Source organism: Macaca fascicularis, chromosome 3, assembly GCF_037993035.2.
Source record: "Macaca fascicularis isolate 582-1 chromosome 3, T2T-MFA8v1.1".
NCBI lineage: Eukaryota > Metazoa > Chordata > Mammalia > Primates > Cercopithecidae > Macaca > Macaca fascicularis.
The window spans coordinates 158,030,379-158,310,227 of record NC_088377.1 but is presented as its reverse complement, the minus strand read 5'-3'; the positions used below and the strand labels follow the sequence as shown (position 1 = coordinate 158,310,227).

The 279,849-nt window shown below is 39.3% G+C and overlaps 1 protein-coding gene and 1 pseudogene across 2 annotated transcripts; one reads left to right on the top strand and one right to left on the bottom strand.

The window, feature by feature from the left end:
* Positions 1-54,373: 54,373 nt before the first annotated feature.
* MET (MET proto-oncogene, receptor tyrosine kinase) lies at positions 54,374-171,533 on the bottom strand. 2 transcript variants are annotated; one of them, XM_005550578.5, is made up of 22 exons: positions 171,115-171,533; positions 147,749-147,798; positions 143,233-144,446; positions 117,591-117,782; positions 105,977-106,111; positions 105,037-105,210; positions 93,423-93,583; positions 91,400-91,502; positions 91,164-91,300; positions 90,312-90,473; positions 89,437-89,536; positions 85,664-85,882; positions 79,111-79,257; positions 77,255-77,411; positions 76,920-77,060; positions 73,711-73,941; positions 71,324-71,404; positions 69,839-70,020; positions 66,570-66,679; positions 65,198-65,363; positions 56,981-57,117; positions 54,374-56,885 (listed from the first exon to the last, which is right to left on the bottom strand). In XM_005550578.5, exons 2-22 carry the CDS (start codon positions 147,789-147,791, stop codon positions 56,675-56,677), a joined length of 4,203 nt encoding a protein of 1,400 aa, XP_005550635.4. In that variant the 5' UTR covers positions 147,792-147,798; positions 171,115-171,533; the 3' UTR covers positions 54,374-56,674. The 2 variants fall into 2 exon arrangements, with proteins under 2 accessions (XP_005550635.4, XP_073891930.1); XM_074035829.1 differs by lacking the exon at positions 147,749-147,798.
* Positions 118,245-118,295, top strand: LOC123572628 (U7 small nuclear RNA; annotated as a pseudogene).
* Positions 171,534-279,849: the final 108,316 nt, after the last annotated feature.

The window sequence follows — 279,849 nt, the reverse complement described above, 5'->3', positions numbered from 1 at the left end:
GGCTCAAGCCTGTAATCCCAGCACTTTGGGAGGCCGAGACGGGCGGATCACGAGGTCAGGAGATCGAGACCATCCTGGCTGACACGGTGAAACCCCGTCTCTACTAAAAAATACAAAAAAACTAGCCGGGCGAGGTGGCGGGCGCCTGTAGTCCCAGCTACTCGGGAGGCTGAGGCAGGAGAATGGCGTGAACCCGGGAGGCGGAGCTTGCAGTGAGCCAAGATCACGCCACTGCACTCTAGCCTGGGCGGCAGAGCGAGACTCTGTCTCAAAAAAAAAACAAAAAACAAAAAACAAACAAACAAACAAAAAATTAAATAGTCGGCTTTCATTAAAATACACACACACGACCCGCTCCATAATTGAAAGATTGCTCTTTATATATTCCTTTATTCATCCAACAAATATTTTCTGGTCCTTTAACGGGGTGCGGGGCACTGTGTTAGTCTCTGGGGCTATAGTGTTGAGGGAGAAAAAAACAAGCTAGACACGCCTGTTCATAGCACCACAATTCGCAATTACAGAGAAATGGAACCAACCTAAGTGTCCATCAACCAATGAGTGGATAGAGCAAATGTGGGTATATACATCATGGAATACTACTCAGCCATAAAAAGGAACGAAATAATGCCTTTTGCAGCAACTTGGAAGGAGCTGGAGGCCATTATTCTAAGTGAAGTAACTCAGGAATGGGAAACCAAATATTTTATGTTCTCACTTATAAGTGGGAGCTAAGCTGTTAGTGTGCAAAGGCATAAGAATGATAAAATGGACTTTGGGGACTGGGGAGGGGATAAATTACTACATATTGGGTACAGGGTACACTGCTCAGGTGATGGGTGCACTAAAATCTCAGAAATTACCACTGAAGGACTTACCCATGTAACCAAAAATCCACCTGTACTCCAAAACTATTGAAATAAAAAGAGAAACTTCTGTTCTCAAGAAGCTCATTTTTGTACTCATTAAACAAACATATATTGAACAGTTGGGGCCGGGCGTGGTGACTCACGCCGGTAATCCCAGCACTTTGGGAGGTCTCGGCAGCAGATCATGTGAGGTCAGGAGTTCGTGACCAGATTGGCCAACATGGAGAAACCCCATCTCTACTAAAATACAAAAATTAGCCTGGAGTGGTGGCGCATGCCTGTAATACCAGCTACTGGGGAGGCTGAGGCAGGAGAGTTGCAGAAGTCATTGCAACCTGGGAGGTGGAGGTGTCAGTGAGCCAAGGTCGCGCCACTGTACTCTAGCCTGGGTGACAGAGCGAGACTCTGTCTCAAAAAACAAAACAAAACAAAACAAAACAAAAACAGTTGGGGAAGGCACTGTACTATTCCAGGGGAATACAAAGTTATGTTAGACATGGATCCTACCCTCCTGAATAGGGTTGCCATATTAAATATAGGACACTTAATCAAAAGTGAATTGCAGATAAGCAATCTTTTGAAAAGTATGTCCCATGAAGCGTTGGAGACATACTTAAAAATTACTCATTGTTTTCAAATTTTACTGGACATCCTTTACTTTTATTTGCTAAATCTAGCAACCCTGCTTTTGAAGCTTGAAGTTTATGAGAGATTAAACATGTAATCAAAGCTGCATATATATGAATCAATTGGGAATCTTGTGAAAATGAAGTTGCTAATTCAATAGATCTGGCATGAGGCTGGAGAATCTGTTTTCTCCAGAATACAGCCTGTGGAATAACAGGCTCCCAGCTGATGCCAGTGTTCCTGATCTGGAGACCACGTTTTGAGTGGTAAGGCCTTAGGGTTTAAGACAGGCGTTCAGATTCTGTGAGGAACTGTTGAGAACTTTTGAACAGTGACATGACATGATCAGAAACGTGCAGCAAGATGAATCTGACAGCTGCACATAAATGAAATGTGAGAGTATGAAATAAATGTTCAGATGCACGACCCTATTATTAAGTAATTTACTGGGTGTTCGTAATGTGCAAATCATTGTTTTTTGTGAATGGACAGCAAGCAGCAGCTATGCTATTGAAAAACTGATGGTTCATTTGGGGAGAGAACAGGAAGGAGAAGCATGCTGACACAGGCAGAAAAAAGCAGGTGTCCTTTCGATGATAAACGTTGTGAAGAAGATAAAGAGGATAAACCACATAGTTTAACCAAGGGTAACAATGGACGAAAATTAACATATTTACTCTTACAGATTACAAATCATTGCTTCATTGATTTCTCACCGCAACCTCATGAAGAAAGGTGCTTATCACTACCATTATACCCATTTTACAGAAGAAAAAAATGAGGCTAAATGATTTAAGATTGCATAGATCCCAGCACTTTGGGAGGCTGAGGTGTGCAGATCACCTGAGGTCAGGAGTTTGAGACCAGCCTGGCCAACATGACGAAACCCTGTCTCTACTAAAAACACAAAAATTACCTGGGAGTGGTGGCTCACACCTGTAATCCCAGCTACTTGGGAGGCTGAGGCAAGAGAATTACTTGAACCCAGGAGGTGGAGGTTGCCTGGGCAACAAGAGCAAAACTCCAGAGCGGGGGAGGGGGGAGAGAGAGAGAGAGAGAGAGAGAGAGAGAGAGAGAGAGAGAGAGAGAGAAGAGAGAGAGAGAAAGGAAAGAAAGAAGGAAGGAAGGAAGGAAGGAAGGAAGGAAGGAAGGAAGGAAAGAAGGAAGGAAGGAAGGAGATTGCACAGCTCCTAAGTGACCAAGCTGGGATTGGAACCTAGGCATCTTATTTTATATTTCATGTTCTTTCCACTGCAAGATTTTTCTTTCTTCCTCTTAAGTCTGGGCACTCTCCACCAAATAAAACTTAATGAAGGCAATTACTATCCCATCCTGTAAATTCAATTCACCACCCCGTGCTGCATCAGCAGTACTTCTGGTTTTGTTTTTTTCTGTTCTTTTCTCTTGTTTACTTGGCAACACCTATATTAGTATTTTGTATACAGTAGATACTCAGCAAATATTGCTTGATTAATTGGTTGCTCTCTTCCTCTAGAAACCTCACCCAAATATGGTAATGTTTTGCAATAATTTGAGTCAGAGTGTGTTTATAATTGTAACCTTAGTGATACAATACATGTATCACTGTATGTGGTTTGCCATAGTGACACAACCCACAATTATGTATAATTTCTGATAATCTTTTCAGTAATCTCCCAATACCACCCTTTTGGCACAATTAAAATCAATTCTAAAATTTACATAGCCTCTGTATTCTAGAAAGAGTTTAAGTTGTTACACAAAAAGGTAAAATATGAAATGATTATTATATGACTGCAAGGAGAAATGTACTGGTATTCTTGGATAATCAGTTATTTTATGAGGAGGAGAAAATAAACAAAATATTTATCCTATCCATGATTTTACCTACTAAGAATTTCTAACTATTCTTAATTAATTTCCAAACTTAGCTCTCTTCTTCTTTTCTTTCTTTCTTTCTTTTTTTTTTTTTTTTGAGACAGACAGAGTCTTGCTCTGTCCCCCAGGCTGGAGTGCAGTGGCATGATTTCAGCTCACTGTAACCTCTGCCTCCTGGGTTCAAGCTATTCTCCAGCCTCAGCCTCCCGAGTAGCTGGGACTACAGGCGCCTGCCACCATGCCCAGCTAATGCTTGTATTTTTAGTAAAGACGGGGTTTCACCATGTTGACCAGGCTGGTCTCGAACCCCTGGGATTACAGGCGTGAGACACCGCGCCTTGCCAAACTTACCTCTCTTCTACTTATTCGTGGTCTGATCTTGGTCTTTCCAATTAACATCACCAGAATTTTTCTTCCTTTTACAGTGTTTGTTTTTAAGTTAATTGTATACTTTTACATCTATTTTCCTATGGATATACTGAAATTACTCAACTACATTTTAAACTTGTCAAGACCAGAGGTTACCCAATTTCATAGAAAAACAATTTTAGGGTGCATCTACTACAAATCTCTCTCTTTACAGATGAGTTGAGCCTTAGATAAATAAATGACATCACAATAAAAATTGCATATCTAGTTAATATTATTTTAAAATCCAAGTATCCTGATGGTCAGACTCATGTTCTTTCATGTACATATCCATATCAAATAATGTAAAATAAGATGATTAATAGTATTACTGTGTGAACATTAAATTATTGTACCAGATATAGACTTCTATAATACCATCTCTGCACCAGAAAAATAACATCTGCAGCTTAAAAGTTTGACTTACCTCACTTCTGAGAAAAACTATCAATGTTAGACAACTAACATTTGGTTGTTTGTTAATGTCATGGTTAATTAACACAACTGGTCTCAAGTAAAGTCCTTTATGGCTCTGGAAAAGTGTTAAAAATCACATATATTTTAAAAGTAATTGTCTTTCTAAACAAATAATTGCTTAAGTTATTGATAGTTGAGTGTATCCTACCTGTGGTCCATTTCCTCAGCTAGTTTTGAAAAGGTACACACAAGTCGTGCCCCTGGAGAAGCCTGACATAGATCATTCTAGAGTTACTCAGGAATTATTGAAGACCTTCTTTTTCTTTTTCTTTTTCTTTTCTTTTTTTTTTTTTTTTTGAGATGGAGTCTCGCCTCACTCTGTTGCCAGGCTGGAGTGCAGTGGCACCATCTCTGCTCACTGCAATCTCTGCCTCCCGGGTTCAAATGATTCTACTGCCTCAGCCTCCCGAGTAGCTGGGATGATAGGCATGCACCACCACACCCGGCTAATTGTTGTATTTTTAGTAGAGACGGGGTTTCACCATGTTGGCCAGGATGGTCTCGATCTCCTGACCTCGTGATCCACCAGCCTCAGCCTTCCAAAGTGCTGGGATTACAGGCGTGAGCTACCACGCCTGACCGGTACAAAGATTTTATAATCACTAAATCCTGGATTCTGATCTTTGTTCTAGCTCTAGTTAACTTTAAGGAACTGACTCTGCAGGCTTCCATTTCTTCATCTATACATTAGGGATAACCACAGTACCACCTTCGTAGGGCTACTGTGAGGATTTAACAAGACAACGCAGGCAAAGTGCTTAGCACATAGTGCAGGCCTTAGTAAAGGTCTCAATAAATATTAGCTATTATCGTCGTATTATAATACCAATCTGGTCTTTAAGGACATGTCTGGCACATACAATGTCTGGCAAATAAATGCTTAGAAAAGCTTTGTTGGAATGCATATTGATTAAATGACACTTATTTCGCATCCCTAAATGATAGCTGAAAAGTTGATTTAGCAACACATACGGGGTTTAGAGATTGTTCTAAAATGTGGACTGGGGACTCCAGAATGGGAAAGTGAACAGTTTTTTCCCAAAAACCTCAAAATCATACAAATATCTCCAAGTCTTTACAACTCCATATTCAGTCACTACTTAAATATCTCCCTAGTTGATTTCTTACTCTTTAATTCTCCTGTCACTACAAGTTCAAGCCTTTAGTATCTTCATACCACGTCCCAAATAAAGTACAGGGGACAGGGAGTATTCAAAGTGATCCTTCAGGGTGAAGCAAGGAAATACTAAAGCTTCTATTTTCTTCTGCTTTTTTTCTTTTTTCTTTTCTTTTTTTTTTTGAGACAAGTCTTTCTCTGTCACCCAAGCTGGAGTGCAGTGGCGTGACTCCATAGCTCACTGTAGCCCTCATTTTCTGGGCTCTAGTGATCCTCCCACCTCAGCCACCTAACTAGTTGGGACTACAGGCAGGCAACACCACACCTGGCAAGTTTTTTAAATTTTTAATAGACAAAGGTTTTTTCTGTGTTGCCTGGGTTAGTCTTGAATTCCTGAACTCAAGTGATCTTTCCTGCCTCAGCCTCCCAAAGTGCTGGGATTACAGGCACGAACTCCTGTGCCAGGCCTCTATTTTCATTTACTTATTTGAATTATTGTTACACAACATTTCAGGCATACAAAAGAGCATGGTTTATACCTTCCAGATCCCATTCCCTTTTCTTCTTCCTTCAGGTAACCACCAACCTGAATTTCATGTTTATCATTTCCATATATGTTGCTTCTTTTTCAACACAGGAACACTCCTTTTTTAATCTGCCTAATGTGGCACCTAACTTTAAAAATATTTATGAGGCTGGGCGCGGTGGCTCACGCTTGTAATCCCAGCACTTTGGGAGACTGAAGCGGTCGGATCACCTGAGGTCGGAAGTTCGAGACCAGCCTGACCAACAGGGAGAAAACCTACCTCTATTAAAAATACAAAGTCAGCTGGGCATGGTGGCTCATGCCCGTAATCCCAGCTGCTTGGGAGGCTGAGGCAAGAGAACTGCTTGAACCTGGGAGGCAGAGGTTGCAGTGAGCCGAGATTGCGCCATCACACTCCAGCCTGGGCAGCAAGAGCAGAATTCTCTGTCTCAAAATAAATAAATAAATAAATGAATAAACAAATAGTATTTTTTGCATATTTTTGTAAACAACATGGATCGAGAGCTTTAGACTAATTACTGTCTTTTTAAAAATCTCCCTATATGGCAGTATAAATTGTGAGGCATAAATGAAAAGATAAGTCAGACTCTGGAACTGGAAAGATGAAGCAACACAATGCATAGACTTGCTGGTAGAGAGTGAAAAGACAGATCCAGTATCTTTAATTTTTTTACCTTTAATGTCTGACAATACTTTTAACTTTTATTTGGACTCAGTAATAGCAGAATAGCAGTGTAGCAGAAAATGAAGTTTGTGGTTTATCTTTCCCCAAGCCACACCAACCTCCAATACAATTATATTTCTCTAACTCAGGTCTGCCCCAAGGAATTGCAGGAGCACCCACTCAAATGCCTTCCTTTTGGCTCTTTGGGGATGCCACAGTGATTCATTTGCATTCAAAATTGCTCATGCTGCTGTCTCTTCTGTACTTTGACATTGGCCTTTATCATCTCTGAGCTTCCTTTCATCAGACCTCTCCCATTGTTACAGCTCTGAAATCTGTCCTGATGCTCCTCTCCTGGGACATACGGCTCTGTGCTCATATCACCTCATGTTCTTCTTGTGGGATTAGCTGCTTCTATTGTAGGTGGGCTCCGGCCATCCCCAGCAGTTGTCCCAGGCTGTTTTGTAGGGGCCCAGGTTTTTATGGTTCTCTTCTGGTGGATAGAGCTGCAGCAGACACCATAAGTGCTTTGACCAGATCTGCTGGGATCACTTTCACTATTTCTGTGCTTCAGTGCTTTTTTTCCTCTGCTTCACAGCACCTGTATTTATTCTTTGGAGGACTGCTCTTGTGCGACTAGGGCTGTTTTGCCAGTAAGCACAGAGCTGGGAGTTTAGGTCCCCTGGGGCAGCTCTTAACCAATGACTGCCAGATGATGGAGTAAGAAGACCCAGCTCCCTTGCTTCAGGTCAGGAAAACTCTGAGGTGTAATTTACATTTCAGATCTTCCTGAGGGAGAAAGCCAGTCTCAACTTTGTTTGCCTTTTTCCTCTTTCCTGGGAATGACTAAAACATCATGAAAAACTATCAGATTAGCAATATGGGAACAGCAATGGAACAGAAGGCATGTTATACACGTGAGGCCACTTTGGGCTCCAGACTGGAGGTGGGAGACCAGTTGTTAACCTTGGAGCTGGGTCATCAGGGCTGGCCTGTCTTTGAGAATAAGCTCCAAAATGCTGATTTTGAAGGGTGGTAAGCTAGTCTTGCTTCAGTTAGGTTTACCCTGGGAATACAGTATGGCTAATTTTTCAGGTGACTTTAAATGGGAGAGGAATAAAGAGAGCAAAGCCAGGAACTCACCTGATCTGAGCTTAACAAGGTGCAAAACACAGAGGTGGAGTGGAGAAATTTGTTTTGTTGTTGTTGTGATTGTGGTTTCTAGAGACAGGGCCTTGCTCTGTCACCCAGGCTGTAGTGTAGTAGCATAATCATAGCTCACTGCAGCCTCAAACTTCTGGGTTTCTAGGCTCCAGTGATCCTCTCGCCTCAGTCTCCTTAGTAGCTAGGACTACAGGAAGGTACCATCATGTCCAGCTAATTTTTTAAATTTTTGTAGAGATGAGGCCTCACTATGTTGCCCAACCTGGTCTTGAACTTCCAGCCTGAGGTGATCCTCCCACCTTGGCCTCCCAAATTGCTGGGATTATAGTGATCTACTGGGCCCAGAGAGGAGAGAAAGTTTTCAACTATAGGACATGATCCATGTCCTATAATGAATAAAGTAGCTTACATTCTGGTTGTGAAAGGCTAGAAATCAATGTGTAAAAAGATAACCCTACAAAGCAATTTATAAGTGCAAAATAAATGGCAGAAATGAGAAACATTTCATTTATATATATGAAATTAGATGTGAAACATATTGAAGCAATGAATAGAAGGAAGAAATTGAAACTTTAAAATTATACTTATATTATGTATTTCTTAATTCGCTACAGTGACTATCTCATGACTGAAGTATGAGTTGGAGGTATATTACAATGTTAAACTAGTAATGTTTATTTTTAATCAAATTCTTAATACTTCCAGAGAAAATCTAATTCTAAAGATAAGTGTACATGTAATGGTTTTCGATCACTTCTTAGATGAGTGGCTTATTTTAGAAAACAGTTTCTTAATTTCACAATGTATATCATAGTAAGACAAAGTAACAGATTAATGAATAGTAGAACATACTAGAATACACTGAGTGTATTCTATTATGTTTGGGTTTTGAGAGATATTGAAGAAAGGAACATCTGCGTCTTGCAAAAGTAATTTCCTTTTATGAGGAGGCATCATATTTTCAGCGTAATATATCTGTATTTTAACTCATGGGAGAATTAGCTCTGTGATTTCTGTCTAGTAGCTAAAGCATTCTGAGCCTCAATTTCATCATCTGTTAAGGGAAAGAAGTGTAATATCTAGCTCATTGCATTTTGTGAGAATAAAGTGATGTATAAATATTTTATGCTTTATAAATACCTAAAGCATTGCTATTTTTAATTCATAGAATGATGAAAACTGAATTCTGCTCTTTTATCTTCACTGTGATAACTGTAATAAATAAATATTTTCACAGATGTTTAACCTTTCATTTAAAGTAAGCATTGAAAATATTTCCCCTAGTTTTGCTTTTGACATTATTCCACTTTGTGATTGTCGTAGGTAATAACATCTTATGAAATAGAAGAACAAAGGCCAGATATATAGACTCACATCTTTATCCCGTGCTTTGGGAGACTGAGGTTGGAGGATTGCTTGAGGACAGGAATTTGAGACCAGCCTGGGCAACATAGTGAGACTTTGTCTCTAAAAAAATTAAAAATAATTAGCCACACATGGTGGCATATGCCTGTAGTCCTAGTTATTTGAAAGAATTGCTTGAGCCAGGAATTTGAGGTTACAGTGAGCTGTGATTGTGCCACTGCACTCCAGCCTGGGTGACAGAAACAGTATCACTAAAAAAAATAGAGGACACAGTATTGGCTTAAAATGCCCAGATTTCAGGCTGGTGTTTTTTTTTTTTTTTTTTTCCATGTAAAATGTCCAGTGATCTTGGACAAGTCTCTTAACATCTTCATCTAATTCAGAGTTTTATTGTGAAGCCTCCATGAAATAATGCATGAAAGGTGCTTTGTAAAATAAGTGCTGGGTAAATGTAAAGAAATATCATTAAAGTACATTATGCCTTGTGACATCTGTAGCCTGTTGCTCATCTTTCGTTTGTATATCTAGTGTACTGATGTTTGGTGATCCATGAGTAGTTCTTCAAAAAACATTTATTGTGCTTCTACTATATATCTGCACTCTGCCAGTCATTGGAGATGTAGCAATGAACAAAACGGACGTGGTCCCTACCTTCATAGAGCTTATGATTTAGAGGAGAAACAAATAGTAAACAATCACTCAAATAACTATGCAATTGCAATTGCAATGAGTACAGGGAAAGAAATGTACAGGGTCATTTGAGTACATAGGCTGGAGAGAGAATTCTCAATGGGTCTTTCACATTCCTTCACAACTTTCAAACAGACTGATCACCCTTTGCTCTGGACTACCTTTTTAAAGGAAGTTTGCATAGCAAACAGCATTGGAAGATAGCATCACCCTTGAGAGCAAAGCACAAGGATGCTTACTGCCCATATAAGAAACTTGGGCTCCCTAAGCTCAGGGTTTCTCTTCTGTCATGCACCTTATTGTGTGTGCGGCTTCCATCGGGAGCCATCTGTGTTGTCCCATGAGACATGGGAATGAGAGAAACTAATGCAAATACACTGATGCTCTTGATGTTTGATATGCCATGAGTAATAAAATCCTTTGCCTTTGAATCTGGAGTCTTATGTTTTCTGCTAGCATCCATGAAACTATAGCAAGCTAACTTGCTAGTTTGAAAGTAGGATAGAATCATAGACCTATTATAAAAGGGGATCAATTATAGGAAGTGGCCTCAGATTTAGCCTCCCTCCAGTTCTTTTTTTTTTTTTTTTTTTTTTCCTTTGGATATATGGTCTTGTTCTGTTGCCCAAGTTAGAGTACAGTGACATGATTACAGCTCATTACATCCTTGAACTCCTGGGCTCAAGTGATCCTCCCCACTCGGACTCCCGAATACCTAGGATTACAGGCATGTACCACCATGCCTGGCTAATTAAAAAAAATTTTTTATAGGGGTGGAGTCTCACTGTGTTGCCCAGCCTAGTCTTGAACTCCTAACCTCAAACCATCCTCCCACTATAGACTCACAAAGTGCTGGGAATACAGGTGTAAGCCACACACCTGGACAAATATTTTTTCTGGATGTGTTCCCTTCTTTGCTAGGTGCATAGGCATCATCTGGTGTCTCCCTCTCTCGTTTTCTTGGAAATTCCTTTAGTATCCTGTGTTAAATCCTCTTGAGATTTCCTATTTATTTTCAGCATCCAGTGACTTCTTCTCTCTTGGTCTACTCATATTTGTAGAACATATTGTCCAAAAGCTTCCTGAGAAAAATATCCAGGAGGTCAATTTTTGTAACTGCACATATCTGAAAACGTCTTTATTTGACCGTTACGTTTCGTTGATAGTTTGGATGGGCATAGAATTCTAGATTGGAATTAATTTTCTTTCAGAATTTTGAAGACTGCTTCATTGTCTCTAGAGTTTTTTTGGTAAGTTCCTGTCAGGAAAAGCCAAATGGAAGAGACGTATAGGGAAGGTACGTGTGAAGAGGTGTAGGACTTTCATGCCCTCTCTGGAAATATCACCCTTCCAGCACCTCCATGTGTTCATTGGCCATTGCTGATTGACTCAATCTCTAGCCCCTTTTCCCTCCCTGGAGGTGGGGCTGAAAGTTCTGACCCTCTGGCCACATGGTTGTTGGTTTCTTTGACCACCAGCCCCATCCTCCCAGAGGTACCTACTTAACATAAACTCAGGTATGGTTGAAAGGAACTTATTACAAATGAAATTATGAAAAAAACCTTTCACTCCTATCACTGAGGAAATTCCAAGGGTTTTAGAAGCTCTCTGCCAGGAACTGGGGATGAAGACAGAATATGCATTTCTTATTACCACACATCACAGTATCAGAGACCTGTGGGTCCTTCCATTCGGAAAATCATGTTTTTCTGTTTTGAAAAAATTTCTTAAATTATTTCATTGATGACTTGCAGTCTTCCTCTTTCCCTGTTTTGTTTTGTTTGGTTTGATTTGGTTGTTTTTTTCCACCCTGAAACTTCAGTTGTTTGAATATTCTTTCTCCTGGATTGGTGCTTTAATTTTAAAAGATGTTTCTCATTCTTATATTTAATGTATCTTTGTTTTGGTTCTACTTTTTAATAGTCCTGACTAACCCTACTACTGAGTTTTTCCTGTTATTTGTTATTGACTCATGCTTATGAGTGTTTGATTAAATAGTTGAATTTTACCTTAGGATGGTAGGAATGGGCCATTTTATGATTTTCACATTGCTTTGGTCAGAAATTGCACAGCATAGAAGACTCTCCTGATCTGAAAGTCCTGGCTAGGAGTATTTCAGAAGCCAAGTAGAGAAAGAGGGAAAGCTGTCTCAGCATCCACTATCCACATGTTCCCTTAAGTCCTGTTTTTGGTGTAAGATTTTAATCCTCAACTATGTTTGGTATCCACCGTTCCAGAATCCATTTATTTTACCCTCTCCAAAGAATACACTTCACCCCAGCCCAGGTGCAGAAGGGACAAGTTGCTCAGCCGCACAGAGGAGATGGCGAAGGTTGCTGTGAGCTGAGATTGCACCACTGCACTCCAGCCTGGAAGACTCCATCTCAAAAAAAAAATTTTTTTTAAGTTAACAAGCACACAACAAAAAAGTGGAAAAAAGAGAAGGAGACAAGAGCGCCCAAAATGTTGAGGCCAGAAAGCAGCTGGAGGGTTGCGGCCATCTTGGAGACCTCAAAAAGCCAAATCCTAATCTGGTGATGGTGAAAGCCAAGAACCAGCCTGATTTGTAACCACAGAATCCCCAAAGGTCCATGACATGATAGTAACTGAATAGGAGGTTGTAGGTAGAGTTGGTGAACAGAATACGTGTCTGATTTTTTTTCTTCACTAAACCCTCTAGAAATAATTTTTTTGGCCAGGTGCGGTGGCTCATGCCTGTAATTCCAGCACTTTGAGGCCCAAGTGGGCAGATCATCTGAGATCAGGAGTTCGAGACCAGCCTGGTCAACATGGCAAAACACCGTCTCTACTAAAATTACAAAGCTTAGCCAGGCATGGTGGCACATACCTGTAATCCCAGGCAATTCTCCTGCCTCAGCCTCCCAAGTAACTGGGCTTCAAAGTGCAGTTACTATACTGCAGCTGGAAAGAACATCCTGTTTTTGTTTCATGGATGCATGGATGCATGATCTATCACAGCGAGAATATTATTGAGAAGTTTTTGGGGTTTTGTGTTTTTTTCTAAAACATTATTTTTCAAAATACAAATCTGATAGTGTCACTCTCTCCACCCTACTTCTATTTCAGCAGCTTCTTTTCTAATGCTTTTAGATAAAGATCAAATTCCTAAGCATGAGTTCCAAAACCATATGGGGGGACAAATTTGTGGTGAAATAGATATATATTTTTGCAGCACAGTGTTGCTTGTTTCAAAGTCAAATTGAATTTGAGTGTCTGTGGGCAAGCATTGTACTCTCCATTTGACCATTGGTTTTGCAGCCCCATCTTGTTGAATACATGGTCATTTTACACATTATCTCTCCAGGCATTTAGGTACTCAAATCATTCACCTCTGCCTTGCAGGTTTTGGTGTCACCAGGTCATCTTTTACTACATTCCCTCATTCACTCAGCTCCATCACTGGACTTCTTTTGCTTCTTTGTAAGCCCCTTGATCACTGGATGATATAGTCAAGTTAAACTACTTGATGCTTTCTAGGCAGCAATAAAATATTTTCATTATTTGAGTTTTGCAAATGAAAGCAAAAAACAAAACTAACCTTAGAACACAAAGAAAATATAAAACAACACAATGATTTGCCTGGTTCTTTATTAGGTATCCACGTTGTTGTTGGGAGTACAGCAATGATAAGCAAACAAATCCTCCAAAAAGCAATATAGTAAAACAGTAATATCAGAATGTGAAGATATGTCCTCTAAACACTTTGATACTTAACACCCATTACACCTGGATATTCTGAAGAATAAAAATGGAAGGTAGAAATGTTGGAGGCCTAAATAATTGGAAATATGATTTGGGAGTTTGATTCTCTTCAGTGATAAATATTTAAGATAACCACACTGCAATTGTTATAGTGTCCTTGATGGATTAGATATCCTAAAATTACAGATCATTTACTCAATTGTTGAACATGAAAGTAAACATTCGTCTTGTATAAACAAATTCTAATTCTAGTAGCCACCCTCAACCAGATAGTCATTTAATTCCAGATTAAATCACATTACACTATTAATATTATAATTCTGCCATATTGCATAACCCTAACTTTAATAAATGATAAACCTTAAAACAATTCACACACACAAACATGATTATCACATACTTATTAACAAACGTAACAAATTTGAAACATGATATATAAAAATAGGCTCTGTAATTAGTAACTGTAACCAGTACCTCCAAATTAGGCAAATTTTTATCCAAATGAACTTTTGAAGAGAACCATTCATGATGCTTGTGAATCATAATATTCCTCTTTACTTTCCCTTCTAAACATCAGTGAAACTGGTTATTTGCACTACAAACATTTGGGACTTTAAGGGACAGTATTCTAAACTCCTAAAAGAGCCTCATTTATAGGTAACTATATCCCGTTGAGAAAGAATACATTTACTGTACCAGTGATTAAAACAGAAGGTAGGTTTTCTTTATTTTACAATTGCTTATTACCTAAAAGACTGCCTTCTGCCCTCCTTTAAAAAAGATAAAAAGTAGGAGGAGCAAGAAAAATAATGTACAATGCTAAATATATTTTTTGTTTGTCTTCATGGTTGACAAATATTCACTACGACAAAATAAATTTAATTTCTGTGCTAGCTATAATTTTTAGTTATAAAGAACAAAGATAAACTCAAGTTACCTTGATTCTGAAGTATTTATTACAAGGAAATGGGGGAATTAAGGAAGATGGGGGTCTCAGTCAGGTGATGAGGTATCAAGGACAGGAACTCCTCCATCTCTGAGCAGAAAAATAGGAACCTAATTGTGCCTGAGCTTCCTGGAGAACAGACTCCTTCTGGACTTGCAAGATCATTCCAGACAGGCTCACGACAGCTCTAAGTTATCTGTTCACCCCGGCAGTCCCTATGCTGCTGAGCCGTTAACGTGACTCAACTCCTTCCTGGCCCTGCTGCTGCCCCTTCCAAAGCTATAAATTAATTAACTTACTTCTACTCCCCTCTGCCCAGCCCCTTCTCAGTTGTCTGGAAAAGCAAAAATAAATAAAAAAGATAAACCAGATGAAATGTGGTTGGAGGGAGGTAAGTACCATTCAACTGGTCTCCTGTTCATTCGAGAGGCTTCTTGGTTACTCAAGGGTTTTGCTCCCTCAGGCTCTCTGCTGGTTCATGACTTTCTGTGTCTCCATTTCAAACGTGGAATAAGGAGAATCTGATTGGCAGAGTTAGTACCTGTCATCTCTGCTGGGCAAAGATCTCATTCCATATGGCCTCATAGTCTACTCTTAGGTGCCATTTTCTTATTAAATGATTAATAAATGGTACTTATTATGAAGTGACATTCTGAAAATATTTTTGATATTGAAAATATGTCTTTATACTTTAGAAGCTTGGAAACTACCATGCTATAGCATAGTATTTCATTGTTGGTAATCTGTATCTCTGATGATCTGAAGGTTAAAATCATCTCTGGAGACAAATCAATTCTGTGCTTCTTCAAATCAATTGTATTCTGTTTATTAGAATCTAATTGATAATATATAACATTTTCCTTTCATTGATAAGTGATTACAGTGATTTTCATCTTGGAAAACATTAATAATTCTACAGTCCTTGTTTTTAAAACACAGATGCATATTTAAAAAAACAGACTTTATATTTTAGAGTAGTTTTAGGTTCATAGAAAAATTGAATAGATGATATATTTTTCATATATCTTGCTCCCCCACACATACATAGATTTTCCATTATCAGCATCCCACTAGAGTGGTACATTTGTCACAAATGATGAACCTACATGTACACGTCATTATCACTAGAATTCATAGTTTACATGAAGGTTCACCTATTATACAAATGGACAAATGTATAATGATGTATATCTACCACTATAGTATCATACAGAGTAAAGCAACAGGAACCCTAAAAATCCTCTGTGCTCTATCTATCTATCCCTTCTTCCCACTTATCTCTGGCAAGCAATGATTTTTTTTTTTTTTTTTTTTTTGCTGTCTTCAAGTTTTACCTTCACCAGAATGGCATGTAGTTGAAATTATACAGTGTGTAGCCTTTTCAAACTGCCTTATTTTACTTAGTAATATTTATGTAAGTTTCCTCTATGTCTTTTCATGGCTTGATATCTCATTCTCTTTTAGCACTGAATCATATTCCATTGTCTGGTTGTACCACAGTTTATTTATCCATTCACCTACTGGAGGTATCTTGGTTGCTTCCAAGTTTTGGCAATTATGAGTAAAGCATAAACATCTGTGTGCGGGTTTTTGTGTAGGCATAAATTTTCAGCCTCTTTGGGTAAACACCAAGGAGTGTGATTACTGGATCATATGGTAACAATATGTTTAATTTTATAAGAAACTGGCAAACTGTCTTCCAAAGTGGCTGTACCAATTCACATTCCTACCAGCAATGAGTAAGTGTTCTTGTGGCTCTACATCCTTACCAGTATTTGGTATTGTCAGTGTTCTGGATTTTGGCCATCGTAACAGGTAAGTGGTGGTATCTCATTGCTTTAATTTGCATTTCTCATATGATGTGGAGCATCTTTTCATATGCTTATTTGTCGTCTGTATGTCTTCTTTAGTGATGTGTCTTTTAAGGTCTTTTGTTCTTTATTTTTTAAGAGGTGAGGTCTCACTCTGTCACCCAGGCTAGAGTGCAGTGGCACAATCATATCTCACTGGAGCCTTAAACTCCTGGGCTCAAATGATCCTCCTGCCTAAGCCTCCTGAGTAGCTGGGACTACAGGCATGTGCTACCACATTGGACTAATTTTTTATTTTTTGTAGAGATGGGGTCTCACTATGTTGCCCAGGCTGACCTCAAATTCCAGGTCTCAAGCGGTCCTCCCTCTCTAAGGCTGGGATCACAGGCATGAGCTACCGCATCTGGCCTTTGGCTCGTTTTTTAATTGTTGTGGTATTTGGGTTCTTACTGCTGAGTTTGAGGCTTAGTTTTCAAAATGAAAGTCTAATAATTCTTTTGTTTTCTGGAACAATTGTATTAAAGTAACTTATAAGATGATGACTCTCCTAAATAAATCCAGTGCTCATGGGAGGGAAGGATAGCCCAATGAAATATAAGAAATTATATGACACATTTTAGTCAAGTTTGATTTTCTCTTGCCTCTAGCCGTTCCTTTTCTATAGCTAGAGGATTCTTGGGTTTCACTTTTTTTTTTTTTTGAGATGGAGTCTTGCTCTGTCGCCCAGGCTGGAGTGCGGTGGCATGATCTCGGCTCATTGCAAGCTCCACTTCCTGAGTTCATGTCATTCTCCTGCCTCAGCCTCCCAAGTAGCTGGGACTACAGGTGCCTGCCATCATGCTATTTTTTTTTGTATTTTTAGTAGAGACGGGGCTTCAAAGTGTTAGCCAGGATGGTCTTGATCTCCTGACCTTGTGATCCTCCCGCCTCAGCCTCCCAAAGTGCTGGGATTACAGGTGTAAGCCACCGTGCCCAGCTGGGTTTCATTTTTACTTCTCCTGTAGAGGTGGTAATGAGCATGAAAGAAAGCAGAAAAAAAAAATACTTACATACTTATATAATTTAAGATGTGTTACACTTGGAATATTTCAGTTTCCTACTTAAGCAAAATACTAAATTCATTTTTGTTAATTTTAGTGAAAAAATAAGAAAGAGTATATTAAGAAGTCAAGAAACCTGTATTGGTGCCAGATTAAACATTGCAAATCAAGGCAATGGCTCCACCGAAGTGATGTATCTTCCAGTTTTGATGTTTAATGGGGACTGATGTATAATGGGGACTGACCTGGAAACCGAAATAGTGGTTAGCCTGGAATGGCTCAGGATAATTTATTGTAACTCAAATTTGTATTCAAACTAAGCAGGCAACTCTGGCAGATCTAAGACGGGAACAAAAGACTACGTTTCTCCCCTTATAAGTCATAGAGAGGGTTATATTCATAAAAATTATCTTGCATTTTGCTGTGCTTGTTGATACATGTAAAATCCAGTTGTGAGGTAAACAGGGGATTTTGAGAGAGTTGAGATTCCATGTAAACAAAACTTATATGCGTATTTTTGACTGCTAATTCAGAATTGTTTTTGTGAGTGTTCAGAGCCTACTAGGAGATGAGAAAGGTCTTCTGAGGCTTCCTCTGGCTGGGCTGGAGGAGGCTGGGAGCCTGGGGTGTGGCACACTGAGGGAGTAGAGGGGAAAGAAGCATGAACAGAAACAGGAAAAGGCAGAGCTCTTTTCCCCACCCTCTGTGGCTTACAGAAAAGGGAAACTGGACCCAGCAAGTGCAACTGCAGGAGAACCAGCATGTCAGTGGTTAGATAAGCCCTCACACTAGCGCACGCAGAAGTGCCAGCAGCCTGAAAGGGTTTTAACCCTAGGTTGAGCAACATAGATCTTAGAAAGCCGTGGCCAAGCCCTGGGAAAGGTGTCTGTACCCAAATTCAAGATGTAGGGTGGTGGAACATTGGAAACAAGATGATAAGTAACATGAATTGCTGGTCAAGCATCTGAGAAAAGAGCCCTCAGTTGTATTTTAGAGTTTATTTTTAAGAAGGGTTTGCTCTAAAAGTACTATAGGAGAAATAAACAGGTAACTAGAGGGGAGCACTGAGGGTAGCCATGGAAAGTCCTTCTGAGGAGTGCCAGTTAAGCTGAGGCCCGATGGATGAAATGAGCCAGACAAGTTATGGGGATAGGAGGCAGGAAGAGGGAAAGAAATGCAAAGAGGGAAAGAAATGGGTCACATTCTGGATTCCACTCTAACAGTTCCAAATCACTTTCCTGAATAGCTTACTGTATAAGTGGAAAGGTGACTAGTTATAGGAGTGTTACATGTTGGAGAAATGGGTAGGATTCAGTTTACGTGGACCAAAACATGCAATAAGATCACTTCGGACCTCATTTTTATCATCATTCAATGATGCTTTCTTATGCCTCATTTTGCTTGATTTCTACCAAATACATTTCTGTCAACACGTAAGACATTTTTTCATATGTTGCCCAGGCTGGTCTTGAATTCCTGGGCTCAAACCATCCTCCTGCCTCGGTCTCCCAAGGTGTTGGGATTACAGGCATAAACCACAGCACTTGGCCTGTCCTACATTTCTAGCTGTTTATAAAACAGCTCTACCTGGATGTAATAGACTTACTTTCCAAAACAGAAGACAAAATTCATGTTCCTTTCAGTGTGGATTCTCTTCCTGACTTCCCCGTTTGTGTTGGCGACTCCTATTGTCCTAGTGATGAAAATCTCAAAACTTTGTAATGGCCAGGCGTGGTAGCTCATGCCTGTAATCCCAGCACTTTGGGAGGCAGAAGTGAGAGGATCACTTGAGCCTAGGAATCTGAGACCATCCTGGGCAACATAGCAAGACCCTGCCTCTATTTTTAATGTAAAAACAAAAATACTTTATAGAACGTTTGCTTCCTCACCCCACTGGAGATTCAAATTCTGATGCAAATCATTGTGGAGTCTCTCAGAGTCATTTTTTCCTTCCCATTTTTACTGTTAACACTCATACTTTTTGTCCTCCTTAGTTTTCACATAGATGATTTCAAATGTCTCCTATTAGAATTTTCACTGTATAGACACTCTCTTCCCTCTTTGTTCCTTTGCCAGGCTGTTTAAGAATCTACATGATTTCTATATGGTCTATTGGCTTAAGAGAAAAAATTTTAAATAAGATCTAGTAATTAGTTCCATTTGCTAAACAGTTTTCTCATTCACTTTTCTCCAAACTGCATTCTCTGTTCATGTTATATTTGACATGCTTTGTGATATTGCCAGGATTCCTTCCATTTCCAAAAAAAAAAAAAAAAAAAAGAAAGAAAGAAAAAAGAAAAAAAAATCCCCTCTCAATCTCAAGTGAAAGCCCTTTGGACCAGTTGTTCTCAAATGTTAGTGCATATTGAAATCACCCAGAGGGCTTGTGAAAGCAGATTGCCAGGCTCAACCCAGAGTTTCCAATTCAGTAGAGGGTCAATAATTTGCGTTTCTAACAAGTTCTCAGATGGTGCTGATGCTGCCAGTCAGGGACCGCCCTTTGAGAATCACTGATTTAGACCAGTATGTCTCAGCCCCGAGTTCCAAATTAGGATCACGTGGTGTAGGGTGTAGTGGATGCTGAGACTCTGCCCAGACATCCCTCCCAGGACTAAGATGCTCATTTCCCCCAGTGGCTGGGTGTGTTGGTTGCTGATGGCTCCAGCCATCTTCTCTAAGGACTACCCTTGTATATATCCTCTATATCATGCCCCCCAGTTTGAGATTCAAAAAACAAACATCCACAGTTCTTCAGAACATTCTGCTGTGTCCCTTCCCAGTTAAGTCACTAAAAGATGACTGTTGATTGCCATAAATTAGTTTTACCTATGTTCTTAAAATTTTAACAATTGAGTTACTCAGTATGTACTCTTTTGTCTTCTTTCTCTCAATAAAGTGCCTATGAGATTCATCTACCTTGTTCCATGTGTTAGTAGTTCATAATTTTTATTGTGGTCTAGTATCCCCTTGTATCAATGTACTACAATTTATCCATTCTTCTATTGAGGGACATTTGTGTTGTTTCCAGTTGTTGGATATATGCATTGTCAATCTCTTCAATCAGTCTGTGGCTTGTCTTTTCACTTTCCTGGTGATGTCTTAATTTTAATTAAGTTAAACTTAGTTTTTTCTTTTATGGTTATCTTTTGTCTCTTCAAGAACTCTTTTCCTACACTTGAGACTTTAAAAGATACTGATGGTCAGGACTCACTCAAACCAATTAAATCAGGATTATGGTCATTTTTAAAAAAAGCTTCTCAGGTGATTCTAAAGTGTAACTAGATTTGAGAACCAGAAGACTCAGACTGTGAGCTTCTTAAGGGTAGAAATTGTGACTGCTTGTTTATACAGCTCAGGACTCAATGCTGGACACAGTGGTGCTTCATAATCACTGGGTGATTTTTGATGAATTTAATTCCTCTTTCCAAGATCATCTCAAATTCCATCTTTTCTACGAATCCTTCTTCACGTTATTACCAATAGTCTTATTCTCAGAATATTTTTCCCTAAAAGTGTTTCTCAATTGCTGTATTAGTCCATTTTCACACTATTATAGAGAACTACCTGAGACTGGGTAACTTATAAAGAAAGGAGGTCTAATTGACTCACAGTTCCACCTGGCTGGAGAGGCCTCAGGAAACTTACAATCATGGCGAGAGCCAAAGGGGAAGCACGACACGTCTTACATGGCACGGGAGCGAGAGTGCAAAGTGGGAGGTGCCACACATTTTTAAACCATCAGATCTTGTGAGAACTCACTCATGACCCATCACTAGGGATATGGTACTAAACAATTAGAAACAACCCCCATGATCTAATCACTTCCTACCAGGCCCCACCTTCAACAGGTGGGGATTACATTTGAGATGAGATTTGTGTGGGGAGGTAGAGCCAAACCATATCAATTGCTTTAAGTATTTACACCTTCTCTCCCCAGCCAATTTGCAAAAACTATTAGGATAAAGAATGTTTAGGGGAAGCCCTTATTGTCTCTTTCTCTTGTTTCTATGAGGAGATTTGGCTCCAATCTCTGGAAGGAACAGTATCTTTGTCCATTTAGACTGCTATAACAAAGTACCATGAACTGGGTAGCTTATAAACAACAGAAATTTGTTTCTCACACAATTAGAAGCTAAGAAGTCCAAGATCAAGACACCTGCAGATTTGGGTTTTGGCAAGGGCTTTCTGCTTCATAGATGGTGTCTTCTTGCTGTGTCTTTATGCTGTGGAAGGGGCTATATAGCTCTCTGGGGTCTCTTCTATAAGTACATTAATCTCAATCACGAAGACTTCCCCCTCATGATGTACTTTCCTCCTACAGGCCCCACCTCTTAAATATCATACCTTTGGGGTTAGGATTTTAACACATGAATTTTGGGGAAACACAAACATTCACACCATAGTAAGCCATTTTAAAATATTATTTCCACCTCCTCTCTCCATCCCCTCGTCTTTTCTCTTCCCTATCCTCTCTCTCCTGAGAAGTAACTAACAGGCTGGTAAGATGGAGAGAGAGAGTCCAGTGGACCTCCCACTCCATGGACAGTGAAAACTAGGATTCCTCTTATTCTCTCTCTTCCCCTACCTGCTGCACATATCACTAAGAGGATGCCAGGGCCCTCTTGGCCTCTTCTATGCAGTTAAAATATGAAGTTTAGTTAGCCAATTAAACTTCTCTACCTGGATTTGGTTGGGGAGGTTATATTCATGCAGATTCCGAGGTTCAGGGTATCAAAGTATGAGACTATCATCCCATATTAAAAATAAAACAGACAAAATTGAATGGATTGTTAAGCGTAGGAAAGGGAGTACAGTCTCTCGGAGCAGATCGCTAATTTATATAGAGTCTCACGGAAGTGTGAAGTTCAGTGATTGGCGAAGCTGCAGAGGCTCAAGAGCTTCAACATCATCTGCAGAGGTGTGGGTGCACAGATGAGGCTATTGCTAATGGATTGCCACTATGGCATATTTATTGAGGTGAGTCTGTGATTGGCTGGCTTTCAGAAGTAAGCAGCTAATGACGATTGTAAACAACTTGTGAAAGCTGTTCACCAAAGCAAATTGCTGTTGCTGGCTTGACCAGGTTCTAAACTGGTTCTGAGTGCCACTTATTAATATGGCTATAGGACAACCAGGCCTTTTCAAGGGGGTGGGAATTTATTTTCTTCCCCATTCAGCTTTACTGGCAGTAAAGCTGGCGCTGTCCTTTTATCATCTTCAGGCCCCTTGTGCATGTTTCTCCAACTGGTTAGAAGCTGGAGAGAAGAAGTGATTGGTGCTGGCAAACTTCCCCAGGCCAGGAGGATTAGGGCTGAAATAGGCCTCTTATAGCAGGAAGGAACTTATGAGTTCATTCAATTTAGAGAGTTTTCAAACATTTCAAAATGATGCAAACATCTCTTTAAGAAGAAAACTTAATGTAATCAAAGAACTAGCATCCGTCTCCCTTTTATCTAGGACATAGGGAGAAAGCAGATGTTTCTGTCTTTCACCCCTACTAAAGTGGTTACTTGGAAGCCAAAGGTAGGTGTCTCCCAATCTTCTGCATTGATTCCGGCTTGGCTGTGCACCTCGGTCACTTTGCTGCTGGTCACCTCCTTGAAGCCCTGTGCACAGGCCCTGATTGGGATATCATCTCTACAATCTAAGGCTAGATAGGGGAAAAGAATGTGGTACAATGCAGATTTTGATTCAGTAGGTCTTAGGTGGGGCTAGAGATGATGCATGCCTACCAAGTCCCCAGGTGATGCCCATCCTGTCGATCTGCCACCACAGTTTGAATAGACAGGGATCACACTCACAGGCAAAGGATCATTAGGAAAAACAGGAGGCTGTGGACACAGCTAAGTCCACAACACATTGCACGGACTTGACACTTAAGGTGGAGTCTAAGCTGGGCTTGGGGTCTACACAGCAGGTCCTCGTTGTGACCCTTTCACTGCAGTGAGTTGCAGTCATCAGCACAGATTTATGACTTTAGGGGGCTGTGGGCACTTTGCTTTCATAAACCCCGTCCTCGTACAAATATTAAAAATTGTATTTTATGACTACACTGGCCCAAAGAGGAATCATTCCAGGCTGAATTCATTATTATATGTAATTATATATGTATACACATATATTTGGATTTTAATAGAAATGAAAGTTACAACATTTTTGTGGGCCCCTAAAGGTGTCATGGGCCCTAGGCACCATACCTAACAGAGAAGTCAACTGTAGTGAGTCTGCCTGCTGGACCAAACATACACAACTGCCAGGAGAAAAGCACTTTTCAGAAGCAGTGCTGTCTCAGTTACTAAGAAGGATAAAAATATTTTCTTAACTGCCTTAAATTTGCAAAGCATCTTCCTTTCTGTGGCACGATATTAATATTCAGCATAGAAATTAATTCAATTTGTTCATTCCCCTCCCTGCTGCTTTCCAAATTGTGCTCATTTGGATTTGTCATGAATAAAAGAAAAGAGTGTAATATTTTAATGGCTGCGTCCTTAATTACAAAAAGAGGAGCTTTGAGACTCTTCTCCAGGAAGAGGTTGATTACATTTTTCATCAGGGGCCTGCTCCATTTCAGTCTACAGGTATTTTATTCTTACAGTTACAATGTAGAAAACAGATGCAAGTGGAACTGCTCTGGCTGAGGTGGGGGCTGGGGTCCTGCCTGCACGGCTTCCCCTCCATACGTCCTGGGAGGCCAGTACACCTCTGGGGAATGGCCCTGCAGAACCCAATTTGTGAGCCCCCAGTAGAATCCACAACATCTACCACACTTTACACATAAGGAATCAGAGGGCCAGAGAGTGTGATTGTGTCTTTTTTTTTTTTTGGCTTTTTTAGAGACAAAGTGTTGCTTTGTTGCCCAGGCTGGAGTGCAATAGCACGATCATAGCTCATTTTAACTTTGAACTCCTGGGCTCAAGCGATCCTCCCACTTCTGCCTCCCGAGTAGCAGGTATGTACCACCAAGTCTGACTTCTTCTATTTTTTAAATCATAAAGCTCGATGTGTTTCCAGGTATACTGGCTTATTAGTGTAGATACTTGCCTTCCTTCTAGACAGAATGATGACTCACTACTCTGTTACTCTGAATGATTTTGATCCCTGAACCACACCCTGATTTCCTGGAGGGAAAAAAGAAAGGCTAGGATGGAACTGTCAAGGTGAACAATGATGTCCTTCTACCTAGAAGGAAGTAGGGATTGCTAATAATAATAGCACATAGGTACTTAAAAAAGATAAGGCCCTGTTCTAAACACTTGGCAGGTGTTGCTGTATACACTTGGTGGCAGTGCTAGGAGGTGGGTGTCCATGCTAATGAAGGTACAGAGAATTTCAGTAACTTTTCTAGGGTCACTCATTACCCAGTTTTGGAGTTAGGTCATTGACCTAGCCAGCTTGCCTCCAGGGTCTGGCTGTTAACCCATCTTCAATGAGAATAACCCTAAAAGTTCCCATCCTAGTGTTGACATTTTCTGCTTCGAGAAGACATTTTTTCCTCTTGATTTTTCACTTAGCTTCTGTCGCCTCTCCAAGGAATTAAGAAATCTTCAGCATCCTTCCTTGTCTAGTGGTATTGCTCGCCTCACTTTCAAAATCCATCTCCACATAAGAACTTAGGGCCATGATTTTAGTTGATCCCCATATTTGTGCTCATGATGAGTGAATTCCCATGTGGAACTGTCTTGGGGGCTTAGAGTGGAGATCCTGGGGGCTGCTTTAGAGTCAGAGCTGGAGCCAGGTTCAGATTGTCTCTGGACCTCAGAGCGCTTGCTGTCTGTCCCCACCAGCATTCTCCCCACAGGCATGCCCTCCGTGCCTGGACACCATGTCTGCATCTCAGCACTGAGCCCTTCCTACTTGACCAGTAAGTCAAGCTGTATCCATGTCCAGAGAACTGCGCAACACACGGAGCTCTTGTCAAAACTGAGCTTGATGCTCTCCTATCTCTGGCAGGCAGATAAGTGTTCAGACAAAAGATAGCCTCCGGGACAGCCAGCCTACAAACAGTGCTGGTCTTATTACTTACTAGCTTGGAGACATTGAGTAAGCAATTGAAGCACACTTAACTGTACCTCCCGTTTCTTATCAACACAATGAAAATATTGACAGTATCTGTATCATTTAGCTGTTGTAAAGAACGATTGAGATAATACAGATAAGCACTTAGGACAATGCCTGATTCATAGCAAAGAATTAATAAACAGAAGCTTTTATTCCTATGAGATAGTTGGCAATGGGAAAGAAGAAGAAGTGGCCTCCTATGATGATTTGAGTCTATTTTAACACTAGAATTCTCATGGTGTCTTTCAGCACCTGAGCAGACCCTCTTCCACTGTATAATCAAAGAAACACATATCTCTCAGCCTGAGGATAAAAGTCTCCATCCACAGGCCAGGCACAGTGGCTCATGCCTATAATTCCAGCACTTTGGGAGACCGAGGCAGTTGGATCACCTGAGGCCAGGAATTGGAGACCAGCCTGGACAACATGGTGAAACCCCGTCTCTACTAAAAATACAAAAAATTTAGCCAGGCGTGGTGGCACGCACCTGTCATTCCAACTACTCAGGAGACTGAGGCAGGAGAATCACTTGAACCCAGGAGGTGGAGGTTGCAGTGAACTGAGATCGCACCATTGTGCTCCCGCCTGGGCGACAAGAGTAAAACTTCATCTCAAACAAACAAATAAACAAACAAAAAGTCTGTATCTACTTATGCTCCTTACAATTGGGTGGGGACCAAGCAAAGGCCAGTTAGCAATATTAATTTTCCGGGAGTTGTCAAACTAACTCACCCCGGTGAAGCTGACTCCACAACGGCTGTTAGTCATAGCCTGGGTTATGTTACCGAATCACATCTGATTCACTGGTTTCACCTCCACCAGCAGAAAACCTGTGTGCAACTCCATGGGCAGACACTCCCAAGCCTGTGCTCAGCTTTCTTCCACATCAGTATTCCTCCAGCTATGCTCTTGACTTCGTTTTGTCTGAGATTTTGTACCACTCCTAAAGGGATACCCTTTTACAGCTTGGCCTTCCTGCCTTAACCATTTTCTTTTTTTAAATAACAACTTTTACTGTGAAAAATATGTAAATATATAACCCATGTTGTGGTGGACACTGTGAGGTGCTGCTCAATTCCTTTCAGGAATGAAGGACTTTGTCTCGGCTGCTGGGAACATTGCCAGCAAAAAGCCTTTATTTGTCAGCGCCCTGTGTGGATGGCCTCAGCTGATGAGGGCTGCTTTGCCCAAGGTCAAGATCTTCTCCCGGGTGGGCTGCATGCGGTGACTGATTAACATCGTGTATAAAGAGCTGTCTCCCATCACCAAATCAGGACAACTCCGAAGGGCCATCCGAGGTTCAAAACTCTCTATGTGGTTGGCCAAGACCTCCATTGAGACTACTTTGCCGATCAACTTCTTCCCCTACTGGATTCTGCTTCGTTTGTTTTCCTCCCACAGTTGTTGATTCCAAGAAACACACCCAGATAAATCTCTTACATAATAATCTCCATCTCAGAGACTGCTTCCTGTGATTCCAACTTTTGATAGGTGTATAAAGCATTTACGTTGTTTAAAGAAGAGTAAACATTCACGCACCCTCCATCCATCCGGCTAATGACATAGAGTATTTTACCAGTGCTTTGAAGCCACAATACCCCCCTTCCCCCATTGCATCCCCTTCCTGCCTGCACCTTCACCCAGGTAACTACTATCCTGAGTTTTGTGTTAATCATTGTTTTGTTTTACTTTATATTATTATCCCAAATAATAGGATAAATGTCCTGAAATATTTATCCCAAGAGATAAGTGTTTATTTGGGATAATAATATAAAGAAAAGCAAAATAATGATATGTATATATATATAAAATATACACACACATTACACATATATATATTTATATATTTCAGTCCTTTCCTTCAATATTATGTTTTTGAACTTAGCATGGAAGCTCGCACAAAGGATGCTCCATTACTATTTATTCTCTCTCTCTCTCTCTTTTTTTTTTTTTTTCATTATTACAGATTCTTTCTCACAGCCCTCTGCAGGAACTAACCCTATTGACTCTTTGATCTCAGACTTCTGGCCTCTAGAACTATGGGAGAATCCATTTCTGTTGTGTAAGCAAGTCAGCTGGTTTGTGGTACTTTTTTTTTTTTTTTTTTTTTTTTTTTTTGAGACGGAGTCTCCCTCTGTTGCCTAGGCTGGAGTGCAATGGTATGATCTTGGCTCACTGCAACCCCCACCTCCTGAGTTCAAGCGATTCTGCCTCAGCCTCCTGAGTAGCTGGGATTACAGGCACCTGCCACCACACCCGGCTCTTTTTTTAATTTTTAGTAGAGATGGGGTTTCACCATGTTGGTCAGGCTGGTCTCGAACTCCTGACCTCAGGTGATCCACCCACCTTGGCCTCCCAAAGTGCTGGGATTACAGGCATGAGCCACCCTGCCTGGCCTGTTTGTGGTACTTTGTTATGGCAGTCCCAGGAAATTAAAGCAGTCTCTCATCTTCTCTGCCTCCCTTCTGTCTATATATTCTATGGGCCCAACCATGAGAGGAAAGCAGTCATAGCAGGGTATACATGTTTTGATAAGTCTGAGTTTCTGTCCAAGGAAGTAGTCTAAAAATGCTGGACAACTTTTCAAAGTAAATCCTTGTTAAAGCTGGGAAAATCGAGCACTGATTCAGCTTTTCAGTTTGTGGGGAAAAAAATAAGAAAGGCAGCAGACACTAAAAACAGAAGCATTCTGACACCAGAGCTAGGCTGGGAGGAGTTTTAAGGGACGGTGCCACTGAAATCGTTCATTCTGAGCTGCAGGAGCAGGAAGTGTGGCCAACAAGCAGACGCTGGGCAACAGTTGCTGACAGGTAGAGAAGGGCTAATTCGCGCCCAGCTAGAGAGGAACTCAGGTGCCGGAGGAGCTGGAGGTCAGAAACAGGAGACCCCAGGCAAGGTGCTGAGGGTGGAGCGAGGGGATGCAGGGCAAGGACTTTGGTTGAGACGGTAGCTGAGCCTCCACTGAGCCGTCCTCTTCTGATATATGTGAGTGTGTTTCATTAATCACAGCAGCATCCATGTTCCCTTGAAAAACAGTAATATGTATGAATGTGTATCTGTATTCACGTTATATATCATGTATCAGGTGTTCAATCTATAAACAATACTTGTGTTGTTCATGGCAGTGCTTCTCAAACTCTTATGCTGGAGTATTTTCAATGGCAAAAGAAGTGTAACCAGGACCCTGAAAGTGTATTTTACTTTGAAATTTGTATTTTATGATGTATTTTTAAACCTAACCACTTACTCCTTCTCCTCGTGTGCCGAACCAATCTTCCGGTAAAATTGTCATGTGACTTCACTCATTTGCTGGTGTGTGGCCACTGACTCAAGGGGCATATGCACCTGGGTGAGAAACACAGGTATACAAATTGGGGAGCCCTTACCATTACTTAGGGCCTTCTGAAGAATCTACAGATCACAAATTGAGACTTGGGATAATCAGATAAGAGAAATTTTATGAAAATGAAACTATGCCAACACATTACTTTCTCCAGTTTACATTTATCTTCCAATAAATATTTCACAAATGACCCTGAGTGATACAATGGTCAGGACAGGTCAGCAGGGGAAAATACAGGTAGATACATTTAGTTTTTAAAAATAAACTTTTAATTTTAGAACAGTTTTAGATACACAAAAAAATGTGGCTGGGTGCGATGGCTCACGCCTGTAATTCCAGCACTTTGAGAAGCCAAGGAGGGCAGATTACTTGAGCCCAGGGGTTTGAGACCAGCCTGGGTATCAGAGCAAGATCCCCATCTCTATAAATAATTTTAAAAATTAGCTGGGTGTGGTGGCGTGCCCCTGTAATTCCAGTTACTCAAGAGGCAGAGGCAGGAGAATTGCTTGAACCTGGGAGGCAGAGGTTGCAGTGAGCTGAGATCGAGCCACTGCACTCCAACCTGGGCAACAGAGTGACACTCTGTCTCAAAAAAAAAAAAAAAGTGTAGAAGAATGTGAAGATAGTACACAGTGTTCCTCCATATGCCACACCTAGTTTCCCATATTATTAACCTATAACATCAGTAAGCTACATTTGTCACAACTGTTAAACCAAAATTGATATACTATTATTAACTGAAGCCTCTAGTTTATTCAGATTTCTTCAGTTTTTAGGTAATTTTTTTTTTCTTTTTGAAACAGGATCTCACTGCATTACTCAGGCTAGAGTGTGGTAGCACAATCATGGCTCACTGCAGCCATGACCTCCTAGGCTCAGTTGATCCTCCTACCTCAGTCACCTGAGCAGCTGGGACCACAGGTATGCGCCACCATGCTGGCTAATTTTAAAAATTATTTGTAGAGATGGGGATCTTGCTATGATGCCCAGGCTAGTCTTGAACTGCTGGGCTCAAGTGATCTGCCTTCCTTGGCCTCCCAAAGTGCTGGGATTACAAGCGTGAGTCATCACACCTGGCCACATTTTTCTGTATATCTAAAACTGTTCTAAAATTAAAAGCTTATTTTTAAAAACAGAATGTATCTACCTATATTTTTTCTCCTGCTGACCTGTCCTGACCATTACATCGCTCGGGGTCATTTGTGAAATATTTGTTGGAAAATAAATGTAAACTGGAGAAAGTAACATGTTGGCATAGTTTCATTTATATAAAATTTCTCTTATCTGATTACCCCAAGTCTCATTGCTAGGAGTGCAGGCGTGAGCTACCGTGCCATGCCATCATGTTCTTTTTCTGTTCTAAGATCTCATCTAGGACACTGCATTATAGTTAGCCCTCACATCTCCTTAGGTCCCCTTGGCTATAACAGTTTTTCAGACTTTCCTTGTTCTTGATGCCTTTAATAGTTTCGAGGAGCACTGGTTAGACATTTTGTAGACTGTCCCTCATTTGGGATTTATCTGACATTTTCCCCATGATTAGATTGGGGTTGTATGTTTTCAGGAGGAAGACCACAGAGGTCAAGTGCTGTTTTCACCGTATCGTATTAAGGTTGCCTACGACCAACATGACTTAGCATTGTTGATGCTGACTTTGATCACCTGGCTGAGGTAGTGTCTGCCAGGTTTCTCTACTGTAAAGTTCTCATTCTCTCCCCCTTTCCATAACTGTACTCTTTGGAAGGAAGTCACTATGCTCAGATCCTACTTAGGGAATGGGGGATTATGCTTGACTTTTTGAGGAGCAGAGGCTATGTAAATTATTTGGAATTCTGCATGGGAGACTTTTCCCTTCTCCTCCATTTATTTATTCAATCATTTATTTATATTACTACTGGTTTATGAATTTTATTTTATACTTTAGGTTATAATACGATATTTCTTTTCTTTCTTTTTTTTTTTTTTTTTGTGACAGAGTCTCGCTCCATTGCCCAGGCTGGAGTGCAGTGGCTTGACCTCGGCTCACTGCAACCTCTGCCCTCCAGGTTCAAGTGATTCTCCTGCCTCAGCCTCCCAAGTAGCTGGGATTACAGGTGCCTGCCACCATGCTTGGCTAATTTTTGTGTTTTTAGTAGAGACAGGGTTTCACCATCTTGGCCAGGCTATTCTTGAACTCCTGATCTCGTGATTCACTCGCCTCAGCCTTCCAAAGTGCTGAGCCACTGCCCCCGGCCTATGATATTTCTTTATATTGTTGCTCAAATTGTACCAGCTTTGGCTACTGGGAACTCTTTCAGTTAGGTTTTATGTTCCCATCATTGTGTATCTTTACACAATGTATACATGTATCTTTATTTTAGGATTTTCTTACTTTTCTAGCACTGGAAAACGCTCCAGGATCATCTTGTTTGGTGGGTATTTTCAGGACTTACCAAAATAACATCAAGCATCTTTCTTTCTTTAGGAATTTGCCCAATTACTGTGTATTTCCAAAAGGACTATCTTATTTATTTCTTGCCCCAGTCTCAAATGCATGAGTTAATGACCTATAAAAACCCACAGTAGGCTGGGCTTGGTGGCTCACGCCTGTAATCCCAGCACTTTGGGAGGCGGAGGTGGCAGATCACCTGAGGTCGGGAGTTCGAGACTGGCCTGGCCAACATGATGAAAGCCCATCTCTACTAAAAAAATACAAAAATTAGCTGGGTGTGGTGGCAGGCTCCTGTAATCCCAGCTACTTTGGAGGCTGAGGCAGGAGAATCGCTTGAACTCAGGAGGTGGAGGTTGCAGTGAGCCGAGGCTGTGCCATTATACTCCAGCCTGGGCGACAAGAGCGAAACCCTGTCTCAAAGAAAAAACAACAACAACAAAAAACCACAGTAATGAAATACTTTTCTTGTGACAAAGCAAGAAATAAGACAAACACAGAACTGCCTGTACATACTATACCATAGCAGAATAGACCCCCACAGCCAACAGATTCCAGAAAGAACAGCATGAAATCAATGGGAGATATTGCAAGGTCAAAATGGTAGGTACATAGAACAGGCCACTGAAGACTGATCACCTTTGAGATAGAAACAAGTGGCAATGTAGGAAGCAGGAAATGGAGAAATTAAAAAGCAGACCAGCCAAACTTGTTACAGTAGGCAAAGTTCTCTTTGGCAGAAGCAGGATGGATTCTAATATTGTTATCAAGTACAATCATTTACATGAACTTCCATTTTATAAAAGGTACTGTGGATTTTCCTCCTAGTTCTGACATTTTAGGAAGAGTTCTTGGTTTTCTCAGACTTTCTCAGACTTTCATTAAAAATGAAAATGTAGAATGGTTTTATTTGGTCAGATCTCATGGAAGGCTCTATAAGTGAAGCCCACCCCAAGCTAGGAGCTCTGCCTATTGCTCTTAATCTTCAATGCTTTTGCAGACCATCAACTCAGGAGTCCTCACTTTGTTACTGAAGTAAGTAAGCACAAAACAAAGGTTGCATTTCTTTGGAGAACTGAGAATCATCTGGGGCCCAGAGATTCTTGAGGTTGAATCCTAACTCTAATCAGGGTGTATATATATATATTTTTTTGAGATGGAATCTTGCTCTGTTGCCCAGGCTGGAATGCAGTGGCGTGATATTGGCTCACTGCAAGCTCCGCTTCCTGGGTTCCCACCATTCTCCTGCCTCAGCCTCCCTTGTGACATGTAACTTACCATATAACAAACCTGCACATATGCCAGTGAACCTAAAATAGAAGTTAAAATAAATAAATAAATAAGATGTGGGTGGAAGCAGATAAAGAGAAGAAAACACAGTTGGTTAAAGCAGAAGGAGCTGGCCAGGTGGCAAAAATGTAACCAAGTAAAGGGTGGTATTCCATACCACCTGTGCCACAGATTTCTACATAGCAGGGCAATGACAACTCCTGTGAATTCGTTCATTCACCCATTTGATAAACATTTTTGAATGTCTATTATGTGTCAGGCTCTGTCTAGGCACTATACAGAGATGAGTGAGAAATCAGTTCCTGCTCTCCTGGAGCATATATTCTAGTGGAGGAGAGACAGGTAACGCAGATGTAAACACATAGATCAACAAAGTGATTTCAAGTAATTACACATAAGAAGAAGAAAATAACACAGGGTTACAGGATAGGGCATCACTGAGAGAGTGGAAGCTATTTGAGACTGGATGGAGGGAAGGCCTCTCTGAGAATTATGAGAAGGGGCCAGCTGATGGAAAGATCTGGAGCAGAGAGTTCCAGGCAGAGGAAACAATTAGGGTAAGATCCTGAAGCAAAAAGAAGCTTAGCAGAAAGAAGACTGGTGAAGTGGGAGGGTAGTGTGCTAGAGGGGGTGGTGAAAGGAGACGGCTTGGAGAGGAAGCTGAGGCCCAACCATGTAAGCCTTAACAAACTGTGGTAAACAACTTGGATTTCATTCGAAGTGCAACAGAAAGCCATGGAAGGATTTTAGATGGGAAAGTTACATGGCCTGATTTATGTTTTCAAAAGGTCACAATGTCTCGTATGGAAGAATGGATTGAAGTGGAAGCCTGAAAGCATGAGAAACGATGGTGGCCTGATCTTGGGGTTTGGAAGCAGAGTTGAGACAGATTGTGGCTCTATTTTAGGAATGGAGCTAATAGTACATATTTATAGGTAGGATGTCGACAGAGCACCATTGGATGGATAATGATGCCATTTGCTGGATGGTGGAAGACTTGAGGAAGGGCTGTTGGTGGTCAAGAGTTCTATTTTTATTTGTTAAACTGGAGGTGCTTGTCACATGATGATGCCAAAGAGACAATTAAACATATGAATTTAGAGTTGAGGGGGAGATGTAAATTTGGGATTTGATAGATGTTATTTAAACTATAGGACTGGATAATGTTACCTATGGAGGGAGAGAGGATGGAAAACATGAGGTTCTAGGACTGAGCCTAAGTTCTCCAACATTTAGCATTTCTGCTTGGGAAAACAGTTAAGCAAAGGAGACTGAGAAGGATCTTTCTGTGACACATATGGAAAATCAGGATGGTATGGTGTCACTGAAGCTGAGAAGAACGTTAATCAAGGAAGAAGAAGTGATCAATTGGGTTAAATGCTGTTGAGAAGGAGTATACAATTGAAAGCAGAATGAGCACCACTGGTGACTTTGACAAGAGCAGATCCAGTGGAATGAGAGACAGGAAACATGACTGGGTTGAATTCAGGAGAGAAGGAGGCCTGCGAGTAGAGGTTGTGTCTTTCAAGACATTTTAGTGCAAAAAAAGAGAGAAATTTAATATTGCTACTGCTTACTGATTCTACCCTGTGCTAGACATTTTTGCAGATGTTATTTACATTGTTCACAACAACCCCAAGGTATTTTTAAATTTCCATTGTATAGATAATTAAAAAGAGGATCAAACTGGTAAAGAAACTCTCATAAGGCCACATCATTAGCAATGGCAGAGCTGGAATTCAAGCCCAGGTCCTTAGTTTAAGTCCTATCTCATTCTGTTACACCATTTTCTCACTGGAGCAGTGGGCTACTCCATTGGGATGATTTGCAGGGACCTAAGAATTCCCTCTCAATTTCTGGGTGGAGATATATTTTTTGAATTATTGCCTTCCTGAAATTTCACTATTAGGGATCAAAGAAAACCTGTCCCTGAAGGTTTTTCAGACTTATTAAACAGATTTTTTTTTTTTTTTTTCTGAGATGGAGTTTCGCTCTTCTGCCCAGGCTGGAGTGAATGGCACGATCTCAGCTCACCGCAACCTCCGCCTCCCAGGTTCAAGTGATTCTCCTGCCTCAGCCTCCTGAGTAGCTGGGATTACAGGCATGCGCCACCATGCCCGGCTAATTTTGTATTTTAGTAGAGACAGGGTTTCTCCATGTTGGTCAGGCTGGCCTTGAACTCCTGACCTCAGGTGATCCACACACCTCAGCCTCCCAAAGTGCTGGGATTACAGGTGTGAACCACCACGCCTGGCCTAAACAGAATGTTAACATGATTTTTAAATACTGTCTATAAGCTCATGACATCCCACCTTTTTCTCAATCCAGAACTTTCCTTTGGGTTCTGGGCTCATACATTCAATTTGACATTTGCATGTCTTACAGGCATTTGAAAAGTGGCATATTCCAAATGGTATTATTGACTTCCACACCCATCTCTTCCAATTGTCCACATATGAGTGAATGGTGACAGGGTCCTTGTCCTTTAATTGCTTAATGCAGAAACCTAGTAGTCATCTCCTAATCCTTTCTTTCCTCATCCTCTACATCAGATCCATCAAGAAGTATGTCTATTCTTCCTTTAAAAGATGGCTCAAATCTGTCTGTCCTTTTCCACATTCAGCATTCCCACTTTTGCTACTGCCCACCTGAAGTGGGTCTTTCCCACACCAGCATCTCGTCTGTCGATGTTAATTTCCTTCTAGCACTTATCCCATGCTGTTATAATTTAGCTTCATGTTTTGTCTGTTACATGTCTCCCTCTCTAGAATGTAAATTCTATGAGGATAGGGACTCTATTTTCATTACTCTTGTGTCCCCAGTGTTTAACATAATTAACACAATACCAGGCACATGATAGATGCACACCAAATATTTTGGTACATGAATGAAAGGATGAATGAAAACATAATTTCCATGTGGAAGGTGGGGGCCGAAGTCAAGGAAATAGCCCCAGCTAACTGTGACTAAAACAACAACGCTTTCCCCCAAAATAACCCACCTAAAGTCAGCAAAGTCAGTCTCTCCACAGTCTTTGGGACACTGGCCCCTGGGGCTGACTCCCTGCCAATGACATCCTTTCCTTCTTCTCCTGGGTAAGTTGCACGTTATTCTTCTTTGACATGGCAGTAATACAAAGAACAGCTTCTTCTTCAGTAGTTTACAAAGCACATGCAGGTATATAACTTTAATAACCTGTGAGATGGGGAATCATGTTTTACAGATGGGACATTTTAAGAGTAAGTGAATATGAGCTGATAAGGGCTGAACCGAGTGTTGGGCCCTCTGACTCTAGTTCAACTCTGCTTTCCACATAGCACTCTTATATTTTCTATAGAAAGGATACTATAACCAATTTCAAAGTATACTAATGTTATAAGGTCAATGCTGTGTGATTTGCCTAAGCACAGAAACCTTTCTATTGAAAAGGGACATCTACTTAAGAATTTTACTTAGGGTTCAGCTTGCTCATTTCTGAAACTAGGAAATAAGCTAAAGATTGTAATGATTTATAACTTCCTGAGACTTTTTTTTTTCAGGGACATGGTCTCACTCTGTTGCCCAGGGGCATGATCATAGCTCATTATAGCCTTGAACTCCTGTGCCCAAGCAATCCTCGTGCCTCAGCCTCCTGAGTAGCTGGGACTATAGGCATGTGCCACCATGCCCAGCTAATTTTTTAATTTTAATTTTTGGAGAGATGAGGTCTCACTATGTTGCCCAGGCTGGTCTTGAACTCCTGGCATCAAGTGATCCTCCTGCCTTGGCTTCCCAAAGTGCTGGGATTACAGGCATGAGCCATTGTGCCCAGCCTATTGAGACCTTTACATGTAATGATCTCACTTGTTCCTCAAAATAACCAAGGGAAATAGGTAGAATCGGTTTTATTATCCTCATGTTTGAGACAAGTTATCTGAGCCTTAGGAAGGAAAGGGCTTAAGGTTATCCACTTATAGGACATTGATTAAAAGCATGAATTCCTAGAGGAACACTACCTGTGTTTGGTTTCTGGTAGTAATACAATCTTGGGTGAATTCTATAATCCTCTGTGGCCTAGTTTTTTTTTTTTTTTAAATCAAAATGAGGATAATAATACTATGTAGCTCATCAGATGGGATAAAGATTATATTTGTTAATCAATGTAAAGCATTTTATGTAATGTTTGGCACATAATAATCTCTCAGTTAATGCTAACTATTAAAAAGTGACTAAGTCAGGCCTTGGACCAGGTCTTTGCTCTAACTTTATATCATTCAAGTTTGTCATATACTTATAAAATCAAGTGGAAACAAATTTCTTTTGAAATGCTCTTTTGGGGAGCATCTTAGGCCCAAGAATGTCTTGTTTAGATTTTTACTTAACTCGTACCTGAATTGCAGAACAAAGATAAAAATTTAATGTTTCTACATCTTATGAAGTCACTACATATGATGTAATTTCGGCAGAGAGTATGCTGAAGATCATGATATCAACATAATTGTTCTTTTTCATAGTTTTCTTCCCAACCTTAAGAATGTGGCAAGGTCTTTTTGTTATGACACATGCTCAGACTTACTGTGTGTCAAGGAGAAAACTTTTCTTTCAACGTCACATGTTTAACGTATCAGAGGCTGCATCAATTATTTATCACCTTTTCTGTCTCTTTGATTTCTGTGCAGAATATGTTATTCCAAGACCTGGATTAATTTAATCAATATACTAAAAAAAAAAAGAAAACCAATGGGAGTAATACCAAGAACAGAAGCCATGGTCCTCAGAACCCAGGAACTTATAAATTATTATGACCGTGGTTACCTCCCTAGGCAAATTCACATAAAACAAATCAATATTATCTGTCCTTGTTAACAGGTTACTTCATTCAAACAAAAGTTCTAATGGAGCAGATACTGCTCTCTTCAAATTCCCACGTTTGGCAAAATCTTAATCTTCGCAATGGGTTTTCAGTTTCTTAGAAGGAAAGAAATGACATTCCTTTTTCAAAGGAACCTCTTTGATCACCACTCTATTCTCCTTTCTGGTTGTCTGCAATCTCTGTAGCTTATCTGGCCACACATCTTTCTAAGGCTCTCCTATGGGATCACGAAGCTGAAGTGCAGATCCTCAGTACCAAGGGCAGGTCTTGAGGTTGGTGCTGGTTAATTTTGAGTTTTCAGCCACTGCCACCTCCTTATCCCAAGAGAACTCCATGCTATTCCCATACTTCACACTGGAAAAGTCTTCCCTGATGTCCAGTGACAATTTTAATTCTGAGGTTAATACTGAATTGGGTAGTAATCTTCACCTCTGACATGTGGAAACTCTCATCTAGTTTTATATTTCTGTTTATTTTTTATTTTTTTGTTTTGAGACAGTCTTGCTCTGTCGCCCAGGCTGGAGTACACTGGCTCGATCTTGGCTCACTGCAACCTCCACCTCCTGGGTACAGGCGATTCTCCTGCCTCAGTCTCCCAAGTAGCTGGGATCCCAGGCGCCTGCCACCATGCCCAGCTAATTTTTGTATTTTTAGTAGAGATAGAGTTTTACCATATTGGCCAGGCTGGTCTGGAATTTCTGACCTCAAGTGATCCCCCCACCTCAGTCTCCCAAAGTGCTGGGATTACAGGCGTGAGCCACTGTGCCCGGCAGAGTTCTACATTTGAAACAATGCTGGAGATGTCCTTTAAGATCTTTACAGTTCACTTTCTAAAAAGTGGGAAAATAAAGATGACCTTCTACTTTGGAATTTGGTGAGAGTTGTAGCATGATAAGGTTGAAGAGCTACTCTTTAGAGCTGGAAAACTGGGCTGAAATCTTGGCTCTGTTACTAGCTGAATAATGTGGGTAAATTTTTAATCCATCCTTAATTTCAGTTTTTTTATCTGCAAAATGATCATACTAACACCTAAGTGGTAAGCTATTTGGAGGATTAAAAAAAATGATGTATATGAGTTTCAATGCCCAATGCATAGTAAATCCTTGGCTTTTTTCTTTTTCTCTCATAGTGCAAGTGCCATGAGGAACTAAGCTTTATATCGGGGGCTCACAGACACATTTGATACGGCCTGAGCAATTTTATTTTTTAAAAAAGTGGGTTGACTGAGCATGGTGGCTCACGCCTGTAATCCCAGCACTTTGGGAGGCCAAGGCGGGCAGATCATGTGGTCAGGAGTTTGAGACCAGCCTGGCCAACATGGCGAAACCCCATCTATTAAAAATACAAAAATTAGCTGAGTGTGGTGGCATGTGCTTGTAATCCCAGCTACTTGGGAGGCTGAGGCAGGAGACTTGCTCGAACCCAAGAGGTGGAGGTTGCAGTGAGCCAAGATCGATGCCACTGCACTCCAGCCTGGGCGACAGCGCAAGACTCAGTCTCGGGGGAAAAAAATGGTTTAAGGCCAGGCACGGTGGCTCATGCCTGTGAACCTAGCACTTTGGGAGGTCACGGCAGGAGGATCCCTTGAGCCCAGGAGTTTGAGACCAGCTTGGGCAATATAATGAAACTCCACCTCTACAAAAACATTTAAAAAATGAGCTGAGTGTGGTGGCATGCATCCATCTGTGGTTCTAGTTACTCAGGAGGCTGAGGTGAGAGGGTCACTTGAGTCCAGGAAGTCAAGGCTGCAGTGAGCCATGATCGTGCCACTGCATTCCAGCCCCCTGGGTGACAGAGTGAGACCCTGTTCCAAATAAATAAATAATAAAAAGGGCTAACATATATTATAAAGTTGGGAAATTTTATATAAAAATCTGGTAGCTGGCTTTTCTCAGAGAGAAAAAAAGAACATGTGGTAACATTTAGCCTGAATTACTAAAGGGCCAATCTTGACTGGAGTTTAGAACTGTGAGAATAAATATAACTTAGAAGCTGCTGGAGGCTGAGTGCAGTGGCTCATTCCTGTAATTCCAGTACTTTGGGAGGCCAAGGCAGGCAGATCACCTGAGATGAGGAGTTCAAAACCAGCCTGGCCAATATGGTGAAATCCCATCTCTACTAAAACTGCAAAAAATTAGCTGGGTGTGGTGGTGGGCAATCCCAGCTACTTGGAAGGCTGAGGCAGAATAGCTTGAACCTGGGAGGTGCAGTAAGCCCAGCTCCCACCACTGCACTCCAGTCTGGGCAACAAGAGTGAAACTCCATCTAAAAAAAAAAAAAAAAAGCTGCTGGAATCCCCCAAACAATTTAAGTCTTGAAAGAGATGTGACCATGATCTGAATCACATATAGTTACAACTTCTGTTTCTCAGATTATAGATTAACTTGCTATTTTATTTTCCTTGTTCTGTACAGTGACTGGAGAGAATTAAGTGATGTCAGGGACAAAAACTTCCTCTTTCTTAGTTAATGGTCCTTATTACGGATTAACTTTTCCTTTATTGTCCTGCTTTGCTTAGAACACGTGACAAAAATCTCATGACACTTATACTCTCTGTAAAAAATGTTAAATGTATCCTTCCCAAAAGAAATGCTGCCTATAACATATTAAATTGCTATAACTATGCACCAACCTTGTATGAAAAATGTCGTAATCTTGCTAAAAGCTCTCTATTTCTGTATGAATAAGTGAAACCTTGACTTCCCATTTTGAAGCACTGATTCCATTCCTTTGGAGTTTGTGTTTCCGTGTGGGCCATCCTCAAACTTTATGCTTGAATAAACTCTCTTTAAATTAGACCCTGATCCTTTTGTTAATTTAGGTTGACAGTACTGACTGTCTCCTTTAGATGGGGTGTACATCCTGCATTTTATCACAGCCCCCAGTATACCCTATCTTTCTTATTGGTTGGGTATCATAACTTTCCATGACCTGCCAGACTTCTGTGGGGGTTTGTTTGAGATCCTTGGAGTTAAAAGTCCACCATCTTTAAGGTATGTACTTGAAATTGTTTTTCTACAATATTGGGTCCAGGAAGACTCTCTAAGACCTTTTAAGGGTGGAGGACATAATGCCAGAAAAGACAGATATATTGGATTACATGAAAATTTGAAATTTTTGTATGACAAAAGACATAAACATAGTCAAAGTACAAATGATTGTCTGGGAAAATAATTTGTAATAAAGAAAAATGGTTAATCTTTCTTTTTTCTTTTTCTTTCTTTTTTTTCTTTTTTTTTTGAGACAGAGTCTCACTCTGCTGCCCAGGCTGGAGTGCAGTGGCATGATCTCGGCTCACTGCAACCTCCACCTCCTGGATTCAAGCAATTCTCCTGCCTCAGCCTCTCGAGTAGCTGGGATTACAGGTGTATACCACCACGCCCAGCTAACTTTTGTGTTTTTAGTAGTTACAGGGTTTCACCATGTTGGCCAGGCTGGTCTCAATCTCCTGACCTCAAGTGATCTACCTTCCTCAGCCTCCCAAAGTGCTGGGATTACAAGTGTGAGCCACTGCGCCCAGCCAAAGGGTTAATATATCTATTATACAAGAAAATTTTGCCACCTGCTGAAAGACAAACAATTGAATAAAAAATTGAGGAAAGGATAAAATGGGGCAAAGGCTGTGGAAAGGCAATATAAAGAAATGCAGATGGCTATAAAACACAAACACAAGAAGTCAACTTCACTGTTCATCATGAAAAAGCAAATTATGACACCAGTAAGAAACCATTGTTTACTTAGTCGGCAGTAATGAAAAAGAATGCTGATGTCCCATGCTGGTACAAAATAGGGAAATAGGTATTTTCAAATATCGTTGGGAGTGTGAAAAGGTACAGTCCTTGGGGAAAATAACTTGCCTAATATCCAATAAAAGTCAAAGTCAAACAGTGTTTGACTTAGTGACCCCACTTTTGGGACTGTATCCTGGAGTAAAAGGCCAATATATTAGATTATATGTAAAAGATTTTTTTTTGTAGCATTGTTTGTAACAGTAAACGAAATAAAGAAAATTGGAAACAGCCTGAGTAGATTCTAACATCCATTCTACAGATGGTCAGGTAGCAATGAGAAAGCCGAATTAGAAACTGGAGGAATACCTGTGATATGCTGCAAAGTCAAAATAAACTGTTGCAAATTATATATACAGCATGATCCTATTTTTATTTAAAACTCTAAAATCAACGTATGTGTATATCTTTCTGTAAAAATGAGTGGCATGTAAATACGGAGGTGAGAGAATCTACGGGAACAGAGGGGTGCGGGAGGAGATTGTTAGAGTCTGCTAGAATGTTAACTATAAAAAAAATCACATCTTATTTTGCACATAGAAGGCATACATTCCTTATGTAAAAAAAAGTCAAACAAAAACATTTAAAAAGGTTTTTCTTTAGCAGTGGGCAACTTACATGTTCACTCTCCTAAAGCCCCTCGATCTTGAGGAAGCATAATGATGAAGTGCTTTCAGGCACCCAGTGGTGAAGCTGTCTGTCCTGATTAAAGATCAAACCTTTGACTTTGGTCTCAACAGCACAAAGTTCCAACTGAACAAATACCGGCTGTTTACACATCATCATAGCAAACTCAGAGACTGCTTGCAAATTATGCAAATATACACTGGTACAGGATCACACACCTCCTTAGTTAACTATGCTTTTATTATATGTTAGGCCTTTTAGTTCATAAACAATTATGACATTGCATTTCAGTATAGTGTGAAGGTAAAAGTATGCAGTCTTGGCTGCAGATATAATACATGTAATTGCCCCTTTTTTACTGATTTATCCAGTGTTCTTTAAAATGTGGGGTTGATGTCATGTAAGCCATATCTGCTATTGTCACAACCACCTATAGGTTTCAGATTAGTAAAGTCTTTGAAATATGACTCTCCTCAGCAGAAAGGAATCTGCAGCGCTTGGCATAAAGATTATAATCTTTGGCCTTCCTGTGGTAAGATTTATAACTGTGACCTTAGGCTCTATTTCTTTTGGAGTATAGTCACTTTAAGTTACCAGTGATGATTGCTTTGAGTTACTAGGTCAGCATGAATTGCCTAATACAATGTCAGCTTCGTGCTTCCCAAGGGCTGGGCGGTATTAGGGACACGAAACAAAGTGAATTTTAATGTTCGCAGAAGGCAGTGCTCTGATATATGAGCCGCCTCAGTAACAATGAATTTCCATGGCAGGAGATTTCAACACCAGTTCTTAACCTCTTCCATGTTCTGCATTCTTTAATTCATGAAATATTATGAGTTCATTTTTAATTAGGTGAAATGATCTGAAACTAACTGGTAAAAGGGAGGAAAAGGAGGAGTTACATGCTAGCTTTACCTTAGGGCTAACCTTTTCCTGGAATGAAAAAAGAAAGAGTTGTATGAGCTAAATTCAGTGCCCTACAATTCTGTGAATGCACTTTGACCTAGAAGCTGAAATGAAGCCTTCCTCCCACTGTAGTTCAAAAATGAAGATTCATGTTAATATCCGGGTGGCAAGCAACAAAGTCTGTGTGAGTTTGGTTTTTACTGTTCAAACATTGCCTGCTTTCAACAATTAAGTCACCTACAGTGTAAGCAACCAGACCCTTCTTTGATACACTACATTTAAATGTATTGTCAACACTAGATGGCACTCAAGGGTTGCTTTTCTAGCATGTTCCTCCAGTTCCAAAGTCCTTTGCCATTAATTACCTCCTTTAAAAAGAGCAAACATGCTATTTAAACAAAGGGTCCCTGTAGTTGCTCTGTAGTTCTGTTTTTATATTTATAGTCATGTAATCAATATGTTGGAAGAGTAATTAATTTTTAACCTCAACCTATGGGGAGATCAAATGTTAGTGGAGTTAATGGATGGAACAGGCTTCATTATTCTAAAGTAACACTAATGATAAAGCAGGGAAGAAAGTTGAGGGTTGTAAACAATAGTGCCATCAAACACAATCCTATAAAGCAACAGTGCAACGTGATCATGGGATGCTGACCTCTTGCCAATCTTCTTCAATATGATTGTTGTTTCTGTTTTAGTTATCTAGATCCTGCTGTGTGATTGAAATAGTCTCCTAACTCATCTTTTAATATATTTCCTCTAACAATTAATGCTGTTGGAGTTATTATTTCTAATAATAGTTCTGATTTTGTTGCCCCTCTGTTTTGAAAGCCTCTCCTCATTCCCCATTTCCTAACACCTTAGAGTGATATTAAAGGTACGTCTTGATTTGGGCTCTCTCTACACTCCTGGAGCATGCACCCCAGTTTCTAGATTCTTCATCCACAGTATTTCTGCAGTGCTTATTGTGCACCAGCCTGTGTGCTTGTGTTCTTCCAAGAGAGGTAACCCAGTGAACAGCGTTGCAACATGTCCATGGCACAAAGGGTTCTGGGTGGACTCGATCCCAGAAAGGGGTGCATTGGCATGGCCAAAGCTGAGAGGCTGGAAGCCCAAAAGAACAAAAAACTCATCTTTTTTATTCTGATTATATTTTCCTATTACTCAACTCCAGCCTTGAATATCCAAACCTACTTCCCCAGATCATGAGAAAATAAGAGAGTCATTCTGTTATAGGTGGGGAGACTTATAATAAATTGCACACCAAGGCTCATCATCAATAGACACGTTACTATTTTTCCCAAATATTATTATATTCAGATGAATCTTTCTTATTCCTTAGCCATACTTGTGCTTTTCTGACTTCATTGCTGACATGATCCACTTTATGGAGGATGTCCTTTTCCTACCTATCCATCTGGGCCCAACTCAGAAGCATCTTCCACATAACCTTCCTCAATCCCTTCTATTATAAGGAAGGTTTTAAAGTGTATTGACTCAGGCTTTCCCTCCTCCTTCCTGAAGGGCAGGAAGCCATCTGGACCACAAGGTGACCTTGAGGATAGAAGGCATGCCTGGGGATAGTGGAGTAGAAGGATGGGAGCCTGGGTCCCTGCCAACATCGTGCAGCTTCTACACCAGCCCCCAGCTGCCCATCCTTCAACCTGTTTTGTCTAAGAGAAAAAGCTCATCTCCTGTAAGCTACAGTTGTTTTGGGATTTTCTGAACCTAATTCTGATATACATGCTGTAGGTTAATTGTGGGTCATTGCTTTTTTTTGTTTTTAGGAACTTTGTCTAATTATGATAAGATAAATGCTTTCATACAAGTGCAAGCAGGAGTTAAGATGTTTAAAGGGAACAGGTAAAGGAGGAATGCACAATTTTCCCCTTTCAAAATAGTAGACAGTAGTGGATATAATCTGTGTAATTTAAGATGCAAACTCTGGAACAATTTCAATGAAATGAAATTCAGAAGAACAGAGGAGACCTGTCATTTGGGATTACTAGTTGTGATCTATAATGATTTGCTATGGTATGATCTTTCCTCACTATTACAGTCAGTGGGGCCTAGATAAATTGAACTAAAGGAAGTGTTAGTTTTTTATTCCTTTGCTATGCAGGCGTTCAGTTGTCTTTTTTTTTTTTTTTAGAGCCAGAGATTAATTATATTTGCAGAGTGGGAGTTGGTGAGGAGGGAGAGGATTTAAACAAAAGGAAGAAATTAACATTTGTTGGGTATCTTTAATAGGCTAGTAGCAAAACGTACATAATTTAAAAAAAATTGGCCAGGCGCGGTGGCTCATGCCTGTAATCTCAGCACTTTGGGAGGCTGAGGTGGGCAGATCACACACCATCTCTACTAAAAATACAAAAATTAGCCAGGCGTGGTGGCGCACACCTGTAATCCCAGCTGAGGCACGAGAATTGCTTGACCCTGAGAGGCAGAGGTTGCAGTGAGCTGAGACTGCACCACTGCACTTCAGCCTGGGCGATAGAGCGAGATTCAGTCCAAAAAAAAAAGCCAGAAATGGTGGTACACACCTATAATCCCAGCTACTGAGGAGGCTGAGGCAGGAGAATCACTTGAACCTGGGAGGTGGAGGCTGCAGTGAGCTGAGATCAAGCCATTGCACTCCAGCCTGGGCCACATAGCAAGATCCTATCTCAAAAAAAAAATCTTTGTAGGTGATAAGCTAGCATTTTATGATGAGATAAGTAACGCCTCTTCAATCTCACCTCCCTGACCTCTAAACACTGTAGTGCCCTAAGGCTGCATCCTTGGCCCTCTCTGGTATCGATCCTTAGATAGTCTCATTCTGGTTCCATGGCTTCATACCACCAAATGTTGAGAGTTTTGTTGTTTATCTGTCATCTTTTTCTTTTTTCTCTTTTCTTCCTTTCCCCTTTTCTCCCTTCCTTCCTCCCTCCCCCTGCCTTTTGTCTCTCTTTCTTTCTCCCTGCTTTGGAATAAATGCCCCTTGGAAGCAACAGTCTTGGCAAGTATATTGCCTGCTGTATCTTCCTTCTTTACAATAACACCTATCATGTAGAAGGGTCTCAGTAATATTTTTAAATCAAATAAATGAAAAATCGAATTTGCTGTTGGGCAAATGACGACTAGATGGCAGAGCTGAGATAGGAACCTGGCCCTAACTGGCTTCAAACCTTTGTTCTTTTGATACAACTCCTCATTAACAGTCAACCAGGACTCAGGTCTTCTCTGGTATTAAAGCAAGAATGAGCAATTTTAGCTTAAAAAGTAAAGAATTTCAGTAATGATTTGGTTAATTTGTGTTCCCTCTAAATGATTTTACCTGAACTCCATGGATACTTTGGTTAAGTACACATTTTAAAATTGGAATTATTTAAATAACTGCCTAACACACATTTTTTTTTTGCTCCCATTTATTATTCTTTCTATGTATGAAGAACCATTTCCTTTTAAAAATAATGTTCCCCATACCCTTATGAACTAGTTAATTTTCTTTCCAACATTTTCTTTTGGGCCATGTAGATATGACCTAATAGTCACTGCAATAATGCTGTTGTTTCAAAGGGTAGAGACCTTTTTTCTTATAAAAATTGAATGTGAAGAAAAAAAAAAACCCTCATACAGTGTGAGAATGCCTGTTTTTCTTGGTAGTATTTCATTTCCTTAGCGAGACTATTTTCTTCTGCTTTCCATTGTCAGCAGACAAAAAATATACAATTAAATCAAGGAAACCTGGCAGGGCCGATTTGGGAAAATCGACTGAAATCAGTTTCTGATTTGAACAAAGAGCAGTTTATTATGTTGGAAAAACACTGTTCTGATGAGATTCACGCTCAACATGTCTCATGTTAGCACCGGACACCACTGTGGAGCTCCATTTGTGTTTATCTTTGAGAGGGGGTAGTGATTTTACCCCCAAACTTTGAACTCCAAAGAGGACATGGAGTTGTTTAAGGGTCAGCTAGCGACCAGCACCCAGAATGTTCAAGCAGAGGCCCAGGGCCAGATTCACTGCCTTCTCCAGCCTTGAGCTCTTTGATTCTGAGGACGGATTTGTGTAAACAACTCCAGCAATTATGTGGGAGCAAATGAAGTGCTGGGGTTGGTTAGAGGGAATTTTGTGAATCAAATGAGTTCTACGAAGATTTTTAAAGTAAAAAAAAAAAAAAAAACATTCTGATGAACCATAATAACACCTTGTACTTGTATAAAATCTTATACCATTTAATATTTACGTTCAATGCTGTGAGGTATAATCTTAATTTTTTATAGACAAGAAAAGCACAATTTAAAAAGATTAAGTGATGTGGAAGGTCACACAGGCAGTAAAGTCAGACTGAATCAGGAACCTGGTCCAGTTTCTATTAGGTTGATACTACCAAAAAGAATGAAGAAAATCTATGTCTGTTTTCATGATTTTTACCTTTAGACTTTTCTGAACTGTGCCAGACTTTGGACATCTTTGGAGGTAATTTTATTCTAGAGTCTTGAATAAAAATAACAAAAGTAAAATCAACGTCTCCAGCAATGACTGCCACTCTTTGAGAGCTTTGCACACATTGTTTCATTCAATCTTTGCACAATCTTAAGAGGAAGCCACTGTTAGTATTTCTACTTTATGGATTCAGAAACTGAGGCTTAGGAGGGTTAAGCAATTGGTCCAAAATCACACTACTGATAAGTGGTGGAAATGAGTCTGACCCAGCGTGTCTGATGCCCAAGTGTGTCAGCTAACCTCTGTACTATCATGAATATATCCAGAGTGAGAGTGGGGGGTGGGTGGGCCTGCCAGGCGGTCTCTGGGCGCTGAATTATGACTGGATTAAGTCAGTAATATGATGTCAGGCGACTCAGGTTTCCACATGTGGCTCTTTATGTAACAGGCAAAATTAGATTGGTGTGCTTCTGCCAAAAGGACAGTTGGACCGAAGGCAAGTAACTTGCTACAGTAAACAACCCATCCCTATGATGCATGTTTGCCACACTTAAGTACAGTTCAGTCTCCTAAAAGTTGTCAGTCAGCTGAGATTCTGAAATAATCTTTCACAGAGTGCTGCTTATCATAAATGGGCGATTTATTTTTATTACCTAAGTTTAAAACTTTTTATAACTTCCAAGCATCTGGAAACTTTCACTGCAAATTTCCATTGAAAAACAGAACTAGAATTTTAGAAAAGCGTACTATTTTGTTGATTAAAAATATATTTATTCTGCTTTGGCAAATAGAAACAAGTGAATCTGTTTCTTTAATTTCTTTTATTAAGAGAAAATCATTTTAATCTCTCCATTTAAATAAAAGTTGAGCAAAACAAATGTAAAGAATACTGGTTTGAAGTAATATCAAATTATACATCAGTGGGGGAGGGGGCAGTTCCCAGAGCTTGGTCTAGCCTTGTTTATATGGCTCATACCCCAAAGGGGGAAATTTCTGTTGGGAGTTCAAAGTCACAGAGGTAGAAGAACAATCTTCTTGACTGGGGAAGGGTGTGCTGAGTCATAGTCCGGTCAATAAGACAAAGGCTATTGAAGGATGTAGTAGAGTGTCTGGTTTAGTTTAGTTCCACTGATGCAGAGTGGAACATTTCTGGAAAAGTGCGTTAATATTGGCTACTCGTGGGGAGTGAGGATGAAGCGGGAGAGAAAGTGGTCGGAGGATATTTCCTGTTCACTTTATAGCTTTTTGTCCAGTTTAAAATTTTTTCCTCAAAAATACATTTTATGATAAAAATAAACAAAACGAAACAACAAAGGATCTGCTCAGGGAACATCTAGGAATGGGCATAGGTTTTTAAGCAGTAAAGTGAAGTGATCAGATATATAATTTTGGTAGCTCTTTTGGGATTATAAGGCAGAGGCAATACGGAGAGGTAGAATCAAGAAGTCAGTTGTTAGAATAATCTTGAAATAAGATGTTGAGTAATAAGTTCTAAGTGAAGTATAATTTTGAAGCAATATTCTAAAGCCCACGTGGAAGATCCACTTTTTTTTTTTTTGGAAACAGAGTCTCACTCTGTCGCCCAGGCTGGAGTGCAGCAGTGTGATCTCGGCTCACTGCATCCTCCGTCTCCTGGGTTCAAGCGATTCTCATGCCTCAGACTCCCGACTAGCTGAGATTACAGGCACCCGCCACCAGGCCCAGCCAATTTTTGTATTTTAGTAGGAGATGGGGTTTCACCATGTTGGCCAGACTCCTGACCTCAGGTGATCCACCCGCCTCGTGCTCCCAAAAGTGCTGGGATAACAGTGTGAGCCACTGTGCCTGGCCAAGGATCCACATTTTCTTCAGATCACAGTATTTAAAATAAAACGATTTGAGGCAAACAATGTTAGATCTTTGATATGCCTGCACTAGAGGGAGTTGAATTTGTATTACCAGATTACTTCTCTGTCAGTAAAACAATGCATGAGTAAACATATCCTTAGAGTAAAAACACAAAAGTACAAAAGTAAAAGTACATACATACAGATATATGAAAGAAGAAAATAATAAAGGATCTATAATTTGTGAACGACAAATGAATTTAAAAAATTGAGTAAGAGCAGCAAATGATGCATTTTTTTTTTTTTTGCATTAGCTTCTCCCCTCACCCCCCTTTGAATCAACCAGTCTCCATAATGGCAGCCCTGATTTTTTACTTTCTGTCACTGTAAGCATTCGTTTACTAAACCAATAGCAGTTCATTAAGCAAGACTAATTCCTGAGAGCATTACCTTAGACCATTTGCTTTTAGGCAGTCATTAATTCCCGTGACATGTCTTGGGATTAGATCATTATTGTTGTCATTACTATTTTTCTCATTAAATTTGTTTTCAAAAATGCATCTATGTTGTTTTAACGCTACATATTTCCTTTCTGAAATATGTTTTTTAGTGCTTTTGGGACGGTGATTTGCTGCTTCTTCATCCCGGTGTTTCCATAGGCCCTTTCTCACAGCTTAACAAAAAATTAGAAAAAGTTTTGCAACAGTATCACACTAGGATATCTGAGTGTCTCTGTAATTTTTCTTTACTGAGACTTCTAAAATCATTTCTGAGGACCACCTGACTGACTTTAGACATGCGGCCTCTTGGGGGCAGGATTTCACAAAGCCTCTGAATTCAGCGTTTCTTGTTTACAAGAATTGTTGCCACTGATGAATATGGTGGTTGTTTAGTCACAGTTCTGCAGAAGGAAAGCCCCAGTTTGTCTATAATGGAAGGAGCAGATGTCACAAGAACAAAGTGGCCAACGTCAAAGTGAGAGCTTTGATTAGCAAAGAGCGGACTGTCTATTGCCACATCTCCACACTTAGGCTTAGAGACATAGAGAAGAAAACTCGTAAAAACAGCGGCGAAAATTATAAACATCCAAGAAAGGTAAATGAAATATGGTGCTTAAAATTCCAGGCTGCCCAATAAAAGTAGGAACTGACATTACAGATCCCCTGGACCATAAATGAAAAATACAAATGGTTTGGAGAACCAGCGAAAAACAGTTCTGACATGTTTGGATGCCAAAGATTTTTAAAGTTGATCTCTTTTGGCCTGGTAAGATTTTATGCATTTTTGTCGTTCCAGCCAAGAGGTCTAAGGATTAGTGGATGTTTCTGCCAGCCTGGAACTCATGTGGTGAAAAGAATGTACTCATGTGACAGTGAAAAATTGAATGCACAAAGACAAAGGGCTTCTTTTCAAGAAAGGAATAAGAATTAATTCTCATTGTAATCTGGGCCCAGTGCTTCGAAAATAACGTTAAATTAGTAGTTAATTTAAATCAGAGATTTCTGTTTATGCATCCTAAATATGGCCATTTTCATCTCAGAATTGCTTCTCTAAGAGTACCTAGTTTTCCACCGGGTGTGGTGGCTCACACCTGTAATCCCAGCACTTTGGAAGGCTGAGGTGAGCGGATCACTTGAGGCCAGGAACTGGAGGTCGGCCTGGCCAACACGGATAAACCTCATCTGTATTGAAAATACAAAAATTAGCTGGGTATGGTGATGCATGCCTGTTAATTCCCGCTACTTGGGAGGTTGAGGCAGGAGAATCACTTGAACCCAGGAGGTGGAGGTTGCAGTGAGCTGAGATCGCACCACTGCACTCCAGCCTGGATGACAGAGAGAGATTCCACCTCAAAAAAAAAAAAAAAAAAAAAAAGAGTAACTAGTTTTCAGAATGCTTGAACAGTTAAGGTTTAACTACCCAGGAGAATTGGACTTGAGCCCTGTTCTAAACTGGTCTATATGAGGAGCTAACTCTTTATTAAAATAATGAGAGTAATAATAAAGGAGTAGGAGCTATTTGAATATTTGGATGCTAATTTATATACACTAATAATTATAAATATGTTTGCTTATTTTAACCTACATGTTTTATTGATAAGAACAAAAATGCATTCATCAGAATTGCTCGGGAACATCAATGGAAGATAAAAGGGAGAAGACAGAAGTGCTTTCGGTTTCAAATGTTTGTTAAATATTTGCCTTGAAGCCAACATAGTACTAGTTGGATGACAAGATAGTAAGTCCTATTAATGATGGGCTTTTCATTACAGTAGATATGCTTTTGCAATTTTCCTAGATTTCTGCCCCGGGGTCACATAGTAAGTCAATAGTAGTTATAAACCTCTCAGCATTGTGATCAATATCTTTGGCTGACGTAATCTAGATCTCTGGAATAATTTACAGCAAAGGACAGTTTGGGCAACCATCCATTTTATTACCTTCAATTCACCAACTGAAATATTTCATTGGTTTATGACTGAAGTTCTTTCCAATTCTTTGATAGATAAGGAATTGAGATAGTCCTGAAAGAACCCCTCAAATATGAAAAAGAAAAACAGCAATAAGCATTTCTTCCTTTGGGGCATAACGTCTGCATACCTCTCTGTGTCTTGAAACTGTCTGAAGTGCTACAACAGTGAGTCATATGTGCCTGTGTAATTTGCTATGTGTGTCTAGTCATGTATTCCTTGTCTTCCGAACACATAGCACATAACTAAAACAACACTCTACTTAGTTTACGTTTTCTTCAACCTGAATGATCATTAACCATCTATTAACATTTGAGCAAAAATAAGGAACCATAATAATTTCTAGACACCAATACTGAAGACTATGGTCTTATTCTTGCACCTTCATGCAACATGCCTGTCATTTAGACAGAATGTTCTCTTCCATGTCTGTTGTGTATTCCAGGTCTAAAGGCTAAAACAGAACAAAGGAACCTGTCATAGGAGAAGTGATTAGAATGATAGTGGGGAGTGCAGAGAAAGAAGTGAGGGAGTTTCCTTGCCAGTGCCACTGTCTTGTCACCTTTCTCCTCTCTCACCCTCACTGTCGTATCAACGCTCAGGATGAGGCAGAATCATAGCTGTTTCTACTGTATATAAAGCAGGTGTGAGGTGAAGAATGGGGTAAGAAGTTGGCTGGGCATGGTGGCTCATGCCTAAAATCCCAGAACTTTGGGAGGCTGAGGCGGGCAGATCACCTGAGGTCAGGAGTTCAAGACCAGCCTGGCCAACATGGTGAAACCCTGTTTCTACTAAAAATACAAAAATTAGCTCGCGTGGTGATGGACACCTCTAATCCCAGCTACTCAGGAGGCTGAGGCAGGAGAATCACTTGAACCCAGTAGGTGGAGGTTGCAGTGAGCAAAGATCATGCCACTGCACTCCAGCCAGGGCAACAGAGGGAGACTCTGTCTCAAAAAAAACAAAAAAAAAAAAAAACAAAAAAAAAAACCCAAAAAAACAAAAAAAGCAACAAAACAAAACAAAACAACAACAACAACAAACTAAAACAAACAAAGACAAAAAGAATGGGGTAAGAATTTGGATTTAAACATCTGTAATGCCCCTCCTAGCCTCATTTCGCTTTAGCCAACTAAGGCTACCTATACATGGGCTTTTATTGTCTAAGACTTAAGATAATAATGATATTATGATAATTGAGCAACTATGGTGTGCCAGGTGCCTTTATACACTTTTTTTAAAGTTCTCAAACAACTTTGTGGGGGTAACCATGATTAACGTATTTGACAGATGAGAACACAGGTTTAGAAGTGCAATATGTTGCCCAACCTGAGTCAGGGCTTGGTCTGTTGCCCAGGAGCCTGCACTTTGTATATGTTTAAACTGTGATGCCTCTTCAAGACAACTTACAAATCTAAGAAGTGAATAATTTTAATATTCATTAATTATGTAATTTTGTCTGTCTGTTTCATCAAATTCTTTGGGGTGAGAGGGACTGTTTATTTTTATATCCCCATTACCTAGCAGTGTCTGACATACATAGGTGCTTGATGAATATTCGTTGAGTTAAATAAAATACTAAGCAATTTCTTTTATATAATGCTAACTCATTTCCTGAACTAAATCAGGTAGATTAACAATGCCAGATGTCAGCATTCAAGCATTTGATGTATTTCTACATGTTATATATCCCTTCTCCCTATTTCTTTAAAGACGGAATCCACTGTGTAGGTCAGAGAGCAAAAATATAATTGATGCTTATATGGTGAAGCGAAAACCCTGTGATAATTAAAAATGCATAGCACCAAGCCAGACTTTATAAAGGTCTATCTTTCTATTTCTCTTTCCCTAGAAAAGTCTGGCTTCTCCATATCAGTGTTCTCCAAACATCATGGGAGCCACATAGGCAATAACTCTATCCCTGGTAGTTTAAAGTAGGCTGGGTATGGTGGTTCACGCCTGTAATCCTAGCACTTTGGGGGGCTGAAGCAGGTGGATCACTTGAGTCCAGGAGTTTGAGACCAGCCTGGACAACATGGCGAAACCCTGTCTCTACAAAAAATACAAAAATCAGCTGGGCGTGATGGCGTGTGCCTGTAATTCCAGCTACTCAGGAGGCTGAGGCAGGAGAATGGCTTGAACCCAGGAGGTGGAGGTTGCAGTGAGCCAAGATCATGCCACTGCACTCCAGGCGGGGGAGTGGGGCAGAGTGGGACCCTGTCTCATAAATAAATAAATAAATAAATAAAGTGATGGGGAATAAGAAAATGCTGTTTCGGTTCAGCAATTATTTGAGAATTTACTAAGTGCTGGATTCTAGAGATGTAAAGGTGACAGGTTCTTGTCCTTATGGGAGAGAGTTGGAATGAACTTCCTGTGGAAATGCATCTTTTGAGTAGGAGAGAGTTTGGCCGTGAGCGGGGATTGAATTATCTCCCAGTAAAGAATCAGTCTCCACTGTATTTTATAGGCATTCTTTTAAATTGAGTTTTTAAAAAATCAGATTACCCCAAAGTGTCACACAATTCTTAGATGGCTGAAACTATCACCTTTGAATTCCCTTACCATTACAAGAATATACTTGGAGATGACCTGAAGGTAATTTCTTTGGTAACTGGGGGTAAAAGGGTGGGCACTTGTATAGACAAAGAGTAGTTTTGATGGGGCAAGAAGGCCTCTCTCTCCAACCCGCACCTAGGTATCTGTGTACCAACGGTGGGGCTGCTGCTCCATTTTTGTGTCTTCTAGTCTAAGGACACACCTTGCTGGAGAAGAGCACCATGATAAAACAGGAACCAGGTGCTCTAGCAGTTGAAAGATCGTCAGAAAAATGCAGGTAATCAGCAACTTAGACCAAACCCTTGGAAAGACAGAGACTTCCTGAGATTCGGGGATGCGTGTTGTTTTACTGCTTCCTCAGCATTCACTTGACTAAGGCTCTCCTATATGGATGAGCTCCATGCAGCCAGGTGAAATCAATCTTAGGCTTCCTCTATCATTATGCAAATGTAGGTAATCAAGCATGATTGGCAATAACCAACTATCAGTATACAAGATGTTGCATCACTTTATTTTAATTGCATGATTTATCAGAACAACAACTATTAACATACAAAGTACCATTCAGTTCAGCTGCAGGTATAGGCAGTGATAAGTATCTAATTCTTAGAAGAATCACTTACTCCCACAATCTGTCCAGACACATTAATCTAAGGACAAGTTTATAAATAGCAAACATGATTTTCACATTGCAGTGTTCTCAAGAATGTATATACAAGTGGGTAGTCCTGTTGATGGGATGTTTTCCCGAGTTCTTTCTGTTCTTGATGTGTTCATTCTCTTGACCCTGGTAGAGATAGTTCTTTCTTTCCACAGAGCAGATTTTCTTTTGTCATCCACCATTGACAATACTCTGTGAATTAGTATTACTTGTTACATTTATGAAATGGCAATATTTGGATTGTAATAGCTCTTCAGTACGATTCCTTGTGTCTTCTGGTAAGTCTCCGCGTTATCAGAGAGCTTTTAGTTATAATCACTTTCCTGCAACAACAGCCAAACTCAACCATTGAGTTTCAGTGTGACACACCCTCTTTGTAGCTTGTTGGGTTAACCCTTGGCTTCAAGTCCTGGTGATGTAATGAGGGTGGGGTGTATTGGCAATCAGTACATTTCCTTATCACAATTTACAGTCATTGAAAATCATGCTGTCATTAATCCCAGTCTGACATACCTTTTCTCAAATATTCACAGTGCAGTGTTTTTGTGGCCTAACAAAATTTTTCTCATGTCATTAAAAATAAACATTTTTATAAAAATATAACACTTTAAATGTTTACATTGACAAAACCAGTTAGAGTAACCTACACCACATGCACTATACAGTAGTAAGCACAAAATTCCACAGAATGAAACATCACAAAGTCCTGCTCAGGGTGGCTATTCCATCCAGGTGAAATAGCTGGGATTTTCAATTGCCTTTTTCATTTGTTTGTTTCTAAAGTATGTTTTGCTTAACACAAAACACACGCTAATGCAAAATAAAACTCCCCAAAAGTTTTGTTTCCAATTGCTTGTGAGGTGGGAAGCTGACACCGAGACAGAGGCTAATCTTTTCAATCCATCCACCCTTTCTTTGCTCTACCTATGAGCTGTGATTGGAACCAATGAACCTTTTAGTAAGATGTATCCTGCTTTACAAACATGCTGACTTACCTTTAAAAATATTTATCAACAAATTACTTGTCTTATTTTGAATCGTCATTTAAAAAAATACACACAAAACATCTACATGTTCACATTCATTAGATCAGAGTAGCATCATTCTCGAACAGTGGGTTTTTATATGACAACTAAATATTTCATGATGACTAAATTATTTCATACAAATCTTCTCAATGTCGTCTATGTACAATACATCCTGTTCATTTATAAGCACATTTTGTGTGATGCTATTTTGAAACTTTGACTGTATTGCCTATAAATATTCTTCCAACCAAAGGAATGTCTATACAAAAATTTAAAAGGGCTGGGTGCAGTGGCTCATGCCTGTAATCCTAGCACTTTGGGAGGCTGAGGTGGGTGGATTTCTTGAGTCCAGGAGTTTGAAACCAGCCTTGGCAACATGGCAAAATCCCGTCTCTACAAAAAATACAAATATTAGCCGGGGATGGTGGTGTGTGCCTATAGTCCCAGCTATTTGAGAGGCTTGAGTCTGGGAGGTGGAGGTTGCAGTGTGCTATGATCATGCCACTGCACTCCAGCCCCGGCAACAGAGCGAGACCTTGTCTCAAAAAACAAACAAACAAAAATTTAAAAGGGAATGTTTATCTAATGGGTGAATGACACCATCAGTAATGAAAAATGTTATTGACCATACAACACACAAAAGTTTTTTGAAACAGTAGAATTCTAAATGAGTGGCCTGTTCTGGGGCTGCCACGCCTGTTCTGAACATTGCTATCTCTTCTGAGTTTTCTGTGATCGAGAAGCCCTCAAAATTCACTGCTTCAGATTCCTGTATGAAGTCAAGTGGCACCTGATTTTTAAAGAATTCAACCCAGAATTCAAGTTTTGGGACTCCAATATGACAGGAGTGTTGTCACGGCTGCGGGCCGTTGGTCGGTGGCCTGTGGGACCAAGCCTCTGGTTCTGATGCTCTGTCAGATAAGAAATTCCTTAGAATCCAGTAATTTAAATAACAATGCAAGTCCTATAATAGTGCAATTTTGGCAAGAGCAAAGAATATCGATGGCCTTTTAAAGGTCAGGCAGTGAAAAAACCATTGGACAAAGTGTGGACTGTTGCTTTGACATATTACTAGCGCTATGATGTCTCCCAGAAGGAGGCTGGTCATGTGTCCACCTCGTCATCAGCGTTATCTTCTGATGACAACAGAGAAGGATATGGAGCGACACATTTTACGTTCACATAAGTAGCGTTTACATGGACGTAGTGCTCCCCAATGAAAGTAGAGAAGATCGCTGATATCCGGGACACCAGTTCAGAAAAGGATGGGCGCATTTCTGCTTTAGGGTGCCAGCATTTTAGCATTACTTCATATCTGTTTCAAAAAGAAAGAAATGCTGTAAGAGACCCTTTGAAGGCAGGCATTTCTGTAAAAGTAAAGAATGTAAGAGGTACAGAAAGACTACTTACAAGGGGTCTGGGCAGTATTCGGGTTGTAGGAGCCTTCTCCCTTGCAACAAGTAAACAGTTATATCAAAGGTGTTCACATCAGGATAGGGTGGGGCTCCTCTTGTCATGAGCTCCCAGAGGAGCACACCAAAGGACCACTAGTAAAACAAGAAACAGGACAGTCCAGGTGAGAGATGTGACCATAGAAATACGAAAGGAAATCAGGAGGTCTTGGTAACTAAACTTGGCTTTACATACTCAATATGGTTTCTGTTTTGGGCAACAATTTTCTTAAAGGCAATTATTAAGTTATACATTTCATGACTTGTTTAAACAGGTAAGATTTAGAGTTTTCAAAAAGAATATCTGAAGTCCACATGATGACGAAGATTCCATCTGTAGTTAGCAGAATACCTCTTCCAAATTCTGTCCTGCAGTTTCAAAGCACTAACATGTTTCTATCCTTTTCTTTTCTGATAGCTTCGCTACAATTGTACATTACTTGTAAAAGAAGAAGAAAGCCTCCCAAAATTTAAATTTGTGTGGTTTCAAAATGAACATAAGTACTCTTTAAGAAATGTAACCACATTGAAAGGTTAATATTAAAAGGGAAGATCTAAATCTGCATAAGTAAAAATCCATATTAAAAATCAGAAATAATAAAACTGCAGGCAACAAGTCTCTCTATTGAAAATTAATTTCAATAAAACTGTCACATGAAAATGTTAAAGTACTAGATTCTTATAAAATAGCCATATCAGTACTATATAGGAAGATCACAGGGACACGGAGAGGTTAAATGACTTGCTAAAATTCCCCAATACATCTGAATCCACAATGGGATAAACATTTAAGAGTTCCTGACCCTTAGGTCTTGTTTGGTCTACTGAACTTCACTAAACATGCAATTTCTTGATTTAAAACACTGTGCTCAGGATACACCAGGTCATACATATTATCTCACCCGGACATGTGCCCACGCAAGAATGACACTAGGAGAGTCAGCATGGCCTGAGGCTGCCCCTGTGGAGAGCACCTGGGGGACAGTTCTTGCCCAGCAACACTTCCAGGCCACTCTAAGAGTAGGAAGCATAAGGAGGAAGAAATGAAGGAAGCTTGGAGCAGAAGGAAAATCCACACCAGACAGCTGGAGTAGGAAAACATAAAACTGAGAGGCAAGTGTAGCTTGTAGTACCCAGCACGAAGGAGAATAAAGCCTGCCTTTGAACACTGCGACTGAAAGAAAGAAATGAGGTAGATGCTGTAATTGCCGATACGAATTTCCACTAATGACTTCTTTGCCCAAGTGCAAGAACCCTTGAAGGCTGCTGACTGCCTTGATCTCAACAGAAAACTCAAACCCCTTGCCAGAAGGGAGCTACGGGACTTTGCTGTCTAATTCAGCTTTGCAAAACAGAAGTTTTCAAAGCCTGAAAATCTTAGTAATCACTTCTGACAACATCATCGTGTTAACTTTCAAGTCCCAGAATATGCACTAATATTTAAAATCAATTTAACAAGTATCAATTGACCCTTGATCACAGACGAGTAGGGTACTGTTCACGTTACTAGATAGGTCCCAGGGCTGAATGAACAGGGTTAACAGAATTGTGCAGGTAACTGTCACACAGGACAATAAGATAATGGCTGTAACATAGAGCAGTAACATCAAAGAGGTACAAAGGTTGCCAAAAGTCAAAGAGATACTAGTAGGGTACTGAGAAAGGCTGCAGGAAAATAGTGACAGTAAGGTGGGTCTTGAGGAACAGGGAGACTTTATTTTACAGGTGCAGGTAATACGAGGGCAGAGAGACAGTTTTGGAGGGAGGGGGTGGGGCCAGTTGTAAGAGTACACATGTGTTCTTTCTTTCTTTTCTTTTTTTTTTTTTTTTTTTGAGATGGAGTTTTGCTCTTTTGCCCAGGCTGGAGTGAAGTGGTGCAATCTTGGTGCACTGCAACCTCTTCCTCCCGGGTTCAAGCGACTCTCCTGCCTCAGCCTCCTGAGTAGCTGGGATTATAGGAGCCCACCACCATGCCCGGCTAATTTTTGTATTTTTAGTAGAGAAGGGGTTTTGCCATATTGGCCAGGCTGGTCTCGAACTCCTGACCTCAGGTGATCCACCCTCCTCTGCCTCCCAAAGTGCTAGGATTACAGGCATGAGCCACCATGCCTGGCTGCATATGTGTTCTTATTAAACCATAAGTATAGTAGTTCACGTTGCTTGACATGTTGGAGTAGGGGAAGAGATTAGGAACCCAGAAGATTGAAATGGGTCTGTGCTGTGGAGGTTTTTAAATGTTCAAAGTGGGTTAGGCAGGGCAGGACAAGGTGGTTCACGTCCGTAATCCCAGCACTAATGCATGCCGAGCTTAATACCTAGGGGATGGGTTGACAGCTGCAGCAAACCACCATGGCACACGTTTACCTATGTAACAGATCTGCACATCTTGCACATGTACCCTGGAACTTAAAATAAAATAAAAATGGTTCAGATGGTAAATTTTATGTATTTTTTTGCCACAATAAAAAAGGAATGAATTACTGATACATTGCTACTACTGATACAACAACATGGATGGCTTTCAAATGTAATATGCGAAGTAAAAGGAGACAGACTCATAAGACTACTGACTGCATGATTCCATTTATATGACATTTTAGAAAAAGTAAAACTCTAGAGACAAAATAAATCTGATTTTCTGATTTCCAGGTCCTGGGAATAGGGTAGAGGTTGACTACAAAGGAGCATAAGGAAATTTTCTGGGATGATGAAACCGTTCTATGTCCTGATAGTTGGAGTGGTGGTTACACAACTGCATGCATTTGTCAAAACTTGAAGAACTGAACACTAAAAAGAATGATGAGTGGGTAGATTACACAATGGTGATGCCATTAATCGAAGCCAGGAGGTGAGAAATTGAGGGTTTGGCAGGAAAGAATTTGATTTTGAACGTGGTAAATTTGTGACATTGATGATGACATCCAGGTAGAGAGAATCAAAGGTGGTTATTGATGGGACTGGTTCCAATTGTTGGTGGAGGATGTCCAGGGAGACAGCTACATCTGAGAGAAGGAAGAGAGAAGGAAGAGAAGCCATTGAGGATAAAGAAAACAACCTAGAAGCAGGAGGAACACCAGAAGGCTCGGTGTCCCAGAAACCAAAGGAAGAGGAAATTTCAAGAAAAATGAGCATTACGATAATGTTAAATGCTTCAGAAAGATGAGGCAGATAAGAGCTGAGAACAAGGAAGTCAATACACAGTTTAATGGAAGAACTTGTATTAAGTGTGAAACAATGTGTAATACAATTGCAACACCCATTGCAAAAGGGATCAGAGGAGGGTGTGAGTGATTTCAAGTGTAGTGACACTCCGATTTTGTTTGAATGGACTTAAAGAGAATTCAGACTTTAGCCAAACTCCATTTTGGCATTTTCTAGAAAGAAAACCCAATCTACAAGCAGGCAAGTTTTTGGTCATAGGTTTCAACATACACACAGCTCATTACATGTTTTTGGAAATGTTCCATGTCAACATTCAAGATTCTGCTGTCCTGGAAGTAAAACACTGTGCAAATTTATCCACGCAGTCAGTAACCATTTCCCAAAGCAGCATTACGTACAGATTATTTAGCTTCAGCCTTTATGTAGCACAACATAGTGTCTTTCAATGACAGCGAGAGAGAAATAGCACCATCCTATCTACAGAAACCTACGTAAATTTCCAGTCAAGTATCTGAGTGACTGTGGCTATGGGGGAAGCCTTGGCCTCTTGCTGTCTGTGTGTGTTTGTTGGGGAGGTGGCGGTATTGTTGTGTGTATGTGGCTGTCAAGAAGCTTAGAATCCCAACACTTGCCGTAAACATCCAAAATTTCATCAGGCTCTTTTATATAAATCAGCTTTTTTGAGGTATAATTTATAGATCACAAAATTCACCAATTTTAAGTGATTGGTGATGTTTAGTAAATTAAAGTGATTAAATGATGTTTAGTAAATTTATATAGATGTGCAGCTATCATATCATCACAGTCCAGTTTTAGGTCATCTCAACATTCCAGAAAATTCTCTCATGCCCATTTGTGGTTTATCTTCACTCCTTCTCTTGGCCCCAAGCAACCACTGATTTGTTTTCTGACTCTATAGTTCTGCCTCTTTCTAGAAATTTCATATAAATGGAACCATTCAACATGTAATTTAGGAACCCAGAAGATTGAAATGGGTCTGTGCTGTAATTTTTTTATCTGCCTTTTTTCACTTAACAATGTTTCTGAGGTTTATCATACTGTAGTAGGCATCAGTAATTCCTTTATGTTGATGAATGGTTTAGTCCACTGTATGGACACAACACATTTTGTTTATCCATTCACCAGTTGATGGACATTAAGATTGCTTCTGGCTTTTGGCTATTATGAAGAGAACTACTGTGATCATTCATGTACAAATCTTTATGTAGGCATATGTTTCATTTCATGTGTTCATGAGCTAGCTATTCATACATCTCTTTGGTAAAATGTCTATTCAAATCTTTTGCTTACTTAAAAAAATTGAGTAATTTTGCCTTTGCTATGGTTTGAATGTGTCTCCCAAAGTTCATGTGTTGGACACTTAATCCCCTCCCAATGCAACAGTGTTCAGAGGAGGGACCTTTAAGAGGGAATTAGGTCATGAGGCTCTACTCTCATGAGTGGATTAATGTCATTATCTTGGGAGTTACTTCATTATTGTGGAAGGGGGTTTGTTGTAATAGAGAGTCTGGTCACCTCTTGCTCTCTCTTGCACTCTCTCACACCCGTGTGATGCCTTCCACCATGTTATGACACAGCAAGAAGACCCTCAGTAGATGTGCCCCCCTTGATCTTAGACTTCCTGGCCTCCAGAACTGTGAGCCAAATACATTTCTGTTCATTATAAATCACCCAATTTGTGGTGTTGTGTTATAGCAGCACAAAACAGATTAAGACAGTCTTATTGAGTTGTAAGGGTTGGCTCGGGCTCTTAATGGCAGACTAACACTCAAGTCTGAATGAACAGCATGTTCTTGGAGGATGGGTTAATTCTCCCTATCTTTTGCCTTTACCTGCCACTGTCACTAACATGTCCCCAGTCTCCCTCTCTAGCATCCACTTCTTTCATCTCTTTCAGAATCTTTCAGGATCAAAATACCAGGCATTAAGCTCTACCCTGCACTATCACTTTCCCTTATCAGTCTCATGCATGCTGAAGTCCTGGTCCTCCATCATGACCTGTGACCTACTTACTTATGGAAAACAAACCCCCAGTCACCTCAACTTATTCTCTAATAGTTCCCCTACCTCCTCACAGGAACTGAAACTCAGCTTTCACTTGAAGCCACAATTTCTTTGAAACTCTTGCCAATAGGGGCCACACCTGTCCCTCTTGCTGATTCACAGAGAGGTGGATGAGATGACTTCTTGCTTCCCATGTCACACTCAGATCTCTATCCCACCATCTCTCAAAAGCTACCAACCCTTTCTCTTCAAGTGCATGTCCCCCGTGAACATTATTTTCTGACTACCTTGTTTGCACATTTTTCTTTTTTAGTTGTTATCCTCAAGGACTGAAACATCAAATGTTTCTCTACCTCCAGACATCACAGTCCTCCGACTTACAACATGTGAATAGAATAAGTGTACTCTCCAGTCCGTTCAACACCTGGGCTCCTCAGCACGCTCTAGACTGCCAAAGCACTCAAGTTACTCAGCTTCCAAGACCCTTCTGGTGTACTGAGTAGCAGTTGGCTCTGTTGAGCATCCAATTTCTCCTTGAAAATTTCTCTTCCTCTGACTTTCACGGTGGTCTCTGCTCCTGGGTCCCTTACCTCACTGCTTTTCTCTTTCACTTTGTATACGTAGGTTCTATTGAATAATTGCTTTTGGACTCTCAAAAGCATATTCCCAGCCTTGACCCCTGCTATGGACTGAATTGTGTTCCCCGGAAATTCATATGTTGAAGTTCTAAGCCACAGTGTGACAATGTTTAACGATGGGGTCGTTTAGAGGTAATTCAGTTTAGATAAGGTCATGAGGGTGGGCCTTCATGCTGGGATTCGTGCCCTTTTAAGAAGAGATACTAGAGAGCTGGCTCTCATTCTTTTCCTTTCAAGTCGTCTTAGAGAATGATTGGTATGGTTTGGATTTGTGTCCCCATTCAAATCTCATGTTGAATTTTAATCCCCAGTGTGGGAGCTGAGGCCTGGTGGGAGGCTACTGCATCATGGAGGTAGATTTCTCCCTTTAGTGCTGTTCTCACGATAAAGTTCTAAGGAGATCTGGTTGTTTAAAAGTGTGTGGCACCTCTCCCCTTGGTGAGAGCTTGTCCCCATCTTGGTCCTGCTCCTGCCATGTAAGATGCCTGCTCCCGCTTTGCCTTCTGCCATGGGTAAAAAGTTCCCTGAGACTTCCTCTCAGTGCTGGGGTATTGCCAGGTGGGACTGTGAGAAGAGGGCCACCATCTTCCATTCCCCAGAATGGCAGATCTACCAACAACTTGCACCATGTGCCTGGAAAAGCTGCAGGCACTCAATGCCAGCCGATGAAAGCAGCCATGGGGCTGAGCCCTGCAGAGCCACAGGGGCAGAGCTGTCCAAGGCCTTGGGAGCCCATCCCTTGCATCGGTGTGCCCTGGATATGAGACATAGAGTCAAAAAAGTTATTTTGGAGCTTTAAGATTTAATAACTGCCTTGCTGGGTTTCAGACTTGCATATTTTGGCCAATTTCTCCCATTTGGAATGGGAGCATTCGCCCACTGCCTGTACCCTCATTGTATCTTGGAAGCAACTAACTTGTTTTTGATTTTACAGGCTCATAGGCAGAAGGGACTTGCCTTGTCTCAGATGAGACTTTAGACTTGGACTTTTTAGCTGATGCTGGAATGAATGAAGACTTTGGGGGACTGTTGGGAAGGAATGAATGTGTTTTGAAATGTGAGAAGGACGTGAAATTTGGGAGGAACCAGGGCGGAATGATATGGTTTGACTCTGTGTTCCCACCAAACTCTCATGTTAAATTGTAATCCCCGATGCTGAGGCAGGGATGTGGTTGGAGGTGACTGGATCATGGGGGCAGATTTCTTCCTTTGCTGCTGTTCTTGTGATAGAGTTCTCAGGAGATCTGGTTGTTTAAAAGTGCGTGGCACCTCCCCCAGCCTTGTTGGTCCTGCTCCTGCCGTGTAAAATGCCTGCTCCTAGTTTGCCTTCTGCTATAAGTAAAAGCTCCCTGAGGCCTCCCCAGCCATGCTTCCTGTAGAGTCTGCAAAACTGTGAGCCAATTAAATCTCTTTTTATAAGTTACCCAGGCTCAGTATTTCTTTATAGCAGTGCGAGAACAGACTAATACAATGATGAAAGATTGCAGTCTAGTCTGACTACAGTTTTGTTTCCACATTACCGGAGAATAAATTCCATACTCTCTAGTTCGGTTTTCAAGGAACTCTATGACCTAGTATATTTTTCTCAGTTTATTCTCATAACTTCCCTCTGTGTTTTCTGTTCTTGCCAAATAATCAACTAAGTATTGTTTTCTTAGAACTTTACAGGTGCTTATACTTTCCTGCTCTTCTGCCACACGTGGATTGGAATTTCCATTGCCCAGCTGCCCAATTCCAAACCTGCTATCCTTTAACCCAATTCAAATGCCACTTCTCCTTAGGGTGAAAGGGGAATGTGGTGAATCTGGCTGCCCAGGTGAGTATTTCTCACAGCCTCAGCACTCAGGTGCATGCCTTTTGAGGGCTGGTTCTGTGCAAGAAGGATGGCCTTTGTAGATAAGGAAAGTCACTTTACTAGCTAGGCCCAGGGATCATGCCCTCACTGCTAGACTGCCTCAGTTACAGCTTCCAGACTTCTTGATGTGGAATTCTTGCTCGCCTGGGGCTATGAGAATCAGGGCTCATTCCAGGCCACCTGTGTCACAGTCATTGTTGACCATCTCATCTCTTCCCTTCAGAGCCAAAGTTCTTGGCCGAAAGGGTTCATGCCTGGTTCAGCTCTGGGCTTCCTAATGAGCCAATACGTTGCCCCACTCAACAAATATTTTGAATAAATGAGTGAATTTATGAAAATATACAATGTGAACATATCAGACAAGTTCATTTTTACATATGAAGAAAACTGGAATTGGTGGTGTTGAATATTTTTTTAAATTAAGTAGTGATAAAATTTCAAAAAAAGTTGGATATGAAAGTAAAAGAAGAGAAAGTCAGAGAAACCAATACATTACCACATCTGACTTGGTGGTAAACTTTTGAGTTTGCAGACTTTCCAAAGCCATCCACTTCACTGGCAGCTTTGCACCTGTTTTGTTGTGCACACTATAGTATTCTTTATCATACATGTCTCTGGCAAGACCAAAATCAGCAACCTTGACTGTGAATTTTTCATCCAGCCTACAGAAAGGACAAAAATTATTACCCGTGGTTGAAACAGAATAATTTACAATGATGCTGAATATCTACAGATTAAACAAGCGGCTTCAGTATTTGAAATCCGTAACTTCTGAAGGAAATACTTCATCTAGCCTCTATTGACTAACACTAAATTACAACAGAATTCTTGAATAAAAATGCTTGACATTGACATTGCCAGTTCAACAGGCTGAGGAAAGAGATCATGAATTGTATGGCATGAGAAAGTCCTTTTTGCTTTAATGTAGATCTGCAGTAGTAAGTTTGTCTCCCCTCTGGGTTTACTTTGGTTGCTAAAGGGAGTACGCCAATTGACTACCCAAGCAATCACCAGTCTTCACTTGTCAACTTATTAGCGATACTCAGTTTTATGGGAGAGCATGACAGGGGACTGATACTTTACTTTTTCATTCTTAAATGAGCTAGGTTAGCACACAAAACTCATATATCCCACCACTGAGGTAACAGAGAACTAGGATACATAGTGAAGCATCTAAGAAAAACAGCAAAGTTCAACAAAAATCAATTTCCGCTATCTGGAGCTGTGCATCCTCTGTTTAAGCTGGCTTTTATGTTGTTACATTGACCAAAATCAAGGTAGGAAATTAATAGCACAGCTCTTTCATTCACACATACCATAAGTCATGAATCAGTGCTATGCAAGGGAAAACATGAACTCAATTACAAACTGTTGACTGTTGTATTATATAGCCAGGCAGCCAGACACAAATAAAGTTCTTTGTATATTCATTCCCAAATACCATTTTTGGTAGGGCTTCTGCAGGCTGGCTTCAAATCCACTCTTGGGAAGTTGCAATATGTTGGTATTTGTGTTCCCAGCCCTCTCCTTTTCACTGTCAAATGTTGAAGATCAAGTTCTCCCTCCCCAACACTAATGCAGTGTGAAACCACAACATTGAGAGCTACTGGAGGGAAGGACTGAGAAAAGCAAAAGTACACAACAGCTGTTTAAGACCCCCTATGGAGAATCCTTTTAAATTCTCTGTTGGATAAAGTCTGAAAGTCCCATCCACATCCCCAGGGCTTACACATCGATTTAAAATTGTAACAGAAATAAAGGACTTTTGCATGAGAAGAGAAAACAGCCTAAGTAGCATTGAACAGTGGGAAACAGATTCCTCCTTGTCACTTAATTTGGACTGTGGGCACAGAGATTCTAATACTTACATACAGTTTCTTGCAGCCAAGTCTCTGTGGACAAACTTTTTGCTTGCAAGATATTTCATGCCTTTGGCTACTTGAAGACCAAAGCCAATAAGATCTTTTACAGTTGGATTCTGCAATCAAAGAGAGTTAGAAAAGCATAAACTAAGCATCTACTGTTCTAATTTTGATCTTAGAATTCTGAAATGTTTATTTATAAAAAATTATTTTGTCTCAGAAATTAGTTTGGGCTTGGTGGCTCAAGCCTGTAATTCCAAAACTTTCAGAGGCCAAGGCAAGAGGATGGCTTGAGGCCAGGATTTTGAGATCAGCCTTGGCTACACAGTGAGATCCTGTCTTTACTCCCATCCACCGTCCACAAAAAAATTAGCTTTGTGTGGTGGTGTGCACGTGTAGTCCCAGCTGCTTAGGAGCCTGAGGAGGGAGGATCACTTGAGCCCAGGAGTTGGATACTGCAGTGCACTATGACTGTGCCACTGCACTCCAGCCTGGGCGACAGAGACCAAAAAACAAAACAACAACAATGAAAAGTGTGCCCCATTGACAGATCAACCATTTGTTAAGTATTTATTGTATGCAAAACACCAGGCTAGTTGTTTTCATAAATTACAGCTACTTCTGCACTTCTGTCAGGCAGGTGTTATAGGCTCCATTTTCCAGATGGGAAAATGGAGATGTTTTAAAATGTGGTTTCATTATTTTCCAGGTATGATGAGGCCAACAGAACAGGAGACCAATGCCATTGAAAAGATAGTTTACTACTCACAGTTTGTAAGAGGAGGGGGAACACCCTGTCATGCAGGGTCACATGGGGGAAGCCCTGGGGTCTGGAGGCAGGGAGAGTGAGGGGAGAAACATGAGCAAGAGCCTTCATTGTGGTTTCCCTGGGAAGAAACTGGTAAGGCAGGGTAAGCAGGTTTGGAGCTGGCCAATCTGGAGTATTTCAGCAGGCTCCGAAGACAGTTCTAGTTGTCTGGAACTGGGCCCTGGGGTGATTAGGGCAGGTGGATAGTGGCCCAAAGCGTAAGAGTCTGATAAAGGAGGAGGTTAGGTAAGGGCTCTGGATTGGTTGGTTTGCACAAGGCAGGTATGCTTTGAAGGCAAGTTGTTTACTATTTGTAGGAATTAGCTAGCCCTGGGAGGGACAGTTCCTCCAGGGTCAGTAAGGCCCAAGATGTCAGAACATCAGAAACATGCTGTGAATAGAGGAGGCTCAGAAAGAAATCAACCCAAACCACTCAGCTGTCAACTCTGGTGATGTCACTGGCTGGCAGTCAGGAACGGGGTATTCTCCTTCAACAGTCACTGAGGAGTTTGTCAGTGCAAGATGTAGTCAGTGGGAACCCTGCAAAAGGGCTGTAGCTCCCCTCAATGCACACAGCATAGAGAAAGGCCAGTTTCTGGTTTTAGGTTTCTCTTTAAGACACATCTGGCTACACATTATATGCATTGAAATATTACTATGTATGTCATAAACATGTACAGTTTTGTGTCAATTATAATAAAGAAATTGATTTTTCTTTAAAAAGAATTAAAGTGTAGGAAGAAAATACTTGACAAATAAATACTTTATATGCAAAAAAAAAAAAAAAAAAGACACATCTGGGTTTGTGGTTGTTCTCAGTATCAACTCCTTGGATTAAAAAAGGCCATGGCACTATTCTGTTCCGGATAACAAGAAATCTCTATCATGCTTTAATCCTAGGGTAGCAGTACCCAGCCACATTAATCCATCAGGGTAATAACAAAAGTTGAAGCGGGAAAGTGCAGTCTGTCAGGGCAGCTGTGTGCTTTGTAAGGTCAATTCGCCTTATCTGCAAAAGTTCACTACCAGGGAATGTTTTATTCTTTTGGCTGAGTAGTATCTCATTACTCTCCTAGAGCTTATTTTCTCTGATAATTTGACCCCATATTTATAAAGTTGCTTTTGATCAACTTCATTATCTCCCACAGAGACTTGGAGAGCAGGAACAAAGACAGAGCCTGAGGCCATCTATGAATTCAGTTCTTGAGATTCTTCTTCCCACCCTCCCTTGTCCTGGCCTGGCGACTTTTAAGTCCTGGCATAAATGTCATGAAAAGAATCTACCACTTGCAAGAACCTAAGAACCTTGTTTTGTAACCCTTAGCTGATTCATTCAATAACTATTTACTGACAGTCTATGTGCTAAACACTGTTTTAGGTGTTGGAGCCATAGCGGTGAACAAAATACACAAAAATCCTACCCTCATGAGCTTCCATTCTAATGGGATGAGGTTGTGTGTACATATATATGCTTATATGTACATCTATATAGCTATTGTTTATTTGTTTATAATCTACTAACAGTGCTATTCAATAGAAATATAAAGCAAGTCACACACGTAATTTAAAATTTTCTAGTAGCCATACTCAAAAATAAAAAGAAACAGGTGAAATTAATTTTCACAATATATATTTCAACCCCCAAAATCCCAAATATTTCAGCATGTAATCAATATAAACAACTACTAGTGAGATATTTCACCTTTTTTTTTATACTAAGTATTCAGAATCTGGGATGTATTCTACACCATGCATCACACTTCAGTTCAAACTAGCCTCGTTTTACATGTGGTTCATGGCCATAGTATTGAACAGCTCAGGCCTTGTGTATCAGATGACGGTAAGTGTGATGGGGGAAAATACAGCAGGGAAGAGGAGTCTGTAGCCATGAGGATGGGTGGTCAGTTGCAATTTTTAAACAGATTAGGGAGGCTTATGTTGAAGATGACATTACGGCCAAGAGCTGAAGAAGATGAGGAAGTGAGATATGTGGCTATTTGCGGGGAGAGTGTTCCAGGCCGAGGGAGCACAAGTGCAAAGGTCCTGAGGTATGAGAGTGGATGGCAAGGGCGAGGAACAGCAAGGGACGCACCTGGAGTTAGTTTTTCAATGCCTTCTAGAGTTAACATTCCATATGGGCTGAAGCTTGCTCAGCTTCCACTTCTCCTGTGCTGTGCACAGTTTCTGGCACACAGTAGACATGCAAAGATGACTAAATGTCCCTATCAGGGGGAAGGTAGAACAAGGTTGCTTGCAGAGCAAGTGAGAATCACCGGTCCAGGAAACCCTTCCGGGTGTCACTATTTCCCACCAGGATAGAAGACTTTGAGGTACATTTGAATGATGCTAACATTTTAAATGTGCATCTTTGGCTACTAGCTTTTTAAAGACTCAGAGCAGGCCTGTTTTGAAGGGATGGCTGGCTTACAGCTAGTCTGCCAGTCAGTAAGCTTGGCAGTCAACTTACATGAGTCTCATTTCGAATGAAATTTCGAAGATCTCCATGTTTCATGTAGGGTAGGACCACCAGCGGAGACCCTTCACTTCGCAGGCAGATTCCCAGGAGCGAGAGGACATTGGGATGACTAAAATCTTTCATGATGATTCCCTCGGTCAGAAACTGGGAAACTTCTCCTATGTCAGTGATTCCTAAGAAATCCAGTGGTGGAGACATTAACTTCATTATGGAACAGTGAATACTTTGTCAGATTTAGATAGGAAGAGCAATGAAATGGAAAGCCATACAGTTAGCATCTTGTCCTGAGGGTTTGACTGCAGAGTGTTCATTTTATAACACATCTGAGTGAATGATGCCACTCTGCACTATGCCTTCCAGTCACCTACACCCACTTTTGCAAGATAGTGTCCAGTCAGCCACCAGACTGTCTCCTATAAACTTAGTGCAAAGTTTGTACTTAGGTTTCATAAAGACTGTACCTTTATTTCCCTCATGGTCAGACTTCCAACAAAATTAACCATGTAGAACACTATTTAGCATGTCGATTTATATTTTAAAAAGACTGAAATAGTTGTGGCAGTAAAGTATCTTGCAGGAAAACCTTTCATTTGTGCACTTAAAGCTCATTAAGTCCCATGTAAAGTTTGTAGTAAAGTTGGTTACCATTTTTCAGGCTGCTGCAATTTGCAAGCAGAAGATGAGAAATGGGAGTAGAAAATGCAAGCATGTGAGATCTGTCAACACAGGCAGAGCCAGGGACACTATGTATGTGGAGTACACTGTTTGTGTAATATAGTAATTTATGGCTGTAATTATGGTTTGGGGTCACCAATAAAGACTTAGTTTGTATTTGGAAGCATTCCCTTAAACAGAGCATGCATTTCATCTTAAAAAGATTTTCTCAATAACAGCTAAAATTTTAAGTAATGTTCCAGCACTAAAAAGGGGTAAGTTTCATTTATTTAGGAAGTTCATGTATGTGGAATGCCTCATTCTCCAAAAATGTGGATAAATGAGGTATTACCATACTTACAATTTTTCAATTTTTGGCCAGCGTCGTTTTCTCCTGTTTGTCTTATTTCATTTTTTATCTTTTTAATGGAAGTTGTGGTTAAAAAATAATTATAGTAATGCCTCCGGGTAAAATGAGTCATTACTACTGTATGTGCCAACATGCTTCCAATAGTTTCCATAAATGTCACTTGCAAAACAAATATTATAAGCCAAACATAGTTATAGTTAAATGATACTCAGTTCATCCAAGAACCTCATTTCTCTTACCCCCTTACTAATGAGGGCTCTGAGGGATCATTTCAGAGGAAATAGTTCAATAAAAGTCTAGAACAAAACAAATTTTCAGGATTAGGTCCCATAATTTCAGTGGTAGCTGATTTTTCCACAAGGGGAAAGTGTAAATCAACATTTTATTATAAGCTAGTTATTAGGTTGCAAACCACAAAAGTATACTCCACGGTTAAATAAAATGCCACTTACTGTTCAAGGATTTCACAGCACAGTGAATTTTCTTGCCATCATTGTCCAACAAAGTCCCATGATATACACAACCAAAATGCCCTGTGCAAAAGAAAGAACTTGGTTAGTACTGCATCACATCTAATTATGAAATCATTATATATCAAGCCTTTTATAAGCTTCGTTTTATTCCTTCTTCTTTCTATACAGCAAAAGAGTATGTTTAAAAAATACTTTTAACAATACCACTGTAGGTGTGTAGGTGTGTTTGTAAATATATATGTAGATGTGACACCTTTCACCGAAGGGTATAAGCAATGTGATGATTTAATTCATGAATAAGTTGTAGGTGATATGACTCATATTAAAGGCTAATCTAATAAAATATTCAACCATAGTGGAACCACTGAAAAGGTGAGTAACATCTGCCTCATCAAATAAATGTATTTTTAAGGATGACATAGTATTTTAAAATATGAAAATAAAGTTAACCCACATGAAGAACTAAGATAAACACGTAAATAAGAACTAAAAGAACACATAAAATAAGCTCCCTATATTCTAATAAACTGAAATGAAATAAAAACGTTACCATTAAAAATAAGATTAGTATTATAGAATAAGGATTTCCCCATTAGTCACTGGTTAATACGTAATCCAGGTTGGCAGAAACCGAAAGGCAGTTGCCCAAATGAAGCCAATTCACCCTGACTCACTTCATCCAGTTCTCTCTGGCTTTGACCACATAATTTTCCCAATGGTAGCCTTTTATCGAGTGGCAGTAATTTTCCCCAGAGGTGCCAAATGTCTAATAGCTGTGTAAGTCATTCTCTAATTAATTCATCCAGCTGGCCAAGACACCATGAGTGCCTAGTGTGTGAGTGTCAGGCATTAGGCTACCCTCTAGTAATGCAAAGAAGAATAAAATAAAACCTATGCTTTTGAGTGCTCCTATTCTCCTGGAGAAAAACATATAAATACATAATAGCTAATATTTATAGAGCTGTTAGTGATTATAACTTCAAAAAAATTGCCATTTTAGTACCTTTCGTGATAAAAAATTCGAGTTTTCCAATGTGTAGAATTAGAACACAATTAGTGAGTCCATACACTCTAAAATTGGTGCAATTACTGGGATTTACAGGCCTATGACAGAACTATATATTGTTCTGAAGAGAAACGGAAAGATGTTTGTTAACAGTGAAGCCACTCTTGGGGAAGAAGGCGCACGGGAAGGATTACGTCCTGGGGTGCTTGACAGAAGAATGTGTGGATGCTACCACAGGAAAGTGAGAAGACCTTGTGTTCATATAAGGCAAATCACGCTGTCAGCTTCTGTTGTATCACACTGGCAGATGCCTGTACAACCTCTTGCAGCACATATAGAATAAAAGGGATCAGGGGCCATTTAGTATTAAGGGTAAAAGCTTTTTAGAAAAAAAAAGACAACCAAGAAGAGTGAAGTTCATTTCCCGGTTTTTGATTGGTTTCTTTTCCTGCTAAATATTTCCACAAATACTGTTTATGCTAGCTGTTATTGCTGCTCTGGCTAGCTTATTACAAATATTCATTTATCTTTGTATAAAGAAATTGGAGTGCATTGTAGAGATGATATATGTTGCTTTAGATCAGGGGAATGCTATAAATTCTCTGTCTTCTGATGCCGTCCAGCAGTGTACAAACTGCTATAAACCAGGCTTCGTAGAGTTTGTCACTGTTCTCAGGGTAAAGAAAGACTGGCGAGAGATTGAATAAAAATACTCAAAATGAAAGGAGTGATATTTATTTAGTTAGTTAGTTATATTTATTTTTTTGAGACAGAGTCTCATTCTGTCGCCCTGGCTGGAGTGCTGTGGCACAATCTTGGCTCACTGCAACTTCCGCCTCCCAGGTTCAAGCAATTCTCCTTGCCTCAGCCTCCCTAGTAGTTGGGCTTAAAGGCATCCACCACCATGGCTGGCTAATTTTTGTATTTTTTAGTAGAGATGGGGTTTCGCCATGTTGGCCAGGACAGTTTTGAACTCCTGACCTCAGGTGATCTGCCTGCCTCGGCCTCCCAAAGTGCTGGGATTACAGGTGTGAGCCACTGCACTTGGCCCTGAATTTTAGAAGAAAGTAAATGGCACCTTCGAAGAAACTATAGTTGCTAGTACGCACAGGATGAGGATGAACTGTGATTTAGTTCTAATATGTTTGGGAGATTATGCAATTGCTTCCATGCACAGGGGCAAATCCCCACAGATATGATTTACAGGGCTGCATTGCTACAGAACAGAAATCAAGTACACTTGTTATCACTGCTCTGTCAGTTGCTTTCACCATTGTCTAAGTTCCTAATCTGCAAAGGCCAAAGATAAAATGCTTACTGGAAAATCGTATTTAACAAAAAGCTGAGTGGAAATACTTACCTCTTCCTATGACTTCATTGAAATGCACAATCAGGCTACTGGGCCCAATCACTACATGCTGCACTGCCTGGACCAGCTCTGGATTTAGAGCGCTGAGGTCAATGTGGACAGTGTTTTGCAGTAATGGACTGGATATATCAGAGTCCCCACTAGTCAGGATGGGGGACATGTCTGTCAGAGGATACTGCACTTGTCGGCATGAACCGTTCTGAGATGAATTAGGAAACTGATCTGTAAGATAAAGGAAAATTATTAAAGAACAACAGTAAAACCTCATTTAATGGGGATTGAAACAGGAAGAGCTTTTATAGTGGAATTAGTTTGATAAAGATGATAATAACTTGGGGAAAGATACTGAGTTATATATACAAGCATTTCATAAAATGTTTACAGATTTTCATTTAAGTAGACTAAGTATTAACTTTGAAAGCTTTTTACCCTCATTTCCTTAGACATTTCTCTTTTTATCAATAGGAAAAAGCCATGCTTATGGTTTATTTTTGAATATACCATGTCCTTAAGAATGGAAGCAACAAAGGTAGTTGAGCAATTGCCTGATCTCACAAAAATCCAGCTCAAATGTAAGAAAATGAAAAAGATGCCTTTTTGAGAGACTACTATTTATTAATGGAATTAATTACAATTGTGCAAAACCTATGGATTCTTGGCCAAGGGAAAAATACACATATGATTAGAAGTAAATACTGGTTATATTCCCAGAACTGAAACCTTTTCACATTAGTAGTAAATTCTCCACTGTGCAGTGATGGCACTGGATTTAGTGTTACTGTTGTTTAGAGAAGGCATGTTAGGTCTCGGTTAGTGGACCATCCTTATTGTTTAGTTAAGGGCATTACGAAAGGGGAAAGCATTCTTTGTAAGTTGATCTTTATAACCAAAGCTCTGTAAGAACCTCAGGCAAAGTTCCCTTTTGCAAGGAGAAACGTTTTTCATTTCAGGGGAAGAAATTGTGCTGATAGTCAATTTCTTAATGCCAAATAGGGCCAAGAAGTCATCCTTTCCACTTTTCCTTTCTCTTTCCACTGGGAATTCACACATATCAAGGAGGGGGCATCATAGCCACAGCAACTGACATAAAGATAAACTAGGAATAGTATTGAAATGTATTAGTATGTAACACAGGGAGAGGGTTATGTGGGGGTTCCCTATTGGCACCAAAATATATCGTTTGTTTGCACATAAGCAGGAGAATCAGAATCTGAGAGAAGGGCACAAAAAGAGTGCTGTTAGTACCTTGACTATTCCTAATCCCACTTAAGCATTTTTAGTATTTTCTACAGTGGACAGTTTGATTAATAATAAACGAACTTGGTCAAAAGTGGTTCCAGAAAAGCTTTGGGCATCAATGATTTGGGCACCAGTTATAGTAGACACTAGCCAAAAACAAGACAGGTGCAACCTTTAAAGGGGATGTGGAAGATCTGGGAAGTACCTGAAATGTTGGGTGGGTGAGGAAGGAAGGAGCCTAGCTGAGTACTTGCTCCTTTAATTCCAAGGAGTCAGGGTCTCCAAACCTTCCCCAGGGGACTGGAAATGCCAATCAGCCTCTCTAAACTCAGTTCTTTCATCCTCACTTCCCAAGACTTTGCATCTGGAGATCAGAGCTCTAAATGCTTAAGGGTGCAGACATTGAGGGAAATCCTTGGTGAGACATGGATAAAAGTCCTTTGGCATGACAACGTGACTCTTCAGCTAAATTCAAACATGTGCAGAAACCAATTGAAACCATCATTGTGCAACCCTGGTGTCACACCACATAGAACTCTAGGTCTCCATGAAAAAGACTGATGAGAATGCTGTCCCCACCAGATGTAGAGAGGAAAGATCTGCAGTTGCCTCTTCATTAGGTTTTGGCTGTGCACCTATTTTCTCATTCTCTCTAGATGACCCTCTTTTACCTGTTTTCATGTCTCCAAGGAGCAGGCTCAGTGGAGAAAAGAGTGTGAAACTCAACCTTCTTAGCAATGATGACAGAGCTTTGTTGAGTAAGAAGGTTCAAAGAAGATTAGGTAAGTTTTTTTTTTCAAAGAAAATTTGTAAATTTTAATGATTTCAGATTAGAACTATGAAATGTGCACATAAAATACTAAATGTGGGTATAAAATACTAAATAGATCTAAATTTCAAAACAATAAACTAGGTTTGATTTTTCCACAATGGTTAAAGGAATGGATTTTTAAAGGTGAATGGAATCAGGGCAAAGACAATGTTTACTATGTGTATCTCCATAGAAGTAACATAAACTTCAAAACACAAGAGGTGGTAAGTGTTGAAAATGTTAAAATGTTAAGTGCTTCATTGCTCTTGAACTTGTTTGGATGAGCAACTTCTAACTTTTCCAGTGTCCTCAATGATCTATGACTCATTTTATTTGTCCAATGGTAAATATTCAACCAAGGAAATGCTTGTACTTGACTCACATCCTGTAACTTCTAAAGATAATGGAGCTGATACAATACAGACATTTTGCTTTTACCAGGAGATTTAAATAAAACAACGTGAAAAGCTCTGGTTAACCTGAACATTACTAGGCATAGTGTTTTACAAAGCTGATGATATTGACCCCTCCTTTTTGTCATAGTGTAATTGAAGGTTTTCCTTGGCTAAGTCTCAAAATACATTCAAGTCCTAGAATACTGTGGGAAAAAGGTTGTGTGCTAACAGTTCATTGAGAACACTTCAAAGAATTACTAACAGTATAGTTTCAATGTTTGGGCTTCAACAGGTAAAAAATGCAGCAGTTCCAGCTTACATTTAAATAACTATATTTTGTAACTTAACTCTTCCTGGATTGTAAAAGAGAGCTTCACAATTTCTTACCATTGCACTTAGATCATAAACAAATTACTTTTGCTCAAATGATTTCAAAATTAACCTTTTTGTGAGATGAGAGCTTATGGACTCTAAAATCATAATGTAAAATCATAATATAATATGATTTTATGTTAAAATGATTAAAATATGATTTTAATGATGTAATATAAATATAATATACATTTTTAAATGAACCTGGGTTCATTTAAAAATAAGAGCCATTTAATGCTGTGTCAAATACTTATTTGTCAGAGGTAAATACTTCCTTAAGGTTTTTATAAAAATATAAATGCAAAACCAAAAATAAACAACAAAGTCACAACCCACTGAGGTGTATGTATAGGTATTTCTCAGAACAAGAAACTGAAATATACCTTCTGGAAAAGTAGCTCGGTAGTCTACAGATTCATTTGAAACCATTTCTGTTGTTGGGCTTACACTTCGGGCACTTACAAGCCTATCCAAATGAGGAGTGTGTACTCTTGCATCATAGCGAACTAATTCACTGCCCAGATCTTAAAACAGAGAGAAAGAAAGAGCTTGTTAAAGACGGCTATCATGGGTCCCAGGAGACTTTGACCGAGTGCCCAGAACTCATGGGTTTTATGGACTACGTATAAGACAGCACACACGAATGTATGACAATCTTAAACTGTAATGACTGTGTTCTTAAGGTAACTTCTAAAAACGAACCGTAACAAAAATGCACCTTTAATTTGCTTTCTCTTTTTCAGCCACAGGAAAAGCCCAAGTAGTAGTAAGAGTGCTATTGATATTGAGACAACACCAGCAATCAATCCGGTGAAATTCTGATCTGGTTGAACTATTACTTTTCCAAGGACGGTTGAAGAAATTGCTTGCTTCCACTAAAAATGACAAACAAAGAAAAGTCAGCATTTAGCCATGATAGATATTTATACTATACAGGTTGCAGCACAACCTCTTTGGGCCCCAAATACCACCTGGTTATTGCCATTCTACAAATGGCATAACTGCTTTCAGGATAGTAAGAGATTCCTCAATTTTGCTCCAGTGTTCAAATAATTAGGGGACACTGATCCCTGAAGTACTTATATGGTACTTAGCTGTTTGGATTTGTAACTAGGTATTAGGGATAAAAAGATCTACAAAAAACGGGACTGAAGTGTAGAAGGGGAGACAGACATATAAATAAATGATTACAGTACAGTGTGGTATGTGCCATAGAAGTATGACTAAATAGTAATCAACAGAGACAATGGGACATTAATTCTGTCCTGGACGGTGGGATGGAGGGCAGAGAAGACTTCCCATAAGAGGTAAATAATTGTACTGTTATGATGGAACAATAAAGTCTCAGAATACTTTTACTTCAGTTTTGATACACAGCAGAAATCTTTGAAGTCCCTTCTGGCTGTAACATTTTATGATTTTTAGGATTTATGGTCCTTCTGAAATTCCAACTCTGATCTCATGATTCAGCCTTTGATTTTCTAATTTTTGTGTGTTTTTCCATTTCATAACTTTTCAGAAGACTTCAGGAACCCTTTAAAAATCACTTACTCTTGGATAAATGTGGGATACATACAATGGAATATTATTCATCCACAAAAAGGAATGAAGTACCGACATATGCTACAACGTGGATGAACCTTGAAAACATTATGTTAAGTAAAATAGGCCACACACAAAAAGACAAATATTGTATGATTCCACTCACATGAAATATCTAGAATAGGCAAATTCTAGAGCTAGAGAGTAGATAGAAGTTATCAGGAGCGGGAGGAGAGAAAGGTATGTGGAGTTGCTGCTTATTGGTTATAGAGGATCTGTTTGGGGTGATGAAAAAGTTCTGGAATTAGGTAATGCTGATGGTTATTCAACACTATGAATGAAATTAATGCAACTGAATTGTACATTTAAAAATGGTTAAAATGGCAAACATTATGTTACATATATTTTACCACAATTCAAATAAATTGACAATATAATATACACCAAAACCCATTGAACTATACCCTTTCAATGGGTGAATTGCATGGTATGTGAATTACATCACAATAAATTTGTTAAAAAAAAGAATAAGAAAAGATAACTTGCTTTGGTTCTAGGTTGTTTGATTCAGCTGTCTACATGAAAAAAGTTACTGTAAAGTAGTTTAATCCTTATTTTACTTTGTTTGATGCATGCACCTTCCTTTATTTATGGGACTCTATGCATTAGTGATCACTGTGATTGGCAGTGGAACACTGGCTCTGGCCTCCTGGGGTGGTGGGAGGCAGTAGAAGGACACTCTTGGAGGCATCCTTATTTCTTCTGAAAATTACAGCAAATTTTGGGAAGAGTGTGGCATGATGGAGAAGCAGTGTGGGTTGAAAGAACTTTTGAGATCTACCTCCCAATCTTGGGGAAGGAGACAATGTGACAAAAAACTCACTATTTCTAAAATAACAACAGGAATGGAGGCTGAGTTGATGAGCCAAAACCCACACATAAATGAGCTTTAATGATTTATTTTAAGCCTGAGAATGACATAATTACACTGGCTTCCTTATTTACATCATGAGAGGAATGCAGGAATCCCACCTCTATATTTAGCTCGCTGTTCAATTTCAGCAGGTCATTGGGGACCGTGCATAAAACGGCTTCAGAATGTAAGTGTATATTCTCACAGCTCTTATTTCCAACTTTTAACACTTCACCTTTAACTGCTTCAGGGTCAATATCATTTCCCTGGAAGAAAAAAAAAAAGGTTGTTAACACTTCACAGTTCTGCAGGAATGCTAACAATGGCAAAAGAATATAAATATACTGCAAACACAGGCCATGTTGTTTGCCAAGGCACATGATTCTATGATACTGATTTTCATGGCAATTGGGATGGCTAAAGGGGAGCGAGACAATTTCAGGGCACGTATTAGTTAGGAATTATATAGCTTTTGCATCAAATTGGACCTTAGAGAAAAGGAAAGAGGTTCTTGCTTCACATCCTTAAACGCAGAATGATGTCTTACCTATCATCACCTCACTATTGTCTTCGGGGGGTATCAATGTTTGGCAAAAAAGACGCAATTTAGAGATTCTGTTGTTGCACTACCTAACGCTGCCTAATGCAGAGATTCTCAGCCTTGACTTTGCTTTTGGAATCACAGTGAGAACTTTAAAAAATACTGATGCCTGGGTCTCATCTCCTGAAATCTGATGTTAAATCGTTGTTAATGTATTAACACTGTATTATGTTATGCTAATATTAATATGTTCTTTCTTTGTTTGAGTTGGGTAGTTTACTTTCATCCTTCTTGCACACTTGAGTCCTATGCATAAATGAATTCACTTTTAAAGAAATTTATGTGAAACGCTGTATGACCATTATAATTTGAGAGCACAATTCTATTACTTTGAACAATTACATAGTTCCACAAAAAATTTTCTAAAGTTAGTTAATGTGACATATTTAGTTAACTGAAGTTGCTATCAGGCATTTTAAAAACATCAACATTTTGTTTGAGAAACCAATAAGTAGCCTTGCAAAAGAAGTGCAAACCTAGGTATAATTTCTCATATCAAGACCTAATGGGTACAGTTATTTATTGAGCAAGCTATTATTTTGAGGTGACATATATCAAAACATATTACTATTTTTCTTATGGATAAAGACCAGCCCGTAATAGCTACAATGCTGCTACTTTGTTTTATATAATCTTTAATACTTGGCAAACTCCATTCACATACATGGTCTCATATGGATCTCAACAGATTCATTGGTCAGGCAGTTATTACTCTAGGAAAAGAAGTGGCAAGAAAATACTTCTTTATAACCTGATGTTGGAGTTTCAGATAAAATGGATATAGACAAACCCTATCCTTATGATACTTCTAAAAGCAGTATGTGTAGTCCATTGAACCAGGTCAGCCACACAGGCCGACACACACAGAAGCACATCAATCTAAGAGATGACTTCAGGGCTTCAAACGACAACTTGTTGGTTAGGTCTGAAGGGGGATAAAGCCCTTATCCACATGATGTAGGGAATTCAGGGAAAGACAAAGAAAAGAGATTAAAGAGCTGTAGGGTTTGATTTATGAGAAAATGTCTAAAATGTGTCTTGCTTGCTTAGAAAGTAACTAAGGTTGGGGGAAAGGACGAATGTACAACATTTGCGTTTCCAATGCTTATTGTTTCAGGCTTAGGATCTCCTTGGTTGTTGCATAGAGGCTTCTCTAAAACAAAAACAGATGACACATCCACATCACATATCACATATCTACATCTTATGTTACATGTAGATACCAAAGGATACATGGTAAGTAGTGACTTGTATAAGCAACTACTATCAGTTATATATATAATTGTTTTAGAGGTGTAAAATCCCAGATAGTACAAAAGTGATACTTGTAGCTCACTTCTATATAACAATGGGGCCCAAATAAAGAAACAATTTCAAAAGGTATGGGCTAAATTTTGTCATTTAAAAGAAAATAAACATAGCTTTATTGAGATGTTAAAAAACTTCTATTTAGAACTTTTGCTATTAATTACATTAATATTTATTGTTGAATATTAACTATTATTAAATAAAAGTCATTCAACTGCTTCAGGGTGATTTCAGTCACTAAAATCATAATAAGTGGGTTTAAAAATAAAGCAACAAAAGAGAGAGCTTTCTGATCTTTAATCTCCAACAGACAGAGAGCAATTTAGTTATAACCATCTCATACTATCCTGAAAATATACTCCCCCTGAAGTAGGTATTATTGCTTTACATATGAAGAACTATTATCTGCTTTACATATGGAAAACTATTATCCAGAAAGGGGCTAGATCATGAAGCAAATCAAATTCCGTTTGACACAAAATCTACTTACCATCTACTGTGTGTTAGACACAGTTCTAGTCACTGAGAATATAAAGACGAGTAAGGATTTCTTCCTCTCACTGCAATGTCAAAATGGATCCATTTCAAAAATAAAAACTAATTACGCCCAATGTGCTATATCAGGATGTACCAAGTCTCTTTCCTCGCCAACTCTGGCCTGGCGTGACATGTTTCTATCCAGGATTCAGGCCTGGGGACTCATGTCTGAGATGGCTACAGAACCGAGCAGATGGGAGTGGAAGTGGGTAGGATCTGAAAAATAACATTATGAGAGGAAGCGTCCTTCAAGTTTTCATACATCCAGGTGGCCACAGGCTGGGTCTGGGCAAGTCAGTACAGTTTGGCAGCAGGACCCAGCCAGGCGGGGGTCCAAAGTCCAGGGAGATCAGCAGTAGGAAATTAGTGAGGTGGTGGTGAGGGGGTGAGATTTACACTTCACATAGAGGACACAAGTCCCTCAACTTAGGAACCAAGCAATGAACCTTCACAGACAACTTCAGAACTGACTTCCACCACATGTTGATAGGCATTTTGGGGAAAACTTTCCTGGCCATTTGGGAAAAGGTGGGCAAACCAAAATTAAACTGGTGGCTTTGCTGGCTAGTTGGGGACCTTTACTACTAGGAACTACGAAACCACAGGAATAGATTTTTTACTATCTTTACTATTAGGTGCTATGAAACTACCCTGGAAAATATATATATATATATATATATATATATATATATTTATATATATTTTTATGTGTGTGTGTGTGTGTGTGTGTATACACATCAGAATGCCCATTAACCTGGGCAGCACAAAGAAATACTAGTTTGAGAGTAAGCTATGAGCACCATTAATAAGAATAGGTCTTGACACTGGGCCAAATAACCTCTGAGAAAAGAATCCTTCACTTTTATCCTGTCTGGACTCAGAAATGAGTTCATGGTGGTTTTGACTGAGATTGAGGGGGAGAGTTGCAGATAAATTATTCAAAGGGAGAAGGACAACCTCTGGCTGGCTCTGGGCAGCAGGTGGATTGGGATGATTCAGAACCATGCTTCCTTCTTGATCCTTCCAATGTCCACACACTGATGCTTCACCTCCACCTGAGCTCTCAGCATTTGTTCTTGTGATGACAATGTCATAGACCAAGTCCCTGCTCCCTGCCCTGGCTCATCTTCCTGTGCTCCTTTCTCTTGTTTGACCTGACTTCTCCAGATTGAACTTTTGAAGCATCTTTATTCCCATAGATTCCTATATGCTGCAGAATAAGATAAACCCCCAAGGCAATGTCAGTCAGTCCTTGTTCCAGCATGAAACAGAATACTGCTCTACTTTTCATAAGATATGCTCATGCATAAAAAGTCAGAAATAAGATACTTAGGGAGAAATATAGAGTTTCTTTAAACAGAATCAATTTTTAGATATTTATAAAATGTTAAGAGCTATTCCCCTTAAATAATTGCATAGATATATAAATAGCACACGATAGAAAAGCATCTCTATGATGGTATTTTAGTATACATTAAATGAGAGTTAATATAAGAAATACTGTAATTTAGTGCATGCAGTGACAGAAGACCAAATTTGGAACAAAGAAGCCTGAGTGTGGGCCCCAGTTCTGCTGTTTGCTCCCTGGGTGACCCAAGACTAATCAGCTAATCTTCCTAAACCTTTGTTTACCTATCTACAAATGGGGGTCATCATCACTGACCTCCCAACTGCATGGGTCCACATGAGACTCAAATGAAATAAAACATGCCAAAGTACAGTGTCAACTGTAAAATTCCATACAAACATGAGCTGTTGTTGATAGAGGTTCTTGGGGAGTCATGGATATCCACAAAGAGATGCCTACTTTTGATGACCACTGTCTACAACTGGTCTTGGGGGACTTGAAGCCTTGGCCATAAACTACCTTCTCCATCCATGGGGCTTGGGATTCATTCTGAGGGGTGACTTATGCTTGACCCCTATTGTGTTCTCTCATCCAAACTTGGCTCACCCTTTTGCCCATGGTGTAGTCACTGGGCTTATTACGAATTGAGGAACTCTCATAACTAGGGCAAGAAACGATCACAATCTCTTTTCAGCCTAGGAACTCTTGCATGCATGGCTGCATGAGGAGCATGAACTCTTCCTGGCAATAAAGAACATATCTCATTCTAAACACATGATTCTCTCCAGAGCACTTTCATTGATGAAGTACACGTTTTCTTTATTCTTTTCTTTTCTTTCTTTTTTTTTTTGAGATGGGGTCTAGCTCTGTCTCCCAGGCTGGAGTGCAGTGGTGCCATCTCAGCTTACTGCAACCTCTGCCTTCAGGACTCAGGTCATCTTCCTCCCTCAGCCTCCTGAGTAGCTGGGATTACAGGCACCCACCACCACGCCCAGCCAATTTTTGTATTTTTAGTGGAGATGGGGTTTCGCCATGTTGGCCAGGCTGGTCTCGAGCTCCTGGCCTCAAGTGATCCACCCGCTTCGGCCTCCCAAAATGCTGGGATTACAGGCATGAGCCACCGTGCCTGGCCGAGAGGTAGAAGTTTTAATGTGATCAACTTAACGTATTGATAAGGAGTTAGATTGCTGACACAACAAATATTCTCTTATGCCTTTGCTTTCCTCTCATACATAAGTGAAGTATGAAAAAATGTTGACTCATGATACTAAAATAATCTCCCTGAACTGCCGCTGCTCCCACTAGATTACTATTCTATCACGTGGCAGGTGCTATACACTTGTTAGAGAAAGAGTTATTCTATATATAGGCAAGAAAATAAAGTGTTTTGTGCCTGTCTCTAGAAGACCCTTTCACCATGCTGGGAATACCATTGACAGGCCGAGGATGATGCCAAATTATGTTTTTCTTGGTCCAACAATTTTGTAGGATGTTGAATAATGGGTATTTAATTTATGGAAAAAGAAGTTTTCTCTTCCATAAAGACTGTGCTTGGAAGGGTAGGTAAAGAACCGTTTATCTCTAATCCCTTCATCATAGATACAGAAACAGAAAAATAGAGTTTCTCTGGGTGTAAAACTATTTGCACATAAACCTTTGTTATCATCAAGAAAAACCAATTGGAATCTTTCAAATGGCAAAAACAGTAATTGTTGAAAGCAAAAGGTCACACTAGATTAGTTTTATTGAAAAAAAAAAAGAAGTGATAAAAGCTTATTTCTCCCTTTCTAAAACTAATTAAAGAAGCAGATGAAAGGACTTTGCTGTTGTAAACACACTGTTCATTGAAGCGGGCTTCCATTCAATTTCATGCTGGGCTTGCTTAATTATCGTACAAAACACAATAATGAGGTTAGTAAACTTGTATGAGCGTGAACATATGCATAAGTTGGGCTGTAGTTAAATTTTTGTTGAAAAAGTCAGAAAAATTTTGATGGAAATATATTATTACTTAGATGGAGATGTCCCATGAAAGCCTATATTGCACCCAAATAAAGACTATCCTATTGCTTTATGTTTGTTCATATTTGCATTCAGATCATCTTTCAAGAAAAAAAAATTTCTAAACGTTTTAACAACATGTTGAAGGATAAATATTTTGCTGTTTCTAGTGACTGCAGCTATGAATAATTCAAGTCTTGAGCATTTTGCCTGTGTTATTATTTGAAGTAGAAATAACTGAAGGGACATAAAAAAGCTGCACTCTAGTCTTTATTATTCTGCCACTCTTTTGTCACTTGTCAATCACTTAACCTTTCTGGGTCTTAGTGTTCTTCGTTTGCAACAGGCTTGCTTTAGAAAAGATGACCTGTTATTCTCTATTAAATTATATTTAGAAGCTAATATGTTCGTAAGGTGGCAGATATCTAGTTCCATTTACAAATTAGCTTAGAGATGACCACACCCAGATACAAAATTCCAAGTATAACAAGGAAGTACAGAGATACAATTGATGCATTTACTTTCACAGCTCTTATGTTTTATCTTATAATGAGCACATTTAGGTAAAATGTCCGGGGAAACGTATAACATCAGCAAGATAATGCAGCACAGGGATCCTCTTTAATGGATTTGTGTCCCACATTTGCTACGTTTTAATACATACACAAGAAAGGGTTTTTAAATGGTTCATTAAAATGCAGTCCACGGTTATTCTTATCTTTTAGTTTTATGCCAAAAAGATTTGTTTTTCAGAGCTTATATATTTGCTGGTGTTGCATAAGATACAACGGCCAAGTACAACAATTGTATTCACATAGCTATGAAGTCAATTAAGTTTGAGCTGATGATTTAAGACAGTGTTTAAAGCATTTCTTACCTTAATTTCCAGTACATTTTCATTGCCCATTGAGATCATTACTGGCTTTTCAAAAGGCTTAAACACAGGATTATGTACATAAATGAGATCAAAGTATTTGGAAAGGATCCCATCTAACATGAAAAAGGCTTTGGTTTTCAGGGGGAGTTGCAGATTCAGCTGTTGCAGGGAAGGAGTGGTACAGCAGATTATCTCTGAATTAGAGCGATGCTGACATGCCTAGAGAAAGACACAATTATCCACTGTAAACAGAATACGGCTTGGCAACATCCACAGCAACTTTATAATTCACCACTCCAATCAATTGAAAATATAGAGTTTTTGAAAAAAATCTGTATTTAGCTTCTTAATGTTAGACTACACATTTCTGGAAACACGATACATGCAAAATTATCCAAACAACCCAGCCTTCAGAGAAACACAGACCTCCACCTGCCCAGCATAAACCATGCTGATGAATCTGAAGCTGGCCCTCATCCCATCATTTTATTTTCCTTAAGAAGACAGGACAGTCACCTGGAGGAATTGCCCCTTGTTGTGTGAGGCAGGCAGGCAGACTGGGAGCTGGGCTTTGTGGGGTTAGAAGGCTTTGGCTCCTCTCCTAGCTTTAACCCAAGCTATGGGAACAGAGGCAGGGCCCACACTAAATAACTCAGTTTCCTCATTTAGGAATTAAGATGAAAATGCTATTTACCATGTAGGATACCACATGGTAAAGTGCTTTGTAAAGTGCCAAGCACCATATGGTGAACATGATAATTAACTATGTAGTTAGGTAATCTTATTAGTGTGTTTTAAGCTATTATTAATGATAGGTTTTGTGCAAAATGCTTTACAAGGTTGGTCTCATTTAATTCTCATGATAATCCTATCAGTGGGTATTATGATTATGCACAGTTTACAAATTAAGAAACTGAGCTTTGCAAACTTATGTCATTAGACCAGGTCACACAGCTTGGAGTGGCGGAATAGCGAATATAAATCCTAGGCCATTAACTCCAAAATTCAATGTCTTCGCTCCCATGCTATTTTTTTGTCCATGACATATTTTATATTGAAACCTTTTCCTATGCTCTCTATTTTACAAAGCCTCTGCTATTATTATTTCATGCCCTTTCATGTCTCATTTCAAATCTTCCTCTTTGGAATTCTGATTTATGGAATTTTGGAAAATGTAGCTTCCTCTTGATTGTGCTTAGACTAAACCAGCAACACACAGTGGTACATCTAAGGTTAACAGTTGCGTTTTTCCCCCAAGGAAAAGACAAACAAGCAACAACATCCCTTAGATTTCCTTTTCTTTGACAAGTATAGTTGGGGATAAAACAATCACTTATGCCCACAATACAAAAAGGACTCAGGATATACATAAAAAGGACAAACAGAATTTGTTATTTGCTATTCTCTTTAAAAAATAATTTAAAAAAGATCTTACATTAAAAATGTTTATCAGCAGCAGATAAAATTTTAGAGACATAATATGGATAAAATTATATTATTGAGTTTTATATAAAATTAATATTATAATGCTAAAAGCTATTTATTCCTAATGGACATGAACAATTTTACTGCCATCACAATAATTGTTTACATAACAAGGAATCTGAGAACTACACAATAAACTGCAGGCTTCTGGGGCGTAATGCACACGTTAACAAATTAATATACATTTTGTTATGAAGATGATTGTTTTTGTTTTGAAAGGATTAGAGTTTATTGGACTTAAAGTTATTGTGGCTGGACCTATATATCTAAATCAGACCTGACCAAGAGTTTTTATTTGTTAAATAATAAATGGGTTCAATTCATCATGGTCAGCTTTAAATTCTATAAGTGGCAGGGAACATGGAAGGAATACATATCTCTTTATAAAGTAGTTTTCACAAACGACAGTAAAACAAATAGCAAATAGTAAAATAGATCCACTGCATTTTTCACTCTTGTCCGATTCTAATGCATACTTCTACTGTACTAACATGTTTGTGGCTAAAACAACAGAAGTTTATATTTCCAGAAAAATAAACAAATAAGATGTTTATTGTCTACCATTGTTTGAATCATCCTTGGGATATGCAACTCTTATGTGTGACACCTAAAAAGTTTTTAATAAATATTTGATTACAAATGAATGACTGAAGCTAAGAGGCATTCTGTGTGTCACCTTAATGCTAGTGAGGGAGAAGAAAGGAAATTCAGTCATTATCTTAATAATGTACGCTCAGCATTAATTCGATAAACTAATAATTCCTCAGATTTCTACTTTAAAAGGTCTCATACCAACACCAAAGAGGGTTACTGTTATTCTTATTTGGTTAATGAAAAATTGTTATGCTTAGTTGTGGAGAACTGATGTCCTTTAAATTAATAGCAGTGGTACTCTAACTTTGTTTGTGGCCATGTGTTGGGATTGGTTTCAAAATCCTTTGCTTCATGTGGTGACTCCCTAGAGCACAATTTCTCAGGAATATGATAAAAATCTAATAATACTCTTTAGAGGTGATGCAATGTGGCTGATTGAGAAGGCCAAGAAAAATCTTATTTGAAATGACCTTATTATTTGGTGATTTGGCTTGACATTTTTAGCCCCAAATTGGTTTTTGTAATTAAAGAACATTGTGGCTTTAGTCTTCAAGAAATATTGGATGGGGAATCTAAAAGGAAGTGCTGTAATTCAATCTATCACCCGACCAATCAAGACCTTGTTGAGCAAGAGCACTCAGAACTTTCATTCTGAGTTGAGTGCACAAGTCCAACTAGATTATGGTATTTTATATTAAAGAAAAACATCAACAAAATGTATGGAATCTTTGGAAATAACGGCAACCTTTCTGAGGTCTAAACTAAAACTACCACTTTAATGTGACCTATATAAAATAAGGATAGGTGGAGAAACAGCAAACAACATTCACACTTTAGGACATAACATAAATATTTGAATGCTCTTTTCTTGTTACTTGATAACGTGCTAACAAAGGGACAAGAAGGATGGTAAGAAGAACAGGGGGCAGTAAAAAAGCATATGTCTGCTGCTTAGGAAGGCGAGAATATTGCTGCAACATCAGCGACTTTTTCCAAGGATTTTATTAGAGCAAAAGGGTCCATGTTCTATGATGCATTAAAAAGGGACTAGGGAAATGCTGTGATTTCCATTTGTACTGACTGTCTGTAAAAACACTGCCTCAGGCCAGGCGCAGTGGCTCACGCCTGTAATCCCAGCAGTTTGGGAGGCCAAGGTGGGCAGATCATTTGAGGTCAGGAGTTCGAGGCCAGCCTGGCCAACATGGTGAAACCTCGTCTCTACCAAAAAATACAAAAATTAGCCAGGAATGATGGCTCGTGCCTGTAGTCCTAGCTACTTGGGAGAATGAGGTGGAGAATCACTTGAACCTGGGAGGGGGAAGTTACAGTGAGCCGAGATCATGCCATTGCACTCCAGCCTGGATGACAGGGTGAGATACTGTCTCAAAAAAACCCTCAAAACCAACCAACCAACCAACAAACATAAAAAAAATGCTGTCTCAAATTGGTAATCTTCATTCTTGTCTAAACATTATATATGCATGTGTGTATGGGTATGTATTTTTTCCACATGGTTAGCCCAAGACTCTAGATAATTTCAGTTGTTAAATAAAAACTACTACTTGGCTACATTGCAAGGAAATTAACTAGCAAACCTTAAAGGTGAAACTGAAATGTCCCAGGTACCATGAAAGCCATGTGGTTAGAGGCAGAGATGCAGAGCTCTGAGTAGACCCATTGCTCAAAGGACTTACCACTGTAAAGTTCCTTCCTGCTTCATGCACATTTATGACCATCCTCGGGACACTAACTGAATGCAGGTTTTTCCCAACACCTGTTATTGTGCTCCCACCACTGGCAAAGCAAAATAGAAAATTGACAATATTGAGAGGTTCTTTCCACCAAGTACTGTAAGACAGGGATTCAATTTAATCACCTGCATTGATTACAAGTCAGAGGCACAGTCAACATCAAATGGAAGTTCAAGGGTAACTATTCCTTGGAAACAACTTATTTAACTTGAAAATAGTTTTTAAAATTCATATTTCATAAGCTTAAGAAATGCATTTGTATTTTATTCACCGAATTACACAAAATAAATATTTCACTTCTCTGAAAAAAATACAAAGAAAACCAAACTTAATTATTGTTGCTAGACTGATAGAGTTAACGGAAACAAGGCAGACTGAACTGGGTCCAATGAGATACCAATTCAAAGAGAGTCTGGCATAAAGAAAAGCTGTGTGTAAAGCAGGCAGGACAAAAAAATACTCTAGAGGATGGAAGAAAAAAGGTGATTCCATTTCTTGGCACTAAGGTTAGTATAGAATTGATATGTACATAATGTAAGTGCATGTATACTATAACGCCACAGTAAACTATTGTGCTATAATCTGTTTAAATGTAACAGAACAGGATAAAATACTTCTTGACATGAACTAGCATTGATGAGTCAAATTGTACTCAGAACCCGAAAGTAGTTTTGTCTCCTGAATTGGAAAGGCAGCTTTCAAAAGAAACACAACAGCATCAAAGCCAGAGGTAAAACTGCAATTCCTCTTGACTATCCTACAGCAAAATCATGCTAGTATTCATTATTTTCTTATACCCATCGGAAGCTGCTACTTACCTAATAAAAGATTTGGTTGGATGAATTTCATAGACAATGGGGTCTTCCCGGTAACTGAAGATGCTTGTCTCTCGGTTGGCTAAGTCAATTTTCAATTTAACAGCAAACTCAGTTGAAATGGTTTGGGCTGGGGTATAACATTCGAGAATACTGTTTGACACACTGAACAAAAAAAGTTAAGAAAATGAATCTTAGCTATTAGAGATACACATATTTTAGAATTATATCCATGAATCAAAAGGATATAACTCAATAGCTTCTAAGTGGGAATTTCCTGAGTGGAAGCCTTTTCTAGTGTAGGCTGTTTAATCTGACTGGATCCCAAACTTAAAGTTTGTTGTAGAGAAGCTATCCTTGACTGGAAAACATTTGGGATTTAAAAGAAAAAACCCTTTAAAGTACTTTTGGTACTTGATTAAACTGAGCTCTTCCAACTCTAAGAAGCAGAAACATAATTGCCTTCCAAACCCAGTCTTCCCCATTTCTTCCCTCCCCAGAGTGACTTAGTCTAATTACAAATCTTGATGAAAATGTGTATTTTAAATTATTGTCAATGACCAGACTCTCACAGTTCATAGTGTAGCTAAGATCCTAAGCTATAACAATAAAGAGGGTGGATGGGAAGACAAAACTGAAAAGCAGGATTGCTAAGAAAAACAAGAGAAAGGAAGAAAAATCAGCAAAAGGAATAGATGAATTTTGGAAGGAGGAAGTTTTGTCAGTAGGAGAGTAAACAAATAAACATCTTGATTTTTTTTCTCCACACACACACACAAAACCAATCTGCTTAATTTTTAAGGTACAGATATTAATTCAAATTGATAGATGCAACAAAAAATAAATTTACAACACCTTTTTAAAGTACATGTTTTTCCACCAATTGAAATGTGTCTAGAATTCCCACTGTTTAGGTAATTTCCAGTTAAAGTAAGTAAAGTGCCACCAGCCATAGGGCCATATTTTGGCGAAATACTTGTTATTATAGGATCCTGGAGGGGAGATAAAAACAAAACAAAGTAACTTGTTCAGCTTATAATTCTAAATAGATGAAGTAAAAATCAAACATGATATGATAGAATCTTCCTTACCACATAGGAAAATGTACTGTATTGTGTTGTCCCGTGGCCATTTGAAATAATTATGGACATATTGAAATGTTTATTCATGGCAGGACCAACTGTGCATTTCAATCTGGAAAAAAACCCAAAGTTTAATACATGACAAATCCAAGGCATTTTCTGGTTAGGTTGTTTTATAGGAAGTGACATTAACTCTAAATAGTGAGCTGACTGCTTTGAATAGCAAACAGAGTTTCAAGATAAGCATTAAGGCCAAAAATTGTACAATTCCATTTCTATACTATGATAAACTTTATTTTTATTTTTATTTAAAAAGAGACAGGATCTTGCTCTGTCACACAGGCTGGAGGGCAGTGGCATGGTCATAGCTCACTGCAGCCTTGAACTCCTGGGCTCAAGGGATCCTCTGGACTCAGGAGTTGGAACTAGAGGTGCATGCCATGGCATCTGGTTAACTAAAAAAGAGTTCTTTTTTTTTGGTAGAGATGGAGTCTCACTATGTTGCCCAGGCTGGTCTTGAATTCCTGGGCTCAGGTGATCCTCCTGCCTTGGCCTGCCAAAGTGCTGGGATCACAGGCATGAGCCACTGCACCCTGCCTATACTAAACTTTATATTAACTGTACTATAGTACTTATACAGACAAACAGGAAATATTAGACCTTATCCATGCAGACCTCACCAATTGAATAGCGCATAATAATCTAAGTTTGGATAATATTAATATTTGGGGATAATGTTTGGTCTACTTCAGATAGATAGTATCTCAGCAGCATATGAAACAATGGGCTAACTACGAATAGGCCAATCTCTTCATTAAAGTATGTCAACAGGTACATTTCTGTGGTTATACTTGTACATGCTAATTTAAATTACTTAAATGATAATGAAATTGTGATGGCATTCCATAGAATTATTTCTGAATGAATAATCATATTGTTCTGAAAAAATTTAAATACAATTTGATTTATTAAATAACTTTTTAAAGAAGAGAATGAATTCTGTTTTACTTTTACAGGTCCTGATTTATAATGCAATGATTAAGAGTTTTGGAGATTTTACAAGGGAGATTTCTAGAAAAAATTTGTTTTGCCATTCAGCTAACAAATATTACCTTCATTAGTGTTTTGGTCTCAGTAAAATGGATATATTCGGACCTTTGTGTAACCCTGAAATGAATTCAATTAGATAAAAAATAACCATCTGATAGAATGGGTTCAACCATAAAACTTTAAATGTTTGGGTGTTTTTATTATGTGATAATGAATAATTTCTGGATTCTCTGATGATTATGGAATTCAAAGCTTGTAGAAGGGTACATGTAGACTACAGTAGAACAAGCACGGATCTTGCATCAGAAGCTGATCAGAGCTGAGTCCGAAGGCTTGTTCAGCTCTTACTCTCTGGATTACCTCTGCGAAGCCACACTTCACCTCTCTGAACTTCAGGTACCTCCTTTGTATTACAGGAATCATACAGCTCCCTCCCAGGCCCATGGGGATGGTTCAGTGAGATACAGCCCTTATATTGCAGTGCCAGTAAATATAAGCTGAATATAAATTTTAACTCCTCTAAAAAAGTCTCAAACATGTGATTCAGCTGCCTCACTACATTTCTGAGGTTTAGAAAGTGAATTTAAAAGAGAGGATCCATGCTGAGCTGTTTACTGATTTCTGTAGAAAAAGCCTTTGGAGACTCAACATTTGAAGACACCAAGGATGGAGTGATCCTAACTAGTGCTACTCTCGCAAATCTAGTCAGAAAACACCTGAAGACTTGTCACATAAATGGTTGAGAAACTCCTAATTCTGGCCTCTTGTCTTCACCTAGGCCTTGTCACCTTTCTCTCTCTTCAAATCCAATGAGTAAATGGGATTGCAAGAACAAAACAGAACAGACCCACAGGCATGTGACAGGCCAAGACCCTTTTCAATTCAATAGATGAGCTTTTTGAGCAATTTTAAAACAAACATTCATTCAAAAACAAAACCTATTTTCCAAGCACACCCCAGCAAAGCGTTTTGAGATCCTTACGTATTCATCGTGCTCTCACTTAAAGTCAAGGTGCAGCTCTCATTTCCAAGGAGAACTCTAGTTTTCTTTAAATCAAATTTATTATTCCTCCGAAATCCAAAGTCCCAGCCACATATGGTCAGCCTTGTCCCTCCTTCAAGGGGTGCACTAGTTGGGAAAACCTACAAGGACAACATAGAACTTAAAAAAATCCAATATATTACAATTTTTCATATATGTAGAAAACGAACAAACAAAATGTGTATCCTTAAATAGTCTGAAATTCTTTCATTTTCCCACAATTTAGTAAAAATTTAATTTTCACTAAAGGAAAAAGGGTCACAAATTTCAGAGCATCTGGAACAAACATTAAAACTACATGACATGCTAATGAAACAAGTTGTTTTCAGGAGATCCAGAGATGGGGCAAAGAGCAGATGCAGCTTGGTAGGAATAAAGAGCCTTTTATAGTCCCTCTGTTTTGTTTTCTTTTCTCTTTTCTTCTCTTTTCTCTTTTCCCTTCCTTCTTTCCTTCCTTCCTTCCTTCCTTCCTTCCTTCCTTCCTTCCTTCCTTCCTTCCTTCCTTCCTTCCTTCCTTCCTTCCTTCCTTCTTTTCTTTCCGTTCTTTCTTTCTTTTTTTGAGATAGAGTCTGGCTCTGTTGTTGAAGCTGGAGTGCAGTGGTGTGATCATGCCTCACTGCAGCCTCAACCTCCTGAACTCAAGCAATCCTCCCACGTTAGCCTCCTGAGTAGCTGGGATCACAGGTGTGGGCCACTATGCTTGGCTAATTTTTTTTTCTAGAGACAGGGTCTTACTATGTTGCCCAGGCTGGTCTCAAACTCCTGGGCTCAAGTGATCCTCCTGCCTTGGCCTCCCAAAGTGCTAGGATTACAAGCATGAGCCATTGGACCTGGCCCTTTTTGGGCCATTCTGAAGTGAATTCATCTTCTAGTGCTCTTTTGCACAAGAGTAGAAACACATTGGGCCCAGACTTTTACTTGCTCATAACTCTGATTGTAACTCTTCATCAGCCTTCAGACCGAGCTCTGATCAAACTCCTTCATGTGCCCTATAAGCCAAAGTCCAGCCATTGTATGCCTTGCTCTGTGCGCTGGCTGTGTGCACTACATTCTTGTTGCTATGGTATTCCCCAGCCAGAAACAAAAGTTGCACAGTAAAAATACTTCATTTGGTATCCAATGTTTGCCCAGTTGCATTCAGCAGCTAGCATAGTATGAAACACATAGATGGTTTTTTAAATATATATCTGCCATTCATTCATTCATTCATTCATTCACTGATTCATTATTTACTTATTTATTTTTAGAGATGGGGGTCTCACGCTTGCCCAGTCTGGAGTGCAGTGGCATAGTCCTAGCTCACTGCAGCCTCAAACTCTTGGTCTCAAGCAATCCTCCCGCCTCAGCCTCTCTAGTAGACAGGAATACAGGTGTGTGCCACCTCACCCAGCTAATTTTTCAATTTCCTGTAGAGACGGGGTCTTGTGATGCTGCCCAGGTTTCATTCATTATTTATTAATAAAGCACCTCCTACATGCCAGGCACCAACAAACGAATACGTGAATCTACTTCTTTATACCTATTAGTTCACATTTATTAATGACTGAAGATTTTTCCTTGTTCTTTAAATATGGTCACTATTTGATGTATACCAGGCTGGTTAGTTGACACACTCAGCCTTTTAAAAATTATATAATATTTAATACATATGTTGTTTCTTTTAGAAATAGATAAAAACAGAACCAGAGAGGGCCCATAATCAGTATTGTAAGAATTTTTCCTAATTATCTTCATTGGCATTGTTTTACATCTCATTTTTAGTATTAAATTTTTCCCCCGATGGTTGATGTTAAGTAAATAACAGGCTCATTTTATTATTGCAGACTCATATTTGGTGTGTTATCAATGGATTTATTGATAAAACTTGGTCAGTCATGATTTAAGACAGCATTAGGCACCTATGAAGTGTGTAAGATAATTGCTCTCAGCCTAAAACTATTAAAACAAAACACATTTCCAAGTTAAAAATAAGCTTCTTCTCAGCAGCTTTGTGACAATTGAGAAAGGAAATGCTCTTTTGGGGGTGGGGACATATTGTAAATTGTGCTGTAAAGTACAATGGTGGGAAAACTAAGATAGAGGCAACTCAAGAACCAGTAAAGGTATTTGCTAAAGCTCCATTTGTGAACATCTAACAGTGATTCTTTTACAATTAAGAAGGGCTTTTAGCCAAATTCAGACTTGCAAACATTTCCATCCTTCCTAAGTAAATGATTGCAAACCAGAGTCTTAACTTACCCTTGTTATCAAATCCCTTTAAAGTTTTAGCTTAAAGCTTTTATGATAGCCATTTTACCCATAAAAATCCATTACACAGTTGTGCCTTTCCTGAAAATTCACCTCATCCATGTCTAGCCAAATGAGAACTACTAGAAAAATAAATCTGTTTATTATTCTTATGGTAGAAATCCAGTAGGAGAGAACAAGACATCCAACCCTCCCAGGTCTCTCTTCAGCCTGAGGCAGTCACACAGCTGCTGCGGGCTCTTCTAATGAGGAGGCTTCCCCACTGAAAACAGCTGCCCCAGGCTGATGTCGGCCTGATTCCACTGCCTACATCCCATCTTTCTATGTAAAAACTGAAGTCTGTCACTCTACACATATCATCACCACTTTCTATAAAAGGCAAAGGGATTGGATGATGATTGGAGAAAAGATGCAGAGAGCTGTGCAACTGGGGCACTGGCAATAGAAGAGATACTATAAGCCCTCTGCTAGCCCCTCAGTCAGGATCCAAAAGGCTGGCTCTACTTAGCTTTTCTCTCTGGGCTGGGCATTTTCCCCTTAGCTTATGGGGTAACCTTTACCCTTCTAGGGAAAAAGGAAGGAAGCAGTTGTGAACTACACACCCTTGGATAGACCCAACAATGGCTGGCAAACTCTGAGTTATCCTGAAGGGCAGAGAAACTCTGTGGGCAGGAAATGAGCGTCCGGCATAAAGCCACAGAGGCTGGGTCTCCTACCTGTCTGGATAGGGGAGATACAGCCACAAAAGTAGCCCTTGTCTTTTCACAGGTGAAAGATCACATCACTGATGGGTCCATTCCAACAGTATTTTAAATGATCATGTTTTCAAAACCCATTAGGATAAAACATGAGAAAACTAAAAAACAAAAACCAAACAGAACAAAAAAACTCCAAACGGGGTTTCCTTTCCTCTTTAGTAGAGGTCACAAATATATTTACTGGTGGCAGTATACTGCCTGCCTCCCCTCCTACCCCCATATAATACTGCTTTTCTGAGTATTCTGATCAATTAATAGTTCTATTGTCTCACTGGGGTTGAATTTTCAACCCTACAAGATATGATAACTTCATCCTGATACATTCAGAATACATTAAAAAGTGCTCTCCCTTTTCTGAAGCATTTCTCATTGCTCTTTCAGTATGAGATCAGATACCATATTTGAAGCAAAATAATGAGCTTTCAATCCTGAAATCTCTCATATCTAGAACTGCAAAGAATTTTAGCCGCTGAACATCATATACCTTGAAAAGCAGGTTAACTTGCATGTATTAGAAAGTGAAACTCTATACATTAGCTGGATTTTGTGCCTGCAAAGTTGAAGACACTTAAGATTATCTGTCACCTACATTAGGTATTTCTCCTAATGCTATCCCTCCCCTAGATCCCCACCACCTGACAGGCCCCTATGTGTGATGTTCCCCTCCCTGTGTCCATGTGCTCTCATGGCTCAACTCCCACTTGTGAGTGAGAACATGCAGTGTTTGGTTTTCTGTTCCTGTGTTAGCTTGCTGGGAATGATGGTTTCCAGCTTCATCCATGTCCCTGCAAAGGACGTGAACTCATCCTTTTTTATGGCTGCATAATATTCCATGGCATATATGTGCCATATTTTCTTTACCCAGTCTATCATTCATGGGCATTTGGGTTGGTTCCAAGTCTGCTATTGTGAGTAGTGCTGCAACAAACATATGTGTTCATGTATCTTTATAGAAGAATGATTTATAATCCTTTGGGTATATACCTAGTAATGGGATTGCTGGGTCAAATGGTATTTCTGATTCTAGATCCTTGAGGAATCGCCACACTGTTTTCCACAATGGTTGAACTAATTTACACTCCCACCAACAGTGTAAAAGTGTTCCTATTTCTCCACATCCTTTCCAGCATCTGTTGTTTCCTGACTTTTTAATGATTGCCATTCTAACTGGTGGGAGATGGGATCTCACTGTGGTTTTGATTTGCATTTCTCTAATGACCAGTGATGATGATCTTTTTTTCACATGTTTTTGGCTGCCCAAATGTCTTCTTTTGAGAAGTGTCTGTTTATATCCTTGGCACACTCTTTGATTTTTTTTTTTTTTTTTGTAAATTTGTTTAAGTTCCTTGTAGATTTTGGATGTTAGTCCTTTGTCAGATGAATAGATTGCAACAATTTTCTCCCATTCCGTAGGTTGCCTGTTCACTCTGATGATAGTTTCTTTTGCTGTGCAGAAGCTCTTTAATTAGATTCCATTTGTCAGTTTTGGCTTTTGTTGCCACTGCTTTTGCTGTTTTAGTCATGAAGTCTTTGCCCATGCCTATGTCCTGAACAGTATTGCCTAGGTATTCTTCCAGGGTTTTTATGGTTTTTAGGCCCTACGTTTAAGTCTTTAATCTATCTTGAGTTAATTTTTGTATAAGGTGTAAGGAAGGGGTCCAGTTTCAGTTTTCTGCATATGGCTAGCCAGTCTTCCCAACATCATTTATTAAATAGGGAATCCTTTCTCCATTTCTTGTTTTCATCCAGTTTGTCAAAGATAGATGGTTGTAGATGTGTGGTGTTATTTCTGAGGCCTCTGTTCTGTTCCATTGGTCTATATATCTGTTTTAGTACCAGTACCACACTGTTTTGGTTACCATAACCTTGTAGTATAGTTTGAAGTCAGGTAGTGTGATGCCTCTAGCTTTGTTCTTTTTGCTTAGGATTGTCTTGGCTATGAGGGCTCTTTTTTGGTTACATATGAAATTTAAAGTAGTTTTTTCAAATTCTGTGAAGAAAGTCAATGATAGCTTTATTGGGATAGCATTGAATCTATAAATTACTTTGGGCAATATGGACATTTTCATGATATGGAGTCTTTCTATCTACAAGCATGGAATGTTTTTCCATTTGCTTGTGTCCTCTCTTATTTCCCTGGGCAGTGGTTTGTAGTTCTTGAAGAGGTCCTTTACATCCCTTGTAAGTTGTATTCCTAGGTATTCTATTCTCTTTGTAGCAATTGTGGATGGGAGTTCACTCATGATTTGGCTCTCTGTTTGTCGATTGTTGGTGTATAGGAATACTTGTGATTTTTGCACATTGATTTTGTATCCTGAGAATTTGCTGAAGTTGCTTATCAGCTTAAGGAGATTTTGGGCTGAGACGATGGGGTTTTCCAAATATACAATCATGTCATCTGCAAACAGAGATAATTTGACTTCCTCTTTTCCTATCTGAATACCCTTCATTTATTTCCCCTGCCTGATTGCCCTGGCCAGAACTTCCAATGTTATGTTGAATAGGAGGGGTGAGAGAGGGTATCCTTGTCTTGTGCCAGTTTTCAAATGTAATGCTTCCAGCTTTTGCCAATTCAATATGATATTGGCTGTGGGTTTGTCATAAATAGCTCTTATTATTTTGAGATATGTTCCATCAATATCTAGTTTATTGAGATATTGGGGTGTTGAATTTTATCAAAGGCTTTTTCTGCATCTGTTGAGACAATCATGTGGTTTTTGTCATTGGTTCTGTTTATGTGATGGATTATGTTTATTGATTTGCCTATGTTGAACCAACCTTGCATCCCAGGGATGAAGCTGACTTGATTGTGGTACATAAGCTTTTTGGTGTGCTGCTGGATTTGGTTTGCCAGTATTTTATTAAGGATGTTCTCATCGATGTTCATCAGGGATATTAGTCCGAAATTTTCTTTTTTTGTGCTGTGTCTCTGCCTGGTTTTGGTATTAGGATGATGCTGGCCTCATAAAATGAGTTAGGGAGGAGTCCTTTTTTTTTTCTATTGTTTAGAATAGTTTCAGAAGGAATGGTACCAGCTCCTCTTTGTACCTCTGGTAGAATTTGGCTGTGAATCCATCTGGTCCTGGGCTTTTTTTCGTTGGTAGGTTATTAATTACTGCCTCAATTTCAGAACTTGTTATTAGTCTATTCAGGGATTTGACTTCTTCCTAGTTTAGTCTTGGGAGGTTGTATGTGTCCAGGAATTTATCCATCTCTTCTAGATTTTCTAGTTATTGGCATGGAGATGTTTATAGTATTCTCTGATGGTAATTTGTATTTCTGTGGGATCAGTGGTGATATCCCCTTTATCATTTTGTATTGTGTTTATTTGATTCTTCTCTCTTTTCTTCTTGATGATTCTGGCTAGCAGTCTATCAATTTTGTTGAGCTTTTCAGAAAACCAGCTCCTGGGGTTTTTCATGCCTTTAAGTCCTTCAGTTCTGCTCTGATCTTAGTTATTTCTTGTCTTCTGCTAGCTTTTGAATTTGTTTGGTCTTGCTTCTCCAGTTCTTTTAATTGTGATGTTAGGGTGTTGATTTTAGATCTTTCCCACTTTCTCCTGTGGGCATTTAGTGCTACAAATTTCCCTCGAAATACTGTTTTAGCTGTGTCCCAGAGATTCTGATATGTTGTATCTTTGTCTTTGTTCTCATTGGTTTCAAAGAATTTATTTATTTCTGCCTTAATTTTGTTATTTACCTTGAAAAATAACGAATGTACCAGTTATTTACCCAGTAGTCATTCAGGAGCAGGTTGTTCAGTTTCCATGTAGTTGTGTGATTTTGAGTGAATTTCTTAATCTTGAGTCCTAATTTGATTGTAGTGTGGTGTGAGAGACTGTTTGTTTGCATTTGCTGAGGAGTGTTTTACTTCCGATTATGTGGTCAATTTTAGAATAAGTGCAATGTGGTGCTGAGAAGAATGTATATTCTTTTGATTTGGAATGGAGAGTTCTGTAGATGTCTATTAGGTCCGCTTGGTCCAGAGCTGAGTTCAAGTCCTGAATACCCTTGTTAATTTTCTGTCTCATTGATGTGTCTAATATTGACAGTGGGGGGTTAAAGTCTCTCACTGTTATTGTGTGGGAATCTAAGTCTTTGAGGACTTGCTTTATGAATCTGGGTGCTCCTGTATTGGGTGCATATGCATTTAGGAGAGTTAGCTCTTCTGGTTGTGTTGATTCCTTTACCATTATGTAATGACCTTCTTTGTCTTTTTTGATCTTTGTTGGTTTAAAGTCTGTTTTTTCAGAGACTAGGATTGCAATCGCTGCTTTTTTGCTTTCCATTTACTTGGCAACTCTTCCTCCATCCCTTTATTTTGAGCCTATGTGTGCCTTTGCACGTGAGATGGGTCTCTTGAATATAGCACACCAATGGGTCTTGACTATACAATTTGCCAGTCTGTGTCTTTTAATTGGGGCATTTAGCCTGTTTACATTTAAGGTTAATAGTGTTATGTGTGAATTTGATCCTAGCTGGTTATTTTGCCCATTAGCTGATGCAGTTTCTTCATAGTGTCAATGGTCTATACAATTTGGTATGTTTCTGCAGTGGCGGGTACCAGTTTTTCCTTTTCATATTTAGTGCTTCCTTCAGGAGCTTTTGTAAGGCAGGCCTGATGGTGACAAAATCTCTCAGCATTTGCTTGTCTGTAAAGGATTTTATTTCTCCTTCATTTTCGAAGTTTAGTTTGGTTGGATATGAAATTCTGGGTAGGAAATTATTTTCTTATGCTGAATATTGGCCCCTACTCTCTTCTGGCTTGTAGGGTTTCTGCAGAGAGATCCAATGTTAGTCTGATGGGCTTCCCTTTATGAGTAACCTGACTTTATCTCTGGCTGTCCTTAACATTTTTACCATCATTTCAACCTTGGTGAATCTGACGATTATGTGTCTTGGGGTTGCTCTTCTCAAGGAGTATCTTTGTGATGTTCTCTGTATTTCCTGAATTTGAATGTTGGCCTGTCTTGCTAGGTTGGGGAAGTTCTCCTGGATGGTATTCTGAAGAGTGTTTTCCAAGTTGGTTCCATTCTCCCCTTTACTTTGAGGTACACCAATCAAATGTAGGTTTGGTCTTTTCACATAGTCCCATATTTCTTGGAGGTTTTGTTCATTCCTTTTCATTCTTTTTTTTTCTCTAATCTTGTCTTCACACTTTATTTCATTAAGTTGATATTCAATCTCTGATATCCTTTCTTTTACTTGATTTATTTGGCTATTGATACTTGTGTATGCTTCATGACGTTCTCATGCTGTGTTTTTCAGCTCCATCAGGTCATTTATGTTCTTCTCTAAACTGGTTATTCTAGTTAGCAATTCCTCTAACTTTTTTTTCAAGGTTCTTAGCTTCCTTGTATTGGGTTAGAACATGCTCCTTTAGCTTGCAGGAGTTTATTACCCACCTTCTGAAGCCTGTTGCTGTCAATTTGCCAAACTCATTCTCCTCCCAATTTTGTTTCCTCGTTGGCAAGGAGTTGTGATCCTTTGGAGGAGAAGAGGTGGTCTGGTTTTTGGAATTTTCAGCCTTTTTGCGCTGGTTTTTCCTCATCTTCACGGATTTATCTACCTTTGGTCTTTGATATTGGTGACCTTTGAATAGGGTTTTTGTGTGGATGTTCTTTTTGTTTATGTTGATGCTATTCCTTTCTGTTTGTCAGTTTTTCTTCTGACAGTCAGCCCCCACTACTACAGGTTTTCTGGAGTTTGCTGGAGGTCCACTCCAGACCCTGTTTGCTGGGGTATCACCAGCAGAGGCTGTAGAACAGCAAAGATTGCTGCCTATTCCTTCCTCTGAGAGCTTCATCCCAGAGGGGTGCCCACCAGATGCCAGCCAGAGCTCTCCTGTGTCAGGTGTCTGTCGACCCCTGCTGGGAGGTGTCTCCCAGTCAGGAGGCACAGGGGTCAGGGACCCACTTGAGGAGGCAATCTGTCCCTTAGCAGAGCTAGAGTGCTGTGCTGGGAGATTTGCTGCTGTCTTCAGAGTTGGCAGGCAGGAACATTTAAGTCTGCTGAAGCTGCACCCTTTACACTGTGAGGGGAAAATCACCTACTCAAGCCTCAGTAATGGCAGATGCCCCTCCCCCCACCAAGCTCCCAGGTCAACTTCAGACTGCTGTGCTGGCAGTGAGAATTTCAAGCCAGTGCATCTTAGCTTGCTAGGCTCTGTGGGGGTGGGATCCTCTGAGCTAGACCACTTGGCTCCCTGGCTTCAGCTCACTTTCCAGGGGAGTGAATGGTTCTGTCTTGCTGGCATTCCAGGCGCCACTGGGGTATGAGAAAAAAACTCCTGCAGCTAGCTTGGTGTCTGCCCAAATGGCCGCCCAGTTTTGTGCTTGAAACCCAGGGCCCTGGTGGAGTAGGCACATGAGGGAATCTCCTGATCTGTGGTTTGCCAAAACCACAGGAAAAGTGTAATATCTGGGCCGGAATGCGCCGTTCCTCACAGCACCGTCCCTCAAGGCTTCCCCTGGGTAAGGGAGGGAGTCCCCTGATCCCTTGCCCTTCCCAGGTGAGGCAACATCCCACCCTGCTTCAGCTCAACCTCCGTGGGCTGCATCCACTGTCTAACCAGTCCCAATGAGATGAGCCGGGAACCTCTGTTGGAAATGCAGAAATCACGCACCTTCTGCGTTGATCTTGCTGGGAGCTGCAGACCAAAGCTGTTCCTACTTGGCCATCTTGACAGCCACCTCGAATCTGTCTTATTTCTTGCAGGAAGAAGGCTAACTGTCACAGTCTAGTGCAGCATGAAATCTTCCTAACAACTATGAACCTAGAGGGATTTATGGACTCAGCTGCCCTACCTTCCCAACTGCAGCTTAAGCCTCACTGACGTGTGCATGGAAGCATGCAACCTTTGAGAATCATCAACTATAGAATGCTGGAGTTAGGAAGGGTGAGAGAGGAGGGAGATTTAAATATTGCAAGAGATTCTCTGGTTCCAGAAAATTCTGAAATATTTACTTTATTTTTAAGCAGTTTAGTATAGCTTTTATGCTTAGTGAAAGGAAGCACATTAGTTAAACGAAAGGTTTCATTTGTACAGGTTATCAAACCATTTTCTTTACTTAAAATACCAGCTTGGTTATTTTTGAAATGAAATTCTTGTGATTTAATTGCATGGGCACACACATATATTTTCCATATCTATTTCATGGAATAGCAGAGTTCAGATTCCTAGTGTCTCAAATTGCTGAGGTTGTGTGTTTATAAAAGTATAAAATTGCACATGGTTCCAAAAGTATACTGAACAACAAAAAAGTGCATAAATACTACAGTATAGATTTACATTTGTTTTCTTACTGTATTTAGTTTATTCTCTGGTCGATCAAGCTAAGTCTTAATAACCGTGTCACACCTAACAGAAAATAACTTGGTTTCAAACCCAGTCACCCACTACAAGTCTTGCTCCAAACTGTAACTAAATGAAAACAGCCATGCACTCGGGGGTGGTTCTTGTTCGGACTTGCACATTTTGTTTACTTGGGCATGAACCAGGTGACCGAGACCTTTAACTCGAATGTTTCCTAAGAACTATTTACTAAAGTCCAACTTTTCCACAAGCAGGCAGAGAAAAATACATGCTGGGTTCTCACCAGGGAAGTGTTTTTAAGCAAGATGTTTTGGACCAAGAATTTTTTTTTTAATGGCGTGGAGATTTTCACAGTGCCAAATATATGCTTAAGCAACTAAGGCAACGGAGTTAGCATGGCTGCGATGTTAGAGCTGATGTCCATTGCCAGAAACTGAGTTCTCTATCAGCAAGAGATGTGCTTGTCTTGTTCTGGACTATATCTCCCCAGGGACAAGAGGGCAGCCGGCTAAATGGCACGCACTCAATAAATATTTTCGGAATGAATTAAAGAGTGACATGGCTTACAGAAGTATAGACGTTAGTATAGTCATCAGTTGAGCCTTTGCTTTTTTTCTGGGAACACTGAAGGAAGACTCACAGCCACCCGTGGGTGTTGAACCTCCATTTGCCTCCCACGTCACCCTGGGAAATAATCTTTAGTCTCATCTGTGAACAGACTAGGCCACCATCTATGCACCAGACAGGAAGAAAACTGTCCTGCGTGCCCCAACATGGCAGGGATCACCAGTTTGCAGGGTTCAGCTCAGGGTTCCCGGATATGCCATGAGCAGATCTGTTTCTGTGATAGAGGCTCATGTCTGGGCACTTGACAGATAAAGGAAGTGGCGAGGAATCAGAAAGTGGGTGAGTCAGGAGGGAACAGGCCCCGCTGTGAGAAAATGGGGAGCACTGTTGCTTATTCGCCATCACTCTTTTATTCACACGGCACTAAAGGTGAGCAGCTGCCCAGGGAGAGAACCTAGACAATGTGAAGCAAGTACTTCAGGTGCAGGACTCGGGGGGATGCCCAAACACTGCCCCCCCCCACCCCAGGGATAAAGCCATGAGGGAGATGGTGCTTTGGATGACTCACAGCTAAATAAGTAAATTGAGTTTTTAATTTTTTTTCCTTAGTGGGATTTGTATCAAAAAACAAACAAAAAACATGTATGCCAGCTGTTAGAGATTCCTACCTTGTAGATTGCAGGCAGACAGATCTGTTGAGTCCATGTCCCACTGGGGCACTCCTCCGATCGCACACATTTGTCGTGGCACCAGCCACACTGCACAAAGGGTGGGGCAGAGAGGCACTGACTGCAGGACTGGAAATGTCTGCAGCCCAAGCCATTCAATGGGATCTTGGTGATCTGTGAAGAGAAGGGGTGGAAAGGGCTTCCAGAGGGGTATCTAGTTTGTTCATTAATTATAAAGCAAGTACACAAAAGGTACATGTAAATATCATTTGATAGAATTTACTAGACTTAGCACCTATGTGTGCAAATCATGTCATAACAGTGATTACAATTTTAAAAACCTGATTCCTTCCTTTCCTCTATTGTTAGCAGGTATGTGAAAAAGTAACATTATTGTCCAGTGAGCATAGCACTGTCATGCAGCATTAGAGGTTCTACATAGTAGGGACATTGTGCCCTGTCTGAGATGATTTTAAAATAACAAGACAGTATAATTTAAGTGGTGGGAAAACACTCCTGAACCTCTGGAAAATTCTAAGTAAGTTGCGTATCATTCCGGCATCAAGATGCACATTCTTCTCTAGGAGAAAAGGGATTATTGGTTGGAGTTGGATTCCAATGTACATTTCCAGGATTTATCTGCCTGCACTAGAGTTCTGCCATTAGGACTGTAATTCTCATTCTGTGTGTTTGTTTTTCTTGTTGAGAAATATAGGACAAAAGGAGAAGTTTTGAAAAAGACCTCCCTTAGGTCTAGTCTTCCTTGAATAACAAATTAACTCGATTTCAGAAAATCTCTGGAATACTCACTAAAGAACCTAATGGAGGAGGGGTAAATTTAAGATGAAGGGAGACATTATAAAGGGCCAAATGACACCAGTTGTAAACATCCATTTGGGAAAAACCACATCTACGGAAATTCCCTGTGAGAACAGCTTACCTTCTTCCCCGTGACAACCAGTGTGTAGCCATTCTGGTTTAATGGATGCTCCACAATCACTTCTGGAGACACCGGGTGAGAGTCCAGGAGAAAATTCACATGAGGGGTTGATGGTCCTGATCGAGAAACCACAACCTAAAAAGCAAAAAAGTTATAACATCCTTATTCCAACAAGCTCAGTTTAAATATAAGTGGAAAATGTGGATGATAATGGTAATAACAGATTAGCAGCAGGGCTTGTGGGTGTTTGAACTGAAGACCCAACAGTTCCTCTCACTGTAAATCAATATGTCATCTTCTAATCTCTTGTCTTGAAGCCAAATTATCTGAACCCCCAAGACAGACTTTGCCTATGGTCTTTTAATGGTTTCAAGGGAAGGAGATCTTTCAATCAATTGGCAACACATACAGACAAATCCCTGCAATTGTACTGGGAAATGGAGGAACAAAAACTCTCTCCAGAAAGAAGACACCACACATGCTACAAAGATTCTGGATTATTTTTTAAATCTATCCTCTTAATCCTCCCCGCCAGGCAGTTTCCCTTGACGTAATGGTTAAGAGTAGTGGACGTGGAGACTGGAATACTGGAGCTAGTTCCAGCTGTGCTACTCTTAAGCCATATTTATAGATCTTTTCAGGTCAAAACAGGCCCCCAGCTACTTTGAAATGATGTGCTGTATTTTTTATAAACCACTGTCCCACGATATATTATTACTTGGATTATAAAACTCTGCTTCTTGGTCTGGCTTTAAAATAAGGTCTGATGGTTTTAACAATGCCTGGGAAATGAGGTTTGATGATTGATGTCATTTTTGCTCTCAGGTATTTAAAATTTGGGATGTTTCCCAGCTATCTAATTTCCATCTGTCCTGTTCCTAGAACCCAGTAATAATAAAGTTCAGAGAGTATGATTGACAACAATTGGGATAAAATCCGAATGATTATCTTAGATGAACACTTAGATTTTTAGGAAGGTGTTGGAGTTCTCAGAGAAACTTTCACTCTTAAGTAGGCCACTGGGTTGCATATACATGAAGGTGGAGGAGGCTCAGCACAGCCCTAGACATGAATTAGGCAATTGTGAAATTGCCTAACATCTCTAATAGTCTTCTACATTGCACTGAATGCGCATTTACTCGCAGGAGGTATGAAATCACAGGACAAACATGGGCATCTGTGCGATTACGATCACATAGTCACTACCTCTACCTCAGCTTTCTCATTCATATAATGGGAATGAAAATTACAGGAATAATTAACTGCTTTGTACTCTAACAAACACATACAACATATAAATGTCCTGGGGAACAATTGTGAATCTTTTCTTCAGCACCATAAAGGAGCCAAGTAGCCTGAAGCAATTTGGGAAGATTCTCAAAGTACCTAATTTGTTCTCAGAGAGTAGATTGTTGATAGAGAAACTAACCAAGCGGTACATACAGCCGTAAAAGTTAAACATCATGACATTTGTGCTCTAATGTTTGTTCTACCCTAAACACTCAATGCTTTCCAAATGTCTCCATTAAAAAGGGTGGTTATATTTGCACAGAAGTTAAGTGATGGATCAAGGGTCACTTGGTCAGGATGGGAAACGTTGGAAACTATTGTTATTTCCTAAATTTAGGGCCCAATAGGTATTGGTGACCTTTGCAGGCAAAGTGAACAGAAATTCAATTACCAGTCCCACCTCCCTTTGGGTGCTGGTTACAAGCAGAATATCAGATGTCAGACTTAAGCTTCTATTTCAAATCATCCAGATTTTGGCTACCCAATTTTGCAATCTTAACTCCCTTCTGGTGCTTACCACATCTCATTTTTCCTATCCTCCCTCCCAGTACCCCCCATATTTCTTTGGCTGTTGCCAATCACTTCAAACTGCAAAGGTAAAACAAAACACAAAACACAAAACAAAAACAAAAACACAAAAGCAAGAAAACTCCTTTTCTCACACACAGGTCAAAAGCAACACAGAACACCAGTCTGTCTTAATACCCTGACTTTGTTTTCCATCTCATTCTGTGCTTTGCACTTCACTGAAGATTATTCGTTACTATGAACCTTGCAGTGGACATCTGCATTTTGTGTCTGTCTCCTTGGTTTCCTCCATTCTACTTAGACCAGCTACAAAACAATCACCTCCTAGAGCTCTTTTTTTTCTCCTACCTTCTTGCTCTCTTTAATACCATTTCCCGAATCTATAATAAGCAATCCCTTCTTAATTACTAGGTCATCATCTGTGACTTTATGAAATATCTGAACCCCATCCAGATAGTCCTTTCCCAGAAAGAATTAACCTTTCTCTTTCTTTTCGGAAGCTCTTTGCATCTCTGGACTTGGATTGATTGATATGTGTATCCTCTGGAAGAGCTTTGTCTGAAGAGCACCAAATGTATGGTACTTTCATAACAGGTAACTGAGTCACACATCGTGCTAAGTGCTTTAAAAGGAGATTTTGTTTACTCCTCACAATAATCCTATAAGGTAGGTACTATTATTTTCTTTAAAGAAAAATACAACATAGAATTTCAGCTAGAAAGTACAAGAGTCAGATTTCCACAGAGCTTTATCTGAGGCCAGATCCATGTGCTTGACCTCTTAAACACTCAACTGCTAGGCCCTTGGAGCACCAGAGTAAATACCATCGAAAAAGCTTCAACTCTGAGCTCCCAAGAGCCACTCGTGAGTAAAAGTACTAAAACAAATTTCACAATATATTTGCCTTGCCAGTTACTCCGTGTTTCAGTAATTTTTGCTGCACAAGTTAAGTGTGCCTAAGGAGAAAGTCTCTGCGTCTAAATAGTTTTTGATGGCATAGAGAAAATGCTACTAGTATACTTCACCAAGCTCTACTTTTGATCATGAGTTAGCATGAATGTCACTTGCTATAGAAAATGGGATGAAGATGAGAAGACAGGAAGGCACATGGAAAAGTGAGGTGACTTGGAAATGAGAATGCCATTTGGAATTTTGCACAGAGGTTGTACCGCAGATGCAAATGCCTTTTAGTTGATCATTAGCCCGTTCTCTGCAGGGATACCTACTGCTGTAAATGTTTTTCTACCCTTAATTCTTTTCTTTCTCTTATTGCTAGGATTCTAAATAATCGATTAACCACTTTAACTCTCAAAATACCCTTGAAGCAATGCGTACCAGAAATTAGGAGTTCCTTTTGGTTGTCATGGAGATATTTCTAGGGACAGAACTAAATTGGGCATGTAGGTGTAATTCTTACGATAAATAACCTGGCAATCGTAGAAGAATTAGCACAAAAGAGAAGACCAACAATTATCTTTTGAGTTCCTACTGTTCAACAACTAATCTTTAGTATTCAGGTCACAAAATATTTTTTCTTTATTATGGCCTTGAAAATACAGGACTAACACATTTGGGGCAGGGCAGAATCTGAATTTACTGGATGGTTGTGGTTTTGATCTCACATAGCCTCTTGTAGGTAGCACATGGGGAAGAAATACATGTACAAATAAAACTGTTGTGGCTAGGCCCCCAAATTTGTAAACCTGAACAAAGTAAATTTGTGTGAGATATCCACCAATATGTAAAGGCCCTATCTCCTCACCTCCCATATACAGTTTTGTCTTTAATTAAACCATTTTATTAATAGAATTAAGTTTTAAGACTGATGAATACAATTTAACATAAGATGTTTGTATGAGGTTTCTGCGTACTTCCCCCATTGTTTTTAAAGTGGACAATTTAACAGTTTTAAATTTTTTAATTTTTTGAGACAGGGTTGTAGAATGCTTTCATTATCTCAAAAAGAAGACCCACATCCCTTAGCCGTCATTCCCAGTCTCCCCATATCCTCTTAGCCCTTGACTACCACTAATCTACTTCCTATCTCTATAGATTTTCCTATTCTAGATATTTCATACAAATGGAATCCTATAATATGTGGTCTTTTTGTGCCTGGCATCTTTCACTTAGCACAAAGTTTTCTTTTTCTTTCTTTCTTTTTTTTTTTTAATTTTTTTTTTTTTTTTTTTTTTTTGAGACGGAGTTTCATTCTGTTGCGCAGGCTGGAGTGCGGTGGCGCGATCTCAGTTCACTACAACCTCCGCCTCCTGGGTTTAAGCAATTCTCCTGCCTCAACCTCCCGAGTAGCTAGGATTACAAGCGTGGGCCACCATGCCCAGCTAATTTTTGTATTTTTAGTCGAGAAGGGGTATCACCATGTTGCCCAGGCTAGTCTTGAACTCCTGACCTCAAGTGATCTGCTCACTTTAGCTTTCCAAAGTGCTGGGATTACAGGTGTGAGCCACCGTGCCTGGCCTTAATATAATGTTTTCCAGGTTCTTCATGCTCCTTTTTATCACCAAAATAATATTTCATTATACGGATATGCCACCTTTTATTTATGTATTCATCACTTGATGGACTTTTGGGTTTTCCACTTTTTGGCCATTGCGAGTAATGCTGCTATGAATATTGGTAACTTTTTGTGTGAACATATATTTTCACATCTCTTGGGTACCCAGAAGTGGAATTGCTGGGTCTTATGGCAACTCTATTTGACCCTTTAAGGCAGTATCAAGCCATTTTCTATAGTGGCTGCTCCATTCTACATCTCCACCAGCAGTGTATGAAGGCTCCAATTTCTTGACATCCTCGCTTACACTTGTTATTTTTTATTTTCTTGATTCTAGCCATTCTACTGGGTGTGAAGTGGTACTTCATTGTGGTTTTGGTTTATAGTTCTCTGCCAAATGTTTTCTTAAATTAAGTAAGAGGGTTCACAGCCTTCCTCCCATTCCTCCTGCCTGAGAAAATACTTGGGTATCCCCTGCTTGATACACCAGTCAGTGTTCTGAAGAACAGTCCCTCATGGTCAGACTGGTCTTCTGTGAAGCAGGGTCCTGGAGGGGCTGGAGGCAGGGGAAGGATGGAAGGAACAAAAGTGGCTTCTCCTTAGGAAAAGCAGTCAGAGCAGGAGACGAGGCACTCCCTAGGCACCTGTGCTTGGCAGAGGCAGTGAAAGGTTGGTGGCATATCCTATGGGTGGGTGCAGAGCAGACGTGTTGGAGGTGGCGCATGGTGGGGCTGGAACAGCGTGTGTGAGAGTGGAACTCTTGAAGGAAAGGGAGAGACCCCTGGAAGTTGAGGGTAGAACAAGACATAGGGTTTAATCAGAGTTGCTTTGGACTAAGAACATTTCATATCTTTTAATATTCTTGGAGAGATCTGAGTAACCACTGGAATGCTTGTTGGCATTGTACTACTTTCATTGAGGCACCGACATCCAACTCTACTGGTATGGCTTCCACATGTGACACTCTCTGTGGCCTTCAATGCATCTGAACTGGATGGAAAGCATGTTAGAAAACATGCAACACAGCCTTTCTTCACATAGTTATCCTGGGATCAAATAATAGTAGGGCCAGGTGTGGTGGCTCACACTGGTAATCCCAGCACTTTGGGAGGCTGAGGCAGCAGGATCGCTTGAGCCCAGGAGTTCAAGACCAGCCTGAGCAACATAGGGAAACCCCATCCCTATAACAAATCAAAAAACTCCCCCCCAAAACACAGTAAATCTGATTGGAAATGATTCAGTCATACAGAAATATAGATTAAAATGTGGCCAAGAAGCCTACACACAATCTTTTGAAGATTGAAGTTTCCTTTTACACAAACAAAAAATATGCATTTCTATTTTAAGGCCAATAAAACTGAACGGGAGCTTTGATATCATCTAGATTGATTCTAATTTGGAACTTAAGAACAATATAGGATTTCTGTTGAGGAATAAGGGAAGCTTCATTCTTAATGAAAGATGTTGCAAATTATTGGATTTTCTTTTTTTTTTTTTTAAGTGACAGGGTCTTGCTGAATGTAGTGATATGATCAGAGCTTACTGTAATCTCGAATTCCTGGGCTCAGGCGATCCTCCTGCCTCAGCTTCTCAAATGGCTAGGACTACAGGCATGCACCACCACACATGCCTAAGTTTTTTATGTGTTGTAGAGATGGGGTCTCACTATGTTGCCCAGGCTGGTCTGGAACTCCTGGCCTCAAGCAATCCTCCGGCCTCTGCCTCCCGAAGTGTTGGGATTACAGGCATGAGCCACCATGACTGGCCAATTATTGGAAATTGAAACTCAACGAAAAAATGGAGTGAAGATGACACTAATCATAAATGGATCAGGTTGTAGCAGGATGTGACCTATGAATTCAGAGAGTACATCTATTTACCCTGGAGTTCCCAATACAGAATACAGACTCTGGTCCTCAAGGCATATCTGTTGCCTTAATATACAAAAAGACTGAAATAAGAAGCTTATTTAAGCCTTAATGAAGCCACGAGGTTTTTAAATATTTCAGAATCTAGATTAACCTAAAAGAGTTTAATCTGCGTTTTCAAGGTATTTCTGATGCCTCTTTCTGCTTTCCTATTTCAGGTTTCCTATTTTCTTCAGTATGTGATAGAAACTGGTGTTTATTTAAAAAGAACTCAGAATATGAAGAGTAGAGTTATCTGTTTCAATTATGGTAAATAACTAGTTTTCTGAAAAAGAAAAAAATAGAAAATAAGAAGTAGAAATTGCTGATTGGTACTGATAGCTCAGAAAGTGGTAAGACAAAGTGCCAGGTAGCAAACAGTGAATTAAATGAAGTTTACTCTGTTCTTTCCTTTGTTCTTTTTGGTAAATGGGTACAAGTCCTTCTATACCAACTTGACATTTTAAAGGCCAGATACATCCAAAAGGCAAAACCATTTTCTCTCTGTTACAATACTGATGTGTGTGCTTCAACTTTCTGAGATGAGTCAAAATGAGTCAATACCAGATTGAAGCATTTGTAAAAAAATATTTTGAATATCTAAAAACCGAGTAAGTTAGGAAATTTGTTTAAATTTTAAAATAACCAATTCTTTCAAATCAGTATTTCAAATATGTTGATTGTAGAATTTGCCAATTTATACACAAGGTACACCTGTTTCTGAAATTAAAAAGTAATAAAAGTTCAAGAAACTACTGATACATCATATATATTTCATGTCTTAAAATGTCTCTGTGCTCTTTCCAAAAGCACCAGTGCAAGAAATCTCAGTTACTCCTTGCTATCAAAAGCCAAAACAGAAGCTTAGCCTTGTCCTCTGATTTCAAATATTTACGATATTTTAAATTTCTATGCATGTAACAATGTACAAGGTATGTCTTTCAAGGCATGTGTCAATTCATTTTGGGAGACTAAACATAAACTGGACTTGATTTTTAGTTATGGACATAACTGAAATTATTATTTCTAAAAAGTTCTTTCTTACACAAAAGAAATTTCAGAACTCTTGAGTGTATTTTCCTCTAAAGAAATATACCAAATCTTCTGGGCACAGTGACTCATAGCTGTAATCCCAGCACTTTGGGAGGCCAAGGTGGGCAGATCACTTGAGGCCAGGATTTCTAGACCACCCTGGCCAACATGGTGAAAAATCCATCTCTACTGAAAGTACAAAAATTAGCTGGGCATGGTGGTGCATGCTTGTAATCCCAGTTACTCAGGAGGCCAAGGCACAAGAATTGCTTGAATCCTGGAGGTGGAAGTTGCAGTGAGCCAAGATTGCACCACTGTACTCCAGCCTGGGCAACAGAGCGAGACTCTGTGAAAAATAATAATAATAATAATAATAATAATAATAAAGCCAAAGCTAACATTCTTTAGGGTTAAAACTAAGTTAATGATGTACACATAAAAAAAGGCAGAGGCAGATAATATTTTTATCTGATCATTTTATAAAAGAGATGGGTAAGTTAGAAATCCCTAAAGAGAATCATTGTTCAAGTTGAAGCTTCCTTCAGTTGTGTCTCTGCCAGATGTTCACAACATTGACGAATTGGGGATCTGCGTCTACATACTCTAAAATGGCAGTAATTCCAAACGTGATGCATACTACAGGCTTCTCAAAGAAAGCACTGACATGCCATCATGGGGGCATGGGAACTGAAGGAATCTAAAGACAGGAGGTCAATAGATAAACGAATTCTTCTTATTGGAAGTGAGTAATTATTTTTAGGTTCACTGATTACTAACACAGTCCTTTAAATAGTGGTCATAAGTAATGATCTTGAACATGGGACATCTTTTTAGGTGATCTCTATCTCCTTGGATTTCTTACTTAAGATCCAACTGGTCCAGTTAAGAGGCAGAAGAGAACAGGAGTGATGAGTGGGCAGTAACAGCATTTAGTAACTGGGAGAGGGGAAAGCGGCATGTGGGAAGAGCTAGGATGGAACCACGGAGCTCAGTAGCAGCAGTGAGAGTGCCCAGGCGGTGGCCACTGGGAGCAAGCACAGTGTAGTGCACACAGTAGTTGCCCAGTGAATATTTGTGGAGCTGAACTTGAAACAAGTCTTGAAAGGGCCCCCCACCTCCCCCTTGCATCCCTGATCCACTCACTCTCCCTGGCCTGACAGTCATGCACAAATATTTTAATAGCAATGCTTTGCATTTAGAGATTAAAGGCCTTATACAAGTGCTGTTAAAAAAAAATCAAGGAAGCATTGTTTTGGACGTAGATTAGACGAGGCGCTCAGAAGGGAGACGTGGACAATCCCTGTGATTAGTCCTGTGATCTTCATGAGAATCCCTCTTCTCTCTCCCACGTAGCTGCGTACACTGTGTTAATGTTCCCAAGTCTGGCTCTGTTCTACATCTCCTTCCCCAGTTTGTAAGAAGGCATGTTCTCATTGTTCACTTACACTATCTCAAACATTGCTTACCCTACTATTTTACTTCAGAGCATCCCAAGAGAGTGATCATGCAAATAAAAATTGTTTTTAAATCTTCATCTACATTGACATGGCTCTACAGATATTGAGACTTAAATATATGGATGCATCAGTATTTTCAGATATAGCTGCACCTGTACAAGATAAGTTACATATCATTAAACGTTAGGAACATGTCAAAAATGTCTTCTTTGCCATACACAAAATATTGTTAGCTAAACAATATAATTCTTTCTAATCAAATAACCACTGTGAAATACCTGATTCACTTTGCACCCAACAGCTGGGGCTGTAGCTTGTGTTCCCAGCCAGAGCTGAACATAAGCACAATAGGAAAGACAGAAACAGCTGCAAACTCTTGGGAGAAAAAAATCTGCAAAGCAACTTTGCCATTAGGCTTCAGGGTAGGAAGGAAGTAAAATCATTTTTCTGTTCCTTTTTGTGCAGGGCAGCTGTCTTTGGGAAAAAAAAAATGTCCATTCTATTTTGTAACAGAAACTTCATCGTATTTACTAAAACACGAGCTGTGGAAACTTAGACCTAGCCATAGATTTAGCACTGTGGCGCAGTCAAAACATTTACAGAACTTTGTAGGAAGTCACTGCTCTGACAGATTAAAGTGGGAGGTCGCCATATCCGTGCTCCACTCCTGACTCCTCCCCCACTATTAGTTACTGTAAATATCTGGACTTCAGTGATGTTGATTGTTTGATCCTTCAAATGCTTTAGGTTTCTTTATAAAATATAATGGAATGAAATTCTGTTAGGCAAGCGTCAGAGAAACAGATCCTCTGTGGTTTCGAATAGCCCTTTGTTCATATGTACTATTATTATCAGGTAAATATGTTTATCTTTCCTACTAAAATTTAATTTCTTAAAGGTAGGTTCTGTGTCACTGTTTCCTTTGCTTCATTCATTTGTCTAGTAAAGCAAAGTTAGGTAGTTCTTGATACTTATTTGATAAATTAAAAGCCACTTTTAAAAAATCAGTGATACCAGTACTTTTTATAAAATAAGCATTTATTTTTACCTTTCGTTTTGGGTGCATAGCTAATGGGCAAAATATAGTTTATTTTATACAAAGGCTGGCAGACAAGAATAAAACATTTGCTACAGCGTTTCTATAACGAGACTGACGCGTGACACATCCTTTGGGCGATGGACTCTGTCACGCAGCAGAATTCACTCAGTTAATAAAGCAACATATTTAAATAAGGAATTTTATCACAACTTTAGAATGTGGAAATAGGCCAGGGAACTTTTGATGTTAAAAAAACATCAGAGCTAAAGTAATCATAAAAAGCTTATTCATACAAAACCGGATTGGCGAGGTAATGGACGATTTTGAAAAAAAAAAAGCAGTAATAAAGATAAAAGGGGGCAAATCAACATAACGAACACATTAGGAAATCAATAGATGCCAGCTTCTCCAGTCTGTCTTTGCAGTTTTGCAATTTTATAGAATGCCATTGATGTAAATTAAAAACATGTATAAACACAGAACAATACTACACATTTTACACATAATAGATGTGACCATATTTCAAATACATGAGAGCCCATGTCTCTGTGGGAGGGGCGGGGCATCCCTCCTTCAGGTTTGAGAGGTTAAGGATAGAATTAAATGGTCAAGATAGATGAGTTGGGTAAATAAGCACAGTGGAATGGACAGAAGAAAGAGGGGGAGAAAAGGTGTAGTTCACTGTGAAGCAACAGAAGGGAGATTACTATTTGAATAGTTAGATAACAGGACCTGTCTGATTAGTTTTGGGCTAGGAAGGTTCTATTTACGTGGTTTTTGACCTTGAAAAAATTCCACCATGCCATTAGTACAAGAAAAACATAGCTTACACGTGTTAAAATATGACAATGATCAATATCCAGGCTGCTATAAAGAGAGTGGTAATTAAAAAAATGTTTTGTAGAAGAATACACACATAGGATGTATAGATAGGCAAGTTATAGGAAAAGCTTATCATTCTCTGTTGATTTACTGGAGGTTATTGTCTGATGGGGGTATTAATTACATCAGACAATTATGAAATGAGCATCTCCCTTTAAAAGATATTTCTAGTATTCATAGAAGTTCAAGATTTCCATAGATGCTATTGTCATTCTTCCCTCATCAAGAATCTACTAACAACTCATGTTGAAAGCACCAATAACTGCAAAACAGTAAAAACTAATCCAACAAGAGAGTATTTTAGTTTCTGCAAAGTGCTATGGTTCTTGTATCTAGGAAACACAGTAAGTTGAAATGGAAACTTTTGTTGTATGGAAACACTGTTGCTATCCATTAAAACCATTTCTTAATAAAATCTGGATTTTTTTTGTAGTTGAACTTATTTGCGTCCAACCCTATCATTTTACAGAATCAGGAGATCTTGAGTTACAATGGAATTTTGATGATAATGTTGTCCCTTCCTAACTCCTGCCAATATTTCTCAATGATGTGAATGTTTCTTCTCATGGAGATGCGTGGTTCACACAATAGCTCTCCTTTGATCTGTAGCTTCCCTTGAAATAAAAAAAAAATTGCCCAGAAGTGCTTTAATTGTTTCATTTTATTTTCCAATCATGTGACAGAAATTATGAATGGGGGGAAAAAAAAAACAACACCCCACAGCATGCCGGATGAGAAAATTAAAGCAACCAGATTCAAACTGAAAGCTTCAAGAACTTAACAAAAAGAGACAACACATTTAACAGAAAGTGGACCAGGCTTCACTGTTTGGCTTTCAGTCTGTGTTCCAGTTTCTACTATGATTTGGACTTTACAGTATTTGCAAATACCTTACTACAAAAACAAAAGCAAATTAATTGCATAATACCAGATAGAACAGGCACAGCTACTCTCAGAAAGCACTTACCTGCATGAAGCGACCCTCTGATGTCCCAAGATTAGCGATGGTGAGGTCTCCTTTCACGAAGGTGGATATAGATGTTAAGAGGACTTCGCTGAATTGACCCATGAATAAGTCAACGCGCTGCAAAGCTGTGGTAAACTCTGCTCGATATTCATCACGGCGCGCTTCACAGCCTGATGAATTTCTCAGAAGTGTCTGGAATAAAATATGGTCATAGAGTTAATGTGAGTCCAGACGTGAACAAGCTGGAAAGAAACCTTTCAGTGTGTCTTTTCAGAGCTTGGAGGAGAATGGCAAGGATAATCATGCAAATAGACCAACAGCCACAGATAGGCATAAATATTTCTAGTGACCCAATGGCTCCAATTTCACAAGACATTATAGACTCTAAAACCTTACTATCACAATTCACACCATGGTTCAAGATGTGCATGCCTAAAGATGGAACTTAGCTACTGCTATTATAAGAGAAACAAAACTTTTAAATGTCTGAGCCCTTGACGCAAAGGTAATGCTTCTAGCAGGCAAGTCTGATGAGATGAATTTCAACTGGAATATAAAGCAGAGAGAACTAAAAAAATAGTACTTACCTTACAGAGCTTGTGTAACTATTAAACAAGCTAGTTTACATAAATCTCTCACAACAGTTCCCAGCATGAGTGTTATATTTCTTTTATAATTTGTCTAGCAGATTTTCTGGAAGACCTCCCATGCAATAAAAACAAAACAAACAAAGAGCCCAGCACTTGTAGATAACATCACTTCAGTATCTCCATTCACATGTCTTGGAGACCTCAGATTCAACAACACGCCCATCGCCCATTATAGAAACCACAATCTTCCCCTTGCCTGATCTTAGGATACTACACACCTCAGTGAATGGCTCTACCATTCCTCCAGGTGCACAAGTCAGAAATCTAAGTGTCATCCCCAATTCCTCCCTCTCCCTCTGTCCCCATATATAGTCCATCACCAATTCCCAACAATTTCATTTTTAAATGCCTGCTAGACCCATCCAGTCACCTCCATTGTGCCCCTCCTCCCAGTTTTCATCCTAGCCACTCCACTCCTTCCTGGACTACTACAGTGGCTTCCTAACTAGACAAACCACATCCACTGTTACCCTTGCCAGGATGATCTGTTCTTCACACTGCAGCAGGATTTTCTTTTTCAAACACAAATCTGACCATCTCCCTCTCTATTTAAAACATTCATGCTTCCCCATTGCTCTTAGGACAAAGAACAACATTTTTAACATGGCCTGTATGGCTCCCTTCCCATCATCTGGCCCCTGCCCAACTTCTCCAGATCTGTGTTCTTAGTGCTCCAGTGAGCAGGCCTTCTTTCAGCTCTCCAAATATGTCACGTGTTCTTCCATTAAGGACCTCTGCAGATGCTATTTCCCTGCTTGAAATGCTCCTTCCACTTCCATTCACCTTATTAACTCCTACATCTCCTTCAGATCTTAGCTTATCACCATTTCTTCAGGAGGCCTGCCCTGACCCCACTATCTAGGTCAAATGCTTCTAGTATAGCGTCTCATAATACCGTCTACCTGGGCACCATAGCATAGCTGTAACATAGTTACAAGCTGCAACTTAACATTTGCTTGTGTGATTTACAAGATAATGTGAAACCTCTCCCAAGCAGCTCTCTGCGAGCAGGGACCCTACTCGTTCACCATGGTATTGCTAGTAGTTGATTAAATATCATGCATAGTAGATATTTAGTAAATACTAACTGAATGAATGAACAAGTTAATTAATTATAAGTAGATGGGGGATGAGTATAGAGATATAAAACTATATTATTAAAGCTTTTTTTTTTTTCAGAAATTAGGGAAGTTAAAAGAGTTTATAAGGGACAAATGGGAGTATTTGGCTCTTGACTGTCCTGAGGAGATAGCTGGGAATTGGCAAATCTGGGGTAGATGATGGGAACAGGAAAAGGTATTAAGGAAAATGATGTATACCTTGGAAGAAAAGGAGAGTAAATTTCATTACATCTTTGTATGTAACTATACGTCCAGGAAAATCATTAGGAAGTAAGAAATTCTCTATTATTGTTCTATATGATAATAATCACAAAATGATCAAAGTATGTTTCAAATCATTTTACTGTTTAAGAACAAACAAAGTTTCTGTATAGTGACCTTATTCCTTAAGGTCAAATGTCTGCCACATGCAATGCAGAGTTTTTACATCTACTGACTTTTTATGATTAAAAACCACCTAAAATGCTCTATTTTATATATCAACAACTGTTTCTTCACTTTCAGTGGCAATAAATTAGCAAATAGAATCTTAGAGATGCTAAACCCACTGACTCTTGTAATTAATAAAAATGTTTTAGGTCTAGACATTTGCTTTGATATATTAGTAAGTGCTATTTCCCTGTTTAATTGGAAGCATTTCTTCACTAAAGTACTATGGATTACTCTGAGGAGTAGCAGATAACTGAGATGTACCAGCAATTTGATAGCAACCGATTAATTGATAATTAAGTTTCTATTGGTGATCAGTCATCCATTTTGCAGAGATAGCCGGAGCTCAGGGAATCTCCTTAAAGGAGCAAAGACCAATTTTAAATCTAAGCCATTTGAACTATTCCATTATAGAGGTGGTAGCTCTTCAAGGTCAGATTTTTGTGGTTGTCTTGTTTCTTCTTTTGTTAGTGTTTCTTCATCTCTAAGTCTAGGTGACATCCTGGGAACTTCAAAGCCTCAAACTTGATCTGGTGTGTGGCACTGCCAGAGATATAATGGATCCACTGGGATATAAAAACAATTTGGTGGGTGTGAATGAGAGTCTTTGACCATAAACTAGCCACCTTCTATCAACAAGAGCACAGGAATTGTCTTATCATCTTTTAGTCCGAAGGCCCTGTATTATGCCTAGCACACAGTAGGCATTTAATGACAGCTGCTGAAAAATTAGTGCATCTGCAAAGTCACCAGAGACAAAGCCCATTTGCCTATTCAGTTTGCTTTGTGGTTGGTCTTGCTGAATGGGGCCAGCAGAAGAATGAAGAGGAGATGACCACTAAGGGTCTCCTCAGAGAATCTGCAAGCTTGCAGGAACTCACTGATCTTTTGTAAATGGAGGGAGAGCAATACAACCAGAACTTTAGCCTCTGTGCACCTGTTTGCACACATGTAAGACACAAATGTAGAACTCTGTATTAGGGTTAATGTAATATTTATATTGCACACTTCAAGTCTTCTCCTTCAGGACAGGAATTAGTGGGCTCTCTAAATAGTATCTCCTCAACAACTAATAGGATTAAATTATGTCTCTATTGCCCTACCCACCAAATAAAATTTGTAAATATAGAGACGTTGCACAATGTTGGAATAGGATCTGCAGAACTTCTTGATCTTGTCTTATTTAATGCTAAAAAATAAACACAATAGGTTCAAGAGGCATTCAAATTTCATAAGCCAGGGGACTCCAACCTTTTTCTTTTTCATTTTCTCCATAGCTGAGATCTGTAGAACAGGTGTTGAGGCACTAGCTTCTAGGAAAAAGTAACACTCCAGCATTCCCTGCAGGAGAGGTGCTCCTTGTCTCTTCCTGTGGAGAATCCTGATAAACTCAATGATTGGTATCAAGGCATCAGGGACTGGCTTACAGAGCTGCACCCTGCCTTTGAGCTCTAACAGTAGGACTTCAACTAACAGGGAAGGCTTGGATTAAGCTTTCAGTATCTCAGATATAAAGCCTTGTGCAAATATGAGTAAATCTCAGTCTGATTCACTATGTCCCTTAAAGATAATCAGCAAATATGTTTGCTGCTCATTTGTGTGGAAAAGATGGGGTTGCTTCATCTCAGCACTGTACACACAGTGCCTGGATGTGGCATTTAGGGTGGGACTGGGGCCTAGCTGGAAGAACAACTACACATTTGCTGCCGGGGTCTCCTTGCTACCTGTGCTTCCCTCAAAGCCAGGTGTTCTCATGTCTTAGGGTAAAACTGAGCATCGCTGGCAGAAAGCAGTTCTTTGGGACAATAGCTGCTTTGGGGAACTGCAGAAGAGTCTAAAAAGCAGGTTTCACACCAGCACCAGGAGGGAACCAGCCTGACTCTCTCCCATGGTAACAAAGGGAGGAAAAAGGAAGGAAGGAAGGAAGGGAGGGAGGAAATCAAACTTTTTCCTGCACCCAGAATGTGCCAGGCACTGAGGTGGGCATTTTCATGTACAATAAGACCCACAGCAGCCCTGTGAGGCTTTATCACACTTAGTTTCAAGGAGGAGGAGACTCAGAAAGCCGAAGGCTCAGTCACAGTGCCCAGTTCCCATTGGAGCAGGCATCAGAAAACAGCTCTCTCTGATGTTCAAACTCCTGAATTTCTTTTGCTTCTGCCTACTATTCTGGGGAATGTTCTGAGGATTGCACAATTACAAAAATGGAAAGGGCTTTCGAGATCATCTCATTTAAGTCCCTGATTTTCAGGCTGAAATTAATCTTTATTTTCTGGATAACACCAGAGATAACCACTAGCATTCTGTACTAATCAGCTTGGCTCTCAAACCTAGCTCTCCTTGTTACCTATTTTGGTTATGAACATACCGTGCTTGCATTTAGGTAACTCTGAAATTTCAGTCATCACCACCTCCTCTTTCTCTGGCATTTTCTATATCTAACCAGTCACTAAGTCCTGCTCAGCTCCGTCCACAGTGCTGCTTCTGGGCAGCCCTTCCAGCCACACCTGCACTCCTGGCCCAGCCTAGGTGCTTCCTCACTGGCCTTCTGGTCTCCTATCTCTTCTGCCTTGAAGCAGTCTCAGGCTGTCATTTCCTTCTTCAAAGCTTCAGTTGCTTCCCAAAAGCCTGCAGGAAAAGTCCAAGCTCCTTAGTATAGCTTTCAAATCTGCCTTGATGTATCTTTTTAGCCTTTTCTCCATTAAGGTGTAAGGCAAGGCGACCATCTAGGACTTCCAATGAATGTCAGAGTGGCTATCCCGAGTCAAGACCCTCCCATTTACTGGGTCCTTGCACTGCTTTGGCAGCGGTGCTCCACTTTCCACAGTCACCGACACCCATTCCTTGCTCAGGTGAACCTGAGGTGAACCAGCTCTTTCCTAAAATCTCTCTTTATGAGTTCATTTGAATGAGAGAGGTACATGTGCTTTATTGGCTGGGAAAGGGAAATAGTGACAAAGAATAAGGTGGACACTATAAAGCTGCAGGAAGATACTATAAAGCTTGAGATCTCTGAGACAAGAAGGAAACCCCATGCATCCAATAAAGAATATTCTCTGGGCACACACATGTGTAGCGCAACTACAGGCAAAGGAAAGACAGACACACGACTTACAATTGTTATTTACCCACTTTTCCAGGAGGGGGAGGAATATTGCTAGGATGGCATATTCAGGGGACTTCACAGGTAATATTTCCTTTTTGAGCCTGGTGGTAGAGATATGAGTATTTGTATTATATTATATTATATTATATTATATTATATTATATTATATTATATTATATTATATTCACACACAACACATGTATATGCATGTGTATGTACATATAGTGTGTGTGCATATATATAGTTATGTGTTGCATAATGACATTTCAATCAATGATAGACTGAATATATTATGGTGGTCCCGTAAGACTCTATTTTTTTGTTTAAGTTTTTTTTGAGAGACAGGGTCTCCCTCCATCGCCTACGCTGGAGCACAGTGATGTGATCATAGTTCACTGTGACCTCAAACTCCAGGGCTCAAGTAATTCTCCCACCTTAGCCTCCCAAAGTGCTGGGATTACAGGCATGAGCTACCACACCCTGCTAATAATATCATATTTGTAATGTGCCTTTTCTAGTCTATAAATATGTATACTAGTACATCTATAGATACATTTATACATTTATATCTATAAATATATACTAGTATATTTAAAGATATATTTGTATATTTATAAAGACATACGTATATCTTTAGATATATTTAGATACACAAATACTTAGCATTGTGTTACAATTGCCTACAGTATTCAGCAGAGTAACATGCTGCACAGGTTTGTGACCTAGGAGCAAAAGGCCACACCATACAGTCTAGGTGTGTAGTAGGCTATATCACCTAGGGTTGTATAAGCACACTCTATGATGTTCGTTGTATAAGCACACTCTATGATGTTCGCACAATGACAAAATTGCCTATTCACGCATTTCTCAGAATGTAAGCAATGCATGACTGTACATATATATAAAAATTATATCATAAGAAAAATCAATTTTAAAACAATGAATAAATGGAAAATGAGGATGTGGAGAGACCCTATTAAGAATTTTCCCCAACCCAACTTCTTGATGTCCTAAGCAGTTTTGAAACATTCTCATGGCTTTGCTGAGCTCACAATTATAATGTTACATAACATTTGCAGAGTAGATTATGGTTTTCAAAGTACATTATCTCATTTGCTCCTCTGAACAAGTCTGTGACTTGGGTTTGTTATGATCATCATAATTTTACAGATGAAGAAACTAAGATTCAGAGAGTTGAGTCAATAAATATCAGAGTTTGAATCATAGTTGTTGATTTTGAATCCTATATTCCTTACACTACATCATACTTCCTATGATAGGCTCCTATGGTATTTCTGAGTTGGGATGCCAAAGAGCCTGGTCTAAAAGAAGAATGAGCATGTCCATGGGCCAGGGCTGGTTCTAACCCACAGAGGCATTGATGAGTAGCATGACCTTAGCATTTGTTCCTAGTGTTTACAGTGTGTTAGACACAGTTCTAAGCATTTTACAAATATTAATTCATGGAATCTAAGAACAAGAAGCCTAGAAGGAAACGGAGGCACTGAGTGTTCACATTCCCTTCAATGCAGGGCTAGGACTAAGCCTAGGCTATCTGGCTCCAGGGTCTTCACCTCCAATCTAGCACATTTTCTGCCTGTAAAGGGAGGTGTTGAGCTCTTCCAGCTCTATGGGGTGGCTTCCAAAAGCTTCGCTTGCTGATTTTTTTTTTTTTTACTCCAAGGAGTGAAAAAAACCTGTTATCAGTCTGCTGTCAGAACACATCATTGCTTGGGATGTTTAGGTGACCAAATGAGTAAACAATCACGGTCCTCCAATCACTACAGGTTGCCCAAAAATTTAGATACATTCTGGATTTTATAGGAAAGTTTTAAAAAGCATTGAGCATTTTAAGGCTTATTCACTTCTAAAATAATTATACGTCTCTGAGAAACAACAGTAAACAACGTGTTTTATTTTTATTTATTTTTTAAAAAATTTTTATTTATTTACTTATTTTGAGATGGAGTCTTGCTCTGTTGCCCAGGCTGGAGTGCAGTGGCGCAATCTCAGCTCACTGCAACCTCTGCCTCCCGGGTTCAAGCAATTCTCTGCCTCAGCCTCCTGAGTAGCTGAGATTACAGGTGCCCACCACCACACCCAGATAACTTTTTTGTATTTTTAGTAGAGACAGGGTTTCGCCATCTTGGCCAGGTTGGTCTTGAACTCCCGACCTTGTGATCCACCTGTCCCGGCCTCCCAAAGTGCTGCGATTATAGGCGTGAGCCACCACGCCTGGCCTCCTGTTTTATGTTTTTTTAAACTTGTTGCAAACTTGCTTCCTTAACTCAAAGTCTTATATACTGTCATATAGTTAAAGAATAGGAATTCCTCTACAATTTGTAAGCCTTGATGTGACATGTCAATTAATCTAGTCTTTCTTTACCTTTCTATGAATATTTGCCGGATTTTTTTTTTTACCTGACTCAGTCATACAGCTTTTTTTATAAGAAGAAAATTGAAGTGCTATATATCTCAATATATTTGATTCAAAATGTTTCCCCTAATTAACATTATGATGTATGCAGTGAATATGCAATTATATTTAATTCAGTGTGATTAAGAATGTGATATATTTAAAATAGTGATTCATTTAATTGATCTATAAGACAGATTTAGCTCATCTATAGATAATTTAAATCAGTCTTGCAGACAAAATTTCAAAAAATGTACTATCTTATAAAATCTTTGCCAGTTCCTTTATATCACCTTTCTCTCCTCTTTGACCATGACTAAATTAACAGAAGCATTTGAATATATACTTTATTCATAATCATTCTTTGTACAAATTCTAGCTAGATATAGTAATGGTTTTCTGGGAAATACATATTTCGAAATAGAAAGTCCCTCTTTGTCTAGAGCTTTTCATACGGTTGACTGAAAACTTAATTGCTTTAATTTCAGGAATTCTTATTTCCCTAAATTTCACTCATGTGTTTTTTTATGAAGTAGAACTGGGAGAGAGGACAGCGTGGAACTGACTGCATGCAGGGAGGCACAGAGCTTTCAATTTCAGGGTCTGGCTCTGTTTCTTATAGACATATTTTAACTCTTTACAGTCTGTACTCAGATGTCCGTTGACACTGAATCCAGAATTCTCTGTAAAATACAGAACAGTCAGCTCTCTGGCAGAGCAAGTCCTTCTCTTTGGGGTCCTTAATGCGTGGCCAGACTGTTAGGGTGCCATGGTAAAATCCTAAGAATCTGAGCAAGTTGTTTTGTGCTATGAAGAGGACTCCGTCTGATGTGCTCAAGCACAGTTGAAAAGAAAGAGGCTTCCGCAATACTTCTGTTTCCACTAACTCCCCTTGAGTAAGTAATCCTGCCTTATGGCTTCAATAGCCATGGCCTGGAAGTCCTAGCAAGGGAGCAAAGCTGGGGGGCAGAGTTAAAGAGGCTTCAATTTCTTTCTGTCCTAGCCAGAGAGGGCATGCTCTGCGGTTGTGTGTGCAGCCAGACAGCCGTGAGCACAGCATAAGCAGGCATCTGTCCAGCCGGCCACAGGCTGAGCATTGGTGATTCACAAGGTGATGGAAGCTACTGTGGCTCTGCCCTCACAGCCTCGTGGTGATGACCTAACTCTACACACCCTGTGGCCTTCTCTTCCGAGGACCAGCCCTGTCTCCGCAACTGCCTTCAAGCTATGTTTGAATATGCCATCGATGATGTTCAAAGTCATCACTTTTCTCTCCAAACTGATTTGCTCTTTCAGCTTCCTATTTCTCAATGCATCAATAGCTACCCTCTCTGTAAGTTTGAGATCTGAACCATCTTTGAGTCTTTCCTTTATTCTTTTCTTTCTTTCTTTCCTTCCTTCCCTCCTTCCTTCCTTCCTTCTTTCTCTTTTTCTTTCTTTCTTTCTTTCTTTCTTTCTTTCTTTCTTTCTTTCTTTCTTTCTTTCTTTCTTTCTTTCTTTCTTTCTTTCTTTTTCTTTCTTTTCTTTTTCTCTTTCTTTCTTTCTTTCTTTTTCTTTCTCTTCTCCCCTCCCTCCCTCCCTCCCTCCCTCCCTCCCTTCCTTCCTTCCTTCCTTCCTTCCTTCCTTCCTTCCTTGCTTCCTTCCTTCCTTCTTTCCTTCTCTTTCTCTCTCTCTCCTTCTTTCTTGCTTGCTTGCTTGCTTGAAAGGCTGTGGTGCTGTCACGCAGGCTGCTGTGCAGTGTCACAATCTTGGCTCGCTGCAACCTCTTCCCTCCTGGGCTCAAGAGATCCTCCCTCCTCAGCCTCCAGAGTAGCTGGGGATACAGGCATGTACCACCACACCTGGCTAATTTTTGTATTTCTTTGTAGAGATGGGATTTTGCCATGTTGCCCAGGCTGGTCTTGAACTCATGGGCTCTAGCAATCCTTCAACCTCGACCTCCCAAAGTGTTGGGATTACAGGCATGAGCCAACATGCCTGGCTGATTCTTATACACTCTTCTATTGAATTAAAGGAAATCACCTACATGGCCTCCTACAGTCTGATTCCTTTGAGTTTAGAATCTTCTTCCTTAAGCCCACTTCTACAACTTTTTGGTGTAATGCTCCCTAAATACCTTCTCAGCATGTCCTGTGACAACCATGCTAAGCTAGCGGAGAACTTGGGTCAGGAGTGGCCCTGCCCTTCCTGGCTGTGCAGCTTTAGGATTCCTAGATCTCTAAACCTCAGTTCTTCACTTGTAAAGTGGGAAAACACATATCTATATAACAGATTTGTTTTGAGGCTTAAATGAAATGAATCCAGTGCCAGAAACATATTCAATGGTCACTTCATGTAGAAGACCTACAGTAGACTGATTAATGTCTTCCCAAAATTCATGTCCACCTGGAAAGTCAGATTGGGACCTTATTTGGAAATAGGCTGTTTGATATATAATTAGTTAAGGATCTTGAGATGAAATCATCCTGGATTTAGCGTGTGCCCTGAGTTCAATGACTGTTGTCCTTATAAGAAGAGGGGACACAGAGAGACATGGTGGACTGCCACGTAAAGACGGAGGCAGAGATTGGAGTAAAGCTGCCACAACCTAAGATGCCTGGGACACCAGAATTGCAAGAGGCAAGGAAGGAGTCCTCCCTAGAGCCTCCAGAGGGAGCATGGCCCTGGCTGATGCCTTGATTTCCAACATCTGGCCTCCGGAACCATGTGACGATAAATTTCTGTTGTTTTCAGCCACCCAGTTTGTGGTAATTTGTTATGGGAGCTCTGGAAAATGAATACAATAACATATCATGTGACAAGCTGTTCTAGGTGCTGAAGGATATGGCAGCAAATAAAAAAGACACAAATCCCTGCCTTGTGCAACTAAACAGTTATTATTATCACTATTGTTGGTCTAGTGAGTCCTCATAATGCCTATGAAGACAAAATCCAGTTGTTTAGATCAATGAGCCTCAATTTCGTCATCTGTAAAATGTAAACACTCATACCTACTGAAGAGAATTACTTAAGTTCATAAGTAAGGTCATCCATGACTCTCCAAAATTTGTGGATCTGCTATCTGCCCACTATTATTTTACATTATTCTCTAATGCAGGGGTTGGCACATGTTTTTTGAGAAAGGGCTAGATAGAAAATATGCTAGTCTTTGAGGGCCATAGGGTCCCTGTGGCCTATATGTGTCTGTGTGTGTGTGTGCACGCGTGCGTGTGCGTGTGTGTGCGTGTATGTGAGTGTTTAACTGTATAAAAAGGGAAAAAAGTGCAAACAGAATAAGTTTTCACTTGTTGAGTATATAAAAGCAGGCTATTGTTTGTCAATCCTGGCAAATGCTTCTACCTTGGGTCCAACCTCTACATAGGGAGGCAAAAGATTGACACATACAATAGCTAACTGATGCAAAGTATAAGAACTCAGCTGATAGTTACATTCTGAAAACATGGTACTGGCAGTAAATCCGCTAAGACTAGGAAAATAATAAGATCCGTGTGGGCTTAAACAGCTGGAGAAGGCTCATGGTAGAGGTCGAAGTTGAGCCAGTTCTTAATGGAAGCTGGATTAGTAAAGAGAAAAGAGAGAGAAATACTTGAAGCAGAATATATTTTATGTATATGTGTGTATGGGTTTATATACATATGTGTACAAATGCATTTAAATATAAATGAAATAAATAAATCCTTTTTTCTTGAAGTACCACCACAATTCAAAATAATCAATTCTACAATGATATGGACTTTGGAATTCTAAGTGTTAAAACGTTTGCTTCTTTATCATCATTTCCTAAGGTGAATCAGATCTGAAGCAGACTGTGTCCATGTGTTTTCGGTTAGCAGCCTTCATACTGCACTTCAATCATAGCCAGGAGTGACAGAGTGATTCATAAAGAAAATTGTTCCAAGCTAGGAAGGTTTTAATGCTTAGTGCAAAGAGGTTTTCTGCGTTCCTCTACTTAGTTGACAGAAACCAAATTTCAGTGCACTTACTCATAGAAGTATAAGAGATTTTCAAAAGACACAACACCAATTACCCTGCGCTAACAAATAAAACAGAAGTAGTTCTTCCTGGAGGTGATAAGAGCCATGGTCTGTTTATGTGCCTAACAGTGTCACACTCAATAGAAACAGGTTGGTAAATGTCTTCACGGAGGGCCAGGAGAGATGAATGATGGATGTAACAAGAATCCTTCAATTGTGCCGCAATATATCGTTCAAGCCCACGAATATTCTAGCCTGCCATTAATCCGACTGTCATGACCTCTTATCCCTCCTTTCCCTCTTGCCACCGTGGAGTGAGATTCTTTACTTATCTGCTCCCCTTGTTTCTGATAGGACCTGTTGATCAGAAACATCCATCTGTGGGCTCCCCTTCCCAGTGGACAAGGTCCCTGCCAGAGGCCCTTACTCAGTTCTCACTGCGTCCACACCAAGGCCAAGCTCAGGAAAGCTTCTGTCTGTACCAAACACGTACTTGGTGCCTTTGAAGGTTGCCACTGGGATTACCATACTGTGGCCACAGGAAGGATGGTGTTGATAAAGACCTTTATACCCTTAACTTCTTTTCCTTAACCCGTATACCATTTTCAACTTGAAATCATAGATTGGTGGCCGATAGTGAAAATCTGTGGATTTCAAATGAAAGCTTCAAGGGTTATCTCTACTGGTGTCACTGCTCAAGCCACTCCCACTAAAGCATTGCGTAAAGTCCCTCTTACAGATCACCCGCTCAAAGGGTGAGTGCTGTTGAAAGGCTTGAGAAAACCTTATGAGAGCAGAGAAAGTATTCTCTCTTTCTCCTCTTAATGACTTTAATTCTGAGTTCCAAATTTCGATTACAAAGCTCTGGAATTCCTATCTATTCACCCTCCCTATCTTGATCTTTCCTTTTCCTTTCATTTTTCTCCTTCTTTGTTCTTTGATCAATCTTCATTGCAGACTGGTGAATGGAGCAGGGTGTGTGTCGGGGGGAGGGCAGGGGCATAGGTAATAGTTAGTGAAACTCCCCAGTTTTTCTTCAGTGCTAATTTAACTCTTGAAAACTCCTCAATTCTATAAATTAGTGTTTAGGGATTTAGGGGAGAGACCGAAAAACTGTTTTATCTAAATAATTATTTTTATGAATCAGCATTCTATTTATAGTAATATATTTTACATACAGGACTCTGTCATACTTCTTTGCTCATCTGATAAATGTATATATTGTTCAAGCTATTATTTTAGGTGCTGGGACTGGGGAGATAAATGCCATAGTTCATCCCCTCAGGGGGCTAATGATGGAACTGTTGGACACATTACCACGGAGTGTGGTAAGAGACACGGTGGAAATAAGCAGAGCGCTACTAGTGTGCTCAGGAAAGGCAACAAATCCTGAATATGGGGGGCAGGGGATGAGGTGAAGGCTAGGGAAAATGTCCTGGGGAAGGAAATGCTGGCGTGGAAGTTTTAAAGAATAGGGAAAAAGTGTTAACCTGACAAAATGAGTGTTAAAAGGAATCTGAAGCAGACCACGCTACACGTGTTAAGGCAGGGTTGTGAGGGAGGCTGATGGATTCTGGGAACTACAAGAATGACAGGTTGCGGGTAGGACAGGGTGGCAGTGCTGTGCTTGAACCATCTCATAACAGTTCACAGAGCCAAGTGTGCACATCTCTTCCTCATTGTTGTTCTGTGACTAATGCTGTTTCAGTGGTACCTTGAAACTGGCTCAGTGGGATATTTACACCATAGAAATTGGCAAATGCTACAAATTAGGGGCTTCTGCTGCCCCTACCCCCTGAGTTTAACATTTACCAGCACATCACTGGGCGTGAAGGAGGACCAAGAAATAGTCAGGGCCAAGGACAGAAACTCCTTAAATATCATATTATTATCCCTCAGATTATCATCAGATATACAAATAGGTTTGCTCTTAACAAAGATTACTTACTCCAACAGCACTTTGGATACAAATAGATTGGGTGGATATGAGGAGGAGCCATTAAGGTCTAGTTTTATCTTATTGGCATCATTTTCAATACACTAAACAAACAAAAAAAAACCTGTCTGGAAAGATAATATACAATTTTCTCTTTCTGCTTTGTAGAGAGAAGAAAAGAAGTAAAGATTTTTAAACTTTATATTTACTATGAATGAAACCAGGCTTTATTTTGAAGAAGGAATACAAGACTGAATTAGAGTACGCTAATGAAGAAGTCTCAGAGAGGGTAAATGATTCCTTGGAAATATTAAATTTCTTGATTAAATAGATGTTGTTAGTTGTCCCCAAAACAGCAGCTGGATAGAGTGCTTAAGAAACTCTTAAATGAAGCTGGAACACAAGAATGAGAAAGTCAACATGGGTTAATGACTGAGCAAGGTTGTATAAACTATTACTTAATCCCAATTGAGGGTTTTTGAGCCACTGGGGAACTGGGTTCAGATTGATAGACAAGAATAAGGTTAGCAGGAAACACAACATTAAACAAACAACAGTTCAGTTTAATTTGTGATTTACCCACACTTCAGAGTACAAAAGGAAAGCTTTGCTGATAGCAAGAAAGGTAAAATGAAGCCATGCCAATGTCGTTATTAAAATAATTGGCCAGCCATCCACTGGAACAGAGATTTTATTTATACATTGGCAGTGAAAATAGAAAAAGTGACTGTTTCTTAACTAGTTCTTGAACTACTAGCGTACAGGGTATTAACTAAGGTGCTGGGAGTTTTAACAGCTGGTTCTAAGAGCCAAGTGCATACAGGGGAAGCTTTCATATCTAAAGATCACATAAATACTTAATTAATATTTACTTACAAAAATTTAGGTGTTTACTTTCCAAATATTTCATAATCTTTCTTTTTTCATGAGTTCATCTGCATTCAATTGGATTGTTATCTCATCACCAGGGTTATAAGACATCAAATAGCATAGAGTTAACACCATGGTTACCCTAGATTTCACAATAATTTGGAGTGTTTTTTTAAATAAGAAAACTTTCTTTTGTTAGGTGTGGTGAAGTGCTGGTGTACATTTTTTTCTGTGATTTGTAACTGTGCCACAAATAGTGAACTCCAAAATTTCAATACCGAGGTCAACTTGTTTTTCTGTGCAGAATCTACTAAAAAGAAATGGAATAGGAGCAATTATGCTACCTACTCAGCCTAAAAAATGTAATTGCTACTCACGCCTCATGATTTTTCATAAGCATTTGGTTTTAAAAAGAATCTAGACAGAAAATCTCAGAATTAGTCACAATTTACCATACTATAGTATTACTTTTCAAAGCAGGCCTCTTTGTATATAAAGCGGGTCCTCTTTGTACATGTCAATAATCTCTGCTTTGACCTTTTGAAATTAATTACAAGTTTTACCTACTTTGTTAAACTGCTACTTATATATTACAAATCATTTTTCAAACACAGACTAATATCCTTAATATCGGGCCAGTAACAGAACTGATCTTGTGTTTTGCATGCCCAACTCTACTTGAATCAGTACCTTTCCTATAACAGTTCTGAAAGTGAGAGTGAGTTTAGTTGAGAGTAAGAAACATTGCTCATATTTTTCCACATTGGCTCCAGATAAACCCAATGTAATTGGTGTTTTTCACATTAGAAATACTTCTCAATTACTCTTACTAATACATTTATTCATTCTTGTGTACCATGATGTTGGAGCCACAAATAAGTTTACATTTAACAAATCATCAGTTAGATTATGCCCTATTAGAAATTCCTCTTCTTTATTCATTTAATTCAGTTCCTTAAGCCCCAGGATCACCTAATTTGACCTCATATTCATCTCTATTATTGTACTTTAGAACATTTCCAGAGTCTTGGACCTTCTCATATTATTGAATACATGAAGAAAAATAGTCTCACTTTCCTATTATTTTTCCTGAGGTTGTGTGTAACCCCTATACACAGTGTACTCTTGTAAACAGTTTTTTACACTCAAGATTCTGGTCGCCTTACGGGAAAATAAATAGTCCTCTGCCTGTAATTACAGCCTTCAGGAAGGGGCAAGCCGGTGACCTCTCTGACTTGTAGGCACAGGAATAAGCCCTGAAGCCTCCTATTCCCTTGGAAAAAACCCCTTCTTTCTTGGCCAAGCAAAAATATAAAAAATGAACACAAAGAAAGGTGAATGTTTCTTTTGATGCCTCACACATCTTTTTACACCTGCATTTCAAATCTTCCTCGTCTGTAGAGATGACTAAAACGATACTGCATATGATTCAGTCACACTTCAGCAATTCAGATGGTCTCTGTTTATTGTGTGAACACATAGATTTCTTTTGAGAATCCAAGTTTTTATATCAAATAAAATCAACACTATTGTTTATGATTTGCAAAGCATATGCTTAGGTACAAAGAAGCATGACAAAGTGCCTGCCCTACAAGACACAAACTTATTTAGATATTTGCATGATTAAATATATATAGATGAACTACTTAACATGAAAGAGAAAGGCAAAATGTCTCTGTAGGTAAAGACGAAGGCATTGCCTGTAAACCGGAACAATATAAAGACGGCACTGACTGGAGAGCACTCATTTGTACTTTCATAGGTGCTCATGATATCCTTGTGAGCACTTGTCTCTCCTTTGGCCCTCCATGCACATGATTCTCATGAGAAGGAAATGGTCTAAAAATGGATGCAATTGTGCAGAGTACAGTGCACAGAGGCAGAAAGACAATGTGACTTGGGATCACTTCAGCATCACATTCCCTTGAGTTCTATTAACGTTTGTAATTTTGATAGTTTCAAAAGTGCTTATTTCGTGTGTTCTCAGATTCTTATGTTTCTCTTGGTCATAAAACTTATTGGTAATAGGGCAATCCCTTCCTCCCCCAAGAAGAACATGTTCTTCTGACAAATAGGGTACCAAGTGTTGGCCATAGAAGGAAGAAGAGGGAAACAAGGAAGAAACAACTTGGCTTATGTAAGAAATAGTGATTTTCAAAGAAGCTGATTAAGGTGACAGGCCAGGAAAGGCAGTGACTGTGAGCATGATTTAAAGTATATTCTTAGCTTCCAGTAATCTACATATTATTTTCTTCATATGAAGAAGAACCACATAATAAAAAGTAACTTAATTCATTTAGAAATCAAAAGAATGTTTAAACACATTTACAGTTGTTTATTTTAAGGCAGGAAATGTTTTAAGAAGTTACATTCTCCAGCATCATACTACTTCTTGCGATGTTATTCTAAGTGTAAGATAGTATGCACTCATGACCGCAAACCACTTAAGAAAGCTGATTGAAGGTAGCAGCTTGTAGTTAAGATGTAAAGCTTGCGAAACAAGTAATGACTATTAGTTTATATATTTGCACATGTACTAAAGACATATTGCTTTCTTTTCTAAAGTTTTAATCTTCATGTAAAAGTTAGCTCTCACCTCCTCAGGACAGCCTTTTGTGACTCAACTACCAAATTTAGATATTCCCTCTCATTTGCATTCACAGATGTTTATTTCCCTCACAGCATATTTCATAAATTATCAAGATGTATTTGTTCATTGGTGTGACTGAATGTTTACTGTTATCTTCACTAGTCTATCTGCTTGTTGAAGACAGGTACAGTCTAGCTCATTCTCCACTGTAATACTATCAGGTTTAGAGACTAAATAAATATCTGTTGAATTTCTGGTTGAATCTTGGTTACATGAATTAATCCTTTCCTCTGTCTCCTGCTGAAAACAATGATTACAAGGTTTTGGCCCTTTTATGCACTAAATAAAATGGTTAGGCTTCTAGCACTTGTCTTAAACTAATAAGATAAAAGAACAAGCAGGTAATGTAATTAGCTTAAGATAAATGGAAAATATTGCACAGTTTATTGTCAAGATATTTTTTAGAGATATTCGTTTTCGCTATTGACTGCTACTGCATTAGTGCTTGTAATCTTCTTAGTGCATTAGCACTAAACACTATTGATTCACTCAGAGCTAACAGACCAATTTAATCTGTGCATTTTCCCCATTTCCTGAGCATGACTTCACCTATAGTTTGGTTAGTAGACTGGTTGCTAGATGCAAGTGTTAATCGGACATTTTAAATTTAAAGCATTGTTAGAAAATTTAATATCATACAAATTTACTTTTTGGATACACAGACATAAATTCTAGCTAATCATGAATAACTGTATGTTTTGAGATGATGATTCAGCAAACTTAATTTTTATAAAATCAGCCCTAGAAGAGAATGGTTTGCAAATCAAAACTAACCTTAATTCACTCCTTTTACCTGGGGCACGATTTGAAGTATCATCTACCATTTTAATGTCCTCTGACTGATGAACATTTTGGTGATTTACCCAAAAAAGACAAATGAAGTCACACTTTCCTCTGAATTCACAATTTTTTTTTGCTTGTGTTATAGTTATACTGTTCATAAATCATTTTTCCCCATTTGTGATCACCAAGAATGGTTAAAACAAAGCTTTAGTCTAAATTAGCATACAATTGCTAGACATTTTTCTTTCCTCTTGTGGGGAGACTGGAAAATATTTTTGAAGTATATATGGGTAGCTACACTTTGTCTGCTCCAACATTAGCCTAGGTCTAGGGTGAGGTGCAGTAAGCTGCTTCCCAAGGCAGAGTAAGGCTTTTAGAATAGGAAGTCAACATGGCTCAGCAAGTAATTCACATGCAAATGAACCTGCCTGGAACATTTTAGTTGGAAAAAAAGATGTAATTAGCAGACTGGAATGTATCCAGGATCCTAGATTCGGTTACCACATACACTATTTAAAAAAAAAAATTAAGGGAAGGAGTTTTAATGACTTCAGGAGTAGCTGAGCCCTTGGTTTCATTTTCCTGGTAACGAGCACTTTACAGTCCTCCCTGGACGCTGGAGATGTGACTTAGGGCACATATCTGGGCTCTGAATCATTGTGAACTCCGTGTGCCCACTGAATCAGTATCTGTGCCAACCCATGAATAAGCAGTGGCAGAAATTCCTGGAGGGTCTTCTATCCAAATTCTGACAGGTCCTCATTTTTCTTATTAGACTGAGGAGATAAGAACATAGGGTGGGATGGCCACTGATAAGGCAGAAGTCTGAAGTAAGGATGTAATACCCAAAATGTGAAACAGTATTCAGAGTAAAAAATCCATTATTACTCAAGGAGGTTCATATCCTTATCAATGCAGCATCCCACATGCTTCCAGAAATCTCTAATCATGTTTATGTCAATGAAAATATCATGTATCAGAGTTGTGAATTCAAGGTTTTTAATTAACATTTGGACTTTACAAAAAATCAACTTCAAGATTTATTTCATTTTGTACAAACCCCTTCCTGTTTGCGACACCAGTTTTATCAGGTGAATCTCCGTGTAGAAATCAACTACCTAAATAAGACATAGGTTATAATGCCACCTGTTTGAAAGGACATTAAGAAGAATGTCAAATTAATTTAAAATGCATGTGGCATAGTTAACGCTTCATTCCCCACACAAGTGAGAGATATTATCAATCATATCATGAATTAATATAACCCATGGTAAAACCTACCCACAGTTTTGGTGACAGTTTCAGCATTGTGTTCTCTTGCTATTAGGTTATAAAAACATCATGCATTTGCTTTTTCATCTTTTCTGGGGTAGAAAGGCCTGTGAATGAGCCACGTAATGGTTTAAAGAGTGGTAGCAAGAGGAAGGGAAAAAGCAAAAGGAATTAGTGGTTCATTTTGTAACATGTTTTCTAACACCCCCAGGGTGTGCCCAGTGATCTTAGGGGGCATTACAAAATTCTGGAAAGAAACTAATTTTAAATTTCTTTTAATAAAATAATGCAATATGCCACTTTTCGTGGAATGAGTAGCATGGATAATTAAAATAAAGAAGTTAGGAAGCAGTGACTGCCTGAGCCTAGGAGAGGATGAAGTAGTGTCTAGAGAAGAAAAATAAATGAAGTGTAAAATTAATGACCTTTTACTTACGTTTTTTAAAAAGTACATGGAATCTTTATACCTCAAGGATTTTCTTTCTTGCAAGATTTTGCTTTCATAGCTATTACATTTGACATATGGCCAAGATATTTAATATTTAGGTTTGGAAGACTGTCTAATATTAAGAATGAAGAATCCTTAGCAACATTTTTCATATTGGATAACATTTTCTCATTTTTGAACACAATAAGTAAAAAACTCTATAATCTGACTTCACATTTTTCATCCCTAATACAAAATACATTCTCTTGAGAGTGCTAGATTGTTTAAATAAGGCATGCCAAACCAGTATAATTACAGGGATGTTATTTGTAACATTGACTCCACATTCACAGTTCAAGTGGTGTGGGAGATTATAGATATATGGCCTATAAAAGTTATAAATCTTTGTTTATTTTATTAAATATTATGAGACATGCCCTGAGGATGACAGATCAATAACGGTCCTTGTGGTTTCCTGATGGAAGGCTGCAATTATTTTCTTCCATTACAACTTAAATGTAACTCAATTTTACTCATCTATCATCTTTATAATCATACTAAAGAAACATCACTGTATGTTTATTTTTCTGCCTATTCCTATTATTCCTTGTTTGCATCTTGTTTTAATTTTTGTCCTCCTTTAAAGCTGTTCTAATCACTTCGCTTTCTTCCTTTGATGGCTCTGAGTAGTGACTCTTTAACTTTGGCATTCTGTGAAACGGAGATGGAAAATTACTACCTTAAGTTTCCTTTATTTTGGGAAGCAGTTGGCTACTCTTTGAATTTGAGTATAAATGATGTTTAAAAACAAGGAAGCCCAATACAAACAACCTATGAGGTTCACTTTTTCTAAAACTGCATTATCTGCAAATTCTTGAATGCAAGATATGACAAAGTACATAAGAGTAATATCTTATGTCATGCATACTTAGGATTGAAAGTGAGAGGAAGGAGAACAAATTATACCTTCGAACTTGACTATAGTAAAGTTTTGATTCAATTGTCTTTCTCCCCATCCTCTGCCCCCTCAAACTACCACTGCTCCTCACCCCATCTTTTTTTTGGAACTATTAAATCTTAAGAACAACATAACACAAATTAAGCATTATGGAGGCAGGTAACTCATAACAGAGAGGGAAGTGAAAGACACTTGTAAACAATAGAACCAGAAAGTGCCTCTTCCAGAAAATAATCCAATCATTTGAATTTGCCTTTCTTTACGCAAGTAATCCTTACAATAATAGCTGCTATTTATTTTGTGCCAAGGACCAAGTTGGGACCTTTTACAGATATTATTAATATACCTGTCCACACAATAGTCCTGCATGCAAGATGATGGGTTCAGAGTTTAAATAATGCTCTCATGGCCATCCAGGTAGAAAATGGTGGAGTTCGGATTTGAACCCATATCTCTGACTTCAGTCTCTTTCCATTAGTCCATGCTGTCTCCGAAAGGGCTAAATTTATAGTCATCTTATTGTGCCACGTACGTCATATATATTATCCCAAATTTTCACAAAACCCTGTGAGGTACATATTGTTATCTGCATGTTACCAATGAGACTCAGCCTCCAAGAAGTTAGGTAATGCGGCAGAAGTCACATGGCTGGTATGCAGTAAACCAGGACTTCCACCCAGGTGTGTCTGGCACCAAAGGCTTTTCCCCTTCACTTGATCCAACTTTGATCTTTAAGGTCGTCAAGATGTTGGTGAAAATATTTGCTACAAGTCTTTCAAATGCTTACCTATAGAGCAAAACTTTGATAATAGAACTGCAAGAAAAGCAGTCTTGTGTATTAACTGTATTTTCTGAAAGGTGAGCGTTATTTCAAGAACCCTTTTCCAATTTCAACTTTGATTAAATTTTTTTCCAGAATATACTATTTCACTTGTTTTAATAAATATTCTATAACTTAGGGAACAGAACCTTTGCTGATTTGGGGATTTAAAAAATTCTCTTATTCTGTATCGATTCTCATTTGTAGGAGATTGGGCCAATGTGTACTGATTCTCGTTTTTTTCCTGAAATTGTCACATTAATCAATCCCTTATAGGTAAGAGACTGTTAGAGATTCCACAGTCTTAAAATTAAATTCCACTTAATTTTAAGCAAGTTAATGAAATTTTTGCTACTGCTTATCCTCAAATAGAGATGAAGGTTTTTTCTCCCTACATATGGGTCTTTACAAAGGTTCCATTCATATTATGGGACAATTTTCTCAATTATTTTATTTTGAATAATAATGTGCTATTTAGGGAATATGCATTAGCCTAAAACAACTTCAATCAATACTAATTTAGGATGCTTACAGAGGTTGATTGACGAATGGGTAAAGGAGAAGGTAAAGATACTTAAACAGATTTAGTAATTATTTGTGGGTGTATAATCTCACAGTACTCAATGTTGGAAGTCACTGTAAACAAATTCTTTTTTTTTTTTTTTTTTTTTTTTTTTTTTTTTTTTTTTTGAGACGGAGTCTCGCTCTGTCACCCAGGCTGGAGTGCAGTGGCCGGATCTCAGCTCACTGCAAGCTCCGCCTCCCGGGTTCACGCCATTCTCCTGCCTCAGCCTCCCGAGTAGCTGGGACTACAGGCGCCTGCCACCTCGCCCGGCTAAGTTTTTGTATTTTTAGTAGAGACGGGGTTTCACTGTGTTACCCAGGATGGTCTCGATCTCCTGACCTTGTGATCCGCCCGTCTCGGCCTCCCAAAGTGCTGGGATTACAGGCTTGAGCCACCGCGCCCGGCCAACAAATTCTTTAGAAACACTTTCAAAAGCAACATAAGAAACAGACACATTGTGAGGATCAAGAATATATTCTTATAGAACAACTGATAGAGTCAACAACATTGGTATTCTATAAGTGGGCACTTGTGGCTTGGGATAAGTTTCCAGAAACAGCATCATATGTGGAGACAAAGAGTTCTGAAGCACAAATAGCTTATGGGTGAAGATGATGAGCACTGGGAATTATCAGATGACTCAGAGGGCTTTTGTGATGTCATCAATATGAGAAGATGCATGTGAAGAGTCTGCATAGACATATTTCATGAAATGTGAGACCGGGAAAAGCAACATAATATGTGATCCTAAATAAGCAAGTCAGGCCTGGTACACCTGCCGGACCCCTAAAATGTAAAACGCCCTTCCCTGGAACTCCCATTATCTGATCTTGTGATAGAAACACTATTTGCACATGGAGGAGAGCTCAAGGAGTGCCAGGAAATCCCTCTTTCAGCAATGTGTCAACACTGAGGACTGGGCAGAAGCATAAGCGGAAAGTTACAGCTGCAGCTTTCTTAACCTTGTCCGCAAGAGTCCCTTTATAAATGTATTAGAGATGTTAATAACAAAACTACAATATGTGTGTCTTTTCACCAAACTTGATGCCAAAGTAAAAACTCAGTTCCAAGAAATTATTAAAAGGGTCACCTGATTTCTGGCCAAGTAAATCTGCCAAGACAAAATGGAGTCATCTTATTGCTTGAGAATCCTGCTAAACAGCTTTGATCTTGTAATCATTTTGTTTTTTTGTGTGTGATGAATGACTCTAGGTGCCTTCATTTTGGCATTAAGCTAGGAAATGATTATATGCTCATTATTGGAACAATCTGAGGTCTGGATGGGTTATACGAAGAGAGAGAATATGTGTAGTCTCAGTCTCAGAAGAAGTTTGATCTTTGTAACCAGAGAAGATAAACAGGCAAATAAATAGAGGAGGTTTGAAGGTATTTGTCTATGGAATTTGGCCAGTGTAAAAGTTGGCTTCCTTTGTAAGAAGACTATGTTGGCAAGTTCCATCTTGTTTCCCGCAAGAATTTTTGTGATGGGAGTGATAATGGTTTCAGGTGTGGCTAGTGCATTTTGGGAATTTTTCCTGGGCAATAAAACTGACCTGAATTTCATTGGATAATCCCATCTCTTTGTGTCCCTTGAAACACTAAAAAAGTCAAAGGGGTAGGATAAAATGCAGATATGTTTTGAGAATTTCTAGAATTGATAAGTATTTTTACATCTAAGGATTGAAATGTACAAAATTTTAAAAATGAGATATCAATATACCTTTATGAATTCTCTTTTTAATTTTCTTCTTGCCCTACCCCTCTTTTTAATTTTTAACAAAGAAAGATTTAAATAGCAAATTCATGTGCTCTAGGAGCCCTGGAGGAATTCCTAATAGACTCTTTTAAAACTTGTGTCTCAGAATGAACTTACTGGGTGCAGAAAAATATCTTCTCTGTAATGTTATTAACATTATATTTTTATTTCCTAATCCCAGGTTTCTGAAAATCATTTTGTTTCCTTTCATTCTTTTGTAGTTTCTACTAAAGAAAAGGGGGGCTTCATGAGGAATTCTATTGCTTCTTTGCAACATATATTAAATGTATGCAGGGGGAAATAAGTCTTAGTTGGAATGTATGTGCATGTATTTTATGTATATTCATAGACTTTGGAAGAGAGAGGAAGGAAGTTTTGTTTTTAGTTCACCAAAAGATGAACTGACTTTCTTGGAAGTATTTTCCTAGCATCATAAAAAGTTAACTACAGTTTCCATCTAGAGAAGTGTCCCAGACATTTCAGCAAAAGTCAACCAATTGTTTCTGAATTAATATGCCCTTACCCCTCAGCAAGTTAAATACTTTATGCTATTGAGGACATGTTTAATGTTCTTCCTGATTGCAATTATAACCTTTATATCTTATATTGAAAACTGCTAAAGTAAGTGAAACATACCATGCCAAAGTCAAACTGTCTTTAGAAAAGCTATAGTATTTGTTCATTCGATTATGGTCATAGAAGAAACTCAAAGCCACAACAAACACTCAGACCAGGTGATCAACTGACTAGCAAGATAAATTCTCCAGGTATAGCTGGTAGCTGTTACTATACTTAAATCACAGCACCATGAATATCTCTAACAGCTTCTATGAAAATACCATTTCATATACGTATAAATAATCATCAACCAAAATATTTATGTTTATAAATGTCAAATACCAACCAGGTAAAGTGCCAAGCTAGAACTTGGTAGACACAAGTCTTTTCCAGAAGGAAGTCCATGATTAAAGTCAAGCTCTAAAGGAAGGACTTGGGAGCAAACATCTCCTCTCTACTCTTACAGGTTGTTTAGAGAAGTATACTAGCTCATTTAAAAATGTTTTATTTACCAGCATTTCAGAAGAGAATTTTTTTTTTTTTTTTTTTTTTTTTGAGACGGAGTCTTGCTCTTTTGCCCAGGCTGGAGTGCAGTGGCTGGATCTCAGCTCACTGCAAGCTCCGCCTCCCGGGTTCACGCCATTCTCCCGCCTCAGCCTCCTGAGTAGCTGGGACTACAGGCGCCCGCCACCTTGCCCGGCTAGTTTTTTGTATTTTTTTAGTAGAGATGGGGTTTCACCGTGTTAGCCAGGATGGTCTCGATCTCCTGACCTCGTGATCCACCCATCTCGGCCTCCCAAAGTGCTGGGATTACAGGCGTGAGCCACCGCGCCCGGCCCAGAAGAGATTTTTTAAAGTTAAGTTCCTTTAAATAATGTCAAGAATACAGATTAATCATTTGTGTATCAGTGAGAGAATATAATCTCATAAGGAACAATTATTTAAGGTGTACAAATTAGCTTGAGCATCTTGTAAATGTTGCAGAGATTATATAGAAATGTCAATAATTATGTTTTATGGGAATTGCTGTTGTGATAAAATCTGCGTAAATCTGATCAGAACTACAAAATCTTATATGGGAAATAACTTTAATATAATCTGAAGTGTCACGAGCACACAAATCTGAATTGTAAAAATATTTTCTCTTTTAGTTACCATATTACATTTTAAAGATACCATTTTAGGTGTAAATGAAGATTCAATTTCTAAATTTTCTTGGAAAAAATCTGCAACTATTTTGGATAAATACCATTTACCAAGCACAAAAGAAGTCCTGGATATTCATTTTGAGACTGATACTTATTTCTAATTTACACCTCACAGTATGTAAGTGGGGACTGATGTGACTTACCCTATTAAAACAGTGCTCATGATTGGGTCCATAAAAATGCTGGAGACATCTCACATTGTTTTTGTTGACGATCTTGTTGAAGAAGTCGTTGACATATTTGATAGGGAATGCACACATTGCAGATCGATCCATTGGTTCGGCAGAATCTGGCTTGCTTTGTGCGAACACCCCAAAGAGAATGTCATCATTCAGGCTGGCTCCTATTTGTCTAGCAAGCTGGGCCCCGGGCTTGCTGACATATGCAGCCTGAAGGATATTAAACACTTCCTTCTTTGTGGATCTCTTTTTTCTCTTTTCTGTGAGAATACACTCTAGAGGCATTTCCATGTAGGAGTGCAATCCAGAGTTTAAGGAACAGAACCTGATTATTCTTGTGTGAAAAGTCTGAGCATTTAGAGTTTCCCTTTGGACCGTCAAGAAGTAAATAAAATTGTTGCTTTCAAAAGCATGGATGTACTTAATGGGGTAAGAATCTCTGAACTCAGGTAAAACATCAATGTAGGACTGGTCCGTCAAAAACATAAAACCATCTTTCGTTTCCTTTAGCCTTCTCACTGATATCGAATGCAACGGATGATGTGGGAAATAAGAAGAATTTATGGTATTGCCTACAAAGAAGTTGATGAACCGGTCCTTTACAGATGAAAGGACTTTGGCTCCCAGGGCGCTCACCACACAGTCAGGGCACTGGTTGGGCTCTTCTATCTGTGGGGAGAATATGCAGTGAACCTCCGACTGTATGTCAGCAGTATGATTATGGGGAAAGACATGTCGCTGGCAGGTCCCTCTGTTGACGCTGCCACAGCTAATGAGTTGATCATCATAGTAGGTGTCGACAACCAGAGCCATGTTGATGTTATCTTTCCAAACGCCTCCTGATAAATTGGCTTTGCTGCTGCAGTCCTGACACGGGAAACAATCTGGGTGTTCCAGCACAGGCCCGGTCTTGTACTCAGCAACCTTCTGAAGGTCTTCCTCATTTAAAACATAAATGTAGTTGGTGGCACCGAGGAAAATGTGATGCTCATGTAGAATGACATTCTGGATGGCTGTTTCCGCGGTGAAGTTGGGAAGCTGATACTTCATATTCACATTCATCTCGGACTTTGCTAGTGCCTCTTTACACTCCCCATTGCTCCTCTGCACCAAGGTAAACAGGAGCACGAGGATGCCAGGTACAAGCACAGCGGGGGCCTTCATTGTGAGAGGTTTATCTGCCAAAACAGGTTCAAGGCGAGAGCAGTTCAGTTGTCAGAAACGAAGAGAAAACTGAAAGACCTATACCATTTAAATGACCAGAAATAAAGCTTCCCAACTGGACTTTTACATAGAAGGAAAACAAAAACTCTAGCCAGTTTCACATAAAGATGCATTGTGCGGTTGGACATGACTCCACATAGCTTAATTTTAGAACTCAAGCCATGAACGAATAATTTTAGAGAACCATTGAGATGCAAACAATGTTCTGTATTAAGGCTGATACAGTAACTAAGTTAGACTCATTCAGCAATGAAAGAAAAAACATAGCAACTTTCTTTCTTAACCCCTTGCTGGTTGTTTAATGTGGTTTAATAACTGTGGCTAATGACTAGGTTGATATTTAAAGTTTCTCTGTTAGTCAAGTAAAGGAACTGCGGTTCGGATTCATTTATTCTAGAAATCACAGCAGGCATTGTTTTCTTGGGAGCATGTAGAATTACTAGGCTAAATTTAGCTTCCTTTTGGAAGAAAACAATCATAAATTCTAGAAGCAATATGATCACATGCTGTTTATAGGATTTTGTGTGGAGAGGAATGGTTTGATTATAATTTGGCTACAGTTAACCTATTGTTTTAGACAGACAAATGTTTAATGTAGGATCACTGGGAACTGAAAAACAGCAGGCTGAAAATGTATAAAATAAAACATAATCTTCAGAACTAAAGTCCTAGAACTACTTCTCAGGGAAAAACAACATATTGTTCATTACCAAGTCAAAAAGCTATTTAGTAAAAAGTACATTATTTTAACATTTCATTGTATGCATATAGACAGTATTTCTATGAGGAAACATGAATGGGCTTGTTATTCAGTTTTTAAAACTTAAGGTGCACAAGTTATGAACATTGTGAGTTCTCCTTATAATAATTACAGGCAAGGTAGTAGGTTGGAAAGGAGAGGCCTTAGAATGAGTATAAACTAAATAGGTATGACTTTTTAAAAATAGCATAATTCTGATAGTAGAGGGGGAGCCTCTAAAAAACATACTAGGCATTATGACTGTGCCAAAGACTACAGACTAAGACTGTGCCTAGATCTACAAAAACCACATCAGAAATCGCTGAGCAGCCGGTATGTGCAGGGCTCTGTGCTTGCACTATGGGAAATGGGACATAGCCGCTGCCCTTCAGTGAAGCTGCAATGTGGCTGAGTGATAACCCATATATGCTGATTATTGAGGCACTGTCCATGGCATTACAGTACCCTGCATAGCACAAACCAAAAGCTACAAGCATCAAGGGAAAAAAATCACAGCCCGTACTTAGGATTATTATGATCGTGAGAAACAGAGACAAATTCACTATGTTGTGAGGTCCAGGAGAGCAAGGACAAAGTTTGTTTGGCTCATCATTGTATCCCAAGTACCTGGTACAGAGCCTGAGATGCAGAAGGTGTTAAACGAATAGATACTGAATAGATGATGAATAAAAATTAAGCCACAAATTCGAAGTTACGTAACGGTTAAGGGTAGTAGACAAAATTTGCATCCAAAACTTTTTGACTCCAAATCAAAAATAATTTTACCCTACTAATAGTCTAAGAATTGGGGACTTTAAGAGGTGATCGATAATCATTAGGGAATTTTGAGCTAGAGAGTGATACAATGAAGGTTTTACTCTAGGAAGATTGATCTGGAGTCAGGGTGGCCTAGAACAGAGAGAACCTGGCAATGGAAAGACCAGTTGACAGGCTATTTTTATATCCCACAATGAGGTAACAGGGGCCAGAACAAATATGGTAGCCTCAAGGATAGAAGAAATGAATAAGGGACATGTTTGAGTAAGTAGGATTTGATACCCTAATGTATCAAACACAGTGCAAAACAGAAAGCAAAGACAAACAAAGATGATTAGTAGTTATCTTGGAAAAGTAGAACAAGTTAAAAAACTAGGATAGACTACACTGGGAAGTTAGGCTGAATATATGGGAATGGTAGATTGGTTTTAACAACATTGAGTCGGATGTGCTGCTGGGAAATGAGTGCATGTTCTCCTATGACTACTAGGTTTTACATTATTCACCAGGAAACAGGTGCCTGGAACAAGTGAAGAATGAAAACTCTGAGCAGACAGAGCATTAGTGCCAAAGAACAGAGGTGGAAATGAGAAGGATTCTGAGAAGCCTGCCTTAACTGGGAAAGTGGCATGATCAGTCTTGGATGAAACAATATCTGTCTTAAGTGAGACACATGAGTGTCAGGTATTTGCCACTGCTGCACTAGAAGGAATAACAATTTAGAACTTGATTGGCTGAGTAACAGAGACTCCACTTGGACTAGAAATAAACTTTGCACATTATCTGCATAGAGGTGATGGTTAAAACCAAGAATGGGTCTGTTCATGAACAGACTAGATGAAAGAAGAGAAGGCAAATGACCTAAATCTTCGGGGATAGGCACAGTAGAGAAATCTGTGGAGGAGTCAAGGAAGGTTAAGGTCAGTGAGGCATCAACAGAGCAAATACTGCACTGTGTCACAAAAGCCAGGCGAGGGTCTCAAGAAGGAGGACGTTGGTCCACATGGAACCTCTTTGTTGATCTTCAAGGCAGTAGTTTCTATAGCAGTGTCAGATGTTAGACTGAGGGAATGGGTGATGAAGAAGTAGAATGTTTGTCAAAGGGAAGACAAGCAGAAAGCAGTAACAGGGTGAAAAGGAGTTTATTCTTAAATCGTGGGAAAGACATATGATTATTGGCAGGACCCCCCCTTTCTTCTACCAACATTTATTGGATGTCTACAAAGACATGATGCCTTTCCCTGGGAAGCTCAAGTCACTTGATGGAGGCAGTGGGTTAACGGTTATCAGAATGCAGAGGAAGGGAGACCAACTCCACTGGAAATGATGCTAGAACTGAGTCTCAAAGGAGGATAAAGAATGAAGAATCCTGGCTGGGCACAGTGGCTCATGCCTGTAATCCTAGCACTTTGGGAGGCTGAGATGGGCAGATCACTTGAGGTCAGGAGTTTGAACCCAGCCTGACCAACACGGTGAGACCCCATCTTTACTACAAAAAAATTAGCTGGGTGTGGTGGTAGGTGCCTGTAATCCTAGCTACTTGGGAGGCTGAGGCAGGAGAATTGCTTGAACTCGGGAAGCGGAGATTGTAGTGAGCCAAAATCATGTCATTGGGGGTACAGGCTATGAAGGGATAAGCAGAGCTAGAGAACTGTAGTTGGACCAGAGGAAAAGATGAAGCCTCAGTAAGGCAAAGCCATGTAATAATAAAAATAACAAGAACATATACTGAGTGCTTACCATGTGCGAGGCATTCTGCTAAACCCTTTGATTTACTCTTCATCAACACCCTGTGAAGAAGGAAGTATTATTATCCTTCTCTTCTAGATAAGCAAACTTGCTAAAATCACACAGTTAGAGCCAGGCTTCAATTCCACGTCTGCCTAAAGAGAACCCATTCATGCTCTTAAGTGCTTCACTATACCGAAGCAGCTTCCCAAGCGAGGCGGGAGCATGCACTAGAACAGAAGTCAGACAATCAGACCTCTGATTCCAGCCCTTTCCCTCTCTAGCTGTGTGACTCCAGGCAATCATCCACCTCTGAGTCCCAGGGTCGGATATTCTCACATGACCATTTTAAGGATCAAAAAGAGATCTCATCTCTGAAAGCACTTTGATCAATAAAGAGTACATATAAATGCTTGCTATTTTATCTGTAATTCTCATTGTTTTGCAATGTACTAGCAAATTTTTGGTGCTGGTAGAGGGAATAACAAGGAATAGAAGAAAAGGATTAGGGACAAATTGTTCTACTAGAGGGCAAATACAAACTGTAAACCAAACGGCAAATACATATCTAAACCATCTAGAGCATAATGGGGAAAATAAATATTATGTGAAAAGTTAACTGCACTTATCAATATGGTATCAGTGTATCTAACAAAATTGAGCCTAATAAATAATTTATTGCTGTATTTTCTGTAGAAATGATAATGAAAGAAAGGAAACAAATGAATTATTATTGCCAAAAGGGAGAAAAGTATTATAACCAATTTGCATGTTAGTTGATGCCCATTAACGCAGTGTGAAGTGTGAATGTCGTTTTTTCGTCTAGGTTTTTTGAAGAAGGCTGCAAAATAATCTGTAATCCTAGCACTTTGGGAGGCACAGGTGGGCAGATCATGTGGTCAGAAGATCACGACCATCCTGGTCAATATGGTGAAACCCTGTCTCTACTAAAAGTACAAAAACTAACTGGGCATGGTGCGTGTGCCTGTAATCCCAGCTACTTGGGAGGCTGAGGCAGTCCAGGGAGTTTGAGGTTGCAGTGAGTTGAGATTGCGCCACTGCACTCCAGCCTGGTGACAGAGCAAGACTCCGTCAAAAAAAAAAAAAAAAAAAAAGAGATATTGTATTAAATTACGTTTTTAAAATAAGATTCCTATCTTAAGGTTGGCACATAAATCACACACTGTATTGTGGACAAGAATCCAAGAAAATGTACACATGTAGAAATCGGCTTTGTGTTATTTCATTTGATGAGATGGAAAATCAGTGGGGAAGGAGAATATATTTTCTATTTAAAGAAAAACCATTGCAGAACACAGTTGGAGTTAGTACCTTAGTCTCCTACACCTTCTTTACATTATCTGTTACCATATGGTGATGCCATTTTTCAAGTGAATACATCAAAAAAAGGTTAACTTTTTAAATTAAAGAAAACAATGTCGACGATAGAAATTTTAATTACAATAGAAGTTTCTGTTCAAACCTCAGATAATGAGAAAATGTAATCACCGAAAATGCCCCATTTCCTTGATCATTCCCATTAATAAAGGCCCGTCCCCATTAACAAAGGTGTATGTTGGTCAGATCGGATCTTTTCTGGGAAATGTTTTGTGTCCTTGCTAAGGAAAGGAGGGAGACCTTTTAGACGTATTTGGTGCTGAGCTGGGCACTAAGATGATAACTGCTAGTTAAATGAGTGACAGCTGAGAGGCCAAGTGCACAGGCACTGGGCCAGATTTTAGGGTTTGAATCCATTCACTGTCTATGTTACCTTAGGCAAATAGGTCTAAGCCTCTATTAAAATATGGGCAGGATTATAGCACCTACCTCACTTTTGAGACTTATTCTAAGGATTCAATGAGTTAATGCATGTAGAACACTGCACGGCACGTAGTAGGTCAATGCATGTTCTCTATTGTTTGTACACGGCCCCTAACAAACACTTACAAGCATCTAAGTGTCAGATACTGTACAGAGTGCTGAAGATACAAAGATAAAACACTTTTGAAATGTCAATGAGCTCTCAGGCCAGTAGTGGAGATAGACAGATTATAGTTTAAACTCAATGTGGAAATGTCTACAGAGGCCCTTAAAGGACAACTTAACCAGGACAGAAAGTCACGTGGGCTTACCAACCAATCAATCATGGTGCTTTCCTCATAATGCATTCACAATTCTGAGGTCAAACAATGGAGAGGATCTAGTTTTAGTTGTGGCAGTGCAGCTAATTATTTGTATGACCCAAGCAAGTTACTCAACTTATTTGAAAATTATAGTGCTGAACCAGCTGTGTGCTGGCTCATGACAGCCTACTATGTGTATCTCTTCCCAATTTGTGTTTCAGTGACTTCATCTTGGTAGCCTGAAATAAGCCATGGGGGGTATATTGACACCATAGAAATTGGCAAACACTACAAATCAGGGCTTATTAAAGCCTGTAGGGGGATGGTTATTAAATATTTAATGGCATACTCCTGGGTGGAACTAAAGAACTTCAAAGTATTTTCCATTTCTAATAATTTTCAACTCTGAGATTATTCCCCTATGACTACATTTTACACCAATGCCATTGACTTGACATATATTGCTTTCACTTCCTCGTCTATATAACTTGCCAGATCTGGCTGTGTGAGCATTTTAATATTTATATTGGTAGTGAAATACTCCAGAAATACTTTCACTTTTCGTATATTTTTGCCCTGATACATTTATCCCCCCATGATGTGTCTGGATCAGGCTTTCAATATAGACTGTCTTTTCATTGTTTCTGTTATTTTTTCTTTCTGAAATAGTGCTAGCCATTTAACCAACTTTGAGTTCCTTGCTAAAAGGAACATGTAAAGATGATTCAAACGGACTGACTAATTCATTCTCTTAAAATGTGCACATATCAGGTGAAAGTGAATCACCTATAAAACATTTCTTTATTTCTTTTCAGATGAAAGTTAAGGTAATATCACTGGCAAAACATTTCCTGGCAGTGATCATCTCAATGGCACCTTGGCCACTAAACTATTGATATTTAGGAGTACTTCCTTTAAAGAAGATGGCTCTGTTATTAACAGCTACAAATATCAGTTCAGCCTGCCTTTAAAACCAGCGACTTGATCTGTCCACCATCTGCCCACCTCTAGTTTTCTCATTCAAGTAGCTTACATTGGTCTTTTCATTTCCCAGAAATCTAGCAATATATTTAAATCTCTAAGTATTCATTGAGCAACTGTCAACACTATCACTGTCCTCATCATAAAAACATTGCAGAGCCTACAAAAATGTATAGTGTATTCAAACACTGATTCCTCAGGAAAAAACCAACAGAGGCAATAGAATAACTTTTTTCTTGAGAGAGAGACTTTCTAAACCTTGACACAGGTAATTTTGCTTTCTTTAGGGATTAATTTTCTTAGCAGTCATAATTTGTAACTATGTAGATAGCACCTTATAGTACACAGATATGGTCAGTTCCATCATCTCTTCTAATCGTGATTATCTTATAAGGTAAGCATTATCCTGTGTTTCCAGATGACAAAACTAAGGTTCAAAGAGGAGAAAATATTAGCTGAAATCTAAACAAGCAATTCAGTTATTCTGAGTGTACTTCTAATTGTTTTAAAATGCATGATGCTTATTTGAATTGTTTTAAATTGTTTGCATTTCTTGGAAAAGATTTTTATTCCAAAGGCACAGTATTTTAATAAATACCTCTTTTCACCTTCCCAGAATCCACTGTCTCTTATACTGGCAACTCTTTTGAAAACTCTCCCTCTCCTATCTGCTGGGACTGTCAATCACATGGTCTATCTACATCTTTCAACACAGAATGAGTGTGCAAAGCAGGCTGGCCTTTCAATGAACTCTATTCTCTTGCCATGGAGCTTGGTCAGGGCTGAGTATGTGGCCAAAGCAAGGCCAAACAGAATCTCTTCGGGGATTTAATATGGATGCTGGGAGAGGGCCTCTTTCCTTCTGAGAGCATGAGCACTAAAGATGATTTTATCTTGGGATGTCTGATGCCCATCTTTGCCACTATGTGGAAAAAGCCAGCCTGAGCATGAAACTGACCCAAAAGGCCAGAGAGCCCAGACACGGAGGGAGGCAGACTCCTGATGTGATTGTTTGAGCATCTATATCCAGCCATGTCTTAAGCTAAGGGAAGCCAGTAAAATTTCTTCTTTTCTTGCTTATTTCTTTTTTTTAAAATAAGTTTAGTAATGATTCTTTTTATTCCTTGCACCTGAAAAAGTCCTAAACTAACAATGTCCAGTAGAAAATATTACAAACTTGAGTTTAACCACAAAGTCAAGTGCATAAAACCAACTTTATGTAAAATATTCAAGTAATTGGGACTTGAATAATTATTTTAAATATTTCACTTTGCATTTGGGAACATATCTATTAGTTAAGATTTCTGAGGTGGTATACTAGTTTTTTCTTATTATATAATTCCAAAATCTTCTACAATATTTACATAAGATAATCTCAAAATGGAAATAATGTATCTAAGTAAAGAGTTAAGATACAGAAACTGGAAAATATTTTAACATTGCTTTTAAGTGCAAGAAAGGGATTTATGATGATGGAATATGGCTGAAGCCCCATATTAAGGAAATTACAGTCATAAAAACAGCCATGGCTAAACTTCCAGGAATACTTGCCAGAGTGAAATCCTAAGGAAAAATCTTGACCCTGTCCACATTTATATTATGTTTATTAACTTTAAAAGTAGGCCTATTAAAATAAAGTTAAGATTCCAATAGAAGATTCCTGATGACATTTAAAATACTGTGTTTATAAACACTCACTGTTTATGAAGAATCATATTACATTGTATTATAAGATATTAATCAAGTATTTGGGAGCACCCAATGCATGCAATGTATCTGACTAGATACTAAGAGTTTCTTCCCTCAAAGAGTGTACAGTCCGTGGATTTGAAGATAACAGGATAAACTCTGAAATCTAAATTTGTAACCTAAATGGAAAAGTGGATAGATCTACTGGGCTGAAAGCAAATTGGTAAACATGCTTGACTGAATGTTTGATTCTTATGCCTAAAGACTTACAGTTAGTGTTACGATCATCAAAAGCGCTACATTGACTTTAAAAAGATAAAACAATAGGCTGTGTCAAAAATCCCTTCTATGGTAGCCAGACACTACCTTGACAATGGTTTCTAACAGTGAATAGAAGGGACAGGAGGAATCTTCAGAGTTTTTCAGCCCATTCAACTGCTCTTTGGCATAATCACATTTAAACACCCCAAAATATTCCGGAGACAAGGTGGAGTGTAGTGGAGAGAGTGTGGGCTTTACTGTCCGACAGACTTAAATGGGATGTGAATATGGCCTTTTTCGCTGACATGCCTTCTGATTTGAGTGTCAGTTTCTTACATTCAAAACATGGGGATAATCATATACATCTCATGGGTTGGCCATGAGAGTTGGAGATAAACTGTGAGAAACTGCATTCAGTTATGCAGCACACCCTAGCATTTAATAAATGTAGCTACTATGCTTATTATCCTAACTTGTGTTTCGGCCAGTTTCTGCCTGCCCTCAAAAAATGAGGAAGTTGGCACAGTCCCTTGGGTGAGACCACTCCAAATACCTGGTGACTGCTTCATCACTTTAGTCCTCTCATCCACAGTTTAAATAGTGTTATTTCTTCTTTTCCCACCCTTTAGCCATCTTGTGGTTTTCCTCTAACCTCGGTTCAAGTTCTTGAAGTCCTTCGAAAATTGCCCCCCAAGACAGAGGCCACAGTAACGGCCTCCCGTACTAAAGAAGTAAAAACAAATAGGAACCAGTATTTTAACTCTTTAAAAAAGAGTTAGCCCAGGCTGGGCATTGTGACTCACGCCTGCAATCCCAACACTTCTGGAGGCTGAGGCCGGACGATTGCTTGAGTTCAGGAGTTTGAGACCAGCCTGGGCAAACCCCAACTCTACAAAAAATAAAAAAATTAGCCAGGCATGGTGGCATGTGCCTATAGTCCCAGCTACTGCAGAGGCTGAGGTGGGAGGATCACTTGAGCCAAGGAGGTTGAGGCTGCAGTGAACCGTGATCACACCACTGTACTCCAGCCTGGATGACAGAGCCAGACTCTGCCTCAGGTAAAAAAAAAAAAAAAAAAAAAAAAAGAGTAAGCCCATATCCCAACTGAGATTTAGCAAGTAAAGATATAGGATGCTGAGTTAAATTTGAATTTCAGATAATTTGTTTAGTGTAAGTATGTCCCATAAATGTATTTTATATGACAATCCTAGTTGTCAGCAAATGGGGAAAAATAAGGGAACAATAATCTTTTTTACCCACAAAACTCAGATTAAAAAGATTTGGGCCAAACCTATTTATCTTTTGGGTTAGAATGTTTTTTAAGGTTTCTGTGGCATATATGTATTGCAAAACTGCATAGCATTTTTGGCTTTGCTTCTGTACAGCTAAATCATGCTTTAAAAGTTCCTGACAGGTGGTTTTAAGTGTCACATGAAGGTATAACTATATGAAAGGGAGTAAAGAAACTTTTTCCCCCCTACAGTTGTTCTGTATGTGGCAGCCTGTCATTTACATGAAATTTCTGAAACAGAAAAGGTATTCCCAGGTTGATTTACATGCTTTATTTATAATAAATGAGCTTATTAAAAAATTCGAATACAGGTGGCTACAGGAGATAAACAAGTTAAGCTTCGTACAGGAATGATGTGCATGTGTTATAATTAATGTTTCCAGGGGGTGCTCTAAACAGTTTCTTGGTTATTACACAAATGTTGTTTCTTTGACAGATAGTGCTTTTATTCAGATTCTTATCAGCTTTTGCATCCCCTCTTAGTCCTATAATCATTTAAAAAGTTGAAAATTGCTGCCTCTTAGCATAAGAAAAAGCCAATTGTAGGCCGGGCGCGGTGGCTCACGCCTGTAATCCCAGCACTTTGGGAGGCTGAGACGGGCGGATCACGAGGTCAGGAGATTGAGACCATCCTGGCTAACATGGTGAAACCCCGTCTCTACTAACAATACAAAAAAAAAAAAAAATTAGCGGATGTGGTGGCGGACGCCTGTAGTCCCAGCAACTCGGGAGGCTGAGCCAGGAGAATGGCGTGAACCCGGGAGGTGGAGCTTGCAGTGAGTCGAAGTTGCGCCACTGCACTCCAGCCTGGATGAAAGAGCCAGACTCCATCTCAAGAAAAAAAAAAAAAAGAATAAGCCAATTGTGCATTTTCTAGTTGTAACATATGATTGAGACCATTATCCAACTCTGATATGGCAAGAGTAAAGATAAAAAGAATAGAATGCCATTATATCCTCAAGATTATCCTTTATAAATTCATATTCTGTCAGCAAACATCTTTGTCCTTTTAAGAATGGTTGAAAGTACTCAACTTCTGGGAAAGAAGAATAAATGGACATTTGTTTTCACCATTGTGCATAATGTAAAAAATATTGTTCAGAAATTACGTTGAACTCTCAGAGCCCTAATTGACAGATGGGCTTTTGTCCCATTAATAAATTTTAGGTCAAACAAAAATGTTTCATTGCCATTGAAAGTGTGAAGGTTGAACTTCCCCAATGTAAAGAAAGTGCTAAAATGCATGAAAACCTATACAAGTACTTTTTTTTTCATATTTTTCAGCCAAATGAATGGACATAATTTTGTGATTCAGACTGTGTAGTAGTGTTACCAATTTTTGTTCAATTAATCCAGGAACACTGAATAACATAAATCCACAAATCACATTTGAGAAACATCTTTCCAAGTCTATATATTAAAAAAAAAAATGATAAGCCAAGCAACCTTTGCCGGTTGCATTCAACTACAGGGTTTGGAAAGGATAAACCGACTGAACAGTCAGAATGTGAACCACTGAAGGGAGACAAGTTGGAGAGGAAGCTGGTACATTACTCACGAATGAATCAGACATTCCCTCCCTCCTTGTTTGAAAATGTCCTCGGCATAAAGCATGGTACAATTCCAAACGAGGAACTGTGCTCAGGATTGAATTTATATGACTGATCAGTTTCCTTTGCTGTTATCGAAAGCAGATATCAAATGGCTGTGGAGGAATGCAGGTGGTGAGTGAACCCCATTCTTTTCATAGTGGCTGTCACATAAAGAAAGAAAAATCAGCACGCAGAGACAGAGAGACAAAGGGGAGAGGTGTGAGGGTGCCAAAGGCCAGGGCCCCTCTTGCCTGAAAACGTAGAGCCTTTGAATGAGGTGGGCGTTCCTTGTAATGCTATTTTTCTCTTAGGTCTGAAATTATTTTGCTTATTTTGCTCACACCTGAGAAATTTTTCTGGAAATCAATGTTTGCAAGTAGACTCTGACACTGAAATGAACTAAGGTCTCTTTTTCACGATCAAAATTGTCAGTATATGACCTTTTCTTATTTAGGCAAAGTAGACAAGAATTGTTAGAAATCATGAGAATACTGTGAATGTGAAGGAATAGCCAAACCTGGTCATATCTTGTACAGATGTGGATTCCTTGGGTGAACATAATGCAATTCTAACAGTGTTGGAAGAAGAATTAAAGCATATAAATAGCATTATGTTGAGGTCAATATGTCACCAGAAAATAAAGAACAAAACAAAACAGTTTACAAAAATCTTAAACCCTTTTAAACGAATAGAGAATGCTGAGCAAATGGATTCTCGTAAAACTAGGATAGTACAGAAAAATAAGTACAGAATCCAATTTCTGAAACTCAGTAAACACTCTGGATCCTTGAAAAATCAATAAAGCAAAAGATTAGGACAACCTGAAAACAACTGTGCTCAGGATTGCATTTATGTAACTCATCAATTCAAGGAAAAGCAATTCAGGACAGGTTGTGTGTATATAGGCGGTATGTGTGTTTATGGGAGAGGAGAGAAACAGAAGAGAGAACAGAGGGCAAGAAATGAAAACAAATAACTTTTCCAACCATACAGGTGTTGCCCCTTGACTGGGAATCCCCACCTTCCACCCACAACACTCCCAGGCTGTGTGTAAAGGTGTGAGCATGTCAGTGGAGCAGCACGGGGAAGAAGAGCTAACCACACAGACAGAAAGCGGGGCCAAGGAGTATTTCAGAGGGATACTACTTGAGCTGTGTCTTGCAGGATAAGTTGGAGCTGCTCAGGCGCAGCTGAGGTAGGGGACAGACAGTCTGGATGGAGTGGACTTGCACACAGGCACCTGGGGAGAAGGTGCAGGGTTGCCCAGGAAGTTGCAATTTGTATAGAGGCCAGGTGGGCCGGGTTGACAGTGGAGGAAGGTATAAGGTTCGGCTGCGGCCACATTACAGAAAGTCTGATATGTTTTGTTGAAGAGTCTCCAGAGAATTCCGAAATCCATCTCTCCAATATCACTTTTGTCTATGCAACAGCTATTTAAGAGCAAATTTGACCAATATTTACTGGGATCCTACTATGCGTCAGATGCTTGGGATACATCAGTAAACAAAACCCAACACCCCTGCTCTTGTGGAACTTACATTTTAGCTGGGGGCAGCAATTAATACCCATAACAAGTTGATGATGTAGTGTTTTAGAAGTTGATGTGTGTTACAGGGAAAAACAAAAAGTAAGGTTGGGGCATCAGAACTGCCTGGAGGAGAGGTACAGGGATAGCTTTGTAGTTTGGAAATTGGGAAGATGGCTTTTCCCAGCTGAGATGGGAAAAGAGATTTCTGGGCAGAGGCAAGAAGGAAGACCTAAGTGTGTGTGGTGTGTCTGAAGCACAGCGAGGGGGCCGGTAAGCCTAGACTTTGGTGACCGGGAGCTGAGATCAGACAGGACGAAGAAGCAGAGCATCTAAGGCCGTGCAGGCCCCTGGGAGATTCAGGTTTTTATTGGAGTGAAATGGGGAGTCATTGCAGGGTGTTGAACAAGGAGGGGATTATGTTGGAATGTAATCACCTCGATCGTGTGGGAGAGAAGACTGCTAGAGGCTGAGGGGCAGTTCAGGGCAACAGTGGAGTGGTGAGGCCAGCTGGGAGGCTCCTGTGGTGTTCCAGGAGGGGGACCTGGTGGCCTGGGCCAGGAAGGAAGGGGAGAGTGGGGAGATGTGGCCGAATTCCGGTTCTATTTTGAAGACAGAGCTAACTATTTTGTCACATGCCTCAGATCAAACTCTATCCTGATTTACTGATGGAGTCAGATCTGAGGCATGTGAGAAAAAAAGGAGTCAATAATATGCCAAGGATTTTGACTTTTTTAACAGAGAGAATGACTTTGCCAGTTACTGACATGCAGACTCTGGTTGGTGAAGCATGTTTGTAGGATATGAGGAGACCAGGAATGTAGTTTTGCCCATGATGGAGGTTTTTTTATTTTTTATTTTTTGACATGGAGTCTCACTCTGTTGCCCAGGCTGGAGTGTAGTGATGCGGTTTTGGCTCACTGCAACCTCCGCCTCCCAAGTTCAAGCGATTCTCCTGCCTCAGCCTCTTGAGTAGCTGGGATTACAGGCATGCATCACCACACCCGGCTAATTTTTGTATTTTTAGTAGAGACAGGGTTTCACCATGTTGGCCAGGCTGGTCTTGAACTCCTGACCTCAAGTGATCCACCCACCTCAGCCTCCCAAAGCGCTGGGATTACAAGCAAGAGCCATTGCGCCCAGCCTGACAGATATTTTTTAGGCATCTAAGTGGAGATGCCAGGCATGCAGTTGGATGTTTGAGTCCTGGGGTTAAGGAGAAAGGTCTGGGCTAGAGATTTAAATTAAGAAGTTGTCAGCATGTAGACGTCATGAAAAGCCATGAGAGTGGATGGGACCTCTGAAGAGAGGAGTGTAGAGAATGAAGAGAGGAGGACTGAGTGCTGGTGCCACCAAAGCTAATAGGCCAGAAGACAAAGACAGATGGGACAAGAAACCAAGAAGGAGCAGTTGGATATCCTTCTGGTACCTTCATCTACTCCCACAAAACCTGGTCTCCCTCTCTGTATCCTACCTCAGTGCTGAACATGTCCCATATTTCCAGGACATCACCCTTGATGCCCACATACGAGTATTTTAAACATGTCCATCTCCTTATTGGTTTCCATGCCCATGGTCAGGGCAGTGTCACTTCATACCTGGATTACTACAACAGCGTCCTCGCTGGTCTTCCCTCTCCGTTCTCAGCCTGATCATCTTCCCCCTAGCATACCAGAGATATCTTTCTAAACTGACAATTTGACTATGTCACTTCTTTGCTGAAAAAAAGGTCAACCCCTTGACAGAGCTTACAAGCCACATATCATTTGTTTCTGCCCTACTCTCCAGTCTTGCTTCTAGCCATCACCCCATTAGAAATCTAGGCTCTGGCCACTCTGCCCTCTTCTGTTCTTGAAGCAAGCCATGTGCTCAGCCACTCTGGGTTTCAGCACATGTGGATCCCTCTTTATGGATATTCTTGCCCTCAACTTCACACGGATAAGTTGTCGTCTCTCTTTAAGCCTCATCTTAGGGAACAGTTCTGGGAAGCCTTCTCTGATGCCTCTCTTACCCTCTAGTAAGGAATTAGGAACTCTCCCATGTGCTCGAACATCAAACCGATCTTCCCCTTATCTAGCCTTTATCATGCTATACGGTAACTTATTTATCTGTGTCTCCCATCAGAGCGTAAGCTCCACTTTTAGCCCTTAGCATAGTGTCATTACATGGCACTTGGTAAGCATTAATTGAATGAATGGACAACAGAATCAATTAATATACGAAAGAATGTTCCTGAACAAAGTTCATGGAAACAAAGCATTATGGAAAGAAAGGAAGGACTAGATTACACAGATACTAAAGTGACAAAAATTATGTGGGAATGATTCAATATGGATTTTGATTGTAGAGGAGACTGAAAAGCCAAGAATGGCTAAAAAAAATGTCTCTCTGGGTATCATAAACCAAGGTAAGGAAAATAGGGAGAGGAGACTTTGAGGGTAAAGATAATTAGTTGAGTTAATAACCCTGAAGCTACACTGAGGCAGCTTCTGGTCATCTAAGTGGAGGAGTCTTTAAAGTAGCTGACAACATGAAAGTGGTGGTGTAGAGAAAAAAAGGAAGTGAGAGAGAGAGCGGTTTGTGAACCACTCGTCCATCGGTGTACTGGAAGTCACTGAGAGATCACTTGTGAATGTGTTCTGTAAGTAGAAAGGAGGAATTCAGACGGAGCCTTAAAGAAGACTAGAATCTAAACTTTATGTTCTAAAGGGTAAAAAGAAAAATTGTAGGCAAAGAAAATGTGGAGAGGTAAGCTAAAGGAGAACTTTCAAGAAGGGAGAAATAAAATGTATAGTGTCAAATTCTACAGAGGGGTCAAAAGGGATGAAAACCAGTGTCCATCAGATATGGCCATGAGGAGGGCACTGGTGATTAGAATGAGGACACTTTCTTGGGCGTGTGGAACAGACTGCTTGAGTTGAATGACTTAAGAATGAATGGGAATGAAGAAAGTAGAGAAACTGAGTTAGACATTTATTTTAAAGAATTATTTATTTAAAGGATAAAATGGAAACAGGAGTGACTACTTAAGGAAATTGTGTATTCAAGATCCTATCAGGATGCCTGACATGTGTGCTTTATTTCTTTCTCGAAGAATAAGTAAGTTGAGTAAGAGGTGAATGAAAAATAATGAAGCCATGGAATACTATGCAGACATAAAAAAGAATGAGATTCTGTCTTTTGCAGAAACATGGATGGAGCTGGAGGCTGTTATCCTTAGCAAACTAACAAAGGAACAGAAAACCAAACACTGCATGTTCTCACTTCAAAGTGGGAGCTAAATGATGAGAACCTATGAACACAAAGAAAGAAACGAGACATTGGGGTGTATTTGAGGGGGCAGAAGATGGAGAAGAGCAGAAAAGATAACTATTGGGTACTAGACTTAATACCTGGGTGACAAAATAAACCCTGTGACATGAGTTTACCTATGGTACAAATCTTCACATGTACCACTGAGCCTAAAATAGAATTTTTTTAAAAAAGAAAAATGGTGAGGGAGATTTTAAAGATGGGAAGAGTTGTAAGGTGGGTAGGATACATGAAGGAGGTGCTCAAAGGTGTGGGGAAGAACAGGGTCAAGACTTAGGTAGAAAAGACTGTTTCATCCTTTGAGACAGAAAGAGGTAATAATGGATGACATGGAAACCACTTAGGCTTGTGTTTACTCTCTAAAATATAAGGAAAGATCTTATACTGAGAATAAGGGGAGCCCAAAAGATGCAGGAGCTTAAGAAATGGTGAGAGTTTGGAATCACTGCAGTGGGCATGGCGAAAAGTGGGACTGGAGACGTGCAAACAGACTTTCTGGTTAAGAGAAGCAGGTGCTATGAATTGGGCAAAATTGGAAAGAACAAAACAAGAGTGAAAGTTCACTCCAGGTCATCCCTTACCCTAATGCACAATGCCCATTCTCATTGAATGTCTACACTGTCAGTAGGCAGTCTTGGGCATTAAATGGTTACATAATTATGAACTCAGTGGTAAATTCCTTGTCATGTTTATATAATTCATCAGGTCTATGGGCCCTTATTAAGAGAAAATGCCAGCATTTGATTATTTTTATTTCAAAACCAGTTTTATTGAATTCTGCAAGGAATTACTTCAGGGAAAAGAAAACACATTGAAACAGATACTCTCCTCTCTTTTCAATAAAGCCAACAGTCTAAAGATGTTAAAGAAATGAATCACATATAACGATCATCTAACTCTGAAAATTAAAACCCATTTAGGGATTATGAAGGAACCTTGATCCTGGATACCAATTTAAGTTATTTGTCTAATATCTTTAATAACATTTGGAAAGTAATGAATCAACTTATGACATAGATTCAAGGGCTGTCACCTTTCATTGTCATTAATGAAACTGGGATTTTATCTGCACTTTTCTGGTGATTTAAAGAACAATTTTTTTTTGGTAAGCTCTTTGAAGACCAAAAGAATGTTTAAAATCACTGGGCCTTGACGTACAGATTTCAATGAACAATAATGCAAGTATGTGTTAGTGAGACTGAAATAAAATTTAGAAATATCTTAATTTTGACAAGACAGAAAGGGAATTTTTGAAAAGTCCAAAATGCATATTCATTTCTGTTAGGAGGAAGCTTTTTTTTTTTTTTTTTTTGTCGACAATCTCTGCTTTTGTTACTTCTTTACATAATTCAATAGAACTTAAAATATCATACTATTTGATGCTCATTAAAAACAACAACAGCTAAGGTAATATTTTGAGCCCAAAGGTTCGCCTAGGTCCTAAGTAATCATATTGGTTTGCTGTCTTTGTATTAACCAGAGAGTTGTGAGACCACAGGCTCACTTCGGAGAGTGTAGCCATTGGCTGGAGCCAAATGGATTCTGTCTGAAGAATGACAGTGGCTCACCTAAGACCCTCAGAGGAGCAAAAAGACAGGCAGTGAAGGCAGGCCTTGATAGAAGCTTTCCTCGAATCTTTATATCATTGTCTGAATTCATGTTTAGAATAGAAAAATACAATTTCTACATCCATGCTAGTATGAACTTTGTATAGCCAAGGACCAAAGAAATGGTCTCAACGCAATATCCTCAAGGAAAGCTAATATATATCCCCAGAGACAATATCCCAGTGGAAAAGGATTACAAATACAGGTTTGAGGGCCATAACTTTTGGTCCCAACAGGAATTTATAGATTATAATGAGCTGATATGCTAGAACATTTCAGTCATGAAAATGGTGTAAAACCTTTATAAATTTGCCTGAGTTTTCTTTTCATATTTTGATTTCCTCAGAGAAAATGGAATTTCATTTAGAGTTCCTGGGAGTAGATAACAGAGTGCTTAGCACATGCCTCTGACACTCAGAATAAAAGCTTTTTCTACTTCTGTGACATATCCCTGCTATTCTTCCTGGTAACTGAGGGGAGGACAGACTAAGAGGCCCAATTTAGGACTGGGTAGGTGATAGTCTATCTTTCCCCAGAATTAAATCATGTGTAACACAAGTTGGTAGAAATTTAGACTTTGCTTACCCTGGGCCCTACCATTTTCCCTTGAGCTTTACTGTATTCCACACCCTCCCTCCCCCACTTTTTCTCAGACAGGGTCTCTCTTTGTCACCCAGACTGGAGTGCAGTGGTATGATCTCAGCTTACTGCAGCCTTGGCCTTCCGGGCTCAGGTAATCCTCCTATCTCAGCCTTCTGAGTAGCTGGGACTACAAGTGTGCACCACCATGTCCAGCTAATTTTTGTATTTTTTTAAGAGGGGGGTTTTGCTATGTTGCCCAGGCTGGTCTCAAACTCCTGAGCTCAAGCAAACCACCCACCTTGGCCTCCTAAAGTGCTGGGATTACAAGCGTGAGCCACTGTGCCTGGCCTATTCCCCATTATGACCTGCCCCTTTGCTACTTAGAATTCAGGCAGCCTGATTCTTAATGGTACACTCTCTTTATGACTTATGGTACACTCAAGCCCATGACCCTTCAGCATATCCTGCCCACCTTTCCCCTTCCTTTGCCTCATTGATCCAATATCCCACCTAAACCTCCAGCCCTTCTCTTTATTATCTACTTTCTATATATGGCATAAGAATTGTCGCAAAAAATCTTTCTTAAATTGAACTACATTTTCCCAGCTGTTCAAATACTCAGGTAGTCATTCATTTTTCAAGTTGTGAGACCTTTACATTGGAGTTTTAAAAGTCATATAAATATGAATGTGTACAAAAACACTGATATATGATTTATTACTGATGGTTTGGTTTCACCAATGAAATAAAAATTAGGCATGTCTAAACAAAGCTGTATAAATAAGTCACTGCTGATACAGTGCTATCTACAATTACATGTCAAAACAAGCTGTAATGATGATGTATTTAGTAAATCTTCAGGTTAACCTAAGAGAATCTCTATTTTAAGACCATATTAACACAGTTTTCCTTTTACCCCCCTGCCCCCTCAAGATATAAGAAATTGCCAATTCCATCACCCTAAATATGATACTAAAACAACATGCTTTTCATCAGGAAAGGTTTTCTGAGGATAAAATGTGATGAGTCATTAGAAACTCACTATATGGTATCAAGAAAGATCTCAATGCCTATGTTTTAGCATGATAGTTTATTTCTTTATGAGAGAAGGAGCTGCTGTCTCCAAAGCAGCCATTCTTTAATCATGTCATTTGAAATACACTTAAAGCTATGTCGAATTCATATAGGAAGTCTAGTTACCAGAAAATACACATTCACAAACAGGAAATCTAACTACAGCAAGAAGGTGTTTTCCCCCCACACAATAGAGTTCAAAGATGTGTCATCCATGTAATTTGGAGCAATACCCAACACCACTCTTATGGCTGAGTATTCCTCTCTCCCTTCTCCTATATTATGACAACTTGTGATTATAGCATTATGCTTTCTAAGCCTGTTTGGACTTGCTGCTCTTGCTTATACGTACAAGCGACCTGCCCTTTTTCTGTGCATAGCTTTCAATCAGTAAGCATGTTAAGGTGGGAGGAAGGATGATAGGAATAGTAAAAGGGGAAAAATCAATTTTTCCAGAAAGCATATGGCAACAACTGAACATTTAATCAAATTAGTCTAGAAATTCCTTCCTATTTTCAGCACTCTGTTCAAGGCAGTTGCTTCATGGTGCAAAATGAATTTCAATAAATGTCATATATTTAGTAAGACAGCTTATTTTAAAAATTTGTCGAACGAGGTCACTGACTCAGAATAGATCTCATTCCAAGGTATGACAGATGGATATCAATATTGAATAGAAGAACTGACATTAGCTAGAAGTTTCTGGGCAGAAGAAAGAGTCATTCATTTAGCTCTCTACAAAATATTTACTGATTACCTACTATGTGCCAGAATAAAATCATAAATATTTGGGCTGTGTATTTGTATTATAAAACAGAGAGAAAATGCGTCAAAATAATTTCCTTGGGGTTAGTAAGGATTACAACTGAATATCACTGGTAAACAAGGACTTTAAAAAGTACTTACAATTTTCACATTGCATCATTCAAACATCCATACTGTCATGGTTGCAGGATTTTAGACCTAATCAGATTTTTGAGGATGCTGTTTACTGACGCTTAGCAAAAACCAACTTCCTATTTTTTTCTGGAACAAAAAGCCCTTACACAATTTTAAAGATTTCTTGGACATCAAAGAGCTTAGAGGGACATACAGTTTGTGAGTAATGATTTAAGATCTAGTGAATCAAAAACACAAGGATTAAATTTCCCTTAAAAGACCCCTAGTTTTAAAATTTAATAGCTAAAATGCTGATCTAAACACACTCTGGTCCCAAGCAAAGCCAAAACTTATTTTTAAATCTAGGTTGAATTGTCTTATGGAACTAAAACTTGGCTGGGTTTTCCTTTCCCACATGAGTAGGCCTCAAAGGAGGCAACCTATCTCTAATAAATTTACCACTTCTCTTTTCCTCTAACTTGCAAAGACTATACTATTTCAAAGGTCTCAGCTTTGAATGCCTTTCTTTACATTTTTAATAAAATATTAAAAATTAGAAATATTCCACAGTCTTATCGAACAGTTATTCCCCCAAGTCATTCTTTTTTTAAAAAACATACAATTTCCAATTGGACCTGAGAGTCTAGGTGCTGCCTCAGAATTCCAACTATCAGGGAGTAGGAGACCATTTCAAAACAGGAATAGGTCACTGATCTTAATATGTGCACTGTATGTGCACTGTTTCATGATATATTATTATATTTGCATTTAAAATAGTAGGAAGAAATACAGTACATAATCTTCCTTTCTACACAGTGGCCTTCTGGAGGGCTGCTAGCTTCGGCATTTCACTGAGATTTTAGGATTAAAGGAAATAAGTCAGCGCACAACCTGTGAGTTTTTATTCCTTTCGAAAAATAGATTTTAACACGGATCTGATTGCTTTTAAAGGGCACTGGAAACCAGCAGGGCAGTACATGTTTTGAGTTTCAATGGTAGGTTAATAACAACGGGTGAAGTTCAGTCATTTCCAGAGACAGAGAGAGAGAGAGAGAGAGAGAGAGAGAGAGAGAGAATATTCCAAAAGGTGGAGTTTATCCTGAATCAGAGAACTTGGAAATGAAATTGACGCATAAAGCCATGATGCATTCAGGTTTCAGAAAATGACTACTTCAGTTTAAGAATGACAAAACTAGATTACCCTTAGTTTAGAAATGTACATAGTTTGATGTAAAGTATGTGGGCTGATGAGTTTAGAAAAATAACTACGTGCCAGTAGGAACTGACATAAAATATTGGTTTTAAAAAATTTGCTTAGTTAATTTTCCAGAGAATTGCAGTTAATTTTCTGAGAATTTTAGAAAATAAAATATTTTGTAGAAGCAGTCCTGGGGCTCTTGGGCCACGCATGCTGCTGCAATTGGGACCATCAGGAGCCCAATCTGGCTTGCAGACTTTCTGCCACTGTAAGCTGTAGGGTGTTTTAAAGACACTGAGTCAACATTTTAACACTGGGAGAGTCCTAGCTTCTCTTGAAAATTTGAAAGATACCACCACATGGTCCCAGGCCACACACTGAGCCTCACAGCAGCTCTCATCACGCCCAGCTGTGACTGCCCCTATGCTTTTCCTAAGCAGTTTGTCAATCCCTAGTGAAACAGTTAGTTTTCCTCATTTAAATTACCTGTTTACAAATCTTGATACAGATATAAATAGGGGAATAAGGGAAAAGGAAGAAAAGAGGAAGAAAATCCAATGCAGTGACTTAATACTGGAAAGGAAAAGGAAGGAGAGTGAAGGGGAAAGAAAGAAGTGCATAGCAGACAGAAGCTGCACACCATCAGCAACTGCCTCTTGCTGTCTTTACATTTACACTGTGGAAGGGATCAGCGAAAAAAAAGCCACGGGTATCGCTCTCAACAAATCCCACTGCGCCAGGCTCACAGTGTGGAAAATAAGAAGGAAAGTTGTCCGAATGGAGCAATATCTCTGATAGAGGATGGAGTATGGGATGAGATCAGGTGAGTGCCAAAAAATAATAATAATAACAAAAAAAAATCTGGATCTTCTTCCATGTCACATAAACCAAGAGATGGGGGCCACTCCTGTATCTTCATCTTTAACATGGTAGCTAATGAGGGCAGGCACTGTCCAGGTATTTCCCTACAAAAACAGGGGCACTGTTCAGGTATCTCTCTCCAAAACCAGGGACTCTATGGACAGTTGTGCAAGCTGTGAACTCCACAATTTCAGCAAAAACAAGATGAGAATAGCACTCCTGAGAAGTGCTCCTGATATGCGCCTGGCTCACTTCCTCATCTCCTTCAGGCTCTAGCCCAAAGCCCACCTTTGAAGACAAGCCTTCCCTAACCTCACTACTGATTTTTTCAACCACCATCCCACTCCCTCTTATCCTTGACAGTCCCTATTCTCTTTTCCATTTTATTATGCTTGAAGCTATTGTCATCACCTGACATACAACACATTTTAGTTATGTATTTCTTTGTTTGCCAACTCAATAGAACAGAGTGTCATGAGGTTAGAGATTTTTGTCTGTTTTATACTCTGTGGAAATGCCAGATTTTAGAACTATGCCTGGTAGGTTGTCAAAAAATTATCCTGAATGAATGACTAAATTTTCATTCACATTCTTGGAGTACAAGAACCTCGCTTCCACGATAACTTGTGATTCTCTAAACATGTTTCATAATTGCTATCCTTCATTATATTAGGAGATATACATTTTCATTGCCCATTATATAATTGCCTATGGGCCCTATAGCTACATAATTTATTACAGAGAGTAAAATCAATGGGAGTAACCTACATAAACATACTTGCACACATTTATGCAATCACAGAGAGAAATATGTGTACCTGGGTATGTGATTACAAAGTAAACTGTTTTTCATTTCACTGTTCTCACACCTCCTGCTACAAATGCCACACGTGATTTTTTCTCTCAATTAAGTTTTACAGCTTATAAAAGCACTTTCTTCATTTTGTCCCATGAAAAGCAAAGTAGTCAGATTTTACTGGATGTTTTTATTGAAACAAATCCCAAGGGGAATATACTAAACTGTTTAACACAGCTGAAAAGATATCTGAGAATGGGCTTTCTGATAGAAGGATAGATTACAAAATTATTCACGGCTCTTAATCTGATAACAGGAGCAGAATGCCCCACACATATGAATGAAACCTTTTCTTGGTATGTCTCACTACAAACAAAAAAAGAAAAGAAAAGAAAAAAAAAAAAACTGGAGAAGGAACTGGAAAAAAGAGAAAAGAAAAAAGAACTGGAGAAAGAGAAGGTGATAAATACTCCAGGGACTAGATATGTTATATTCATCATTTATCACTACCTTAAGCATCCCTAATTATACCTCCGTGGAAAATGTTTCCAATAGTTGATGGCTAGGGAGAAGTGGTACGATGCTATTGAAATAGCATGGAGTAGTCTCAAGCTCAGTTTCCTTGTCTATAACCTGAGAATGTTAAGATATTATCAGACTTGCCTATCTTGTAAGGTTGTTTTGGTATCAGAAAGATGATGTATGCAGAAGCAGCCTGAAAATCTTAAGGTTTTCAAGTTCCAATCTTTGATTTTTTAAAAAAAATTCTATTATTTCATAGCAAATAGGATGATTTCAAAAGTGTTTCTCGTGTGATGTCCTCTTAATAATTATGAATTTGGGTTCATTTTATATGTGATGTTTGTCTGTATATCTAGATTGTAAACTTCTCAAGGGCAGATTCCATTTTTTTCTTTTAAAGAAAATGCTGTAGTACCTAGCACATATGATACTCAACCTATAGGTCCTAGCTATTTTTGTTTGGGCAAATGTGGATCTGGCAGCAGCTCAGTGTCAGTTGAGAACACATCATCAGAGTGATTCTGAACTAACATTAGTCAGTGTATCTATCATCTATTACTGAGAAGTGACTATTTATTTTGCACTGAGCAAAACCCATGAAGAAACTCTGCCCTGAGGGCTTGGTGTCAAAAATACTAGTTTCAGCATATACCAGCCAGGAAAAGAAGGCTCACTTCCTGACACTTGAGTTTCTATATACATTTTCTCCCCTTAAGAGGGCACAATGAGGAAATTGAGTATCCCATGAATAAACACAGCAGAACAAGGAAATCTTAGGGATTTAGACCATGGAAAAGAAAGCGTAGATGGCTCTGGTGAGAATCACTAAGCCTAATGCCTAAAGAAGAAACCAGCAAACTGGGCTGGAGAAATGGGGGCACAGAAGGCCTTGAAAGCAGCTCTGACCAAACCAAAGGAAAAGGTTGAGTAGGAAGAGGACAGAGAAATGGGAGGTAATCCGAATGTGTGAGGAACTGTGCTCACCATGGGGGTGTCATCACGTCCTTGGTGCAGCCACTTGGAGAAAATGAGCCAGTTAGAGGATATTAGCCCCTCTGAGTTATTCACCTTGTTTTGAGATGACCACATTTGAGAAAAAGTGTATTTGAGACTATTATGTAGTTCTGCAGAAGGATAATTAGACTAATGCTATTTCAAACGCTATTTTCACAACAGCTAAGGAAATTGAGTTTTGAAATGTATTTCTTAGTTTAGCCTTCATTCAGACAAAATTTTTTTAAAGACTTCAAGATTAATGCAAGGCATATACTTACATAGTCTTAAAAGGAATTTATAAAATATGGGTATTTCTCCTGCTTAGCAAAGGGTCATTTTTCTCTATTATAGGTTTAAAAGTAGTGAAAATATTAGTTATGAGCTTTCATATTGACTGGCTGTGATTAATCTGCTACATTTTTATCATGAAGATAAACTCCATCCACTAATTTTGAAAGCATGTAGTATACATCTGATGTAAACCCCTATTGCCATGTATCAAGAACAAAGCAATTTTGAAAAAGCAGTAGTCGGTAGACCATCTTCTATATGCCACAAATTCCATCATGTTAAAAGCAAAACATATTTAAGTTAATAACTATAGCTTATGCACCATTAAGTTTGAAAACTGAATAGAATTTTTAAAACACCAGCACATTTTATAGGCTATCAGACACATTTTTCGTACTACAAAAATTTCTTATGAATGATGTAAATTTTCCCTCTGTTATTCAGCAGTTTAAAAAGAATGAACATTGAATACACCACAGACTTGCAAATGATAGGAACCAAAGTACCTCACTTATGTTCCATTATGGAAGTTTACATGTTCAAAACAAAGCTCAATTAGCTTAAAACAAGCAAGGAAAGCTATGTACCTGTAAATAATCCAAGCACCACTTACACTATTTACATAAAAATGCAATTTATGTCCTTGTAGCACATAGAAACACGATGTACATCATTTTCAGATCATCTTCATGCAGAAAAAATTCATTAGTCAGCTATAATAGTTTAGCTGTAAGGGGATATAATGTTTTTCTGAATCTATTTGCATGGCAATGTGCATGTGTCTGGCTGATGGAAGCGACAGAATAAACCTCCACCCAAAGCTACAGAATGTGAACAGTCTTCTTAAAATTCAAGAGAGGGTCCAGATAGTCTATATTGCCTCCAACGTCAGTTTTTACAATCCTCTCACATCCATGGACCATCTTAACATAGCAATTAAAGTATCTTGATTATTTTGCCTAAGAGAGTTGACAATATTTCATTCTGCCCGAGGGCTCCTTTGAACATAAAACTGTGATAAGGTAAAATACACTGGGCAACTATTCATGCGTGAGCCACTGGAGCCCTCTCCAACTGCCAAATTAGCAAATGGCTCTTTTAAAACATGAAAGATATGAATGGGAAACCGTACTTGGGAGTAAATTCTGCATTGACAATAGTCAGGGAAAGTACTTTCACTGGTGCTTTAATTATCGGGTCAGCACTACGACTGGCCACATTGCCCAGCCTCTGGTTATAATCTATTTCACCTAATAAGATAGATGTCCTCCACAAGCCCCAGAAAGAGATAAGGTACGATGGAAAATTGATGGATCACAAGCCCCGCGTGATTGCCAGAAATGAATTCAGACTTTCACAGAAACACCTACCCCTTGGAAGGACCCCAGCATAACACAGATAAAGCAAGGCTGGGAACAAGGAAACAGCTAGGCTCAAACCTTGCGGGCTGCATCACGGTGGGACGAGGATGACCGGATCCTTTTTGTAAGGGCTGAGTCAGATCCCAGCTTTAAAACTTGCTGGGCCATAACAGTCATACATTACCCACTGTCCCAGTGCCCCTCTCCCTCCTAAGTCATACAGGTGGCCATCAGAGGCAACACCCTAAAACGACAAGCCCCATTCTAGTTTCGTCCTCCCCTGGCCACGTCTCTTCAGTTTCCGAAGCCCGTAAACTCTAGCCCACCTCCGTGGTTTTCCCCCTGGAACAGCAGTCAGGTCTCTTAGGGGAACAAAGAAAGCAGAACCGCTGGGGCGAGGGCTGGGGTGCGGGATTTGAAAGGGGCTGCAGTTTTACCTTGCGGTGCCCAGGAACCAGTGGAGAAGTCAGCGGCGCAAGGACCACCCGCGCGCTCCGCGCCTCCCCGCCTCCTCGAAGCAAGTCAGCTGTCGCCCCGCATCTGGCTCGCGCCCTCCACTCGGCTCTGCATCTGCTCACAAAGCGCTCCGGGCGCCGCGGGCGGCGAGGGCCTCCGGGTCACCTGCGGCCGGGCCGAGCCCAGCGCCCCGCCCGCCCGCTCGCCGGCCGCGCTCCCTCCGCCCCTTCCCACACGCGCGCTGCCCTGCCAGTGACTCAGCCGGGCATCGGCGCGCGCGGCCCGTGGCGGCCCGGGCGCGTTGGGGCCGGAGGCACCGCCAGGCGACCAGACCGAGGCGCTCGCCTGCCCGCCCCAGCACGTGTACGTCTGCCTCGCGCGCTGTCCGTCCGCCTAGTCCGCGGGTTCCGAGGACCGCTGAGGTGGGGATTGGCACCACCCAGAGGGAAATCGGCCCCCGCCCTTCCTGCCGTCCGCGCCGCGCCTGGCCCCGCGGGGGTCGCGTTTCCTGCCGCCTCTGCCCCGCCCACGACAAGGTGAAACTTTCTAGGTGGAGAAGTTTTCTCGCCCTGGCTGCGCGCTCTCCTCCCCCAGCTCAGGCAGACTGAAGTTAGCACAGCCGGAGATAAGCGGGACCGAGACTCCCCCTCCTGGCGCTTGGGAGGCGAGTGTCACCCCGGGCGCAGAGGCAGGGCGCGCACCCTCCTGGCACTCCGCTCGCTGACCCCGGGAAGGGCGCGAGCTCTGCTCTCCGCTTCTCCCACGTCTCCGCTAACCGCCCCGCGCCCACCCGAGTATAGAGAGATTTGGGCACCGCAGACACACTGTTAGAGGCGGCGGTAGAAGTGGATGGATGAATTGTCCCAATGATTTCATTATGCAACGATTATCCTCTACTGTAATAACTCAGATTTCTGCAAGGAAGAACAACAGAGGAGTTTAACCACGAGGAGACTTCCATTTCTTTTTCTTTTTCTTTTTTTCATAGCCAGAAGCAGACTGATTAAATAACTGGGCAAATAGCGATGAACAAGCAAAATAGAACAAAAGTTTAATTCTTGAATGTTGAAGTCTTACGATGATTTTTAAAACAGAGCTTTTGGGGCCTTGGTGTACTCTATTAGGTGTAATTGTGTTGGGATAACTTTATATTTCGCTATAAAAATTGACACCTACAATAGTAAATGAACACTCAAAGGTAGTAGGATCTAAGGAACGGGCATTGCTGGTTAGGACTTGAATTCGTTCCGGCTCTTATATGGGCCTGTTCAAGCATCTCACACGGGCTTGTTCAATCATGGTAATAGATAATGAGACATAGATCTCTTCGTTATTGAAAGTCATGGGTTAAAATAACAGTTACTATGCAGGTTCAGGTCTTATTTACTACAGAATGGAAGATAGAAAAATACAGTGAGAATAGTTATCATTTCCCAAGTGCCAGGCATTACCAGAAGTTACATAAGAGTGATTTCAATCTTCAAAAGAGATTATCTCGTGATTCCCCAGTTTTATGGAAAAGGAAAGTTCCCGTTACGTTACTATTGAATTGAACCATTTGCAGGTAAAGAAACTGAGTCCCTAAGAGTTCCCGGAAGAGTCACACATCTGGTTAGTAAGAGGGGCAAGGTTAGAACTTAGCTCTCAGCCCAGTCAGGTGTCCTTCACACCATACCAAGAGGCCTCCGCTGGCTAAATAAACAATGCGACCTGACTGGAGATTTCCTGATACTGCATGGCATAATTTATCAATGACTACAGCTCATTTAAAACAAAAACAAAAACAAAAACAAAAAAACAAATTTACTGGTTATAAGGCACTTGGCCTATTTATGGACAGATCAATTACAGATTTTGGGTTCAGTAACAGCTTTCAATAAAAGGTGAATAAATTAATGAATTTAAAAAGTTTTACACACACACACACTCACACACACAGCCATGGTTGTCTAAAGGAATGATTAGAGTGCTGTTTCTATTTCCTGGTTTCCATAGCAATATGTTAACTGGATTTTTAGATCACATTATGTAGTTGCCTTAACAGGTTTTCTGAGTTTGAGTGCCATGATAAAAATATAAAAGAAAAAATTTACAATTAAAGTTGTAGAAAGACCCAGAAAAGCCAGTGCAAACTGGAAAATAAAATAGATGATAAATACAAACAACCTGTTATGTATTTTCAGCACTGAAGCTTCCTAGTTTATAATAACTAACAAAATTTCAATCCAATTTGAAACTGTATTGAAAATCATCATTTCACTTATTAACTGTAAATAAGGAGATAACATTTAATGAAAATAGCATAGCTAACGATAGCATAACTGAAAGTATCTGGGTGTGTGAAGGTCAAGTAATTTTTACACACTACCTAGACAGATTTGATTGGGCAAAGGTTTACAGATAATTTCAGATTTTTGGAAATGAATGGGAACAGATATTTCAAAAGGTAATAAGAGTTCTGTAATTCAATTTTGGTTTTGCAGCACTTTTAATTGTTGCTGTTTAACTTTCCTTGGGTTCATGGCATGGGTGACACACTGTATGATGAAGTTCTGTTGGTATTTTCTTAACCAAACCAAATCCCTTGTGGTCCACACTGTTGGCTGGCTAAGCCAGCACCTGTTCCCAACAAGATTTTTCTGTTCCTGCCTCCACTCTTGGGGCTGGAAAAGAGAAATACTTGCTTTCCCAGACTCCTTTGCAGCTAGACGTGGCCGTGTGATATCATTCCGGTAATGAGGTGTAAGCTGAAGTCTGCTGGGGCCTTGTGGGAAAGGGTTTAAGGCTGGTGCCACTCCTTTTTCTTTCTTGCTTCTTGATTTCATATATGATGCCCAGTGAAGAACTATCCATCTTGTGACCAGCGTGCAGAAGTTGGTGCTGACATTGCTGGGCTACAGCACTATTGCCAGTACATACCTGCTTCCAGATTTCCTGTTTTGTGGGGAAAAACAAAAACAAAAACAAAACTTGTTCCAAACACTGGTAGCTAGGACTCCTGTCACTTGCAGCCAAAAGCAATTAAAACTGATAGACCTCCTCAAATGGGGAACAACACCTCCAAGACTGAGTTGAGCATAATAGTTAAGAGTTTTAGAACCAGACAACCTGGATTTCAATCCCAGCTCTGTCTCTTGCTAGCCGTGTAACTACAGGCCAGTGGATTACACTCTCTTGTGTGTCATCTGTGAAATGGGGATCATGATAGGGTTATTGTGAGGATAAAATGAGGAGCTACAAGTAGAGCACATGGAACAATGTCTGGTAAAATATAAATGATCCAAAGGCATGAGTGGTTCTTATCCACCCACTTGTGGATAACATAATGTTGAACTATAAACAGGATCCCATCTCTTAACTTTGAGATGGGCCTAGTGGTAGCTGTGACGAAGACAGAGGAACAGCCACCTCCTGCTCTAATATGCCCCATCTTTTTTTCTCTCCCTTTAACAAATTAAAATTCGGATCTTTGAAGGCACTCTTGAAGTTGGTGTTGTTTTTGAAATAAAAATGAAAGCAGTCTCCTAAGAATAGGGGCTTCATGCTTGCAGTGTGTGGTGAAAAGGCCCCCAGACATACACAGGTGCACAGAATGTTTTTAAAAGTGTGAATTGTGGTAGAAAGACCATATGCTCTGCTGTTTGCCACTGACCTACCATCTTCTCTTAGGTTGCATTTGACCCACCTCTAATCTTGATGTCACTTTCTCCTGTAGGCATTAGGATCTGTGATCCCTGCCTTAAAGAGTAGTTACTCTGGAATGCCTTCTCTCACTCTGTTTTTCCCTTCCTCCTGCCCCATCACCTCTATTATTGTGCCGATAGCAAATGTCTCTACAAAAAGACAATAGAAGAATTCAGGTAATGACACCTAATATCATTTCTGAGCACAAATAAAATTTGGAAATATAGGACTCCTATTACCTTTTCAGAGCTATGTCATGTACATTCAAATGTTGAAGGTTTTGAAAATCCATGTGATAAAACAAAACAGCAAAACCGAACCAAAAACCAAAAAAAACCTTCTTAACTTTGCTTACTTACCCTACCATCTCCCCAGTTTAATTGACCACAGAGTGCTTTGATTTTTCTTAATATCTTCAGTGTCAATTTCCTATAAAATTAGTTTTATAGAGTATACACTTTAGGAAACTTTGCCTTAAAAAATGGAACTGCCAGCTACAGAGGGTTAAAACTGGGCACTTTGGATATGAACTGCTTTTATGTTGATTTATATTGGTCATTTATGTGTGGCTGGGCTCTCTAAAAATAAATATGCAATGTTAAGTTATCTAAAAATATGACTGAGCATACTTAACATTGAGGACAAGAACAAGACTGCTAGGCTACAAGCTAAAGTATCACAATGTTAATTAGAAGACTTAGGAAATTGTAGGCAGAAAAATTAAAAATATATTACCATCTCCAACAGGGTGCTGCAATTCTGTTAGCGATTTGGTTCATTTTCACATCCAGCTTATGACCTCTCTCCGAAAATCAGGCAAAGGTATAATGAATTTAACTCTCATTTATTAAATGTGTACCATGTATTCATCATGAGTTTGGAGCTCTGCTAACATCCTCATTAAAAAAAAATCTCCAGAATAGGTATCATCCTTCTCGGTTTACATTGAGGGAAATGAGGCTCAGAGAGATCATGTAACCTATTCAAAGTCACACAGCTGTCTTAAGTCTGTGTCATTCCAGAATGACTGCACTTCCATTATAATTATTTATTTATTTATTTATTTATTTTAATTGAGATGGAGTCTTGCTTTGTGGCCCAAGCTGCAGTGCAATGCAGTGCAATGGTGTGATCTCAGCTCACTGCAACCTCTGCCTCCCAGGTTCAGGTGATTCTCCTGCCTCAGCCTCCTGAGTAGCTGGGATTACGGGCTCCCGCCACCATGCTAATTTTTGTATTTTTAGTAGAGACAGGGTTTCACCATGTTAGCCAGCGTGATCTCGAACTCCTGACCTGAAGTGATCCACCTGCGTCGACCTCCCAAAGTGTTGGGATTACAGGCGTGAGCCACCACGCCCGGCCTCCATTATAATTATTTTAAACTGTCTCTGCTTCTGTAGTGAATGAGGCAGTCATTTAACTGGGAGCAGTAGACATATATATTTTTTTAAGCTTTTATTTTAGGCTCAGGGTTACATGCACAGGTTTGTTATATAGGTAAACTCATGTCATGGGGTTTGTTGTACAGATTATTTCATCACCGAGGTATTAAGCCTAGTACCCAAAAGTTATTTATTTATTTATTTATTTTTTTGAGAGGTAGAACTTAAGGCATTCTTTCATTTTCCTTCTCTGTCTACAAAGTCAGCCACATCCTAAGGCATGGCCACTTCTCTTCTGGCTTGATCCTTGGGGACTGATGTTGCCGTGCAGGCCAAAGGTGCCATGCTGTCCATCTGTAGAACACTGCACAGGTCACAGCCAGGGTCCTGGGCAGTCAAGTTGGCCTAAGTTGTGGGCTGTAGGTGCCTAGGACTCAGACCTGTGGGATGTTAATAGGGACTGGAATATTCCTTCTCTAGTGCCTCTGTTTTCACAATTTCTGAGCTCTCCTTTGGGAACCTAGGGAATGTGAGAAAGAAAGGAAAAACCAGATGACAGGCAATGAGAAGTCCTAAGAAAGGGTATTTTGGAGAGTCTCTGTCCTCTTAGAAGATGAGAAATTAAGGCCAAGACTTCCAAAAAGTCCTGGAAGGCTGCTTTCATAACTCTTTGACCTATCAATGCCTCCATCTCCAAAGTCATGTTCATTTATTTTTCTTTTCTTTCTCTGTCTTTTACCTTGTGGTAAATTTTGGGGAAGAAAATTTTCATTTTTATACAGCATAGTATAGCATCATTTCCAAATTACCTTATCCAGTCCATCCGTTAATTTAAACTTTGGCACCAAAATAACCTATCTTGGAAAATCATGCGCCAAGAAAAATAAAGTGCTTTTTTTTTCATCGATCAGCATTTCATTAAGGATGGAGTTTTAAAAATGTGTCTGTGAGTGTGTGAGTTTGTGTAATTACTGCAATTCTAGGTTTTATGGCTAACTTGATGTGTACTTTGGTATTTAACCCCTGTGGATCAGTTTCTTCAGCTATGAAAACCGTTCCAAAGTCTCATGAAAATAATTTAAAAATATATTAAGTATCAACCACAATTTTACTGAAGCCAGTCCATTTAAAGCCAATATACTAAACAATTTACTAATTGTAGTATATGTAAGGGGACATTATATTAGAAAATACTTCAGTGTGTGATTCTTATTAACTACTGCCTTGTCCAAATATTATTAAATTCTTTATTCTATTCCAATAGGAATGATTTAATAATCAACTTAGGGATCTTTTATTTGGTGAGTCCAAAAGTAAATTAGACAATTTAAAAATGGCTATAAAATTTAACAGTTTAAGAGGGAATATATAGGTCTTATGGCATTGAAAAGGGATAGAATGTTTGGAAAGTTGATTAGAATCACTGTAACTATTATATATGACTAACATATTTAGAAATATGATTAAGATAGTTGTATTAAAATGCTTTTCAACAATTTTGCACTGGCCAGGGTTTGAGCTTTCTTTTTCTTTCTTTCTTTCTTTCTTTTTTTTCTTTAACAATCTTAGAGCCTAAACATAATTACTATTAATCTAGTCCAAAACACATAGAAGAAATGGCAATAACTCTGGATTAACCTTGGTTAGCTGATGAAGAATTATTAAAAGAAAAAAAGAAAAAAAAAAAAAAAAAAAGAACACAAACTGTGACCAGCCAAGGGTTGCACTCAGAAAGTTGGCAGTGATGTAAACTGCTTAGAACTTTCAGTTTGTTGACCTATTAGAAACATTCCTGCCTTTACTTACAAAATCCAGTGAAAGTCAACCAAACTATCCCCAAGAGGCAATTGCAAACTAACCGCTAGAAAAAAGCTGTCAGATCTGATAAAATCATCTGCGAACTTTCGTGCTTATGTTGAAGGAACTTTCAAGGAGTGTATAACCTGAATTAGAAAAGACATCTTTTTAAAGCTTTCCGTGAAGTGTCTGGTCCATCTGTTGTGGGCTGAGCTCCCCGTGTTGGAGCTGTTATCAGGTTCTGTCAGCTCTCCCATTGCTACTGTTAACAAATGGATTTGTCTCCCCAAAGTTAAGAACAACCAGATGTTTCCTTTGTTGTTCTGTATTCCGATGGCAGGTCAAAAATATGTTTCAACATCACCGGTGAAATTGAGATTTAGAAATAATCTTATTAATCTGATCAATGAGGTCATATGATTTAAGGGCATTTTAAGATTTAAACTGAATTTCAATATTTAGCCATGTACATTTATTGGATTACTCCCAAATTAATTTTTTTTTTTGGTAAATGTAAACCTGTGTTTTATGGAAATCATAATTTGTATGGAAGCAGCTATAAATATGGAATAAAATATTTAAACATGTCAGATCTTGTAATTCATCAATTAATTTCTTAGCCAAAGGTTTATTGAGCCCCTACCATACACCTGGGAAGTGTTAGTGTCTGGGACTACAAAGATGAATGAGATGTGGTCCTTAACATTGAGGAGCTCACAGCTAGCACAGAAGACAGACATGTAAATCAGCAGACCTGGTACAGCATGGCACATGCTATCCACTATTAGGGAAATGTTATGGGCTGACTTTGGCGATTGGGAGAAGGTGAGGAAACAAGGAAGATACCACAAAGGAGGTCACGTTTGAGTCACATCCTATGGGATGAGAAGGAGTTTGTCAGGCAACTGTATTTGCAAGGGGATGAAAGCACACAGATTCCTGTGTTGACATAATCATATATTCAGGGTTTTACAAATAGTTTAAAAGAGTGGGGGCACAATGCGTTTGGGATTAGGACAGGACATGGGGCTAAAAATGTAGGTGGGGGTCAGAATATATACAAGGGCTCTTGCATATCACACCAAGAAAGATGTATATGGTGGGTGATAAGGAGTCACTAAAATAATTTAAGTAAAATAAGCAGAATTGTACATTTTAGAAAGATTTCTGTGGTTTAATGGAAGGTTTGGAGCAGGGCAAGATTGGAGGCAGGGTGGCAAGAGAGAGGAGCACTTTATTAGTGCAGGAGAGCAAAGAGGAAAGCTTGATAGAAGGCAGTGACTGCTGGGACACAGGGCAGTGAGGAAGGTCAGATGGACATTTAGGGTGTGGAATACACAGGATCACTTAAAGGTAGTGGTAACTTTATAGCAGCATGATTTATAATCCTTTGGGTATATACCCAGTAATGGGATGGCTGGATCATATGGTACATCTAGTTCTAGATCCTTGAGGAATCGCCATACTGTTTTCCATAATGGTTGAACTAGTTTACAATCCCACCAACAGTGTAAAAGTGTTCCTATTTCTCCACATCCTCTGGTGCTGACGAGTTGATGGGTGCAGCACAGCAACATGGCACAAGTATACATATGTAACAAACCTGCATGTTATGCACATATACCCTAGAACTTAAAGTATAATAATAATTTAAAAAAAAAAAAAGGTAGTGGTAACTGAGCATTACTCAGAAAGATTGCTTTTTGTATACACAGACAGAAACATCACGATGTACACCATAAGTATATATACCATTTTTATTTGTTAATTATGCATTAATAAAGCTGAGGATAAAAGATTGCTTTTCGTTTGTTTTATTTATTTGTTTTTATTTAGTGAAAGCCTGGGACACTATGATGCATTCATTTTGGACTTGTTGCATTTGAGGTGAGATATTTACTTGCACCTGACTACAATGAGCTGTTGGTGATCAGGTGGTTATGTCAAAATAACAATCAATGTGCCAGATTGTTCTTTTGTCTACTTGGTTATGTTTGGGACTATGTTTTTCAGACTCTCCCTTTCTACATAATTTCAGATTGGAGTTGGTCCAAAGGGAAGTTGTGAGTTCTGGGAGGCAGAAGGGAAGCAGCTGCCATGTTCTGAAGGTTATCGGCACCTGTTGGTGATAGAAACAGACACAGAGGTGTTAGCAGGTTCCTGTTTGTCCTCACTCCCCGCTCCTTCCTGATGCTGACCTTGTCCCAGGTCTTCTACCAGGCTTTCTACAAGATGCTTTGCCGAGAACTCACAGAGGCCATAGACCTGAAGAACCAACAATCTTCCGTAGGCTTTGAGGTCCCGCTCCGGCAGCAGGACGTGCTGGCTCCCAGGAATCACTGCAAGTTCTGAGTCGTCTGTGGCTTTTCTCTATCGTTTTAACTCCACTTTTCAGATTTTTACCTTCCCTGCTCTTCCCACAATTGTGCAAGTTCCAATTCCTATAATAAATTTCTACTTCCATATCATGCATAGTGGTTTTTCTTCCCTGATCGAATCTTTTTAAAGTGACAGCCAAAGTGTATTTTTAAACAAAATCCCTTAAACACATATTTTATACTCAAAACCTTCATTACTTGAAATTGTTTTGATTTTGAGAGTCTGATTTTTTCCCCCTGACTTTTGGATAGTGATCACTAGTGCAGAATGATGATCTTAATGTGTCCATACACGAGAAATTATCAGGAGAGCTAAAAAAAATATATAAAATAAAAAAAATAAAAAAACTCAAGAAAAGTCAACATTAGGTTCTTATGCTGTTGAAAGAAGTTGTGTGTGTGTATGAATGTTTTAATATATTCTGGTGTTCTAGAACTATCTAGGCTAGAGAGCCAGGCATGAAAGATCACAGATGCCTCGGAGACAGGGAAGGAGGACCAGGGCAGATGGTGGCAGGAAAAGAGGTTTCCTCCTGCTGGCAGATGGTGTCCTTCTAGGGGAGGAGTGTGCGGTACATAGACTTGTTGAAAGAGCAGCTGTGGAACAGAGGTCCTGATGCCACTGGCTCAATGAGGATCCCTCCGTAACCAAATCAAACATGGAACTGAGTGGGGGCTACTGCCCAGATTCTAGAATACGCGATTGGGTTGCTCATCTGGGTCCACTCCCACTCTGGAGAGAGGGTGGAGTTTAAGTCTAAGGCTGGTAATGAAAAGGTATCAACTTTGTTGCTGGTATTGGGAAATGAGATTTGACCTAGAGAGGTGTGTGCTCTGGTGGTTCTTGCTGTTTTTGTTTTGCTTTTTGCCTCTGCCTTCCAAAACCAGTGAAGGAACAGCTGGGTGTTTCCTAGCCCAAGAAGAGAAGCAGTGTTGCAGCTTTGCAGGCAAAGGCAACGGCATTGGCCTTGTCAGTCTCCTCCATGGAGACGGCCTTCCTTCTTAAGTATTTGCATGGCACACCCTGATTCCTACTTCAGGGTCCAAGCCTAACCCTGGAAAGCTTCCATGACTGGTCTTCTCCCTGGGCAGGCTGACAGGTTGCCTCATCTGTTTTACACTGGCACTTCATATTCCTAACTTAGCCTATCTCACACTGTATTACAATTAGCCATTTATGTGGCAGCATAACCCAATGGTATATTAATTTGTGAAGTTTTTTTTTTTTTTTCTCACTTCTACTTTGTAGATCAGAAAGCAGAAGGCAAAGAAAATGAGAAACGCTGTCACTGAGGGCAGGGCGAAGTAGGAGGTCTCCCATCTCCTTTGGAGTGTTGTGTATTCGGAAGGGACTGCCGTGTTGCAGATGCAAGCTGACCCAGCTCTGCATTTGCGTGGTTAGGCAGGGCACCAGAAATTACACCCTTTCAATCAGTTTGCCTGTAAACGTTGATATCTATGTATATACAAAGTTTTCGAAATTCATAAGCAAGTCTAGAAATTGGACTGTGTCCACTGCAGACACTCTGCAGGCATATCAGGAACTGGAGGCTGTGCTCGGGGAGGAGAGCCTTCACGTGCATGACTTGTAGCTTTGCTCAACCTCCCACTGGTTAGTTTTCTGAGGTAAACCCCGTTTATGGGCCTGATGACTCCCTGACCTTCGCTGGGTAATTAATAATCTTCTTCTTCTCCTGGGAGACAAATCATGATTAACAAACTGTGACAGTGTCTGTTATTCTTAAGGAAGTCACACTGAGATCGGTGTCTCCTCCCAAAGGGTATATTATACATCTTACACAAAAGCAAAGTCCTGCAAAATGTGCAAAATTCTTGTGACAAGTTTCTTTGTCCAAATAACATGCTTGCTGGCTGTTTTCTACTAGACAATTTAAAGGTATTCACCATTTAGTTTCTCAAATGAGGCAAGAAAATTGGGATTGGATACGTCCGTTAAATCTGTTGCAGATGAGGTAAAGCATGTGATTGGAGGATGCCAGTAAACCTATCTCACGGGTCTGAGGGAAGAGAGTTGTGCCTGGATGTCACCCAGGACTTGAGTATACCTCTCTCCCCTTGGAGGGTTTGCTGACCATTACCAGGGCCTTTGGCTCTAGAGGAGGGACCATGCCTTTTGCCACCCTGAGACAAAGTCAGCCATGCCTGCTGGGGCTCCTGGACTGCCCAGGCAGATAAGACTTCACATCAGCCTGTGATTGCCCTTTGGGACTCTGCAATTACTTTCTCATAATGAAAAGAAGCTAAACAAGCCTGACCTAAGAAGGATCCCTAATTTGGGCAGTATTCTAAAACATACAGCAAGGCCTTGGTTTTTGAAGGGCAGCATAATCTTTCTGGAGGAATGTTTATATTTAATTGCTGCCAAGTCATATGGTCATTCCAGGCAGAAGGAAAAGCAAGTGCAAAGGCCTTGAGACAGGACCATGTTTGGCATCTTTGAGGATAATAAAAGAGGCCAGCATGGACAAAGAAAGTAAGTGAGGGAACCAATTTCAAATGCATTTGTCATAATTATTCTAAATAAGTCAGGAGGTCTTAATTTAGTAAATAATCTTTGATAATAGAAGTAGAGAAAAACATCATGGTAAATTCAATAATTTTTCTTTTTTGCTCTTAATATTACCTATTTTATCTGTAGCTCTGATAATTTGTTAGTTAACTTACTAGGTAACTTCAGGCAAGTTACTTAACCTGTGGGCTTTTATTTCCTGCGCTTAAAATGAATAATTGGGTACATGTAATATTTCATGCCGTATTTGGCTTTAAAAGCTGATCTTGCTTTGGGTTATCTTAATACTAATTAGTACTTCCATTAGAAGGCTTGGGTCAGAGGAAGCCAAACTTAAATCAGTAAATACTGGTGCTCATTCAACATCTCTAGAAGGGTTGGTTAGAAGAGACTCATACTGCTAAGGGTCATCTGTAGATTCTAAAGTTCTTCCATGTTTATTATACTCATAGAGAAAAAGATCACAGGCTTTACCCAGGCAATGTGGTTCTCATTTGACAAAATAAGTGAGTTTTTAATATAGCTGTGGTCATCTCAAGGTCACAATTAATAAAACTTTTGGAGCTTTTAATGTACAATTATATGGCATAGCTTACCAAAAGTTGAATGAGCACTCTTAGCAATAAAGAGTGTATGGAACAACTTCTTAAAAATCATTCAACTTCAACTATACCACAGGACTATAATAACCAAAACAGCATGGTACTTTTACAAAAACAGACACATAGACCAATAAGACATAATAGAGAGACCAGAAATAATGCCACACACCTACAATTATCTGATCTTCGACAAAGGTGACAAAAACAAGTAATGGAGAAAGGAGTCCCTATTCAATAAATGGTGCTGGGATAACTGGCTAGCCATATTCAGAAGATTGAAACTGAACCCCTTCCTTAAACCACATATAAAAATTAACTCAAGATGGATTAGACTTAAATGTAAAACCTAAAACTATAAAAACCCGGAAGACAGCCTGGGAAATACCATTCTGGACATAAGAACTGGCAAAGATTTCATGACAAAGATGCCAAAAGCAATTGCTACAAAAACAAAAAATGACAAATGGTATCTAATTAAACTAAAAATCTTCTGCACAGCAAAATAAACTATCAACAGAGTAAATAGACAACCTATTAAATGAAAGAAAATATTTGCAAACTATACTTTTGACAGAGGTCTAATATCCAGAATCTATAAGGAATTAAACAAATTTACAAGCAAAAAAACAAACAACTCCATTAAAAAGTGGGTAAAAGACATGAACAGACACTCTTCAGAAGAAGATATACATGCAGCCAACAAGCATGTGAAAAACTGTTCAGCACCATTAATTATTAGATAAATGGAAATCAAAACCACAATGAGATACCATCTAGACCAGTCAGAATGGCTATTATTAAAGAATAAAAAAATAACAGATGCTGGCAAGGTTGCAGAGAAAAGAGAATACTTATACACTGCTGGCAGGAGTGTAAGTTAGTTCAGCCACTGTGGAAAGCAGTGTGGTGATTCCTCAAAGAACTTAAAACAGAATTATCATTCGACCTGGCAATCTCATTATTGGGTATAAACCCAAAGGACAATAAATTGTCTACCACAAAGACACATGCACACATATGTTCATTGCAACACTATTCACAATTGCAAAGACATGCAATCAGCCTAAATGCCCATAAATGGTAGACTGTGTAAAGAAAATATGATACATATAACACCATGGAATACTATGCAGCCATAAAAAAAGAATGAGATCATGTCCTTTGCAGCAACATGGATGGAGCTGGAGACCATTATCTTTAACAAACTAACCAGGAACGAAAACCAAATATTGCATGTTCTGACTTCTAAGAGGGAGCTAAATAGCAAGAACACATGGACAGAAACAGGAGAACAGACACTGAGGCCTACTTGAGGGTGGAGGGTAGGAGGAGGGAGAGGATCAGAAGAAATACCTGTTGAGTACTAGGCTTATTACCTGGGTGATGAAATAATCTGTACACCAAACTCCGTGGCACACATTTACCTATATAACAAATCTGCACATGTACCTGTGAACTTAAAACAAAATTTAAAAGAAGAAATAAAATAAAATCCACTCTCAGGAGTTTGTGTCCAACATCTTTGATGGATATGTTGTAAGCTGAAACAAAGAATAGCAGTTACCTTAACCTATTATCTTTCCATTCTTATCTTCTATTACTTGGCGCTCTGCTTTCTACCTATGCTACTCAGTGCGTTTTAGACTTTTATATGTCTTCTGCCTTTTCTTTCTGTTACTTGGAATTCTTCCACCACTACCCCCAACTCCCACGTAACCAGACTTTAGTTGTCAAAATCATACCCATACATCAAGATCCATAACAAATATTTCCTTACTTATGTAACTTTTTCCTGATTCTCCCAAGAAACTCAATCTTTTTCTCCTTTAAAACTCATAAGATGTTATTTGCTCTTTTTTAGCGATACCTATTTTATTCTCTTGGAAACATATCCCCCCTTCTTTTTTTTTTTTTACATTGCAAGCTTCTTGAGGGCAGGAACCACATCTTGCTCATTTTCGTACCTCCTACTATAAGAGGATTCTCAAATCTGCAGACAAAGGTTCCTAGTCTTATTAAAAAACAAACAAAACCTTTCTAATGTGTATAGGAAAATGCATATATGCATTCTTCTTTAAAATACTTGCATTACTGGATGAAGCTGTTTTCCATATTACCATAGATGACTATCATCCTTTCTATTTCATCTGTATTATTAGCAAAGAGACTTGTCACATTTATCACATTTTGATGACCAGAATTATTTTCTTTGTGTAAGTCATTAAAGTTAAATTTGATATTCCTTTGGAAAAGTCCTCCACCTGGACCCTCTACAACCAAACAACATAACCCAGAAGGTTAGGCTATTAGCTTCGAAATGGCTTTGATTAGCTAGCTGGCTTACAATCCTCTCTAATGTTTTGAGCATGTCAGTCCCCAAGAAAGGGTGAGCCAGGTGGAAGGAAGGCACAGTTTTTTTCTTTATGAGCCTTGCCAGGATAAATGTCCTAGGAGAAATTTTCCAAAAATTTAAGTTTCTTGTGATTTTAAAAAACCAGAAGTTTTAAAAGAGTTTTTAGAATATTGTCCTATATTAATTGCCCTTATTTAAGGGGTATAAAAAGTCTATTTAAGAAGATTTTTGGAGAGATTATGGATGAAACTCTGAGCTAAAAGTCATTGGTTCATATTTCATTAGTCCTTATGCTGGTTGTCATCAGTAAACCTTACACTGGACACTTGTCCATTCCTATGAAAATAACACTCTTGCCTTTATTTCTATTTTTTAGCTTCCATTAAACCAAGGCTTAGACCTCAGTCTTTTTTAGACATAGATCAGATTACCAGAAATAAATTTAATGTTGAAACTCTCATTTAACAGCTAAACTGAGTTTATCTGCCTCTATAAGGGGCCAAGGTTATATCTCCTGGTTTATTTGGAAAATTCCTTTGAACATATGAAATGCATATAATGAATTTCTCCAATTAATAACAGCAGTGTAAAAAATCTTGGGATTTTAGACATTGTCGAGATATGTTTCATATCATATAAAAAAAGTTAGTTCTTTGAATAGTTCATTCACATCAATTGTGTATCTTACCATCATTTTTATTATTTATTCATCACAATAACTCCAACTTAGGTTCAGAAAATACACATAATATACATTCATATATAATTTCATTCTTTTCTTCAAAGAAATCTGATATGTGCTTTCCTTTCCTGACACGTGGATTGAATAACTTTTTTTTAGCAGCTGCTTTTTTCAAATTTAATCTTGAAACAAACTGCATCAAGCTTGGTGTTAAAAGTCTATCTGATGAAAATCTTTCCAATTTTATTATTATCTTTAGATTTATAGCTAGACGACGCATCAGTCATTTGTAAGTTGAAATAGTATTTCAAAATAAGGCTTTCTTTTTGTTTTAGTAATATGGCTTTCCTTGCATTGAACATAGGATAATAATAATTTAGCAGTCTAAAAGCAGCTAAATACTCAATTTTCAGATGAACATTGATTTTCTGGTACTGCCTGTTTGATGTTTTTATATAGCTGAAACCAAGGAAGCTCCATATTGCTCCACCGTAATGTTCTTCTGGCTTCCTGCCATGTAAATGGATGTATTAATACTCAGTTCTGGAGAACGTTGTGAAGTTCAGTTAATTAACGTTTATAAAAGCTTCTTGAGATTTTCTGCTGAAAGATGTTACATGAGTTAAAGTTGAATAAAAAGCAAACATGTAGAGCACTCTAGAAATTGTTGCTTGCAAAAGATAAAATTGCGCTGACTGTCTATTAGCTATTTCTAAATCAATGACTTCTGGTTTCTTTAATTTATTACAGTGTTTTATGGCTAGTACCTAAAGATGACTTAAAAGTGTTATCATCTCTTCTCATAGTGCAGAAGTCTTTATGAAATTTTGGTCAGAGAGGTTTAAGTAAAGGATTTGTCTGGTGCTTATTCAGGCAGAACGTTCAAATCAAGGGTCTCGTAAAAGTAAAATATTAGTTGGAAGATTCACTGTTGCTTCCAAGTGAGTTCAACTTGCAGTGGATACTCTAGTTGTTCTCTAGCATCTAATGTCCATTTCTGTCTTATAGCAATAGAATGTCTAATTTTTTGCTGGGCACATGGCCGTTCTGAATAAAGTCTACATTGTCCACCTTCCTTACAGCTGAGTGTGGTCTGTGGTAACTAAGTTATGATCAATAGGATTCAAGCAGAATTTGTTTGTGAAACTTCCAGGTTGCATTCTTAAAGGGAGGCTGTGCCCTTCTTTCATCCTACTGCTTTGTAGGTAGATGTGACGACAAGCCAAGTTAAATACATTGGTAGGAAAAACAACCTGAGGATGGAGGAGCAACGAGACAAAAGGAGCTGAGTCCCCGAACAACTCACAGAACAGAGCTGCCATACTAGCCCTGTATTGTCTACCTGTGAAAGTGTTTAAGACACTATTATTTTGAATCTTGGTTATATATCACTGACTCTATCCTAACTTACGCCTATCAACAGGAAAAAAAAAAGCAATTCAGTTTTCAGATTTAATATCAAATTGTTCACTCATGGACCAAGTCTCATTGAAAATCAACCATAAATTTTATTTATGTGCTGGGTACATTAAAAAGTTTTGATTTAGGGGCATAACTCCTCATGCAGAAATGGATAAAGAAAAATTTCTTTAGTTGCATTTCAAACAGGCTAGAGAGCTCTAGTTTGAAATGACTTTATCCTCTGAAAGCCTGAAAACTTTATAGAAGTAGTAAAAATGCAGAAAAAATATTTTGACTAAAATTATAAAATTCTAGTATATTAGACAGATAAAGCATCTTGACCGACCATTGTACTCTGCCCAACTCTAACTCATTCTTGTCCTTATCAGTTGAATGTCTTAGTGGCAGTAACTGATTTCTTTAAATGATAAGACCCAACAGAGCTAACTATACATTTCTGTTTTTGTTTTTAAAGGTGACCTCTATTCTAAATTCCTTATGTGTTCAGCATTTGTTCAGAGCTCAGGAAGGTGATACTACTGTAACAGATGCTCTTCAGGTATAGTTTTCATTCGCTTATTAAATATTTTTTGGTTATATGTAAATGGAAAATATACCTTTTTCAATTTTTTGGTCAAGGATTTACATCAGTGGTTCTATGCATACAGCTGGAAAACTACAAAGTCAAACATGAATAATAAATATATTGCTGGCTTATTGCACCAAATAAACAAAAGTTGCATGTTCATGATGATACTTATATTCTTCACAATTTTTGACCACTAGAAATTCATCTACTTATATATCATTAAGGCATTATTATTTTTTTCTACTGAAAGTAATTATTTTGGTTATCTATTGCTGTGTATCAAACCCTCTCAAAACTTGTTGGCTTGAAACCATAATAATTATTTATTTCCTCACAAATCTGAAATTTGGGCAGTTTTAAGAGGGGGACAGCTCATTTCTCCTCCAAAAGACATCAGCTAGTTCAGCTCAACTGAGGCTGGAGGGTCTACTTCTAAAATGGCTTAGTACAATGGCTGCGAGTTGGTGCTAGCTCTGAGCTGTGATATAAACTAGTGGCTTTTGTTTATTTCCCACAATGCGCTGGAGCTTCCTCCCAACATGGCAGCTAATTTCCAAGAATATATATTTGAAAAGACAGAAACAGGAAGCTGCCAGTCTTTTAAGACCTGGGCCTGAAAACTGGCACGACACCATTTCTGCCATGTTTTGTTGGTCAAGCAGTGGCAAGCCTCACCTAGATCCAAGAAAAAAGGACATAAAACTTACCTCTTGATGAGAACAATGTCAAAAATTTGTGTCTATCTTTAATCCACTCCAGTATTACACATTTTCCAACTAATATTGAAGACATAATAACAGAAAAAAAAGTAGTTAGAAAAATGAGCAGTAGCAGCCACTCTTCGATTAAGTGATAGAACACCTCCCAAAAGAAGTAATAGAATGGTTTGATGACAGTTTTAGAAATATTTCAAATCTTCTATTCCTGTGACTCTCACCTTTTTGGACTCATGATATCCAGGTTAGTAGCAATTATTTTTTTGACAGTATATGTCAGACACTGATGGTTGCCTATCCAGTATTCACTCTCTCCTTCTTTCTTACTGGGAGAGCTTTGAAGTTATGTATGTTAGCAATGTGCATAGGAAAAAATTCTCATGTCCCTGCATTCCTTTGCATCTAAGGATTGCCATGGAACACAGTTTTGGGAAATTCATCTTGTAAACCAAAATCATTAGGTACTGATTCTAGGAAAACACTTTAAGACGACAAACTCAGATCTGTTGTTGTTCTTCATTCTTCCTCTGTCGTCTTGCGTGGATTTCTAATGTGGTGTCTATGCTGCAACACTCTTGTGATTAACAAGTGATCACAAGGAAGAAAGCAACATGTCCAGAATCAATATGAGGAAAGGTGGAAGGCTGAGTTATTGATGGTCTTGGGGTGTCATCATAGCAGTCTTATACTGTCTATTCTAGATTTCTTGAAACATGATAATCCTGTATGTGGTTAAACTATAGCAATTTGGTTTCTGTTGCATAAAGTCAAATTAAGTTTTTAACTGAATTACTGTTCTGAAAAAGCAATAATTATAATCATGACTAGAGATTAAATATATATTATAGTAGCTATAAGAGCATCCGCAGATTCTCCTCTGTTCACTATGTTTCTATAAGAATAGAGCAGATACTGCTCTGACTGCCCTCTCTTCTATATTCATGAGGCAACGTTTTGGCATGTTCAATAAGTGTGGGCTCTTTGTGCCAGCAGGATGTTACAACATGTTTCTTACCTCTTACCTGCAGCATATTGAGTCCTGCTCTATAACGGGCAACATGGTCCTCTTAGCTCAACATTGCATCTAACAGACAGTATTACACATGGTTATACCAAAAATAAATAAAAATAGAGTAGTTTATCAATGACGTGCTTGCAGTGTATCAGTGATGGACCATTGTTATAACCCATGAAGTATGATTTTGACTAGGTTTTGAAAACATTTTATACTACATGGTTTCAATAGCTGCACCCAAGGGGTAGAGTTGTGTCAGTACATGAGCATATATTCTGAGTAAATGATAAGGATCTGGCTGCTTTAATAGAGACTACATAACAGTGGCTTAAACATAATAGAGAGTTCATTTTTCTCTCATGTAAAATCTGAGTTAGGAGGTGGTCTGGGTGAGTTGAGGTGAGTGGATGAGTCAGTAGGTAGGCAGCTGTAGTTCACCAGGAAACCCAAGTTCCTTCTATGTTATTGCCAGGCCATTGCCTAGACTTGATTATGTCCTTATTCACATGGTCAAAGCTGGCTCACAACCACCATGTCCTCATTCTAGAGTTTGGGAATAGAGAAATAAGCAATGATCAAGCAGCTTCCCATAAGAACGTGATCCGGAACTTGCCTACATTCTTTTTGCCTACATCTCACTGTCCACTTATTAACAGGCCACAATCACCTATTAGGAAATGCCTCTGTTAGGAAATGACTCTAGTTGGGACCCCATGTGCCTAGCTAAAAATGGGAAGGTTATATCACTAAACAAGAAGGGGAAAATGATGCTAGGTGATAATTGGCTACCTCTTTCACCACGAGTATCTCATCCACCTTCAGAGGAGGGATGGTCTGTCATGCTGGTGCTGTCATGTTTCTTGGCCCTTATATGATATGTCAGACTCAACCATTGTTCATCTGGTATTGAAAGTCTGTGGACCTGCCCTTAATCAGTAGTGCTTTTTTTCTCTCCAGTTCTCACGAATCCCAGATGGCTGACAATTGCCTGCCTTTCTCTTCTTTGTCTCTGCATTCCTCACGTCCGTCACCATCTCACTTCGCTGCCATCTTAATTGATACTTCTTTGCTTTCAATATCCACATTGAAATACCCAGAACAATTCCAAGTTTAGCAAAAGCTTTACTGAAGATGGAGGGTGGTGGTAGGGGATGAGCGATCACTACACAGAGCCTTCCACCTTCTCAGTGGCTTCTGTAACCCTCATCTCCCTTCCCATCCAACCTCTTCACTCACTCTTCCAAAATGCCCTGTGGTCCTCCAGATTCCTTTTCCTCTGTTAGGCAGAACTGTTTTCCTATTCCTCACAAGCTTTCATACCAGACCTAGAGGGTTCCACTTGTACCCTAAGTGTTATTACCAGCAAAAGTTGTTTTCTCCCTAGAAGGAATTCTAGCATCAGCTGTTGAATTAATAAATTTCCCCACCTCATTGTCAAATGAAATCAACTTGTGCATTTGTTGTAAAAATGTTGTTGAGGACATTTTCCTTTACATCACACAATTTCTTCTCTATAAACCTCCATACCAGAAAGCTATTTTAGATTTCAGTGCTAGAAAAAACTTCACTTCTCCTAAAGCATGCTTCCTCCTTTCTGATAATAAGAGCTATATTACTTATCATGATTTCTGAACTGTATAACTGGAAGTCAAATTTACAAGTCTCTCATTGCAGTTATGTTAAACATGCCATTAGCATATTTCTATTTTCCTGCACTTGCTTGAGTCATTTTATATGTCTATCATATTGGTCTACCTTTTGTTACAATTCATTTTAAAACTTTCTTTTTTTAAAAAGTCACAATTAAACTAAGTTAATAAATAAATAAGCAGTGTAGAGGTCATTTAAGGCAAGAGTATACAGTGTTTTTCACCTCCTAACTCCTTAGGCAAAAGGCACACTATATCATTTACTCTACTCATTCCCACTTTCCAAGGAAAGAATAACTCAGTGAATATGTTACCTTTAGATTAAGAATGAAACATTTTAAAAATTAGCTATCACTCACTTTTTTGCTGGAAGCACCCAAAACTTTTGTGCCATTTTGATCCTTTCAATGTTACTTGCTTCTAAGAGTCTTTGGTCACTTGTTTCACTCTAGCCACCACTGCAGTGACCATATTGGTGAGGGCCTCAATTGATTTCAAGAGAGCACAACTTGACAGCACCTCTCCTTATGCCCGTGCCACGCAGTACTCACTTTCTATCCTTGGACATCCTTGTTGATGGTGAGGAACTAGACACTATGGGATCTGTTTGATGCTCACATATGTGCAACCTAGAAATGAGGAGGAACTAGCACCCTCTGGGGTGAGTCTTTGACTAGTGGGAGATGGAAATCAGTAAAGAAAATATTCCACGCCTCCCACCCCAAAAGACTTGCATTACTGTCTTGAGTTACAATCATTCATATAGATTCCTGGAAGATGGCCTTATGAGATTGAGTACTCAGTTGTACCTGATGTCAAATGGTAGCCAGATTGGTAACATGCCTTCATATTGGCCTTCCCATCTTCCCTGCTTCTTTATCCTCCTTTTCACTACTATTTCCCTGGGGTTTACTCTCTAATAAAGGAATAGCAGACAAGGTTTTAACAGAGTTTCTGCTTTCTGGAGAATCTAGGCTAGGATACATGGCTATACTCATGGTCATTCTACTTATAAGATACACTCATGGTGACATAAGTGGCCTAGAAAACAGAGCCTCAGGATGGGATTTTGGAAGTGAATTATTGCTGTCTGAAAGCAATAGGGACCTCATTTCTGGTGGTGAGAGGGATGGTGATAACCCTTGGCATACTGTGGCATCACAGTGACTGATACTCACCTGTGGTTAATTGGGATGAGGTACAGGTTGAAGGTGAACTATTGGGATATAAGAAGACTGTGGCTTGACCATTGTGGGAGCAATAATCATGACAAGAATTGTGGAGTAGGTTAGCTTTTGTTAAGAGCATTGGAAGCCTCTCAAAAACACTTATAGCCTCAGCATAGCCAACTAAAGATATGCTGTGAAGATAGGGGTCCTCTCTGTAGCTTTACAGTACTGTCATTTTTTTGTAACTGCAAGACAGAATATACTGAAAATAAATCCCAGGATCTTATTTTAAGGGTGCCTGAGTTAGTGTCATGGTATTGGTCATAGGTTGAATTGTGTCCTTCCAAAACAAGTGTTGAAATCCTAACTCCTGGCACCTTGGACTGTTATCTCAATTGGAAATTGAGTCACTGCAGATGTAATTAAAGTCATACAGGAGTAGGGAAGTCCCCTAGTATTGGAAGTCCAATATGACTGGTGTCCTTATAAGAAGAGAAGGGACAGAGACAGAGACACACAAGGAGAAACCATGTGATGATAAAGACAGAGATTAGAGTGGTGCAGCTATAAGCCAAGGAATGCCAAATATGACCCCCAAACACCAGAAGCTAGGAAAAGGCAAGGAAGGAAACCACTCCAGGTTTTAGAGGGATCCATGGTCCTAGCAAGAGTTTCACTTCAGACTTTTAGACTCCAGAGCTATGACACAATAAATTTCTGTTGTTTTAAGTCACCTAATGTGTGGTACTTTGTTAGAGCAACCCTGTGGTAAAAATTCAGAATCACACTACAACATTATGTGCCACCATCTTACGGTAAAGGAGTTGCAATAATGGGTACATGGCAAGGGGATTCACTAGTATTACCATGTACCCCATCATCTAAAAGCAGCTGGCCTAACAGAATGGCAGAATAGCCTATTAAAAGCTCAACTAAGGGGCTAACCATGGACAACATGCTAAGGGTTAGAGCACTGCCCTCCAACTTGTGACATACGTGCCAAACCAATGGTTGGTATATGGTGCAGACCCTTAACAGCTAGAATACAGAGAGGCAGGGACCAAGGAGTGCAAGTAGGATTGACTTCTCTCACTATTTTTTCCAGCAAGACATTTGTGGAATTTATGCTTTCTGAACCCATACCCTTAGGCCCTGATAGATTAGAAGCCTTGGTTCCCAGGGAAATTCCTTTTATCAGACAACACAGTAAAGGTTTAGCTGAACTTGAAACTGCAACTGCCACTTGGTTACTTTGGGCAAAGAAAAGAGTGTCTGTATTGATGAGGATAATCAACCTGATTACCATGAGGATCTCAGAGTGCTACTAAGAGATAGCGGCAGGGAGGAGTATGTTGGGAAACGGGATTTAATGGGACATTTCTTGGTGTTGTGTCCAGTGATCATGGTAAATGGGCAATTGTGGCAACCATGGATCTCAAGATCCAGGCAATGTAAGAGCTTAGACCCTCAGAGGTAAAGGTCTGGGTCACTCAATACACAAGAAAACCAGATCAGCCGAAGTACTAGCCAAGCATGAGGGGATCTAGAATGCACTGAAGGAGGAAGACGAGGTAATGAATATTGATTATGACCCTGGTTATTATGGAACCAGCAATAGACTCAGGAATTGAAGATGGTTTCACTAATTTTTTTGCCATAGGTGTCCTGCTTTGCTGGATTGCATGCTGTAGTAAGGCAGTAGCACATAAGATTTGCCTCTGTCTCTGCTTTCTGTGGCACCTCGCTAAGACAGTAGGATTTACAAACTGGTTCTTAGTTACATATACAAATAAAAATTTATGAACACACACTTCATTCTTCTGTAAGAGACTAAGGAAAGATATTTGTCTTTTCTTAGGCCATGAAGAGAATCCTCATTGCCTACCCATCAGTCACCACACACCATCTTTGGAGAACACTGAGACATAAGATCATATCAAGGATTGTCTTATAGAACTTGGGTGGCTTTAGAGCTGGAGTTCTTTGGGCAATTTATATAACTTTGTTGTCTAACAACATCGGTTGGTGATGGGTATTTAAAAGGTACTGCTGAAATATCTAAAATTTGTAGTAGACATTCTGAGAAGGCAGACAGCTCTGGGCTGCTATATATATGTATTTATATATAATATTATTATATAGTATTATATATATAATAATTTATATATAAATACATATATATTTATTTATATTTTAGAGACAGGGTTTCACTCAGTCACACAGGCTGGAGTGCAGTGACAGGATCATCGCTCACTATAACCTTGAACATTTGCACTCAATTTATCCTCCCACCTCATCCTCTCAGGTAGCTGGGACTACAGGTGTGCATGATGCCCAGTTAATTTTTAAAATTTTTTTATAGAGACAGGGTCTCATTATATTGCCCAGGCTGGTCTTAAACTCCCCACTTCAAGCGGTCCTCCTGCCTTGGCCCTACAAAGTGCTGGGATTACAGGCATGAGCCACCGTGCCTGACCAGCAGTTTTATTTCTGCTTTTTGGGGGGCAGGGCTTGAGGGGGAGTTATCATATTGGAGTTGGGAATGACAATAGATTGGAAAGGCAGGGATGGAAGCCTGGGTTGAGTTAGTTAAGGCAAGACTGAGTGTAGCTAAGGGGAATGATCAGTATTAAGAAATTATGGAAACTTGGGTGAGAACGTGACAGGTGCTCTTCTGTGAGAGCAGTAGCCAGGGTCCAGGAGGTGTGTAGCAGGCAGGCAGGGATTAGAAGTGAGGAGTACACAAATGCACTGGCTGAGCCCACACACCTGGTCAAAGTCATGGCAGCAATAAAGACTGGGACACTGGGAAATTGAGGCACGATCTCTTTTGGAAAGTCAGACTTTTATATATGCTTCCTGGGTCTCTCTAGACTTCCAGGTAATTAGCAACCCTGGATCCAAGGCTTAAAGACTGATAAAGGCCAGCAGTTCCTTACATTAGGCAACATGAAAATTTTAAGGAAAAAGAACTTCCTTATCTTCTGGAAAAATCACAGTGACTTAGATTCCTATCAGAGAGATACCAATCAGAGTCAGTGCAGACAGAGGTCTTCTTTCTGGCTTCTTTCTTTGGAGCATTTGGGTTTTTATTTCCAACTCAGTCTTTGAGGTATAGACACCCCTCTGGGTGGGGCACAACGTGGACTTGAGCAATTGCTGGGCACTTTGTTAACTGACACAAACTAATTTAAGGTAAGACTGATAACATTTTGCATTATTCTTGGTTGACGTTACAAACTGTCTCCATCTGCTCCCGACAACTCCTGTTGCTAGGAAGTAACTCAAGAGAATAAATGAGAAGCATGCTACTCTTTTAGCTGATAGACTGATCATATATAATATGTCAATTATTATTTCTTGTCAGAAGCAAAAAATATGAACATCCTTAGATTTCAATAGAGAAATGAGCTAATGACAGTTCTGCTTTTCTTATCTTGCTTCCTTTATTAGCAAGAGCTAATAATTATTGTCCTCATTTGATAGATGAGAAAGATGAAGCTCAGAGAGTTAAGCAACTTGTAGAGTTAATAAGTATAGATTTGAAGCCAGGTCTATTTGGCTCCAAAGCCTGACCTATATCACACTGTCAAGTGCCTTGATTATTTTCGCAGACTGTCCGCTCACAGATGACAAGAAAACCTTCATGGAGTTATCTTTTTGAAAAATCCACCTTGTTATCACCACTCTAAAATTAACATGCACTTGATTTGGAAGTTCAGAAAACAGCAAAAAATTAACATGAGGAAGTATTAGTGAAACGGTTTAAAAGTATTTAGTAACATAGATTTAAATATTAATTGCATTTAGTGAAGAAAAATAAAGCCTCTTAAAAAGGAATTTGGTTTAACAGAAAGTCACGTTGTGAAAAGCAAAGTCTAGCTTAAGAAATGTCTTTTTATATTGTGGGAATAGTCATTAGAATAGAAGAAAGGATGAGAGAGCTACATGCCCAGTTTAAGGGCAAAATCATGAAGTCTTGGCAACCAGTGGTCTGAGAAGTCCTAGGGACAGTACCGTTGCTGCAAGCAACTTAAACTCTTGGAAATTAAATCACAAACAGGCACTATAATTAATGGAAGCTACTATATTAAACAGCCCTTGAAGGAAAGACCAAATCAACCGCTAGAGCTTCCTAAGCAAATCCAATTCTATTTTAGTACCAGAAATGTCTTAGTTAAAGCAAAACCTATCTGGATACTTTTTGCAGCACTCTTTCTGTTCCATTAATGTCAGTGGTGTACAAATATGTTTATGTTGTACTTAGTCTATCATAAAATAAGAAATAATTACATTAGATGCTTTTCAGTCTAAAGAGATAGGGAATTAGAATAGCTAGGCAGCTGAATTTTAATGAAGTGAGGCATATTATAACAGCTACCTCATTAATTACCTGTATCAGAAGAATACTCTTTCTGTACCTTTAAGAGGAATATAGACCTCTATAACATAGCTCTCCCTTCATGGTTTAGTCATTTTATGTATCAAATCATATCTCCAGTCACTTAAACTCCATATAGAGATATTTAATATTACACAAACCAGCTGTAAAAAATATAAAAGGATATGTATATATTACAAACATGTAGAGACAGAATCTCACTGTGTTGCCCAGGCTAGATGTGAACTGCTAGACTCGAGAGATCCTCCTGTCTCATTCTCCTGAGTAGCTGGGAGTACAGGAGTGTGCTTCTATGCCTGGCTTTTCAAAGATTTTTTAGCAGTACCCATCCTGATTTGGTCACAATATTCTTAAAAAGCCAACTTCAAAATTGCATTATTGATTTTTTTTTTTTACTATGTCAAAAGGCAATATTTATTGCAGATTTTCACAAGGTGAATTAAATTTAGAACCTAGTTTTAAACATCTATGGGAAATAATTTCAGGAAACAGAAAAATTGTATTAATACTATACCTTAATAGAGATATTGTACAGAATGCCTCAATGGGAATATTTGAGTAATATCTATTTTATTTATTTTTTCTTTTTAACTTAATAAATGTTTCATTTTCAATTCTTACTGAAAATCTTTAAAAAATGTATTCATAGTCTTTACTGTCACAGCATATACAGAAAGTCCATTAATCTTCCTTTGGCCAATGAGAATTTCTAGTGTCTGAGATTGATTTGTCTGAATGTCAATAACCATTGTATACTCAGAGATTGGGATGAATGTGTATGACATTAGCACATAACCAGAGAATTGATTATTTGAACAAATCTTCCATAAAAACTTTCTCAAGATGTGCTACTTTTCCCTTGTCCTCAAAATAGAGTTTTAGCAATGCTTTGGGATCAGAAAGGTTGAACTGGGGGCTCTAACTAGTTAGATATTTGTTTAGTAGAATTTTACTGTATTCTTGAGGACATTTCAGTGAGTATAGAAGGGTGGATTGCTGAGGCCTAGTCCATCAGTCAGCAGCAAGTTGCTTGGCAGTGTGTGTGTAGCTCATAGCTGGGGAATAGGTAGGCGGAAGTGACCTTTATATGGAGGTAGACCTTCAGTGAGGGTCATCTGTTTAGCATTCCAACACTGTCACAATCTCTGGCTTGACTTTGGAAGCAGGTCAAATATGGTAGGACTGCTCTAACCAAGAAATCTAACCAGGTAGACATTGGTTGGTGGGTTTTGGAAGACTTTTGTATAGTGGTGCTTGGGACTGGAGTGTTCAACCTGGGGAAGGAAGGATAGAAGGAGACATGAGGGCCTGTTGGTATTAGCTGGGTTTACACCAGGGTTCCAGTTCTAAAGAAGAACTGGAAAATTAATAGGATTCCCGAACAAGATATGAACTACACAGCAGGAAACCAAAGCAGGGACTCCCTCTAAACATGATGAAAGGAGATGATGTTGGATGAATCTATCTCTTGCTTCAATAAAGAAATATTGGAAAGTATATCCATTTTTAATAGTAAGCAGCCAAACTTGAAAGAAGGAAAGTAAAAATTCCTGGTACCAGAAATAAAGAAAGAACAAAAGACCAGATCTGCAAGTGGAAGTTACAGCCAAAGAGGCTCACAGAACTTTCCCAACCAGGCTGATTTGAGGGTTGGGATGGAGTACAGATCAGAGACAGGAGATGAAGTCTCAGATCTGTGTGAGGCAGACGCTGGGACAGTCTGCTACACAAACGGGGCCTTATAGGAAATGGGACTACAGAAACTCTACCCTCTGGGGTAGGCCTAGGATAGGTTGGATAAAGAAATCTGCAAGGAACTGGAAACCTAAGTTGGAACCGAGCAGGTGTGAGTCCTGAATTTACACCACTCCTGGGGTGCAGGAATCCCACACTGAGAAATTAACACCAACGCTGCACTGGAACTTATGAACCTCACAGGCCCCGGAAGAAACAAGAGTGGAACAGCACTGAAAGGATTGCTCCAAAACACAGAGCACTGTAGAATTTAAAAAAAAATTAGAAAACAAAACTCCACAAGGGAGAGAGAGCAGCTGCAGCAACCAGGAGAATTTGTACCCCCAAAACTGGGGATTATAGGATAACCTGAAACATAATAGGCACATTTAAAAAGCTTAAAGAGATAAAGAATAAAAACTATAATAAAAAAATAAAAAGAGCAGTATGGGAGGAAAGCTTAGTTATAAAGCACATGTAGTAAGTGAAATGAAACCTCAACAAACAACGTTAAATAGCAGATAGTCCCAGCCAACGAGAGGGTCAGTGATTTGGGAGAAATTCTGAAAAATCAATCAAAGTATAGCATATCAAAATAAGGAGATATAAAGCAATGATGAAGAGAGGTAGAGGATAGAATAGGAAGGTTCAGCCTCGAACTTCCAGAAGCATAAAACTGAGATAATGAGAAAGACATTGTATGGTTACAAACTTCCTAGACTTGAAGCAAGACAGGAGTCTTTAGTCTGACAGAATATGCTATATGATCTGAATGAGATAAATGGAAATAAATCCAAACCAAACTTCCTCCAAAACAAACAGAAAAATCTTAAAAGCTATCAGAGGGAAATGGAAGATAACCTAAAGGAAATGACAATTTGAGAGCAATTTTTTCACTCAAAAGCTAGATGTCAGAAAACAATGGAATGCATTTTTAAATGTCATAGTAAAACAACCATGAATTTAGAACTTGATAACATGTTAAGGCATCATTCAATAGACAGAAGTTGCTAAAAGGTAAATTTTAAGTGTTTTTGCCACAAAAAAATGATACATTATGTGAGGGGATGGATTTGTTAATTACTGTGACTTAATCATTCTACATTGTAAACATACATCAAACATCACATTGTACCCATAAAAACATACAACTATTATTTGTCAATTAAAAATAAAAGTAAAAAGGCTGCTCATGGTGGCTCACGCCTGTAATCCCAGCACTTTGGTAGGCTGAGGTGGGCAGATCACTTGAGGTTAGCAGTTTGAGACTAGCCTGGCCAACATGGCAAAACTCCATTTCTAGTAAAAGTACAAAAATTATCCAGGCATGATGGTGCACACCTGTAATCCCAGCTACTTGGGAGGCTGAGGCAGGAGAATCGCTTGAACCCGGGAGGCAGAGGTTACAGTGAGCCGAGATTGCACCGTTGCACTCCAGCCTGGGTGACAGAGTGAGACTCCATCTCAAAAAGAAAAAAAAATTAAAAATAGTATTTAAAAAGTTGGGGCCAGGTGCAGTGGCTCACACATGTAATCTTAGCACTTTGGGAGACCCTTGAGCCCAGGAGCTCAAGACCTCCCTGGCAACATGGCAAAACCCCATCTCTACTAAAATTATGGGAAAAAAAAATGACAGGTGTGGTGCTGTACACCTGTACTACTTGGGAGGCTGAAGTGGAAGGATCACCTGAACCCCAGAGTTCAAGAGGCTTAAAACAACACACATTTATTCTCTGACAATTCTGCAGTGAGTTGTGATTCTGCCACTGCACTCCAGCCTGGATGACACAGGGAGACCCTGTCTCAAAAAATATGTAAATAAACAAATGATAAAATAAAAATTGGTACATATTGCATTATTAGCCCCAAATTCTCTACCCTTTTTACGGGAGAACTGCAAAGTCTCCTGCAATAACTCCCACAGAAATGGGTGGAGTGTTTTTCTCCACCTCTTGATTCTGGATTCAGCCACATGACTTACCATGGCCAGTAGAATGAAGTGGAAATGACCGTGTGTCAATTTCAAGCCTAAACCTTGAGTGTGAATTTTCACTTGCTCTCCTGTTCTGATGCCATGGTCATGGGAAGAACATGCCCTGGTCACCCCACTGGTTGCACGAAGAGGATGAGAGACATGAAGAGCAGAGCCATCTCCAACTGAACATGGAGGAGATCAGCTGACCCACAGATCCAGATCCATGAGAGGAAATATTGTTTCTCAAGTCCGGAGTTTTGCGTGCGTTCTTGTATTAGGTTCCTATCACTACTGTAGCAGATAACCACAATTTTAGTGGCTTAAACCAACACACATTTATTGTCTTACAATTCTGGAGGCCAGAAGTCTGAAATCAGTCACCCAGGGTGAAAATCAAGGTGTTGTAGGGCACATTTTTCTGACGCTCTAGGGAGAATTTGTCTCTTTGACTTTTCTAGCCTCTGAGGACTGAACCCTTCCTTGTATCACTCCAATCTTAGGCTTCCACTGTCACATCTACTTCTGTAGTCCAATGTCTCCTTACTTCTCTTATAAAAACACTTTTGATTACATTTAAGGCTTGCTTGGATAATCCAGGATAATCTCCTCATCTCAAAACCCTTGACTTCATCACACCTGCACAGTTCTCTTTGCCAAGTAAATGAACATTCACAGTTCCAGGGATTAGGATGTGGACATCTTGGGAAGGGGACATTATTCAGCTGACCACAATTGGTAGGTAAAGTTTTATTTATTTATTTAAACAACAATAATTTTAGAAAAAAGAGAATCAAATTCCAATAGCCTTACCAGGCACAGATCAATATTAAAAGAACTACTAAAGGATGAAGTTAATAGATAGCATGAATATAGTGATTTAACACATGGATTGCTTAGCTGGATTGCTTTGATTTAAATATAAGCTCTGCTATTTTCTATCTGTGTGACATTGATGAGGTTACTTATCTCTCTGTGACTTCGTTTCTTCATCTGCAAAACGGGTATAATCCTAATAGTAACTGCCTCATGGTTACCTTAAGAAGATTAGATAAATTAATATCAGTTAAGTGCTTGAACACTTATAAGGCACATGGTGACTCCTATATTTAAAATAATAAAATATATTAACATATATAGCATAACATAATTTATTATTTAAATATTTAATTTTAATTTAATTTTAAATATAGTTTATGTTTTTTATTTTATACTTTTATTTTGATGCAGTTTATTTTATTTTATTTTTTATTTTTGAGACGGAGTCTCTGTTGCCCAGGCTGGAATGCAGTGGCACCATCTCGGCTCACTGCAACTTCCTCCTCCCAGGTTCAAGCAATTCTCCTGCCTCAGCCTCCCGAGTAGCTTGGATTACAGGTGCCCACCATAACGCCTGGCTAAATTTTTGTATTTTCAGTAGAGACATGGTTTCACCGTGTTGGCCATGCTGGTCTTGAACTCCTGACTTCAAGTGATCCTCCTGTCTTAGCCTCCCAAAGTGTTGGAATTATAGGTGCATGCTACAGTGCTGGTCAGTATTTTATGATAGTGTTAATAATAGTGGCCTTGTGTTAGGTTGAGTTCCTTAGGAGCAGAGTCTGAGACGATTCTGGTGTATACCACTTACTGATAATGCATTTTTCTGGAGAAACCTCGAAGGATCCTGATGAAGGAAGAGGATTAGGATGGAGAAATGCCAAGCAAGAATATGGTCTCAGGTGAAGAAGTCTTATTTTGGACGGATCCTTGAGAAACTTTGGAATATAAATCCCATTCTAGTGTTTCTCCCTTGAGGCAAGGAACTTTTTGTATCTCATACCAGTCAGTCATTCACAACAGGTTGTAGGTTTCCTACGGTGTGTATGTGAAGTGGGGAGGTGTCATGTCCAGGGCAAGGACGCTCCTGTGAGCTAAGGGCAATGTCTGAATAAAGGGGCAGCTGTTGGCTGTCAGCAGCCAGCACTCAGAGTGGCTGCTGGTGGATGCACTGTCTGGGTAAAAGAGATCTAGGTGAGGTACTCCTAAAATCCATAATGCAACAAAACCTAATGCTCAGCAATAGGAGACTGGGTTAAAAAACATGTTAAAATTCATATGCATACAATGGAATTCTATATACAAGTTTAAATGGACAAATTAGATCTACATGTGTTAAATAGATATATCTTGAAAGCATAATGGTGAGTGAAGAAAACAAGTACAGGAATGGTATATACAAGTGTTATCATTTGTGCATATTAATAACATAACAAAAGGATATTTATGAACCGTGGGTGGCTGCACAATATGCAGTAAAGATGTTAACATGTGAATTCACACTGACTTCATTAGGACAGACGTTACCTTTTAGAATGAGGAAATAGTAATGGGATCAGGAGGGATACAAAGAGGGCTTTGAATATATCTGTAATGTTTTATTAAGGATGGCACAATGTTAAAATTGTGTTAGGCCATAAATTGAGCACATTTTAAAAGTTATCCTCTTATATTTTCTGTATATTTGAAATATTTTATATAAAAGAAACAGGAAGAGAAAAAGAAAGAGAAAGAAAGGAAGGAAGGAAGGAAGGAGGAAAGAAAGAAAGAAAAAGAAGAGAAAGAAAAAGAAAGAAAGAAAGAAAGAAAGGAAGAAAGAAAGAAAGAAAGAAAGAAAGAAAGAAAGAAAGAAAGAAAGAAAGAAAGAAAGAAAGAAAGAAAGAAAGAAAGAAAAAGAGAAAACTCAAGGAAGATAACCAGTTCTCTGAGCTGTACCAATATGAAAGGGGACTGGGCAAGTATAACTGAGGTCCTCACATGTATGTAATTCTGATTCCTGGTCAGAAGGTCTGCCTGTTTATCAAAAACATTGTGAGCACTAGGAAGTTATGTTTGGGCCTCCAATCATATTTTGGCTCTGAGAACATCAAATAAGGAACTAGAAAGGTCCAGACTTAAATAGTCAATCAGTGGATCCAGATTCAGGGAGAAAAAAAGGATACAGTAAAATGAGACAGAAGCTTAATAACAAAATCTCGAATAGAGAAGTTTAGCAAATATTTATCGAGTCCTTAATATGCCTCAAGCAATGTGTTAGGCTGAGGAGTCAATAATGAAGACACTGTTCTATCTTTAAAGAGCTGAGCATCGAGTGGAAATCTTATGAGAGAGGAGAGCCTAAAGAACTTGGGGACATTTTTTCATTAGAGGCCAATAAATTTATTTGTGGCAAGAACCTCTTGTTTCTGATTCAAAAAGCTCCAAATTATTTCCATGGAACTCAAGTCCCCCAAGATGTTCTGTGAAAAGGGGGTTTTATAGTCAAACATGTTACAAAATGCTTTATGCCATATTTCATTCTCAAAGATTCATAGACAATTAACGTATAAAAATTACCCAGGTGATTTACAGAAAAGAAACCTATAAGGAAACCACATCTTTCCAAATTATCTGCTACTAAAATGAATTTGGGAAGAGAGAAGGAGTAATGCCTTTAACAGTCCTTTAGTATTTTGTGAAATTTGTTTCTTCCTCTATATTGCATTTACATTATTATTTTCCTAATTTCTTTTAAGTATTTCTAAAATAATTTTGTTTTCTTAATTGAATCTTCATTCTAGTGTTTCTACTTAGGTGTTTAAATTCCCACATTGTGCTTAAAATAGTAGTACAGTTATTTTAGTGAAGAGGTATAGCAGGTATTTTGTTTGACTTTGTAGGAGGAATTAATGCCATGAGGTTTTATACAAGTCATTTTAGCTCTCCAAAATAAGAGTAAGGGGGAGAATTTGTGCTTGGCATATAGACCATTGCACTTTTTACAATCTGATTTTATGGTACCCCTTTTTTCATGTCTAGCATAATGCTCCGTGTTCAGGCTTTTGAACAAACATGTCAGTAGCCTTAAATCAAACTACCATGCTAAAATACATTACTGTGTCACAGCAATTTGCAACTGTTCATTTAATTGCATCCTATAAAATGAACCAGGAGGTGTAAGTTTACAAACATAACATCTGAGGTGGTGGTAAGCTTAGAGCTAAATAACACATGTAGTTTAAATTCTCAATATAAAGTCAAGAAGGGCTGTAATTTTAACATACTGCTGACAAGGGGCATCTGAGAATTAATGGGCATTCCCAATAGATATTTTCAGCATTAAAGGACATAATATAGCTTCAGTTTCATAGGTAATGCTTACTACCATATATATGTGTATATATATTTTTTTCATCTTTTGCCAGAGCATTAGAATATTCAACTAGTATATTGTCTCAATTAAGTAAATAATAAAATATTTTACTAATTAGGGTCATTCTTGGCCCCATGACTGTTTATTTACTATGCGGTTGAAGTTTCTTTGTTTTTGATTACTCTAGCCCTCTCCTCTGAGAAGTTTCAGTGACGTTAATGAGATATAGCATGGCTAATTAAATATGAAGCCAACTTTCATTCAATGCAATATTTTATTACTTAGTTTTTTAGTTGTGCAATGATCTGTTTTCATAGGTCTTTCAAGTTAGTAAAAATTTCTCTTGTATGTGTGTGACCTTGAGACTGCCATTTATAAGCTGGATGATCTCGTTTTAATTTAACCTTTTAGTGTCTGTTTCCTTGTCTGTAAATCAGGGATGCTAACATAGCTATTGTGGCTATTCAGTTAATTTAATATATGCAAAGTATTTAGAATACATGAAAGTGCATGGCACATAGAAGCACACCATAGGGATTAGCTATTATTATTATTAAATATTTGATTATATACTAGAAAGACTATAAATTATTAGCAATATACAATTTCTTCCATCAAAAATCTACAATCTCAGTGAAGTATGATCAGATATATTAGCCTAACAAAAAAAAATCAGATCTTATCCATAGTTATCTATTTGGCTCTTTTTTTATAGTAAGCTTTATATAAAGAAATTGGGTAGGTGTTTAAGTTGGGAGAGAGGGAGAAGTGATTGTTGGGTAGGGAATACAGGTGCTGAAAAATGCTCCATCTTTTGGTCTGCTTTAAAATCTGTGTGCTAATTTTCAGTTCGTATCAAGAGCACGAGACGGGCTATGGTAGCTCACACTTGTAATCCCAGCACTTTGGGAGGACAAGGTGGGCAGATCACTTAAGGCTGGGAGATCGAGACCAGCCTGCCCAACATGGCGAAACCTCATCTCTACTAAAGATACAAGAATTAGCCAGGCATGGTGGCATATGCCTGTTATCCCAGCCACTTGGGAGGCTGGGGCACGAGAACTGCTTGAACCCAGGAGATGGAGGTTGCTATGAGCCAAAATTGCACCACTATACTCCAGCCTGGGTGATAGAGCGAGGCCCTGTCTAAAGAGCATGAGAACCCACTTACTTACCACCCAAACTCACCTCACCTGTCTAATTTTATGTCTTAGCCCTGTTTCCATCTCTCCTTAACAGACTTTCCCCAATTCTTCTTTACTCCCCACCTGCAGGTAGATCAGTAGGCAAAATCAACAGGTGTTGTGAGGTCAGTGAGGGTGGTGATTCAGGCAAGGGCTGCGTGAGTGGTATGTTAGGGCCAGAATGGAGCAGGGAGAAAGAGGTTGCTCTCTTTCCATACCCCCATTTAAATTTATTAATGTTTAATTAATTAATTTAATTTGAGGCAGTGTCTTGCTCTGTTGCCCAGGTTGGAGGGCAGTGGTCCAGCTCAGCTCACTGTGACCTCTGCCTCCCAGGTTCCAGTGATTCTCACGCTTCAGTCTCCCAAGTAGCTGGGATTACAAGCTTAGGCTACCGCGCCTGGCTAACTTTTTGTATTTTTAGTAGAGATAGGTTTTTGCTATGTTGGCCAGGCTGGTTTTGAACCGTCCTCAAGTAATCCACCCAACTCGGCCTCCCAAAGTGCTGGTATTGCAAGCATGAGCCACTGCGCCTGACCCCATACCCCCATTTAAATCACTGAACTTATCAAAATGTTTCTGCATATATTTTATAGTGATCTTAAATATATAACATTTTTTTTCTGTATTTTCCAAGGCCTTACTCTTAGGGAGATAAAACGCAGAGAAATTACATAACTTTGCTTGCTAAACTTTAAAATACATTAATTAAGCAGAACCATCATTCAGAAAAGTAGAGACACGAGTAGAAATAGCAATGGCTATTTAAAAGAAGTGTAGAAAAGCTTCCTGAATTAGGAAATGGGTTGCAATGTTCAAAAATAAAAAATGAACCATAAAAACTTTTCTTCTGTATATTAGAACACATGTTCTTTCACTAAGCTGGGAAAGACGAACTACAAGTAGATTTCTACAATAGTATGTATGGGTATACCACATGTCAAACTGGGTCTCTGCCATCATAAATACTGATATATTAACTTCAGGTCGCTGTTCAAGGCACAATGCGAGTGTAGTAGGGAGCCTGGGGCAGAGATGAAAGGGCTGAAAAGTTAAGCTGTCCTGATCCTCACATTTGCTTTCCACCTTCCATTCTAAACTCATGGAGGCAACCAGGGAAGGGCAGGAGGTATACATACTAGAAGGTAGAAAATCAAGGTGGGATTTGGAGGACCTGGTCTTAAACTCTTAAATAAAATAAAATATATTAAGATATTTAGACTCTTTAGCAGTTTAATCAGTTAACCAAGTGATTGTAGTGACGTAAGTTACCAGTTTTGAGGACAGGATAGGGAAGCTGTTGAGTGTGCACACACACGTGCGCAATATTAGAGACATATTTTGCATTTAAAGGGGAAAGTATACATTAGCAAAAATGTAAATTGTGGAGAAATACACAAGCTATGCTATTAGCATAAGCAACACTGACCTAGATTCTTACTTTATTCTTCATATCCAAACAGCTGACATGAACACAAAATCCCATTCAAGGTCATTGGAAACTCTGAACTTGGGTTGGCTCTGGGAGGACATTAGAAAATGCAGTAATTGCCCCACAAGTTCCAAAAATCTAGTAAGATTCAAAACTGATAAGCATTTTTTAAAAAATAAAATGTCTACTTATTATATCCTACCATTGGGCTAGCCCAAAATTCATTTTTTATAAATTGAAACCGTGACTGTACAAAAAAGAATGGAACAAAGAGGCCGCAAGTATGAGTTTGCTCTTTAAAACCCTTGAGAAGCTAATTTCCATGCCCAAGATAATGTTTCAAAGAGATTTCTTTTCAATGTGTTTTCTTAGGAGGGCAAGATTTCAAAGAAAATTAGCAAAGCAAGGTGACTGTGATGCTGCCATCTGGAGTTTTCAATTAGCATTTCTGACTAATACTTTGGCAAAATTACTCACAAATATTTCCAGAGTTGAGAAATAATCTTGCAGCACTTTCTGTTCTTATTTTTAGGACATCAAGGCGTGTAAAATAACACAAAGAGGTTTGCAAAGTCCAGCTTAAGGGAGCTGGATTGTTCTGTTTTTACCATCACGCTTTGTTGTTCACGTTGCTTGTGTGTAAAACAGGGTACGGTGTTTAGAAATGGTGAAGGAAGTGACTGGCCCAAAACTCTTGTGATTCAGTGACTCAAGGATGATTGACGTTGTGTAAAAACAGGCACATTAGACCAAGAGATATTTTGAAACCTTATTATTGGGTATTGTTTTTAAAAATTAAACCTGTAGACATGAATAAAATGAAAAACTTTAGAAGCACAGCTTGTGGAACTAAAAAGGGCCTTAGAGACCATCGCTTCCAATGGCCTCATTTTACAGGAGAGAAATCTGAGGACCAGGGAAACCAAGTGACTTTTCTGGGGTCACATAGAATGTCAACAGCAGAGCTGTGAAGGTGCTCAGGTCTGCTAACCTCCTGGCTATGCTCATTCATGGAGAGTGCTTCAAAGAGTGTTTGCAACATTTAGTCACAGTTTATCTTTGGTTAATTCCACATTTACTCCTATTTTTAATGCGTGCGAAAATGGCCCAGATTCATATGATTTGTTGCAGGTCAAACAGATATTAAGAAAAACAGCCAAGCTTGCACCGCTTATGTATAGTTATTTGTTTTGTATGTGCAAGTGTGTGTGTGTGTGTGTGTGTGTGTGTGAGAGCACATAAGCATAATCTCTTTATCTACCATTCCTACATCCAAAAAGCTCTGACAATTAAGTTTTTTCATAAATTTGTGACAAATTCCAGTGGTGTAAAATCAAATCTAGTGTGAACTTATGTGAAGATATTTCTAGACTTCACCTACACCAGCCAGTGTAACCCCTCATAGATTTCATTTTAGAAATAGTGATATGTCTGATTATAGGGTACTACCCCAGATTATCAGAAGATGATGTGTAACATATGATACCTAACATAGATTCTATATAACTGGTTACATTTTAAAATCCGGAATAATTCTGAATTCTGTTCCCAGCAGTTTTGGATAAGTGATTGTAGACCTTCAATTTGTCCATAATTTAATTTCATTACATTAGTCTAGGCAGTTTTGGCTTATAACCATGCAACTCAGAAAATTCTTTACATACATGATTCCCTTCATTTCAAAATATGTGAAACCAGGGGGATTAAATGAGATAAACAAAGTGCTGTCTATGTGGTTATAAATATATAAAAATGAGGAGCTTAGTTTCATCACTACTATTTGTGGTCAGGAAGCCCAGGGTAAATTCAGTGTTTAGTTGTGACAAGTGCCTCATTCCAAGTTTCTGATAAAATCATCTGTCTCCTTTTCCTTTTCCTCCCCCTTTTTTGTAACTTTTATTTTATAGCCTTCTTTTATGTTTTTTAAATTCTACGCTGTATCAAATGTTAGCACATATGTGGGGAATGAATTAAAGATTTTCTACCCCAAGTCTCACAGTAACTCTGTGTTCTGTTATTTAATCCATGGTGAAATTGAGGACTAATCAGTCAACTAACGTTTATAGTTTACAAGTTAGAATGCGTATGCTGAGTAGGTTAGAGTTTACATGGATTTGGCCAAATTTCACATGATATAGTCTTTCTTTTTATTATAAACCTTATATTTAACCATAGTCTAGATAAATGCAATGTCCTCATAATCTGTGTTCGGTCTCAACAACATTGACTGCTGAGCCCCACGGCACCGGCTTTAGTCCCAGCCGGAGTTCCAGCTTGAAGGGGCAAACTCACAACAGGACCAGGTCTTTCCTTGTTTACAGGAAACTTCACCAATTGAAAATTTTGATCTGTCATATACTGTCAGGATAAATACACGTATATATACCCTAGATGGGTGAGAATTGAACATCTTGAATTTTTCATTGTCCCTAGTTAGGATACTAAGAGTCTATTTTATAGATAAAAGTCATCCTTTTTGGTGTGTATTAGTGCCATCATAATATCACATGTGTTCCTAGTTATGTAAATTCAATTTTCAGACAATTAAGTTAAATGTAAGACATTTGCTGACGGCAATATATGCAGATCTCAGTGGAGGAGGGTGTTCCCTTCTTTTGTCAATAGTCCCTATAGTATGGCAGTTACTTGGATTGTATTATTTAAAAGGGCATGCATGATGTAATCCAACCCTGTCTTTTTACCACCAGATCAAACAGAAAATAGTAGGATCTAATGGAAAGATACAGGACTAAGAATCAGGTCTCACCTGACTGTGTGACTTCAGACAAGCCAAAGCTTCTCCGGGCCCCGGTTTCTTCTTTTACAAAATGAAAGGGCTGTATTAGACTACCTTTAAACCTTGTTCATCTCTAGAATGTTACAATTCTATGAGAATGACCATTAAAATAAGCTCATAGTCTGTTTTGGATCTTCACTGGGAGGAGAGCTCTAAGGTAGCAAATTTCTTTCAAGTATGCGACAGCTTTTCTTTGCTGGAGAATACACTTTTAAACATGAGGCTCTGAAATGACCGGTGGAAAAGGGAGAGACTTGCACCCATTCAGGAGAGCCTTCTTTTCCCTAAGGACGCGTGCTGTAGTCTTGTGACTGTTTAATGACCCAAGGGGAGGGGCGCATCACTGCAGCTGAGCCTGTGGCTCTGACTTGGCAACTGACTCGCTGGCGTCCTGGCTTCTGAACCTTGGAAGAGCCCATAGAAACGGCAGTGATGAGCCCAAGAGTATAGAGAAGTGGGCAGAGTGAACACTACCTTCTTTGTGGCAGAGCAAGCTCAGGTTTAGGAGAGGTGGTAATGATGAGGCAGTGAGCACGGAGTCAGGTAAAAGAGGACCTTGGGAAGGAAGAGGATAATAAGCTTTGCATAAGTGATGCGTGGAAAATAGACCCTGAACGATTAGAGAGTAGATGCCTTTAAGGAAAAACCCATTTTATGAATTACCTCAGATGTAATGGATATTCTTGAGGTAATACATAAAGATGAACTGTTTGTTCTGTTTATCTACCACAGTCATAGCACTTAAGGTTTACAGAGTACTGTTGGCATATACTGTGGAAAGTGCTTTATATTCATTAGGTCTTTTAATCATATAGCCATAGGAAGCGGGAATCATTATTCCCATTTTACAGATAAAGAGTCTGAGGTTTAGGGGACTTACATAATGCCAAATGACACACAGCTAATAAATTGGTGGGGGGATCTGCAGTCTGAACCTAGACAATGTACTTCTGCTGTACGGTCTTCCCTTCTTTGTTTCAGAGTATTTGAAGCAGGCTGTGGAGTCTATTTCTTTCTCTTCTCCTCTCCTCTCCTCTCCTCTCCTCTCCTCTCCTCTCCTCTCCTTTCCTTTCCTTTTCTCTTCTTTCTTTCCATTTAATGAATCCTCCCTTCTTTCTCTTCCGTCTTGTTCTTTAACAGCACATCATAGAGAAAGTTGTTGTTTCAGGTCAGCAAATTCTCATGTTTATTGGAGAAGAAGATTAGAGGAAATCTTCTTTCCTGGATATTCTTAATGAATGCTTCCAGTCATTCCTCTGGAAAATGTAAAATTGAGATGCAAAAGAATTAAAGTCAATTAATAGAAAGTTTATCCTTCATAAACTATCCTCTGCTGCACCCATTAAACAATTCTTGATCATTATTATCTGAAAGATGTTAAGAGCTACGAACCAAGATTGGCCATAATCACAATAATTACAATACTGTTAACTCATACTCTCCAGAAACAAAATAGAGATTTATTCTGTCATTTATATAAATAAGAAAATACGATGAGTTCCGTTCTTCTCTTTATCAGAGGAGAAAGAGAATAACAAAGACCTTTAAAGGCCTTCCTCTTCTCTTCTTATCGCAGAAGCCCTGCTCTGTTTGTTGGGTTTGAAGACAAGGCAGTTCTACCTCAAGTTTCTATATTGCCTATAGAGAAAATATCCTTATGAAATAACTTGTAGAAGCTCCATTGCTTCATAATTGTGTCTGGATTAGTTCCAGGTATTCCCATTAATGATGAAGGCGACTACACTTGAAAGCAAGGGCAGCTGAACTGCCAGTCCAGATACTTGGGGCCACTGTCGATGCTCAGGAAATGAGGCAAGATCCTCAGCCACAAACCTTATCTGAGATGATAGACTGAGGCTACACCTCTTGTAAGTGTCACTGCCACTGGTACTGGTTTTTATCTTTCCTGAGACATTGTGCTTCTTCAAGATGCAGGGGGAAAATTCTCAGTTTTCTCTGCTTTCATTGCCCCCGACTGCCAGCCCATAGATTCATGTATAGAGCTACTACTTCTCTGAGGTACAAATCTGACCCCAAGAGGGTAGGGTTGGAAAGTCTGGTTTTAATCCCATCACAGACCCCAAACCATCATTCCCATTTGGCTCTCTGATCCAGCCACAGGGGGATTGGGCTAAGGTTATCTTCACCTCTGCAGTAACTATTTTAGAGGTCTGCTGCCTTTTTCCTTCTCTGGAAATTGGATGAAGCCATGTGGATCTGCCATGGCTTGTTTTCATAATTTAGAATCTTAGGAAAGACAATTGAGCATTGAATACTTCTTCTCAGGCATCCTGCTCTCAGGCCCTGTCCCTCCTATGGCCAGATGCTTTCCTGAGTGACATAGCGGCAATGGCAAGGCATGCAGGGTGTGCCTGATGGTTCCCCTTCATTTTTCTCTTTCATCCCCTCTTCCATTATTTAAAGGACTTGAAGCACAGAGTTTTTCTTCTCTCATGTGGAGATAGTTTGAATTATAGTGCAGTAAATGTCCCTTTTCTCCTACCCCATTGAGGGCAGAGTGCACTTCCCCTCTACCACTGATACAGGGCTTGACTATGTGATTTGCTGTGGTAATGGAATATTAGTGGATATAACATGAGCAGAAACTTTAACTATACTTGTGCAATGTGACTGGCCTCTTGCATTCTGGTGATCCACCATCAGAAGAACATGCAATACCTTGTTGCTCCCCTCTTAGCTTGTGACCCAGAGTGAGCAAATACAAACAAACTTGAATGGACGTTCAACCTAGAACATGGCCCAACTGGGCCTCAGCCTGAAGCAGTCACCTAGCAAAGCCCAGGCCAGATCAGCCAAACTACAGCTGATTTACAGACTGCAACATGAGAGGACATTCTCATTGATGTAAACCACTGAGATTTGAGGTAGTTTGTTATTCAGCATTAATGTGGTAATCACTGACTAATACACCACATAGCAGGAACTTCTCTTTAGACATATCCTGAACTCTCTTTCTTTGGCTGAGTAAAACCGAAGGTAGCAGTCAGTGAAACCTGGCTCTTCATATGGGTGAAACCAAAGGTAGCAGCCAGTCAAATCTGGCTCTTGAGATATCTATAGAAATTTAAATATATATTTTTTAAAGCTTAATTCTCTCAGCTATGCTTGACTTCAATACTCTGGTCTTACTATGAACTGAACATTTTTATTTTGGTAGTAGTCACTAAACACTGATTGTTTTTCCCCATTTTCATTTCTGCTTAAGAATTCTAATCTACTCCCAAGGCAAATGGGTACCTTTGGCCAATCAGAGAAGGTCAAGTAAAATGAAGTGTGCAATAAAGAAGCACTTAAATATATTTCAGAAAAAAATGTAAGTTACAGTTTCTACTGTTGCTGGTCTTTGCTTTCTTAACGCTTTTTAATTCTTTCATGGCACAGTTAAGAAGTCTCTTAGTTGTCAAACTATGATCTTCAGGTCAAATCTGGCCATCTTATTTTGTATGGCCCATGAGCTAAGAATAATTTTTACAAATAAACATTTGCAATTTATTTGATGACAGGGAACTCTAACTTTTTTTTTTTTTTTTGACAGGGTTTCACTCTGTCATCTAGGCTGTTGTGCAGTGGTGTGATCATGGCTCCCTGTAGCCCTGACCTCTTGGTGCTCAGGTGATCCTCCCAACTCAGCCTCTAGAATAGCTGGGGCTATGGGTGTGTGCTCCCACACCCAGCTAATTTTTCTATTTTTAGTAGAGATAAAGTTTTGTCGTGTTTCTGAGGCTGGTCTCAAACTCCTGGGCTCAAGCCATCCACTCAACTTGGCCCCACAAAGTGCTGGGGCTACAGGCGTGAACCACTGGGCCCAGTGAGAACTCTAACTTGACACTCTTGATTAAGTGAATTTCATTCTTTTAATTAGTAGACCTGTATTCCAAAATAATTGTACCCAATTGTTATGATCACTGTATTTTGAATTTTACCAATAAAACTTTTGTGAAAAAATATTTTCTCTCTTTTTATTTAAGTGTCTATGTACTATCCTTGATTTTGCTTCTTGGTCCACAAAGCCTAAAATATTAACCATCTGGCCCTTTAAAGAAAAACTCTATTGACATCTCTCCTAAGGCATGAGGCTCCAATTGCTACAGTAAGAGATTTCTCTGTGCAAAAACATGCCCTGAAGAGGCAAACTCAGTAAGGTGAACAGAGGATACTTCCCTTCTATTCCGATTATTGGCAAGAAACAGCCTTTGTTCCCAAAGAAATTTTAGGGAAGCATGAAAGCAAAACAGGTTTCAAAAGTCTCTATGCTTTTTTACTATTCTTTTAACGAATTTTCTTCTGAAAAACCTAACCAAGATTGTACAGACAGACATTCACTGGGCCGGGGCTCACACTATGCTAAGGAACTTAATGTGTACCCAGACTAAATCATAGTTTGAAACAAATACAGCCAGCCAAGTCAGGCATGATTCACGTCACGTAAGTACAAATAGCTTAAAGGGCACCTGAACTAATTCACAACTAATTAAGCTCTTATATTTATTATCATCTAAATCTAAAACTTAGGTGATCTCTTTGGTGGGCTGTGATTTCTTTCTAATCACTATTAATATTTTTCACTTCAGTTAGCAATCATTATTACTAGATGTGCTTACTTTGAGTTTTAAAAATAACTCGTATTTCCTTTTATTACTCCAAATGGTGAAATGTATTTTGTTTTCACTTTTCACATCATACTTTGATCCATTGAATATATAGGTTAGTATTTACTTGTGATAATAATTGGTCTTTACTTGATGAAGTAAATTTTTTTGTTCATCCCTTTTAGGTATCATCGTAATTGTTTCATGGTTAATACTGTATGGGTCGGTGGCACTGGTTTGGTGCATAAATAATCATGGAATTACTTCATCTTTAAGTTTTTGAGATTTTTCCTTAGAAAATACTTGTAAAAGTTTGATTTCTTTTTTTTTTCCTGCTGGGATATTTATAAACCGTTTGTGATTTATATTTCATTTTTGCTTTTTGTTATTTACTTTCTGAACATCTGTTTGATAATAACAATAATGCTATAATACCATGTCAGTCCCTCCAGATTTAGCTAGTGCTCTACAGCGGGTTGGGAACGCTTCCAATGCTGCAGAGAAATCTCCGTTAGAGGCGCGTCAGTGGATAAAGTTGTTAAGCCTGCCCTGACATTTCCCAAGAGCTCCTCAGGGTTCTGTGCTCCCAACATACAGAGACTACAGTTTTGATCTGAGGGGGAAAATTGACTTAACTGGTACATTTACATTTTTATGATTGTGTGTCTCTAAAGCTTATTACCTTAATAATTCCTCCCGTATGCCCACTGTTTTTCAGAGCCAGTGCAATGCCTGCGTTTTGTAATCAAGTTTTCCCTTTTAGATGCCTGTCGTTTTTCATGGAATTCTGAAGCCTTCTGCATTAGAGGAAGATTATGCAGGAAAGGAACTGAGCACAGAGCATGACACATAATAAATGCTCATTAAATGGTAGCTGTTATTGCTTGACTTTATTTTGATTAAAATCCCTATGTACTTTTATAGAAATTTGTGGGACTATTTTTACATTGAAATTCAAAAGCCTGGTTATAAGACTTAAGGCCTATGGTTGAGACAGTGCTCTATTTCTTAGAACATCTAACTAGAGAAGTCATTAATACCACCCTAAGAATGAATGGCCACAAACATCATCAGGAAAGCGCCATTGGAAATTCCCTTTGAAATAAGGTTTTCATTAACCCAGCAATGGTCCTGTTCAGTGAACAAATGCTCTTCTGATCTTTTTGGCCACTGCTTAACTGTTACAAGAACAAGTAATACACGGGTGTCTTGGCACCCATCTCTGCCACATTACTGAATGCAAATTAGCTCAAGGCCTGTGGATTTCATATATTTCTCAAACCGTGTTTTCCTTTGGGAAGTCATTTTGTTCATTGAGGCAAGCACAAGACATCATTTATTCATTTGGCAAATACTTAAAGTTTGCTGTGTGTCAGACGCTGTGGTAAGGGTTAAGACCACAGCAGTAAATAAGTCAGACAAAAATCCCTGTTTTCATGGAGCTTACACTCTAACTGCGGAGAGAGCCAATGGTGTGGTAAGTGCTATGATTGGAGAGGTGCGGGTTATCCTATGACCACATTTGTAATTGAAAAAAGGATCTGAGTAACTGATGACTGGATCCAAATATTGGGTGACTTGCTCTTACGGGTACTGAATTTTCCTAAGGTTGTGTTTCTGAGTGTGGATGGAGACAGAATGCCCAAGACTTTGGTGAAAAGGGAGAAGTAATGGGAGGTTGGTAAATGATAGAAACCAGAAGAGGTAGCAAAATGTCACCGGTATCACAAGAGCAGGGGAGGTTCCCAAGGACACTGACAGCACCTCCCAGCTCAGGATGAGAGGGTGTATGGAGAAAACTCTGTTCTTCTTTTCGGTTTTCTTTTTTTTTAAGAGAGAGGGCCTCACTCTGTTGCCCGGGCTGGAGTGCAGTGGTGTGATCATAGCTCACCGTAGCCTTAAACTTTTGGGCTCAAGGAGTCCTCCTGCTTCAGCCTTCCAAGTAGCTGAGACTACATGTGTGCACCTCTGCAGCTGGCTAGAAAGCTGGTTTTTTGGGCAGGCCAGGAGTAAGAAGGAGTGTTTAGTGAGGAAGTTGGTAAAGTTTGTTAACCATTGAGGGGTGTCCCAAGGGGCCACCCATTGAAAGCATGGGAGGGAGAAGAGCAATGGAAAGTTGGGTTAGTGGAGAAGCAGCGAAGAATATTTTGCGGTACGTGTGCTGGGGTGGCAGATGACTAGAGGGGCTTACATCTTGAAGTGGGACTAAGGTTTGCAAGAATATAAGGCACAAGGACATGCAGACCTCTGGAATCACTGGGGAGTCCTTTGAATTGCACTCCTGAGGGACACCTAGCCTTATTTGGGAGACTCTCACTTCTTTAAAGGGTCAGCCAAGGACTTGATGAATTATGCATAGGCACCGTGCATGGCTAGTGGCCTCATCCATCTTACTTCATGTGATAAGGACTTTGAGAGCACTGAGATTCCTCCATGATAGTGTGAAGGGTAGAAATGAAAGTTCATCAAATAATGTCAAAGCCTTGCTGGTGCAGTGAAGTTCAATCTAAAAGACCACCATTGCTTATGCTTTTCTTCTTTTTTTCTTTCTTTCTTTTTTTTTTTTTTTTTTTTTTTTTGAGAGGGAGTCTGGCTCTGTCGCCCAAGCTGGAGTGCAGTGGTTTGATCTTGGCTCACTGCAACCTCCACCTCCCGGGTTCAAGCAATTCTCCAGCCTCAGCCTCCTGGAATTACAGGTGCTCGCCACCATACCTGGCTAATTTTTGTACTTTTAGTAGAGGCAGAGTTTCGCCATATTGGCCAGGTCGAACTCCTGACCTCAGGTGATTCACCTGCCTCAGCCTCCCAAAGTGCTGGGATTACAGGCGTGAGCCACTGCGCCCGGCCAGCTTATGCTTTTCTTACTGTGCCTTTCTTCAAACTGGTTTAGGGGAATTTTACTAAATCACTTCAAGATTCTCTAAAATAATGATCTATTAAGAAATAATGAAAGATGTAGGGGAGAGTCAGTAAAGCAAACACTGGGGAGAAGGAAGATACTGATAAAAGCTGTGAAGGGAATAAGAAAATACTGGCAAAGTCACCAGAAAGCTTGGAAAGTAGCAAGCAAACCGCAGGCTACTGTGATAAGTCATCTCCTGTGAAAAAGCACTTACGGGTCTTCACACTGGTATCAAACTCCGGAGGAAACGGAGGATTAGGGCAAATCTGTTTAGTCCCAAAGCCTCCACACCCCTCCCCGACACTGCCTTTCAGGTTCGTGTACCACATTTTGCACTGTCTTTAGAACATCCCTGGGAGTGCTGTGGGCACAAGTAGAATCTCTCAGGATTGCTTCAGTCTCTGTGTCCTGAGCTGAATTTTTTATGTTTCCATCCTTTCTTTCTTAGGATTTTGTGAAAGGGAAGAAAGCATTCCCTGATACTCAATTGCTAGTGCCAATATTAGCATCTCCAGGTGAATGAAACCTTTCCTGGCACCACTCTTCCCCTCCCCTCACCCCAGGACTTGTCTTGGCCTTGTGGTCTGCAGACCTCTCATCCAGCAGCCGTGGGTGGGGCAGGCTACAAAGAAGTGACTGGATTTCCTAGTTAATTGTTTAAGGTACTTGCACACTTACCAGTCAGCACGTATTTTCTGGACACAGTATTAATACTACTACTCATAGTGATAATTACTTCTTACATGCTTCATGTGCAAGATGCTGTTCTAAGCATTTTAATACAGTATAAGGCATATGAGGACAGTGCTTTTTGCCTGTTTTATTCACTGTTGCAGCCCAAGTACTTAGAACTGTGCCTGGTATGCAGAGGCAATCAATACATATTTTTTGAGTGAAATTATTTATTAAATTGTCACCACAATTGTCTTATGTAGGTACTATTATTGTCTCCATTTTACAGATGAAAAAGCTGAGTGCTTAAGTGCTTTGCTATGATTGCACAGCTAGAAAGTAGGACAGTCAAGTTTTGAACCAGTGGAACGGTTGTTTTGCAAAAATGGCAAAGCAGTTTACATAATAATAATGAAAGAAAATTTGGCTGAATGCAAAATGAAATGCACTTGGATAACCTCACTTTTGGATAACTGAGGATTGAACCATTTACCATATTCTTGGCACAAGCTAAGTTAACCAATAGCTGTAGCTGTTATTTTTTCTTTTTAAGTGACTTACATTTTCTACACTAACATCTTATGAATTGTTAGCTATTTTTTGGCCCTTAAGAACACACCTCATTTCGTTGGTCCAGATGGCATTTCTTGAAGCTGCCAAGAAAAAACCCCACAAACAATGCAAAAATATTAACCTCTAAATTTTAAGGGAAAAATAATATCTCTTCCTCTGAAAACCAATAATTCAAATTCTGGAAGCCTAAAAATGCCAATCATCAGCAACATCACTTATTGGTCATCAGAGAGCCATGTCCTCTTAAAGTATCATATTCCAAAACACACACTTGATTTCCAAAAATGCAGAGAAAGAGAAATTCTATGCTTTTCTGTATTTAGAAAATTCCGAAAAGTACATCCCAGCAGATGTTATAAGTAGCATTTAAAAGATGAAGTAATTAAATGGTCCTTCTTTGTAGCAGAAATTAAAGATGAGTTTACTATGATCTTAGAAAGGTGAAAGACTGGCAACTCCTTTCTGGCATCTCAGGTAACAATGTATCTTTCTAGGCACTCTTGTTATCAGATTTATTTGAAGCCATTTAAAGGAATTAGTAAAATGGTTTAAATAAACATGGAAATACTCCAGAACAATCTGCAGTTCTTAGCTCTGGGATGTAGAGATGAGAAATACTGTCCCTGTCCTTCAAGTAACTCATAATATAGAAGGGAAAATGGAAAAGAAAGATGAATAGGAACGTAAAACCCAAATTATAATAAAACACAATGCAGAGACTATAGCTGTGGCAGGCATGGGATATGCACTCCTTCACTGGGGAGCATGCCTGAAGGTTTCCTGGCAGAGTTGTCACTTGAACTGAGTTTTGAAAGACACATCTAGGTATTTCCAAGATGAGACAGCAAAAAGTACATGGCAAGAGAGAAGAAAGTGGCAAGAACTGCGGTGTGCCTGTGACAGAGACTGTGGAGGGAGTGAGTCTGGAGAAGCCATCGGGACCCACTTTGTGAAGGACCTTGCTTGGATGCAAGGAAGTTACATTTTGTTCTAGGGAAAACTGAGAAAAAATCAAAGGTGAGAAGCAGGGGAGTGACAAATTGAATGTGCATTTGTGGAGAGATAGTATATTGAACATCTGACTGGATAATATCACAATGGTGCAAAAGTAATTGCAGTTTTTGCGATTACGTTCAGTGACAAAACTGCAATTACTTTTGCATCAACCTGATAGTTTGCGATATTAGCTGATGTTGTTTCTTTTTTTCTTCTTGCAGTTCTCTTTCTCTATGACTTGCCTGCCTCACGCTGCCAAATTCAGACTCCTGGCTCTGTGCTCACTGGCTTAGAGTTGTAGCACGAAACAGAGTCCCCAAAACCAGAGAGATTATGTCTCTAAAACCTAAACACTTTATGGAGAGTTTTTCCACCAAAACTGGTGGAAAAGTAAAAGCAGGGAATTAAGAGCGTATGACAAATATTCAAAATGTTGTGGCCGGGAACATAAAGGGCTGAAGATTTTTTCAGACTAGAGATTCTAACCCTGTATGAGGTAAGAATTTCTGTTTTGTGCTCTCTGCATTTTTCTCCCTTTCTCCATTTCTAGAAGGTGGTCAGAATTTTGTGTTTCTTTGCCTAAGGGAGTTTGGAGTCCTAACATTTAAAAGCGGAGTTGCCAGAAGAAACAAATCTTTCTGAGGGAGCCCTCATATTGTTAAGGGAAGGGGAGAGGAGAGGTAAAAGATTTTCCAACCTAGCAAGGGAGTGGAAGTCTTTAGGATACATGCAGACCTCACTCCATTCCCTTATACAGTAGTCCCCCACTTATCTGTAGGGGATAAGTTCCAAGGCCCCCAGTGGGTGTCTGAAACCATGGATAGTGCCAAACCCTGTCTACACTATGTTTTTTTTTTCTATGATAAAGTTTAATTTATAAATTAGGTACAGTAAGAGATAAACAACAGGAACTAATAAAATAGAAGAATTATAGTGATATAATGTAATAAAAATTGTGTGCATGTGGTCTCTCTCTCTCAAAATATCTTGTTGTACTATACTTAACCATTTTTCTTCTCGTGACTGTGCGAGGTGATAAAATGCTCACATGTTGAGAGGAAGTGAGCTGAATGACGTAGATATTGTGACATAAATGGAAATTTTCAGAAATAAACAGCTGTTAAGTTTTAAATTGCACACCATTCTGAGTACCAATGATGAAATCTTGCTCCACCCTAGTCTGTCCTGCCCGGATTGCCATTAGTCACTTCGTAGCCATCTTGGGTGTAGATTCACTGTCATGGTATCACAGTACCTGCATTCAAGTCAACCTTATTTTACTGAATGATGGCCTCAAAGGGCAAGAGTAGTCATGTAATATTTTCAGACCACACTTGACTGCAGTTAACTGGAACTGCAAAAACCAAAACCTTGGATAAGGGGGACTATTGCAGTGCCCCAGGAAGCTGGCACCATTTAGGCTGAGCTCATGCTTCTGGGTCTACCAGCCTCAGCAAAGGTACCTATGCTTAGGGAGAACTCACTGTGCCACCAACCTTCAAGAGACAGTGTTTTAATTGACATAAACCTTTGGGACTGTCATATAATCCTGGAGAAAGAGAGTTGGGAAGACTAGAAAAAACTCAGTAATAACCAAGAATAAAAATTTCTGCTCAGAGTTATATTTAATTAGGCTTTAGAAAAAATGATTTGACTTTTCATCCATCCCCAAGTTAGTGGATCAAAATTCATACCCATTGCACATTATAGAATGATTTATGTGGTGCGGTAAGGAGGAAGTACTAGTAAACACCTAATCTGGAAATAGGCAATTGGTTAGGAGGTTTATACCAAAAGTCAAACTAAGAATGACAGGAGTCTGAACTCAGGCAGGAACTGTGGGACTGGGGCAAAGTTGTTGGACATGAGAGATGCTCAGGAGGTGAAATTCAAAAGGAGAAGGGTATCAGTTAGGGCCTAGTCAGGAGACAGAAACTGCACAGTGATTAAACAGGGAAAGTTTAATAATACAATCATATTTATGAGTTGCACAGGATTGAGTACTAAGAGGTAAAGAGAGCTAAAAGAATACAGGCATAGAAGTCATGAGAAGGAGCCATTGCCCCTGAGGATGAGATGGAACACTCAAGGAAGGAATGCATTTGGAAAACTCCCACCCCCAAGACTGAGATTCAGATCTTGATAGGGAGAATGCTTCTGTATCCACTGGATGGTGAAGAAGTTTGCTGAGGTGTTGTAGCCTGAGGCTGGCAAGTAGGAAACCACCTGCTAGGATGCTGACCACATCTGCCATTAAGCTGGCCTCTGGGTTCTTGCAGAAATTGTTGGGAGGCTTTCTGTAGGGGTACTGCTGAACTTGCCAGGAAGCCACTTTCCAACCCATCTGTCTGGGAAGCTAGCTGTGGCACCAGTGGCACTGTCTGGGAAACTGTCCATGGGGAGGCTGCTGAAACCCTCTAGGGATGAGCACCACTGTGTGTCCTTTACACTGGACAAGTACCACAGGACAAGAAGAGAGAAAGAAAAGAAAACTGGAACCAAGAAGAGAATCCCCTTCCTTCTTCAGAGTCTCTCCACTTACTTTCACTGACAAAGCTTCACTCTGGGCTGGCTGGCAGAGGAGAAATATTTGTAAGGTCCAGCTCCAGGATCATCAGCAGGCAATGAAGGGTAGATTTGGAGCTCAGAGGCAATAGATTGATAGCTGGTGTAAGATTGGGGGTACCTCTAAGGTGACTGCAGTGGCCTGAATGTTTATGTCCCTCCCAAGTTCATAATTTGAAATCCTAACCCCCAAAATGATGTTATCGTGAAGCAAGGTTTTGGAAAGGTGATTATATCCCTCATGAATGAGATCACTGTCCATATAAAAGAGGTCCCAGGGAGCTCCCTGTTCCTTCCATCATGTGAGAACACAGCAAGAAGGAGCCATCTATGAACCAGGAAATAGACCCTCACCAGACGTGGAATCTGTTGGCCTCTTGATTGTAGACTTCCCAGTCTACAGAACTGTGAAGAATAAATTTTTGTTGTTTTTAAGCTACCTCATTTATTATATTTTGTTATAGCAGCCAAAATGGGCTAAAAATTATTTACAGGTTTTTAGCTTGAGTGATGGGATTTGGGGAAGAATTTGATGGATTTGGATCACATTTTTTGAGTCCATAAGATTGCATGTAGAATGAAAATGGGACATGATTGATAAGGGAAACATGGGAATACCAATATTTTAAGGGTAGGTAAAAAAGACACCTCTGAAATAAATCAAGAGGAAGGAAAGTTCTAGGAGGTAAAGCTAGGAAGGAGTGGTGTTATAGAAGCCAATAGAAGAGAGATTTAAAGAAAGAAAGGAGTAGGGAATACTGCCAACAGCTGCAGAGAGGCCAAGTAAAACTAGAAACTGAAATTGCAATACAATTCAGGAGTTTGGAGATCATGTATAGAACCTTATTACATAGAGCCCAAGTGTTAAAAGTGAATAAAGGAGTAAGAGGATTGGACCATGCAGGTTGAACAAGTTATTGCTCTAGAGTTTTGTAAGATGAAGTGAGGTATAATGTGCTATGACTATTTTCAGGGTAGGGGGCTTGTTTTAGAGTTGGAGGAAAGGCATGTAGTACACATAACTGTAATACAAGGTATACCACAGTGAACACTGTAGGAAACTACAAATGAAGTGTAATTGGAACATGAGGAAGCAAGAGCTTATCTCAGGCAGAGGGCATCATAAGAGGCTTGAGATAGGAGGATGCATTGAAGTAGAGCTTTGCAAGATAGGCAGAGTACAGGAGGCACAGAAAAGAACAACTGAAAACACTGAGGGGGAAAAGTACAGGACAGGTGGGATGATTGTGAAGTTTGACCTCTGTGTGATATGTCAAATGGCAAATATTCAGAGTACTACTGGAAGCGGAAATGCAAAGAAAGGAATTTTTATATAACTGTTGACAATTTAACAAGTATTGTATAGCCAATGCCTAGAAAGTCCAATGAACGCTGTCAGGACTTGACTAGCACTGTGTCTAGTGAGACTGCTGAGGACAGTTACATGGAGGACTGATTGGATGAATGAGAAACTGCGAAGAAATATGCCAAGTCAGGGGATTACTAAGGTAGGACTGGCCCAGCCCAGGAATCAAAAGCTTTAGTTGGAGAGTACCTGAGAAAATGGCTCAGAGGGGAGGTAAAGGTGTTCTGCAAATTCAGTGACAAGAAATAGTATCGAGATGTTGAAATCTAGTGGATGGAGAAGTATAGGCACTAGTTTACGCAGATTGCTTTAGAGATGATGATGCCAGTTAGCAGTGATGGAAAATAATATGGATAGTTTTGTCTTGGGCAGAGTTACAGTTCTGGACAAACTGAGTAATCTTAGGAGATTAGAAAATTTTGATTCTCATCTCTCCCATCTTTCACACAGTGGCTACAATATACTGGGTGCTCAATATGTGTGAGTCGCTATGTGAAGAACTTTAAGAATAGGCTGTCATCTAGGTCTCAAGACTACCTCTGAGATTCTTTCTGTTTTACATGTAGGGAAGTAGAGCCTCAAAGAAGTTGTGTGATAGATATCCTATAGCTAGTAAGTGTCAGAACCAGGATACAAGGCCAGGTTTCTCTGGATCCAGTTCCAGGCTTAACTATTACATAAGGCTATACTTTTGTACATATTGTTCCCTTAATCAACTAACTTGTAACTACTGGTGACCAGGAGTCACATCTTGTACTGCTTGATGCAAATCACTAAGCTCTCAAATCACTAAGTACGAGACCGTCTCCATTTAAGTATTTAATCAGAATCCATTGAACAAGTGAATGCGGAAGTCCACTTAATGGTCTCTGAGGGGCTTGGAGAGGTTGAAACTCCCATATTTACCAAATAAATATGTTCTTGTACTTAAGAAAATACAGCTGCTTAACTCAGTTGATTTGAGCGTGATATGAATGAGGCCAAGTCATAGGTGTAATTCCCTTGTGGGCTGGTTCACTTGGCACACTTTTTATGATCTCAATCTTAAATAGACTTTCTGGCAAATGCAAATACATAGAATTTTCCCCAAGGGAACTGGGGAAAGAAAGAAGAAAGAATGAATCGGTGCCAATTCATCACCACTGCTGGAAAAACACCTTGAATAATATTACCTACTTCTGGTAGGTCACTGGTGTGGTTTATGTTTACCTATGAAGAATTGTTCATAATTATGATGTTCTGTGCTTGAATTTGTTATACTGAAATACAAATTAGGACACGCCCCTTAAATAGAAGAGCATATATTAATTTAAACAAAATATTAAAATTATTTCTTAACGACTTTATAGCAGAAGAAAATATCCTTGATTCTCTTAAAAACGAATTTGATTTATACATAAGAATACCTTTACTAAATTGATATATTCCTAAAGGGTTCTCTAGTCATTGTGTTATAAAACTTTTTCTTTTGGAAGAGAAAAGAAGAAAGAACCTTAGCATATAATGTATTGTGCTAGAAAGGTTATGATGGTTCAGGGCAGATGTTCCCTTAATATACAACTTACTATCTGTGTGATCCAGGATGATTTATTTAGTCCTTCTGTGCCTCGGTATTTTACCTGTTAGAAAATCCTGTGGACCCTACAGGGTTGTTCTGAGGGTCTAGTGAAATGATCTGAGTGAAGCACTTCACACACAGGTGGTCTTTTAAAAAAAAGTTCCCTCCCCTCTTTATTTCTCAAAACACCTCTGAGTTTATTTTTCTGAATTGTAAGTGGTGTGAATAATTAGGAAAATTGTTGTGAAAAAAAGGTATCATTTTAAAAATACATGTGTTATGTTAACATCGAATGTATCTTTTAAATGGTTGACAATTTTTTCCCAAGAAATTTTTATTTTGGTTGATTCTCCATATGGGCAATTTTTGTTTTAGAAATAAGAAAGTATAACTTCCTGTAATGATTTTGCCTTTCCTTTTGGCAAAGGTGAATTTTAGTTTTTTCTGATGTAATGTAAATGACATTGTAATGAAAACAGTAGGCTCTTTGAGGAACAATAGCTTCTCAATAATTCCAAGTAGGCTTTGGAATACAGAGGTTTTCATGGCACTAGCTGCTGGAACAATCATCTTTGTGAGTCATTCTACAGAGTAGAGTGTAGTTCATCTCCTTATCTGTAAAGAATCACTTCAAGATCAGGCATTATGTTTCTTCTTGGGTCAACAACCCTCTATATAACACCAATATTGTTCTCTTCAACAAACAGGCAAATTGGCATCTTTGGAAAATTAGATTAGTTGCAAACCCCAAAAGAAAATGAATTGACTAATGCAAGACTCAGTGCTTGCCAAATAAGGTATTTGGAAACGTTCACAGAAAAGAAGGACTCAGCCCACATCAACCTCTGGGCACCTATCTCTTTTTCTTTCCAATGTGCCTCCATTCTTCAGCACAGAGCTTTCATTGTGCTGAGCCCCTGGCCTCTGAGTGGTATCTATTAATCTCTGTTACTCATATTCTCATTTTTCTGACTAATGTTGCTCTAAGAAAATTTAGTAGAGGAAAAAATAAAAATATAGCCTGTGAGGGGAATGATAAGGACAAATATATGAAATAGATGGAAGAATCAGAAAAAAAATCAGAGTGGAAGCATTAAGATTAAGAATTTATGCAGTATAATTTGTCATGAGTTGTATTAACCAATAAAGAAAATGAGAAGTTTGTGGATTAATATTTTAAGCCCATACCCTGAATTAGAAGCCAGCAAATCAATGCCAGGAATGAGCACATGTACTCAGCAATTAGCAGGAGGGGGAAAAAAAAGTGAGTTAGTTAATCTGCTTTAGAATCTACCTTGGTTCAATTTTGCATTCTGATCAAACCGTTTCAAACTAGTTGTCATTTACTTTTAAATTGCTGGTACAAGAGATTTGCTGTAAATAGAAGTACTAATTGCACAGACTTGAGCCAAGCACACATACTGTATGCTGGGTATATTTGTCTTTTGCTGTACAGCTCTGCCAATGAACCTGCTCCTGCTGTTTCTACCCTTTCCTTTCTTGGGCACAGCACACTCATTTACTAAGCTCTCTGGTGTGCATGTAGGTGTGAATGTATGTGTGTGTGTGCATGTGGTATGTGTATGTAGATTCTTATAGATAAATAATAGCTTGAGCATTCAAAACAATTACCTTTCATTTGTTCCTGGGACTTCAAATCCCATTTCTCCAAATGGGGAAGCCTGCTGTGCTAGCCTAAGGAGCCACGGATGTCCTGTTGTCATTTTCACTCTTTCAAGATGGCTTTTGTCTCTCTTCAGTTTCACTGCTTTCCATAAAAGGTACAAAGGGTTAGCTATTACATTGCTCTCTGTTCCCACCTCTCTCAAGCTACTGCTTGTCACTGAGTAATAACTGAGAGAACTCTTTATGTGAACTAGATGGAATTGCTGATAATCGGGGGTTAGGGGGTCAGGTCTCAGGTTGGGGCAAGACTCAAAGTTGTGCTGAAACTGAAAAGGGAATAACCATCTAAATCTACATCCTTCCAGGAAATTCTTGGAATGTGAATTTTATAAGTTATGAAAAGAATTGTAAAGAAATGATTTACACATGCCGTATACCAATTGGCAGGAGACGATGTAGTGTTCTTTTCTTATTTCTTAAAAAAATCCAGCTTACTAAAAATATTTTCGTAATGTAGATTCATTGCAGATCATCAAGGATGAGCAAGTACATGGATGAATTGACACTGAACCCTGTTTTGACAATTTCCAGAGGGGAGGCATCCTCATGTCCATTCCCTCCATCAGGGGAAAGGTTAAACTTCCAAAGCCAGTGCATTAATGACTGTTTACTTCAAAAGTATTTTATTTTATTATGACATGTAGTATTCATTACCTAGACAACCAGCTCCTTGGGAAGGGCGTGCCAATCAAAAAAAGTCAAGATAAAGCTCAGAAGTCAATATTGAGAGTACAGGATTCAAATCAAATTAAAGAAACACTACTGAAATTGCTAACCACTTGACTTGTCATTGAGTAGTCTCAGACACGAGGAAACATGACTTTGCAGATATTTCCTCCTTAAATGGACCATCTGTGTATTTACTGGGTCTAGAATTAGCGTCTTTCCAAGTTGTTAATAAACTCAAATCTTCAATGCTACCTTCATAATGTAAATGTATTGTTTTCCTCAGTGAATTCTAAGGTCACAGGGGAGACTCCTAACAAATGAATCCTGTCTGGACACAAAGGAAACATCGAAATTGCCAGATACTCTCTTGGTTACTCCCCAGTTGCTGTTAACGAGCAGCCTGTTCGCCTGCAGCCTCTAGACAGGGAACAAGGGGCACAGCGTTTCCCACTTTATTGGTGACTAACTGGCAAAGCAGGTTCCACTAGCACTGCTTGGCTATCAAAGCTGGGCAATGTGATCCTCTAAGCCACCTGTTTAGGCAAGTGCAATATGGCTTTATACAATTTTCTTGTTTAATTGGAACTGTTTAGGTAATCCTTTTTCATGTCCCTGTCTGTACTCTAAATAAAGATGATCTTAGAGAATCAGAACTCTCCCCATATAAACTTCACGTGAAATTTGAACATGAACTCAGTCACTGGACATGGAAGGGATGGATGGCATTGGTCCCATCAGAGGCATCACCATTTACTAAGTGTCTGCTGGCTTATGTATTTAGTTGCACTTGAAATGACAGCATTTTGGGAAATTTGAAGCTACCAAGGAGAAGAGCAGGGTTTTATTGTTTGTTTTTTAAAGCAGGTATTTCATGAATACTGTATTTGGTGACTCAAATCAGAAGTTAACTTTGAAAAGTAGAATTACTTTCCCCCCAGCCATTGACATTTGTGATCAATGGGTGCTGTTATGTCAGAACTATTATCTCTTAAAGGGAAGACTCTCTGTATAGACACTCAAGAGATCGTCTGGCTTTCCCTTCATTTTGTAGAGTTGGTTTCACATTGATGTTCTTATAGGTCCAAACCCAAACTGTGTATAATTGAATGAATTAGCAACCTGTACTTTTAACAAGTCAAAGCACTTAATTTTACTCCTTTTTATTCTTCCTTTCAAAGATTATAAATAATAATTTTCTAAATTACCTAGTACATTTAAATAATCCCACTTAAAATCTTCATTCAGGTAGTAGTTCTTCCATTGCTATCCATTAGCTTTTAATACATAATATATTTTTTGCTCATCACCATGTACTTACATATGGAAAATAGATGATAGTTAAAAGTCTTTTCTACTTGCTCAGGTCCTATGGCCTTTGTAGCACTTGACACAGTGGACACCCACCCTCTGCTCATCCAACCATTATATTCTCCCTCCCAAGGTCGTGTACATGCTTGCCTCTTTGCTTAGTCTTCCTTTGTAATTCTTTCATAATTTGTTTCCATTTTGCTTATCTGCTGTACTTCCTTACTTGACACACAAGTCCACAGTGGAGGGGAGCAGTGAGGCGGAAGGTGCTGGATGACCACAGAGCCTTATCAAAGTCCTTTCCATAGTAGAGTGATCATTGCCTAGAGCCTCTTGGGATTAGGAATCTGATAACATTAGCTTCAGAAATTGATCATACATTCTTCATCCTTACGGAAAATTTCACCAGAAATGGATCCTTTTAACTGGATTAAATTACATTCAATGGCAGTGAGCTATAGAGGAGCCAAGGGAGCTGGATATTCCTGTCTTCTGGTCAATGCATTCTGTCTTTGAGGCAAGGGTAGGGAAGCCACGTTATACCATTAGCAGGCTGCATAGTGAGCATGGGACAGGACAATGAGGAGCAGACTATGCAATTTATTTTCACAATAAGGATGTGTATTTTTTAATTTTTAATTTTTTTTTTTAGATGGAGTTTTGTTCTTGTTTCCCAGGCTGGAGTGCAATGGCACGAACTCGGCTCACTGCAACCTCCACCTCCCAGGTTCAAGCAATTCTCCTGCCTCGGCTTCCTGAGTAGCTGGGATTACAGACATGCACCGTCATACCTGGCTAATTTTTTGTATTTAGTAGAGACGGGGTTTCACCATGTTGGTCAGGCTGATCTTGAACTCCTGATCTCAGGTGGTCCACCATTCTCAGTCTCCCAGAGTGCCAGGATTACAGGTGTGAGTCACCATGCCCCGCCAGGATGTGTATTCTTGATATGGATTGGAAAGGGTGAGTTTTGAGGCCAGTGTTTCTTCTCCCCATGGGTAGTGCTTGGAGCTTGGATGAGCACTGCCACTATTCATCTGTGCAATGTTCTTTCATCTCTGCTTCATTAGCTGATTCCCATGATGCCATGTCCTACTTTATGCCCCCCTCGTACCTTGCTCATATCCCCACACCTTCATTATTCCTTATGAATGGTCTTTCCTTAGGGTATAGTCGTATCTTAATGGATATAGGGACTCTTCTATCCTCTGAGTGATTAGAAGCAGATTACATAAAGGATAATTGATTTAATTTGTGTAACTCTCATTTATATTTCCATGATTTCCAAAGAAACTAGTGCTTACTATGAGTACCTCTTTGTCTTCTTTCTTTGTGCTTTTTGTCATGCAACGTTGTATGGTCAAAGGATTTCACAAAATTCCAGAGGCAGATCTCTCTGCCTCTGGGTAGCTATAGATTTGGGGCAAGTTATTTTTACTAATTGAGCTTCAGTTTTTCATTAACAAAATAGATCATAATAATATCTATATTTAAATGACTTCAGCAATGTGGCTCATTCCCAAGGTCTCATCTGTAGCCCACATTATTCTTCCCAGGTCCAGACTGGTTACCAGTTGCTTACTAGTAAACCTCACCTGATGTTTCACTAGCAAATTAAACTCAAACTGTTCTTAAAGTGAATCTTCTCTCCCTTTAACACCGTGATGCTTCTTCTCTAGAGCAGGATGGTATTAGGTGTTGAGTGGGATTTATTTCAAAATTGTGATTCAGGCCCAAAGCTGCAAGCAAAAAATGCTAAATATTACCCACATTTTATTTATTTATTTTTTTGAGATGGAGTCTCACTCCATCGTGCAGGCTGTAGTGCAATGGTGGTATCTCGGCTCACTGCAACCTCCGCCTCCCGGGTTCAAGTGATTCTCCTGCATCAGCCTTCTGAGTAGCTGGGATTACAGCTGCACGCCACTACGCCCAGCTAATTTTTGTATTTTTAGTAGAAATGGGGTTTTGCCATGTTGGCCAGGCTGGTCTGGAACTCTTGACCTCAGGTGATGCACCCTCCTCGGCCTCCCAAAGTGCTGGGATTACAGGCATGAGCCACCGCGCCCAGCCAGTAACCCACATTTTAAATGCATGGAGCATACCATTAGGAGTTGGGAATGTTCCCTGAGGGTTTGATGAACTGTTTCAGTTGAGTCAGCTGTGTTCCAAGCCCTTCCCACCTCCGCTGTTTTTCACTTGCCTCCATCTTTCTCCCATCTTTTTTGCCATCCTTGTCCTAGTAGCAACAGGAAATTGTAAAATTTGATTTGGAACCATTGAGTAAAAATACTTCTGCCTCCTCTGTCCTTCCTCCTCACCTTTAGACCAGAGGGGAAGCACTGGCAAAGGTGGGGTAGGTGTAGAAGTTGTGTGTGAAAGAGTTCAGGCCTCCAACCTCTACTCCAAGCTATTAGAATGTCAGGCCTAAGATGGGATGGTGAGAAAAGGGTGTTTGAAAGAGAGCTTTAAATTCCTGTGATACTGAGATTTCTAAATTACCAGGACTGATTTTAAGGAAACAGAATGAGACTGTTCTGAGAGTAAAAAATAATAGAAGAAAGTCATATACCAAATGGGAAAGAATGTGAAGCAACAGTGTCTTCAATACTTTGCTAGAGGGAAGTAAATTGATTAAGGATTTTGGAATTATTTTGTGGTGTTGAAGATACTCACACCTTGTGAGCCAGCAATTCTGCTCCTAGGTATGTAGTCAAGATAAGCTCATAATTACATACACAGGCCACAGGTACAAAATTGTATTTAGCAGCACTGTTTGTAGCAGTAAAAACAAATGAAAAAAAGTGATAACAGAAATGTTCATAGAAAAAAAGAGAAAATAAATACATAAATAAATGACTGTGGATCACAAAATGAAATATTATAGAGTGGTGAAAAATGAATGAACCATAGCTATATTCAAAAATGGGGATGAATAGTAGTAATATGATATTGAGTTAAAAAAATGCATCCCTAGAAGTTTATATGTAAGTTGATCACTGTCTTAAACCAACATTTGTGATCAATTATTATTTAAACTCAAGAGAATGATAAACATAATTTGGGATAATTGTCATGGTAGGTAAGAGGAGGCCAAAGATAGAATGGGGAGGCAAACATACATAGATGTAAGTTTATTTCGCTCTTCTAATTATTTGATTGGGTAATTGATTTATGGGTATTGATTATATTACTAATAAATGTAAAATAAATAGAGGGCCATGAATGATGCCAATATATAATGAAACATGTATACTGCTTTATCTAATGTTGTGCTCTTGAAGTCCATGAAGAAAATAAATAGGAAAAAAAGTTATGAAGTCAAGTGGGGATGAGATGATTGATGGAGCATAGCTGAAGGCAGTTACTGGTAAAAATTAAGCTGTTGTCCCAACAAGTTAAGGCTTCTCAATGAAATATTTCCAAATGCATGAAACCGCCACTTTCCCAATTGTCCAGATTTAAAACTGAGTCATCTTCTTATCACATTATCCAGTCCAGTGTTTTTAAACCACAGGTCATGACCCAGTAGATGAGGAAATTGGTTTAGTGGTTTAACCTCAGTTTTTAAGTAAAAAAAGAAAGGGAATTAAACAATAGAAAATATTAGTGTGCATTACACATAGTAAGGGAAGCGTTTTTGTGAAATGTTTGTTTCAGTGATGTATGCAAATGTGTATGTGTTGAATTATATTTGCCTTAGTCCATTTAGTTTTGCTAAAAAGGAATACCTGAGTCTCGGTAGTTTATAAAGAAAGGAGGGTTATTTGGCTCATGTTTCTGTAGGCTGTACAAGAAGCATGGCATTGGTATCTGCTGGACTTCTGGTGAGGACTTTTCTACTGTGTCAAAACATGGTGAAGAAGGTCAGAGGCGAATTGGAAATGTGGGAAGGGGGACCAAATAGGAGGAGGAAGTTTACTTTATAACCATCCGCTCTCTTGGGAACTAATTCATTCTCTCAAGAACTAATTCCTTCTCGCCAGAAGGAGAACTCACTACTATAAGAACAGTACTGAATCTTTATAAGGATCTGCTCCCAGTTCTCAAAAACAAACACCTCCCACTAGGCCCAATCTGCCGCTTTGGGGATCACGTTTGAACATGAGTTTTGGCGGGCACGAACAATCCATATCCAAACCGTAGACAGATTACTTGTAAGGGAGTAGTTTTTGGTCACGTATATAGGTCTGTCTGTAATGAATCTATTCCCTCCTTGCCTTCTTTCTGCCCCACCTGTAGGCAGGGTCTCCATTAATCCTCACCTGAGGATAATGGCCTCTTAACTGGCATCTTATTTCTGTCCTGACCTCTTTTCAAACTGCCACAACCTCTTGAAGAATCTAGCTAAAACACAGTTCTCATCATCACCTTTCTGCTCATAATCTTACGTTTTCTATTGAAGTCAATAAAAACGTCCCCCACTGTTAAAAACCCTCTGCAACATAGTCTGCAATATTGTCCAAACTCACTTTTTAAAACTTATCTACTGACACTTTTTCTGAAGTCTCTTTAAATACTTCACGGTTTCATGGCATTCTTGCAGCACTTCTACATCTTACAGTAGTAATTTACATATATCTTGTCCTACCATTGGATTTCAAGCTCCTTGATATCAATGCCTAGAATGGTGCTTTGCATATAGTTGCTGTCCAATACATATTAGGTCATGTGAGGAATGGAGCTTGCAATATGGTCTTGGAGTTCTTTCTAATACAGGAGCTTTTTTTTTCTTTTTTTTTTTTAAAAAGTATACTGTAAGTTTTGGGATACATGTGCAGAACATACAGGTTTGTTACATAGGTATACACGTGCCATGGCGGTTTGCCGCACCCATCAACCCGTCATCTACATTAGGTATTTCTCCTAATGCTATCCCTCCCTTAACTCCCCACTCCCCGACAGGCCCCTGTGTATGATGTTCCCCTCCCTGTGTCCATGTGTTCTCATTGTTCAACTCCCACTTATGAGTAACAACATGCAGTGTTTGGTTTTCTGTTCTAATACAAGAACATTTATAGCAGCTTTAATAATAACCAAACATAAGCCAGATATCTATCAATAGGAGAACGTATAAACAAACTGTGGTACATTCATACAATGAAATGCTTCTTAACAGCAAAATGGAGTAAACAATATATACAACAACATGGATGAGTCTCAAATACATTATGCTGGATGAAAGAAGCCAGACACAAAGAGTCCATATGGTAGGATTCCATATTTATGAGTTTATTGAATAAGCAAAGCTAATCTATGGAGGAGAAGAAATCATATCAGTGGTTGTTTCTTCAGGAGTGGTGAGACAAGGGTTGACTGAGAAACAACTTGGGAGAACCCTGGGGTAATGTAAATGTCCTGTTGGTAAAGTTCAGGTCACACAGATGAATGCATTTATCAAAACTCATTGACTATTGTATTTAAGATTTAGTGATTTCATTGTATAAAATTATCCTCAAAAAGATCTATAAATGAATATTAAATTCTAATTAGTAATGCATACTCTGAAGTACTTAGGAAGGAGGGTATTAATGTCTACAGTTGACTTTGAAATGCATCAAAAAGACCAGGCGCGGTGGCTCATGCCTGTAATTCCAGCACTTTGGCAGGACAAGGTGGGCGGATCACCTGAGGTCGGGAGTTCGAGACCAGCCTGGCCAACCTGGAGAAACCCCGTCTCTACTAAAAATACAAAATTAGCCGGGTGTGGTGGCGCATGCCTGTAATCCCAGCTACTCAGGAGGCTGAGGCAGGAGAATCGCTTGAAGCTGGGAGGCAGAGATTGTGGCAAGCCAAGATCACACCATTGCTCTCCAGCCTGAGCGACAAGAGCAAAACTCCATCTGAAAAAAAAAAGGAAAAAAAGCATCAAAAAGTAAGATAGCTGATAGATGAGTAGAAGGATACATGGGGTAAAGAGAGAACAGATAAAGTACGTGTAGGAAAATGTTAATGGCAGAATCTAGGTTATATGGGTGTTAACCTATAACAATTTTCAAATTTTCTTTAATTTGAAAATTTTTATAATGAAATGTTGGATGGAAGAAGACAGGTAGAACAATGTAAAATGCCTCCTGGTTTACGATTCCCGATTAGTAATTGATTTTTTTCTCTCTCTGTGATGAAAAAGTCAGTCTTCCCTTATGGCTCCAGGGATGACTGGAGGATGGGATATAAGGAAAGTCTTTCCAAAGAGGTAGGGGATAGCGGGAGCTTGACTAAGACAAAGAGGGGAACAGGCTGGGAGGCAGATGGCGGTAGCGCTGGGGAATATACCAGTCAGGGTTCACCCAGAGAAACAGAACCAGTAGGAGATATATAATAAGAGATTTACCACAAGGAATTGACTCAGGCAATTATGGGGGCCAGTAGGCAGGTCTGAAATCAGTAGGGCAGGTCTTTGGGAAAGGAAGCCTGAAAGCTCTCAAGCAGGAGCTGAAGTTGCAGTCTATGGGCAGAATTTCTTTTTCTTTGGTCTTAGATTTCTTAATGACCCAAATTTTGAGTTATTTAATTATTAGGAGCCATAGGAAATCTTTAAGTGAGTTTGCACTATTATAAATTCTCAAATTTGCCTTTATAGAATTATATTAAGTGGCTTGAATGCAAATGTCATCTGACTTTTTCCAATTATGGATAATTCACATTATATATAGCTTAAGTTATTAAAAGTGAGAAAAACTAAACATTTTTACAATTAAGGTTATACTCACTTAGGGGAAATATAGAATTAAGACAAAATTAGAACAAAAATACAAGCACTATAATATTTTAGGTGACATAGCATTTATATTGATGAATTTGTTTCTTTTTACCTCATCCTGATTGACTATTTGATTAAGTTATTTAAAATTCACTTTCCTTCATTTTTCCTTAGGAAAGTAGCTAAGATTTTCCATTTTATAGTTATTACAAATGACTCCAACATTTTTTCTCAGCAAACCATAATAGAATAGTGAAATCACATAAAATAGAGAATCTGGAACCCATACTAGTACATGGTTTGGACTTTTCCAACCAAACAACTAAGGAAAATGGAGCAGAATAATTTGAGCTAGATCTCTTCCACAACTTACCCAAACTCAATGGTTGAGACGAAAAGGAGCAAAATGGCTGAAATGCAGCCAAAGGAAAAAGATTTCAGAAAAACAAGGTCCTGGAAAAATCTATGATTTGGATTATCAATTCCTGAATCACCAAGAATTGGCTGTATTGAAACCCTATCAATTTTTAGTTTAAAAAAGCTAACCATATTGTCTACTTGTTTTTATAAATCAGTTCTAGTCATTTTAAGTAAGATTTTGCAGTTTATGTGGTGAAGTTTCAAAGGATTTTTATTTTGGTTTATATAAAAATTTTCTGAATGGTTTCTGGGCACCAGGTTTTTCAGTCAGATAAGAAATTATTTAGCTACCCAGTCCTCGTTGTGTCTTTGAAGAAAAATAAACATTATTGAAGCCTTTGGCCGGTATTTTTATACAGACATTAAAATTTTTTCCAATTCTGTTTTATAGGCCAGCTATAAGTCAAGCTATTTAACCTAATGAAATTTGCTTTGATCAGAGGAGGCCAATCATCCTTCAAAGCCTTGTTGTGTTTTGAGATGCAAGCAGGCGCCTAATAAATTGTGGGTGCTGCAGTAGCAACAGATCAAAATAGAGGATGATGTTTCATTAGATCATAATACCTGACAAAGAATGACTGCAAATCAATGGGGGAGCGCCGTTACCATGTGGGTCAGAGTAGGCAGAAGGCTGACTTTCTCCTTCCTCTCCTTCATTCCCTTCCTCCTTCTCTCCTTTCTTCTGTCCTTTTCTTCTTTTCTCCCCTCCTTAATTTGTTTCCCAGTTTTGCCAAAGTATTTTAGATTACAGAATAATGACTTAAGGCCCAATATTCCTCATCTTTCACCAGGCATTTACAGTGCTAAGTATTACAGGGGGTTATAGGACAATAAGTCAGTAAACGGAACACTTTAAAAATGAATAATAGAGTTTAAGGTTTATAGAAAGCCATTCATAATAACTCCCAAATAAATAAGTATGTTTTTCTCTTGAGAAAAGGGTCTTCAAATAAGCTTTTTCAAAAGATGCAGATTCCTCATAGAAAATTTCAAATGTGACTTTTGTAGTAAACTGTACAGATGGTACCTGACTTAGAATGGTTTGACTTAACATTTTTTGACTTTACAAATGGAAGGAAAGCAGCATGCATTCAGTGGAAACGGTTCTTTGAGTACCCATGCAACCATTCTGTTTTTCACTTTCAGTACTGTATTAAATCAGTTACACAAGTTATTCAACACTTTATTATAAAATAGGTTTTGTGTTAGATGATTTTGCCTGACTGTGGGCTAGTGTGCATTCTGAGCAGGTTTAAGGTAGGCTAGGCTAAGCTATGATGTTATGTGGGTTAGGTTTATTACACACATTTTCAACTTAATGATATTTTTAATTTATAATGGGTTTATTGGGATGCAAACCCACAGAGGAGCATCTGTATGTTTTCTCATTCCAAATAAGGTCAAAGCCAGGTGCAGTGGCTCATGCTGTCATCTCAGCATGTTGGGAGGCCATAGCGGACGGATCACCTGAGGTCAAGAGTTCAAGATGAGCCTGACCAACATGGTAAAACCCAGTCTCTATTAAAATTACAAAAATTAGCTGGGCTTGGCTCGCACCTGTAATCCCAGCTGCTCGGGAGGCTGAGGCAGGAGAATCGCTTGAACCTGAGGGGTGGAGGTTGCAATAAGCTGAGATCGCACTACTGCACTCCAGCCTAGGAGACAGAGCTGGACTCCATCTCAAAAACAAACAAAAAAACCATAAAGAAAAGCATAAGAAAAAATTTAAAAAGGCTAAATGATTGGGGGAAACTCCTGTATTATATCATCAGTAGGAATTTTCTATGTTTCTTTTTTCTGATTACCAGAAATATAGTTTACCCCACAAGTTATAGGCCAAGTTCCTACTTAGAGCTACCCATCTCTGCCTCTGAACTTGATTTAGCCAATTAATTAGCCATTATTTTTTGTTTGTTTTCAACAACCAATTTTATTTTATTTTTTAACAACACCCAATTCTCTAACTCTCTGACACCAACTGGGTGTCTGACAATTCAATGCAATTCTGACGCTAACTACCTGGAGTTAGTACAGACCCCACAAGTTAAGGGCTCAGTCTCATGCTCAATCCCTCACTCTCCACACTAGCTGCAAATGGGGCCCCAGGCTACCTACACTTTTGCCTGACTCATTACAAATTTGAGTGTTCCCACGACCACCCCCCTCAGGTTCTTCAATTCACTAGGATGATTCACGCAACTCAGGAAAGCACTATTCGTATAATTACAGTTATATTCTAAAGGGTACAACTCAAGAACAGACAAGTGGAAGAGATATATAGGGTGAGTTATGGAGGGTGGTGATGGTGGTGGTGGTATGTCTCTGCTGATGGTACCACCCTGTCAACCCATTGGCCTGTTCCCTGCATCTCATTGTTCAACAGTTTTTATCAATATTTCACTATGTAGGCCTGGTTGATTAAATCACTGGTCTCTCTGATTGAATTCAATCTCAGCGCCTTCCCTTCCCCACAGCTGGAGAAGTGAGGCTGGAAGTTCCCACCTAATTATGTGCTTGGTAGTGCTTGATGCTTCTGGAAACCATCTCCCATTCTAAACTATTTAACGACCCCAACATGAGTCCTCATTAGCATAAACTAAAGTGTGGTAGAAAGGGGCTGTTTATGAGTAACAAAAGACACACCTATCCCCCAGGAAATTCCAAAGGTTTTAGGAGCTCTGGGCCAGGAATTGGGGACAAAGATCAAAAATATATTTTTTAATTATACCACAGACAGGCACTCTGATATAGGGTCCTGGTGTTATTTTCTGTCTTAAATGTTAAGGCCTATTCCCTCAACTGGCACCACTTGACATCAATTCCCTGTATTTACAGGAAACAAGGTTAAAATGGCCTGAGACCCGAGGCCACTGTGAGGAGGGAACATGATACCAGTATCTTCCTCAAAGGGTTCTTCTGAGTATTAGTGAGTTATACATGTGAATTGCTCAGAACAGTGCCTGGCAGATAGTGACTGCTATATGTGCAGGCTATTATTATTATGTTTGTTGTAATTAGTATCATCACTACTGTCTTCATTTTGCACAGAAGACCGAAGCTCAGAGAGGTGAAGTGACTTCTGTAAGGCCTCCACAGCCCTTAAATACCTGAAGCCAAGGTATAAACTCTACTTTCTAGCTAAGAATTAGACCTGACACTTTTAAGAGCTAGATTTGATTTGGGGGCCTCACTTTGGCCATGTTCTAAGCAGCTATAGAAACCTACATTGCATAGCACTTATTAGGCACGACATGTAGAGAGCTGTCTAATAAATGCCTCTTGATGATGATCATGATGGGGTTTTACGGCTGCTCTCTGTGCGTATGATGCATTGAAGTAGCATAATCACTGTGTCTGCAGCTCAGAAATGGAACAAGAATTTTCCTGCATCACCTATTAGAGTCTTATAGTATAATGTAACTTGGACTGTGATGAAAATGAGCCTGTGGTGATAGTAATTTAATGGGATAGTTACACTGGAAGCCAAGTTCCCTTTCAGTTGCCTTAAATTTTACCTTTATTGTCTCATTGCTTTTTGCATCTGAGCTTGGCAGTTAATGGTCTCTGTAATAAATTCAAAGAGAGTTTAGAATAATGGAGGCTGAATTTTCCTTTTTTGTGTCTACCTAAGACATGACATTATTACTTAGGTTTTGCCCTAGTATTTTTAAAATCAACTTGATGCTTTTATCTTCCTGGCTATATAATTAATAATTTATTAATTAAAATGTGGATTGGGTGCTGATAGCAGATAGCAATTTACACTTAAGAATTTGAACTAGGCCGGACGTAGTGGCTCACGCCTGTAATCCCAGCACTTTGGGAGGCTGGGGCGGGCAGATCACTTGAGGTCAGGAGTTCGAGAACAGCCTGGCCAACATAGTGAACCCTCATATCTACTAAAAATACAAAATTTAGCTAGGCATGGTGGCAGGTGCCTGTAATCCCATTTACTCGGAGGTTGAAGGGAGAATCGTTTGAACCCGGAAGGCAGAGGTTGCAGTGAGCCGAGATCACACCACTGCACTGTGGCCTGGGTGACAGAGCAAGACTCTGTCTCAAAAAATAAAAAATAAAATAATTTGAACTGAAGTCCCTTAGCTCTGTTTCCCATTTTGTTGCTACTTTTCTTTACCAACTTGTTAAAATTAGAAAAATACAAGTAAGTGGGAGACCCATATCTGCAACCTCTTATTTTGTTATGATTAAACTGAGCTTCAAGCTCATTGCAAGTGTTGAAAAATGGAAGCGGCCTTGGAAACATTTTTGCCTGATTAGGAATGCTTTAAAACTACCACTCTGGTCAAGATAAATTGATGAAAACATATTCATTATGCTTGTGCTAAATATCACACCAGAGCTGTGTTCAGCCTGCAAACTTCTACCTCTTGCTTCAATCCTTTGCCTGATTTCTTTTATGCACAGTAGTACAAAGAATTGGAGGGAGCATCTTGGTGCATATAGCCTCCTTCTGGCTGTGTTGATGCTGTCTGCTGACCTCTGAGAAGATCTGGGTAGCGTCTTTCTAGTTTCTAGATCTAGATAGCTTCAAATGCCCCTCCCACTTTCCTTACTCTCTCCCTTCTCTCCATCTTTTCTCTGTCACTCAGGGAAAATGCAGTAGACATTCCGGTTTCTCTTTTATCATCACCTCAAATATTGACAAAATGATAGTCCCAGTTAAAGAAAAAAGCTATGATACAATTTACCGAAAATAAAGACAGTTGTAGCCTTTGTCTCAGGTTAGCTTTAACAGACTCCATTTGCAGTAAAATCACTGTAATATTTTGTCTTTATTGCACTTCTACTTGTAAATAATCGATGAAAAATTACCTGCCAAGCATGAAACGAAGTGTTCAAAATTTTTAGAATTCATTGGGAGAAAGATGCTCTATAAATCAAATTAATCATTGCTACTACAGGTAACATAATTCTGAAACCAGAAGTTGGTCCAACCACTGAAGGTGGCATTAAACCTCCATTACCTCAAGAGACAATTACTAAGCAGCCATCACATGCAAGGGGTCCCTGGAAGTGTCACTGTGGGTGGCATGAGGAACCATAAACATAATCTCTGCTCTGAAGGGCTTAGCTGGGGAGACACAGGAAAGCTTTAATGATAACATATAAATCATGCAAGAATTAACATGAAGATGCCAAAAATGTTCTAAGTAAGGTACAAGATTTACTGGAGGCAGGAAGAGACTAAAGGCAGGCAGAGACTGGAAAATATCTTAAGCAAACAATATCAGTGAGAACACCAGTTTCAAAAGCTACAATTTTTCTGTGTCAGCCAACGTACATGGTTGCAAGCACCTCTGTTCGCCATGAACAGAAGGAAGTTCATTGGATGAGAAGGGTGGGTGTGGTAAAATTTAAGTTGTGTTTTTATGATGCCAGTCTGTGTGGATGGTCTGTAACTTTTATCTTTAGGGCTATCATTTTGTCAATATTTGAGGGGTGTATAAACTTGCAGAATAACATAGGACCAAAGGGGCAGGCTTGGAGAGGAAGAAACATAGGAATTCGGAGGTCTGTGTTGAAAAAACCATGGTGTACCAATACAAGTATCTATCTATCTATCTATCTATCTATCTATCTATCTATCTATCTATCTATCATCATCATCTATTGATTTATTTTAAGGAATTGACAAACAATGGTGGAGGTTCCCAATTCCAAAATCTGAGGAGTAGGTAAGCTGGAAGACTAGAGACTCTGGGAAGATTTGATGTTGCAGCTTGAATCTGAAGGCAGCCTGCTGGAAGAATCCCGTCTTCCTTGTAGAAGGTGAGTCTTTTCTCTATTAAGGCCTTCAACAGATTGGATGAAGCCCATCCAAATTGTGGAGGGTAATCTGTTTTACTCAAAGTCTACTAACTTAAATGTTAATCTCGTCTAAAAAATACGCTCACAGGCTGGGCACGGCGGCTCACGCCTGTCATCTTACTTTTGGGAGGCTGAGGCTGAGGCGGGTGGATCACCTGAGGTCAGGAGTTCAAAACCAGCCTGGCCAACATGGCAAAACTCTGTCTCTACTAAAAATACAAAAAAAAAAAAAATTAGCCAGATGTGGTAGCAGTCACCTGTAATCCTAGCTACTTGGGAGACTGGGGTAAGAGAATCGCTAGAACCCTGGGGACGGAGTTTGCAATGAGCTGAGATTGAACCATTGCACTCCAGCCTGGGTGACAGAGCGAAACTCTGTCTTTAAAAAAAAAAAAATTTCACAGAAACATCTAGAATAGCCCAGCGAGGCTGACACATACAATTAACCCTCACCCATCGCAAAGTCCTCTTCGTAGGCCTGGGCTCATTAGTCTGCCGTCATTGACACCTGTGGGGAACCTGTCCATCAAGAATCAAAGTCCTGACTGGTCACATCTCAGTTATATGCCCACTTCCCCACTACAGCTGGGTGAGGAGACACAGGTTCTGGTCCTTTGATTTTCATAGTTGGAGCCTGGCAATATCTCCATCAGGAGGCTTCCTTTGAAAGGACACAAGGTTGCTCAGGGAAAGGAGGTGGAGTTCTGGACAGATGAAAAGCAAATGTCCACGCTACTTCCTTTCTTTGTGACCATATATGGCAAAAGTTCCTTATGTCTAAGCTATTTCTTCATTGAATCCTCCAGGCTGCAGATCTTATTACTTATTTATTTGTTTATCATTTAACTCTCTTTGCTAGAAGGTAAGTTTAATGTGGGTAAGGATCTTGTTTCTTTTGTTCACTGCCATTGTCTGCAGTTCCTAGAATCATGCCTCACACATAGTAGGTGTTCAGTATATATTTTCTTCATAGATAAGTATATGAATAAATGTTTGGTTATGAACAGTGGACAATGTGTAAATAAATATATAGATTAAATTTCCTGCCAGAATTTAACTGCTTGCTACTATGATTTAAAAAATGATGAAAACGAGGCTATAAAAAAATTTCATACTTTGGTTTTTACTCCACAGAACCAAGAGATTTAACAGTAGAAGTTCATTAATAACCATAAATACACACACACACAAACCACCTGTGACATATAATACACACATACCTGTTAAACAAACAAGAATTATCTGGTTTTATTTTAAAAATATAGGTCTTTATTATGAGAAAGTTGATCCCATATTCATGCGTCATTGCTTACACTTTATAGATTAATCTTTTCCACGATTTGGACAGTTTCTCATCTCTGAACTGTTATCTGTATAAAGGGGGCTATTTACTAAAAGTTGTGAATATAATGTAGACCTAAGAGAAAACTGTTTTTGCTTCATAAGAAATGAAAAGCATCAGAAAGATACCGATAAAGCGTTTTCCAGATGATCAGTGTTTTTCACTAAAGAAATGTTTTTCTATTTTCCATGGCAGAGAATTCCACATCCAAATGTTCCACTGTTGTCAGTAAAGGTTTCCCAGCCCAGAATGAACAATACTCAGTTAACAATAACCCAGTCATGTGTATATTGAGTCCTCAGCCAAAAATTATAATGTGAGAGACTCCTGCACTTGGATGATGTAGGTGACAGAATGCATTTGCCAGCATTTTGATGCTGTTTGCTGAGAATGACCAAAACCCTTGCTTTTCAGGGTGTTCAGTCTTCTGGGCCTCCTGATGAATTTCCCCAGGTTATCTGTTGCTGCATAACAAGTCACACCAAACTGACTGGGAGTGAAACAGCAGCCATCTTATTGTGCTCACTGGTTCTATGGGTCAGGAATTCAGACAGACCACAAGCAGGGATGGTTTCTCTTTTCTTAGGTTTCTAGGACCTCAGCTAGGAAGACTCAAAAAGCCAAAGGGGGCTGGAAGGACTAGGGACTTGGAATCATCCAGAGGATCCACTTCTAGGGGCTGGTAACATCTGGAAGGTCCACAGCTGGAGCTAGAACCATCTAAAGGGTTCACATTTGAGGACTGGAACCAGCAGGGAGGCTTATGTCTGGATTCATGGCTGGAATCCTCCAGACCGTCTAAAGGTAGCTCCTGGCCTAGGCTGACTAAGAGGCTGGACTGTGGACTGCAGTGCCTCCTTGTGGCCTCTCCATGTGCTTGGGCTTCTCACAGCATGCTGGCTGGGTTTCCAGAATGTTCTACATTCTGAACCTCAGAGAATCATTTTCTTTGAGGAACATGACACAGTGGAATCAGACATGGGTTTGAATCTTCACTGTCCACTAATTAAAGAACTTGTGTGTGTTTTTTCTTTTCTACTTCTCCTCTTTCTTCTTGGTTAAAAACTTCTGTGCACTTCCTTTTGTTTTCATATGTGTAAGGAGAATCTGGCAAAAAAGAAGGTAAACTTTTCTCCCTCACTGTAATATGAACTATTAACGAATTGGGAACAGGGTAGGTAATTTTGTAATTTTGCTTAAGGAGCCCAGAAAACTTCTGGGAGGGAAGGGACCAAGAGTACGCACTGCCCCATGAAATTTCCATCTTCCTATGATTCTAAGTTAGAAAACCTATCAGGGTGGACCAGTGTTGCCCTGAGAAAGGCCTAGGGATAGGCATAAATGATGTGACTCCTAAAATAACATAAGGATAAGTGTAGAAAGAGAGGAGCAGTGGGCTGGTTGCAACAACTGGTTGGGGAGCATGTTTTTGCCTTGGCAAAATTTCTACGTGAACCACTTGAAAGGGCTGTAAGATCAAGCCTGGGATACTTGGGTTGGAGCCCCTTTGACCGAACTTTGTGCTAGGGGAGAGGAGAGCAGATACCTTCTGCTCTTCCTTGGCAGAGCTTGAGGATGGGGTGTATAGTTGTGGCAGAAATATAACTGTGGATAAAACAGGGCTGATGCCCTCTAGCCATGGAAGAGCAGCTCTTCCAGTCGCCAGCTCTCTGGTTGTTCAGCAGCCTGCCACTTTCAAGGCACCACCAGGAGCACTGGCTAGCTCTGGAGCAACGTGCTTCTGGCATCAGTTATGAGATTTCCCAGCCTTGAAATGGCACTTCTAAGTTGTAGCTCCAGGAAAATCAATAGGTCTGGGCCTTTGAATATTTTAGCTACTAGCAGAAAAGTTTGAGCGTCTCAGGGAAGGGAGGCTGAGGGTGGATGGAAAGTGACAGGTGGGGTTAGAGACACATGCTGGGGATCCTCCAGCTTCCATAGGAAACTACAGGGATGGAAAGCAGAGCAAAAATACCAACCTTACCTGTTGTCGTAAGGACTAAATAATACAAATAAATACATATGTAAAGCGCCTAGCATAGAACTTGGCCTGCATAAGGATCTCAATTAATATTATGTTACTTTTCCATCCTTTTCCCTTTCTCATCTCTCCCTTCTTCCTTATGGGTGAAAGATCTCTGGGATCAGACAGACCTGGTTTTTGAACTCTGGTTCTTTTATTTGGTAGTCGTGAACTTGGGCCAGTCTCTTAACCTTTCTGAGGCTTAGTTTGGTCATTAGTGAATAGTTTAAAAATAATTTTTTTCATTTGTTTAGTAAAATTAAAATAAAAGCTATAAAATGGAATAAAATAGCATTTCCATCCCTTTTCTAAATCTTTCTCTTATCTTCCTTTTTCTACATACTCAACAAAAATCCATGGTCGTTTTGTAAGTTCCAGTTTCCAGGGGAATTTCATATACATTCCCCTCTACCTTTCCTGATTGGCACTGTCCTTGACAAGCACTCCTTTGGGACACCTATGTTTCCTAGACTGAATTCCCCCAAATCTTCCTGACTGAACATCCAAGAGGCCATACTCACTTCCTTCCTTGATCCAGGAAAAAAAAATCAGCTCCTGTCAATTTTGGAATGCATCCATTTGAGGCCCACTCTGCCTTTATGTTCATCATTTAACTTCTACCTCAGAGGAACTAGATAAGCTACAGGATTAAACTTGGGTTTTTTACCTAGATGGCCAAGGTATATTACCTTCAGGGACACTAAAACAGTTAGCTATCCCACATGAAGCACCCAAGTTCTCAGCATATGTCATGGTTAGTGTTAATTGGGTGACCAGGAGCTGAGGGGGTCCCTGTGATGAAAGCACATAAGCACAAAGGCTCAGTCAAGCCTTAGTGTATACCTGGCCCCAAACCCAACACTCAAGAATTTCCTTGAACTACGAGTGACTCCACTCCAGAATCGGTGCCTCATACTGGTAGAAGTTCCACTCTGATGTTTAAATTCTCTATCTGAAACCCTTGAGTAGTTGTAGGGATTTCCATAGCTACCCTGCCATTGGATCAGGTTTGTTTCATATCATGTAATTGATACTAATGGGAATTCAACCTGGTACCTTCATTCTAACTCCCTCCCAAATGCCACTCTCCTGAAGTAGAGCAAATTACTCACTTTTTTGTTGTTGACCTCAAGGAAGAGTCTTCTAAGTATTCAAATGAAAAGTTGTGGTGCACAGAATATATTAGAATGGCATTGATATGACAGACACTGGCTTGCATGTGAATAGATGGTTTTATTATCTGGGACTATTATCTAGATTCTTCTTATAATGACAGAGCTCAAATAAAGGAAAGAAAAACTTTACACACACACACACACACACACACACACACACACACACACACACACACCTTGGACAGAAACCAGGTAGGAGGAAACCTGCCCACTATCCCCAGTTCCTTCTTATTCTGCCACTATGAATTGAAGAAGGCTGTCCCACTGACACAAGGGGCACATGCTTTGAGGTCAATACCCCCACTTCAGGGTGTTCTGGAACTCCCATGTGTTAGTAATAATGATCAGCAGAAGGTAATTTAGGACTAAATGGCTCTGTGATTTTTAACTCTCCAAAGGGAATGAGAACAGTAATACCCAGGTGATATTGATTAATAGATTGCCAAACCCTGAAAGATAAGTTTCAGGCAGTATCTGCATATTTTGTCCTTTCTCTGGATCTCAGGAAAATAAACAGGGAGACATTTGGACAAGAGAATCAGGAATTTAAAAGGTACTGACAGCCTTGATGAGTCAGGTCTCATTAGATTAAAGGAGATGGTCATAAATGTAAAAATATGTTGTTGGGCTCAAAAACCCAATTCTAAGGGGATTGAATTGGGAAGACGTGTCTTAGCAGTGGTGTGTGCGAGGAAGTCTTTTGTGTCAAAAGGATGATAATGTTGCAGCTATGTAGAAAGTAAATAAGCAGAAGGGCATCATCACTGGCCATCAGAGAAATGCAAATCAAAACCACAATGAGATACCATCTCACACCAGTTAGAATGACAATCATTAAAAAGTCAGGAAACAACAGGTGCCGGAGAGGATGTGGAGAAATAGGAACACTTTTACACTGTTGGTGGGACTGTAAACTAGTTCAACCATTGTGGAAAACAGTGTGGGGATTCTTCAAGGATCTAGAACTAGAAATACCGTATGACCCAGCCATCCCATTACTGGGGATATACCCAAAGGATTATAAATCATGCTGCTATAAAGACACGTTCACATGTATGTTTATTGCGGCACTATTCACAATAGCAAAGACTTGGAATCAACCCAAATGTCCATCAGTGACAGACTGGATTAAGTAAATGTGGCACATATACACCATGGAATACTATGCAGTCATAAAAAAGGATGAGTTCATGTCCTTTGTAGGGACATGGATTCAGCTGGAAACCATCATTCTCAGCAAACTATCGCAAGAACAGAAAACCAAATACTGCATGTTCTCACTCACAGGTGGGAACTGAACAACGAAATCACTTGGACACAGGAAGGGGAACATCACACACCAGGTCCTATTGTGCGGAGTGGGTAGCGGGGAGGGGTAGCATTAGGAGATATACCTAATGTAAATGACGAGTTAATGGGTGCAGCACACCAACATGGCACATGTATACATATGTAACAAACCTGCACGTTGTGCACATGTACCCTAGAACCTAAAGTATAATAATAATAATAATAATAATAATAAAATAAGCAGAAGGGAATGATTCTGATTGACCCTGAATTGGTCACATGATGCCTATGATACCCGTGATACTCATCACAAACTCCGAGAAGCGTAGGGACAGGCAAGTTGCAGCCAGCTCAGAAGAGAGTGACTAGGATGTTGACAGGGCTTGGTATCATATGAAAACAGTCAAAGAAACTAATGCGACTTGGTCTGGAAAGGGAAGACGCACGCACACGTTAGTGTCCCAGCTGAGAGGGTGTTAATGTGGAGATTTAATTTGACTTGTTTTGCTTGACCTTGCATGGGTGATAATGAACAATGCATAGAGCTTCAGGGCAATAGATACTTGGTTTACTTTAAGAAAGAGTGTTTCCTAAAGAGGTCATGAATGGTCTGAGATGTGGTCAATTTTCTGACGTTGTCAAGTTTTGTCTTGAAATTGGCCATAGTGGGAGTATTTACACCAGGAACCAGTGGCAAACACTACTCATCAGGGCTTTCTATACTCTCTGGAGAGCTGGTTCTTAAACATTTACCAGTGGAACCATTTTAAAATATAGATATACTTTTATATGAACTGCAGTAAAACCAATTAAGCTGAAAAGCCAATCAGAGTAGGCATTTAGGCCTAGGAAGTGTGGTGAGACTAATGAGTTCTAAGCTTCCATTGAAGCTGGAAATCCTGAATATATGCTTCTAACATTTACATGTCTTATTTAATATTTGTTTGTTACTGTAAGACACAATCATCATGATGAGGAAGGCCCAAATCCATTTTTGCATGAGATTGAAATGTAGATCTGGGTAATTTAGTAGTTTGGAATAGGTAATGGAATTGCATTTTACTGTGGTGGTTCGGAGTTTCCAGTTCTTTACTAAGGAGTGGTACAGGAGTGTGCTGAAACTCCTCACAAACGCAGGTGAGAGTTGAGAGTTGACTATGCCCATCTCTTCCCAACTTTGCCTTCAGAGACTTCACATTGGCAGCTTGAAATTGGCCACAGTGGGCTGGGCATGGTGGCTCATGCCTGTAATCCCAGCACTTTGGGAGGCCAAGGAGGGCGGATCACCTGAGGTCAGGAGTTCAAGACCAGCCTGGCCAACATGGTGAAGCCCCATCTCTAGTAAAAATACAGAAATTAGGCGTGGTGGCGGGCTCCTGTAATCCCAGCTACTCAAGAGACTGAGGCAGAGAATCACTTGAACCCGGGAGGCAAGAGTTAAAATGAGCAGAGATCACACCACTGCACTCCAACCTGGGTGACAGAATGAGACTCTGTCATAAATAAATAAATAAATAAATAAATAAATAAATAAATGAAATTGGCCACAGTGGGAGGGAATATTCACACCACTAACTAGTGGTAAACACTACAGACCAGGGCTTTTTGTACTCTCTGGAGAGCTGGTCGTTAAACATTTACCAGTGGAATCATTTTAAAATACAGATATACTTTAATATGAACTGCAGTGTATAAAACAGATAGAAAAAGAATGAAGCTAGCAGAATGGGCCCTAAGCCATACTCACTTAGCTTCCTCCCTTGCCACTGTGTGTCCTTGCCCCTTGAAAGTCTCTAAGGCACCTCTGCAGCACCCTGTAACACCATGGGATTTAAAACCTCCGGAAAAATAATCCTTTCAGCTCACGCCAGGACTGTATTCTTTTAACTGGTATTTCCCTTTTCCTAGATTTGGGAATACAGACATAAAACAACAGGGTTCCCCTCAGTTTTATGAGATTGTTTTTCAATAGAATGCCAGAGGGATCAGTTTGAGGACATTGGAAATCTGATTCCTCTAAATACAAGAAAAAATGGTCATAGGAAACAGTGAGTTTCCTCACTTTGTCAATGCTCTTGAAGCAATTGTGAGCTTTCTCTTGTTGAGATGCAGGGCCAGGCCTGGGTGGAGCCAGAAGTTTATGTGTTATAAGGACACCCCAAACCTTTCCATTAGCATATTACCTTTTTTTCTTGGTTAGGCTAGAAACCGGATGCTCCGAGGGAATAAGATTTGGTGGAAGGTTGTGAAGTATTCAGGGGTAGGAGCTATGAAAAGGAAGGTTTATATGATCCACGGACTTTTGGATAGGTTCCTAAAAAAAGTGTGGTGGGGGATTAAAAAGTGTCTGCCTGGGAGGACACTTTGTCCACTTGCTCTTTTGAACTGCAGGGCCTGTTTGATGAAGTGACTGAAAATTGCTACAGGAGGATCACAGAGGCTGTCAGGCAGCGGGAACATAAGTCCAGGCAGCTTGTGTGAAAAGCTTGAGGTAACCCTGACGTTTCCAGGGGCCCCCAGTGTTTCTAAGCTGGAGAATAGGAACATGAATGCCATGATCGCTGCAAAACTTATCAAGCAAAATAGACATTTATCACTGCTTGTGGAATTCCCTTTCTTTTCAAAAATAAAAGTGATTTCATGGGCACATATTTTGGTTGAATATTTTCATGGAAATTGTTCATGCGCTCTGAAGTCTGATTTCTTTTAATCTTACCTTTCCCATTTTCTCCAGAATGACAATGGATTCGTTTTCCCTTCAAGGTCTTCTAAATCTATCGCCTCTTTCCTTGACTTTGTCCCCTGATTTCCCTTCTATAAAGTTCTCTTCTTCAGAGGGAGGGGCAGAGTCACGGCTGGCTAGATTGCGGTCCTTATCTCTGCCCACACTCCTTCCTGTTCCCTTCTCTTGCCAAGCTTCCCTCTTCACTCTGCCCTTAGCCCCAGACCTGACTTTGGGCTCAGAGCCTGTTCTGCCATGTGTCCCTCAAGCCAGTCCCATCTTCTGATCAGCACTGCCCCAGATTCGCGTTTTCCTCCGCCTAAACCCATCCCCTTATCTCCCTCCTCTTCAACTTGCTACGTTCTTTGACAACAGAGGGGTTAAATCTTTATTTCTTGCCTTCCATTTGCATCTTTTCCTTAAATTATCTAAGGCAAAGACTTTTTAATATTTGTACTGGAGCTGTGTTACGGTAACGATGTTAAGCACACATCAGAAGATAAAGTATAATGCCACTTTAAGTCTCTTTAAGACACTTAAGAGGTTAAGGGGAATTGAACATTTTGGCTTCCCAAATGCAGAGAACAATTAAAAATGTCCCCAAATAATTAGCAAAAATTAATTTAGACTTATGAAAAATAAATATTATTCTCTTCTTAGAAGAAAATCAGAAGAGATCAGAAGCAGGGACCTAACTGATTGTATAGCTTCAGTTCCCGAGGACGACCAAGTCAATCAAAATTATCATGCCATGTCATTTTGCAATGGATGTAATTATTTCTAATCAAATAATGGATTTGATTATTTGCAATGGATTTGATTATTTTTAATCAAACAGAGAATCTCCGGGTTCATCAGGTTTAACTTTTCAAATCTGATGATCTGACACCTAGTGTTAATTTTGAGTACTGCTGAATATTTCACATAAAGTATACAGTATATTGAGTCTCCGTTTTTTATTCCTTTTAGTTTCTTTACATAACTTGTGAGATGTATTCAGGTTACCATATAGTCTCAGGATAGATGTAGCTTACTGGTGTTTAGAATACACAATGTGACCTGAAGGCAGGGAGCTGGGTCCTATCGTTGTGGGTCAACTGTTCCTATGACCTTGGGCAAGTTACTTTCCTCTTTCAGTCTGCCTGCCCTCAGTGGTAAGATGAGAATGGCGGAACATATGGAATATATGATTTATCTCTAGGTCTTTTCCAATTCTGGAACCCTGTGCGTTATCTTTTTAAAGCAATAGTTATGTATGCCAGCTCTATTTTGAAGCTTGGAATATGTTCACCCAATAAACCAGAAAATGAAACAGTTGTTACTTGGAGGTGTATGGCTATTCTTTCACTATGTGAAATTCCTTCAAACTTATGTTATAACAAAGATTGAGATAAGATTTTGTTGATTTATAGTAACGCCATCTAATGGAGCTTTGGTTATCATAAAAATATTCTAGCTCTGTGCCGTCCACTCCTTAACCACTTGCCACATGTGGCTACTGAGCACTTGAAATGTAGCTAGTGAGACTGAAGAACTAAATTTTAATTTTGTCTAATGAAAGATTCATTTAAATGTAAGTAGCCACATGTGTCTAGAGGCTGCAGTCTTAGATAATATAGATTTATAGTGTACGGAAATGTGAGAATTTCTTGATGAATTTGGGAGTATTCACCAATATACTTAATTTACTTTCTTTACTGATTGGCTGTATATTAATCTTGTTTCACATTGACCAGTTCCATTTTTGCCTGAATTCACCACACAAGTGCTTTGGGATTGATTCCATAATTGTGTTTTCTCTCAGGGTTTCAGCTATGTAGGTCTGGTTTAATTGAATTTAAGGAAAGATGCTTTTTCTAGTTCACAAACAAAGATTGAAACATGCAAACCATTAAGAACATGCTGTCATGCTTAGTAAGATCAATTTCAAAGCCTAACCCCTGCAGTTATTTTTCTAAGCTAATTCTCTGCATTTGAGAGTTCAGGTTTAAACAAAAACTGGGAGTGTCATGAGATATAAAAATATGTTATTTTCTATTTGTTATGGTGTCTAAAAAAGATAAAATACTTAGACAAGATCCTTTAATTTTATTTAACTTAAAATTTAGCTTTCTTGTTAATGGGTACCAAAACATAGTTAGATAGGTAGAATAAGTTCTAGTGTTTAATAGCAGAGTGGGGTGACTATAGTTAACAATAATTTATTGTATATTTCAAAATAGCTAGAAGATTTGGAATATCTCAACACAGAGAAATAATAAGTGTGTGAAAGATATCCCCATTACCCTGATTTTATCATTACACATTGTATGCATTTATCAGAAGGAATTAGTCTCTTCAATGAAACCAACATGTATCCCAGAAATACATACAGTCATTATGGATCAATAAAAAATTTAGCTTTCTTAAAATCCAGACTTTTTTTTTCTTTGTTAAAAGGATAATGGTCCCATTCAAGGATTTTGAATAGAAACCTCATCCCAGTTGACTAATTCCAAATTATTTATCATTCACTATGTTTTCTTTTGTGCTCTTGCAGCTAAAACAAATTTCAGTTATTTAACTCTTTCATTAGCATATAATCTGTTGTGATTTCTTCTGTTGGCTTCATTTAAGAGACTAATGCCTTCTGATAAACAACTTCTCTAACACACACACATACACACACACACACACACACACCTCTAAGAATTAAGGCTTAAGGTGACGGGGAGCAATTTATTACATTGTCGTTGAAAGCATCTCTCTTAGTAAGATGCATATGCATGGAAGGGAGGTCTGGCCTAAAATAAGTAAAATGACATGTGATTTATAAAGGTTGGGTGTAATATCTATAATTAATTTTATCTTTTTTACACCTAAGCCCACTCTGCCCCCAAACTTCTGCCTTATTATCAAATTACTGTGCAAAAAAAAGAATATCACTCCCATATGTACGTCAAATATTCAGAACTAGTTACTTTGTATGTTTTAAAATGCAAAATCCATATGGTTTTCTACCATCCAATTAAGGGATAACCCTTATGTATCCAGAAGAAAAACAGGTAGAAATGTCGCCTAAGTAGGTGTTTAATAGTATTATACAAAAATAACTAATATGTTAAATAATGGCCACAATATGCTATAAAACCCTGCATTGCCTTCTGAAATGAATATTAAATTTTATTTAAGAGAATTTCAGCATTGTGGGTGTGATTGAGTTAAATCTCTTAAAAACTGCTAAAGTTCTGTAACTGTACATAACAGTATGCTCATATTTTTTTTTTCAGAATATATGATTAGACAGAATATCCTAAGGGAAGTCTCATATACCTACTTTAATTCAACCACATGAAAGACAATATGAGTTGCCTCTTGTGCCTGGTTGTATTAAGGAACCACAATTTGAAAATGGTTTTATTAGCATGAATGCTGTGATTCTGCATTCACTAGAGTGAAAAACATTACTTTGCAGGTGAAAATACAAGTTCTCTAGTAACGAGAAATTCCAGACAGGAATACTGTTGTGCCTGCATATTATAATTATTTATTCCATTAATCTATCCAGATACTTATCTTTCTTCTAAACATTAACGTCATTTGTACTGTCTTTCTTCTACAGAGCCTTCAGTGATTAAATGCACTTATTTCTACCAGCTTAGTTAGTTTTATATCATAAATGTCCAGTAGATGGCAGTGCATGCACTAGAATTCACAGAATATCCTCTCAAAGCCTAACCAGAGCTATTTTTTAAATCTGCATTTTGGAAACATTGATAAGGTCTCACACAACGAGATTAACAGTCAGCATTGAGCTAATGGCTTCTTCATTTTCAGCCTCAGACAACCAATGGAAATGAAACCTATATCTACATGTTTTATTTCATTGTGTTTGAAAAAGATTTTGGCACAATTAAAAAAAAAAGGAAATCATTAACTTAAAACATCCTCAAACACTGGAATGATAAATGCAATAAGCCAATTTTCTGTAAGTTTTCTTGATTTGTCAGAGGGGGGCAGACTGGAGAGTGTGATTTGCGGACAGGATGCTGCCCTTTAATGTGAGCAGCAACGTCCTGGACGACGCTTGTCCTCCTAGAAACTGTCTGTGTGTGTTGAAGACATAACTTGTAGATGATATAGGGAGAATTATTGTTAAACACTGAAAAATGGCTGTCATACAGGCTTCCAGTCTGATTTGTCAATGTGAAAAATTTGGAGGGCAGTGGGGAGGCTTTGGGAGGGAGAGAGGGAGAAAGAGAGAATTGATTTTGCTTTCCCCTAATGGAGAGGAAGTTTCCAGGGAAGTTCTGCATTTGTGGTTGTTCTTGTGTGCCTCAAAAAACCTTTAGGCAAGATAAAGAACCCATCTCACTCTACTGGAGAGCAGAGAGGAAGAATCATTGTTTTCAAGAGTCGATGCATTCAGAGCATCCACTGGGCGTTTCGTCAGGCCAGAAATAAGCAAGTGCGGGGCTGCAGGAGGTGGTGAGGCCACGGGGTCAGGGGAAGGTGGAGGAGAGCCTGCTCCTGATGAAATGACTGGGAAGGTACCAGCTGAAGTCCCTGACTCTGTTTGAAACCGAGATGCATACAGCATGGTGTAGAAGAGGATGGAGTACAAACACAGGGAGGGTGAGAGGAGATTAACAAGTGTAAGCCAAATCTTCACACCCATACTCGCTGGACCCTGAATGCTCTTCTCCTCCTCTAGTTTTCACCAGGCCATCATCTTCTCAGTCTTCAGGTCTCAGACTTACAATAAATATTTCTCCAGTTAGTGAACAAATGGATGATAATGCAGAGAAGATTAACATTCCAAGCCCAAGTGTTTGAACGGACAGAAGAGGCAGCAACGATTGCCATGGTAGTGGTAGCAGGAGGGGAGAGCTCCTCCGTGGGGAGGGTGGCTCTGTGTCCCACTGTACAGAGGCAGGGAATTCAGGATGAGAACCCAAGAAGAGCTCAAGACAATCTTACTTCTGGGTGAAGACTCAAAAGAATTGAAATCAGGGTCTTGAAGAGATATCTGTACCCTCGTGTTCATAGCAGTGTTATTCACATTAGCCAGAAGGGGAAAGCCACCCAAATGCCCATGGATAGATGAATGAATAAGCAACATGCAGTATATACATAGAATGGAATGTTAGTCAGTCTTTAAAAGGACATATGTATTAGTCCATTTTCACACTGCTGATAAACGCATACCCAAGACTGGACTGGGCAATTTACAAAAGAAAGAGGTTTGCTGTACCCATCAACCTGTCATCTAAGTTTTAAGGCCTGCATGCATTAGGTATTTGTCCTAATGCTCTCCCTCCCCTTGCCTCCCACACCCCCAACAGGCACCGGTGTGTGATGTTCCCCTCCCTGTGTCCATGTGTTCTCATTATTCAACTCCCACTTACTAGTGAGAACAGGTGTTGTTTGGTTTTTCTGTTCCTGTGTTAGTTTGCTGAGAATGATGGTTTCCAGCTTCATCCATGTCCCTGCAAAGGACATGAACTCATCCTTTTTTATGGCTGCCTAGTATTCCATGGTACATATATGCCGTATTTCCTTTATCCAGTCTATCACGGATGGGCATTTGGGTTGGTTCCAAGTCTTTGCTATTGTAAATAGTGCTGCAATAAACATATGTGTGCATGTATACCTATGTAACAAACCTGTACATTCTGCATATGTATGCCAGAACTTAAAGTAAAATAAAAAAGAAAAGGCAATTAGAACACACACAAAGAAAAAAGGAAAGAAAGAAAGAGGTTTAATAGACTTACAGTTCCACGTGGCTAGGGAGGCCTCATAATCATGGTGGAAGGTGAAAGGTCCTTCTTACATGGATGCAGCAAGAGCGAGCTTGTGCAGGAGAACTCTCCCTTATAGAACCATCAGATCTCATGAGACCTATTCACTATCATGAGAATAGCACAGGAAAGACATGCCCCTATGATTCAATTACCTCCCACTGGGACCCTCCCATGACACGTGGAAATTGTGGGAGTTACAATTCAAGATGAGATTTGAGTGGGGACAGATCCAAACCACATCAACATATATTCTGATACATGCTACAACACGAATGAACCTTGAGGACATTGTGCTAAGTGAAATAAGCCAGTCACAAAAAGACAAATACTGCATGATTGCACTTGTATGAGGTATCCGGAGTAGATAAGCTTATAGAAACAGAAATTAGAATTCTGGCTGCTAGGGACTTGGAAGAGAGAAATGGGGAGTTGTTTAATGGGTAGAGTTTCAGTTTTTAAAGATAAAAAGGTTCTGGAAATTGCTTAACAATGTGAATATACTAACTGTTCACTTAATATGTTTGAGAAGGTAAATATGTTATGTATATATTTGCCACAATTGAAAAAATGTTAAATAGAAAGGAAAAAAGAGGTCAAGAGTACATCATGCAGGGCAGAGTGCTTTAGCCAGCATCTCTTTGAGGCTGAGGTTTCTTCCTATATAGTTCAGCTTTGTTGAACTCTTAGGGGTTTATGCATTTTTAGCTCAACACTCATGCCACCTATGCTAATTGGGCCTTGACCTTATAATACCGCCATCTTGCCAGTTTTGTTAACAGAGATGCTGTGTCTCTTAAAAGGCACTGGCCCGTTGCCTGTAGGGCTGGGGTCCTGCCTTGCTCTTGCCGTTCCTTTTCTTCTTTCACTTTATCCTTGTGTAGGGGTGGAGTCTAACCTCGAGACCCTGACTTCCTGCTCAGTGACTTTCCTAAAGATAACCCCTGCCTGCATTGATTTCTTGGACTATCTGTTCCAGTTAGAGTGACCAACTGCCCTGGATTACTGGGGCTGTCCTGGTTTTAGCTCTCCAAGTCCTGTATCCTGGGAAATACCTCAGTCCTGGGGCAGTTTAGGACAGTGGGTCACCCTCTCTGTTACCACCCTCTGTCAGTGTTTCCTCGGTGTTTGACCCTCCAACTCCTGTCCAGGGGCCCTCAGTGGCAAGGGTGATCCTGGCCAGGGTGCCCACTACACAGCCTTGAGTACTAGGCTGTCCCCAGAGCATACCTAGAGCAACTGATACAGGAGGACAGGGAGGATGAGGAAAAGCTAAGGATTTGGAAAGCACTGAAATGCAAAATTGGGAAGTCAAGAAGAGGAAATTGGGTTCTAAGAACTAACATTTAATAACTGTGCTGATATTTTTATGTGAATGAACTAATTTAATCCTTGCAATATTATAAATTAGAGGCTATAATTATCACCATTTACAGGTGAGAAAACAGAGAGAGAGAGAATAGGTAATTGTTTATACTGGACTTCGAACTCAGACCATCTGATATTAACCCAGTGGCCCTGGGAGCTTGAGAACAGACTAATACCTGGTCCCACGCCTAGAAAACCTAATGTTTTTAGGTTCTTAGGATATGGCCTAATGTTAATGTTCTTAGGATATGGCCTGGGTATTGGGATTTTTATAAAATCCCCAGGTGATTTTACTGTGTACCTAGGGTTTTGGAACCACCACAGTTTACAAACCTGGCTTTCTAATAGCTCCTCAATTCTACCTTCCATGAAGGTGAAGGTTCAGAAAACAGGCAGAGCTAGGGAAGTCAGGAACTAAAGGTAGGGCTGGAAGCAATGAGAAAGGGTTCTCAGGTGGTTGCCGTGAATACAGTTGCATGCTGTTGTTTCCTTCTTTTGACTACTGACCATGGGTAAATCAGACACGTTTAGATATACCTGGTCAGGACAAATGCCACTGGACAGTCTGTTACTTCTTGACGTCTTTTCCAGTTGTCATGTCCTACGTGCATATGAGGCCGGTTGTGCCTGACTTTGTACCGCCCTTTGCATGTGGGTTAGATCAACATCAAGCCCTGGCCCCTTCCAGAATTCCTGTCTTATAAAAGTTACCCTGCCTTAAGAAAAAGACCTTTCTCATCCAACTCCATGCCTTTGCTCTGTGAAAAGAGCCAGAACCAGGACCTAGATTTTGAGGTTTTACTTGAGATTGGAAGAGTTTACCATGTCCTTGGGAAAAAATGTATTAGTTATACATGCCTACATGAGTTACTTATAAGCCTGTGTACCATTCTTAAGTAGGTAATTCCTTTTGTTATTTCTCCAAAGAAACTCTACAAGGTACTAAGCAAGTAGAAACATCTACACTTTGGGTGGTTAACTCAACATTGACATTAATTTTTGAGACATTGACATTAACATTGATTTTTAGGCAAAATAATGGAATCTACCAGGCCCCCAGTGCCACAAACTCTTCTCACAACTCTGATTTGAGTACTTCCTGCAAACCAAATATTGTATAGTAGTCCTGGAACATGGCCTATCTATAATCAAGAAAACCAGGTGTTACAAAGGTCTAACTTCAGATAATCGACTAAGACTCCAATTCCTGTCGGTGGATGCAGGAGTTTCAAGAAACTTCATTCTTTTGGAGTCAAACTTAAAAGAAGTTTGAAGATGTAATCAATTTAAGATTTCTAGTCACTTTGTTTCCTAAAAAGTTAGAGTTTTTTTTTTAAATAATCCTTGTGGTACTGATATAAATACAGGGATAGATTAATTTTTTCTTTCTTGGTCTTTGTTGGCCAGGAGAGGGTTTTTGAGACAGCTTGCTGGGATGGGGGTGGAGGTGGCTCTGGTCATAGGACAGGGTGAAGCCCTGGGTGGTAGTTGTGAGCCCAGTGTCAGCAACGCTGGTACTGGCCAGTAGTGAGTCAAATGTTAGCAAGTCACGGTCACAGGGTAAATTCAGCCCACTGCCTATTTTTCCCCCAATAAAACAGTTTTATTGGAACATGGCCATGCCCATTCATTCACCTATTATCTCTGGTTGCTTTAGTGCCAAAATGGCAACGTTCACTCATTGTGACAAAGACCATATGACCTGCAAAGCCTAAAAAATATCTGCTATCTGGTCTAGAAAAAGTTTGTTAAACTCTGTAGTAAGCTATTCACAGAATTAGAAGAGAATTGGTTGAAAAATATTCAGCATGTCTCTAACAACTTTTGGGAGTCAAGACCTAACTCAAAGAGGCCACCTGTTGGCTTGAATGTGGCACCCCTGCAATTTGGAGTCAGTTCCTCAAAGGCAAACAGCAGTGAGACACATGCTGGTCTCCAGTTAGCACTTACAGTTTCAGTTTCAAACACTCATTGTAAAAATAGGCTTATGTTTTTCAGAACTCAATGGAAATTATGAACTAGTATTTGGTACAATTTAGAATTTTGTGCTAGCAAAAAATTGCTTATTGGAGACCTCCTAGAAAATATTGGAGACTTCCTAGAAAATGTTTCCAGGACGGTTGTCTTTTTATTCAACCTACAGGAATGCTTGACTCTTTCTTTTTGGTTTTTTGTTTTGTTTTGTTTTGTTTTGTTTTTGGAACTCTGTTATCCCCTTGGGTCTCATTGTTCTCAGATTTTTTTAAAACTAGTGAGTCAGACCCCTGCTACAATGAGAAAAACGTTCAGTCTCACAGTCCCTTGCTATTATGAGAGATGGCGCTGAGGCGCAAAGATGTCACTGGATGAACTAAATATAGTCCCAGCAATGCACTGGTTCTCAGGCCCATCCACTCTCTGTAGAGAAGGGCTGCCACATGTCATGAGCCTCCTCCTCTTTCTTTGCCCTGTGTTTTTTACATTGCTCTGAGGAATCTTTCCCCTCAGGGTAGGGCTGATGAAAGAAACATTCCTAAATTCCCTGGAGACATGCTAGATTCGGGAGCTGCATGAACCCTTTTCTGGAGGAAACTCACTGATTGTGGTGACCAAGCAGCATTGGGAGCCTCAAGAAGCCTGGTTAGAGCTTGTTTTTTTTTCCTGTCTTTAACGAATTTGCTATGCATTTGGGTGGCAGCACTTAGTGCTGTGACACCACAGGGCGGAACTTTTCAACTTGCTTCTTGGTACCAATGAGTTGGGCAATGTAGTTTACAGGTTAAATGATGGGAATGGGCAGTTCTAATGACATTAAAAATATTGAAGGGATAAAATCACTTGGGAGAGGGATGAAACAATACTATATTTAAACAAAAAAGGATTGTCCAGCTGATTGAAAATTTCCTGACTTGTGTGTGGCTGTTGTGCTTAGTCTTCTCAGTGGTTTCCATGAGAAGGTAGTATCCTGAGTTGATGACCCTTCTCCTTACTGACCCCCCTCCTTCCTAGGAATGGAGCTGAGACCCCATCCTGGAGGAAGACAGCTGCCCCAGCAGAGGGAGGGTGAAAATCATGGCTTTTCCTCTGACTCACTGTGCGACCATGGAAAATTCCTGATTACAAAACATGGAAGAGTCAAAGTTTTTCCCTTGAGAAACATCTCCTATGTCTCCCACCCTTCTACTCGCCCACGTATCTCAAGCTGTCTCCTTGGGCAGTATGGAGAGCTGGGACCTCTACAACTGTGAGAGAGAGGGGAGCAAGCTACAGACAAGCTGGGGTCACTCACTTGGCTTGGAGCCTAGCCTTGGTCATGGGTGACTGTGTTGGATAATATAAGTCCAGCTGCTGTAACAGATAAACCCCCAAATAGTAGTGACTCACACAATGGAAATTTCTTATGCATGCAAAAGCCCATTAGTGCTGGAGGGTGGGGTAGGCTGTGGGGGATGGTACTTTCCTCTGTGTAGTCTTTTATTTTTTTTTTTCAGACAAGGTCTCGCTCTGTCCCCCAGGTTGGAGTGTAGTGGCATGATCTCGGCTCACAACAGCCTCTGCTTCCTGGGTTCAAGTGATCCTCATTCCTCAGTCTACTGAGTAGCTGGGATTATAGGCTTGAGCCACCACGCTTGGCCTCTGTGTAGTCTTTTGAGGACCCAAGTTGAGAGATGTTGTGTCCTCTCAACATGGGGTTTTCATGAATGCCTTTGGTCTAGATATCCAGCCGACAAATAGACAAAGAGTGTAGAATCACACATGAGGTTTTCATGGTCCAAGTCCAGAAATAGAGCACACAATTTCTGCTCAGATTCTAGTGCCAGATCTTAGGCACATGGTCACTGCAAGAAAGGCAGTGTCATCTAGCTGTGTGCCCAGGAGGAAAGGTAAAAGATTTTCATGCATGAACTGGCCAGTCTCTGCCTCATTGGCCAAAGTCCACTTCTCAGCTTGGCTGGTATTAATGTCAAGACCCTGGCAGATCAAGCACAGGTGCTGGTCTTCCAGAAATTGGGAGTCTTGAAGTCAGATGATGAGCTGTACCTGCTTCTAGGAGAGTCTCTTTAGTTTGAAGAGGCCAGTGGCAGAGACATGGAGAATAGGGTTCCGTCTTCTGGGCATTACTTGGAAGAACCAGGCAGTGTTGCAGGATAGGAAGGTCACAGCCAAATGTTCTGGGTTAAAACAGGTTTCGATCTTGGGAGAAGCCAGAGAGATCTCAGCAACTCCAAGGCAGAAACTCCGTCATGATTCCTTGGCTAATACAATTAACTGAGAGAGAAGCTGTAGGCTGGGCTCTAGATAAGTGCTCAGGGACAAATATTCTGGATGTGATGTGTACAATCAAATTCTAGGCCATACCACCTGATGGAGGGGAATCTCTATGCTCTCCCAGACTTGGTGGAACTAACCTGGAGCTGAGTCTTCACTTTCTTCAACTGTTTGGGGTTGAGGAATGCAGAGTTACACACACCTGTTTTCTCTTTCCTTGAATCTAGTAGACATAGTGGTCGAGTCCCTAAGCCAGAAGCCAGAGAGATCTCAGGAACTTTGTGGCCTATTCCACCACAGATCTAAACCTGTCTTGGTAATTCCATCACATTTGCTTGGTGAGGTAACTTGGCAACCTGTGAGCCATGAGCCCCAGGTGAATCTGTAATTCTATGGTTAAGGGAGTGTGGCTCTACCAGTCCCCTGGTAGGTCCCTGGAATTGCTCTGCATCTATAAGTAACATCTCCCTTAAGTGGGGCATTTCCCAGCACAGGATGTGAAGATGCATTAGATTTGAGCATCTCAGCTCAGTGAATCCAAGTAACCATAGCTCTTTAGCAGATTTTCTTCCCTGTCATAGTGTCAGGGGCCCACGGAGCAGGACTGATAGAACTCAGTTTCCCTTCCCAGGGCGAAGAGAGTGAGAAGAAGGGTCTAAAGCTGTGGGAATGGCAGTCAGCTGTCCCTTTCCCTTCAGCTTCAGGAAAAGTGAGGCCAGAGGACGGAAAGTTCAGAAGCTGTGCAGGTGCTCATGGCCCTGCAGAATTTCAGGCTCACTGCTAAATCTGGGAGGGACAAGAAGCAGGCAAAGTTGGATTATGTGGCTAACAGCTTAGAGCCTGGGAAACTAGCACGAGGGGCTTCTAATCTGCTAAAAATTAGAATTTTCCTTTTAGATCTGTGCAGACTTTTTTCTTGTTACAAAGTGGTGGACATTTTGGAACCACCAAGAAAATTTTATCTGCTCTTCACTTGCTACCAAAACTAGTACTAAAACAATACCAATATTACTTATGCTACTTTCCACCCTCAGATACATCTGGGTCTTTAGTCCAGGAAAGCATCCCCTCCAAGGTGAGTGTGAGTGGACAAGGGTGTAGAGGATGCAACAGACTTTTGGAGGAGTCTCTGTAGGATCAGGCCACCTGAGCAGATGCCCTGAGTGCTCTGTTTATTACCTTTGTTCTTTTCAGTATCTGCATGGTGGGGCCCATAGTCTTTTTTCTTTCCACAGAACAGCAAAAATTTCTCTGCCTTGCTCTGCCCAGGAGCAGGTAGGCCAGAAGTGCCAGAGAATTAACACTCACCATCTTCACCCCCTGCCCTGGCAGCAGCCTTTGACCAACTTGCCACTTGGAAATAAATACTTGTTCTCTTGCCCCTTGGGTGGGATCATTCTGCAGTAGGTGCTGTTTCCCCAGGGTTTCCCACCAACATAACCTGACCATGGTAGCAGATTTAATAGTTACCTTATAGCTCCCTTCCCTTCGCTGCATTGCTTCCTCGTTCCCAGCTGATGATACTCCATTTTCTTCTCAAATTACTTGTGTGCAAATCCTTGCCTTAGGGTCTGCTTCTGTGACAAGCCTAACTAGCATGTCACTTTACCAGAAAATAGCCTGGGCTGCATGAGGGAGTCATTCTGATACTTTAAAAATATTGTTTCCCCAGGCAGATGTTTTGGGATCATGATAACATTTACTCTCAACCTTCCTCCCAAGCTAATCTTGATAGACACATGGAAATTTTCAGAAAACCAAATACCTCATGTTCTCTCTTATATGTAGGAGCTAAATGATGAAAACACATGGACACATAAAGGGGAACAACACACACTGGGGCCTTTTGGAGGGTAGGGGGTGGGAGGAGGGAGAGGATCAGGAAAAATAACTAATGGGTACTAGGCTTAATACCTGGGTGATGAAATAACCTATAAAACAAACCCCCATGACACAAGTTTACCAATATAACAAACCTGCAGTTGTAACTGTGAACTTAAAATAAAAGTTAAAAAAAAAAAAAGAAATTTTGCATTAGAACTTTCTTTTACTTTATTTGAGACCCAAAGAAAATTCATCTCCAAATAAATTGTGGTAGTGGTTTATACATTTTTTAGATATTACTTTTTACTAAGAAATATGCTTTACATTACAACTCAGTATACATACTCTCATAAATGTGAAATGTCTTATTAAACTCATCTGATTACCCTTGCCTTCTGTGATCTATATGTTTATTTCTCCTCTCCTCTCTTTTCTTCTCTTGCATTCTATTCAGTTATATTTTTGTTAATAAATGAAAGTCAATTTCACAATTCTAGAATAGGTGCTATGGTCAAAATGTTTGTCTCCCCCTCAGATTCGTATGTTGAACTCCTAACCCCCAACGTGATGATATTAGGAGGTGGGGACTTTGGGAGATTAGTCATGAGGACAGAGGCTTCCTGAATGGGATTAGTGTCCTTACAAAAATGGCCTGAGAGAACTCTCTTGTACCCCTTCCTACCACGTGAGGACACAGCACAAAGACCACCTTCTATGAAGAGGCCCATCGCCAGACACCGAATCTGCTGGTGCCTTGATTTTGGACTTCCCAGCCTCCAGAGCTGTGAGAAATGAAGGTCTGCTGTTTATAAGCCAACCAGTTTGTGATATTTTTGTTATAGTACTTCAAACAGGCTAAGACACTAGGTCAGCACTCACAGTTTGAGCAACACCAGATGAAGGAGACACATAGTTTACAACAGGCGCTCAAAACAGGATTCTTAAGGAAAGGATGTTCAAAGAGGAGATTTGCAAAACTATTATTTGTTGTGTTTCACGGCTATCTACACATAGGGCTGACAGCTATGCAGTGACCTTTGTTGTTAGAAATACAATTTATTACCATCCTCTGCTTCTAAAAGACAGAAAAAAATCAATACATTGCGGGTACTAGGATGTTTAAGCCCCATGTGTGGATTTCTCCAGATGTCCCCATTCCATGGAGTAGAAACGCTGTGGGGTCAAATGGAGTAATGAGGTAACTAGAAGATGGGAGGATCTCGAAGGTTTGAAACAGCACTCCTGGATTTGCACTTGCTGTTAAGAATGGCTCATGTGTGTTTTGGCAGGCTGGTAAGACCAGGAGCAGGCTATGCGTAAGCAGTGTGTGCATTACAATTTCATCCATGTGGTTATCTGTAGCTGGCTCTGTGGGTTCACCAGAGGCTTACTTGTTTAGCAGACTTAGAGGAAAGACAGTGAAGGAATACACTGGACTCTAAGGTTAAGCCCTGTATCTGACAAAATGCAAGAATTCAAACCTCTCAGCGCTTTAGAGGGAGAACTCTTCTGAAGAGAAAACAGTACTATTACATTTTCAAGTAAATTATTTCATGTCCTTTAACACTAATAGATAAGTGTGTGTTTGTGTTTTAGAGGACAGCTTAGTGGTGGATAACTTTCGAAATAGTAAGCTAGGGAATTCACACTCAGGGATCCTCAGCTAGCGTTTGAACAACCCTAATCAGCCACCCTATTATAGCTTTATCTCCAACGAACACAAAAAAAGCCTGTTAGTTAGCATAGGGGATGCTAAAATAAGTTTTCATGGGTGAAATGAGTGGTGATTAAGATATGTGAATACGCTGGAAATATTATGTAGGCAATTCCTTCCTTCTGTAAACAACAGGGAGTAAGAATCTGGAGAGAGCTCCACAGCCTACCCTCTTCACAGGGCCGTTCTCGGACCAGGGCTTCATTCAATGGCTCAACAGAGAATCCTGTGGCTCAACTTCTGATCAGAAGTTTAGCTGAACCTTTCACCAGAATACTGATGCATCTACCTTGAGTGGCTGTTTCGTGCATGCTGTTGCCTGGGATTTCACTGCGCTTATTATGTCAGCTTAGCTAGTTGATTTGAGTATTCGAACATGTGGCATCTTTGGTCAAATGTGCTTTCAATATAACTCATCACCCCGTAATGAGATTGTCGGGAAGGAGGATTATAGTTCTCACCTGTTCCTAGCTGCTGGTGGTGATCAATATCTGCCAGAGTAACCTAAAACTCGTGAACAGCCAAATTTGCTTAAGTCAGGTCCATTCACTTGATCTGAGATAATTGCCTGAGGGTAGTTAAGGAGAAACACTGGTTTTTGAATGCAGCCCAGTGAGTGTAAATGGACTTGTCTCCTACTCAGCCCTCACAGTTCTATGGCGGTGGGGGCAGTGACAAAGGGTGAATCACAAAGTCACACAGACGTCCCTATGGTCTGTGTAAAAAATGTGGTGTGGAAGGCAGCCCTGCACAGTTATTAAGTGGGCAGGATGATTTTTCTTTCAAACACAGGATGTGAGTAATATTACATTTCTTTCCTTTCTCTAAATAAATTTAATATGCTCCAAGCCTCCAATCGGCCTCACTGGTGCAAAGGTCAAGCTTTGTCTGGATGGTTCCCCTCTCGGTGCCATGTGAAAGGCCTGTTATTTGGTCCCCAAAGATTATAGCTGACATGCTCAGTGTTCAAAGCTGTACTATTCTTTAAGGATGGAGGCTCTGCTGGAGCTGCCTTTGTGAGGCACTACGGTCATTGCCAAGTCTAGGAGCCCAGTGCTCACAGTCTAACCTCTTTAGGAACACTAGGTGGCTGTATCTTGCTGAGATCCTATCACATCTTGGGGTGTTGCAAGGGATCAGGGCACAGGCTCCTAGTGCTGTGGAGCCCCCCCACTTTTGGTGTCTTACCGATCTTGGATGCTTTCCAAATTACTTTGTGGTCTTGCTTTTTCCATTCCTTCTATTTCTGAAAGAATCCTGTATAATCACTTTTCAGGAAATGATTTAGAAACACAATGTGAACTCTTCTCTTTGGAGTGGTGGCTGGAAAAATAACATGCCAACACTAGCTATAAACACAGTCCCTACAATGTAACCTACTTATGCTGACGGTCACATTCAATGAGATAGGTGAGAGGAATCGTTGTAGAATTGTCATCTGAAACTGCCCAGCAAGAGATGTGACCTTCTGAGATATGAAGTGGCAGAGAAAAAAAATGGAAATCTTCTTAGAGTGGAAGAAACTAATTTGCCTTTCTTTGGGCACATGTATGTCTTTAACTGTGCAAGGAAACATATATTCAATGATTTGTTAATAACACGAGCACCATTACTATAATAGTTATTTAAAATAATTTGAAGTGAGTAACATATTTTAATAATAATCTGTATTTGCTTAGCATTACATGTTTTCATGCAAGTTATCTCATTTGCTTTTGACAACATTCTGGTAAGGAGGCGTGGCACATAGGATTTCCCCATTTTGCTACTAAGAAAAGTCAAGCACTTTGCATGTTAATTGAGCCTCAAAGTCAATCAGTTATTAGACAGTTGAGTGGAACTAATACCCACGTCCATTGCTTTTCCACTTGACTACTCTGCCCTTAGTAGTAAGATGTGGAGTGAGAATATGGCTTATGGATGACTTAATCTTAAGTGGTTACTTTGAAGTACATCTTTCAAATTAGACATAAAAGACTTTCCTCACAATATCCAGTGAATGACCAAATCACTTTTCCTGTAGACTACATATTTAACTTCAACTTGGCCAAATACATATCGCATGCTTGCAGCACTCTGCAGCTGAGAGCAGTTTGATGGGAAGTAGGTTTGTGGAGGGATTAGGTATCTGTAGTCATTCATTCATTTATTCATTCATAAACATTCAAATAGCAACTACTGAATGCCAAGCATCAGCCTAGATTCCAGTGCTACTCTTTTTTTTTTTTTTTTTTTTGGCAATAGGATCTCGCTCTGTTTCCCACACTGGGGTGTGGTGGGGTGATCATGGCTCATCGTAGCCTCGACCTCCCAGACTCAGGTGATCCTCCACAGGCCTGTGCCAGCACACCTGGATAATTTACTTTTATTTATTTATTTTTTTTTGTAGAAACTGGGTCTTTCTACATTGCCCAGGCTGGTTTTGAAATCTTGGGCTCAAGGGATCCTCCTGTCTTGGCCTCCCAAAATGTTGAGATTATGGGCATGAGTCACCACGCTTGGCCTCCAGTGCTACTCTGTCTGACACAGTAGCCATGAGCTACAAGGGGTGATTTAAATCGAAATTAATTGAAATTAAATCACAAATGCAGTTTTTCACTCTCACTAGCCATATTTCAAGCACTCAATTGCCACAGGTGGCCAATGGCCCTTACTGAATAGTGTATACATAGATTCTTAAAGGAAGAACATTTCTTTAAGAACTTTCCTTTTCGTTGAACAGAAATAAAGCATTTCCCTTAATGCAGAAAGTTCTGTTGGATAGCAGAGCTGCAGAGTTATAAAGATACAAAGGGACTAGATTTGGTCCCTCCATTTTGAGAACTTACAATTATTGCATGCCTATCGCAGAACTTGGAGTACATCATGGAAATTCTATAACAGGGTATCAGTTTTAGTTTAGCAGATTTTTCTTATGCCAGTCACTATGCTAAATCCTACGGATACAATGAAAGCTAAAAATTGGTCTCTGAACCCCAGTAGTTTACATACAGTTCAATGGAGACAAGAAAAAAGTGCCTCAAGGCCTTAAGGACCAGAGTAATTCTGCCTAGGAAGGTTACAAGAGGAAAACACAGTTATACATATTTCTTCTGTCTTCTCTACCAATGTACATGCTTTGTGTTTTTTTTTGAACAACACAGAAAATACTTTAACAACTGTATCATGTAATAAGTAATTATTATAATTTTGCATTGACATTCTCAAAGCACTGGGGTCCCTTTGCTCTATTTTATAAATGAGCCTGGACCATAGGGTGAGAACCATGACAACCTCTGAATTCACTTGGCAACATTAATCATAGGGCAGGCAATTAGACCTCATGCCAGTGATGTTTCTCAGTGCAGCCTCACCCCCTACCATGGGAAAGTGAAGGAGACCTTTAAATCTCCTAATGGCCTCACGGTTATAAGGGTGCCCAGCAGTGATCTTTTATTGAAACTTCTGGCAGCAGCTGTTTTGTATCACTTCTACCTTTAGCATATTTCATTTAAGTTGCAAAGGTAATGAAATAGTTATGCCCTTTACAGTAAGATAACTCATTTAATTTGTGAGTAGTGGCTGTATATTAACTGTGTTTTCTGAAACGTGTGTGAAAGGGACATCTATTTATTGACTGAATTATGGGGGTGGGGTTCTCTATTGCTATCTGGAGCTGGGGCCAAGGATTTAACCCTCAGGTTCCTTCCTTGCTGGCATCAATGTTACTGTACAGGCAGGAAGTTGCCCAGGAGTGAAAGCACAATGCTGCTGAGACAGAAGTCTATTTTAAGCTGATTTATTTCCTCACTTGAGTGACCTTGGATAGATCTGTCTTCTCTCTGTGCCTCTGTCTTTGTCTCTACAATTGATTCAGATGCAGTATTTATTGTACATGCAATATGCTTTGAAATTTTTGCAGCCTTAGTTGTTAGTGGGAGACCAGGCAGTCTCAGCTCTCAATCTGGATTTATTTCTTGTTCCACCAGTGGCTCGTTAAGTGACCCTAATGGAGGTACCAGTATTCCTGGAACTTTATTCTTCTCATCTGTAAAGTGGGGTTGTGAGCATGCCTCCCTTCCTATCTCAGGGGAATACAAGAGCATACATATGTGGGAGAATTTGGGGGATTGGAATTTTATGAATATTTAGATTATAAACAGACATGTTTGTTGGTCTGCCTGTCACAACCCTGTCTCAGATTAACTTCCTCTTCCTTCCATGGCCCCTTGATTGGGCAAACTTCAAACAAGGTGACTGAGCTCCCTTAGCTGCCACTGACTGGCTCAGGATGGACCACAAATGTAGGAGGAGTTAATCTGGATCTAGCCTGAGCCAGTCAGACGTCCCCCTTGAAACCATGCCTCTAGAAATACAAAAAAATGGAAGTCAGAGGGTGATGGATCCTTGAAGTAACAGGTCAGGTAGATCTTGAAAACTTTTGACTCAATCCATATTGATGAACGCAAGAATAATTCTAGTCTACAAAGAGAGGCAAGAGAAAGGCTTGGGGTGTATTAAGAAAAGCAGGTAAGTGACCCTGGGCCACTAGAAAGAGTGAGACAAGGTGATGGAATGAGTGGCTGCCTGAAACTTTCTAATTCATACAAGGTCTGGCTCTGTTTTAGGCATTCTTCACATTTTCATTCATACCACACTCTAATGAGGTAGGAAACATTACAGCTGCTGGTTTAGAGAATGCAGTCCAGCTGTGGGACTTATCCAAGGTAACACAGCTGGTTTTTAAGTTGGCTGAGGATTTAATTATAGATTTCTACTCCTAAGTTTAAAGTTCTTTTCTGCTACACAATGGCCTATTATTTAAGGTTGAAGCTTGAAAGAGAAATAAGAAGATATAAGGAAACTGTTCTAGTCCAGTGAAAATACTGAAGGCTGATATTTTACTTGTATTGTGACTGAGTAATATTTGAAATCATCCCTGATATTTGTCCCAATGCCAGTAGCCTCACCATTAAATTCATCTCTTCCTCTGGAATTTGAATGACTCTACCACTTTTTTTCCTACTCATCCCACTCAAGTAATTTTTCATTTCTGTTGGATCAAGAGTGTGAGAGTTTACAAGGCTATCATATATTTTACTTGGTATTTACTCATGGTTCTGATAGATATTTTCTGTGTTTGGTCATCTGCTTTGTGAAGCCTGCATCTTCAAAAATTATTTTTAGAACACATTTTAGTGATAATTACAAAAGCAAGCACCAACATTTCATTTAAGATCTAAGTTGGTATAAAGTATGTATTTATTTCACCAAGTCAATCAAAGGTTTTCAAATTTTATTTGATAGAACTACTTAGTCAAACAAAATGTTATGCTGAAAATTAATATGAAAAGAAATTAAAACAGAACTTGTGTGTTTGAGGGAAAGTGGTAGACACCATTTCACTGACCCTTTCCCTAGTCCACCTCTGTCATCTTAGGGGAGCTGGTCAATACCTCGGGATTCTATAAGGCACAGTTCTAAAGCCACTGTATTAAACTGTACAATTGATTGTCAATAATTTTTATTCTACAAAAAGTTATTTTCTCAACAGAAAAAGAGCAAAATATTAATTTCATCTTCGAGTTGCCTTTGTAGGGGCTTCACTGAGCTTCCATGAAGACAAAGACCTTTGTCTTGCTTATCTTTTTAATCCCTGCAATACCAAATAGTTGCTCCATAAATGCCTATTGAAGGAATAACGTGAACAACTATTAACAGAAACTTGGACTAGAGAATACATTATTTGCATGGCTTTTAGTCATTCACTCTTCTTTTTTTCCCATCGATGACACACAATGCTATTGCAATATTGTCAAATGGTGTCACACTTATGCACTTTCTCCCAAGCACATAGTGAGTTTCTCTATAAAGAATAACTTTGAAGCTAATAATCATGGGTATTAAACTCTTTAGGTGACCTGGAGTTGGTTATTTAACCACTCTAAGCTTCTATTTCTTGATTTCTAAAACAGAGCAATAGTATCTACTTGACCTAGATAATAGCACATAGCACATAGGGCTGTTGTCAGTAATATTTGCAAAATGCTTAGCATGTTGCCTTATGTGTGGTGTGTCTCAATAAATAAAGGTTATTATTATTTAGCCGGCAATATGAAAGGCAACGAGGCAAAAAACACAATCACTGTAAAAATGCAAAGTCACTCTGAAGCCAATTTATATTAATCAATGTGCATATTGTGCTATGTACTGAGTGCTTACTTGTGTCATACAGTCAACAGAACTTTCTGTCTCACAGTTGGCAGTTAATTAAATCTCACCTTTTCCAAGAGATTGTGCAATGTGATGGGGGGTTTAAGAAACATCCTCTCAAAAGGACGTTGACTGGTGCCTGGGATAGTTATTATCTCATTAATGGTTGGCATTATATTGATACAACTGAAGTAGAGGAGTAGGTTTCTTTCTTGGCCATTTGAAGAGTGGCTCAAACTGGCAGCTGTTGCTTTTTTTAAAAAAATGACTGCCTTTTTCCTGTTGCAAATACCCCACCCTTTATGCCAGTTTTCACATGCTTTTCAGTTGTGTTGTCAAAGTACTAGGCAAGTGTATAGTTTTATCTTTTTGACACGCAAATTACTCAATTTTCTATGGAATCAAATCTCTCATTCTAGTTGATTTTATTCACTTTCTCCCTGCCTAACTCTTCCCACTCCTCTTTCATCACAATAAAATAATCCCTACTTCCTTACTTGCAACTTTCTTTTTTTCTTTTTTCTTTGCTAGCTCTGTGGAAGTTTGAGTGACTCATTGCAGGGAGGAATTGATGAAGTCAACAGCTGCTGGAAAAACTTCTTTTTCCTTAATAGCTGTATCAACATGTGGTTGCTATTATTCAAGTAAGAAAAATATGTATATCAAACATCCATGGTAGTCCTTGCTAAATTTTCATTAGAGAAACTCATGTTTTGACATTAACAAAAGTTCAAACGAGTACCTTCGAGGATGTTTTGTTGGAGAACAAAATCATGGAGAAATAAAGTCTATAAAGAAAAACAAATGGCAAGCGTGTTGTTAATAATGCTGTAATTTATTTCAGAGTGGGTTAGGTGATTTTCTTCATGGTATTATTAGTGGCACTGCAGAAATTTGGCACCCCATGCCTTCATAGTCTCCAGGATGGTCTGACCATTCATCCAACAAATATTAATTGCTTGTCATAGTAAAATCTCTGCCTTATGGAGTTTAAATCCTAAAAGGGGTGAAAAACCTAATCATTGTGAACAGTTAAATGAAATAATTACTCAATATGATATGTACTGTGAAGGAAATAGGCGAGAGGCTAAGATAGAGATTAAGATAAAAGGACTTGCTTCACTTAGGGAAGACATGGGAGACCTCTCTGAGGGGTGACATTGAGGCTGAGACCTGAAGAATGAGAAGGAGTTAGCAAAGTAGAGAGGATTGTATAAGATCATCTTGGTCAGAGGGAGCAGCTGTGCAAAGTCCTCTGACTTTGAGAGGGGCCATAGCATGTTCTTGGGACTGAAAGAACATCAGTGTGTCTGGAGCACAGATCATGAGGATGTTGTGGTATGAAATTAGATTGGAGAGATAGGCAGGAGCTGAATCACGTGACTTTGTAGGCCTTGCTAAAGAGATGTGATTTTATGAATGCATTTTACTGAATGCAGTGAGAAGTTACTAGAGGATTTTAAGTTCTGTGTGTGTGTATGTGTGTGTACCTCTGTGAAAATGTGTGTTGCTGTGGAGCAAAGTGGCCAAATGAGTTGGATGGGGTTAAGGATGGAAACAGGTAGGATTGCCTAAAGTAGACCAGGATTTAAATTATGGCTGCTCACAATGAGGTTGTGGCAGTGGAATTGAGGCAGGGGTGCAAAAGCAAGATACATTTTGAAGATGGAACTGACAGAATCTGGTAATGAACTGGCTGTAGGTCTTGAGGAAAAGAAAGATCTACGGGGACTCCTAGGTTTCAAGCTTGGGTAGCTATGTGGATGACTGAACAATTAAATATGATGTAGAATATTTGGCAGGGTGGAGGAAGCATGAGTAGTACAGTTTGGAACAGCGTATGATAGAGATATCTATGAGACAGCCATGGGAGATGAGATTGTCTGGAGAGAACACGCACACAGAGACAAGAAGAGGGCTTAGCGTGGAGCCTTGGGCTATTTCTTCATTTATGGGTTGGATAGAGGACAGCTGAGGAGTAAACGATCTCAAAAGCAGAATAACAAACTGGATGACAAACACCCCTGGGAGCAGATATATTAGAACAAAAGAACTAATAATTTATATCTTCTTAAATAAACATCCTAATTGAGAAAAAGAAATATATTAGCAACATGAAACAAGAAAAGAAATTCCCCCCACAAAAAATGCCATGTAAAATATCAGGATAAAAATGTAGATTTGAAGGAACCTAATAGGTGGGATAAACAGTGACATAGATACAGCTGAAGAATGATGGAGTTGAAAGACCACATGGAAGAATGCTTCTAGAAAGATAGAAAAATCACACACAGGTCCATTATATTGAGATTTAAGAATGCCATAGGCAAAGAGAAAATGATAAATGACACAAATGACATCAGAGTTTTCAATAAATGCAGAATGCCAGAGGCAATGAAGTAATTTTAAAAAAATACATAAGAAAATAAATTTGAAGGTAGAATTTTACAATTAATAAATTTGTCATTCAAACATGTGATGGCAATAAAATATTCTCAGGCATACAAGGCTTTACCATAAAAGAACTCCCACTGAAAAGATGTTTTAACATAAACACTCAAAAAAATAAAGCAAGAGAAGAAAAAACATCAAGAAAAAAAAGAACTATATCCAAAATACCACAGAATTAAAGCTCTGTATGTTGTCAATATGATTGGCAACTCCCATCGGGGGAAGGCCAAAAGTCATGAATATATACTAAAATTCTTGTCTAGTTAGAGGATATACATACACATACAAATGTATATAATATACTGTATATATATATTAATTACTTTAAACAAGAAAGTATTAAAAAGAAACAAAAAAATGGGATACTTGCAATAAAAAGTAAGAAAATAGAAGAAAAGAAAAATGTATCAACAATCACAATGAATATAAACAGACCCAATTGGCCAGTAAAAGAATGAACTATCAGATTGGATAAAAAACAAAATCCAACTCTGTACTGTTTATAACAGTCTCACATAAAGTGTAAGAACATGGGAACCGTACAGGCACACAGTCTAGGAGATGCCATTCACGTGACAGTCTCTCTAAATGGCATTCCCTAGAGCTGGGTAGTGTACTGCTGATATTGCTAGTGCATGACAGCCCTCAGAGTAAAAGATTGGACCTAAATACATCAGGAAAATGTTTATCTTTTACTTTATTTTATTTTATTTTTTTGAGATGGAGTCTTGTGATCTCGGCTCACTGCAACCTCTGCCTCCCAGGTTCAAGCAATTCTCTTGCCTCAGTTTCCACAGTAGCTGGGATTACAGGCACCCACCACCACGTCCGGCTAATTTTTGTAGTTTTAGTAGAGACAGGGTTTTGTTGTCTCTGTTGGCCAGGCTGGTCTCAAACTCCTGACCTCAGGTGATCTGCCCGCCTCGACATCCAAAGTGCTGGGATTACAGGCGTGAGCCACTGCACCCGGCCAGGAAAATGCTTATCTTAAGTAAACAGGTATAACTATGTAAGTTTTTAGCAAAATAAACTTTATGACAAAACAATAATTAAAGATGGGAAGACTCACCTCCTAACCATGAAAGGTATGTAGAACCAACTTATCAGTGAGATGAAATATTTCTAAACAGGTATGCACTGAATAGAGTAGCTTGAAATGTATATAAAGTAAACAATTATAAATTATTAGGAGGGACTGATAGTCTAGTCTTCTCATTTAAGAAACAGACTAGACAAAAAAGTCATTAAAATATAGAAAATCTGAACAACAAAACATAAATATAATAGGCATATATTGAATTCCGCATCTAAAAATTAGAGGGTGCATATTCTTCTCAAACATACATTAAATATTTATAAAATTTATCATGGACCTGACCGTAAAATGTCTTAATACATTTCAAGAACAAGTATATTTAGATCATATTTTTTCCCAAAATAGAGCTAGAAATTAAAACCAAAACTAATTTAAGAAATTTTATATATTTGGCAATTAAAAAACATAACATTTGTCAAAACTCATTGAATTTAGTTAGGATATATGTATTTCACTTTAATGTTAATTATGCCTCAATATTAAGTCATTTGCATTTCTAAAGACAACCAGTCAACAATTAGCAAATATGTACTAAAATAGTTACTAAGTATAATAAATATCATACTTGGAATAAATAAATAAAAAAACATGAAAAAACTCTACATAGAACATTATGAAACTTTACTAAAAATGCTTATAAAGAAATAAATGAAACTCTACTTCCATGGTTAGAGCTAGGAAGCCTTGATATCATACACATGCCAATTTTCCAACTTGATCTAAAGATTCAATTCCAATTAATATTCCAAATGAGTTTTTATTAGAAATGGATGAGACAATTTTAAGTTTTTCTGGAAAATTAAATGGCAAAAAAATAACTAAGGCACTTAGAAAGTAAGGAGTAAAGAAAACAGGAAATTAAAACTTGTCTTACAAGATTTGGAGACTCACTTTAAAATGTTATATGAGTACAGGAAAAAAAATTGACCAGTGGGCTAGAATAGAGAGTTCAGAAATCAATCCAAGTATGAATGGAACTTCAATAAATAACAGAGGTGGCATTATAGTTTAAAGGAGAAAGGAGGACGTTTTCAATTAATGAAGTTAGCAAAAATGGTTGTCTCGTTCAGAAAAAAATGAAATTGGATTCCTACATCACGCCACACAAACAAATCAACTCCATGTAACTGGATTAAGGACTTAAATGTTAAAAGCACATCTTTAATGTGATTGAACATATTGCAAAATATTTTTATGCTAGAAAAACCTAAGATATTTAAACTCTTAGACCACAGTAATGCTAGTTAAAATACAATAAATATCTTACTGATCTTGGCACAGGAAAATCTCTCTTTGACATGATAGAAAGTACTAAAAATTAAAATGGATAGATTTGAACACTAAAGTCAAAATACTTGTGTTCACTAATAGACATTTTAATAATGAAAGTGAAAATAAGGATAGAAATTGAGAAAAGTATTTGAAACACATGTAAAAATAAAATGTAAACATTAAGAATCTATAAGAATTCCTATGACTCAATGATAAAAGACAAACCATTTTTTAAAAACCCTTGCTGAATGACATGTCATTTCCCAGAAGAAGCCCACATGACCAAAAACCAGTGAAGAGACACTTAACCTTATTGGTAATCAGAAAGGTATAAATCAAGACTAAAATAAGATACTATTTCACACCCACTTGTTTAGCAAAATTGAAGAAGTGTGACAGTTCCAAATGCTGGTGTCTGTGTAAATTGCTATTATTACTTTGGAAAGTCATTGGTCATATCTAGAAAAGGTGGGGGTGTGTCATTTTTCAGGACTGAACAATTCAGTCCTGATGATAATCCCTAGAGAAATTTATGCCCACAAGCCCTCCCAGTGGAGGTATAGAAATATGATTATAGCAGTACCATTGGCATACCATGTCCTCCTCAAGAGGCAGCTGGATAAAAATGGTTAGGTTCACACAACAGACGAATATATAGCACTGAAAATGAATGACCTAGAACTATTTTCAACAATATGAACAAATCTTAATGTTAAGTGAAAAAAAAAAATCAAATGCCAGAACAGTCCATTCTGCATGATACTCCTTAAAAAGACTTTTAAAAGAACTAAAACTAAATGTTTTTTCCTCACCCTGGGAGATTGTATTTAAAATTTTTTAATAGGCAAGAAGATAATAAATACAAAATTTTGGAGGATGGTTACCTCATATGGATGCAGGGGGATGGGTGGATGGGAAAGAGAATGAACAAATGTGTAGTTGTGAATTCTAGTTCTTTGATTTGGTAATGAATTCATAGGTGCTAATGAATGATCATTAAATAATAAAAGCAAATAGAAGAGAGCTCCACATGAACCAAGGATGACACTGACTATTGAGCATGCCTATGCCTACATCTGGGAACCAGAAATAAAAAATTGTTTAAAAAACCTGTTCAGCTGGGAACTGTTGAGCATACTGTAGCTCTAGCTTCTCAGGAGGCTGAGGTGAGCGGATTGCTTGAGCCTCTGTGTTCAAGACCAGATGGGGCAACTTATCAAGAACTCATCTCAGATAAAACAAAAACAAAAAAACCCCAAAAACCCCAAAACCTGTTTGGCTTAAAATTATACCCTACCTACAATTATAGGTAGGGTAATTTAATAGCGTTTAGGCAATGTATATAAATAATTCTCTTGTTAATTTTGGTTGTAAAAGAAAGAAGAAAAAGCATTGATGGTTGGAGGAGGTTATAAGGTTATGGGAGGGAATGTGTTTTTTTTTTTTTAATGATAAAGTTATATGTGATGTTCGGAGGCTAATGAGAGCAATTCAGAACACAGGGAGAGATAGATAGTAAAAGAGTTAAACGAGATGACAAATGGAGCAAAGATCTTGTGAAAATAAGAAAGGATGAGATTCAGAGCACATGTGACGAGAATGGCTTTTGCTCAGAGTAGGGAATCATCCATTTTAGTGGAAGGGAAAAATAAGATGAGAGCAAGTATCGGTAGGATTGGTGTGCACTGGGGAAGTGGGGAGAGTTTACACTGATGGTAAGTTGGGTAATGCACAACATCTTGAGACATTCATTATTACTAAAGCAACTGGCAGACCTGAGAATGAATATGAAAGTCAAATAAATGAATGGAGAGTCCTAGAGAAAAAAATAGTCTTGAATCTTAACGGTAAAATGGTTCTATCGGTTATTTGATAGAACCTACTCTGATTCCATGGATATTATTTAATATTTGTCAAATAATATAAATATTAGAGTTTATTTCAAAAAGTGTGTTTCTTTCCATCATTAAAATCTCTGTCTTGGAGTCTGCACATCAACTTATTACTTAGTCATTTTATGGTCTTGAAAGTCACTGAACTATAATGTGACTGAATATACTCTATCATGAAACATTTTTTATGTCATAAAAACTTATATGTAAATGCTTAAATCAAAGATTTTGGTAAATTTGTGAGAGCAGTTTTAATTTTATATTTTAGACTCAAAATGTTTTAATTTGCAATTTAATTGGCGCCCATGTTGTTGACCATTACTTGTTCTCAGTAGAGACACAACTTGCTTTCTGTTTTGCGGGATTCCCACTAACTATATGATTTGGTGTCATGGTTTAGCTCCCAGATTCTGGAGCCAGATTCCATGGGTTCATAATCCTGACTTTGTTAGTTACTAGCTGTGTGACTCTGAGCAAGTTACTTGACTCTTCTGTGCCTCAATTTCTTACTCTGTAAAATTGGAATGATAATGATAATACATACCATATAGGGTTATGGCAAATATTACGTAAACTAATACATTTATAAAGGATACAATTGACATACGAAGTTGATTACAAGTTTTAACTATTACTTAACTTCTGCTAATGTTTACTCCAATTCTGCTCACATTACTTGCTTATTATACATTTCAGAGTGGATGAAATAATTCTGCAAGCCAGTGGGAACAGGAAGCTTCATGAAGAGGAGAAAGGCTTAGGGCTCAGAAACCACATAGAGCAGGAGGATAGATGAGTGGAAGGAACAGAGCTTTGAGGATAGACACCCCT

Coding starts and splice junctions, on each gene's coding strand:
- MET (XM_005550578.5), bottom strand. CDS start 147,791: ATGAAGAGTAAATCAAAGGGTTTAGCAGAATGCCTCGCACATG. Junction 144,447..147,748: donor AGCAGAATGCCTCGCACATG/GTAAGCACTCAG, acceptor CTGTTTTGGCAG/ATAAACCTCTCACAATGAAG. Junction 91,503..93,422: donor AGTGAGAGCACGATGAATAC/GTAAGGATCTCA, acceptor GTTTTTTTCCAG/ATTGAAATGCACAGTTGGTC.